Source organism: Bos taurus, chromosome 2 (assembly GCF_002263795.3).
Source record: "Bos taurus isolate L1 Dominette 01449 registration number 42190680 breed Hereford chromosome 2, ARS-UCD2.0, whole genome shotgun sequence".
Classification (NCBI taxonomy): domain Eukaryota; kingdom Metazoa; phylum Chordata; class Mammalia; order Artiodactyla; family Bovidae; genus Bos; species Bos taurus.
Window position 1 is genome coordinate 127,203,787 of NC_037329.1, and position 278,726 is coordinate 127,482,512.

The 278,726-nt window shown below is 50.2% G+C and overlaps 5 protein-coding genes, 2 long non-coding RNA genes and 1 other non-coding gene across 23 annotated transcripts; 3 read left to right on the forward strand and 5 right to left on the reverse strand.

The window, feature by feature from the left end:
• Positions 1 to 4,348: 4,348 nt before the first annotated feature.
• On the reverse strand, positions 4,349 to 11,186 carry LOC132343451 (uncharacterized). The gene is made up of 2 exons (XR_009492274.1): positions 10,197 to 11,186; positions 4,349 to 9,870 (listed from the first exon to the last, which is right to left on the reverse strand). It is a non-coding gene; the product is annotated as an uncharacterized lncRNA (long non-coding RNA).
• Positions 9,030 to 20,064, forward strand: PAQR7 (progestin and adipoQ receptor family member 7). Of its 10 annotated transcripts, none has more exons than XM_059874649.1 (5): positions 9,030 to 9,215; positions 13,267 to 13,362; positions 15,052 to 15,240; positions 16,619 to 16,647; positions 17,951 to 20,064. In XM_059874649.1, exons 4-5 carry the CDS (start codon positions 16,627 to 16,629, stop codon positions 19,022 to 19,024), a joined length of 1,095 nt encoding a protein of 364 aa, XP_059730632.1. In that variant the 5' UTR covers positions 9,030 to 9,215; positions 13,267 to 13,362; positions 15,052 to 15,240; positions 16,619 to 16,626; the 3' UTR covers positions 19,025 to 20,064. The 10 variants fall into 10 exon arrangements, with proteins under 10 accessions (XP_059730632.1, XP_059730612.1, XP_005203231.1 ...); XM_059874629.1 differs by having other exon boundaries at positions 15,152 to 15,240; positions 16,557 to 16,647; XM_005203174.5 differs by lacking the exon at positions 16,619 to 16,647 and having other exon boundaries at positions 15,152 to 15,240.
• Positions 20,065 to 20,319: 255 nt separating this feature from the next.
• MTFR1L (mitochondrial fission regulator 1 like) lies at positions 20,320 to 50,001 on the reverse strand. Of its 6 annotated transcripts, none has more exons than XR_009496785.1 (8): positions 49,920 to 49,992; positions 46,490 to 46,633; positions 45,980 to 46,084; positions 43,113 to 43,222; positions 42,418 to 42,629; positions 40,841 to 41,162; positions 35,685 to 35,991; positions 20,320 to 21,931 (listed from the first exon to the last, which is right to left on the reverse strand). XR_009496785.1 is itself a non-coding variant. In XM_015460100.3 (8 exons), exons 3-8 carry the CDS (start codon positions 46,502 to 46,504, stop codon positions 35,886 to 35,888), a joined length of 870 nt encoding a protein of 289 aa, XP_015315586.1. In that variant the 5' UTR covers positions 46,505 to 46,633; positions 48,421 to 48,506; positions 49,064 to 49,945; the 3' UTR covers positions 34,449 to 35,885. The 6 variants fall into 6 exon arrangements, 5 of the variants coding, with proteins under 5 accessions (XP_059748621.1, XP_015315586.1, XP_005203149.1 ...); XM_015460100.3 differs by lacking the exon at positions 20,320 to 21,931 and adding an exon at positions 48,421 to 48,506 and having other exon boundaries at positions 34,449 to 35,991; positions 49,064 to 49,945; XM_005203092.5 differs by lacking the exon at positions 20,320 to 21,931 and having other exon boundaries at positions 34,449 to 35,991.
• Positions 21,673 to 34,109, forward strand: AUNIP (aurora kinase A and ninein interacting protein). Its single transcript, NM_001083742.1, has 3 exons — positions 21,673 to 21,850; positions 31,432 to 31,573; positions 33,039 to 34,109. The coding sequence occupies exons 1-3, from the start codon at positions 21,767 to 21,769 to the stop codon at positions 33,884 to 33,886; spliced, it is 1,074 nt and encodes a 357-aa protein (NP_001077211.1). The 5' UTR covers positions 21,673 to 21,766; the 3' UTR covers positions 33,887 to 34,109.
• Positions 50,002 to 52,276: 2,275 nt separating the features above from the next.
• SELENON (selenoprotein N) lies at positions 52,277 to 70,052 on the reverse strand. Its single transcript, NM_001114976.3, has 12 exons — positions 69,870 to 70,052; positions 69,082 to 69,199; positions 65,000 to 65,133; positions 62,015 to 62,227; positions 61,711 to 61,835; positions 60,999 to 61,136; positions 59,321 to 59,402; positions 58,529 to 58,717; positions 58,049 to 58,154; positions 56,876 to 56,988; positions 56,685 to 56,786; positions 52,277 to 55,271 (listed from the first exon to the last, which is right to left on the reverse strand). The coding sequence occupies exons 1-12, from the start codon at positions 70,050 to 70,052 to the stop codon at positions 55,101 to 55,103; spliced, it is 1,674 nt and encodes a 557-aa protein (NP_001108448.1). The 3' UTR covers positions 52,277 to 55,100.
• Positions 70,053 to 88,864: 18,812 nt separating this feature from the next.
• MAN1C1 (mannosidase alpha class 1C member 1) lies at positions 88,865 to 241,423 on the reverse strand. 2 transcript variants are annotated; one of them, XM_002685706.6, is made up of 12 exons: positions 239,764 to 241,423; positions 175,631 to 175,727; positions 122,846 to 122,961; positions 120,431 to 120,511; positions 116,033 to 116,127; positions 110,345 to 110,471; positions 107,092 to 107,185; positions 101,842 to 101,957; positions 94,244 to 94,463; positions 91,558 to 91,730; positions 90,364 to 90,479; positions 88,865 to 89,627 (listed from the first exon to the last, which is right to left on the reverse strand). In XM_002685706.6, the coding sequence occupies exons 1-12, from the start codon at positions 240,301 to 240,303 to the stop codon at positions 89,507 to 89,509; spliced, it is 1,896 nt and encodes a 631-aa protein (XP_002685752.1). In that variant the 5' UTR covers positions 240,304 to 241,423; the 3' UTR covers positions 88,865 to 89,506. The 2 variants fall into 2 exon arrangements, with proteins under 2 accessions (XP_002685752.1, XP_059735641.1); XM_059879658.1 differs by lacking the exons at positions 175,631 to 175,727; positions 239,764 to 241,423 and adding an exon at positions 137,184 to 137,288.
• Positions 196,265 to 196,337, forward strand: TRNAG-CCC (transfer RNA glycine (anticodon CCC)). The gene has a single exon. It is a non-coding gene; the product is annotated as a tRNA-Gly (tRNA).
• Positions 241,424 to 253,594: 12,171 nt separating the features above from the next.
• LOC101903529 (uncharacterized) lies at positions 253,595 to 262,907 on the reverse strand. The gene is made up of 5 exons (XR_233768.5): positions 261,343 to 262,907; positions 257,271 to 257,363; positions 254,541 to 256,189; positions 254,210 to 254,306; positions 253,595 to 254,033 (listed from the first exon to the last, which is right to left on the reverse strand). It is a non-coding gene; the product is annotated as an uncharacterized lncRNA (long non-coding RNA).
• Positions 262,908 to 278,726: the final 15,819 nt, after the last annotated feature.

Below are 278,726 nucleotides of genomic sequence, written 5' to 3' on the forward strand. Positions count from 1 at the left end.
AATTCATCTCCCTTTTCCCGAGACTGAGCGGATAGCCCGACACAGACTAGATGCTGCATGTGGTAGCAACTCATGCTGACCACCAAATATTTGTTTCTTCTCCTACTGCACTTCCTTACCCCTTGGAGTTAGTTGTGGCCATGTGACTTGCTTTAACCAATGAAACATGAAAGAATGTGCTATATGTCACTCCTGAGCAGAAACTTTAATAGCCAGTGTGCAACCTTCCATACTTTAACCTCTGCAGAGGTGGCTGGATGCACCTCAAAGCTGCTCCATCAGCCTGGCCCTGGAGTGAGGATGACAAGGAATAGAGACACTGACAATGGACATGTAGAATGAGCAAGAAATACAACCTGCTTTAAACTGCTAAGGTAGTGTTGTTGTTACTGCAGCAAACCTAACTCATCCTGACTAGTGTAAATATTTATAACTAGGATAGATATTTGTTGAAAAAGATAAATGAAACTAAAAAGTAGAACATTGAATTCTGTCTTGTCTAAAACTATGAAAAAGATGTCAGAAAATCGGCTGTAAACTTCAGGAAGTTAAAGTCAGAGTGTTAAAGGAGGGGATTTGGGGTGAATTGTTTCTCTTTCAAAAGTGTCTTTTGGGACTTCTCCGATGGTCCAGTGGTTAGGAATCCATTTGCTTATACAGGGGACACACGTTTGATCCCTGGTCCAGGAAGATCCTCCGTGCCTTGGGGCGACTGAGGCTGTGTGCCGAAACTATAGAGCCAGCGTGCTACTACTGAAGCCCACGTGCCTGGAGCCTGTGCCCTGAAACAAGAGAAGCCACCACGATGAGAAGTCCATGCACCGCAACTAGAGAGCAGCCCCCACTGGCTGCAACAAGAGAAAGCCCTCGCACAGCAATGAAGACCCAGCACAGCCAAAAATAAATAAATAAAAAAAATTAAAAGTGTCTTTTGGATTCCTGGACCCAACCCAATGTGTATGTGAGTTGGGGGAAGGGCGAACTCCCACACAACACTGGACGATTCTCAGGCACAGCAAGGCTTCTGAGAATTCAACTCAGTTCTGATACTCTCTACCCAGAAACAGCATCAGATCCCACAGGTTTAAGAACTCAGTCCCATGAGACAACCCCTCTCTCCCATTTCAGATGCCAGTCACAAGCTTAGGTTAGCACCTGTGCTTCTGACCAACCAGCTATGGGTCAGAGGTTCCAATAACCCCTTCCTTGGGTCTGATTAACTTGCTACAGGGTTTTAGAAACCCTGTGTCAGGAACAGGGTCAAAGACAAATATTAGAACAAGAGATGCTCTTGTGCCCGTATCACTTAGGACAGGACAAGGGTTTCAGAAGCTCTATGTCAGAAACGGGGCCAAAGATCAAATGCATTTCTTTTAATAAATCACAGTATCACAGTGTGTTTTAATGGATATTCAGCCTCACTCATAAAAGGAGAAATGTGAAGCAAAAGAAAACCGAGATTCCATTTGCACGTAGCACTTTGGCAAACATCAAAAGATTTGACTCACACTCAGTTGGTGGAAGTGTAAATTAGTCCAATGCGAAAAAGTGTACTTTAGTGATAACTATCACAATCCCCCTTGATCTGATAATTCTGCTTCTAGGAACTTCAACTTACAAAAATCCTTGCACACAGGCAAATGTTGTACTGAAGAAAACATCTTTGTCTTTTGCCCCCACTGCCTGTGAAGATACTTTCTGCAGCTGGGTCGTCTTGTCCCTTGGTTGAAGCCAAGAGCAGATTCCATGACTTCACTGGACGTGCTCAGATTTTAAAAGTTTCCGATCATGTAAGTCATGAAATAGTTTCAGTAATTTGAAAGAGTTGAGTCACAACTTCAGGCCTCTCTCCCAGGCCAGGCTTGCTCCACAATGAAGACATCTTTCCTTTCCCCTTCCTCCCTCTTTTCCTCCCTCCCTCCACTCCATTAACCTCTGTTGAGCACCTACTATGTGTTAGGAACTCTTCCAGTTTGGAAATAGCAGGGACCAGGAAGGACGGGTGACTCTGGGGTCATCAGTATGGCAATGATAGGGACAGAGTAAAGGGACAAAGTAGGTAATGAAATAGTTAATCCCACTAGAGAATTGTAAGTGAAAAAAAAGAAGAAGAAGGTGTGGGAGACCCCTGTAAGTTAATGATTACTCAAGAAAGAAAGTTAATGATTCAGTTCAGTTCAGTCGCTCAGTCATGTCTGACTTTTTGTGACCCCACGGACTGCAGCACCCCAGGCTTTCCTGTCCATCACCAACTCCCAGAGCTTACTCAAATTCAAAGTCCCTGGAGCTTACAGTCTAATGGAAAAGACAACAATAAAATAGGAAATCAATTGCAGAAGTTAATGATTACTTAACCACAAAACCAAGCAGGTTACTTGGCATAAAGCTCGTGCAGCGGAAGCACGAGACATGCCCCCAGACAATAAAGATGGCGGCATGAGACCCACATCCTGCCCAGTGAGCTCAGCTGAGTTAATGACCCCTCGGACATGCTCTGTACACACACACACACACAATAACTATGGAAAGGTGACATTTCAAAGCAAAGACTCTCACTGTACTGAGACCTGGAACTACTTTTCCATTGTGCCATGATAGCCCTGGCTTGACCCTGTAGGGCCAAGAAAATTCCCCTGCCCAACCTGGAGAAGGTGCTGATGATGGAAGGGTGATCTCTATTCAAGAATGAGGAAGAAGGTGGTCTTTCCCCTCCCCACTTGTCCTTTGATTGTAAAACAGTAGCCCACCAAATGCTCCATGTGCAGCACTTGCCCACTTGTAAGCCTCATAAGCATCCTGTTCTAATAAACCACTGATCTACCGCTTTGCCTTTCGTGGAATTCTTTCTGTGCTGAGACATAAAGGACCAGAGTTTCTTGGAGCTCCCTGAAATGCCACATAGCATTTTCCTCAGGCATGCTGAGTGTCCAGAAGGAAAATGAGACTGGGATGGATTATCAGAGGTACTGGGTGGGATAGGGGTGCCGTTGAGGATTCGGTGCCAGTTGATATAAGTGGTCAGGGAAAGCCTCTGCTGCTAAGGTGACGTTTAAGTAGAGATGTGAAGGAAGGGGCAGCCAGACATTCAGCTTTTTGGAGCCAGGCCCAGATTCATGGCCATGGAACCCACGTAGTCACATGGGGCTCTGTGTTCTGAAGGGTCCCATGCTTGATTTAATACTCTGCTATTGCTGTCTTGAAATTTTTAAGTTTTGAACAAAGCCCTGCATTTTTGTTTGTACAGGGCCCCAGAAATTAAGTAATAGGTCCTGTCTGGGGCAAAGTGAGCTTCAGACAGAAGGAACATCCGGTGCAAAGGCAAAGAGATGGGGATGTGTTGGCAGCTTGAGTCTGGAGTAGGAAAGGAGCCAGGGTGGCACCATGACTGGCTCCTTTATGCCTGCCGTATGAGGCTGCACCCCTTCCCGCAGCAAGTTATAGGATCAGGAAGTGTCTGACTTAACCCTCTGATTTGAGCTAGTTTTCTTGCTTTCCAGTTTTGTTGGGCTTCCCTGGTGGCTCAGATGGTAAAGAATCTGCCTGCAAGGCAGGAGACGTAAGAGACTTGGATTCAATCCCTGGGTTGGGCAGATCCCCTGGAGAAGGGAAAGGCTACCCACTCTAATATTCTTGTCTGGAGAATTCCATGGACAGGGGAGCCTGGCGGGCTACAGTCCATGAGGTCGCGAAGAGCTGACAAGACTGAGCAACTAACACTTTCACTTTCAGGTTTGTTGTTGTTATTGTTGTTGTTATACAGTCGTTGGGTTGCATCTGACTTTTTAGGGACCACACAGACTGGGGTCCGCCAGGCTCCTCTGTTCATGGGATTTCCCAGGCAAGAATTCTGGAGTTGGGTGGACATTTTCTTCTCCGGGGGATCTTCCTGACTCAGGGATTGAACTGGAGTCTCCTGCGTTGGCAAGTGAATTCTTTTTTTTTTTTTTAGCCATGGACTTTATTGTTTGAATATTTGCAATTATTATTCTATACACAAACGTTAATTTCTTACAAAACTCTGTATTCCATATTGCCAGGTCACTTCACTCTTCATTTTCTGTCACATTTCCATCAAGAACTATTTCCCCAAATCACAATCTGCCTGATTGTGTGTTGTTACAACTCTGCGATGCCATAGACTAGCCCACCAGGCTCATCTGTCCATGAGATTTTCCAGGCAAGAATAGTGGAGTGGGTTGCCAGCAAGTGAATTCTTTAACAGCTGAGCCAGAGGGAAAACCCCAGGCTTGGCAGAGATTTAAAACTGACTCTTTCTTCCTGTGGGTGGGTCTGCTTTCCTGGAAGTCCTGCTCTGGTTTTCCCCCAAATCAGAGCCTGAAACAGAGACTTAAGTGCAGATAGTTTATTTGGGAGGTGATCGCTGGAAGTGAAGGGAGGGAGTGGGCAGAGAGACCAGAAAGGACGCAGAGCACAAAGGAGGAGGTGTCTGCCGCTCTGCCCTGCAGACAGTGCCCTTTGGAGCTGTCTTCTCTTGGACAGGAGGCTGGGGCTTTCTCCAACAGCTCTGACACACCGTGGGTGAGGGCTGCTCCCAGGGTGTTGGCCGTCTGCATTTCTAGTCTGCAGCTCAGCTGGCAGGCTGAGCTAGAGCTTCCAAGAGCACCCTGAGGCCAGAAAGGAGAGGCAGGCTTGGCGGGTGCTTGGAGCGGGGCTGGGGTCCTCACGTTCTGAACAGTCCGCCACTGCTGAGGCTGAAATCTTGGTGGGCCAAGAAAATATGGCCTGGGCCACTCCTGTGTTTGCCACACGGAATGGTCACTGCGGGGCCTCCCACCTGGCGATCCCTTGCTTCCCTTGCTGAGAACAAAGTGCATCCACCAGCCAGCTGCTTACAGTGAACCTGCCCTGTTCCCAACATCTCAGGACACCTGCAGCCTCCTTCTGCTGAGGCACTGGGCCATTTCTGGAGACCTCTGTGGGCGGGATCTAAGGCTGCCCCAGGCTGACTCTCTCCTATGACCCAGTTCTGGTCGGGGGCAGCACAGACCCATGACCTGCTCACGTATGAGTGCAGTTCCCTCCTCCCACTGCCTCCTCCTCTGCTGCTACTCACACCTTGGGATCCTTAGGTAAGAGTTAGAGACCAGCCACAGAGTCCAGCCCACTACCTCTCTGACTGGTTTCCCTGAAGCCACCTCACTAGGCTTGAAATGAGAAGAAAGCCACCCCATCCCACCTAACTCTTGCCAGAAAAAAACCCTCTCTCTAACTCGTCTCCCCACTGCCCTCAGGGTTGAAGCCGTCCCGCCTTGACTCCCTACATTCTAGCATCACCAACGCCCCTACCTTTCCAATGTCCTCTGCTGCCACCAGGTCCCCTATGTTTAAAGTTTTTCATCCCCTAAACTTACCCTGCCACTCACACCTCTGCGCCTTTGCACATATTGTTCCCGCTGCCTTGAAAGTTCTTCCTCCTCCCCAGGGCTTGAGGAGAAACTCCTCATACTGTAAGAGTCGCCCCAAGTGGCCTTGACACAGAGAATCTCTGTAGGAAGCCAGTCCCTCCTGCATTGCACTCCCCATGCACCAAGCATGGTTGAGGTTATGGTCTTGAGTCAGATTCCCCGGGTTCCAACTCTGGCTTTGCTATGTGTACGAGTCAGGAATAGCTTCAACCATGCTGTGTAACAAACCATTTCAAAATTTGGGGGCTTACCACAAATTTTTCTTTACTTTCTTTTATTTTTATCACCTATTTGCAAGGGGATGGAGTAAAGAATTGAAACAGACTGATAGTTGGCCTTTATCGAGCAGTCCCTCTGTGCCAGGCTCTGTGAACATGTCACATGTATTATTTCATTTAATCCTCATGCCAACCCTATATGGTGGGTATCATTAGCCTGTTTTAGAGTGAAGGAGATACATAACTTGCTGGTAAGTGGTAGAACTAAGATGTGAACCCAGGTAGAACACACTCATGTGCCTCATGGCTTTGCTGCCTCCAGAGGACGGAAGCACTTGCTTGGGGGAAAAGACAAGAATGTGTTCCAGGGACTTCCCTCGTGGTCCATTGGCTAAGACTCTGTGCTCCCAATGCAGGGGGCCTAGGTTCGACCCCTGGTCAAGGAACTAGATCCTGCATGCCGCGACTAAAACCCAGTACAGCCAAGTAAATAAATAAATACCAAAAAAAAAAGAGATTGTGTTTCAGACAGCTCAGGCGCCCCCTTCATCCTTTCTCTTACTTCGAGTCCACTGAAGCCCTTCCAGATGGCCTCCCCACTCAGAGCCCGACCTCTGAGGCCTTTGGTTCCTTAGGCCTGCCCCAAAATTCAGTCTCCCTGTTCCTTCAAGGGCCGAGCCCGGCACCTGGGAGGGCAGGTGGATGTTGCACAGGTTATAGAATAACCTGTTCCCCTTTCCAGGGACAGGACTCAAAGGCTTATAGGGGCTCTGGGATCCTGGAGCAGTGGAGTCACTGGGCCTCAACCAGGTGGCCTGAGTCAGGGGAGGACAGGGAAGGGAGGTGCCCTTGGCTGCCCTGGGGCTGCTCTCACCGTCCCTGGGCTGGAAGGAGTCGGAGCAGAGGGCAGGGAAGGACGCGTGCTGGCCCCACAGCTCCACCGTTTGATACCAGTACTGTGTAGCAGCTAAGAGCTGGATTTGGATCCAAGTCTGCCACTAGGCAACTGGGTGACCTAGGGCAAGTAGGATCCTCTCAAGTCTGCTTCCTCATCTGCAAACAGAGATAACGACAGCACCCCGTCACGGGCTTACAGCGTGTCTAGCGGGCTTTGCACATGGCAAGTGCGTCATGACTGATCACTTTCTACTTGTATTACTTTTATCATTCAACTGTCAAGTATCCAAGCCAAGTTTCCTGGTTAAGTGCTTTTTCTCCCCCAAGCACAAATACAGGTTCACTGACGCACGTGTGCGTGTGTGCGTGCTCAGTCACTCAGTCGTGTCTGACTCTTTGCGATCCCATGGACTGTAGCCCGCCAGGCTCCTCAGTCCATGGGATTTTCCTGGCAAGAATACTGGAGTGGGTTGCCATGCCGTCCTCCAGGGGATCTTCTTGACCCAGGGATCGAACCCACGTCTCCTGCATCTCCTGCCCAGACCCTAAATACACCGTGAGTTATGAGACCTGGGATATGTCATTTCTCTTCACTGGGCTTCATGTTTTCTAGCCATAAAATGGGGAACAACACATTCAATGTGCAGGAATGCATGAGGCCAAATGAGAGAATTTAACAGTCTCATGTCTCCTTTCTGAGCCTCAATTTCCCAATTTGTGAAATGAGTAAATAGGATTATCTGGATCAAAGGAGGTAGTTTTGCCCATGGCAAGAGCTTAATAAACTATAGCTTTAAAAACAAGTCCAGGGACTTCCCTACTGGTCCAGTGGTGAAGACTCATTGCTCCCAATGCAGGGGGCCAGGGTTCGATCCCTGGTCAGGAAACTAGACCTGACATGCTGCACCTAAAGATCCTACAGGACGCAACAAAAAGAATCCACATGCCACAACTTAAAGAACCTGCATGCTGCAAAGAAGATCGAAGAGCCAGCACGCCACAGTTAAGACCTGGTGCAGCCAAATAGATAAATAAAGAGATACTAAAAACAGCACAAAACAAACAAGTCCAGGACAGAGCAGGTGTTCCACAAACGGAAACTGAATCCAAATCACCTTTCAAGTTGTTATTCACTATGGTAGAATATGTTTCATCATGTAGAATGTAATCTCCATAATGTCCTTACTTATTTTCATTTGCTATACCCTACCTGTTCTAAATGATCAGATTTTCTATGCCACTCTTCCTAGCTATAAGAGCAATGGAGATTCACGTAATTCTTGTGTGCTTGTCTGAACCTGTAGAAGTAAAGACTTATTTCATCCTATTACATTATGATTATACAGGTTTTGTTATAAAAGAGAAGTGTATATTCCTCTAGTACATTGCAGTTGACAAACAACCTTCCTATCTACTTTAGTTTTACTTACTTCTCCTAACACCCCTGTCAGGTTGGTATTATTAGCTCTGTTTTACAGGTAATAAACTAAGGCCCACTGAGAACAAGGAAACTTGCCCAAGATCACATGGTTAGTTGGGGTAGCGCTAGAACTTGGATCCTGTATCATGCCTTTGCCCCACAACTGTCCCTCTGAATAGGCTCAGAGCTCCTGAGGGCAGGGGGTGTCCCCCTGAGGCAGTCTCCCCTCAGTTCCATCCATCAGGCTGATGCTTCCAAGACAGGTCCGGGTTTCTCCCCACTCTGCCTGGTCCAGATCTTTACATACCCGAGGAGCAGACAAGCCCTACCAATGTTGGTCCAGTATCTTCTAAGGGCCTACCCTTCAGGTACTCCCTCTCCTGCGGGGAGATGTTACACCAGGCAGTAGAAAGAGGGCTTTTGTTTGGCCACATGGAAAGGCCTGTGGAAACTTGGATCCGTGACCAGGAATTGAACTCGTGGCCTCAGCAGTGAAAGCGCTGAGACCTAACCACTGGACCACCACGGAATTCCAAAGCAGGTGTATTAATGGAAGTCTAAATACTGTGTCTTGGGCTGGGCAGGGTAGGTTAGGAAAAGCTGCTGGAAGACAGCGTTTTAGGTGGGGACTTGAATAAGACTGAGGTGCAGGGTTGGGGTGGAGCTCCCCAGGCAGCGAGGTGAAGATGGGGGAAGGTCAGGCGTATCTGACCAGAAGCAGCCTAGTGAGGTGGGCTGTGTGGGTTTACGTGGCTTCAGGGCTGGGCTGCGGGCTCTCACTGGAAAATTCGGGTGCTCCAGCTCCAACTCGCCGGCCTCCCTCTCGGGTTAGCCAGGTCCAGACTCCGGAGCTTGCGGCTCAAGTCGCCGGAAGTGGGAGCGACTCCTCAGCTGAGCAGCAACTTCTGCTTTCTCGGCCTCCTAGTCTCCCTCGGCCCCAAAGACGCAGGACCTCGCCAGGCTGTCGTCGCCGGTGTGGATGACCCCTCTTGCCCCCGTGTGCAACACGTGGGCGCGGGGGTGGGGGGCGGTGGAGGTGCTGCTGGCGCCCTGCCAGGCCGGCTCGGTGGGCGGGCGGGATCACCCAGGCCTGGGCAGGCGGCGGCGGTGGCAGGGTCCTGAGCCCCGAACCCAGAGTCTGCGACCAGTTCTCCCCCGACTCGGGGCGGGGCCTCCGCCCGGCCGCCCCCTTTTATCTGCGCTCCGGATGCCTGGATGCCGAGGGCAGCCTCTCGCAGATCGGCTCGGCCTCAGGTACCCGGCTGCCGGAGAGCTGGCGGTGTTGGGCAGCGGGGCCGGGCGGGGCGCAGGGTGCATCCGAGACTCGGGGTTGGGTGTCTTGGTTTGGGGGGGTGGCGGGCGGGGAGAGGCATGTGGGGAGGGAGGGAAGACCCACAGGACCGCGCCGGCAGAGAGGGAGCATCTCCCGCTGGAGCGGGAGGCTGACTGTGAATCAGCTGGAGGGGGCGCCGCTGCGGAGAGACTGGATTAGGAGGAGCGGAGCTGGAGGGGGAGCCTCTCGGGGAGCAGCGGGAGGAGGCTGGAGGCCCGGGGCGATCAGAGCCGCAAGGAGGAGAGGAGGCTGGCGGTGGGGCGAGCTGGCCCCGGGGAGGACCGCAGTGTCGGAGGACGATGGGCACGGACCATGCTCCTCCCACGGAAGGGGGAATCTAGGGAGATTCTGGGGGTGAAAGGGGGTGTGAGTACCTGGAACTGGGTGGTGTGACGGACTTCCAGTTGGAAAATCGGAAACAGTGGAAGAGCACGGCATGGGGCTCAGAGGGGCTCTCACTCCAAAGGAGCGCAGGTCCGTTGAGATCGGGGCTCCTTTGGTGTCAGGAGACTATAAGGGATTCCCCCAACTCGTTGAGGGACGCACTTGTCTCGAGACTATATAGGCTTTGAGGACCTATAGGGAAACCAGAGGTTTCCCTGGAGCATCCGCCCACCATTACCCAACTAAGCCTGGCAGGAGTGAGAGGTCCCGTCAGACCAAGACTGGGGAGTTGAGTGTGATATATTTTCAGGGCCTGGCTGCTCCTAGGGGGATGTCCGTGACATTGTAGAGGGACCCAGCCTCCCATCTTGGGGCTTATACCACCGCGGGGCCCCTTAGTGACAGGCTGCTTTTCCCCAGCTTAGTTCCCCTGCCAAGAGGTCAGTAGGGAAACTGGTCAGTGATAAACCCAGGTCCCTTTTCTGTCCCCATGTCCTGGGCAATTGTAGCTAGCTCACCTGGGCCTGCTTTCCTCCAGCAGGTGTTTCCCTGTCCTCAGAGCAGTTGTGAGTCTGAGACCCGCAGAGGAATTCCTTTAAGAGTGATTTATTTCATTCTGATCACACGGTTCAGTACAAATGGAGGCCCAAAGTGCAGTTACAAAAAACAAAAGAGGTTTCTGTTCAGTTTTGGAACACGTGGAGGAGCTTTTTCTTTAAACTCAGTGGGAGGAACTGGAGAATTGGTTTGCATTGAGGGAGGTGACCTAGTTGCTGAGATATCAAGAAGCCAGCCAGGGATGAAAACTTTGCTTGTATAATCTGTGGCCACTCACTGGGTGCCTGGGAGTTGACTGCAGTGGATGAAGGGCAAGAGCACTGGTTTTGGAGTAAGATAGGCATGCTCTGTCATCCTGCCTCCCTCCGGGGCTGTGACACCAGCATAGCCACAGGTTCAAAGAGTTGCTGAGAGGGAGAGGTGAAATGTGTGTAAAGCCATTGTAAACGATGACTGTTAGTGCCTAGTCTTAGTAATAATATTTCAGGTTCTGCCATATTGTGTTATCCTTGTCAGGACCTCTCAAGAGGGTTTACTTCTGACAGCCGCATTGTTAACACTGGCCTAGCCTTAATTGTTTTTGTCTGATGAGGTTAAACAGCCTTCCATGGCAAGATGAAGTTGTCTTTAAGAGAGTGTGCTGAACTGTCAGGGCCCAGAGAAGCAAAGATGAATATTTTGCTTGACAGGAAGGAGGCAAAAGAAGTAGAATTATAATCAAATATACTTATAATAGATGCTATTTAGTAAGACTGTTATGGAGAAGGAAATGGCAACCCACTCCAGTATTCTTGCCTGGAGAATCCCACGGACAAAGGAGCCTGGTGGGCTACAGTCCATGGGGTCCCAAAGAGTCGGAGACAACTGAGCGATTAACACACACACAAGGCTGTTAAGCTCCAAGAGGGCACGGTATGAATACCCTTAGGTGTTACCCTTTAGCTGTTAATTAACTGGGCTATTAGTTCCCTGAGGGTGGTGTTTTAACTGTGTTGTTCACAGCTGAAGCTCCAGCTTCTGACACTGAGTAAGAACTGAACTGAACTGAAGCCTAAAACAAATACTGTTGGAATGTCTCAGGGCCTAAAGGGCCCTTTGAAGTCACCGGAGAATGCATTCTGTCCTTTGACATTTGGAGAAACAGGGCCAAGAACAGAAGGGACTTGTCAGGGCCACACAAGGATTGAGTAGCTGAGTCAGGACTAGAATCAACAAAGCTGGTGGAGCCAAAGCCGTGCCAGAGCCAACATCCAGCATCTGTGACTTTGTTTTTCTTGAGGTAGCTATTATTATTCTCAGATTTTAAATGGATAGGTAGAGAGAGGTGAAGCAAAGTCACACAACTGGTAAGTTCCAAACCTGAAATCCCATCCTCAAATGAAAACAAGGACCTGGCTTGTCTTAAAATAACTGCCCGAGGAAACAGGTGAGCAGATGCCTTCCCTGGGAGCAGCAGCTCTCTGCAGTTCTCCGTGATTACCAGCCAGGGGGCTTCTCTCTGGGCTTTATTTATTTATTTTCCTGGGCTCAGGGGTATTTCATTTGTGTGGTTGAGCCCCATCAGGCAGCCTGTCTGCTTCGTTCACCATATGCCCCCAGCCCCGCACCCCTATGCCCCGCGTACAGTACTCATTGAGTAAAATCTGTGAGATTGGTACAACCCAGGGCTCTCCCACTCCGAAGCCCACTCACCACCTAATCCCCACAAACTGGCCTGCTGTTTTGCACCCAGAAATATTAAGGAGCCTCTCTCTGACAGTGTGTATTAGGGGGAAACCAGGGGAACTTGGGGGGTGGCAAGCTTTGGTTGAGGAAGCAGGTGAGGAGGTTGACCTTAAGTTTAGAAAAGGGAAATGTGAATTGGAAGAGCTGAGGAGGTGGGAGGGGAGAAGAAGAAGATGATGCTCAGGCTGACAGAAGACTTCCTACTGGTGGTCCAGTGGTTAAGAATCCACCTGCCAGTGCAGGGGACACAGGTTCAATCCCTGGTCGGGGAAATTACCACATGCTGCAGGGTAATTAAGCCCACGCGCCACAACCACTGAGCCCAGGTGCCCCAGAGCCTGTGTTCCGCAGCAAGAGAAGCCACTGAAATGAGAAGCCTGCACCCCGCATTGGAGAGTAGCCACCATTCACAGCAACTAAAGTCTGCAAGCAGCAAGGAAGATCCAGCAGAGTCAAAAATAAGTAAACTAAAGAAAAAAAGACATCCCACTTGGGCCATGGAGATCCCAGTTCTGAAGTTCAGTCAAACCAGAAGGCTCCCGAACCTGCAAGACAGGCCACATATTACCGGCTAGCACAGTCTTCCACCTTTACCCTCCTGCTCAGGGATGGGGCTTCTGGGGCAGCTGGGGCTGAAGCCCCTTTTCTCTGGGGATTTCACTTCTCTTGGGTCAATGGGCAAGTGCAAATCTTCAGGGCTCTGTGAATCCAGAGAGGTTACTCTGAATGGCCTTTGCTAAGAACACTTTAATTATTAAATAAGGTCAGTGTCCCCAGAAGTCCAAACTCCAGCCATATTGTCCTGGTCCCTAAATGTACCCTCAGAGGAAGGTAAATGTTTAAAGAGATACAGATAATTTTGTAAGGCCTCCAAACCCAGTGGAACCAGATATTGAGGCCTAAAAGAGTACTGAGATTTTTTTTAGAGAACCCAAAGCAAACTTTTCAACTTGGGAATGTTTTAAATACTAATATTCAGGCTAAGAATATTTCAAATACTACTACTATTAATAATTGATACTAATAATAGGAATAATTTACTGAATCCCTAAACTGTGCTAAAACTGTTCTCATAGATTTCATATTTGTAGCAGTCTATGAGGTAGATAATGTTAAAATTCCCATGAGGGGGCTGAGGATTAGAGACGGTAAGTCACTTGTCTTAGGTCACACAGCTAGTGTGTTATGGAAGCAGAAGTCAACTTGGTTTGTCTGAATCTGAAGTCCATCTGCTTCATGAGCCTTTATAGTGTCTGTTTTCTCCTTGATTCCTAACTTCCTTCCATTCTGATTCCTACTGAGTAGGGGACAGAAGCCAGTCAAGTTTGCCTGATATCCATCAACCAGGCCCTGGACATTTGGTCTCAGCCCAGCTTTGCCTGCCTTGCCGTGTGATCTTGGGTAAGTCACAACATTTCAGCTAGCTCTCAGTCTCCCCAAATATTTCATGCAGAGGTTAACCACGAGCTTCCTTCTATAGCTGAGGCCTGGCTAGTGGGGGCAGAGTTTAGCCTGGAGTTGACCAAGGTAGTAGTGGTAATAGAGGGGAGGGTGGAGGGTGGAGGTGGTCTTTAGCCCCACCCTCTGGTGACATCACACAAGACACCTACAGTCCCTGGAAGCCCCACCCCTAGTGACCCTCACGTATGGAAGTGCCATCCAGTGCCTGGCATCTGGCGAATTTTTTCTGTTCTATAGCAGAAGTCATCAGCCCTAGTGTTCAAGAGAAACCCTTAGGTAACTAGTGCAATTAGGGAGACTTGGAGGGGGGCCCTGGGGCTTCCCAGGTGGTGTTAGTGGTAAAGAACCTGCTTTCCAATGTTTGATCTCTGGGTTGGGAAGGTCCCCTGGAGAAGGGCATGGCAACCCACTCCAGCATTCTTGCCTGGAGAATCCCATGGACAGAGGACCCTGGCGGGCTACAATCCATGGGGTTGAAAAGAGCTGGACATGCTGAAGCGACTGAGCATGGAGGAGGGCCATGAAGGTGTACTGGACGGGGTGGGATGCCTGGAACAAGACTGGGGTGGGCAAACTGCTCAGAGGATGCCTTGAGCCTGCCCTCTGGGTGTCCGCCCTCATCCTTCTGGTCATTCTAAACTCCTGCCCCTGCTTCTTTCCCCTGGATCCAGGGCCACGTTCATGGAGTCAGGAGATGGGAACCAATTCTGAAAATAGAGCTGTTCACATGGAACTGGGCTGCTGGCTGAGGTCTAAAGGAAACAGGGCGACTAGACCTCTGTCATCCCAGGATCTGGTGTCTGGGTTCTGCGCTCAAAGTCCACTGTGTGGGGGGGAGGAGGAGGACAGGGAGTGAGCTATCACCCTGCTGAGGAGGTGGCTGTGAGCCAGGCTTCACTGGTACAGAGAGTAGGGAGCTGGTAACTGGGTGAGACTGAGGTCCTTGGATGCAAGTCAGTTGCTAGAAGCCTAAGGAAGCAATTTGCAGGAAAGAACCTAGTCACCTGCTTTAGAACAGAGTTTTCCAAAGTGGTTCTTTGGGATGCGGTTGGCTGTGACAGGAAGCAAGGCAACAGGAGTGGCTGAGAGTATCTGGGCTCTGCAGTCACAGAGCTGGGTCCGGATCCTGGCTTCACCTCTCTCTATCTACCTCACAGGCTAGTTATGAGAGTTGCAACAAGGCTATGAGTGAGAAAGTGAAAGTGAAAGTCGCTCAGTCGTGTCTGACTCTTTGTGACCCCATGGACTATACAGTCCATGGAATTCTCCAAGCCAGAATACTGGAGTGGGTAGCTGTTCCCTTCTCCAGGGGATCTTTCCAACCCAGGGATCGAACCCAGGTCTCCTGCAATACAGGCAGATTCTTTACCAGCTGAGCCACCAGGCTATGAGTGAGCATATCATAAACTCTTACTACATTTCAGCTAGCTTTATAATCATTACTGGGAAAGGAAATCCTTGGTCATGTAAGCTTGGCAAATGTATTGAGCTGTTCAAAAAGTATTTGGGTTTTCCCATTAACATCGTACGGAAAAACCTGAACGAAGTTTTTGGCCAATCCAATAGGTTCAACAAAGTGAAGCAGGCTCTTTGGTGCAGGCCTTCTCTGATCTTTTAATATGCTCTTAGGTCTTGGGAAGTTCCAAGAGTGGGGATGGAGCGCTGAACTGGATGGGACAGATTTTAGGGAGCCAGGAACTAAGGCACTGCTGCATGTCATCATTCCCAGGCCTTTGTCCTCATGGTGGAATGGAAAGCTAGCCGAATTGGGCAACTCTCGGGAAAGCCTTCCTGTCTCTGGGCTCCTGTTTTCTCAAGGTAAAACAAAGGAACTGCATGAGATGCTTTCAGAGGTCTTTTCTTGGTTCCCTGAGGTTCTGAGTTGGGAAGACAAAGCTGTAGACAAGGGTGGAGGCCAGACTGTTGAGGTTAAAGACCTGTCTCTCGGGGAGGAGAAGGAATCCAATTCTGGCAAGTGGATTCAACCAGCAAGTGGGCTGGGGGGTTCTTGTGCTCTGCACAGAAGTGGCCCCACTACGGTCATTAGCAAGGTCTTGCTGATGAATTGGTTCATCAGCAGGGTCTGATTCCTAAACCTGCCAGGCCATCTTGGAATATGAAGTAGAAGACTCTTGTACTCCCCTGTTGTAGCACCTCCCATGCAGTGGTGTAATGACTTATTTAACTCCTACTTCGCTACCAGGCTGGGAAAGGTCAGAGGCCAGAGCTGACTCCATAATGTAATGCAGGAGGAACTAAGGGATGCAGATCAGGCTGGGGGTGAGGTGGAGTGTGGGCTGGGGGTGGCTTGATGTTGCCTTTGCACAACAAGCACCCTGTGTTTGCTTGGACTATGTGCGAATTACTGGGGCTTTGGGGGTGATCATGGTGCTGCTGATGGCGGAGAACTTGAGTGCTTTATCTTGCCCAGATTTCTTGCATTTTAGAATGACTGGTGCAAAGGAAGTTGCAGTAAATATCTGATGAATGAAAAACAGTAAGTTTGGTTGCTGCATCCATTAAGCTTCTTGGGGAGAATTTGAGGGAGGGGAGTTGTCTGTCTAGCTAGTTGTCTGGATAGTTTATCAATACATATTTGATTTAATGAACGGCACGGTGAGTAATGATAAGCCTGAATTAAGCAACTAGTATCAGGCAAAAACAGTATATAATTATTAAATTATTAATAGTACTTGCCACCTTGACTGCAGAGGGCAGTTTTGGGACGTGGTTAAAATTACAAACTGAGAGACTTCTCTGGTGGCCCAGTGGTTAAGACTCCATGTTTCCAATGCAGGGGCTGCAGGTTCGATCCCTCGTTAGGGAACTAAAATCCTACATGCTGTGCAGTGCTGTCAAAAAATAAAATAATAGTAATAATAATAAAAAGACTGCAAACTGAATTTATATCATGCCTTTACTGCTTCTTAGGCAGGGTACTCAACTTCTCTGTGCTTCAGTTTCCTTGTCTGAAAAATGGGCATATGATAGTACCTATCTCATAGGGTGTTGTGTTGATTAAATGAATCAAATATGCATAAATTGCTTAAGACACTGTCTGGCACATAGCACATGCTGTGTAAGCATTTGCTATGCTTTGGTTTCCTCTCTATAACCTCTACCATATTATGAAGTTCCTGAAGGCAAGGATCAAATTCTTTTCCACTCTCCTCCCACCCTACACTCTGGGACCCAGCACAGGACATGAGGCAGAGAAGGAGCTCAGTAAGTGTTTGCTAAATGAATAAATGAATGAATATGTTTTAAATGATAACTTGTATAATCCATTATAGATCTTCCACAGGGGAAAGTGAGGGGGCATTAAGGAGGTGGCAGCTTGTACTGGTCTTAAAGGACTTCAGTAGAGGGAAAGGAAGTTGGCACAGGGTCTCACATTTGGGTTAGGTGGAAATGAGGGTGGGAGCAGGTCATGGGGTCTTGAATGCAGGGTGAGGGGTTAGATTGGATTTATTTGCAGTTAGCAGTGTGGAAGGTCTAGAGGCAGGAACTTTTCAGCAGGGGTGGGGCAAGGGCTGTTTTTATAGGATCAGTTGTTACTAGGGACTTGCAGGGAGAAAAGTGGCTTTTTGAGTTGGGCCTTCAAGGCTACGAAGTATTATCAGGATGCTATTATGCTGATTTTTCATTCCACAAGCATGAAATGAATGAAAATGAGCACCAGCTACCTGCGAAGCACCAGGGGTTCACAAAATAATAAGACAAATAAGCCTACCCTGGAGGAGCTTGCATTAACAACTTAATGCCTATGAGAAATGTTATAATGGTCAAAGGACTGTGGGCATTCGAGTAGAAGGGTCAGCATCAGAGGACTGGGGGGCCAGGGAAGCCTGGGAAAATATCACAGAAGAAATGGGTTTTGAGGAATGACTAGGAGCTTGCCAGACAGGCAAGATGAGGTAAATGTCTCAGATGGAGGGAACAGCTTACCCAGAGCTACAGACATGTGAAACAGCAGGTCCAGGGGCTTGATGAGGCTGTGGCTGGGTGTGATGTGTGCTGTGGTTGAGTACTAAAGCTGGGAAAGGCAGTAGGGACCAGATCATGTAGGGTAATGAGGGTTAGTGGGAGACCCAGGCCATTTGGAAGAAGCTAAACGTAGAGGTAGCAAATCTGTTCTTAGCAAGGACATTGTCACCACCATGTGAGCACTGACGGCAGCATGAACCCTGGAAGAAAACAACGGGGGCTGCTGCATGGAGCCTGGACTGGAAAGGAGTTGGCTGACGTAGTGGCCTCTAAGTAACGCCTGCCTCAAACATTTATGGAGCACCTTCTATATGCCAGGCACTATCCTAGGCCCTTGGGATAGATCAAGGAGCAAAAGAATCGTGAGTCAGAGCTGAGCTCTCTCTGAGGACAACTCTGCTCCTTTTTAACTCAGTGTAGGGATAAGGGGGTAGGGAAGATGGAGAAAGAACTGGGCAGCAAAGCCCCCCCAGTTGCTGCTCATGGGGCAGGAGGGTGAGGACACCAGCTCCCTAACTTTGCTCGGGCCTCTCTCTTCCAGCCCCCTGCCCAGCCCACAGCCATGGCCACAATCGTGGCCCAGAAGCTCAGCCACCTCCTGCCCAGTCTGCGGCAGGTCCACCAGGAGCCTCAGCCGTCTGTGCCATCAGAGCCTGTGTTCACCGTGGATCGAGCCGAGGTGCCGCCCCTCTTCTGGAAGCCGTATATCTACGTGGGCTACCGGCCGCTGCATCGGACCTGGCGCTTCTACTTCCGCACGCTGTTCCAGCAGCACAACGAGGCGGTGAACGTCTGGACCCACCTGCTGGCCGCCCTGGTGCTGCTGCTGCGGCTTGCCATCTTTGTGGGCACCGTGGACTTCTGGGGAGACCCACATGCCCTGCCCCTCTTCATCATCGTCCTCGCCTCCTTCACCTACCTCTCCCTCAGTGCCTTGGCTCACCTCCTGCAGGCCAAGTCCGAGTTCTGGCATTACAGCTTCTTCTTCCTGGACTATGTGGGTGTGGCCGTGTACCAGTTTGGCAGCGCCCTGGCACACTTCTACTATGCCATTGAGCCTGCCTGGCATGCCCAAGTGCAGACCATCTTCCTGCCCACGGCTGCCTTTCTTGCTTGGCTTTCCTGCACTGGCTCCTGCTACAACAAGTACATCCAGAAGCCTGGCCTGCTGGGCCGCACTTGCCAGGAGGTACCCTCCGCGCTGGCCTACGCACTGGACATCAGCCCCGTGGCTCACCGCATCCTTGTGTCCCCCGACCCTGCCACAGATGACCCGGCTCTTCTCTACCACAAATGCCAGGTGGTCTTCTTTCTGTTGGCTGCGGCTTTCTTCTCTGCCTTCATGCCTGAGCGCTGGTTCCCTGGCTGCTGCCATGTCTTCGGGCAGGGCCACCAGCTCTTCCATGTCTTTTTGGTACTGTGCACGCTGGCCCAGCTGGAGGCCGTGGCGCTGGACTATGAGGCCCGGCGGTCCATCTATGAGCCTCTACACACCCGCTGGCCCCACAACTTCTCTGGCCTCTTCTTGCTCACAGTAGGCAGCAGCATCCTCACTGCATTCCTCCTGAGCCAGCTGGTACGGCGCAAACTTGATCTTCATCGGAAGACTCAGTGAAGGGGGTGGCAGCTGGTAGGGAGGGAAGTATAGTGGGGGCCCAAAGGTCCGGATGGGAACAGATGGGAATAGATGGGAACTTTGGCTCAAGGTGGGAACAAGTCCTGGTAAAGGTGTTTTTGTCTGGCCCGCGGTGATTCTCTGTGCATTCCTCGGCTGCCAAGGGCAGCACTGGCCAGTCCTTGGATTGAGGATTGGCTGGAGCTGCTGGGGTCTACTCTTGGGCCTGCCCCAGCTGCCTGCCCTGGGAGAGGGAAAGAGAAAGAGAAAGATGTGGGCCACCCTGGTTTTGCCTCCCCTCACTGCCTCTCTCACTTAGGGGTGAGGATGGGGGATCAGCTGGGGCCAAGACCCTGACTTGGGGCTTCCAGATTATCTGGGAGGGGGTGAAGTTGGGATTTAGGTTAGAGTCAGATCTGAGCTGAGGGACAGGGAAAGCATCAGCAGTGCCCTCTACCCAGATCCCCTTGGGAAAGGACAGCCCTCTGTTGTGTGCAGGACTTTAAGGTTCCTTGAACTCCAGCTTGGAGTTTGGGTGTTCCAGAGAACCCCCAAAGGTCAAAGATTGTGCCGGGTGGAAATGGATCCCATCCAGTGCCCCACAGCTCTCAGTCACTGTCCCAGTGAGCTCCACCCTCCTATCACTGGACTCTGTGTCCCACTCATCCTGTTCCCATCTTTCCTGGGTCCCTCATTCACAGCTCAGTGTTTATCCATTCAGTGTTTCTTGGGCCTCTACTCAGAGACAGGCTATTGATGGGGCCCTGTGGATTAATGCAGGATTAAAGGCTTTACTATCGAATGAACTGTCAGGGGAAACACTGAGGAGGGAATAATTAGTGCTGCCTGGGGCCCTCAGGATCTTGGGTTGAGAAGGGTGAATAGGAGTTTGCAGATGGAGAAGAGGAAATGTATTCCAGGCAGAGGGAAAAACCTGTTCAAAGGCCAAGAGGGATGGAAGGAGGAGTCACTGGAGCTGAAATCAGGGGTGGTCTGGACTCTGATGTCCTGGATGCAATAAAATGACTGTGCCAACAGTTGCTTCCTTCTTGTCTCCTATCCTGGAGAGAGGGCCCCGGTGCACCCCTTGGGCCTGCTCATTGTGTTGGAGGAGGTTTTCAGGGGGAGCTTGGGGGTGGGCAAAGGGAGGAGATCCTGTTTTATCTTTGCCTGGGGGTGGGCCTTATTTACTGTATATGGGAACTTTGTTTTGATAGGAAAGGTGAGGTAGTTTTATTACTAAATAAATATTAGACGTTAAAAGAATATGTTTAAAATATATAATTTGACAAATATTTCATTTCTTGGTCTTTTAATCAAGGAAGATCTTTATGTATTGCCTTTTCCCCAGTACATAAGCAATAAATGGCAATATATGTACAGTGAAGGAAAATTAGGAAGTACAGGTAAGAAAAGCAAAAAATCTTGAATGAATAAGGAATATCACTCCACTGCTAAAATATCCTGTCGTGCATATATTTTATCTGTGGAGATTGTGGTTATGTGTGCGAGCATTTTTATATTTCTGAGGACTTAGAACAATGCTAGGCACGTGTGTGTGTGTGTGTGTGTGCACGTGCTGCTCAGTCGTGTCCTACTCTTTGTGACCCCATGGACTGTACCCCACCAGGCTCCTCTGTCCATTGGATTTCCAGGCAAGAATACTGGACTGGGTTGCCATTTCTTTCTCCAGGGGATCTTCCTGACCCAGGGATTGAACCCCCATCTCTTGTGTCTCCTGCATTGGCAGGCAGGTTCTTTACCAACTGCACCAACTGGGAAGTCCAGGTGCATTTCTGAGGGGCTTTCAGAATTTGCAAAGTACTTTCACAAACCTTGCTTGATCCTCTTTAAAATTCAAGGCCACACAGTGAGTACTGAAAGCTAGTTCTGGACTCCAGAGTTTTAGTTTTCATTCTACTTAACGTTTTCTAAATCCTTTCCCATGAGGTTTCCTAGTTACACTTAGTTTTTTGTTTTGAATTACAAACGTAATCCGTTTAAGGTAGTGCTGAGGACCCCAGCTATGGAGTTGGCAGACCAGAACCTCCTCTCCTCTTTTTGAGGTGTTCCTAGGTTTTCCTAGGCTTCCTAGATGTTCCTTGGCTTCCCAGGTGGCGCTAGTGGTAAACTCACCTGCCAATGCAGGTAGGCCATAAGAGACACAGGTTCGATCCCTGGGTCAGGAAGATCCCCTAGAAGAGGAAATGGCAACCCACTCCAGTATTCTTGTCTGGAGAATTCCATGGACAGAGGAGCCTGGTTGGGTACGGTCCATAGGGTCGCAAAGAGTCAGATACGACTGAAGTGACTAAGTATGCATAAGAACTCAGCGATAAGACAAGGAAAAGCTCTGACGGTTATGAGTAAGAGAGTGCAACTAACTCAAGAAAAAGAAAATGCATATTCCTTGTGCAGCGTCGCGAACGCGTTCACACAACACAGTTCCGGAATACAACTTTTGGATCAGAAAGCCAGAATGAACTTGGCCTTGGTAATCCGCTCCTCGCCTCACAATTGTCCTGGTTAAGGCGTAAGACTGCAGAGCTGGGGAAAGGGGGCGGGGCTTGGTCCGGGGCGGAGCTGACGCTGAGGGCGGTGCCTGCGCCGGGGAGGTCGCGGCGTAGCTCCGCCCCCATCGTTGGCGGGAGATCCGAACGTCTGCAGAGTCTCTGATGGCGGTTGCGTGAGGTAGCTCGAGCTTCCAGCGGGTGTCCCGTTGGCTTGGTCTTCTCAGCGGCTATGAGGCGCAGAGGCCCGGAGAAGGAGGAGGAGGCCTGCGGCGTGTGGCTGGACGCTGCGGCGCTGAAGAGGCGGAAAACGCAGGTGGGTCGTTGCAGGGGAGAGAGGGTGGTTCAGGAGGGCCTAGGGGCCCAAAGGCGTGTGAAGAGAAGCGTTTGGGTGAACCTGGAGATGGTGGAGATAGAGTCGGGGGGCGAGAACGAACATATTTAGCAGTTGAGGGGAGAGAGGGGCCGGAGTCTGAAAAAGGCTGAAGAATGGGATTTGGGAAGGGTGGAGAGAAGAAAATGGGGTAGGAAGGCTGACAGGCAGGCTGTGTGGGGCGGCATGTGAAGAGGCTGGGACAGCGAGGTTTCGAGGTGAGAGAGAGTTTGGAGAGAAAATCTGCTTGAGGAGCGAAATGGAGCAGACAGACTCCTTAATGTAGAATCCCTGCGAGAAGGTAGCAGAGGCTCAAGTACGCGGAGGGGTGGGTGCGTATGCAAAGGGAAGTTCTCGCCGGGAGGGTCCGCTGCCCAGAACTGGTAACTTCAGGGGGGAAAAAAAATAGAAGAAAGGAAAAACAGAAAAATAGTGAGCATCCACTGATGTCACATACTGTATTAAGTATTTAATATGTATTATTTGTATCATCATCTTTATGAGAGTAAGGAGACTGCCGCCGCCGCTAAGTCGCTTCAGTCGTGTCCGACTCTGTGCGACCCCGGAGACGGCAGCCCACCAGGCTCCCCCGTCCCTGGGATTCTCCAGGCAAGAACACTGGAGGGGAGGGGAGGTTAATTAAGCCAGGTTCAACCAACTAGGAGAATTGGAAATCAAACACAGGTTTGGCACATATGCAAGATTCTGTTAGTCATTACAAAGAAACAAAAGTATGAGAGAATAATATTTACTGTTTATTGAGCATTTGAAGCCGGACATTGTGCTGAATATTTCCAACGAGTTATTTTGTTTGGTACAGTTCTATGTAGTAGTAATATATGTAATGTATGTAGTAATATGTTTAACGTATGCAGTGAAATATCTAACATTTATAACCTTTCCCTGTCTCAGAGGCCACAGCTTTCTTGGGTATCCTTCCAGAGATAGTCTGTGCATCTACAAGCAAATGCATAACTATTCTTTTAAATAGTAGCATCATATATGTTGTTCTGCAGCTTGCTTATTTCACTCACTGTATCTTAAGGATTATTTCATATGGCTCACAGAAAGCTGCTTCATTCATTTTAAGGACTACATAGCATTCTGTTATGAAATAGTATCCATTATAAGCAATAATAATGTCTTAGTCAGCTGGGCTACCATAACAGAATACCATAGACTGGGTGGCTTAAACCAACAGAATTAATTTTTTCATTGTTCTGGAGGCTGGAAGTCTGAGATCAGGGTGCCAGTATGGTTGGATTCTGGTGAGGACTTCCTGGCTTGAAAACAGTTGCCTTATTCTTGTATCCTCAAGTGGTCTTTTCTTGGTGTGTATGTGTGTGTGTAGAGTGAGACAGAGATATATGTGTGTACTTGACCTGAGGCCACAAGAAGGCTAGTGTTGCTGAAGCAGAGTGAGGCAAACAGGAGTAGATGAGATCTAAAGAGTGTGGAGAGCATAGGTGGCCAAATAATGTCATGTCGGTATTAGAGCCTCAACATACGAATTTTGGAGTACACGATTCAGCCATTGCAAGTATATATGTGCTGTGTTTAGTTGGTCAGTCACGTCCGACTCTTTGTGACCCCATGGAATGTAGCCCGCCAGGCTTCTCTGTCCATAAGGATTCTCCAGGCAAGAATACTGGAGTGGATTGCCATGCTCTCCTTCAGGGAATCTTCCCAACCCAGGGATCAAACCCAGGTCTCCCGCTTGCAGGCAGATTCTTTACCCTCTGGGTCATAGGGAAGCCCGCAAGTATATATAGTATTTATGTTTACCAGTCTTTTCTTGATAAGAAGCTGTCTCTGCTACTGCTGCTAAGTCACTTCAGTCATGTCCGACTCTGTGACCCCAGAGACATCAGCCCACAAGGCTCCCCCGTCCCTGGGATTCTCCAGGCAAGAACACTGGGGTGGGTTGCCATTTCCTTCTCCAATGCAGGAAAGTGAAAAGTGAGAGTGAAGTCGCTCAGTCGTGTCCGACTCTTAGCGACCCCATGGACTGCAGCCCACCAGGCTCCTTCGTCCATGGGATTTTCCAGGCAAGAGTACTGGAGTGGGGTGCCATTGCCTTCTCCAGAAGCTGTCTCTAATCTTTTGCTATTAAAAACACTTATGAAATGAAGAGTTTTATACACACATCCTTTTGTACATATGCAAATAAATCATCTGCAGGATCAATTTCTAGAAATGAGATAACTCGTTAAAGAATGTATATTTTTAAAATTAAGAACATGAAACATGTAACCTTGTTTAGTAAATACAAAAGTCTCTTTCTTCTATCCAGTGGTTAAAATATATATCACTTCAGAAATCTGAAACGTATTTCCTGTAGCACAGGAGTTCTCCAGAGAGAGTCTGTGTCAGCCTTATATTTTTTGTTGACTATGTTTGTTGAGCCTGGTAGGCTGCAGTCCATGGGGTTGCTAAGAGTCGGACACGACTGAGAGACTTCACTTTGACTTTTCACTTTCATGCATTGGAGAAGGCAATGGCAACCCACTCCAGTGTTCTTGCTTGGAGAATCCCAGGGACATGGGAGCCTGGTGGGCTGCCGTCTCCGGGGTCGCACAGAGTCGGACACAACTGAAGCGACTTAGCAGCAGCAGCAGCAGCAACATTTTTGTTGAATTAGTAAAGTCATCTTGCTTCCTTGTCAACTTTTTTGTTCTTCTCTAGTATGTGAATGAGTATGCTCCAAAAATAGGAGTTTTATCATATTATAGATAGAATGGTGACCTTTTCCCCCACATATAGGGGAAACGGCTAATTAATGGGTGGTAGGGAAATAAACGTATTTATCAAAAATGACCAAAATACGCAATGGGTGTTTTTTACTTCTGGAGTTAGGAATGAGCCTCTCATACTTTTAGAATAAATACATTCTTGATTGATGTGAGATGGATGGGAAATCTGTGTACCAGTTTAATTTAGAAAGAGAAGCAGAAGAGAGCTAAGAGAGAAAAAGGGATTACCCCTCAGGGAAGAGGAGAATCAATATTTATTTCTATGTCTGTAACTCTGACACTCCAAGTCACACCTTTTCCTTTGATGATGTTATGATGAAAACATTTGTCTGTTGATCTGGTGCATGGCAGGAGTCCTCTCTCCAGGATCTCTAGGCCCTTTCCTCTGATTTCTGGAGGCCTGGACCTTATGACTGTAGTCACTGACGCCATTATTCCTAAAGATACTTTTATAAACATTTGTTCTTCCACTAGTTCCTGTTCCTCTGATGTTAAGATTTCCAGCCCAAAGCAAAGTCCTAAAGATTCCCTTTTACAGGATGTAGAATCCTGCTTCTTCCTAGATTAGCTATACAATAGGCCTGAATGAGTTTTAATGTCAAGTGTCAATGAAAAATTAATAGTCAATTTAAGAAAGAAAGGGAAAATTTTATTTGGGCCAGCTTGAGGATTATAATCTGGGAGACAGTTTTTCAGAAAGCTCTGAGGACTATTCCTCCTATAGAGGTCAAGGCAAGGTTATATTAGTTTTTGAGATAAATGATTATATATGCAAAGTAATAAATTGAATTTACATAGGCAGGAGGAGAAGGGGACGACAGAGGATGAGATGGTTGGATAGCATCACTGACTCAATGGACATGAGTTTGAGCAAGCTCCAGGAGTTGGTGATGGACAGGGAAGCCTAGTGTGCTGCACCTCATGGGGTTGTAGAGTCGGATACGACTGAGCAACTGAACTGATTATGAAAAGAACATCTTTTTTTGGTGTTAGTTCTAGAAGGTCTTGTAGATCTTCATAGAACCGTTCAGCTTCTTCGGCATTAGTGGTTGGGCCATAGACTTGGATTACTGTGATATTGAATGGTTTGCCTTGGAAATGAACAGAGATCACACTGTCGTTTTTGAGATTGTACCCAAGTACTGCATTTCGGACTCTTTCGTTGACTATGGGGGCTACTCCATTTCTTCTAAGGGATTCTTTTCCACAGTAGTAGATATAATGGTCATCTGAACTGAATTTGCCCATTCCTGTCATAGCTTTTCTTCCAAGGAGCAAGTGTCTTTTAATTTCATGGCTGCAGCCACCATCTGCAGTGATTTTGGAGTCCAAGGAAATAAAATCTGTCACTGTTTCTGTTGTTTCCCTATCTATTTGCCATAAAGTGATGGGACCGGATGCCTTGATCTTCATTTTTTTAATGTTGAGTTTTATGCCAACTTTTTCACTTTTCTCTTTCACCTTCATCAAGAGGCTCTTTAGTTCTTCACTTTCTGCCATAAGGATGGTGTCATCTGAATATCTGAGGTTATGGATATTTCTCCCTGCAATCTTGATTCCAGCTTGTGCTTCATCCAGCCTGGCATTTCGCATGATGTACTCTGCATAGAAGTTAAATAAGCAGGGGGACAGTATACAGCCTTGACGTACTCCTTTCCCAATTTGGAACAAGTCCGTTGTTCCATGTCTGGTTCTAACTGTTGCTTCCTGACCAGCATATGGGTTTCTCAGGACGGAGGAAAGGTAGTCTGGTACTTCCATCTCTTGAAGAATTCTCCACAGTTTGTTGTGATCCGCACAGTAAAAGGCTTTAGCGTAGTCAATGAAGCAGATGTTTTTCTGGAACTCTCTTGCTTTTTCGATAATCCAACAGTTGTTGGCAATTTGGTCTTTGATTCCTCTCCCTTTTCTAAATCCAGCTTGAACATCTGGAAGTTAACAATTCACTTACTCTTGAAGCCTAGCTTGGAGAATTTTGAGCATTACTTTACTAGCATGTGAAATGAATACAAGTGTGTGGTAGTTTGAACAATCTTTGGCATTGCCTTTCTTAGGGAATGGAATGAAAACTGACCTTTTCCAGTCCTGTGGCCACTGCTGAGTTTTCCAAATTTGCTGACATATTGAGTGCAGCACTTTCACAGCATCATCTTTTAGGATTTGAAATAGCTCAGCTGGAATTCCTTCACCTCCACAGCTTTGTTCATAGTGAGGCTTCCTAAGGCCCGCTTGACTTCACATTCCAGGATGTCTGGCTCTAGGTGAGTGATCACACCATCGTGGTTATCTGGGTCCAAAATGCAGTACTTGGGTACTTTTTATTGGCCATCTTTGAAAAAAGACAATTACAGTTTTTTGTAGTTTTCAGCAAATTCGAAAAAATTGGGGCTATTATTTCTAAGTATATTTTCTGCTGTCTTTCACCTTGTTTTTTGGAATTCTTGTTATATGTGTGCTCCATATTCCACAGACCATTAAGAATTTATTCTTCTCAGTTTCTCACTCTGCTTCGTTTTGGATTGTTTATATTGTTATAACTTCAGGTCCCACTGTTTTTTTTTCCTGTAGTCTCTATAATCTATTAAGCCCATCTACTGAATGTTTCATAACTTCTATTTCTTTCATTATTTTCACATTTTCCTGTAAATGCTTGAGCATATTTAAAGTTTGCTAATTCTGTCATCCTTTATATGTATACACACACACACACACACACACACACATACATACATACGGGCCTAACAGGTCAGCTTGCAGTTCCCTGGATCTTAGTTCCCTGACCAGGGAGTGAACCCAGGTCCTCAGCAGTGAAAGGGTGAAGTCCTAACCACTAAATTGCCAGGGAGTTCCCAGTCATCCCTGGTTTTTCTGAGTCTGTTTCCATTAACTGATCCCCCACTCCACCCCCACCTCCCCATTATGGGTTATTTTCCTGCATTTCACATATCTAGCAATGTTTTGTTGGGACTTGACCATGGTTCTACATTGCTGGGGGTCTGGATTTTGTTGTCTTTAAAGAATATTGAAATTTGTTTTGGCAGGTAGTTACTTGCTAATCACACTGCTCTTTTTTTTTTTCTAAAAAGTATTCATTTATATTTATTTTTGGCTATGTGAGTCTTCATTGATGCATTGACTTTTCCTCTAGTTGCAGAGTGGAGGCTACTCTAGTTGCGGTGTGAGGGCTTCTCCTTGCTGTGGTTTCTCTTGTGGAGCAAGGGTTCTGGGGTGCACAGGCTACAGTAGTTGCGGCTCCTGGGCTCTAGAGCACAGGCTCAATCAGTACTTGTGGCGCATGGGCTTAGTTCCTTGGCATGTGGTATCTTCCTGAATCAGGAATCGAATCCATGTCTCCTGCATTGGCAGGTGGATTCTTTACCACTGAGCCACCAGGGAAATCCCAGTCAGCTTGTTTTTAAGCTTTGTTAGGACTGGTTGGTTCAACAAACATGAACTTGGGGAGACTCTGGGTGATGGTGAGGGACAAGGCAACCTGCTGTGCTGCAGTCCATGGGGTTGCTAAGAGTCAGACATGACTTGGTGACTGAAAAAATAGCAGGACAGGTTTGGAATAGTTTTTGTTCTGGGGCCAGTTTAGAATTGCTAAGGGGTGATCCTTCTAATTCTGCTAAATGTCCCTGATGTTAAAAAGGTCTTTCTAGGAAGAAATGTGTCTTTAGGTCTTCCATCCATTTTTTGATTGGGGTTTTTTTTTTTATATTGAGCTCCATAAGCTGTTTGTGTATTTTGGAGATTGGTCTTTTGTCTGTTGCTTTGTTTGCAAATGTTTTCTCCCATTCTGAGAATTGTCTTTTCATCTTATTTATGGTTTCCTTTGCTGTGCAAAAGCTTTTAAATTTAATTAGGTTCCATTTGTTTATTTTTGTTTTCATTACTCTAGGAGATGGGTTGAAAAAGATCTTGCTGTGGTTTATGTCAGAGTATATTTCCTATGTTTTCCTCTAAGAGTTTTATAGTGTCCGGTCTTACATTTAGGTCTTTAATCCAAGTATCATATATTAACACATATATGTAGAATCTAGAAAAATGGTACAGATGAACTTATTTCCAGGGCAGGAATAGTGATGCAGATGTACAGAATGGATGTGTGGACACAGGGATAAGGTGAGGTGGGATGAACTGGGAGATTAGGATTGACATACATACACTACCATGTGTAAACCAGGTAGCTGATGGGAACCTTCTGTATACTACAGGGAAATCAGCGTGGTGCTGTGATGACCTAGATGGGGGCATAGGGGTGTGGGTGGGAAGGAGGTCCAAGAGGGAGGAGTTCTATGGCTCAAACAGTAAAGAATCTGCCTGCAGTGCAGGAGACCTGGGTTTGGTTCCTGGGTTAGGCAGATTCCCTGGAGAAGGAAATGGCCACCCACTCCAGTATTCTTGTCTGGAGAATTCCATGGACAAAGGAGCCTGGTGGGCTACGGTAAATGGGGTCACGAAGAGTCAGACCCAACTGAGCAACTACCACCTTCACTTCTCACTTAGTTGTGCGGCAGAAACTAACAACACTGGAAAGCAGTTATACTCCAATTTAAAAAAAGTGTTTCTACGTTGGCTAGTGAGAACCCTCCCAGCTCTGTGTGAGCTCTAGAATTGTTCATCTTGTGCTTCCTGGCATTTTTTGTCTGACCTCATGGGGTTTTGCCTACCACACAGGTGGGTTTGTTTTCAGTAATGAACTGAAGGGCTCTCTATGTAGATTTCTGGATGTGCTTCTCTGTGCTGCAAATCCCAGCCACCTCATCTTTCCCCAAATTCCAGTCTCAGCCTGCTCAATTCATCAAGATGGCAGTGCTCTGCCTGGGTATCTCTCTACATACAATGCAGTCTGACAAGTGCTACCTAGGGCGACCCAGGGTTCACCTTATTTTTCCTGCTTTCGGGGATCAGTCCTGCACTGCCTGTTATCCATCATCCAAAATCAGTTGTTTCTATATCTGATTCAGTTTTCTAGTTTTGTATGGTGGAAGGAAATACTCCATACTAATACTACAAGTCTATGAATTTTATGCCCAGGATTTTCCAAATGTTAAAATGAAGTCAACTTTGGGCTAGAATTAATAATTTGGTTCAAATTTCAGGCCTACTTCCAAATTGGTACATTGTTGTTGTTCATTTGCTAAGTTGTGTCTGGCTTTGCGACCCCATGGACTGCAGCAGGCCAGGCTTTCCTGTCCTTCACTGTCTCCTGGAGTTTGCTGAAACTCATGTCTATTGAGTTGGTGTTGCCATCCAACTTATGTCCAACCATCTCATCCTCTGCCATCCCCTTCTCCTCCTGCCTTAATCTTTCCCAGCCAGGGTCTTTTCCAATGAGTCGGCTCTTTGCATCAGGTGGCCAAAGTATTGGAGCTTCAGCATCTATCCTTCCAATGAATATTCAGGGTTGATTTCCTTTAGGATTGACTGGTTTGATCTCCTTGCAGTCCAAGGGACTCTCAAGAGTATTCTCCAGCACCACAGTTTGAAAGCATCATTTCTTTGGCACTCAGCCTTCTTTGTGGTCCAACTCTTACATCCATACATGACTACTGGAAAAACCATAGCTTTGACTATATGGACCTTTGTTGGCAAAGTGGTGTCTCTGCTTTTTAATATGCTGTCTAGGTTAGTCATAGCTTTTCATCCAAGGAACAAGTGTCTCCTTGTCAAGTGGGCCTTAGGAAGAATTACTACAAACAAAACTAGTGGAGGTGATGAAATTCCAGCTGAACTATTTCAAATCCTAAAAGATGATGCTGTTAAGCTGCTGCACTCAATTATGCCAGCAAACTTGGAAAACTCAGCAGTGGCCACAGGACTGGAAAAGGTTAGTTTTCATTCCAGTCCCAAAGGCAATGACAAAGAATGTTCAAACTACTGTTCAAATGTGCTTGTTTTGCATGCTAGCAAGATAATGCTCAAAATCCTTCAAGCTACACTTCAAAAGTACATGAAACTGGTACATGGATATTGGCAAATCTCATTCTTTGACTTTCACAGCCAAATTGAATATAATCCTACTTTCCCTACTGTTTGGGCATTCCACAACAAGCAAATGGAAACAAAACCAAGTCACAAATAAAGGAGCATGGGATGAGTGTAAGTGTAGTGAGATTTGTGCTGCTGCTTTGCTCCTCCTCTTATTAACAGCCAACTATTATTGTTGTCTGAGAATTGTGTAAGCCTTTTTTATATCAATCAACTCACCAAATCCTCCTAACTGCCCTGTGGGCTTGGTACTGTTCTTGTCTCCATTTCACAGATGAGAATGATACAGAGATCGAACAACTTCTAGAGGGTCATGCAGTTAATAGGCTGTGGCAAAACTGGTGTTGATTTGAGCAGAAGCTGTGTGACTTGGGAGCCATGCTGTTAAACCACTATGTGACTATTTGAAAACTATTGAAAATGAATCAATTGCTGCTGCTGTAGAATCATAAATTATCTTTAAGTATAAAGGAGAGAATATCTTCTGTGGAATCCCTTCAACAGATCCTGTTTGTTTAGTCAGCCTGCTGATTTCCACGGGGAAGCACAAAGAATGGGCTAGAATTGGAATATATGATTCTTGAGGAAAAACAGATACCATCAGTATGGCAGAAAACGGTGGAAGGAGAGGTACAGCCAAAACTAGAGAAGCGTATATGTGGAGTCCAAAAGATCTAGTGTGGTTCCAAGAGGGCAACTGCTGTTTATTGAGTCTTTCCTGTCTGAGCTGTCTTGATATTAATCGTTTCTATTATTCTTTTTCTCCCCTTCCTTAAGACACAGTTAATCAAGTCAAGCACCAAAATGTTAACACTCCTTCCTGGAGAGAGAAAGGCTAAAATTTCTTTTACTCAAAGAAGCTGTCCATCTGCAGGCACTCGGCAGACCAGCATTGCTTCCTTCCTCACCTCGCAGCAAGGTATGGTGAGCACACTGAAAGCAATCAGGGTGCGAAAGGGAGTGCACGCATTCTTCCAAGCTGGAACATTTACGAGAAGTGGTGTCACCAGTGCTTTGTGTTAAACTTAGCTGACTTATTAGACAAGTTATAAAGCACAAGAAAACATCGTCTTTTGGAAAGCAATATATACGTGCTTTTACAAACATGCTTTTCTGGTTCTGTTTATCACAGTCTAAAATTAAAATATTGGTCTTCTTTGACAGAGCAGTGAGGAAAGGTATACTTGAGGGTTGGGGGTGGGGAGCCATTAGTAAGGTATATGTATTAGTAAGGTATATGTCTTGGATTGGCCACAGTTAATAGTCTGTATAAGATTAATTGATAATTTATATGTCTATATGAAGCTTCTCAAATTAATCAAAGTTCAAAGGTGTTTTTTTCTTAGCTTGGCATAAAGTTGGCTTGTGTCTCATCATTCCTTGGCAATTCTTTGTTCACATGTTCCTCTTTGGGGACCAGCTGCCTCAGAGCAGGCTGGGGCTTACAGAGCAGGATTCTTGTCAGTTGAAGGGTGCTGGGAAGAGTTCTAATTCTTGGTGCCATTCCCAGGACTGCTTTGCCTAAGCCTTCAAAATGCTTTCTCCCTACCAGAAACAAAAACTTAAAACGATCTTTTGCTTTAAGCAACGAGTGCAGATTTTTTCAAAACCACTTTCCAATTCGAAATTCTTGTATATTCTATATAGTCTGTATTGAAATCTTAGAAAAAGTTGAGAACGCTTTTAAAAAATAATTTCTGTAGTATATTTCTTGGAGAAAGAAGAGTTATCAGCTTTGTTTATAATTAGATCTTGGCCTCATTTGTGGGGGAGTAGGAATTTCATGTTACATTTATCCTTAAGGCAGACAGGATCCATTCCACACCTGATAAAACATACAGGCTGGACACTAATAGTTTTTTTAATTGTCCTTTCTACTGATTGACTTAGCAAATAATTGTATCTTTATTCCATTTTCCATGAATATTTGGGGAGCGGGAGACTTACATTCTGTCAGAAGATTTCTGAGTTGGCTGGTTAATGTGATCTCTGAGACTTTACAAAAATGGTATATACTGAACATGTTTCTCAAAGGATAATATCCAGGAGTAATATTTGGCCAGCATCACTATTCAGAAGAAACTACATGTTAAATAAAAAACAAAAGCAAAACTGATCTTCCCTATTGTGTTAAACCAACCCATAACACGAAAATGTGAAGAGTAGGTTGTGGTCTGATTATATGCCATGTTTATTAGGTAGGTCAAAGCAAGCACCCATATATTTTGAGAAGGGGAATATAAGAGCTGTGTTTTAGACTAGAGATTGAAAGCAGGAAGGTCAAAGGTAGTATGGTAGCTGATACTGATTACAGAAAAAGCCACCTGAATCCTACTCAGGTGGAGTTTTCCTGCAGAATAATATTTGTTCATCTGTTTTACTAGGAAAGACAAATGGTGCTGACCAGAGGAGTGTTTCATCTCATACAGAAAGTCAGACCAACAAAGAGTCTAAGGAAGACGCAACCCAGTTGGAACATCTGACCCAGGGCTTGCGGGCTGACTTCATGGCACCCCCTTTAGCCACTTCAACCCCTGCAGACATCCAGGAAGCTAGACTTTCTCCTCAGTCTCTCAAGGCTTCTTGCCAGCATGGAATAGGAACCCCATACTTGACTGTGCCATGTTTGTTCCGGCCTGATACCTCAGTCTGTGCTGGAGCGAGTAAGGCCTCACTGGCCTGCTCCTTCGCCCACGACCTGGAGAGTTCTTGCTTGCTGGACCAAAAAGAGGGAGAGGATTCTTCCTGTGAAAGGGAATGGCTTCAAGGATCTAAGAAAAATAATTATCAGAGTGTGGAGAGACACAGTAAAACAACTGGGCACAAGGGCCATCAGCTCTTGGATAAGACTAACTTGGAAAATGTGTCTGCCAAAAGAAGCAGGCAGGCCCCTGTCCTTCAAACATACAAGGATTCCCGGCGCGGAGCAAACATGAAAGCAGTAAAACAAAGCTCTTGCCCTATTCCTGGGTTTTCCTGGGACAGTGAAAGGAATGACAAGGACTCCTGGAGTCAGCTTTTCACTGAGGATTCTCAGGGCCAGCGGGTCATTGCCCACAACTCTAGAGCTCCTTTCCGAGATGTAACCAACGACCAAAATCAGGGCTATGGGCGGGTCCCTAATAGCCTTTGGGCTCAGTGCCAGGACAGGACCACCCAGTTCAATCTGCAGCCTGATTCGCTCTTTACCCAGGACTCTGAAGGTAATCAAGTTATCAGGCACCAAGCCTAAATGTCTTTGTGAGGGTTTGGGTGTTTGGTTCTAAAAGTACCTAGAAATGACATATAAGAAAACATCTTCAGGGGGTGAGTATGTTTGAGGAGGGGAATGTAAGATTTTCGTTTTAGAAAGGTCTTTCAGGAGAATGATCTTTGGTGGGAGGGAAGCATGGGATGAGGCTGTCGTTATTGAGCATTTTGTGTCAATAAAGCAGGTGGTACCACTTGTTGAGACAGTGTGACTGGCTTCATGTCTTGCTCTGAGGATGAGGTGGCTGGTGAATTCCCTGCGTGAGTTGGGAAGCACGGAAGGTGAGCACGGAAGGGGCAGGGCAGGTACTCATCCCTCCACTAGAGCCCACTACGCAGCCTGCACAGAGGGACCTCTTTGCCCTTTTAGATGCTTCTGACTTGGAAGCTGCTTCTTATGGATATGTGTTTTTCTAATCTTTGGCTGTAATTTTACCCATTCAACCTAAGCTTGTCACCATTATTCTTGACTTTTTTGAGTGATGAGGCAATTCTCCCAGACCGGGCATACAAGGACAGGGAGGATAGACAGAGAAGTAGAATGATTAGGTAGTTTTGTTATTTTATTTTTGTGGTAACTTTACAGTACTTTAGGATTATATATGTTTAAACATCTCCCTGAAAAGGGCTGACTTATAATGATCTAAACGGGAGAGAACCCCCTTTGAAAACTATGAATCCAAATAAATGACTGTTTACAAAGCTGGCTCTGATGGTAACTAAAACATTACCAATTTCGTTTTTTTGAAAAAGCAATGTTCCGTCACTGCCATGGGTCTGATCTGAACACAAATCCAATCTGATTTGTGTTCTATTCAAGACATCATCCACCGGGCAGCAGTTTCCCATGTTGCAGGTATGGTACGTAGGAGGCTTAAAAATAAGCCTCTAGGGGGCAAGCGTGCAAGTTATAGGATGGACTGGCTTTAAGAAGTTAAGTGTTTCTAAAGGGAACAAGAAGCTCCCTAGGTAAGAAGCTTCCTCCTATAAAGGCAGGAACCTGTTTACAAAAGCTCATATACCTTGAAATTAATAGGAATTCTATACCTGTAGGGGATACTGGGTGGTCACAACTCAAGAGATGGACACAACCAATGCAGTATCTCTCCACATCCTTCCTTTAATGTCAGGTAATACTTCAACCCAAACACACAGCATACATACTGTAGTGAAAAGGACCTGAGGGCATCTGAGTCATGCATGGTATAGTAAGTACAAACCTCGGCACCAAGCAAAGGAGCTGTCAAGGGCCTGGAAGATTCACTCTTCATTTCTCTTTCCTGCTCGGCTTAAAGTCCATGGAAGAGAAAGAGCTTTCAATCAGTGGAACCAATGAGGCATCAGGGCCTTGGAGGGTAGATTTGGTTGTACAGTATTACAAAATATATTTAAGAAAAAAAACAGCCCAGGCCTCCCAGCAGTATCCCAAGCCTCAGCTGGTCCAGTGGCCCAACCTCTACATGTAAGTGTTAAGACAGGGAAGGGGGAGAGAATGATTGCTGGGCATTGGTGTCAGTTCATGATGGAGCAGCATAAGATTTTCCCTGCCCTGTGAATGTGCACATACATTTATAGCCCCCTCCCCTCAGCCCTGCTCTGCTGCAAGGAAGCGGCTGAGAGTGATTGACAGCTGGGCACAAAGTGTTCAGTGAGACCAGTTATGGGGTCTAGTGCAGTGAAGTCAGTCTTTCATTTAGGACCTACTTTCACACAGGAGAAAGGAAAAACCAGAAAGTTCTATCTCACCCTTTAAATTGAGAGATTCCAACGCATATAATTACCTGTGTCTCAGCTCAAAGCAGTCCTTTAGCTTCTAAGGTTTGAGTATGGAAAACATATAATGCAGCTCTTCTTAGTCCAAGCTCTAGCTTTCGGCAAGACTGTTGCAGATTTCTAACTGATAGGCAGAAACATCTGCGGTGAGGGAGGCAGCACTGAAGGAATTCCAGGAGCGTGAGACTGAGTTGTAGAGCTGAGTGATATCAGTTCCCTTTTCTACTGATATCTTCTTCCTTCAGAGCAAACTTCCTCCTTAGGACCTCAGAGATAAGAACAGCAGGATCTTCCTCCTTCAGTGAACTCCGGCTCCTAGAAATAGAATAATAGCTTATGTTTATTGAGTACTTTGGTTTTTCCAGTAGTCATGTATGGATGTGAGAGTTGGACTATAAAGAAATCTGAGTGCTGAATTGAAGCTTTTGAACTGTGGTGTTGGAGAAGACTCTTGAGAGTCCCTTGGACTGCAAGGAGATCCAACCAGTCCATCCTAAAGGAGATCAGTCCTGAGTGTTCACTGGAAGGACTGATGCTGAAGCTGAAACTCCAATACTCTGGCCACCTGATGTGAAGAGCTGACTCATTTGAAAAGACCCTGATGCTGGGAAAGACTGAGGGCAGGAGGAGAAGATTGAGGGCAGAGGATGAGATGGTTGGATGGCATCAGCGACTCAATGGACATGAGTTTGGGTAAACTCTGGGAGTTGGTGATGGACAGGGAGGCCTGGCATGCTGCAGTCCACGCGGTTGCAAAGAGTCAGACATGACTGAGCGACTGAACTGATTTAGTACTTATTCTGTCCTGAGCAGTGTTTTGTGTGTTGGAATACAATCTTATTTAATCCTCACAACACTCTTACGAGGTAGAAGCTATTACAATCCTTTTTTACCAATGAGGAGATTGAAGCACAGCAATGTTATGACTACGCCCAAAGTCATTAGTCAGTAAGCGATTGAGTCCAGAGTTTAAAACCAAGCTTGCAGATCTCATCTTTTAATTAGACATGGTTTTACTATTTCCTGCAATGGCTATAAAATGTGGGCAAAGGACCATTAACCTGTTGGTATTGGCCTGTCATGGCTAAGCTTCTGATCCCACCTTCTAGCTCTATCTTATAAGCAATCCAGAATTTACAGTTAAATGTTCACATTTTAAGACCCATGGGAGCAAAACCAGTTCCAGATTAGGGTAGGTTCAATTACCTGATAACCTCAGGTATCTTCCCGGAAAGTAGTTGCTTGAAATCCTAGTGAACTTACATATAATCCTCATGAAGGCATTTTAGTGGTCATTATGCTAGATATAAGGGCTAAGATTATTATTAAACCTCGAAAACCAAACCAAGAGGAACTGCCTTCAGTCTGTCACATTTCTGAACCTTGAGGACAGGACTACTTTCCCATTCTTACTCATCAACCCAGCTCCTCCTATCAACAAAGGAGAAAAGATCCCAGGGCATGAGTGAGAGAAAAGGCTTAGCAGTAGGGGATCATAGATCTAACTGGTACAAGAGGCAAGTGTAAGCAAGTTGGAGAGTCAGTCTATAAAATACTGATCAGAAGAAGAAAGCAGCAGCAACTGAATTTGGGAATGCTGGAGATCAAAGAACTGGGGGGGTCTGTATGACCAGCCTGACTAGGGACAGGTAGTAGGATCCACTACCAGCACCCTTGTCTAGTTTTCAGAAGAAAATGGGACCAGAAAACAAAAAGGGATCTTGTGTGAGGTGAGTCACTGTCCCTTTAAAAGTAACTTTATCATTTCAGGAGGCAGCCCTCACCTCCCCAGCCCTGAAAACAGCTTTTTTTTTAAAGGCAAAATAATTTTTAATGGCATAAATGAATAAGCAAACAATGTACAACGTCTGAGCCCTAGTTAACTCATGTGTAGCTACAGATTGATTTATCTGTTTGTAGGTTCACAGATGGGTTCTGTAACTAGGACGCTTAACAAAGGATAATTCTGAAACGTAAGATTTACACGTCTGCAGATACTGGCTTCGGAGAAGGCAATGGCACCCCACTCCAGTACTCTTGCTTGGAAAATCCCATGGACGGAGGAGCCTGGTAGGCTGCAGTTCATGGGGTCGCTAAGAGTCGGACACGACTGAGCGACTTCACTTTCACTTTTCACTTTCATGCATTGGAGAAGGAAATGGCAACACACTCCACTGTTCTTGCCTGGAGAATCCCAGGGACGGGGGAGCCTGGTGGCTGCCATCTATGGGGTCACACAGAGTCGGACACGACTGAAGTGACTTAGCAGCAGCAGCAGCAGCAGATACTGGCTTATTTGCATCCACCGAACAATTTTTCTTTATTTTTTATTGAAGGATAATTGCTTTACACAATTTTGCTGTTTTCTGTCAAACCTCAACATGAATCAGCCATAGGTATACATATATCCCCTCTCTTCTGAAGCTCCCCCATCTATCTCCCCACCCCACCCCTCTAGGTTGATATACAGCCCCTGTCGAGTTTCCTGAGCCATACAGCATACAGCCATACAGCAAATTCCCATTGGCTATCTATTTTACATATGGCAATGTAAGTTTCCATGTTACTCTTTCCATACATCTCACCCTCTCCCCATGTCTGTAAGTCTATTCTGTTTCTCCACTGCTGCCCTATAGATAATTCTTCAGAACCATTTTTCTAGATTCCATATATATGTGTTAGAATACGGTATTTATCTTTCTCTTTCTGACTCACTTCACTCTGTATAATAGGTTCTAGGTTTATCCACCTCATTACAACTGACTCAAATGTGTTCTTTTATGGCTAATATTCCATTTGTGTATATGCACCACAACTACTTTATCCATTCATCTTCGATGGACATCTAGGTTGCTTCCATGTTTTATCTATTGTAAATAGTGCTGCAGTGATCACTAACTCCCGGAGTTCACTCAGACTCATGTCCATCGAGTCAGTGATGCCATCCAGCCATCTCCTCCTCTGTCATCCCCTTCTCCTCCTGCCCCCAATCCCTCCCAGCATCAGACTCTTTTCCAATGAGTCAACTCTTTGCATTAGGTGGCCAAAGTACTGGAGTTTCAGCTTTAGCATCATTCCCTCCAAAGAAATCCCAGGGCTGATCTCCTTGCAGTCCAAGGGACTCTCAAGAGTCTTCTCCAACACCACAATTCAAAAGCATCAATTCTTCGGCACTCAGCTTTCTTCACAGTCCAACTCTCACATCCATACATGACCACAGGAAAAACCATAGCCTTTGACTAGATGGACCTTTGTTGGCAAAGTAATGTCTCTGCTTTTGAATATGCTATCTAGGTTGGTTATAACTTTCCTTCCAAGAAGTAAGCGTCTTTGATGGACAGGGAGGCCTGGCGTGCTGTGATTCATGGGGTCAAGGAGTCGGACACGACTGAGTGACTGAACTGAACTGAACAATGGTGTATGATACATGTCTCTTTCAATTTTAGTTTCCTCGGGGTACATGCCTAGGAGTGGGATTGCTGGGTCATATGGTAGTTTTATTCCTAGTTTTTTAAGGAATCTCCATACTGTCTTCCATAGTGGCTGTATCAATTTACATTCCCACCAACAGTGCAAGAGTGTTCCCTTTTCCCCACGCCCTCTCCAGCATTGTTTGTTTGTAGACTTTCTGATGAAGGCCATTCTGACTGGTGTGAGGTGATATCTTGTATTTTTGATTTGCATTTCTCTCATAATGAGCAATTTTGAGCATCTTTTCATGTGTTTGTTAGCCATCTGTATGTCTTCTTTGGAGAAATGTCTGTTTAGGGCTTCCCCCCACTTTCTTATTGGGTTGTTTGTTTTTCTGGCATTGAGTTGTAAGAGCTGTTTGTATATTTTGGAAATTGATCCTTTGTCAGTTGTTTCATTTGCTATTATTTTCTCCCATTCTGAGGGTTGTCTTTTCACCTTGCTTATAGTCTCCTTTGCTGTGCAAAAGCTTTTAATCACGTCCCACTTGTTTACTTTTATTTCCATTACTCTAGGAGGTGGGTCCTAAGAGAATCTTGCTTTGATTTCTGTCATCGAGTGTTCTGCTTGTTTTCCTCTAATAAGAGTTTTATAGTTTCTAGTCTTACATTTAGGTCTTTAATCTATTTTGAGTTTATCTTTGTGTGTGGTGTTAGGAGGTGTTCTAATTTCATTCTTTTACATGTAGCTGTCCAGTTTTCCCAGCATCATTTATTGAAGAGGCTGAAAACAGCTTTTTAACTGCATTAAAAAATACAGCTGCACACCTGGCCTCTGGACTTTGAGGTTAAGATGTCAAATATTTCAATGCCCAGAATCTACATTTAAATAAACACTTCTGGTATGTCCCATGCAGTAGAGAAACACTGCAGGCAGATGACTCTCAGGCTGGAGCTCCAGGGCTTCTCTGCTAGATGAGTTTCTCATGGTAGGTATTTCCCAAATCCCCTCACACTCCCATCAGAAACACCTAGAGTTCTACTCCTTGGGTGTTCTGCTTTGGTAAGTTTAAGGTGTATTTTGAACAAACCCAAGCAATTCTGATCGGCAGCCAGAGTTAGGCAATAGGCATCTCAAAAGCTTTGTTCGTAAATCTGTGTTTCCAGGGTTGGTTTGAATAATGGACCACTATTTAAAGGGAATTCTCCTTCCACCAAGTCTACTTTTTGAGATACTAAAATAACTATTATGCAACTGTACTTTGAAGGATGGGGCACAGGGACAGTTATTACTAGCAGTATGAGAACTGGAGTGGTGAAGCCTTGCTGGAGGACAGAAGCTGGATTAGATGAGCCTTCTTATTAAACCTCTGTTTAGTAACATTTGGTTGGGTTAGATCATCCCAACCAAATGTAAAGTGCTGCTCTTTTTTCAAACTGGGGTCTCCAGGCACTAGCAAGCGGGCAGCAAGCTTTGTGAATGAAATTACACATTGCTACTAATGAGGATTTACTATGTAAGTATTTACTTTCTATTAGATAATTGGCCACAGGCAACTTAAACAGTAGGGGATTCAGTGGCTAAGACTCTGAGGTCCCAATGCAGGGGGCCTGGGTTCAATCCCTGGTCAGGGAACTAGATCCCACATACCACAGTGAAGATCCCATATCCCGAGTGGCATAATGAAGACCCAGCACAGCCCCCTTTCCCGCCCCCCAAAATGATCATCATAAGCTCCTTAAGGTATACTTACAGGTCTTGGCTCTGCTTCATCCGGTGGAAGTCCTTTAGGATACCCATCATATCTGCAAAGCTGCTGGCCTTGGACAGAGAGACGCAGTCATCCTCTTCAGATGAGCTGCAGGTAGCTTTGTGTTCTGGTTTGCAACATTCAGGGCTGGCAGAACAAAGCAGGGGGACTGATGGAAGCTCAGGGACCTCTATCTCGGTCTCCTCGGTGATGTCACTAATGACAAAGGAAGTTGTAGAGTGGAATGAGGATCCAAAACAAGGTAAGGGAGAAGAGACATTTGAACTTCCTGGAGATAAGAAATCTGGCGTTAATGAAGCCGAAGCTGAAAGAGAAAACAATAGGCATGGATGGACATTGGGGCTAAAATACAGCAGTTACATCTCCCCACAAGCACTGCCTACCAAATATTCATTTCCTGGGCTGACACCATGACATTCTGGGTTCCTCCACTACCTTCCCCTCTCAGGATCTCAAGAAGATGTAGCAGTATTATGCTTTTCCAGTGTTCAGAAGGGCAGAAAAACCCACCCCATAAAGGCCTTGCTTCCTAAAAGCTCCCATTTTGCAGCGGGCAATGGAATGACAGCATTCTTTAGACTGAAGCAATAGTGTAGAACCATGGCCTGATTTTGTCCTTTTCTCTAACTAGGCCAGTGCTTCTGACTGTGCTCCTTTAAATGCAGCTATCTGTGACTGGAAGAACTGTTCTACAGACAAAAACCAGAATGGTGATAGTTCTCCCAGTTCCCAAATTTTAATGGAGAGAATTTCCTCAATTTCTAAGTTTCTAGGGAATATTTTTGGATTTTTCCTAAACTACTTCAGCATGTCTCTTGGATGATTAAAAAAAAATGTAGCGAACAAATATAAATGGAAAATTCAAGTCCATTTTCTCTATAAAACTGCCACATGAGAGAATTAAATACATAAAAATTTTCAAAGAGAGAACCATGATTTTCACATGTTCTACCAACTGACAAGGTTTGGGAGCTATAACTTTTGAGTCAATGAGTAGCAAAAAAGTGAGAATGGGAGGAATATGAGGGTTAAACACTGAGCATCCTGGGAAAGATCCACCCGTTGGTATTTCCTACATCTGGTCAGCCCATCCATTCCCAGTGATTCTCCCTTAACTGCAGACAGAAAGGCTGAGGGATGGAGAGGTGGTCTCTGGTAGAAAGTCAGAGTGCAAGGAAAAGGAAAATATGCTTATAAAGGGAGATATCTCTCAGTGGTGGGGAAAACTTATTTCTCATATTGAAAAGGAAAGCCACTGAGCACTCATGGAAGACATGATCTTAAAAGACATTTGGAAGAGAGGTGGTTTTTGTGGCTGAGGGAGGGAATCTGCCTGGGGCCCCAGATTAAGTGAAGATTTTGTTCCTAACCCAACCAGTCTGCCCCAAATGGCTGACAGAAACCATCCAAAGATTATATAGGCTAGCCAGGCTTTAGGGCAGTCCCAGAGCCCTAGACTCCAGTACCCCCAAATCAAGGACCATTCTTATCCTTATCCTGTCCAAAAGCTAAACAAAAACAAACAGCCTGCTATTTGGTCCTGGCTCAGGGGCTCCTACCTGCATCAGCTGCCACTATTTTGGCAATCTGGCTGCGCAGGTGGCTCAGCTCATCCTGCAACTCGGTGGTACGGCTGAGGGCTGGCAGGGCTGGCTTCTTCAGGGCCAGGAGCCTCTCCTCTGACCCACGCAGGTTGGGCACTGAGGCATTGCGCTGCATGACAATCAGAGGGCTGGGCTTCCAGGTGTGCCTCAGGGGGCGTGTATCGCTCCTGGACCAGGGAGAGAAAAGTGTCAGAGACATGGGCCACTGCACTGCTTCCAAACTTCCTTCATACACTCCTGCAAGAGTTACATAGCTAGACTTCCCTGGTGGTCCAGGGATTAAGAATCTGCCTGCCAATGCAGGGAACAGGGTTTCACCCCGATCTGGGAAGATTTCTCATGCTGCAGGACAACTGGACTGTGTGCCACAGCTACTGAAGTCCATGCCCCTAGAGCCAATGCTCCACAATGAGAGAAGCCACTGCAATGAGAAGCCTGTGCATAGCAACTAAGACCAAGTGCAGCCAAAAATTAAACAAATAAAGGAGATTAACTTCCTTGCTCTTAAAAAATAAAAGTAACACAGCCAGGTTCTACTCCCACTCCTAGCTCTCACTCCTGTTGCCCTCCATCTCACTCTTCTTCTGCCTACCACCTCATCTGTGAAGAAGCTTTTCATTCCCCAGTTGGCAGGCTACTGCCTCAGCTACCTGACCCGGGCATAAGTCTCCTCTTCATCTGCAGCAATCCAGGCGATGTCAGCCAGGGTAGGAACTGGGGGCACATCCCTCAGACACAGGTCAGAGATGTTGGGCAGGGTCTGTGGGGAAGGAAAATTCATTAACATTTACTGCCATCGTGATGAGACAACTGGAAACTGGGCAAAATACATAGGGGAACACCTAATCCAGCACTGGGTGTAGGAAGACTTCCTAAAGGATGTCCAGTTGGAAGCAGTTTGAATAAGAGGCCAGAAGTAAGAGTCTATGAGATTACAAATAATTCAGCATGGCTGGAACAGGAAGGATAGAGTGGTGGGGAGTTGGGAGAGATTGGGAAGTGAATTAGGAGCTTTGAAATAATGAGCCATTGAAAGGTCAAGTAAGTAAGGATTAGATGTGAGCTTTTAAAAGATTACTCTGGCTACGGTTTGGAGCATGGATGGGAAGGTGGAGAGCAATCATAAGATTTTACCGGAAAAAAAGAGTCACACTCATTTGTTTAAGTCTTACCTGTCATGGCTTTTAAGCTATAACTGCAGAAGTAAGTAGCTGTAATGGAGACCGGTATGGCCCAGAGCCTAAAATATTTACTATCTGGTCCTCTGCTGACCCCTGGCTAGAGCAAAGAAGTCTTCAGTGGGACTGGCAAGAGTTACTTTTTTAACAGAGATGCCCACTGTCTAGCTTTCTGGTTGTGAGAATACAGGTGCAAGGACATGGACAATCTGTTGTACCAACAGGAGATTTCTCCTGGCAAGCTCTTTACAACACCTTTGTAGCATATTGGGATCTACATGTTATAGCAACACAGTCAGAAACAAAGTTGATAATTTGACTATTTAGATTTAAATTTTAAAAAATGGCTAATTAGACAAAAGGAATCGTAATGTAGTTCCTTAAAATAGCTCCTCCACCCAAATGAACAACTAGGGAACAGGGAGATTGCGTGACACCATGTTAAATGAAAAATTAGGAAGGTTCAATTATATTCTGACTGTTTACAACAAAGAAAAATACATGCTTAGAAAAAGACAAAAAAGAACTAAAATGTGTGTCATGACTATGTGATTACAGGCAACTTGTTTCCCTTTTTTCATAATTTAATATTTTCATATGGATAAATTAAAAAATAAATCAATAAGATTCCCTTAAAAATATTTAAGGTAATCAATTTACAACACAGTTTCTCAAAAATCCACCTGTATATGAGTTAAATTCAGATGTTTCTGCTATAGACTGTTCAGTAGGTAGATCCGGAACTGATAGCTCTGACGTTTTGATAGGGAATCTGGGTCTCACAGACGTGAAGTGATGCTCCAAGGTTACAAACGAGCTAATGACGCAGGCGTTAATGCTAGGATGGGCCATTTAGGGAACGCCTCCATTGGCTTTCCTTGATTAGCCAGAAGGCTCCTCTGCTATTGGCAATTAAATGAATTAACAAATAAAAGTACTTAGCACAGTGCCTGGCACATAGTGTGGGCTCAATAAATGTAGCTGTTTATTACTGGTATTACTAATACTACTTCTGCTCTGTGGGAGCCTGTGCCCTTGATTATCTGCCCAGGAGCATCCAGCCAAAGGACTAGAGAGGCTATAGTCAAATGTGGGGGCAACCATAACTGATTCATGCTTCCAAGCTGTCCTTCCCTGTGTTCCTGAGGCTTGAGGCAGCCAGGGCCACATTCAGCCCTAGGCAATAACTGGGTCAAGAGACAACACCCTGCACCAAACCCCAAACCCATTCCAATTCAGACTCCAGATAAGCTCCTACACAGTTTGCAGCTCAGCATCTGATATACAAACTCAGCTCCTTCATTTTCAGGCACATATTTCTGTCTCCTTTGTGTAGGCAGAAAGCTGAAGTAGTTCTTTTGTGTTCCAGCTCCCCAAAGGCACAGACCTTAAGCATCTAACTTGGAGCTGATGCTTAATCATTAGTTCTTACAGGGAGGCAACTAGGACTAACAAATGCTACTTAGCTTTCCACTGCACAAGGGAGTCTTACTCACCTGGGTCAGACAAGTCTGTGCTATACTGAATGCTAAAGGCCCTTTGGGCACAGAGGTGAGACTGAAATAGCCCAGTAAAGGAATGGCTAAACTTGGCTAGAAAAGAGAGGATGAGGAATAAAGACATAAGGGAAATACTGTAAATAGGTAGCTAAGCAGGGCAAGCCTTAGGCTAGTGAAGAAAAGCAATTTAATTGTTAGTCGCTCAGCTGTGTCCGACTTTTTGCGACCCCATGGACTGTAGCCCACCAGGCTCCTCTGTCCATGGGATTTCCCATGCAAGAATACTGGGTGCCATTTCCTTCTCCAGGGATCTTCCTGACCCAGGGATCAAACTTGGGTCCCTCACGGTGCAGGTAGATTAGATTCTTTACTGTCTGAGCCACCAGGGAAGCCCTGAGTGACAACACCATATTAAAAGAAAAGCAGAGTTCATCTCAAAATCACACACAGCACTCAGTGTTCTGTGAGGGGACCTGCCAGGGTTGCAGGCACACACCTTAGAGCACAGACATGGCTAGTCTAGAGATCCAGTTCAGCAGGGGCCTTTGGCCTACTCTGATACACTGGATTGCTGGAGCCTGATGAAATTTGAGTTGCTTAGCAGAGGCATCAAGGATGCAATATGATTAATTTATGAGCAGATTGGGAGCTTGACTTGTGGTCACAGGTTTGTGTGCAATCAGGAAGCCACAGTGACCAGCACACATTAAAAGCAGTTAAATATTTTTTGAAAAATGAAGACGATCAGGAAAGCAACCTGTCTTGCAACGCCGAGTCTGGGCCACAGAAGCAGCACCACTCTCCCATACGCTCTGGGCCACTATTTTCCAGCTCACTTACCTCAAAGGATGCCCGGGGACATGGCTTCAGGGGCAAGTTGGTCCCAATTCGTCTCACTACACTTCGAGCAGCGCCATGCGGCTTATTTTGCCAGATTGGGATGGTCTAAAGCACAGAGAGACAGCCACAACCTCAGAAAAAAATCCAACTGCTGTCCCCATCCTCTCCCCTACCTTCCCTTTAGCAGCAACCTTCACCTTGGCCAGATACATAAGAGGACACCTGCTGTTGCTGAGGCACAGTAAATGCTGGGAGGATCCAGAGAAAAGGGTGAGGAATTAGCGGCCCTCCCTTCCCACTACACAGAGTGACAGAGACACACTGACCCCCTAACTGCCCCAGCATCAGTTGGTTCTGCCTGGAAGGAGGGGATGGAAGGCAGGACCCTTCAATTCCAAGCCTGGGTGGGGGAAGAGTTAACTTGAGGATCTCAGAACTTCCTATAGAACTTTTAGCAGGTCTAGTGCTTAATCTTCCCCATTACACCCTTGCCTTGGGAATGCCCCTTACCACATTGGCTTCCATTCCTGACGTTTCAACTGGCTCCTGCACTTGAAGGACAAGGCAGCCACCGGGCAGCGCTAGAGGCTTGAGGAGGCAGGGAGTGTGATGCCTTCATATCAGGCCATCTTAAGGAACACCAGACTTCTCTTCCTGTGAAACAATCCCCACAGGAGACTCAGTGGCTACCACACAAGCCCCACAAAACCAGGCCCTACAGTGTTAATCGCTCAGTCGTGTTCAACTCTTTTCGACTCCATGGACTGTAGCCCACCAGGCTCCTCTGTCCATGGGATTCTCCAGGCAAGAATACCGGAGTGGGTAGCCATTCCCTTCTCCAAGGATCTTCCCAATCCAGGGTTCAAACCTAGGTCTCCCACATTGCAAGCAGATTCTTTACCATCTGAGCCACCAGAGAAGCCCATGACTAACAATGAGGCTTCTCTGACGTTTCACAGGGGAAGAAAACCAGCCAAAGAGGCTGTGCTCACCCAACCATGGCTTCTACAAATCCAGACCCTTAGAGGTTCTATTTCAGATGCACCATGCTGGGAGCCTTCCTGAGTCCTTAGGTTTCCTGAGGCAAAACTTCTAAAGAATATATATGTATAATTGAATCACTGTGCTGTATACCCAAAATAAACATGATGTTATAAATGAACTATACTTCAATTAAAAAAATTTTTTAAGTCGGTAAGACTAAAAACAAACTTCAATGTAAATAGAATCCTTTGGTAGATAAAAAAGCTCATGGGAAAAGTAGAGTGTAGGTGCCATCCAAGTCCAACATTCATTCCTGAGGATAAGATATAAAAAAAAAGTCCAGCATGTGCCACCCAGCCTAGCACTGCTGGACCACTACACCGGGCAGATGTAAAACAGACAACAGGAGAAAGAAGCCAGTTTGGCCAAAGTCACTCTACCGGGCTACTGGGGAAGAGCCAAAACTTTTTATCCTGGCTCAGCCTTCAACTGGCTTAATAGCCTTAGGCAAGTTACTTAATCTTTCAGAATGCAGTTTCTCTGTCTGTAAGAAGACCTGTAAGAGCTGTAAGAGCTGCCACTCAGGGATATCGAGAGGGTCAATCAGTGAAATAAGATTTTAAAGTACTTAATGAACTGTTGAAACAAGACACAGATGGGCGGATTCCTCATAGCTGCCCTTGCATGGTGAGCAGCTGCAGTCAATGAACTCATTCAGTCCCTTGTTCATCAAACACTTAATACTCGCTCTGTGCCAGGACCTATGCTGGGCACTGTAGGGGCTATGGAAAGAGTAAGACACAGCCATGCTCTCAAGGAACTCATCATCTAGAAGAGAGACAGGACTCGAATACCTAATTCTACCAGAGGCTGAATATCACTGTCTAAGAAAGGCACATCATGCAGCTGGCCAGGTGAGTTCAGCTCCCTGGCCCCAAGGCCCCATAGTGAGTTCAGAGGGGCTAAGAAGGGAAAGAAAACAGCAACAATAACACAGGTTTAGGAAAAGAAGCAGAGAAGGCAATGGCACCCCACTCCAGTACTCTTGCCTGGACAATCCCATGGACGGAGGAGCCTGGTAGGCTGGAGTCCATGGGGTCGCTGAGGGTCGGACACGACTGAGCGACTTCACTTTCACTTTTCACTTTCATGCACTGGAGAAGGAAATGGCAACCCACTCCAGTGTTCTTGCCTGGAGAATCCCAGGGATGGGGGAGCCTGGTGAGCTGCCGTCTATGGGGTCGCACAGAGTTGGACACGACTGAAGTGACTTAGCAGCAGCAGCAGCAGGAAAAGGTGAAGAGATGTATAAAGAGCAGAGTATGGTAAGGCCATAAAGGTAGGGGAGGTGGGGTGCATGTCAGGTAATGGTCAGGTCTCGAGGGCTGGGAATGTTCTAGGTAAGGAGTCAGTGCAGAGCCAAGGGCAGCCTCTGAAGAGGGGTGGGCTGGACTAACCAGCTCTTTCCAGAAACCTCCCTTGGACGGTCTCTCTTCACCTCTAGGAGAGGAGGTATTACTCCGCGACACATGAGGAAAGGAAGCTAGAAAAGAGGAAGGGACGGCTTTAAGGTCACTTAGTGGCCACGGCAGTAGAAAGCACCGGAGTCTGGTCCAGATCCTCCTGCCTCCAACCTGGGTTCCATCTTCTCAGCAAAGTTCAAGACTTTTTATAAAAGTCCTTCGGTGTGCCAGGCTCTGTGCTGTCAGTGCCTGCCACAAGCTCCACACAACAGTGCTTCCCTGTGTTTCTCACTTTAGTCACTGCAGCCACTACCTCTCCAAACTTATCTCCAAACTCGGCTGGGCCTAATCCTCACGTGGCAGCCAGAGGCCTCTTTTTAGAACACATTGGGAATAGATCTCTGCCAAGCTTCAACCCCTCATGCTTGCTAGAGCCAAGAAGATAACACCAAGACTCTTCAGCATGGCCAGCAGGCCCTCCTGTCTTTCTCTCCCAGCCGACAAGGCCTCTCCACTCTGGTCCCTGCACGCTTCACCGCCACACCCGCCTTCCCCTGCCCTCCACCCACACTGGCCTTGCAGCCCCTCAATGGCCTTGTTTACTCTATTCCCTCTGCTTGAAACCCTACCAGCCTACCAGCCTCTTCCCCAAGCTCATCCTCAATTACTCCTGGAGCTCAGCTGAAGCATTGCCTGCCCTTCCCGGACGGGCGTCCCGCGTTTCCTCCGGAGCAGCAGTAACTAGATAACGGTGTAGGTTGTGCAGTTTGTCCGAAGGGCGGGACTTCCAGGTACAGCCCTAAGCCCGCTCCGTACCCGGCAGGCACTCGAGCATTTGTCAAGAAACGAACCAACAAGAACGCCGACTTAGCCTTGAACCCTGAACAAGTGTCTGCCTAGAAGACTCCCCACGGCTCGCTGGCCGCGCGCCTGGTTCCCACCGCCTCCGAGCCCGCACTGCCCTTTCCGGGTCTGCTGTCCTGGTGTTTTTACACACGGTCCCCCAGCGCCTCCCGAGCGGGGCCTGGCCGCATCATCCCGGTCCCCGCCGAGGCCGCCGCGCTCAGCGCCGTTCTGTGCCGGGGGAGGGGGAGCAGCCGCGGGGAGCTTCGTCCAGGACACGCCTCCCTTCCCCCCTCAACAGCCCGACCCGACGGGGTCAAGGTCGGCCAAGTTCTCGCCTCGGCTCGGGGGTGGTGGAGCACCCATGAACTCAAAGGCCCGGCGCCGGGTCCCGGAAGAAGCGAGGAGGCGGCAGAAACGAGAAACCTCTGGTGCGGCTGGGTGACTCGGGCGCGCAACTGCCCCCCGGGGACTCAGTTTCCCCTCAGCCGAGTGTGGCGGACAACACGAGTTCCCGCGAGAACCGGCGCGGGCCCAGCAGCCGCGGGCAGCGCACGGCGCCCGGCACTCGGCCGCGCGACACGCCGGGCCGGAGGGCCGCGCTCCCGCTCGCATTCCCGCTCCGGGGCGGCACTCGGACCTAGTCTCACCTCAGACTGCAGCTCCGGATTCACTCACCTCACGGCCCCTCCTACCACAGCGGGCCGCCCAGCCTCACTCGCCCTCACTTCCGCTGACCCACCCCCCGGAAGCGATCCCTTGCAGCTGCGCGCCGAGCCGCGGCCGCGCGCGTCTTCCGGAAGCGGGCTCTGCTGGGGGTGGGGCGAGAGAGGATCCTGCGGCCGAGGCGGGGCGGTAGAGGGTAAACGCCTGCCATAGGCCACGCCCCCCTGGGGGAAAAGTTGGTGGCACCCGGAAACCCCTGAGGTCAGTCGGCCCTTTCCTGCTCTCCACGCTTAGTCCCTATCCAACCTTTGGAAGGGATCTGTGTTGCTATTCGGCCTCCAAATTGATCGGTGTCTGCTGTCCCCACCTCGACTATAAACTTCCGAAGCTTCGCGCCGGCGTTCGAGGCTCCAGGCTTAGTGCTTGCCCCACCTCATCTCACTCTGGTTCCTTCAGTTTATTTTTTGCAAATTAATTTATTTAATTGGAGGCTAGTTACAATATTGTATTGGTTTTTGCCATACATTCACATGAATCAGCCATGGGTGTACATGTGTCCCCCATCGTGAACCCCTCTCCCACCTCCCTCTGGTTCCTTCAGTTTATGCTTCCCAGCCAAGACCCTCTACAGTCTTCTCTGCACCAAGAAATGAGCCTCTTTCTCCTCTTGACTCTTGCCCTCCAGTGCTTTGTAGCTTTCTTCTATTTTAGCTGTTGTGTATCACACACTCATACCCACCACCGTATATTGTGAGTTGGTTGATCAGATGGGTAGACTGAGAAGCAAGACACCAGAGGCATTGCAAGAGAGACCCACATTCCTTCCAGGCTCACTCACCCACTCCCTTATTGTGCTCAACGCCCCCCGCCCCAGTCTTGGTCACATGACTTGGTCACCATGGCATCCAGGCCTGGGTCACATGCCCTCCTCTGACTTCAGGGTGACTGTGCCTGGCTCCCAGGCTGCTGTTCTTTGGTCTCAAAGCTTGAAAGTCCTAGCTGCCAGGGACAGATGGGCTTCATGGTGGGGAGAATCTGTGCTGTCATACAGGCCTTCTGGTCAAACAAACTCCTTACTTTAATGCCCTATTGTTGCTCTCTTGAAATTAAAATTTTTTTTCAACAAAGGCCCTGCATTTTCATTTTGCACTGGACCCTGCAAACTATGTAGCTGGTCCTAGTCAGAGACGGTGTCCACCCTGATTCCCACCATACTGCAAATGATGAAATTTGACTTCCAGGTCCAGCCCTCTTTCCAGGATGAGAAATTGTTGCTTTAATCATCACGTTCCCATCCTGGGCAATGGCAGATCTTGCCAATCCATTCTAGCTGCCTTTCCTTGGATGTGGTAGTGCAGTCTCTCTTTTTCCTGAAGATCACTTTTACCCAGCACATGACTCTATCCCCCAGCAGCTGTGCTGGCTGCTCACAGCTGCCCCATTCTCAGAATGGAAGCCCTAACCTAATAAGTTACTCTACCTCTAAGCCTAGGAGCGACTGATACAAGGTACAAGAGGCCAGTTCAATTTGGTGGTATGGTTTAGGCTCTAGAGCCTTTCTCCTGTGATCTGGCCAAGGTTTGGCTTTCAGATTCTATTCCTGCTCAAGGTTCTTTCTTTCCCCCTTTCTTCTTCAATAGCCATGAAATTAAAAGATGCTTACTCCTTGGAAGGAAAGTTATAACCAACCTAAACAGCATATTAAAAAGGAGAGACATTACTTTGTCAACAAAGGTCTGTCTAGTCAAGGCTATGGTTTTTCCAGTAGTCATGTATGGATGTGAGAGTTGGACTGTGAAGAATGCTGAGCGCCGAAGAATTGATGCTTTTGAACCATGGTGTTGGAGAAGACTCTTGAGAGTCCCTTGGACTGCAAGGAGATCCAACCAATTCATCCTAAAGGAGATCAGTCCTGGGTGTTCTTTGGTAGGACTGATGCTGAAGCTGAAACTCCAATACTTTGGCCACCTGATGTGAAGGGCTGACTCATTTGAAAAGACCCTGATGCTGGGAAAGATTGAGGGCAGGAGGAGAAGGGGACAGCAGAGGATGAGATGGTTGGATGGCATCACCGACTCAATGGACATGGGTTTGGGTGGACCCCAGGAGTTTGTGATGGACAGGGAGGCCTGGGGTGCTGTAGTTCATGGGGTCTCAAAGAGACGGACACGACTGAGCGGCTGAACTAACTTGTTCAATCCTTCTTTTACAGGTTTTTCCTTAAGTTCACACCCTCAAAAAAAAAAAAAAAATTACCTAATGTTTATCTCAGGTTCTAAGATGACGGATTTAACTTCAGAATCTTTCTCAACACAGAACACCAGATTCTAAAAATAGTAAGTTCTCTAGGTCTATCACAAATTTATTTTAAGCAAGTTACTCAAGCCTTCTGGTGACAAATAAACTAGTCCCCAAAGGGATCCCAGCCACGCTCCCTCGTCCATCTGCCAGCTCCCGCACAGGTGGTTCAGTCACTAATTTGGCTCCTCGCAACCCCACAGACTATAGCACACCAGCCTCCTCTGTCTTTCTAGTGATTCATGTCCATTGAGTCAGTGATGCTATCTCACCCTCTGCTGCCCCCTTCTCTTTTTGCCTTCAATCTTTCCCAGCATCAGGGTCTCGTCCCATGAGTCCATTCTTTGCATCAGGTGGCCAAAGTATTGAAGCTTCACCTTCAGTATCAGTCCTTCCAATGTATATTCAGGGTTGGTTTCCTTTAGGATTGAATGGTTTGATCTCCTTGTGGTCCAAGGGCCTCTCAATTCAAAAGTTATCAATTCTCCAGCAGAGGAGTGAGATGGAGAACAGAAGAGAACAACATCGGGTCAAAGGAAAGGCACTTAGAACCACCCTAATCTCTTTAATTTTATTGTAGGACACACTGGGGACAGAGGAGGGAAGTGGAGGAGCGATGACAAGAGGGTAGCTGGGGGCCTCCCCCACCACGAGCCTTTGAACCTAGTAGGGGATCAGGCAGAGGCAGCAGGGGAGGATGCAGGAAGTGCAAGCATCACCTTCCATGGGACAAGGATCCCTCATCATGGCGTTGGCCTTCTTAGCCCAGCATGAGGGGAGGAGCCTGCTGGGTGGGAGGGCTGAATGTCTGCAGACACCAGGTGGCTAGTGGGACTGGTTACTGCCACCCATGCCTGGAAGCACTGAGACAGGCTTAGCGCCGCCCCCTCCCTGTAAGCGGCATGAAAGCGCTGCCTCCCAGGAGGGACACAAAGAACCTGGCCGAGCTTGCTGGCTCGCACCTCATTTGCTCTAGAGAAGACAGGGGAACCTGACATATTGGTTTGAAAGGCTTTCTTTTTCGCCTTGGTGAAAACAGGCAGGGGAGAGAGGTGGGAGGGACGAGACAAAACACTGCCAACATCAAGACACAGGCTGAATGTCAAGCCCACCACTGAGTCACCTTGCGCAAGTCACTTCGCTTTCCTGAGACTCAGTTCCTTCATCTACAAGACGAGAATGACGGCTATCCGCCTTGCGTCCTTTGTTGTGAGGAATAAATGAGAAAACACATGTCATCTTGACACAGTGCCTTAGACGGAGAAAGCGCTCAGTAACTAGCTATTATCGTGATACGCAATGCAACATTGAGAACAAGACTGTGAAGACTCAGTAACTAGCTATTATCGTGATACGCAATGCAACATTGAGAACAAGACTGTGAAGAAGGCTCAGTGTGGAAACTCTAGTGGCGGGCAGGGGGACTCAGGTGGGAGGCCGGGGAGTGCATCTGAGGAGATGTTTGCCTTCCTTCCCCTTTCAGGCTGAAGAGGGAGCCCCCCCCACCCCAACCCCAGTGGGGCTGGGGAGGGGCATACATAGGGGTGGGGAGGGGTCTTCGTGAAAGCCCCAGGGCTCCTCATGGGCCCAAGTGGAAGATAAGGATACAGTTGGGGGTATACGGATCCTCTGGGGACTATTTTTAAAAAGTTGGTCAAGAAGAAGGAAGAGAAGGGGGATGTTTCTTCCCACAGGAGCAACTGCAAAGACATCAAGCTGGATCCACCTAAGCTTTCAGATCCAGCCATCATGGGGCGGCTGCTAGGGGGACACCATCGTCCCCTTCTTTCTCCTCAGTGCCGGAGCTATCAAAAATACATATAAACTGTGAGAAAGTTCACATAAAAATGCTTTCTGCATGTATAAAAAAAAAGACTGGCCATGGTCAGTGGCTTGGGATATGGACTCAGCGGCCAAGGAGAGCTGGTGGCCACCCAGCGGTAGATAACCTGGTCTGGGTGGCCTGACAGCTGGGACAGCGCCTGCTCTGGGGGAGGCTGCGTTCTCTGGAAGACGTTTCTGTGGAGCTGAGGTCTGGGGTGGGAGGCGGGTGGGGGCTGTTACGGAGACAGTGGCTCCATGAGTCTCGCTGTGACCTGTGCTGGGGTAGGCCGTAGGGGAAGCTGAGGCCCTTGGCCTCAGTGGACTCCTTGTCAAGGGCAGAAGCTTCCTTCACAGTAAACCTCCCAGAGAGCAGGCCTCCAGGAAGTCCTGAAACAGGTTCTGGGGTCCTGTCGTAAGATTGGATTGAGTGGTCTGGAGAGCAGCAGGGTACAGTATGACTTCCCCTTCTGAAGGAGGGTTCTGCCCAGAGCTTCCGGAAGGCTGACGTCACCTGGGCAGGGGACCCCAGGCACAGGAGGGCAGCCAGGCAGGCCTCTGGCCTGGAAGAAGGCTCCAGACAAACAGGAGTGCTTCCTTGGCACCCCCCACCGCAGGCCAAGGCTTCTGGATGTCTCTTTTGGAAGGGGTGAAGGTAAGGAGGGGGGGAGCCTGTCTTTTTAGCACCCATTCTTCCCTATTGTTTGCCCTGCAAGGGCCGGGACTATTTGCCTGAGTGGGGTAGGTCCAAGGAGATGACCCCAGGCCATCTCTTTTGGGGTCTCAAGCAGCTACCAGAGCCAGGAATGTAGTTAAAGACTGTGGTGGCAGCCAGCGCTCAAGGTCAGCCAAGGACGCCCTGTCCACCCACCTCCGAGGCAAACCTTGGATGGCCGCCATTAGCTGACCCCGGTCCCCACGGGCAGCCTGAGAGGTGGAGCGAAAGGCTTGGTGTGTGACACATGGGAAGGCTGCTCTGGAGCTCCCGGGAGGAGAGGCCAATCCAGCTCCCTGTCCAGTTGGGGTCTCACCGGCCGGCAGGCTCACTAGGGCTGGAGGAGGGGCAGGCCGCGCCGGAGGCCCTCCTTCAGGAACTGCATGTAGGTGGCTGTGGACGGGTCTTCAAAGGTGGACGAGAAGCTGAAGACGTGGTTCTCAATGTCCTCGGGCTTCATGGACGTGATGTCCAAGAAGTAGTTGGCGTTGATGTGGTGGACCTGGGGGAAGAGCTGGGTGAGGAGAGCGGGGTGGGGGGCCCAGTGCCCCCTGCAGCCTCGACTTTCCTCGTCTGGGCTGATGACGGGCAGGCTGGGCAGCCGTGAGCACTGCTGCAACCGTTCCCCTCCTCCTCCGCTCACAGGGCTCTCAGCCTCCAGGGCTCCGCACCTCGCCCACCAGGCAAAACCTAAGGCCTTTCAATATCACCCCGCCCCCCAACCCCGCCTCTGTGCCCTTTGACCCTCTCGTCTCTGATCCTACAACCCCTGAAATCCACATTCACTTCTGTCAAAATACTTGCATGCCCAGGCCTGTGTCCCCATCAGCTTCCCACTCCAGCTAGTGAGCGCCTTAAGGGCAGGTACCCAGTAAACGAACGGGAGAGTGCAGGCGACCCACCACCCAGGCGAAGTCCTGTCTGCCCAGCTCCACCACCCGGGGCTCTGCTAGGCTGGGTCCACTGAGGGGGTCGTCCATGGACCGGTGTGAGCTGGCTGATTCCCCGAGGCCTTCCCTTCCCTGAGCCTGAGACAGAAGCTTCCCTGGTGGCTCAGCTGGTAAAGAATCTGCCTACAATGCAGAAGATCCTGGTCTGATCCCTGGGTCAGGAAGATCCCCTGGAGAATGGAGTGGAAACCCACTCCTTGCCTGGAGGATCCCATGGACAGAGGAGACTGGTGGGCTACGGTCCGTGGGGTCACAGAGTCGGTCACGACTGAGGGACTGATGCTCAGGGCCAACCCAGCTCCTGCTCCTCTGCTGCTCCCCACCTGCTGACCTCCCACCCTGCCCACCCCCCAGGACTGAAAGGAGAAGGAGCCGCTTTGCTCAGAAGAGCAAGCGATGCTGAGGCTCACAGGTGGGCGCCTGTTTTCAGAGCCAGCTATGCTTCTTTCTTGTGCGGCTTTTGCCATGTCTCTGAACCTTTCTGAGCCTCAGTTTGTAAAAATCACCATTTGTGATCATCGGTCTCGCAAAGCTTCTGTGAGACTCCTGCTTGAGGACGTGAGTGAGTGCTGTGTCAGGGGCCCTTAGGAAGAGCGGGGGTCTTGCCTCTGCCTGGGTGGTGTCAGATCCTTTCTGCTGCCACCAGGCCTGCCACCTGCCACCCCTCATCCCTGCCACGCCAGGGCTGGCTGCAATGGTCTGAGGTGAGACTTCCCTTCTGGGTCACATTCCTGTCTACTCTGCTGCCCACTGTGCCCCAGAGTGCTGCTGAGGTCCCCATTCTGAGGGAAGGTCCGACACCTGCAGGCAGGCCGAGGGGACATCAGGGGATAACTGAGGCTCGGACTGGCTAAGAGACCAGCCAGGAGGTGGCAGAGCCAGACCGGGATGATGAGGTCTGTAAGCCACAGCCCTGGCTCGCTGCTGCTTCTGCCTGCGGCCGAGGCCGGGTGGCGGGGACCTACCACAGTGCCATTGGGCAAGCAGATCATCATCTCCACGGGGAAGCTGTACTTCTCCAGGTGCAGGCCAGCCAGCTTCTGGTGGGATGGGTTCTCCTGGTTGTTCTGCAGGGACAGTTGGGTATGTTCCTGCTGCCTGGGCTCCACTGTCCCAGGGGCTCCCATGGGGCTCTTCCCACCCACCTGCTGCTCACCTGCAGGTCCTCCAGCTCCTTCACCAGGGACCAGGTGCTGATGAAGCTCTCATTGAGGAGGGCGAGGATGGGCGAACTTTCCAGGACGGTCTCCCGGAGAGTCCGCCCCGAACCTGTTCAGGTATAAGCCAGGTCAGGACCCCACATGTCTCACTGGGATCTCAATCAGCAGGAAACCTCAGGGACTACAGAACACTCTGTGCACCCAGGTGAGATGACAGTGATTCAAACAGCGCCACAGAAGAGGTACTGAATTCCTGGTAGCTGTAATTAACATCAGTAACATACTGGAATCCTGGGCTGAGACTTGGTGTTGGGCCCCACCTGGCCCAGGGGCTTGCAGACAGCTTCTTAAATCCACTAAATACTGCCCCAGGGCCTTTGCACAGACTATCCTTCTATTTATCTAAAACACTTCCTCCTGTCACTCGACAAACCCTTACTCATCCTTCAGAGTCTCAGCTTGTGTCACTCTTTCAAGTAAGCCTTCCCTGACCCCCAGTTACACACTCTTGGGCCACTCTGGACCTTGCCTTGTGTAAACTTGCCACACTTGTGGTGTCTGCCTTCTGCACACACTGCGTGCTCCCTGAGCCCAGGGACCGCTTCTGACTTCCTCGATGCAGGATGCCCAGCACCTAGCCTAGGGCTAGGCACAGGAGGTATCCGGGATGTTTGTCGATTGGCTGGACAAGGGCTGGGGCACTGTTTGCTCCTCTTTGTAACCCCCGTCAGGCACTCAGAGAATTCTGCACCAGGGGGTCTTTGGAGTATTTTTCTGATTAAGTGAAAAGTGTCCAGGCTTTGGCACTATTTTTCTCTGACTTGTGTGCAACACTTTCCAGAGCACGGACACTTTCACATCTGTTTTCACAACGGTGGGAGGTAAAGTATGTTGTCCTCTTATTGCTGAGAAAACTGAGGTCTGGGAAGGAAAATCACTTGGCCAAAGCCTCCTGGCTGAAGATGGCAGAGCTGGACTCCTTCTCCAGAGTCCAGCAGCTTCCTCGGAGCTCAGCACAGCACCCCAGAGCCCTCAACGCACCTCCCTGCCCCATGCGGTCCTCAAGCAACCTCGGGCTCTGAGAGCAGAGTCCCGTGGTCTCAGAGCCCCCTGCGCCCACAAGGAGTGACGCCGCCCCCTCTACCCGCAGACTGGCGGGGTCTCCTCACCTCAGCAGGACTGGTCGTCCAGGGCCCCCCACAGCAGGATTGAGTGCACCAGCTTGTTCTTGGCCTTGGCTTGGTCAAAGGCCTCGGTGAACGGCAGGTAGGTGACCTGGGGCCAAGTGGGGACAGAGAGAAGCTCTTGTGTGCGGCAGGGCCCCACTGCAGGGGCTGAGTGTGATGTGCATGTAGGTGTGTGTGTGTTTGTAGTGGATATACGTGTATGTGCACGTATGCACATGTATGGATATGTGTACATATGCATGGACGTTTGTTGTGTGTGTGAGATGCTGAGCCAGAGCATGGCTCCGCCAAGTTCTGAAAGACAAAGGGGTGGCTCCCCGGCCCAGGCTGAGCCCCACAGGGAGGCAGCCTGAGCCACAAGCCCTGCCTGGCACTCGGTGCCCAGGGCCCACCTGCCGCTCCTCAGCTCTCCTCCCAGCCCCAGGAAGCCCGCCCCTGCCTGTGCCCACTGTCCCGCCTCACCTTCTTGAAGGGGTACATGGCCACCTCCAGGCGCCGGGCTGCCTCCTCCCAGCTCAGCTCCTGCTGCCACTGGATCTCCTCAAATACAAACTGGAGGGGCTCCCCTGAGGGCAGGCGGCTGTCGATCAGGTTGCCATCCTCGTCCAGGATCACGGAGGGCACCGAGGGGCCCAGCGCCTCCAGCTCCATCTGGGCCAGGGGTCAGTGAGGGATGTCTCAGTGAGGGGCAAGAGTCCTCCAGGGGCCCCGAGAGACCCTCAGAGACATGCCATTCATTGTAGAGGCGGGGAGACAGGCCCAGGGAAGGGCAGAGTCCAGTCAAGGCTGTGTACAGAGCCCACTGTCCAGCCAGGGCTCCACCGTGGGAAGCCGGCTGGGGCCCAAGGCAGCTGCTGGACTCCGCGTGCAGGAATACGTGTCCTCTCAGGATCCTGCTTTGCCTGCCAGGAGCTCTGTCACTCCCTGTCCTGAGGCTCCTAGCCAGCTGGGTATCCGTGCAGCCAGGCTGAGAGACCCTGTGGCAGGGTTCTGCCTCCAAGCCCCACCTTCCAACCTGAGGCTTCCTGGGTGGCTCAGTGGTAAAGAACCCCCCTGCCAACTCAGGAGATGCAGGAGACCCAGGTTCGATTCCTGGGTCTGGAAGATCTCCTGGAAGAGGAATGGCAACCCACTCCAGTATTCTTGCCTGGGAAATCCCATAGACAGAGGAGCCACCGGGCTACAGTCTATGGGGTCGCAAAGAGTCGGACGCGACTACGACTAACCACGTGAAGGGACCACCTGTGCGCTCACCTGGGGTATGTAGCCGATGTCCACCTCCATGTTGCTGCTCTCACTGGCCCCGTACAGCCACTCCATGTCCACGTTCAGAGACCTGGAGACGGGAGAGGGCGCCCAGGGCACAACGCCATCATCAAAGCCCATCAGATGTCAGACTTGATCTCACCGAAAGCCTGACGCTGGCCCCATTTTATAGATGAGGACGCTGAGACTCAGCAGGGTGAACCCAAGGTCTCAGAGCCACTGGGATGCTGACGGCAGAGCCTGGGACCTTTTCTTTCCAGGCTGCCTCTTCTAAAGGCACTAGGACCACACCACCCTCCACCAACCCAGGCCTGTAGTGTACAAAGGGCTTCTACATCCACGGCTCAGGCACTGCCCCCAACCCATGACTCTTAGAGGCAGCGGTCATCAGTGCCTCCCCCAGCACCTCAAGTTGGGCAGGAGTGAAAAACGGGTACTGTCCTCTCGCTGCAGGCCTCCTCCACTGTCTCCAGTGGGAAGTCTGGCCTGATCATGTGCAACCTGCAGATCCACCACATGAGGGCGCCCCAGGACAGGCTACCAACCACCTTGGGCCGGTGAAGCAGGCACTCCACCGCCCCCTTCTGCTCCTTGTTTCATCCAATCCAGGACCCCACCTCCACCCCTGGGCTGGGGGCAGACGTGCCCTGGGCTGAGCCCCCGCAGCACAGGGACTTGCTTGCTGAGCAAGGGAGAGGAGGGCCGGTCTTTCCTCATCATTTTCCCATGGGCCCCTCGTTGCCCTCGGTAACCCTGAATGAGGATGGCAAGTCGCTCCTGGTCCTGAGTTCTCTTCCCAGGCTGTCCCGGCGACCCTCGCACTCCTGTCTAGGACCCAGCCGCCCATCTAAAAGATGAGGAAACTGAGGCCTGGAGGGGCCCAGGGTCTTGCCCACAGCCACTGGTGTTACAGCTGAGACAGCTCTGGGCCATTCGGCTCCCAGCCCGGGTACCGTCCTGGTACAGAGTCACTCAGGTCCCCCTGAGCTTGCCATCTGGGATAAAGCTGGAAAGGCTCTCTGCATCCCCCCAACAAGAGGCTGACCCTGAGCAGGTGAAGCAGGTGGAGCAGGCAGGCAGGCAGGTGGAGCAGGCAGGCAGGCAGGTGGCTGGCATTGAGCCCTTCCAGAAGCCACCCCTAGTCCCCACCCAGGGTCTAGGGTAGCAACTGCAGGCAAGGAGGGCCTGCCCCTTAGGTCTCTGCGTGTGCTGTTCCCTCTGCCTGGCTAAACCCTCCTCAGCCCCCAGGTCGCTGCACAGATGTCCCTTCCTTTGGGAAGGCTTCCTGCACCCCCACCAGTCAGGTCCCTGCCCACCTGCCAGCCTTTCCCTAGGGTGCCAGGGCAAGGTGTGGTCACGGGTTTGTCAGCAGAATGAGCAGGGGTGGGGGGCTCCAGCTTCAGGGAGGGGCTGCGGGCTGCTGGCTTGGGTTCCAGCACAGAGCTGGCTGGTCACTCCATCATCCCAAAAGCATGTCCCAGGTGCTGCCTGGGATGATGGAATGACCACCTCCCTGCCCCCAACCACCTCATACTGCCTCCTCCGAGGTCAGCTCCAGGTGCCTCCCAAGAGGAAGGGCTCTGGGGAGAGACTGAGGGGGGCTGAACTCTGGGAGCTGGCGGGGGCACACGTGAGCAGGATGCTAGGGTGGGATGGAGGCTCTCACCTGTGGTTGGGCACGAAGAGCCGGAAGTCACGGACATGGGTGGCATCTTTGGAGAGGACGACGTGGCCGGTGAACTGGCCGGGGGAGAACCAGAAGGGGAAGTCGGGGGGCTCGCTGAGCTGGAACTCGGCATGGATGCTGGAGGGAAAAGACCTGGCTGGGAGTGGGTCCCCTGGCGGAGCAGAGCTTGCCTGCCCACCCCCTTCTGCCCCAAAGCCTGGAACCCACGCAGGGATGGCCAGACTCTGGGTGGGGCAGAGGGCTGGGCAGGGGGCGGAGGAGTGTGTGGGGCAGGGAGAGGGGAGGCCCTCAAGGCGCTGCCCTACCTTCAGGGCCCAGTTTCCCCGCGCCTTCCCTGGAAGCCTAGCTGACCCTCCTCTGAGCTCTCACAGCCTCTCCAGGGGCTGTGTGACCTGGTGTCACAGCTCTTACGCACCCCCTTCCATGTGGATGACAGTGACGGCCATCAGCCCCATGCTAAAGCACACTCAGCACTTCTCCCTTCCTCCTGGAGGAAGTCACCCCTTCCCTGGTGCATGAGGAGGAATGTGAGGCTCAGAGAGCAAAGCTGTTTGGCCAGGCCCGCAGGGCAGTAAGTGGTGGTGATGGGGTGGCGGGGTCTGGCCCTGGCTCCCGGGGCTGTACCCTTCCGTGCTGCCCTGGAGTCCCAGGCCCAGGTGAAAACAGGGATGGGGCTGCCAGGACCCCTCACCGGAACATCACGGTGTAATAGAAGTCGCTGATGGCGGTCAGGCAGGCCACGGCCCCCTGAGGGGCAAAACGGGTCTTCACGAAGGGCCGTGGGTGGAACATGCTCAGGAGCCGGTGGATGATGACCTGCGGGGAAGGCAGTGGGTCCCGGGGTTGGCTTGCGGGGACCCGGCTCCCCTGGGTGAGTGTCGGCCCTGGACCAGGGGTGGGGCCAGACGGAGGCAGGAGTGCAGGATGCGGGGCAGGCCGGCGGCCTTGGGGTCCAGGTGCGGGGCTGGGGCATGGGGCCATGGGGCTGCCCTCACCTCCTTGCCCTTGGGTGGCGGTGGGTAGAAGCGGTTGTTGGACAGGTAGCCAGTGAAGACACTCAGCTCACTGGGGATGATCCACCAGGGCTCGCCTAGCTCCACGTGGCCCTGGGGCGGGAGGAAGGGCCGGAAGTGGCGGGCGGCAAACACGGCACTCGGCGAGGCTGCCGTGGTCCAGTTGCGGAGGCCAGACAGGGCCAGGCGGGAGACCTGGGGCAGGGAGACCGTCAGTGCGCTGGGGCACTGAGAACCTCCCAGGCCGCCTGGAGGTCTCCTCGAGCCCTGAGCCAACCCCCAAACCCAGAAACAGAGGCTCTGGGAGGTTCCTGCTCTGGTCAGGACGGGGTGAGTCTGGCGGGTACCGTCCTGCCAGAGCTGAGGCTCACTTCGCCTCCCCCAGCCCCTAGCCTGGGAAGCGGTGCCCCTGCGGCCCCTCGGGTCCAGCCCAGGCCAGACACCTCTTGCGAGGACAGGGGAGTCGAGGCAGCAGCAGGGTCACCTAGGACTGGAATGGGGGGTTCTGGGGGGGCTCTGTGTGTAGGCCCTGACTGCCTCTTCCCGCCTTCCAAGCCCAGGTCCCACTTCCCTTGTGCATAAGCCAGCAGACCAACCCCAGGTGCCCCCACCCCACCCCGGGCTTCATCACCCCTCCACCTGCCCTGCTTTCTGCTCTCTAAGCTCCCTCTCCAAGTCTCCTCCCTGCAGCTAACGTCCTGGGTGACAAGAATTCAGGAGTCTGTCGGGGGAGCAGCAGCCACCTTTGGGTGAAATCTCTAGGGTCAGGGGCAGGATGAGACCACAGAGGAGGGGGAGGAAGGGCACCGCTACTTCAAGTGTAGTCTGGGCCATGCTGGCTGGGCACCCCGGGCACAAGGCCTCCCTGAACCGTTTCCTCATCAGTAATCCACCCCAGTGCTGTCGGATAAGTGACGGGCAGGAGAGGAGGCAGGTCAGACTACGCAGGCCTAGAACAGGAGGCGGCCATGGACCATGCAGGTCCCCTGGTCAGAGCCCCACCTTCAGTGGCTCTTCCCTGCCCTTATGGGTCACCAAAAGCAGCTGCCATGGCAGTGAGTGCCTGGCCCCGCTCAGGGATCCCAGCCGCCAGAGAGCTGTCCCACCTTTGACAGTAACAAGTCCCCTCCTCCACCTCCCTGGTGAGGGACCCTGGGCTCAAGGAGACTTGAGAGGTGGGGCTTAGGGAGCAGAAAACAGGGCAGGCAGAGAGGGTAAGGAAGCCCAGGGTGCGGCAGGGGCACCGGGCTTATGGTCTGCTGGCTTAGGCACAAGCTGAGATGATGGAGGAGAGTTCTCAAAGCAGCTCACAGGCAGGTTCTCAAAGCAGGGCTGGCTGAGTGGGGCCAGGCGGAGCCTGTCTGCCTGCTGGTCCTGCTCACAGGCTGCGGAGCTCTTGGGGAGCAGCCTGCAAGGTGGGGCCTGAGCTAGGGAGGCAGGGCTGGGGTCTTCCAGACCCCACCTCCCCTGTCAGTGCAGGTGGGCCCCTGCACCTATTCTCCCCACTCGGTGGGAGGGACTCATCCGCTTAGACAGCACTCCAGCCCGTCAATGGCGGACCTTCTCCACCCAGACCGTGCTGGACTCTCCCCTGGACGTCCTCAAGGACCTCAACTCCAGCAGTCCAGACTGACCCCACACCCTCCCTACCAGACCCGCGCCCCTCCTCCAGCCCCCATCAGGAGATGGGTCTCCCACGCACCTGGCCACCAGCCAGAAGCCTGAGATACCCCAACCACCCCTCCCACCCCCTTCCTTTAGGAGCCCTGCGCTGCCTTTCTGTCCTCCCAGCATCCCTCGGGCGGTCCTTCTTTTCCATCACCAAGGCCTCCCCTTCCCCCTTCCTGTCTTCCCGTCCCTCCTGGGAACTGGTCTTCTTCTCTTCCATTTCTCCCCAGCTGCCAGCCTGGAAAGCCTAGATCTGATGAGGGATGTCTCCTATTTCAAAACACACTATGGTATTTGGCTGCTGCAGAATGAAGGCCAAAGTCAGGCAACTGAGCCCTGGGCCATCAGGCAACTTCTCTTCCAGTCCCACTGATGGGGATGCCCCTACCTGGGGTCCAGTCACCCCCTCTCTCTGCCCTTGGGGTCCTGCCAGGCATCTCCTGCCTTCAGGCCTTTGTCTGTGCTGAAGTGATGGTTCAGCTGAGACACAAAGGCTGAGCAGGTGTGGGCCAGACAAAGAGAAAAGGTGTTCTTGGTCGAGGGACCAGCATGTGAGCTGGCTCACAGGTGGAGGGAAGGCTGGACACCTGGAGCCGTGGACAGCTGAGAGGAGAGGGCAGGGGCGTGAGCAGGAAAGGCGGCAGGGCCTGGGGATGCCAGATCCTGGGAAGGCTTGAGACCTTGTCCACAGGGCCTTGGGTTCAGGTGGGGCTGGTTAGGATGGCACTTGTCAGGGTCATTCCCCACCCCAGAGCCCCTACCAGGGCCTAAACTTCAGATCCAGTTCATCGGAGCTCAAGAGAGCACCTGTCAGGGGCCAAGTACTGTGCTAGGGGCCTGGGGATGCACAGATGTGTGTCACAGGCCTTGCCCTGAGGAAATCGCAGCCTTGGAGTGGAAGACTGACCTGTAGAAAGTAATGATCATAAGCAAGGTGGCTGCATCAGCATGGTCTCTAGTATACCAGCTATTTCCTCCAGCCAGATCCTCCCTACCCTGTGGACACCGGCCTGAGCCCTCCTCCCCTGCAGTTGCTGTCAGAAGTCATTCCCTCTAGGGAGCCATCTGGGTCACAGGTTCATGCTCATCCCTCCTAGCTCCCCTACCAGACCGGGGGCCTGGACGGTGGGCACAGGGCCTGGCATGCTGGGTGCACAGAGGGCACTGGATAAAGGAAGGCAGGAAGGGAGGAAAGACGAGCAGAGCACAGACCACTCTCAGGAGGCGAGTACACACAGATGGTCCCCCATCTCTGGTCCTGTCTCTGGGAGGTCCCCTGCCCCTCCTGCCCCAACTTACCCCTAGGAACCCATCTTTGCTCTTGGTCATGGACTCTGGGAGCAGAGGCTGGAATCGGGCTTCTATGGTGAGAGTCTCCTCGCTGGGGTCAGGGGGCAGCTCCTCCTCCTCGTAGTTGGCCGTAGGAGTAGACCCTATGAGACACAGGCCACCAGAGAGGGGTCCTCCCTTAGACGGCAGGGCCTTACTTCCTAGGATGTCCGCATGGGCCAGTGATTAAGGAAGCCATGCTTGGGAGGGATGGGGTGGGAGGTTGTAACAGGTAACAATCACCAAAGTAACAATATAGATTACATCGTTTATCAAACATATACAAATAAATTGTATATGTATTGGGCTAGCCCAAAAGTTATTTGATTCTCCCATAACATCTTACAAGGCTTCCCTTTTAGCTCAGTTGGTAAAGAATCTGCCTGCAGTGCAGGAGACCCGGGTTCAATCCCTGGGTTGGGAAGATCCCCTGGAGAAGGAAATGGCAACCCACTCCAGTATCCTTGCCTGGAACATCTCATGGACAGAGGAGCCTGGAGAGCTGCAGTCCATGGGGTCGCAAAGAGTCGGGCATCATTGAGCGACTAACACTTATTACATCTTACAGGAAAACTTGAACGAACTTTTGGGCCAACCCAATATGATATACCGGAGAAGGCAATGGCACCCCACTCCAGTACTCTTGCTTGGAAAATCCCATGGATGGAGGAGCCTGGTGGGCTGCAGTCCATGGGGTCGCTAAGAGTTGGACACGACTGAGCGGCTTCACTTTCACTTTTCACTTTCATGCATTGGAGAAGGAAGTGGCAACCCACTCCAGTGTTCTTGCCTGGAGAATCCCAGGGACGGGGGAGCCTGGTGGGCTGCCATCTATGGGGTCGCACAGAGTCGGACACGACCGAAGTGACTCAGCAGCAGCAGCAGCAATCTGATATACAAAGTGTACGTATAATGTATACAACATAGTATATCCCGCATATACAATCTCTCCTGTATATATCACATTTTGGCTTCACAGTAGTCCTGTGAGCAATATTATTAAGTCCATGTTACAAATGAGAAACTGGAGGCTCAGAGGGTTGAAGTCACTTCCCAAGGACACACAGCCAGGCCAGGCTGGCTGGTCCCCTTCCCTCAGCCCATCTCTGGGGTGAGGTCAGCTCTATTTCCTGGACCATTTGGGGCAAATCCCTCAGCCCTTCTGGGTTTCCTACATGAGAGATGGAGCCCATGCTACTATGCATGTCCGGTCTTGGGGGCCTCATGGAGAAGCAAGGGCTGCTCGGGGAGGTCAGGCAACGTGGAATCAGGCAATCTTTGGTGTCACAGAAAGAGCGCTGGTCCTGAAGTCAGGAGACCCGCTTCTCCCTGATTTCCTGGGTGGCCCGTTTCCCCATGGGTATAAGGAGGGGCTGGACTGACAGGAGCTGAACTTGATTCATTGGATCTCTTCCTGCTCAGAGACCTGCCAAGTCTGTAGTCCTTCAAGGGTGGAGGGAGTCAGGATGAAGGCTTAGGGGGGTGGCTAGTAGCAGGGAGGGGCCCCATGACGCAGATAACGGAATGAAGCATGGGTGGGTCTCGCCACGACTGCTCTCTTGGGGGCAGAGACCATTGCTTGGCATTTGTTGATGGACGGGCAGACTGGATGGGTACATTCAAAGGAGTGCTTACCCAGGAATCACTGGAATCACCAGGATGCCTTTTTAAACTACAGATGCCCAGAACCCCCTGAGTCAGACCTACTGGGTCAGTCTTCAGGGGCTAGAACCTGGAGAAAATGTGCTTTTGATTAGCCCCCCACCCCCTACCCCCAGTGGCTTCTGATGGAAACCCCTGTTCTAAAGCATCCCAGTTACTTCTGCATTTCTAAGTCAAGGCAACAAAATTTCCAAACAGCAATCTGGAAACCTCAGAGGAACAGAGCAACAGGAATATGTAGGGTTATTGGTCAGCTTGCTTATCCAATCATATTACTGTCATCACAGGTAATTCTGAATAATAATGCCATGCATTTTGTGGCTCTTTGGTTTTTAAATAAAAATTGTATTTCCTGACTTATATGTAAACTTTGCTCACTATAGACAACTTGTAAAAATGTTAAGCTACGAAGCAGAAAATTCGGCATACATGACTGTACCACCTAGAGAGGACTGTTTGCCTCTATTTCCTACTTAGATTTGGTGTTTCTTTTTGGTTTTATTTTTTGTTCATCTGACAACTTGGTCCAGTTTTGTACTCGCAGTGGCTCAGGTGGTAACGGAGGGAGAGATTATTTTCCCCGATGGAGAAAAAGATTTGTGTAAAAAAACTAAAGCATCCCCAAGCTCAGCAAGCTTGGCCAACATGTCATTATGAGGGAACTCTGGCTCTCTAGGTGCAGAAAAGGACAAGGATGTGGCTGTGTGGCTGCTTGGAGAAGTGCGTGCAAAATACGAAGTCAAAGCAAACCCGCCCGGGACTGACCTGTGTACTTGCCCATCTGCTTTCATGACAGAACCTGACTGCCCCGGGAGGCACTGACATGTCTGCTCCACCAATTAGCATTTTTCATCTGACTCTTCTCCTCTGACAGGGACTGCAGGCCACCGGGCCGGGACTAAGCTGACCTACCCAACCCCATCCTGAGACACAGAAAGCCCATCTCAGACCTCGGGCGCTTACTTGCCTGAGAGCAGCTGGCGTCTCTGTCTTTTCCATCTATTGACCTACTTATACCAGGCGATCTGGGTAACAAGTAGATGCCCAAGATCAGAAGTTCAAGAAACGTCACAAGATATGGACACAGAGGTTAGGGTGGTGATGGAGCGGTGGGAGAGACATTTTATAATTCATTAGAATGCTTTAGCTCATCTTTACAACCTAAATAAAATTACATCCAGGCAAAAACAGGTGACAAAGTAGGATAGGAATCTGACAGTTCCCCAGGAAGGTTTAATATTTAGTAGTAATAGCAATAGCTCCTGTCTATTGATTATCCAGGCTTCCCGGGTGGTGCAGTGGTAAAGAATCTGCCTGCCAATGCAGGAGATGAAGGAGACTCGAGTTCAATCCCCAGGCTGGGAAGATCCCTTGGAGTAGGAAACGGCAACCCACTCTAGTATGCTTGCCTGGAAAATTCCATGGACAGAGGAACCTGGCAGGTTACAGTCTGCTGCTGCTGCTGCTAAGTCACTTCAGTCGTGTCCGACTCTGTGTGACCCCATAGACGGCAGCCCACCAGGCTCCCCCATCCCTGGGATTCTCCAGGCAAGAACACTGGAGTGGGTTGCCATTTCCGTCTCCAATGCATGAAAGTGAAAAGTGAAAGTGAAGTCGCTCAGTCGTGTCTGACTCTTCGTGACCCCATGGACTGCAGCCTACCGGGCTCCTCCATCCATGGGATTTTCCAGGCAAGAGTACTGGAGTGGGGTGCTATCGCCTTCCCCAGGCTACAGTCCACAGGGTCGCAAAGAGTCAGACACGACAGAGCACACATACCATGCCATTGACTATCCACTGCATACTGGGCACTTTGCAGACGTTTTCTCTAATCCTCAAATCAGCTAGTGCAGGACCTGAAGACAGAAGCTCCCTAAACCTCGCCCTACACCCTCCTCGCACCCTCCTTTCCCTCCTGGGCAGGCTGGAGAGGCTTCCTGCTCCCCAGTCTCTCAAACTATACACATTAGGATCAGGTCAGCATCCATCTCACAGGCACTGCTAAGAGATAACTCAGAAGGTGCTTAAAGTGAGTCTGGTCCTGGGAAAGCGGTCCGAGAATGTTAGCTTGTAATATTCACCTGTGAGGAGAACAGGCTTGGGCGTGTGTGTGTGTGTCTATGTGTGTGTGTGCGTGTGTGTCTGTGTGTCTCTGTGTGTGTGTCTGTGTATGTATCTGTATCTGTGTGTGTGTCTGTGTGTGTGTGTGTTTGTCTGTATGTACTCATGGTGAGGCAGCTTGCCCAAACCACCCACTAGAAAGTATCTCTGAAGCCCAGGGCAGCTTCCTCCTACTCCAGGCAGTCCTCCTGCTCAGAGCAGACACAGGGCAAGAACCAGAGGGCGGTGCCCCAGGTCCCTCCTCCTGGGTCCCCAGCCCCTCCTGGTACCTGTCAGCTTCTCAGCGATGGGCTTGAACTCCTCGGGGCTGATGTACATGTCCCGGTCAGTGTCCAGGGAGGAGAAGAGGAAGAGGCCTTCTGTCCCCAGGGTTTTCAGTGCTGAATCCTGCTTGGGAGGAGGCGCTGGGTTGAGCAACCGGATACCCACTGGTATCCCAAACCGCTTTCGCCACCACCTTCCTGAGTTCTTTCAGCCCATCCATCTCCCAAACATCTGTCCAAATGCCACTTCTGCACGCCCCAGAGCCCAGGTCCCCGCGTTCCCATCCCTCTGGGTCCCTGTTACACTCCCAGCCTTCGTCCACTGTCCACTCTCCGAGTGCCCGATTCGTATCCGGATCCATCTAGAGTCACCCTCTTGGTCCACCCATCGTCCTCCCTGGACTCCCCTCCCCGCTGTCCCAGCGCCCCCGGCCCCGCCCGCCCGGATGCTCGGGTCCCAGCCTCTCTCAGTGCTTTGTCTGCGGTGAACTGTTCTAGCGCCCATCCGCCCGCTCCCTTAGGAGCCGTCCCAGCCCCGGCCTCGCTCGGGGCCAGTCTGCTCACCCCCGCATCAGTCCTTCATAGCCCGCCCGCTTTCTGGAGCCCCCCTTTTCCTTCCTGGCCGCCCTCCCGGCCCTCCGGCCCCGTCCCCCTCCGGTCAGGCTGCCCTCCCATCCCCGCCCCGTCCCCCACCGCCCCCGGCCCCTCGGAGCCCTGCCCGTCGGTGAGCCCCGCCGCCCGGGCCCACTCGAGTGTCCCCGGCCGGCCGCCGCGCCCTCCCCGCCGACTCGGACCTGCCTCGCGGCCGCCTGGGCCTCGCTGTAGCGGGCGAAGGCCCGGGCGGCGGCGGCGGCCGCGGCGGCGGCGAGCAGGGCCCCCAGCAGCGCCAGGGCGCGGGCGCGGCGCGGCGGGGGCGCGGGCGGCGCGGCGGGGCCGGAGCCCGGAGGCCCGCGCTCGCCCGGCCGGGTCCGGCCCATGGCGGCGGCTCCGGGCGGGGTGGCCGCGGACGCGGAGCCGCGGCGGCGCGGGCGCGGGCGGGGCCGGGGCCGGGGCCGGGCCTGGGCGCCGGGGCGGGACGGGCTGGGGCCCTCGGTCCGGCGCACGGCGGCGCTGCTGACTCGCGAGTGCAGGGAGGGAGGCGCGCCGGGGCCCCTGCTCCACACACACCTCCCTGCCGTCCGGCGGTGTCTCCTTCCTTCTCTTTTCTCTCCCCGAACGAAACCAGGCCTCCGCGTCCCGCCTAGCCTGGAGGAGCCCGGGAGCACTTCCAGGCTGAGCACCGGGAGGAGATGCGAGGGAAGCCAGAGGCGGGTCGGGTACCCACTCTCCCCGCATCCCACCCTGCCTCTTATCCGACCTGCTTTTTGAAATGTCTCTATAGTCATCGCGAAACAGAAAACTACCCAAGTTCAGCCCTCCCTGTTTCTTTCATGGTCTTGCTGGAAGGCCACCTCTGCAAATTCATTAGGGACAGGAGCTACCTGTAAGGACACAGGCAGGTGCAGCGCTGAACCCTCACCTGCGGGGCCCAAGTTTCTTCACCTGTAAGGAGGATTCAGAGAGGCTCTTCTGTGGGTTGGTTGGTGTCGTTCAGTCGCTCAGTTGTGTCCGACTCTTGGCGATCCCATGAACTGCAGCACGCCAGGCTTCCGTGTCCTTCACCATCTCCCAGAACTTGCTCAAACTCATGTCCATTGAGTCGGTGATGTCATACAATCATCTCATCCTCTGTCCTCCCCTTCTCCCACCTTCAATCTTTCCCAGCATCAGGGTCTTTTCAAATGAGTCAGTTCTTCGCATCAGGTGGCCAAAGTGTTGGAGCTTCAGCTTCAGCATCAGTCCTTCCAATGAATATTCAGGACTGATTTCCTTTAGGATGGACTGGTTGGATCTCCTTGCTGTCCAAGGGACCCTCTAGAGTCTTCTCCAACACCATAGTTCAAAAGCATTGATCATTCGGTGCCCAGCCTTTTTTATGGTCCAACTCTCACATCCATAAATGACTACTGGAAAAACCATAACTTTGACTATAGGGAAATGCCCAGGCGGGTGGGGGTGGCAGCCCCCAGGCACAGGGCAAGGCCGGCTGTGAGTTACCCTCTCCCCTGCTAGACCTGGCCTGGACACTAGAATGGTTTTTCTGGAGAACAACACTTAGGGGAGGGCCTTGGGCGTGGAGATGGGTGGAGTTTGAGGAAGTACTTTCAAGTCCTCAGAAATCTTGGTTCCACTGGGTCTCTTTTCCGTTATATCAAGGGCCCTGGGATCCCAGGGGTGGCTGTGCCTGCACTTTCCCACGAGAGGGCAGCAGCTGCCAAAGCCTCTGGACAGGAACCCAGAGTCTGGGGAGCAGCCGCGCAGTCCTTGGAGATGACTGCCAGCCCCAGGGCAGGGCACCGCCCAGGTCTGGGATGTCAGGGGGAATTTAGCGGGTACTTAGCACCCAATGTGTGCTGGACTTGGTGCCATGAAATTCATGCCATCCTATTTCATCCTCAAGCCACCCAATGAGGCTTGTTTGACTCATTTTAAAATTGAGGAACCTGGGAATTCCTTAGAGGTCCAGTGGTTAGGGGGCTTCCCAGGTGGCTCAGTGTAAAGAATCCTCCTGCCAATGCAGGAGATGCAAGAGATGTGAGTCAAGAAGATCCCCTGGAGTGGGAAATGACAACCCACTCCAGTATTCTTGCCTGGAAAATTTCATGGATAGAGGAGCCTGGTGGGCTACAGTCCATGGGGTCGCAAAGAGTCGGGTGCAACTGAGCGCACAGGCACGCACACCAGTGCTTAGGACTCTGTGTGTTCCCTGCTGGGGCCCAGGTTTGCTTCCTGGGCCAATAACTAAGATTCTGCAAGCCACAAGGCAGTGCCCTCATAGAAATAATAATAAATTAAAATTGAGGAGCCTGAGCCCTGACACCCAGGTCTATCTGAGTCCAAATCTCTTGCCATGCTGCCTCTCGGGATGATCCAGCTGACTGAGTGGTGGGGGTGGCACTGGTCTCTACCACCACTTCTGTCCTTCATGGGTAACCAGCCATGACAGTGCCATGTGAGCAGGGTCCTGCCTTCCTAGTGCCCATAAATGACCTGGCACATAGTGGGCACTCTCATGTCTTTTGAATGACTGACACCCAGGGACCAAGAGTTGTGGACCCTGGACCCAGCCCTTGCCCAGCTTTCTGGCCCCCCATTCTCCGAGGGACCCACAGAGGCCTGACATCTGGTGTTGGCTTCTGAAGGCGTCCCACTGTGCCACTTCCAACTCATTATTGCTGATGTTTAGGGACACCCTGCATACGACAGATGCTATTAGAAAACCAAATTCCGTTCTTTCAGGAAGCAAAGCTAACAGAGCACAAAGCAGGTTGGGGGAAGATTGATGAGTCAAGTCCCCTGGAAAATAAATGAGGGGCGTTTTCTTCACCAGATCACTTTTACTTATTACACTTGCTTTTTGTTAAAGACACAGGACCCCACTGGTCTCGGTGGCCCAGGGCTGGAGAGATGTGACTGAGATTGGGAGGGGGCATGTCTCTCAAAGCTGTGGGGTTTCTGGGCAGAGGGGGAGCGGAGAGGGGTGGACTTACAAGATTTGACTCAAGTCAGTGAAACTCTGGAAAAAGGGTCAATCTTGGGATCCAGCTCTGGGGAGACATCAGCTCTGGCCTTGGCAGTGTCCTGCTGGTGGGCACCCTTCCCAGGAGGGCTTGCCTCCAAGCCAAGGACTGGGGCACAGCAGGACAGAGCCTTGAGAGATTGGGCCAGCAGGGCGCCTGTAGCCAGGGGCAGCCCTGCAGGAGGTCTTTGGCACCTCCCATGTGGGCACGGTGATATTTGGTAGCACCGAGGTAAGTGGCATGTTGGCCATATCCTTCTCACCCATTAGCAGGGAGATCACTCATTCACCTACTCAACGAACAGTTACTGAGGGTCTTCTATCGTCTGTTCTGGGCACTGGAGAGCCATCAGAGGATAAAGCGAATCTCTGATCTTTTTTTATTGAATTAAAATTTTAATTAATTTTAAAAAAGGAAGATCTTGAGAAGGATCCTGGTATTGGCAGTGAGACACTGAGGGTCTATGATCTCAGGTCTAAAGAAAAAGAGTAGACTAGCCAGTGGTTACCCTCCCAGCTGCCACTTGACATTCTTTTCAGTTCATTCCAGGAGGACAGAGAAGGGCAGGGAGGTAGGGAGCGTCTCAGCAAAGCTGGCTTCAGCTCTGGTCATCTCACCTACCCACTGCATTTAAGGAGCTCCAGGTTAAGAGTTTCAGAACATAAGGCACCTAGTCCGTCACTCAGGAGAAGGGAAGTCATTCCAGGTTTCCAGAAATCTCCTATCTCAGATCTGAGAGTGTCCAGGGTTTCAGCTGAGCTTTTCAGGCCAACCAGCAGTTACTTGGTTAGTCCTGTGGCCTTGACCCCATCTCTGGGAAGGGCTACAATCAGAGGGAGTAGGGCGAGTCTAGCCTCCAAGCCTTTGGAGGCACAGTTAGATAGCGAAAAGAAGGACCCTGGGCTCACTGATTCTAGGAGCGAAACTGGTGTGGGCAGCATCTCTCCTGGGCTGGACAGAGTGGAGGCTGGACACACAGCAGATCTGTTCCTATTGCAGCTACCAGCCCCAAGAATTGCTCCCCGGCCTGTCTTGGCTTCCCTTGGTCTCAGCTGCCCCTGAGATGCGCCTGTCGTGGCAAGTCCATCTCCAGCCCGCATATCTCCAGGGCCGATGTGAATCAGGTGGACAAAGTTCATTGGTTCCCCAACTACAGCCCAGTCAATCCGGCTCCTCTTGTTCAGCTCAGGTTTCTCTACCATGCAGCAGCCTGGTTTGTCCCAAATTCCCTCACATTCCCTGATGGTTCCGGGTTGACCGATCTGCCTGGGGCCCCAGAGGATTCTTGCTCTGATGCCCAGACTGCCCCCTCCTCACTCCCCTCAGGTGTAAAAACACCCTGAGTATACTCAGCTGGACAGGTCTAGAGCAAGTAGAGTCCTCGGAGCCCTTAGCTGAGCAGGGAAGGTCAGTGTCTTGGACCCCGAGAGACTAGCAGGGTCAGGGAGTGGGGTGGGCAGGCCGGCACAAGGTTCTGTCTCCCACTGACTTGGAACCCTGTTCTGCTCTGGCTTGAGCTGTCTGGCCGCAGCTGGTGTGTGGGGGGGGGTGGTTCCCACTCCATGCCCGCCAGGGTGGAGTTTCCGGGCTCGCTCCTCAATGCAATGGGGGATCCAAGGGCCAGAGTCTCTGGTCTTCTGGGCAAATCAGCGAAAACTCTGACTCCCGGGAAGTGAGTGCCTGGCGAGAGGGATGCATGCAGAGGAGGGTCCCCTTGGCTGTCAGGAGGGGTTAAGAGAAGCTTCACAGAGCCGATGTCCAGCCGGGTCCGAATGCGGGAGCTCACTGGTGGAGCACTGGGAAGAACATTCCAGGGGCAGGCAGAACAGAGGCAGAGGCCCCGGGGCACGTCTATGGTTTTGTGAGGATGTAGTCCCGTGGGTCTGGGCAGAGGGGATTCAGGGCAGAGGTGGGGTGCTGTGAAGGGAGAGGTGGCAGGAAAGACAGGCTGAGCTCCACCCAGCTTGTGAAAAGCTTGGACTTTACGCTGGGGCAGTGCAGTCACAGTAGGCCAGGACCTTCCGCCACTGAGGCACCTTCAGATGCTGGGGACCCGTCCCTGATCCCATGTCCTGGCTTCTGCCTGGAGGCACAGGAATTCCATGTCCACACCCCGGGTGTCCATGCAGACACTCCCACTGCTCCCCTGGAAGAGGAGGCAAATGGCCTTGGTGCCGGGTCACGGCCTCATACCCCAGCTGTGGCTCTCTCTCTCACACACACCCACGTCCACACCTGCCTGCCTTCTGGAAGCTTCCTCTTTTCTTCTGCTCCCTGTGTCTCTGGGGTACAGGTGCCAGGAAAAAGTCTCTCTCCTGCAGGGGGCTCTGGCGCTCTCCAAGGAGTAAAACCAAATGATTTTTCTACAGTAGCTCTAGATGGCTACTGTAAAGTTGGCTCAGTGGGAAAGAATCCACCTGTAACACAAGAGACGCAGGTCCAGTCTCTAGATCAGGAAGATCCCTTGTAGAAGTGAAGTGAAGTGAAGTGAATGTTGTTCAGTTGTGTCCGACTCTTTGTGACACTGTGGACTATACAGTCTATGGAATTCTCCAGGCCAGACTACTGGACTGGGTAGCTGTTCTTTTCTCCAGGGGATCTTCCCAACCCAGGGATCGAACCCAGGTCTCCCACATTGCAGGCGGATTCTTTACCAGCTGAGTCACCAGGGAAGCCCACCTGGAGAAGGAAATGGCAACCAGCTCCTGTATTCTTGACTGAGAAATCCCATGGACAGAGGAGCCTGGCGGGGCATAGTCCTTGGGGGTCGCAAAGAGCTGGACACTACTTAGCAGTTGAACATGCACGCACACTGGCTACTGGGATAACAGACCTGGTGGGGGTGGGGGTGGGGTGAGCGGGTAGTGAGAGCCATTTGGCTCTGTTTTCTTGTGTTTCTCCTCTATCGTCTCAGTTCAGTTCAGTTCATTTCAGTCGCTCAGTCATGTCTGACTCTTAGCGACCCCATGGACTGCAGCGTGCCAGGCTTCCCTGTCCATCACCAACTCCTGGAGCTTACTCAAACTCATGTCCATCAAGTCGGTGATGCCATCCAACCATCTCATCCTCTGTCATCCCCTTCTCCTCCCACCTTCAATCTTTCCCAACATCAGGGTCTTTTCAAATGAGTCAGTTCTTCGCATCAGGTGGCCAAAGTATTGCAGTTTCAGCTTCAGCATCAATCCATCCAATGAATATTCAGGGCTGATCTCCTTTAGGATGGACTTTTTGGATCTCCTTACAAGTTCAAGGGACTCTCAAGAGTCTTCTCCAACACCACAGTTCAAAAGCATCAATTCTTCGGCTCTCAGCTTTCTTCACAGTCCAACTCTCACATCCACACATGACCACTGGAAAAACCATAGCCTTGACTAGACAGACCTTTGTTGGCAAAGTAATGTCTCTGCTTTTCAATATGCTGTCTAGGTTGGTCATAACTTTTCTTCCAAGGAGCAAGTGTCTTTTAATTTCATGGCTGCAGTCACCATCTGCAGTGATTTTGGAGCCCAAGAAAATAAACTCTCTCTGTTTCCATTGTTTCCCCATCTATTTGCCTTCAAGTGATGGGACCGGATGCCACAATCTTAGTTTTCTCAATGTTGAGTTTTAAACCAACTTTTTCACTCTCCTCTTTCACTTTCATCAAGAGGCTTTTTAGTTCTTCTTTACTTTCTGCCATAAGGGTAGTGTCATCTGCATATCTGAGGTTATTGATATTTCCCCCAGAAATCTTGATTCCAGCTTGTGCTTCATCTAGCCCAGCATTTCACATGATGTACTCTGCATATAAGTTAAATAAGCAGGGTAACAATATACAGCCTTGATGTACTCCTTTTCCTATTTGGAACCAGTCTGTTGTTCCATGTCCAGTTCTAACTGCTGCTTCTTGACCTGCTTACAGGTTTCTCAGGAGGCAGGTCAGGTGCTCTGGTGTTCCCATCTCTTTAAGAATTTTCCACGGTTTGTTGTGATCCACACAGTCAAAGGCTTTGGCGTAGTTAATAAAGTAGAAGTAGATGTTTTTCTGGAATTCTCTTGCTTTTTCGATACTCCAACAAACTTTGGCCATTTGATCTCTCTGGTTCCTCTGCCTTTTCTAAATCCAGCTTGAACATCTGGAAGTTCACAGTTTATACACTGTTGAAGCCTGGCTTAGAGAATTTTGAGCATTACTTTTCTAGTGTGTGAGATGAGTGCAATTGTGTGGTAGTTTGAACTTTCTTTGGCATTGCCTTTCTTTGGGATTAGAATGAAAACACCTTTTCCAGTCCTGTGGCCACTGCTGAGTTTTCCAAATTTGCTGGCATATTGAGGGCAGCACTTTCACAGCATCATCTTTTAGGATTTGGAATAGCTCAACTGGAATTCCATCACCTCCACTAGTTTTGTTTGTAGTGATGCTTCCTAAGGCCCACTTGACTTCACATTCCAGGATGTCTGGCTTTAGGTGAGTGAATCACACCATCGTGGTTATCTGGGTCATGAAGATCTTTTTTGTGTAGTTCTTCTGTGTATTCTTGCCTCCTCTTCTTAATATATTCTGCTTCTGTTAGGTCCATACCATTTGTGTCCTTTATTGAGCCCATCTTTGCATGAAATGTTCCCTTGGTATCTCTAATTTTCTTGAAGAGATCTCTAGTCTTTTCCATTCTATTGTTTTCCTCTATTTCTCTGCATAGATCACTGAGGAAGGCTTTCTTATCTCTCCTTGCTATTCTTTGGAACTCTGCATTCAGATGGGTATATCTTTCCTCTTCTCCTTTGCCTTTAGCTTCTCTTCTTTTCTCAGCTATTTATAAGGTCTTCTATCATCTAGGACCTTGGAAAGTCAGAGGGGTGATTTGCCTCACACCCAACACTAGCATCTTGGCAGCCAGTAATCAGTCCAGTGTTCCACATGGGAGCAAAGTGTCGCTTGGGAAAACCGAGGCTTCTGTTGGCATTGCAGGAGTGGCTTTACCTGCCTGGACCCCATGGGCCTCTCAACAAATAAGTACCTACTCTGTGACGGTCCAGGAGCACAGCAGGGAAGAAGACAGACTGGGTACTTCCTCCCTGGACCTAAATATTCTAGCAAGGGGAGAGAGATGATGAACACCCAGAGAAGATGGTTTCAGATAATAGTGGACACGAAGAGGTAAGACAATGTGGCGTGGGGTGATGCAGGCAGCGGTGCGTGGCTTCAGCTAGCAGCTCATGTTTACACTGCAGCCTGAGGGAGAAGAAGAGGCCATTCTTTGGAGAATGGAGGCAAGGACATCCCAGGCCGAGAGAAGAAGAACCGGCAAGTGCAAAGGCCCGGAGGTAGAAATAAGCTTGGTGTGTTCAAGAAACGTGAAGAAGGCAGAGCGCGTCATCGAGAGAGTGACAGGGGAAACGGTTGGTGACAGAGGCTAGGGCCATGTCATTGAGAATCTTGCAGGCTGTGGCAACACGTTTCAGTTAGATATGATGGGAAGCCCTTTCAGGTGTTAAGCAGGGGGAGTGACATGTGATTTTATTTTATTCATTTATGCATCTGTGCTGGGTCTTAGTTCCAGCTCGTGGGAATCTTCCATCTCCCTTGCAGCACGTGGAATCTTTAGTTGGAGCATTTCAAATTCTTAGTTGTGGCATGTGGGATCTAGTTCCCTGGTCAGGGATCGACTCCACACCCCACTGCATTGGGAGAGCAGAGTCTTAGCCACTGGACCCCCTAGAGAAGTCTCTGTGATTTGTTTTTGAAAAGACCTTTTTTTAATAGCCAAAAAAGAGAAATAACCCAGATTTCTATTGATGAGTGGATAAACAAAACGTGGTATAGCCAAACACTGGGTGTTATTCAGCAATTAAAAGGAGTGAAGCGCTGATGTGTGTTACAGCGTGAACAAACCTCAGAAACATTACATTGAATGAAAGAAGCCAGACACAGAGACCACATATTGTGTGAGTCCATTTATATGAAATGTCCAGAATGGGCAGATCTACGGAGACGTTAAGTACATAAGTGGTTGCCTGGGGCGGGAGTGGGGAACGGGGAGGAGAAAGGATGTGCTAATGGATACAGCGTTCTTTTGGGGGGTATTGAATGTTCTAAAATTAGATTGTGGTGATGCTTGTACAACTCTGTGAATATACTAAGAAACATGAATCGTATGCTCTAAGTGGGTGAATTTTATGGCGTATGAATTAGAATTCAATAAAGTGTTTTCTGGGTAGAGAAGAGACTGAGGAGAGCAGGAGTGGAAGGAGGGAGCCAAGAGGCTCATTTAGTCCCCTTGCTGGGCTGGTGAGGAGCTGGAAAGAGGTGGGAAGATGCAGTCAGCCATGTGGTGGTGGAGACAGGGCTTGCTGATGGCTTAGGGGAGGGCGGTGAGACCAAAGACAAGCATCGATTAGGGCTTGAGCTCAGGTGAAGGAGGAAACAGAACAGGCTCTATCTTGAAAGCAGGACTCCATCTTGGGCCGGACTGTGCACTTTGAGTTATATGCCCAGTATCTATGGAAACAGACCAACTGGAAAACCAGGGCCCTGGAAGGAAGAGCCCCAGGGCTCATACCTAGACTCTCCTCGCCTAAAAGAATACCCTAATTATCTGTGTAACCGGATAGAATCATACATTCTATTATGCTTGTTGGGATATGACCACAGGTCTGTTGACAATTGTCCACTGTTAACTACCTAGGCTTAAGGCATATGAATCACGGGTTAACTTTGTATCTTTCTTTTTCCTTTGTTCAGACTAGTTTCTGGGAACCTTGTACACTTAGGGTTATAGGTTTTCACAAAACCTGGTCGGGGTCCTTGCCTAAGAGGGGACTCTGCCTTGCACCCACCGGTGTAGTGAACTGCACTCCACTGTCTGCATTGTCCTGAGTGAGTTTGTTTCCCGGGACTCATGGCTACAACAAGGGTAGATGGTAAGGCCATTTCTGGAAGTCTGAGAGGCCCAGGCTGGGGGCAGCTGGGTCAGGTCCGCTGTGTGGAGATGCCCTGAGCTGCCAGAGAGGCCGCGGGTGTGGGAGTCTGGAGCTGTGAGCTGCTGGACTGCAGACTTGGAAGTTGCCAGTCTCCAGATGACATCTAAAGCCCCCAGATTCAGTGAGATCTCAAAGGAGGGTGAAGAGGCCTTCAGCCTGTGTGGCCTCAGCAGCTGAACGTGGTCCCAGACGTGGCCAAGCCTTGGAGTCTGAGTGGCTTTGGCTGGATTCACAGGCATGGGGCTGGGACTATGATTAGCCAGAAAATAGATTAATTGGAGGAGTCATGACAGCTTTTGGCTAGACTCTCAGACTGTCCAGGCAGAGAGATTGGTTTCCTGGGGTCAGGAGGGCCCACACAGACTGCTTTATTCTCAGCAGCATTAGCCTGGCTGCCACCAGCGTGGCCTGGGGCCTCTGAACAGAGACCAGGCCCCACCCCTACCCTCGTTGGTCCAAGGAAGTGGGGAGCTTTTCCCCAAGGGCACCTGCGACTCTGAGACACAGTCAGGGTTGGGAATCACTGGGCCGGCGCGAGCACCACCGAGTTTTCCTGTGTGGGGTTTCTGGAGTGCTAAGCATTGAATGCCAAATCCGGAAGAATTTTTCCTTTTTATAAAACCATCCTCCCCGCACTCCTGTTGCTCATTCAGGACTGGAGGCTGAGAGTTTCAAATGCAGAAACAGCGGTCTTCCAAACAAGCCACAAAAAACAGCGAATCTGACATTTGGGGGCCTTTAAACAGGGTCAGGCTCAGGAAGAGGTGTGGAGTTAAGAGCCCCACCCTCTGCCCCTCGCGTCTGTTTTGAACTGTGGCCAAGGAGAGGGCAGAGACTGGGGTCAATCTCTTGGTTTGCCCAGGACTGAGGGCCACCCAGTATGAAAAGCTGCAAAGGCCAGGGCGGGCTGCGCTGAGCCAGCCACCCTACAAGGGAGGGAGGAGCATGTCTCAGGTGCCTCCAGGGTGTTTTATTTCATAAGCTCTGATCTTAGTTGTGTGCTTCAGAGGTTTGAGCCACAAAGGATAGAAAAGGGCTTTGTGACAGCCAGACAAAAAAGCATAAAGGTCCTTCTTATATAAGAGATAAGTCGTTATAGGTTGTCTCTTATCAATTGAGACAGAGGAAAACTCAGTGGAGTTTTTATAATTCAAAGACTAAGAAAGGAATTAAATTTTGTGCTGAAATTAGTGATGGACGAGGTCAGCAGAGGATTCACTCTGGAGAGGGCAGGTATTGATAGGAAGCAGCAGGAAGATTTTCTGGGGACTGGAAATGTTGTGTCTTGATGAGGGAGGTGGTTTTAAGGTCTGTGTACATACGGGTCAACATTTCTTCAGCTGTATGTTTAAGATTACTATCCTTTACATTTGTTGCTGAATCTGCATTAAACCTAAAAGGTTTTGTTTTTTTTTTTAAAGTAAATATTCCTATGACATTAGGCACCTTCAGTTTTCAACTGTTTTTCACTCTATTTTTAGTTCGGGGCAGGGCTGAATATAAAATAAGAAAACCCCCTTCCAATCTTTTAAAGAAAAGTTTCATTTAAAACCTCATGGAGAAACAGGACTAATTAAAAACATGGGAAATGAAAGTAGATTGAAGGGAGGACATGGGATTGGAGGGGGAGAAAGGGAGAGATTTCCTTAAGGGCAGGTTGAGCTCGGAGACAAAGATGAAAGGGAGGAGGAGGCGGACAGTCTCGAAGGAGGTTGGAGGTAATGAATTGTTCCTCAACATGAGGGAACCCAGAGAGACTTAACAGAGATGGAGGCAGGATCTCAGAGAGCAGGTCTGATGTTTTCCCGGGGGGCTAGGGCAGGGCACCCTTACGGGGAGCCCTTAAAGCCATGATGGGCAGCGGCTGTCAGGGCAGGCCCCTTGGCCAGTGGGTGAGCAGGGAAAAGTGTGGAGGTCATATGGAGATTGTAGGTGAGGAGCCACATACCGGAGGGAAAGCCCTGGAGAGGTGCAGAGTCAAGACCCTCCAGGAGGTGCCAGGCAGACCACAGGGCAGAAAGGGAGGGGGTGCTCCGGGCATGTATGTGGAATCCAGGCCTGTGGGGGACACTTCTGGAAGGCCATCGTCTCCTGGTTAGCATTCCCCATGAGGGGAGGGCGTGAAGGTGGACAGTACTGTGTCTGAGACCTGGAACTCACTGACTTCCTGCCTGCCTGGGCCCCACAAACAGCCTTGATTCTGCACATACAAGGGAAGGAGAAGGGCCATCATTGGAAGCAACTTCTATTTTTAAAACACCCAGCTGGGCTTGTTGAAAGGCGGAGGGGGGGCGGGGGGCGCGGGCAGAGAGGGGAGTGGAAGCTGCAGGAACAAAGGTCAAAGGAAAGCTGGGGTGGCTTGAAGTCTCCCGGCCTGGGACCAGAGGAACCCAGAGACCGAGGACAGGCCGTGGAACATCCGGCAGAGGGCGCTGGGCTCTCTCTGCACTCCTGGGGGCACTGGTTCCAGAAGCTTCTGCTTAGGAACCCAAGAATGGTTTTCCACTGAGACTGATATAAGGGGAGAAAAAAAAGAATTCTTAGGCATCTCCACTCAGAAGGGAGAGGAGGCTTTCAAAAATGTAAAGGAGATTATCTCAGGCCCCAGCTTAAAACCCCACCTAGCTTCTTGCTGCTCTCAGATGAAGAGCAAACCCCGCCCAGTTCTGGAGGCCCTGCAGGTTGGAGCCCGGTCAGTCTCTTCCAGCCGGTAGGACCACGCCTCCCCCTGGCTTGCTGACTTCCCGCCCCTCAAACAGATGAGAACTTCCTCTGCTGAGCTTTGCGCCAGGGGCTGGCTGTCCCCTCTGCCTGCGATGCTCCGTCACACGTGTCAGCTCCCCGGGGAGTCCCTGACCTCCCCGGTTCCTCTCACATGTCCCTTGTCTGTGGTTTCTCCGCCTGCACTCAGCTTGCGGATGTATCTGAGGTTTGGTCACTAGCCCGGAAGTCCTGTGGAAGCAGCCACCGTATCTGTCGTGTTCTCAGCTGCAGTTTTAGCATCTCGCTCTTCACTCTTCATGGGGCAGGGATGGTAAAGGCTACTTGTTGAATTACAAAAGCCTGGAGGATTCTGGAACCGAGGCTGGGGCAGCAGCCCTGAGCCCCATAACCCAACCTCAAGAACTAACTGGATGGGAGAAAGCACAGTCAGCCTGGTAGGGGATGGACCTGGAGCATCACTTTCAGGGATAATGGCCAGAGGGAGTGGAGTTTGCTCGTCGATGCTAACCTCCAGCTGGTGCTGGGATTCTTCACGTCCTGTTGAGTCTGACCCCAGAAAAGCAAGATGTTCCAGAAACTTGGGGTCAGATTAGGTCAACATTGGGGGTGGTGACAGGGATGTAGGAGATGGCTCAAGAGGCAGGTGGGGCTGTAGGAACCCTAACATCCAAGAGACCCTGACATCTAAGGAAAACAATTGAGAGCAGAATTTTTATTCTGGTCAAGACTGAGCAGAACAAAAAAATGGAAAAGGAGGAGTTTTGACTTCAATTTGTTTGGATTTCAGTTTTCATCATAAAGGAGGTTTCATTGTGAATTTTATTTATTTTTTGAGGAGAGAATTCATTGTTTGGAGGGTGTTTGTATTGTTCAAAACGGGGGCGGGGGGGCACTTCTTATTTGGTTTATGGCAGGACCTCTGATGAGCACACACAGAGTTGAGGCAGAGGGATATGGAATGGAGACAGGCTAGGCATGGGTTTTATTCTGGGGTGTGGGGTGGCTTTGGGGATCAGTCAGCATCGGTTCTCCCATATCTACCTGTGCCAGGGTCACCTGAGGGCTTGTTACAAAAAGACTGCTGGTGCCCCCAGAGCTGCTGATTCAGTCGATCGGGGCAGGCGGGGGGTGGGGGGTGCCTGAGAACTTGCATTTCTAACAAGCTCCCGTGTGCTGCTGGTGCCTGGGGCTCGGTTCAACACTCTGGGAGCGTGACCTAAGGATGCTTCAGCTCTGAATCATTCTGTGGCCCTTTTCAGGTCTCAACACAAAACCCCCTTTTCAGGTCTCAGGGGAGCTCCAGAAGGAACAGTGACTGGGGGCAAGGGGCTCCCAGTGGGGTCAGGACCGTCTGGGTGTGCTCCCCCGCCACCGCCAGGGAGACAGCCGACCCCTGATGACTGCAAGGCTGGCCAATAAATCCTAGGGCTTAGGAGAGGGAAGTCAACGGGTGTGTTTGTGTGTGCACATGAGTGTGTATTTGTGTGCTTGTACCTGTGTGTATGTTTGTGCACACATAACTGTGCATGTATGTGTGTGTGTGCATGTGAGTGCATGTGCATGTATGTGAGTGTGTGTGTGAAACCTTTTCCTCAGCATGCTCTCATCTCAGCCCCCAGACTGGAGAGTGACAAACAGGTCGGGCCTGTGTCCTCACTCTCTCGGTGGGACAAGGGCTGGGCTGATCTAGTCGGTCTTCTCCTGTGTAAATAACTGCCAGCCTCGCCTCCCTTCCAAGGAGGGATTCAAGGTCTCCAGGAAGAGGAAAGACAAATAGGATCTCAAACACCTTCCAAAGCAGAGACGCCTCTCTGCCAGCATCCTGGACAAGCTCTCAGCCTCTTCCTCCAGCCGGCCACTCCTGCCCGAGCATCCTTCACAAATTCACTGGGCCTTGGAAGCCTGTGGACAACCTACAAATCTTCATCCCCATTTCCCAGTTTTCGCAGATTCAGGGCTAACGGCAATATGCTCGTTCCATGCGAAAAGCAGAAAATGTTCAGATTTATTGCTTGGAGAGTTCGGTCTGTCTCTTGGGCCTGGTTGATGCAGTTTCTCCAAGTTTCATAGCATTTTGTTAAAAGAAAAATTTTTGACAGTAGTGTTTTCCTCACATTTACTCAAGGTTTATAGTTTACGAAGAGTGTTCACGTAATAACGATAATCACTATAGGTACTGAGTTCCAACACCGGGGAGCTCAGTTAACCCTGGAAACCACTCTCCCTTTCCACAGACAGAAAAGCAGAGGCCCAGAGAGCTTAAGGGACTTGCCTGAGGTCACACAGCCCAGGGAAAGGACAGGGTGGAGCTGAACCCAGGTTCATTTGGTTTCAGCCTGCGTTCCTCCTCTCCTTTGTCCTTCTTTCCTTCAGCCTGACGGAATGCATTCCAATCCGCAGAAAAACTGAGTGAGAAAAAACACAAAACAAATCAAAAGCCAGAGGCTTTTGCAGAAAACAGAGGCTGGAATGCATACAAAAATAAACACGTACGTTCAAGGGAACCCTCAGGTCCCCAAACAATATGTTTTGTGTAAGATTCTTTCTGTAACGATGCAGGTGGTCGAGGGTCCAGTGGGGCAGGTGGTCAGCGAGCAGAGGACTGACTTTCTAAGTGTGAGGACTGCACTGTCCAAACAGTGGCCAGGAACCACACACAGCTATTGAAATTTAATTAAAATGAAGCGAAAAATTTCGTTCTTCAGTCGCACTTGCCACATTTTAAGAGCTCAATATCCATATGTGGCTGCCCTTTTGGACAGCAGGGATCTAGACCATTTGCATCATCACAGAAAGTTCTACCGTATAGCACTGTTCTAAGCCCCCACCAAGCCTGCTCCTGTCTTACCCTGGCTGTCCTGGAGGAGGGGAGCCGCAGCGCAGGGACAGACGCCTATTCTAAGGCAGGTTCCTCTGTAGTCGAGGTACCTATAGCTGCCATCCCAACACCCCAAGTCCCTCTACTTTACTCTGGAGAGGCGACAGCACAAGGGAAGCAGACAAAGGCCAAAAACCGAAGGACTGGCCGTTAACTGAGGCCATGCTACTCAAAGTGCGGCCCAAGGACTGGCAGCTTCAGCATCTCCTGGGAGCTCGTTAGGACGCTCCATGCCAGACTCTCTGAATAAGAACCTGTGTTTTAACAAGACCCCCAGGTGATTCAGGAGCACATTTAAATTTGAGAAGCTGTGACTTAAGAGATAGGCTGAGCGGGATCAAAATACTGTCCCAAATATAGGAAACCAATCAGATATTTTTAGACACACAAAAAAATAGCATCAGCACCCTTTTCCCCCAGTAGTGTGTGATTAAACATGAGTCACAGAGGGCTGAGCATCTCTGCACCACGTGATTAATCAGCATATTTCCTAGGTTAGGCCCCTCGGGAGGAGCTAGGGCAAGCTGGCCCATTTCCCATCCCTAGCACCTTCTTAGACCAAGATGAGGTCACCTCTCCAAAGCAAAGAGAAGAGAGCTAAGACTCACATCCTGGGTCTCAGGGATGCTGCCTTTATATCAGATTTTCTATTTTTGCCTTTTCTTTCCAATGCGTCTGGCTTTGAACTTTGTAAATTGCCAAAGACACAATGCACTGTATAAAGTCAGCCTGAACAAACACACAGTCCTTTAAAGGGAAGCACCTGGCAAAAGACTGTGTCCCCTCTTCCCGGGGACATGATGCCCCGCAGGCCCCAGTGCCTGGAGCCAGGTGCTAATGAAGCTTTCTGGGAAGGAACCAGCAACAAACCAATCCATGAAGAAAACAGGTGGTTCCATCCGCTATGAGGGCAAAGACGAGGCTTAAAATGAGCCTGGCAGCACGCTGCCTGCCTCCCCGCCACCCCTCGAGCTGGGGACGGAGAGGTCTGCTTCCGGAATGGTTCCAGAGCTCAGATTCTTCCTTCATTGCAGATGACTCACCCTTTTATTCCCCTCTCCTCTCAGCCTACCTTGGGTCTTACTTATTTTTATCCCCAGAATGGAGTTAAGTTGCCAAAGGGATGATATTTCTCCACCTGCAAGGGCCCTCCTGGAGGATGAATTTTAAAATATTCATTTTTACAACTTGCTCCCAGCGATAATGCAGAAGATAAGAATGCTGTGGGGAGGAGAGGGGGGCAGCGACATGGGCCCAGCAGGGAAGCCTGGGGCCTTGGGGCACTGCTAAGTGGCTCTGCCATGAGAGACACCCCAGGAACTGACTCCAAGGGGTTGGACCTGGGAAAAGGGGAAGGGGTCAGTGTGCTTTCATAACTCTATAATGCTGAGAAGAATCAAAGCCCGACCTAAGAATAGTCCTGCTGTTTTTGCCTTGTCAGCAGACAGATGTGTCGTTTTGGTAGCAAACCTCATTTTTTCTCCAGGGAACAGCCCGTTGCCCATTGCATGGGGTGGTCAAGATGCCTCGCCTTCCCCTTGGCTAGGGGCACGTGACCCAGGTCAGGCTGTTTGGAGGCTCGCGTCCTTGAAGGGAGACACAGTAGAATCTGGAGCTAACATTTGGACTCACCCGTACTGGCGGTGGTGCCTGGGGAGGCTGCCCCCTGATTCTTGCAACCTGGACCCCTGGCAACATCTTCTTTCCTGTCCTTCTTGAGGTCTGGCTGTTCTCTCCTGAGCCACTCCGAGGCATTCTAATAGTGTATTGTTATTATTAATTTTTCTTGCTTAAGTTAGAAAGTGTTGGTTTCTATTATTTGTAGCTAAAGAATCGGAACTGACACAAACCCAAATGCCCAGCAATCGGGGCTTAAAAGCATGATACAGCTCACGATGGAGTACTATACACCAGGTACAGCAACGAGACACAGGCACAGAAAAGATGCTTACAACATATAGTTTAGTGCAGAGCAGATTCTAATAAAACAGGATGCCATGGTATGATACAATGCTTGCAAAATACACTCTGTACCATCATAGAAAAAGGTCTGGAAAAAAATATAACAGTATTTATTCTGGTGCTGACATATTCAGTATTTCCCTGAAGCTGGGAAATACTGACAGCAAAAAGAAGGGGGCAGCAGAGGATGAGATGGTTAGATAGCATCACTGACTCAATGGACATGAATTTGAGCAAACTCCAGGAGATAGTGGAGGACAGGGGAGCCTGGCATGCTGCAGTCCGTGGGCTCTCAAAGTTACATGACTTAGTAACTGAATGACAACATTTATTCTGGAGGGTAGGAAGGGGAATGGTTTTTCTTTCAGCTTACCATAAAGATATTCCTAACTGTTCTATGATATTTGTGTAATGACTCTTCCTTTTTGCTTTAAAAAAAAATGGGCCCAAGCAGGTTACACTTTCTTGGTGCCTGTCAAGAGTGATTTGCTGGGTTTAGGCAGCAACTTATTTACCAAGTGCCAGGGCTCCTGCTACAGCCACAGCTTCCTTGTAGCTCTGACTACTGTTAAGAAGATGCTGGAAATGTCTGAGTTTCCACAACAGGAAGCAGCATCTCCCACAGCCTCAGGGCACCAGCCACATTCTGCTAAGGAGAACCTTATGAGGTGGAGGGTCCACCCTCCACTTGGTGGAAAAGAGAGGTTCAGAGAGACAGGAGACCTGCCCAGGTCCCCCCAATGGGGGTTTAAAGCCAAGTCACCTGGCCCAGGGCCTCAGCATCCCAGGGTGCTACTCAAGTTCACTAACATCCAGAATGAAGTGGCTGAGCCTGGAGACGGACTCAGAATCATCCTGTGAAGTCAGCTGGGTAGACACGCTGCCAAGGGGTGAGGGTGAGTGAGGAGACGCTCTCCCCAAGCTGCTGGGGCCTAAACTCTTTGCCCTGCAGAATGGTGGCCTCCCAAGGGTGGAGGTCAGGGGGAGAGCAGATTTGTGGGCTGCCGTCTATGGGGTCACACAGAGTCGGACACGACTGAAGCAACTGAGCAGCAGCAGCATCTTCCCTTCCAGGTCTCAGCTTGAAGGTCATCTGCTCACAGAGGCTCTCCTTGACTGCTCCTCTAAGGTAGGTCTCGGCCTGCTTGTCTCCTCTGGAGCATTTCATGGAACTTTTGCAGTCATTCTGCTCCATGGTCTGTGTCTCCCTGCTTGACTACATGCTCCCTGAGGGAGAGGCTTCTGACTGTTCCACTCACAGTTGTGTGCCCATGTCTGGCCCCCTGCAGACACTCACCAAGTAGCTGCAGAATGATGGAATAGATGAAGGCTGGACGGGGTTGGTGAGCAAACCATAGGGGCTGGTCTCCCCTCTGCCTTCATTGGCTGTGTGACCGCAGGCATGTTACTGCCCCGCTCTGGGTCTCTTCCAAGCCACTATGTTTAACTTCATGTATAAATATCCAATCCCATTGAAAAGGTTGGCCTCACCCTTGCTGAGTATCTTAGGACCAATGTAAGGGAAGGTAACAGAAGTTGGCATCTTTACTAAATTATACCTTAAATCAACTGCTGGTTGATTTTTCTTTCTGATGATAACATTGCCGTGGTTTCCCCAGGAGTCACTGATGTGCAATGAACCCAATTGTATTTCTTATTCAATAAACTCTTTTATTGTAACTTTACAGATTTTTCCATTACAGTAATGAAAACAGGACTAGTGATTCATAACTGGCCCAAATCAAAGGGGAACTCTACCTCAAATTATAAGGTGAATGACACATAATGAACATATAGTAAATGTTGGGCAAAAGGAATTCAAAATACAGAAAATGGGGTCAAGATTTTGTGTGTGTGAGTGCAAACACTTTAAGGTTGGGTTTATCAGGATGATAGCATTTTTGAAAGCACATGAGTTTGGAAACTATATTTATAATCTGTGATAAAACACAACTGTAGAGAAAAGGCAAAATCAAGCAAAACCCAATAAACCGCCTAAACGAAAGGAAGTAAATCGAATCCACGGGGCTGCAACGCAAACCTCTGGTGCTTTGGCCCTGGAACGGCGAGAGAGCAGGTGTCACAGAATTTCTCCGTGGAAAGGAATGTCTGGGCCTGGTGTGACATCTCTGCGTCTCCAAGTCCTGTCTCCTCACAGAGGAAAAGAAGTTGCTCGTCCGACACATTGGCTGGGTCTGCCGGGCAGGGGCCCATGTTCCCAATCCGTTTGAGAAAACCCCCAAATCCAGAAGAGGTGACCGGGGAGCAGCAGGGGTCCGGGTGGGCGTCAGCCCCCGCCCCGGCCAGAGCTGTCTGAGTGGTTCACGGGGAGCGGGTGGGCCTCTGTGTTGAACACCCAGTCTTCCAGGGAGAGCATGTCATCTTCAGAGAACAGAAGATAGAGATACCTGTGCACAGCGGGGAGGGAGCAAGACAGCCTGTCAGTGCCCCAGGGAAGGGGGATCTACTGGGAACAGAGCTCAGAGCCTGGGGTGGGGGCGGCCTCTGGGACAGGCCTGTGCCCAAGGGGGCAGAGAGGTCGCAGACCCTGAGTTCGTCCAGAGGGCCCAGCCCTGGGAAGGAGCTGTGGACGCCGGGGGGCACATCGAGCTTCAGGCCAGATGGAGCTGCTTCATCCTGCCTCTGCCCCCAGCCCCCACTCTGCACCTCCCCCAAAACCAGCTTCCCCTAACGGAAGGAGCAGACCGTTCCCATCCATCCTGAAGGGCTAAAGCACAAGGGACCTACTTGAGGAAACCGTGAGGAGATAGAGGCCAACTTCCACCCTGGAGAGGAGAGGACGGCGCAGCAGCTGAACTGCTGTGGGGACGGTACCAACGCCATCATGGTGATTACTCTGCCCGTTTTACACAGAACTTAAGTAACAGGCTGAAGAAGTTCACTTCTCACACAGCTAATGCTCAGGTGCGTGGAGTCTGGCCCACCTCACTCTGCGTGGAGAAACTGGCCTGGCCCAGGGCCCCCACCCCGAGTGGGATAACCTCCTGGTTCCCAAGCTCCCATCCCTTTTGGGCGCCCTCTTGGGATGGCAGAACCTGACTGATGGTGATGGTGGAGCCTGCCCCTCCTGCCTGCTTCCCTGCCTGCCTTCTGGAAAGAACACGGGCCAAGCCCCCAACTCACTTTAGAGTCTCTGCCAGGAAGAATGTCTGCTGCCTGTTGTCGTGGTTGGGAACCTTACTGTATACATCCTGGATCCCGGAGAACCCAGCTTCCGTCCGACAGTATTTCTCCAAGGCCTGAAGGAATGGAAGGCAGACATGATGTGGGGAGAGGAGAGGTCTCCCCAAGACCCACGCCTGCCCAGCTCTTTAACAGGTATGCGCCCCCTGCTTCGGCTGGCGACTCCAGCGTTGGTGGGGGCAGCAGGCCAAACTCCTCTCCAGGGTTCAGCCACCCTACATGAGCAGGCTCCCTGAGCCCTGCCTGAGCTCTTCACCTGGTGGGAACTCACAGGAAGCTTTTCTGCCTCTTGGGGAACTAGACTGGCCTGGCAGACTCCCTCACGGTGGCAGACAGAGGGCAGGGAAGGGGCGGGTGATGTTCCTGGCCTGCAATGTGGGGATTGGACATGGCTCGCCCCAGGGATTCCCTGTAGATATGTGGTCCTTGGGCCAGACTGTGTCCGCCTTCTGCACAGAAATGCAATTTTTACCCACTTAGCATCTATGGGTGGGGCCCAGGGGGACAAAACAAGTGACCTTCAATGGTCAAGAACTAGGGTTCTCAGAAAAGGAGGGGGACTCTGGCCAGTGCAGTGTGTCCGTGAGTCTGAGCAGGCCCTGACCCCTGGCAGAACATGTGCTCTGGGTGGTCTGGGCCCCCCAGGGCAGTGGGCCAGGGCAGAACAACAGAGGGAGCTCTGCATCCATCCAGGAATCTTCTGGAGTCCCCACCCCTGCCTCTGACACCTGCCCCAAAGAAGGGAAGGATTGGAGGAGCAGAAACCAGAGAGGGGGAGTCCAGGGCTGGGCTGGTTTAGGGAGAGGAGGCAGGTGAGCTGGCAGCCTGCTCCCATTTGAGAGGAGCGATCGACAGCCACCCGCCCAGGCTTCAGGGTCAGAAGGCGGTGACCCTGTGCACGCTGGGCCGCCTCTGGCTGCCGCCCTGCGTTCGCCCCTCCAAGTTGCTGACACTAGTGGGCACTCAACCCTCTTCACAAGCTTGGGGCCTGCTTCTGCCCAGCTGGGGACTCTTGGCCCTGCAACTCAACCTTGACCCTTTGCACTCTCAGCCTTAGCCAGGTGCCAGCCTGGCTGGCCCTTCCTCTGGGCTTTGGACCCTGTCTGGGAGTGGCCAGCGGCCCCCGCCACTCACCATCACCGCTTCCCAGCCCCACTCCCTGTAGATGGGGTCGTGGGTCTGCCGCCATAGGTACATGTAGCTCTCCACCACCTCCGGCCGCAGGATGTAGTAGCTCTCGCTCGTCTGCGTGGCCACAGCCTCTCTGCCCGAGTTAAACCAGAAGGCCTCGGGCCCCAGTTTGGTATCTGTGGGGAAATGACCAACCAGGGAGCCTGGGTCAGACCTCCCATCTCCTTGCTCTTCAGGACCCTGCTGCCCTAGGACAGATGGAAACCTCTGGAAGCCCTGGCCGGGACTGGTTGGTGATGGATTGGCATGGGCTGGCCTGTCTGATTTGCCCGATAAGCTGCCTGGCAGAGGTATAGCTCCCCTCCTGGCCCAAGCTGGCCAAAGCAAGACCCTAAGGCCTCGAAACGCTGGCAGTTTTAGACCCTGAGAATCCAGACGAACGTCCCAGCAGTTCAGGGAGACAAAGGTTTGGGTGGTGTGCCCCTCACTGTGTATTTGAGACCTTAGTCCTGCTAAGATGTTAACCGGAGCTCAGCCAAGAAAGGGCTTTAAGCGCATTTGGGGAACAGTGGGTTAAACCCAAGGAAAAGTCTCTTGTCTGTGACCCTTCTTTAACTTGCTGATGCAATGACGCTTCTCCATTGCCTGCCCCCCACTCCCCAGCCCACCCCACCTTCCCTGGGAACCTCTTCTGACGCTTTCCTGAACCGCCTTTCCAGAGCTGACAGTTTGGGAGACTGCTGAGGTGGAGACAGGGAAGATTTGCCCAGAAGGCACACACAGGCAGAGGGAGCCAAATAAAGAAGGCCTGCTGAGCTCTGGGTTTTGCTGTCCTTGTCCGTTTTTGGTCAGTTTGCTGGGGTTCCCACTTTCTTATAACCACCACTGCAGCTATCACGGATGAGTTTAAAGGCTGGGCTGGGTGCTTTACATCCATTTATTTCAATTCTTAAAATAAATGTTGCTTTGGTTAAGGCAGATATTATCTGCCTCTCAGGCATGTGGAAACTGAGGATCAGAGAGGCTATGTGATTTGTCCCAGGTAACACAGCAAGCTGTGGCTGCGCTGGGGTGTGACCCTGGGTCCGTCTGATGCCCTTTCCCCAGGCCATCCTTTCTCTTTCTCTTCTGGGTCCAACATCTAGGGGATGTAGGTCAGATCGTCTTTCCTTTAATGCCTGCCCATCTGGTCCAGTCAGCGGAGGGCCCAGCTCTGGTCCTAACGTGGCCCTCCCCACCTCCCCTGAGGGCTCAGGACCCCTAGACGCTCTGGGCTGCTTTTTCTCAGGGACAGATTGGAGCTTTGTAGGACATCCTACTCATTCATATGGAGGGCTTCACGGAAGGCGAGTTAGGCAGACCCTGGCCCCTTCAATCCTCTCAAGTGGCGGAGCCGCTCGTGGCCATCAGAACCCAGCCGTTTCGCCAGGCTGCTAACGGGGCGAGGGTGAGAGTGGCCGTGGCAGCCATCCGTGGCGGAGCCAGGCTGGCTGCAACAACATGCTCTGTTAAGCGGACTTTTACGGTCTGGGCTGATTGTCCCCAACAAATAGCAAGCTTTTTATCATTGCTGAGATTTCCTGTTTGTTTATGGTGCTGGCAGAGACAGCTCTTTGAAGAGAGCTGAAGACCAGTTTTAAGGACCCACTGCGAATCGCTGGCCTCCTGAATACAGCTCCAGGAGCTATGGATTCCACTGTTGCGCTCACAGACTCATCTTCAGTGGACCGTTAACAAACGCCTCCCACAATGCTGGCTGAAGGTGCAGGCTGAGTACTTCCCATGGGGCCTAGGAGACCTGTGTTATGTTCCCATTGAACAGATGAGAAAACAGAGGCCACCAGCTGGGTGAGTGGCAGAGTGGTACTCAAGCCAGCAATTTTTTTTTTTCACTGCAAATCTTGCGTGGGTCCTCTCCTCCAACCAAGGCTGGGATTACAACTCAGAGCAGTGGGCCCCTTTTGGGGTCCCGGGGTGGGGTGGCCTGGGGCTTTTTCTGAGGGGCACTGTTTAGAGAGGCAGCAGACAAGGTGGGGCTGGGCATCAGAAGACCTGGGCTCCAGCCCCACTGAGCTACTCAGGTGCAGTGTGGCTTTGGCTTAGCCACCGTTTCCCCACCTGTAAAATGAGGAGGTGGGTTCATGATCATTAACGGCGGCTTCTGAGTCTAACGTTTGGCAGTTCTGCCGTGAGGGCTGGCGGGGATGGTGCAGAAGCTCTTGAGCTTCCCGGGGGGTCTTGGATCAGAAAGTGATTATGGGGGTGGTGCCAGGAGGTGGTAAGACCCTCTAAATAGGAGGATTCCAGGGAGGAAAGACAGGGTACGTTGCAAGGTAGGGGCTCAGGGAGAAGGAATTTGCTAGGCTCAGGAAGCAAACGTTTCCAGCTCTGTGCCCCTCATGTGGGAGCCTGGCTGGGTCACCTCTGAGCCTCAGTTTCCTCATCTGTGCTGTGAGGGTCAGCAATGGGTGTCGAGTGTTGAATGATACCCAGCACAGGCAAAGTGCTTAACACAACACCGTGTTCCCTGTAACTGAGGACAGTTTGGGTGCGTGGCTAGCACACCCCTCATTCAAATTCTGCGTAACCCCCAAGGCAAGGCATCGCTAAGTCCACGTGTTCCTTCACTCACTGCCGCTCTGCTGGTCTTTCCAGTCTCTCCTGCTGCCCCTTCCCCTTGCAGGGTTACCTGAGCGGGCGTACGACTCGTGGCACGTCTTGGTGATCTGGGCTGCGAGCTCTCGGTAGTGGGCCCTCTTTTCTTCCTTGGCATCCTCAGCGCCGAGGGCGATCATGCCCCCAGAGAAACAGGCCAGGTGCCCCATCTTGTGGTCCAGGATCCCCCCTCGCCACTCGGCGATGTAGGTCAGCCCCCCGGGAGAGACATTCACCAAGTGGGTCTCTATCGCCTGGGAGCAAGGTGGGAATTGGGGCAGGGAGGGAGGGCAAGAGGGGCACAGAGAAGGGAAGGGGGGGATGGAAAGTGAACATTCTGGAGATGCAGCACACGCAAGTCCTCCATCCCAGACAAAGGGGGCCTGCTGACCTTGGCTTGGGGTGGTCCCAGGCGGGGCTGGCAAGAGTTTCTGCCACTCACCCAGCTGAGGCCTGCTGCTTGCTGGGGCGGGGTGGGGGGCTTTGACCACAAGGCAGCTTCCCCAGGGTGAATCTCTTAATCAGATTTTTAAAAATCCTTTACGTTCAAACATTTTTAGAAAAAAATCTTTAAAAATTATTATCGTTCTCCATTATATCCTGTCTCCCACATTGCAGGCGGATTCTTTACCAGCTGAGCCACAAGGGAAGCCCATATCTCTGTTAAGGAATCTTAACCTGAAGCCTGGATGGCCTGCGGGTGGGTTCGAGTGGGTCCAGAGTTCCCCTAATGTTGTATGTGACACTTTAGAGCATTTTCAAGGGAAGAGGATCAGTTATATTTGATCAGATTCTCAAAAGGGACCACAGACCATAAGAGCTACCCACTACAAGCCCTTATCAGAGGCTTCCTCACTTAATGCCCATAATAAGCCAGGCACAGCGGTCGAGTGGCTTGTCCCAGGTCTCCCACCACACCAGGATCAGGACAAGGACGCCCACATGCCCACATCTGATTCCTTCCATGACCTGACAGCTGCTCCTCTTGGTGACAAGAGGCGTTCAGAGTCCCTCCCTCCTCCCCCAAGAGGTGATGCTGTTGGGGAAAGACTCCCAGGATATTGGGTGGGGGGTGTAGGTGTCAGGCCATCACACCCCTGACTTCCTGCAATTAGTCCCTGGGAATCCAGGAGCCCTGGAGACAGAGGTGATGGTGGCAGCCACCCAAACAGCACAGGGCTGCACTCAATGGGTCCCCTCTGCTCTATTCTCTGGGGTGGGATGTGGGGGTCTCTGTACTCTGTAAGTAGCACACGTGCCTGCATCTTGGGCCTCTGTAATGCCCTCCCATGGTTTCCAGGCGCCCTCAGACAAAAGTCCAGTAGGGCCTCAGACTCCGTGATCTGCACCCTGAGGTTTAACCCAACGCCAGGGACATGGCTCCCAGGTGTAGACTCTGGGTCAAACCGCACGTCCACCAGCCCCAAGCTGTGTGACATTGGGCAGGTTCTCTGTTCTCTCTGTGCCTCAACTTCCTCATGTATAAAACCAGGGTGAGAGCACGAGTCACTTCACAGGGTTATGAGGGTCCAATGTGATGTGTCTGTGGAGCTTAGCATGTTTCTTTGTGCAGAGAGGCCTTAATAAAGAGGCCTCTGGCAACTTGCTACCTCCAGCTCTGCTGCTTCCTTGGTGAGAATACCCCCGTCGAAACCACGGCGGCCCCATCACTCTATGACCCTGTTATCTCTCTATGCAGTTCTGGCCCCACGTGCCTGCTCCTGTTTGTATATGATTTATGGGATATCTGCTTCCATCCCAGGACCCTGAGTGCCAGGTGATGGCAGAAGCCACCATCGTCAACCACCAGCCAGTGGCTGGCACTGGGGAGGTGCTCAGACAACATTTGTTCCTTGATCTGTTTTTCCTTGCCAGAAAAAGCAGAGAGGCTGGCAATTATGACTCCTCTCCAGTCTGCCCTCCAGCCTCCCCCACTCCCTCCCATCCTCCCCCTCCCTGGCCCTGGCCACACCTGTGCCCCTTCCCAGCCCCCAGGACAATTTGTGAGCGCCCTCAGTGCCAGCGCTGTGCTCCATGCAGGGGATACAGCCCAGAAGATGGGCCTGGGCCCCAGGGAGCTCACCGGTGGGCACAGAGGCTTCCCAACAAAAGCAAATACGCCTGAGAATCATGACTTGTGATCAACATTTGAATAAAACAAGTTAAGGGGATGAGACAGAAAAAAGCTTGGGGAGGGGGGTGGTCCTACGCTGCAGAGCGAGGTCAGAGATGGTTTCAACGCTGGTGACCCCCACTGAGACCTTTTTTTCCTGCCTCGGGCTTTGTTGCAACTGCTGTTTCCCCCCTAAGCTCCAGCCCCAACTTGCTACCTCCACCTCTGCCGCTTCCTTGGTGAGACCACAGCGGCCCCGTTACTCTACGACCCTGTTATCTCTCTATGCGGTGCTGGCCCCACGTGCCTGCTCCTATTTGTATATGTTTCTTTGGGACATCTGCCTCCATCCCAGGACTCTGAGTGCCGGGTGATGGCAGAAGCCACCACCATCAACCACCAGCCAGTGGCTGGCACAGGGGAGGTGCTCAGACAACATTTGTTCCTTGATCTGTTTTTCTTTTGCCCTCGGCTGTCAGGCCCAGGCTGGTGGGCTGGCACCAGGACCCTCGATGAGCAGCAGATGGGGACGCTTTGATGATGTGACTGATGTGCCAGGGCACTGCTCTCCTTGGGAGGAGCATTGGAGTGACCTGCAGGGCTGCGGGGCCCTGACCCGGCAGAGCTGGGTCCAGCGCAGCTGCTCTGCGGCACTAAGCATGTTGGAGCGGGGAGGGGTGGCAGGGCTAGTCCTGAGTGCAGATCCCTGGTTCAGTTACCCACTGTCAACAATTGGGAGAGAACCCAGACATCGAGGGAGATCCTAGGAAGCTTCGCACTGCAGCTGGAAATCGGTACCTTTAAGACTGTCTCCCATCAGTTAACTTCTCTTTGGGGTTAATGGGGCTTCCCTGGTGGCTCAGAGGGTGAAGAATCTGCCTGCAATGTGGGAGACCTGGGATCGATCCCTGGATTGTGAAAATCCCCTGGAGAAGGGAATAGTTATCCACTCCAGTATTCTGGCCTGGAGAACTTCATGGACAGAGGAGCCTGGCAGGCTACAGTCTGTGGGATCATAAAGAGTCGGACATGATGGAGAGACTAACACTTTCACTTTCAGCACGCTATGTAAGTGTGGTAAAGAGTGAAAAGATAGGCTGGTCTCTCTCTGAGGATACAACTGAGACAAGCAAGTGTAAAGGTGAAAAAGCAAACCCCAAAGCTTTCTAAAACCCTAAGCAAGACAAGAGACAGCACAGTCTGGCAAATGACCAGTAGAAAGGCTAAAATCACAGCAAGAGACAGAGCGGAGAGCTGAGTTTGAACCCCAGCTCTGCAGTTTGAGAGTTGCATGACTTTGGGCAAATTGCTTTACTTTTCTGAAGACTCTCTTTCATCTTCTGTAAAATGGGAACAATACTTCCTGGATGGTTACGAAGCCGTTCAAAGACTCTGGCTAAGCACTGGCACTGACGGTTCCTTCCTTTGCCTCCTAGAGGGCACCCTATCTGCACCCTCCTGAGGGGGCTGTCAGACCAGCCAGGATCCTCTGTGATTTGGCAGCTGCTAAGTGGAGGATCTGGAGTCAGTGAGACCTGCGTTTGAGCTCTGGCTGTGACACTTGCTGCTGGGGGCCTTGGGCCTTTCTCTTTAATTAATTTATTTTTTAATTGAAGGATAACTGCTTTACAGAATTTTGTTGTTTTCTGCCAAATATCAACATGAATCAGCCATAGGTATACATATGTGCCATCCCTCTTGAACCTCCCATCTCCCTCCCCTCTAGGTCGTTACAGAGCCCCTGTTTGAGTACCCTGAGTCATACAGCAAATTCCCATTGGCTATCTATTTTACATATGGTAATATAAAGTAATGCTCAAATTTTGAGCCAGCAAAATTGAGCTAGCAAAGTAAAATTTTGCTAAGTAAAATAAAATTTAATTTGGTAAAAAAGTAAAATTTAGAAAAAAATTGAGCTAGCAAAGTAATGCTCAAAATTCTCCAAGCCAGGCTTCAACAGTATGTGAACTGTGAAATTCCAGATGTTCAAGCTGGATTTAGAAAAGGCAGAGGAACCAGAGATCAAATTGCCAACATTCACTGGATCTTTGAAGATGCAAGAGAGTTGCAGAAAAACATCTATTTCTGCTTTATTGACTATGCCAAAGCCTTTGACTGTGTGGATCACAACAAACTGGAAAATTCTGTAAGAGATGGGCATTACCAGACCACCTGACCTGCCTCTTGGGAAATCCATATGCAGGTCAGGAAGCAACAGTTAGAACTGCACATGGAACAACAGACTGGTTCCAAATAGGAAAAGGAGGACGTCAAGGCTGTATATTGTCACCCTGCTTATTTAACTTACATGCAGAGTACATCATGAGAAACGCTGGGCTGGAAGAAGCACAAGCTGGAATCAAGATTTCTGGGAGAAATATCAATAACCTCAGATGTGCAGATGACACCACACTTATGGCAGAAGGCGAAGAACTAAAGAGCCTCTTGATGAAAGTGAAAGAGAAGAGTGAAAAAGTTGGCCTAAACATTCAGAAAACTAAGATCATGGCATCTGGTCCCATCACTTCATGGCAAATAGATGGGGAAACAGTGGAAACAGTGGCAGACTATTTTTTTGGGCTCCAAAATCACTGCAGATGGTGACTGCCACCATGAAATTAAAAGACGCTTGCTCTTTGGAAGGAAAGTTATGACCATCCTAGACAGCATATTAAAAATCAGAGACATTACTTTGTCAACAAAGGTCCATCTAGTCAAAACTATGGTTTTTCTAGTAGTTATGTATGGACGTGAGAGTTGGATTATAAAGAAGTCTGAGCGTTGAAGAATTGATGCTTTTGAACTGTGGTGTTGGAGAAGACTCTTGAGAGTCCCTTGGACTGCAAGGAGATCCAACCAGCCCATCCTAAAGGAGATCAGTCCTGAATATTCACTGGAACGACTGATGCTGAAGCTGAAACTCCAATACTTTGGCCACCGGATGCGAAGAACTGACTCATTTGAAAAGACCCTGATGTTGGGAAAGATTGAAGGCAGGAGAAGGGGACAATAGAGGATGAGATGGTTGGATGGCATCACCGACTCGATGGACATGAGTTTGAGTAGGCTCTGGGAGTTGGTGATAGACAGGGAAGCCTGGTATGCTGCAGTCCATGGGGTCGCAAAGAGTCAGACACGACTGACCGAACTGAACGTTACTCTTCCCATACATTTCACCCTCTCCTTCCTCCTCCAGACCTTGTGCCTTTCTAAGCCTGTTTCATCACCTGTAAGAAGGGCACTAAATAAGGTCAGGCACCCAGCACAGCTGCCTGGAGGAGACCACAAGGACAGAAACTCCCTGCTCTTCCTGTTGTGCCTCCTCTTGACCCCCAGGGGTGTTCCTGCCCGCCTGTCTGAACCCCCGCCCCCCATGCCCACCCTAGCAGGAAATTGGTCTGACCTACACGTTGGAGGCCCTGAGGCAGCTTTCACAGTGGTCGCCTGGGCCCCAACCCAGAGGCTGTAAAGTAACCTTGTTGGGGTGCAGCCTGGGCACCGGGATTTTGCAGCTCCCCAGGTGATTTTTAACATGCCAACAAGGTTGACAACCACCAGAATATTCTTCAAAGCCCCAAACTCGCCAGAGGCCCAGCCTTTACCTGGGGTCAGAGACATTGCAGGCTCTTCATTGGGGAGATCAAATGCCAGAGCAAAGCTGAGTTCTCTCCTGTTCAATCAAGTGTTTCTATAAAGCGCCCCGTTTGCTTAAATAATTCATGGCCATTTCTTCCCTTGAAGCCTCAGCTACAGTGTGCCCTGAGGGCTGGGAACCAGGCTGCTCGTTAACTTTTCTGTTTATTCTGCAAGGAAGGCAGAAAGGGCCTCCCCCGGCAGCACCGCTGGGCCCGACCGCTAGTCCTTGACAGACGCTGCAGGCTGCAGCTGCAGCTCAGCCCAGAAACTTGGAGTGGATGGGGCTGAGCCAGACAGAGCTGGGACTGGAGTCCCAGGACCTGCTTCATGACTGAGGTCTTGGCGCTGCGGAGCTGGGCAGGGGAAATTCATCACTGAGCCCACAGTTTTAAGGAGTCCACGGCTCTGGAGGGCTGTTCCAGTGTGTTTCCTTGAAGGACTACCATTCCTGGCCAGATTCAAGTGATCAGAGCGTAGTTAGATGTCATTCATCCATCCAGTTGCTGCTCACACCCATTCATCCACCTATATCCACCCACCCACCCATCCTTACATTCACCCATCCACCCATCCATCCACCCACTCACACACTTCTCCTCCCTGCCTTCCTCCCCACTTCCTTTTCTTCCATCCTTCCACCCACCTATCCACCCATTCAGTCATCCATCTGTATTTCCTTCCCACCCTCCCTCTGAGAGAGAAGCTGGGGAAGGCTAATTCTGTGGCCTTTGAGTTGACCAACAGGCAGGACCCAGCCACGTGAATGATATTCCAGGTAGGAAGGCAGCAGATACCAAAGCTCTGAGGTGGGAATGAGCCGGTGTGCCTGAGGGAGGCTGGGGACCAGAGCTCAGAGAGCAAGGGGGAGAGAGAGAGAGGTCAGGGTGACTGGCAGGCCCAGGTCAGGGACTGTGGGCAAAGGCGAGAAGTCTGGTTTGTTCCAAGTGCTGAGCAGCTGTGTGGGGAGGGACAAGCACTTACAACTATTCGGGCTGCGGTGGAAGAACTGACTTAGAGTGGGGAGGGGTGAGCAAGGAATCCAGTTAGCTTCGACCAAGGAGGGAGCAGAATAGATCCAACCTGCTCAATGTACTTCATGAGGAAACTGAGGCCCGGAGCCTGCCTTTTGTTTCGCTGGGCTCAAAGGTATCTTACCAGTGGGCTGCTGGGTTCCAACCCCCCTTGAGAATAGCCCAGGCTAACTGGCTGCCCATCAGTCCCACAGTCTCTGCCCCTTTGGCCCATCTGAGCCTAGCATCCTTGTTCACTCCATGCCACGTGAACAGACCAGCTGAGGGACAGTGGGGAGAGCCTGGCGGCTGGCTTTGGAGACCTGGTTTTAGCTGGAGTTCTGCCCGTTCTGTGCTGTGTGTCTTTGAGCCAGTGCCTTCTCCTCTCTGGGCCCACAGGATGGGGTGCCCCGCTGAGGGAGGCCCCTCTCAGCTTGGATGTGCTAATTACGTCCCCTCTGGTTCAGCTGGAAGATGTGAGGGTCTTGCTTTGGCAGCCTCCCTTGGGGGCCCCTGTGTTCTGGGTTCTGACACAGCAGGAGCACAGACCCTGCGTTTCTGAATCAGGCTGCCTGCTGCTTCCCCTGAGGCCCTGGACAAATGACTTCACCATCTTCAGCCTGGGTTCTGCATTTGTAAAACGAGGGGGCTGACATGACCCTGATTTCAAGGTGTTTGAGAAGAGTCACAGACAGGGTGTGCAGAGCGACAGGCTGGGGAGGGGACAGTCTCGGGGTTCCTTTGGGCCCGCTCGCTGTGGGGGGCACGGGTGGGCAGAGGTAGGTGGGGGCCAGGCTCCCAGCTCTCAGGGATCCTTGGGGAACTGGCGGCGAGTGACCAAACCGCCCATGCAGCGTCAGGCGCCTGTCTTACCTCCAAGGCTTCGTAGTACATATCTTTAGCTTCCATATCTGTCTTGGCTGACATCAGCCAGGACTTGATCAAATATTCATAAAAACTGTCCCCGAGTCCTCCAACCGAGACGTGGTCTGTGAGGGGAGAGAGGACAGGAATATTATCTCTACCGGCTGCCGGCAAGACTCACCCGGTAAGCTCGGTGGGGAGCGCGCATTAAATCCCCGGCCTCAGACACCCCAGCAGAACGGTTCAGGGGTGCTGGGAGAAAGGTGTGGCTTGCGACTGGGGGCCACCAGGGCCGCTTGAGCTCGATGGTCCCACACAAAAGTGCAGGGGCTCCTCTGGCTGCCATAAATCATGTCGTTTAGCAGGCAGAGGACGGCAGGGCTGCTGGTTATTAACTGTAAATGAGTTGCATTTCTTTAAAAAGATAATCTGGTGGCAGGGAGTTCAGGGATTTTTTATTACCCTGTGCCAAACATGGTAATTAATGTTGGGCAGGTTCATAAAAGGCCATGGGAAGGAGGAATGAGAGGCTTAATTTAGTTGGTCAGAGTGCAGAGCTATTCTGAAAAAGCCAGGTTTAAATGTAGCCAATTGGGATGAACGGAGTTCAAAGGAGCAGGGGGAGGGAAAACTGGGTTGGAGGACCCCTCCGTCCGCCCTGGGGGAGCAGGACCTCCAGGCGTGGCTGGACAAGCAGGTGCCCCATGCAGGGCAGCTCCGAGAGAGTGACAGCTTACAGAGGAGCACTTCAATAAAGAAGCAAGAGCTCACTTCACTCCCATTAACAGGCAACATCAAGGCATTCAGTAGATACAGCAAGGAGTGAACTGAGGTTCCTGGTTAAACAGGGAGACAGAGAGGAAGGAAAGGGGCTGGATGAAGCCAGGGCATGGGAAACGGGAAGAGGATTTTCATCTCCTCTGGAGAAAGAGGGGGCTGAAAGAGAGAAGGGAAGGAAGGGGATAGAGGCAAGAGAAAGAAACAGAGACTATGGCAACGGCTACCCTCTTTCGAGGGTCTACTGTGGGCTGGAAGCTTTGCTGTATTATGTGTAACAGTCTTCCTAAGAACCCTGTAGAGTAAGCACGACAAACCCCATTTCCCAGATGGGAAAACTGAGAGTGAGCCTAAATAGCTCAGCCACCAAGCCAGTAGAGCGCTCACTTTCTGCAGCTTCACACAGTCAACCAAGAGAAGGAGGCAAAGACTGAGAAACAAAGGACAGGTGTGAAGAGGGAGAGCCCAGAAATGGGAGGAAAAGACAGAACCAGGAGAGGGGGCTTATAGGAGGCCCCACGGTAAACCAGCCCTGCCAGCCCCCTCCAGCCCCTCCTTAAACAAATCCTGGTTCAGCAAGAGTTCAGGAAGGGGACAAGCACTTGGGAAAATGGGAACAGACCAGATAAAGCCTGGGGCTTAGGGAGGCATGGGAAGGGGCCAGCGTGGGCTGGACTTTGTTACCCGAAAAGACGGGACCAGCCTAGTGTCCCCCTCGGTCCCTCTCCCTGGGGAAGGACACAGCTGGACAAGCACAGAGGTGGGCAGGACTGTGCCAGGCCTGATAGATGGACGGTGTGTCCACAGCCCTGGCAGGAGACCCATGCAGAGCAGAGGTGGAGGGAGGCTAGAGGTTGGATTGGGTCAGCCTCCGCAGAAGGGGCTGTGGCTGGTGGCACACAGGAGGGGCATGGTCTGTGGCTGGTGGCTCACAGGAGGGGCGCGGTGACCTCCACGGCCATCTGCTGGGCCTGCCTCCTCTCTGCTGCCCCAAACGCTGCAGCCCGCCCCCACACACTCTGTCTCACCTGTGATGACCCCTCTGCCGGGAAGACCTTTCCCCCCTGGCATGGCTCAGGCCCTCTCCCTGCTTCGCTCCACCTAGAAAGGCTCTCCTCCGTGTCCCCACAGGGGGACCATGAGGAAGGAGGGAGATAAGGCAGCTGTGCCCTCTGGCCCGGTGCCCTCCTGAAGTAGGCGCTAGGTTGACAGCGGCCCCCCACCGTTGCTGGGTGCTGTATCGTCAGGACCTGTCTGTGGGTCTGCCTCCCCAGCTCGGCTGTGGGCTGTATGGGGAGGGACCATGGGAGATTCGCAGCTGTGCCCAATACCTCTACGGCACACAGCGGACGCCCCAGTGGGCCCTGAATGAGAGAAAGGTGAGCAGATTTGGGCCGTGCTGGGAAGGACCTTGAAAGCCACGCCAGCGAGGCTGGACTTCATCATGTGACTGCAGAGCGTGGTGAGTGACGAGGTCCAGGGCTTCACCTGGCAGGTGTGTGTGGGAGAGGGGAGCCAGGTCAGCAGGTGTCCCACAGTTGTTTGAGACCGGACCCCCCACCTTGGGGTGCGCGTAGAGTTTCACAGGGCCTCGGCTGCAGTGCACAGTTCTCATCTGGAGGTCCTGCCACTTTCTAGCCTGTGTGTGTGATGTGTGTGACGTGTGTGTGGGGGGGGCGATGTGTGTGTGTGATGTGTGATGTGTGTGTAATGTGTGTGGGTGATGTGTGTGTGTGTGGTGTCTTCCCACACCAAGGGGCACAGGGGAAAAGTACAGGAGTGGGAATTAGAAACATTAGCTCAGGACAAGTCAGACCCCTGCCCTGGGGGGCCTCCGTCTCCTGATTTGTCAAATGCAGATGGGAGCAAGAGTTTGTGTGCTTGAGTGGAGCTGGATTCTTCTGCTTCCTGACCGTGTCAACAACACTCCCATCACACTCGGCAGCAGGAGGCGGCCACCCTACATGCCTGGGAATCGCCGGCAGGAAAGTAGCGTGAAGCTGGGGAGGCGGCCAGGCTGCAGCTGGCGGGCCGCTTACGCTCCTACGCTGCCTACGGGGGAGAATCTGGGCTCGCCACGTCCCTCTCACCAAGGACGGTGTGGGATTCAGGCAGTGGACAAGGCAGCCAAGCTACTCCAGGGGCCAAGCCGGAGGGCTGGCAGCTCTTCAAGCTCTGCTGGGGCCGGTCTCATCTTGGTGCTTGGTGCCAGCAGCAGCCTGGTGGACTTATCCTGGCTACGACGTCCTAGGGGCTGGAGGGTCTCGGCCTCTCACTACCCTGACATCCAGCTTCAGGCAGGAGTGGGGACTGGGCAAGAGCATGGGTCTGGGCTGGGAGGTAGCCTCAGTTAGTTCTTCGCCTCCTGAAGCTGCAATGTCTGTGGCTGCAAGTGGGCTACACAGAGGATTCAAGGAGAGATAAGAACGTGAACTTGGCTTATGCAAGATGGGAATGGTATCACCTGCTGGAAAATCACACAGTCATCCAGAAAACAAAACCAAACGAACCCAGTGAAAACCACAGAAAACCCGAGATGACCCCCGGCACCAAAGCCAGGGGAGGAGGAAGGCAGGCGCCCAGAGGAGCAGGGCTTTCTTTATAACCTTCCCTCTGCAATCCAGTGGGCCTTGGCTTCATATTTTATTAATAGGAAACATTTTTCCATATGTGACTGAGTCTGCCCAGCCCTGTGACCCTGGGTGCAGCCTGCAAAGAAAATTATGCTTCTCAGCAGGGCGGGGGAAGGCACGGAGGCTCCCCTGTAATTTGCCAAGGTGGCCCTTCAGGTTGGGAAGCCATGCCCCTCGCCCCCTGGTAATGGGTTTTGCCGCATTGTCCTGGAGCAGCTAGGGCCGGCAGCTGCACAGTTTATCTCTTCACCCAGTCAGGCCTTGCAATTAAAGGCAGTAACAGTTATTGAACTGTCTCTTCCCGTGGCCATAATCTGTAATTCAAACCTTCATTTTCCCCTGGAACTTCTGAATTTGGTACTGTGTTTTGGTTATAAATACTTTGCGTTTCTCCAAGCAGTTTTTGCAGGAGGCTCCTTGGGAATGAGGTCATCACCAAGGAAAATTCCCGGGTCGAATTTTCTGGGCCTCCTGGACCAGCAGATCTTAGAGGCTCTGGCTTGGAAGGGCAGGCCTCTGCAGTTTCCTCACAGTATCCCTGCTGGCTGGCCAGCTGGCCCTCCAGGCCCTGCTTGTATACTTTTGGTGATGGGTGCTTATTACCCGTTAGGACAACCCATGCCATCTTTTTTTTTTTTTAAGTCTTTTTTTGAATTTATTACAATATCGCTTCTGTTTTATGTTTTGGTTTTTTGGCCTTGAGGCATGTGAGAGCTTAGCTCCCCACCAGGGATCCAACCCACACCCTCTGCATTGGAAGGCAATGTCTTAACAACTGGACGGCCAAGGAAATCACAACCCGTGTCATCCTTGGAGAATGAACTGAAATCTGTTTACTGCAGCTTTTGACCAGTGCTCCCACACCCTTCTGTAGTACACAAAGATCATATCTCTAGCTCTTCCATTTTGCGAGAGAGGAAACCAGGGCTGGAAAAGAAGTGACGTTCCCCCAGGGTGGGCAGGAATTAGACTCAGGTTTACCTTGTCCCTGAGCCTTTGCTGATGACATTACAACTGGGGTTGGAGGCAGGGAAAGGGGTAAGGGGGCAAAAAAAAAAGGTAAGGGTAAAGGGAAAGGGTCCTTGTCTGGGTAGAGGCAGTGGAGGTGGGGCTTCTGGGCGAGTCTTGGGAAGCCCTGAGAGGCAGGGCGCATGGAACCAATTTGCGCTGACTGTGACCACACGACTAGGGCCTTGGTCAAAAAAGGCAAGGCAGAGCCGGGCTTCCCGACAGCGGGGCAATGCTGGAGGCTGGGAGACTTCAACACTCCCCTGCCTGAGAGTTTCACAAACCCCATTCTGTTTCAGTAGGTGGAGCTGGGGGCTGTGAATGAGGCTCCAGAGGTGACCCACAACGGTTTGGTTGAAAAAAAAGCCTCTGAACATAAACAGCTGGAAATCCTAGCACCGATTCTTATAGGTGTAAGATATGAGTGAGGAACTCATGATTTTTATATTGCTGAATAGGCAGGATCTGCTTAAATGTTTTTTGAAGAAATTACAGTTGGAGGAAGGGAACCAGACGAAGCGGGGTGGGAGGGGATTGCATGGCTTTTCTTGGAGCCACATTTGGCGTAAACCTCTAACTGGAGCACTCTTGCAAGTTTGGGGGAGGATGAAGGAGGTTTCGGTGGGCATCAGGAGAGATGGAAGGCTGGGGATGGCTAGCACGTGGGTGATGCACAGGGCGGGCCTTGGTAATGAGCACTCCCCACGGCTCCTGGCAGGAGGGTGGTACCCAGGAGCCCTGTACAAATGCATCACCCCTCACTGGGCCCAGGTGCCTCACACAGCCTGGCGGGCGGGGAAGCCGGGCAGAAATCCAGTGGACCAGGGGCACCTATACTCACGTTGCATCCAATTCCCGCTCACCGGGCTGAGGAAGTTGGGGTAGAGGCCGAAGGGCTTGTCAATTTCCCGAAGGACCTTTCGGATGTTCCTGACCTGCCAAGAGATGGACACCACGCACATTTTTACTTTCTCCAAGGAGCCAGCTAATTCCCAGCCCACTGAGGACCAGGGTGGCTGATTCCAGTCCAGAGAGGAAAACATTCCAACAAGGAAAGGAGAGCTGGGTAACCAGCAGTTGGCTCCAATCTGGAGGTCAAGAGAGGGGCCCTTATGCTCAAGAGTGGGGTGCAGCAGGATGTGGCCACAGTGGGGCCTGACCTCCCACCTCTGACTGATCTGCCAGGGACCCTGCCAGTCTCCCCTTCCCCACCTTACCCCTTCCTCACTGTGTGTGGATTGTGGGGACGAGTCTTTTTACTAGGGGCTTCGTATAAGTGATAGTCGCTCATTTGTAAGTGCTAGACAAAACTGTCTTTTTAACAGTCAGAAATGGTTAAATACTGGCAATTTCACATCGCTCAGCCTGGTAATATGTTGTTTTATCTGACACAGTAGGAACCATTCCAGAAGGGAGGATCCTTAGCATTCTTGTGCCCTAATAGGCATCTCGGGGTTTTAATAACAACTGCAACAGCCGTTAATGTTTCTCAGTTGCTCTGAGACAGACCCAGCAGATACACGATCGCCAACCCTCCTAACAATCCATACGGGATTATCATCTCAGGAACCAGGATATCGGAGAGGTGCAGTCACTTGCCCATGGTCATGGGGCTTGTAGTGGCAGAAACCAGGGCGTGAGTCTGGTCTGTCCGCCCACACAGAGTGGCCCTGGGTCCAACAGGGATCAGGGCAGGGACCGTGCAACAGAGGCTGCCCCCGCTGGAGCAGGAGGCCAGGTCTGCAACCTTTGGGGCTGCGAAGGGCATGACATGGGATTCAGCAAGGCTTTATCCATCAGGGGCTGCTGTCTGGCAGAACATGAAATCTTATGGTGCAGACTCCGCAGGACAGAAAGGCCCTTGGGGACCGAGCTGTAGCATGCTCACAGATTTATCTACAAGCCGAGGAGCAGTGTTTTAGCTGTCAGACCTTTCTTTCCGGGCACAGAAGCTCGCTCGCACTTGGCTCTGCCACATCAGATCTCATATCCATTTATACTAATAGTCCATTATGGGGGACAGGACTGTGCTTGCACCTGAGTTAGTCTTGATTGTCCTGGTGGTGAGCAGTGAAGCGAGCTAAATAAGCTCCCCTGGAGGGTGTGGGTGCTTCCAGAATCGGGGCCAATTTGTTGACTGCCAATAATCGCCTGTGTGAGAGGTATGACTGCGGGAATCAAAGGAGCTAGAGAATGTAAATGTAGTGACAGAGAGGTGGAGGGACTCTTGTGAAAAAGCTGGAAGCCTGCTGTAGTGATCTGGTCTTGAAAGAGCATGGGTTTCAGGGCCAGAAAGTCCCTGAGTTTGAGTCTTAGCTTAATCACTTACCAGATGGATGACTCAGGACAGGTGATTGAACCTCTCCGAGTATCAGTTTCCTCCTCTGTCAAATGGGGATAAAAGAAGACACACCTCACAGGCTTGGTGGGAAAATCAGAGCCACTACACAGGGCCCAGCACATCCTAGGTGCTCAGGCAGCGGCAGCTCCAGCCTAGCAGAACTAGAGCAACTCCTTGCCTCACTCCTCTCTGAGCCAGCCGTGGTATTCCTAGAGGGGTCTGGCTCAAGAGCAGTGGAGAAGGGAGGCTGGGGGCAAAGTCAGCCTGGAGTCGGGCAAAAGGACCAGAGACCAGAATATAAGATTCATCAGAAGTGGGATTGACTTTACTCCATGAGCTCTGGAGGTGGGGTGTCCTGGGGAGGCAGAGTCCTCTCAATATAAGGAGGGGCTTCTGAAGGGAGATCTGACAACATGAGGAGCTGTTTAAGGGTGATGGTGAGCCCCAGTGCTGAGGAAGTGATCAAGGGGTTGAAAAACCCTTCTTGAGATTCTTGAGAAAGCTTGGGTGGATTCCCACATTATGTAAGCGGTGGTCCTCAACCTGACATCAAAAAACACATGGGTGTCTTTTTTTTAAAGACTTTTTTTTTTTTTGATGTGGACCATTTAAAAAATCTTTATTGAATTTGCTACAATATTGCTTTTATGTTTTGGTTTTTTGGGCATGTGGAATCTTAGGTCCCCGACCAGGGATCAAACCCACACCCCGCCACCCTGCACCAGAAGACAAAACCTCAGCCACTGGGCCTCCAGGGAGTCCTGTACGGGCCTTGTTTAAAATGCACATTCCTGGGCTTGAGATGGCTTCTTTACCAGCCAGCGTGCTAGGTGATGGTTTGAGGCTGGCTGGCTGACGTAAGCCTGGGAGCCACTGTAGTGGTGTGACCCTGTGACCCCCGGGCTCCCTTGGCATTCTAAGAGACTAACCCAGGACCAGGGAAGAGAAGACCTTGGCGGCAGGGGGGTGGTGGGGGTGGGGGGCGGTGGTCTCCTGCTTCCTGGAGGGCAGGGCTTTATCTCCCTGCAGGGCCAGGACTTGGGAAGGCTCAAGCACCATCAGCGGGTGGTGTGTGTCCACTTTCCTTCTTTGGGTTTAGAGTTGGATCTACGGGGACCCTTCCAGATGGGACTGCCCCGGGCTGTGACCCTGAGAAACCGCTCTTTCTGGAGGGCTTCACAGGGCAGGGGCGGCTGTCAGGAGGGACAAAGGCCTGGACACTAGCTCTCTGCACCCCTGCAGTCCTAGCCAGCCGGGTAACTGAGAAGGAACAGACGTGAGCCTCTGCCACGGAGGGAAATCACTTTGCCAGCCTGCTGACAGCGTGAGCTAGATGGGCGTCTGGAAGCGCTAAGGCGGGCAGATCTCACCCGAAGAAGTTAAATGTCTCTGGAAAGGGGACTTCAGTGCCGGGTGGCCAGTTCCTGCCAATGCAAGCTGGTGCCTAGATTTCCCTGGTTGCACTTACTCCGGATTTCACACGTGTGTGGTTGCCACCAAGCTCACACGTATACCAGGGAAAACCTTCTCGCTGGCAGCCATGTCTCTTCCCTGCTTACTCCTTGTCCTCACCTTCCCTGCCGCCTGCCATCAGGTACAATTAGGCAACTATTTGCTACACTGGCCCTGGCTGTGGGCTTTCAGCTCCCCCGCCCCCCACTCTCAGCTGGCCCGTGCTCCATCTCCCCGTCACAAGCTGAGTGCTCACCCTCTGCTCTCCACAAGGGAAAGAGGGAGCAGAGAGAAGACTTGCCTTTTCTGCGAAGACCTGGTTGCCAGAGAGCTGGGTGAGGTGTAAGAACTCCAAGTGCAGGGATCCAAACTCTGCCAGGATGCTGCTGCTCCCTGCCATGGCCCAGCCCCAGCTCCTGTTGGAGCCGCTGAAAAGACAGAAGCAGTCGGGTCACCCCCTGCCGGCGGGGCTGGCTTCTCTGCTTCATGGGGGAGCACCTACTGTGTGCTGGGCACTGGACTAGGAGCTTCACCATACAATCGCAGTGAATCCTCCCTGGGGGTTGATACTCTTCGTACCCCCTGTTTATCTGATGAGGATGTTCAGGTTGGTGAGAAACTCGCCTACAGGTCATTTAAACCCAGGGCTGTCTGACAGGCAGTAGTCTTCGTTTCTATGGTCAAGCAGCTCCTGTAAGATGTGTGGGCTCTCGAAGGATGTGGGCAGAGCTGCCTTGGTGGCCAAGACCTGGCACAGACATGATGCTAAATTTACAGGCGATAGGGATAATGCAGTCAGGGACCACAAAGACCCCCTAGAACATTCTATCTCCATCCACTTGTTCAAGGGCAACTGATTGCTCACAATCATTGCTGCTGTGTGTGGAGAGTGCATGGCCGGGGTCCAAAGTGGGGGACGACGAGAGGGACCCCGCTTGGCCCTTTCCTTCCCTCCGCAGTCACTGCTGCCCATGGACTCACACAGCCCCCACCTGGAACTCCATGGAACCCACACCTGAAGGGTGGCTGGCTCTTCTAAGACCACCCACCAGGGACCACCCAGATCCTGGGAAGTCCGAGGTTAGGGATGAAAGCAGCCGGGGCTCTCTGAGCAAAGGTCTCCTCGCCGCAGAGATGCAGGCGTCTCCTGAACACCTTAGATGGGTCACCAGCATGACTCGGCGGCCCTGCCGGAGAAGGCTGTCAGCTAACTGCCTCCTCCCTTTCCTGGAAAGTACTGGGTGCTTTCAAGGAGGAAGAGAGCAGAGGCAGGGCCTCAGGTAAGCCTCCCATCTGCCCCTTTCACAGATGGGGAAAACAAGGCACAGAATGGTGATGTCACCGCCCGAGATCGCACAGTTAAGTGGAGCAGCTGGGACCCTGGCTCCCCGGCGGCTGGCCTCTGTCCGCCCTCTGTCTCCCAAGGACAGGACCTAGGAGGGCAAGTGTGGGCCCACAGTTTGCCAGCTGAGGGGCCCTGCTTTATCCGGGTGGGCTGGGGCTCCCCCGAGGTTGCCTTTCTCCTCTCTGATGTGGTTTCAAGAAACTCTTGTAGAAACAGATGGAATCGAGTTCAAGGATATTTGGAGCAATGACCTCAATAAACACACCCGTTTCCTTGGTATTACTCTGACTCCGGGCAGGTGGGGAGGGAGGGGTTGCACAGAGGGGAAATTTGAGTTTTAGGTAGTAAATAAAACAGCTTCCAGATGCAGGCACTGGGGTGGGCCGTCCACATCATGACTGCATTTAAAGCCCACAAAGTTAAGCACCGTTAATCCCTGAGGAAAATAGAGAGGGAAGTGAGCTGTCTTTAGAAGCTCAGAACCAGTAGGTGGTGGAGGCAGGATTTGAAGTGAGATCTGTTGGCCTCGGCCTCAGAGAGTACGACCCTCAGGGGTCCCCCAGATGGCCCCATATCCACCCTGAGAGAAGGGGAAGCTGATCCCTCTGTGTCCCTCTTCCCTCCAGGCCAGGAGACCTCTCTCTCCAGCCTGTGACCTCAGTGGGAGCCTCAGGCACCCAGAGAGGTCTTCCTGAATAATTGATGCTTCCTGCCCTGGCAGAGAAATTCAAAGTAAACAAACAAAAAAAAGCCCCAGCCATGATCAGCAGTCTTTTGTTCTCCTTTTCCTTACAGGAGCCTCTCCTTCCTTCCCCTCCCTCCCAGTGCTCACCCTCCCAAGTGGACCTTCAGTGGTGGAGTCGCCCCGGGCAGGGGCAGGCGGTGGGCCGGGCACTTTCCCCTCTCCGACTTGGCCTCACAAACTGGCTCCCCCAGTTCTCAGCTAGGGGACCTCAGGCGGGTCAGGGAATTCCTGCAGACCCCGGTCTCCTCATCTCCACACCTCATAGAGTCATTGTAAGTTATAAATTACGCATGCGATGACTGTCATTGTAACCATTATGTAATAATGCACATTAGATTATGTTGTCTGTTAGAGTTAAGTTCTTGACATGTGCCAGGCAGCAGCGGTATCTTATTCTACCTTCACATCCAACTGCAGGGGTAGACAGCAAGATTCTTATTTCACAGGTTAGGGCAGTCCGACTCAGAGAGGGTAAGACACTTCTGCAAGGTCACACAGTAACCTGACAGTGTTAGCTGAGCTGCAACCAAACCCACACCCTCGGTCCTCTGTGCCCCGAATGCATCCGTTCTGGGCAGCGTCCATTCGGAGACCAGGAGGGCTTCTGATCAGCCTTGTGACTGCTGGGCTGACAGAAGCGGGTTTGCTCCCCTCCCTGCCTTTTCAGCCGCAAGTGGGCCTGCAGCCTGCGTTCTCTCCCCTCGTGTGAGAGAACCATAATCCCCCTCCCCAGCCTGGCAGAAGCTTCTGTGTGTGTACACACGTGTATGGTATCAACACAATCGTTAATTCTGGAACCAGGCAGAGACTGGATTCTAATTTCTAACTTTGCTGCTGTGTGACCTTGGGTAAGTTACCTCATCTCTCTGAGTCTGTTTCTTCCCTTTAAAGTGGGGTCCATGTGGTTGCTGTGTGATGAAGAGAGAGAATCCATAACGTCGTGCCTGGGACACGGTGACCATTCGACAAACCTGCATAATTATTACCACCTGGATGCATGTGTGTGGCAGAAGGGTGCACTTGTAAACATGTATTTGGGTGTGAATCTGTGCACACAGGGATGGGACAGTGTGTGTGGCAAAGGTGAGGTTGGATGTCTGAGCCTTCATGATTAGGGTGAGTGGCAGTGGGGTGCATGCGTGTGTGTGGCCTGAGTGTGTGAAAGCTACCTGGAGAGGCTGATTCACCTGCAGAGGCCCTGTGACTGGACACCTCCCCTCTCCCAGAGTCCAGTGGTCCTGCAGGTCACAGGTCATGGCTGCCCCCTGCCTCTGCCTCCCAGGCCTGCCGCCAGGGAGGAGGAATGGTCACGATCACTCAGGGACCACCACTCCTCAGGGTCCTCCTCCTAGTTACTGCCCCTCCTCCTGGGGCCCCGAGCTGGGCAGGGGCAGCAGCGTGGACCCCACTCCACCAGCAGGCCCTCTCCAAAGGCAACACTCAGCACCACGCCCCCAGGGCTGTATACATCCCTGATGCTTTCCCTGGTGGAACCAGGAGGCATTTTTAGCAACAGACTCTCTTACCCAGAAAATGAGAGGGAGGTGTTGCCAGGAAATATGCATTTACATACATATGTATACAGCACTGGCAGCATGCAAACAGCCTAGAAATAAATGCGCTTTCTTAAACAGAAATGTCAGGATCTGTGTGAGATCAGGTCTGGTCTCTGAGGGACCCAGGAAAGGCAGGCGGCCAGGGCTGCAGCATGTGGGGCTTGCTGGGGGTCAGGGGAGGGGGATGCCATGTAGGGAGGAGGGAGGGGTGCCTGAGCTAAGGTCTTATTCTGACCCGGGGCAGGGAGGCCCGAGAAGCTAGACCTAGGACACAGAGTCAGAATCACAGGGTGCTTATGTCTTGGCTCCGAGACATCTGGCCAAGTTTCTCCAGGATCAGTGTTTGTGGGAAAGGAGCCTGAAAAGAGATCCAACTGTCCAACTCTGAGGAGTCAAGCCTGGCACTAAGATGGTGTTTCAGTGGGTCCCTAGGGTTCCTCGCTGGTCTGTTACAGAGACTGAAGTGACATCACTCCCCAGGAATCCTTTCAGACCAGAGATGGTAAGTCAAGATACCGAGCAGGCCGAGTCCCCTCTTCTTTGCAAGGCCCTAGAGGGTGGGAACTCCTCCGGATGGACAGGGGCAGTGGGAACTCTACCTGAGCCCAGAGACTCTGCCTACCCTCCCCTGTGGGGCTGAGATTCCTGAGATAAGAAACTGCTTCAGGTGATGGGACAAGAAGTTCAGTGTGATGGAAATATTGCAGCTCTTTCCCCAGGGTCAGGCTGTAGCAGGGCCTAAAGCACAGCCCCAGAGTGCTCCCTGGGTGCTGGGGAACGGCTCGTGCCTTCTACTAAGACTCTTGGATCTGTTCCACGCAGTGATGGGCTGCAGGGTTCCTGCCTGAGGGAGGGCCAGGTGGGCATCAGGAGCACAGCTGTTGATCCATAACAAAATGATTTAATAGTTGGCCCCCTTACCTGTGAGCAAGAAGACCTTGGGCAGCAGCCATAACATAAATACTGACCCTAAAGGACTTCTGTGTGGAGTGTGATAGGTGAGGTGATGAGCGAAACCCTCGGCATGATGCCAGGCACAGAGTGACCACTCAATAAACGTAGGAATCAGCAATCATCAGAGTTGGCCTCCCGTCCCATACACGGCGCCTTGAGTGAACACGTGTGGAAGGAGAGAAAAAAGAAGGGGACGTGTGTCCTGCCCTCGAGAAGCTCCAGGGCTGGTGGGGGAACGTGGGGAACGAGGGCCAAACAAAGCAGAGAGAGTGCCTGGTGGCCGGCGAGGCGAGGATGCTTTTGGCTTCTGGAGAAGGTGGCATCTGAGCTGGGCTCTAATGGCCAGAGAAGCGGCGAGAAGCCCAGGGGACAAAAAGATGGAGAGCAGGCAAAGCAGTGGGGTGCACAGGGGTCCCCAGGAGCAAGCTGCATGGTCCTCAGTGGATCTTAAGGCCTGCTGGCTGCTGTCCCCTTGACTTTCACCCTGCCCTTCCCCTCTGGGAAGCAGCAGGACGCAGGTAAGTCCCCGAAGGCTTTGGAGCGGGCTGGAGCTGCAGCCTGGCTCCACCTGCTCCAGCCACGTCCCCCAAGGTCCCATCCACTCTGGCTCTGGGACTTGGTGAACGTCCAGGAAGACGCTAGCTCCCATGCTGAATTATGCAACCCATCGGGAGGGAAAATGATGGAAGCAGCCAGTGAAAATCAATGGCCAGTAAAGAAGCATACCAGTGGTTTCGTGCTTAGTGGAGTCACGTGTGATATTTTGGGTCTTATCCAACACTTCCGGTATAATCCACATTTTTTTTTGCGAGAAGAATTTGTTTTATAGGGGGGACTCACAATAAATATTATTGAAAATTGAGTTGGAAGTCCTGGGCTCATATCCTAGGTGGCCTTTTACTGGCTTATGTGACCTCAGCCAAGGTCTTTCCTCCTTGGAGTCTGAGCCTCCATGGGGTCGATGTTTCAAGAAGCCCCTCAGGGCTCCTGAGACTTAACTCTGAAAGGGGTTGAGGGTGAGGGTCAGCAAACCAAGGTCCCTCTGTCCATGGTCCTGACTCCCCAGCGGCTGCGGGTTCCTGCCTGTGGTGGGAGGTGTGATGACCCTCCTGGCCAGGCATCTCAGCTGAGGAGGCGGGTGGTTGGGGCACAGCTGTGGGGCTGTGAGTCATGGCAGCATTACAGGAGGGTCCCAGAGGCTCGGCGACCCTGCTCTCCACACCACGAAGATCAGGTGAGTCCTTGGCTAAGGCTGGCTTTCACTATGCCACCCACTCCCTGATTCCCGCACCAGAATCACCCCACCCCGCCCCCCACCTGCCACCCTGTGCCTCAGTTTCCATGCAGATGCAGCCAAAGCCACAAAGGGGAAACGAGAAGGCATCCTACCTTTTGAAGTTCACCACGCCTTTTGGGATTCCTGTGGGGGTGTCGAAGGCTGGCAGGAGTTTCTCTCCCAACTTGATGGCCTTTATCCGGAACACCTGTAAACACCCAGAGTGGGAAGTTTATGAGGCTCTGGGGTCAGACAGGCCCGGACGTGAACCTGACTCCATGACTTCTGGCTCAATTCCCCTCCTCGTTTATAAATTAAGGACCCTACTACCTTCCTCAGAGGGTTGCTGGAGCAGGAAAATCAGATAACGTTTGTAAAGTACCTACTGTGGTGTCAGGACCAGGAGGAAGGCTCAGTGACTATGCTGTGATTAGGGTGACTGTCGGGAAGACGGAGCGATCAGGGCAGCGGGTCACCAATGTCAGCGCTGCCCAGGCTGGGCACACGGGAAGCACCTTCAGACAGAACGTAAGGAGCACTGGACTGGGGGCTCCAGGCCTTGCTCCCCAACTTGGCTTCCGGGCGCTTCTCAGCAAACCTCTGCCTTCGCCCACGCCATAAACCCAGCGGAAGGGCCTTTCCCCCTGACATTCTGAGCACCCTTTCTGTTTTGCAGCAGCAAAGGTGAGTGGCTAACCCAGGGATATGATGGCTAGGGAGCCCAGGTGTCAGGGGCCCTGCCCAAGGCTCTGGGCTGCTCAAACTGTTCTGATTAATTCAAAATCACCTGTGACCCTCTGAGGAAATAAATCATCAAGGAATTTCCAACAACTTAACTTTATGGCTACTTATTCCAGTGTTGTTTACAATAGTAGAAAAAGGGCAAATACACTAAATATCACGTAACAGGGAAATGGTGAAATTATGGCTTTTAAGTGCAACCACTGAAGTGATGTTGCAGATGGTTATTTTATAGTAAAAAAAAGGGTGGGTTATGATCTATTAAGAGACAATATTTCACAATGGTGTATTCAGCTTTCGCATGAGGAGAGGTTGGGAAAACACTGACATATTAACAGTGGTCTTCCCAAAGGACTAGGCTCATGGAGGATTTTTATTTTCTTCTTTTGGTTTATCTCTATTTTCTGTGCTATTTACAATAAAAGCAAACCCACAAAAAGGTTATTTATTTTTTAAAAAGATGAGATGCAAGTCCCCAGGCAACCACTCCTGGTGAGACAACAAGCATCTCCTTTCCCTTCGGGGCTCCAAGGGGGTCTCAGTGCGCTGGAGCCCACTGTGTGTTGCTGCAAGACGAAGCGTTCCTGAGGCCTCTCCGTCTAACAGATGCAATTTATAGCCTCTCAGACAGCCGTCTGGGGACCACAGTGGAGAAGGAGTTTGTGAACACCACCTGGGATTGGATTAGAGGGCTCTGTGGAGCAGGTGTGGTTCTTGTTTAGGAAGGAGGGTGGGAGGGAGGGAGGGAGACGGACGAATTGCACCTGGGGACTGGCTGTGATGGGTGCGAGATGATAATGTCCAGTGCCAGACGGTGGGTCCTAGAAGTGCGGACAGGGGCAGCACAGCAGAATCCCAAGGGAGTTTGCCTAGACACCAGATTCCAAAGCCTCGAGTCATCCCGGAAGCCACCGGTTCAGTAACAAGGGGCTCTTGTTTGAAGGTCCTGATATCTTCATTTGACCCCCAGGGGGGCTGAGCACAGAGGCACAAAGGAACCCATGGGGACCTCACACAAGGCTGGGGCCCCAGGCTGCCCTCTGCTCAAGGACTCCAAGCTAACTGCTCTGAAATGCTCCTCTCTCCCAGCAAACCACATCTCCTCCTTTGGAAGGCCCTCCTGCCGACTGGTTCAGCAGGGTCTCAACCATCCCAGGCAGGATGCTGGGGGACTGTGTAGATAGGAGTAGTACCATGGGGAATAGAAAGCCCATCCTCCTTATTGTTTGGAAATGATGCGTCTTATCTACGTGAACTTCAATCCTTGCAACAGCCTTGGGGAAGACAAAACTGAGTCTCAGAGAAGCAATTTGCCCAAGGTTGTGGAGCTATGTTATGTGGCTCTTTTCCAGGCCACACGCTGACCAACACAGAAAGAGTCGGCCTCAGACAGTCACGGTAAACAACGGGCAGTGGCCTCCTAGTTCCAGAACAGGGGTGAGAGAGACCGGCAGAAATTACGTGCCGCAGAGCGGAAAGGGCTCTGGACTGGGAGTCAGAGCCCAGGTTCAGATCTCCCGTCTGGGCAGCTGCGTGACCTTGGGTGAGCCATGTGCTGTCTCTGAGCCTCCTCTGCACAAAGCAACAGTGATGCGTGCCCTGGCTGCTTCAGAGAGAGTCCTTTGGAAATCAGATGAGAGGATGTACGTAAGTGAATGTGCTATACAAGCTGTAAAGTGAGCTCCGCATGTCACTCGGTGCGGCTGTGGCTGTACTTGTCTTTCTCCTGGGAGCGGAGTCTCAGGGGCTCCACCTCCTGCAGGTTCCCTCTGTGGCAAGAAAGACCTCAGCACCGGAAGGGATGTGGGGGCTCCTTCACCGTCCATTCCACAAACACTCATAGGAACAGCCCACCCCATGGATACCCACTGTGGGCAAGACGGAGGAGGAGAGAGGAGGGCGTCCTCACCCTCGTGTGGCCAAGTCCCGGTTGGTTACAAGCAGTGATCCCGGGCCAGGCTGAGCAAGAGCTAGGACCCAGGCCGCGGGAGGAAGGCCACAGGAGCCTGTGTGACCTGCACCAGATGGCTCTCTAGCTCTTGGTCTGCATACCTGCTAGGGCAGCCTGGTCTCTGCCACGTGGAGGGAGGGGTCAGTGAGGCGTGTCTGGGGGGACGGGGCAGTGCTGACCACCCGGGAGCCTGCCTGCTCAGGGGCTCTGCGCTGATCAGACTCTCCTGGGGCCTCCTGGACCACGGCGCTCACACCACACCCCACTGCCTGCTCAGCCCCCCAGAAATCATTGGTCCTACACCCACGGTGGGCCCTGAGCTGTATTGCTCCTCCCCAATCCTGGACAGGAGGCTGGGGAGTGCCTGGGCAGAGCCTGGTGCCTTCTTCGACTCCATGTCATTTTCCTGTCTTGGGGTTTTTCAAATGACATTCAGGCCTCAGGTGGCTCGCAGGGTTCCCATGGGCCATCGGTTCAGTTCAGTTCAGTTGCTCAGTCATGTCCGACTCTTGGCGACCCCATGGACTGCAGCACGCCAGGCCTCCCTGTCCATCACCAACTCCCGGAGTTTACTCAAACTCAAGTCCATTGAATCGGTGATGCCATCCAACCATCTCATTCTCTGTCGTCCCCTTCTCCTCCTGCCTTCAATCTTTCCCAGCATCAGGGTCTTTTCCAATGAGTCAGTTCTTTGCATCAGGTGGCCAAAGTATTGGAGTTTCAGCTTCTGCATCAGTCCTTCCAGTGGATATTCAGGACTGATTTTCTTTAGGATGGATTGGTTGGATCTCCTTGCAGTCCAAGGGACTCTGAAGAGTCTTCTCCAACACCACAGTTCAGAAGCATCAGTTCTTTGGCACTCAGCTTTCTCTATAGTCCAACTCTCACATCCATCATTTGGGGACAAATTGGTACAAGCAGGAACCTCTGCTGAGGAGATCAGGCTTGAGGGAGAGGGGCCCTGAGCGACCAGAGATCGAGGGCTCACTGCTGCCTCCACACCCTTGGCATCCGGGGCAAGCCAGTGACTTCCTCTGACAGCGGCGGCAGAGGCTCCCCGCCGGCAGGGAGCAGGACCATTGTTTGTCTCTAAGTGGACACAGCAGTGATGTGCAGAGCAGTGCAGCCCTCTGGGTAATGGAGACATGACTGATGAGTGACCCATGTGCTGGAGACTCAGCCAGCTTGCCCCTCAATCCTCGGACACTCCCAAGGGATGAAGTCCCCGCTCTGTGATCTCAGGGTTCCTTACAGTGCGGAGAACATGGGCTCTGGATTCTTTCAGCCCTGGGTTTGAACCCTTTCCCTCTCGTCCCATTTCACAAGAGCTCTCTGACTCCATGGGCTTGGGATCACTCCACGGAGGGGAAGGCAGGAGGCCCAGGAGCAGGAGAAGGAACTTGCTCAAAGCCACAGGCAGGTGCCCCGTGCGGGTGACAGGCAGGTTTTTCTACTCCGTGCCCAGGGCTCCACCTTCTCGCCTCATTTCAAGGCTCTCCTTCTGGAAGCCAACGCAGCTGGCCTGGGCTGAGTGGCCAGCAGTGGCTGCCCACCTCCCTGGTCACACCCTTGAGACCTGGAGCTGGTGTCTGGCCCAGGAGCAGCTGCCCTTAAAGATTTACCACCACTTGGGAGCCACTTCTGAGCAGCAGAGTGGATGCGCCGGACAGAAGAGGAGGAAGAATCTGTAGGTGGCCCTATGGAGATGGGATGTGGATCCCCTGAAACCCGTTTTTTCATAAAATGAGGGGGTGGGGTTGGTGTTCTCCCAAGCCCTCTTCAGCCAGGATGACCCAGGGGCCTCAAGAGGCCAACTCACCTCGTCTCCCGTCAGGTAGAAGGCTGAGAGGAGTCCTCCGATGTACCGGATGTTCACTTCAAACAAGGATGCTTCTCCACTCTGTAGGGCAGCAAGATGGGGAGGGCAGAGGGGATATTCATGAGATCCCTGCAGGGTTCCCTGGGGCCTGCTGGGCCCTAGAGACAGGTCACACCTGCCACCCACTGCCTCTGCCCCACGGGCCTAGCCACACTTGGGCCAGGCTCCAAGCCCTTGCCCAGCGGGTCAGGCTCCCCACGGTGAGGGTTTTCAGAGCAAAAGGCGAGAGGGATCAGCACCTGCCCCGCGGCAGCTACCGCACATTTACAGAGTTCCAAATAAACACTGGGCTTGGCTTCCTTCCCTGGCCCTTGCCAGAGGCCATCGGAGCAAAGTTATGCCTGGCTGCTCTCCAAGGAGCTTGAGAACGCGCCGGGGGAGCTGCCGGCTGAAGCTTAGCCCGAGGACCGGCAAATCCTCTCCCAGTCTGGCCCCCTCCCCTCTCTGAGGGAGCCCCCTTGGCTTTGCAGGAGGCTGGTGTGGCCCTTCTTCGGGGTGACAGGGCAAGCAGAAGGTTCTCAGAGGAGGTTCTGGGGCAAAAGGAGGGCTGCCAGGCAGATCCTGACAGGCAATCAGCACTTTCTTAGCCTCCGCTCCGCAGCCCTCAGGGTACACCCACACTCGCCTTCAACATTGTCGTCTTCTTTCTGAAGCCTGGACAGCGAAGGACCAGATCTGGCTTAATATCCCACCTGAGCCACTCACTTGGCTTTGGGACTTTGGGCAAGATACTCAGCCTTTCCCGCTCCGAGTTTCCTCTTCCTGAGCGGGTGGACAGCAGATGCTGACTGGGGCAGGGGAGAGGCCTGCCTAGTGCCTGCCCAGGGCTGGGTGTGGCTCCAAAAAGGTACCTGTTATCATCCCCCCCTTGCTCCCGAGGGTTCCCTTTGCACGCTTCCCACACTGCAGTCTTTGGTTATTGATGACAATGACGGCCATCCTTTTATCTGGGAGAGCTTGTCCACTAACAGAGCACTTGCAAAGCTGGTCCTCTCTTTTGCCTTCCAGTCCTTGGTGAAGTCATCACACCTACCTTTCAGATGAGAAAGCCCAGACTCAGAGAGGTGAAGAGCCCCCACCTGGCTTTCTTCCAGGGACACTCCCTAACTGTCCCCGGGCTGCCTGAATGTCCCTAGGCTCCCCAGCCCTGCCACCACCCGGCCCCTTGGGCAGCTGCCTGAGGCCCACTCTCTTCCCACCATCTGCTAAGGGGCCAGATGGGCTATGGAGCCACTCCTGCCTTCTCCCGCCTCTGCTCCCATAGGAAATGGCAGGATTCTGCACGTCTTCACCTCATGCAGACTGGGCAGAAGTCACAACAAGATTCAAAATCACCACAGGGATGATGGCATCACTTTATCAGCAGTGGACTTTACAGTGTGTTATCAAATGCTTTTTACAACCCTCCATGGTCATCCATCCTTACGAGCCTGTGAATTAGGCACAAGCATCGCCCCGTCTTTCGGGTGGGAAACTCAGGTCCAGGAAGGTCGCATGACTTTTCCCAGCCTTTTGGCCGAGCCGTCCCCTGTAGCGTCGCTCTGCCAGACCTCTTCCACCCTGTCTCTCTGCCCTGCTCCGCGGTGACGTGGGCCCCTCTAAGAGCAGAGGGGTCCACTCTGCCAGGAGCTACAGGAGCTGTCTCGGTTCACAGCAGGACCTGTCACTCATGGAGCCCCGGCTGGAGCCTGACGGTGGGCTTTGACGTGACCCCACCATCTGTCTCCATGTCCTGCTCCCCAGACCACCTAAACGGCCTCTCCCTGAGGGGAGCTGAGACTGCCAGGATGGATCTGTCACTTTAGCCCAGGCTGGGAGATCACTGGGAGAGGCAGGCGTCTGGCACTTAAGGCTTCTGTACCATCCATACGCATGAGCGTTCCCTCCCCAAGGGTCTGGTCCTTGAGGTCCTGAGCAGGGTTGCCTGCAAAGGCTGGAGACCAAGAGGGCCCCAGACCTGATGGCCTCCGTGCCCCCTCACCTGTCTCAAGAGGGCAGCGTGCGGACACATAGATGGGCACTCCGGCTCAGGGCAGGTCCAAGCGGATGGCCACTTCTCCCTTCCTAGAGTCGCTTCCCCTGTTGCAGCTGTTCTGTCTGACAGACTTACTCCCAGAAGGAGCTTCCTGGGTGGGAGCAACGTGCCTGCAGTTCAGGCTGGTAGGTACTCATGGGCTGTGGGACATCCCCACCTTAAGGCTGGTCACAGGGGAGGGCACTTGGCACAGAGTGTTGGGAGCCCTGGCTCTGAGAATGCCCTGCTGGGCAGCCTGGGTCTCAGAGATGGGAGGCAAGCGGGTGGCTGACCTCTCAGGCCCCTTCCAGCCCTAGGAGCCCAGGAGGTCTCGGACTCACCACGTTCAGGTGGAAGCTCTCTTCGACCCAGGCCTTGGCCTCCTGGAACTCCTCCTTCAGCTCCATGAGGTAGAGGGTGTCGAGGGAGTCGATGACTGTGGCCCCGCTGAGGCCTCCTGCAGGCACAGAGGATGCGGGGCGTGAGCCAGGGTCGTTCTCATCCTTTCCACCCCAACCATAAGCCACCATTTGCCAGGCCTCCTCTAAATACCTGGGCAGGCTCCCAGGCACAACTCAGGGAGACTCCAGGGTCACCAGCCTTTAAAGGCACATCTGGGATCCAGAGTCCTCCCTTTGCTTCCTCCTCAGGGCAGCAAAGAGGGGGTGGTGGGTCAGGGAGACAAGTCCAAGGGCTGAGCCGCTTCCCAGACCTTGGTTCACTTTTATGTCCGCCAGCAAGCCAGCTATCAGCACCAGGCGGTACCTACCACTTTTCTGTGATGCTGGAGGGTGAGGGGAGGGGAGGGTGAACTGGCATTTGGTCGACAAAATCTTAAAAAATGTGCTAGTCTTCTGACTCAATTCCACTCTTTATTTTATGCTAAGAAAATAGATGTTCCTAAATATTTACCCAGGGAGGTATTTATTGCAGTAACATATAATGGGTGAAAAAGTGAAAGTGAAAGTGTTAGTTGCTCAATCGTGTCTGACTGTTTGTGACCCCGTTGTAGCCCACCAAGTTCCTGTCCGTGGAATTCTCCAGGCAGGAATACTGCAGTGGGTAGCCATTCCCTTCCCCAGTGGATCTTCCCAACCCGGGGATAGAACCCAGGCCTCGTAGGCAGACCTTGAAGGAAGATTCTTTACCATCTGAGCCACCAGGAAAGCCCCAAATATAATGGGTAAAAGTTGGGGAAAAAAAAGCTCCAACTCCAATAATAGGGGATCAGTTATACAAATTGTGGTTTATGTACAAACTAGGACATTATGCATACATTCACACAAGTGAGAAAGACTTAGTTGGGGAGATAGCCATAGGATCTGATAAGCTAAAAAAATTAAATTGCAAAAAAACCCCACAAAAAAGCAGAGTATAATTTCTTTACTGTTTGCCAGCATGGACAAGCTGGTACAGAATTAAGTCTGGCAGGAAGTGATTCAGTGGTTATCTCTGAGGGTGAAGATTACAGGTGCTTTTTGATTGCTTCTAGCTCATGGATTAGTTTTATAACCAGAAATTTATTTCTGCCTAAAAAAAAAAGGAAAGACAGTTTGGGCAAAGAAACCAAACACATACACAGACTAAAGAGTCCATGGCCACCCCTGGGCTTCAGACTCCTGTCTTGGGAGTAAAGGCAGAGAACACTGTACTGTTTCCCCCTCACAAGCCGGACAGAAAAGCAACGAGGAAGACCTCCCCATGTGGGACAACAGAGCATGGCTTGTAGAGGATGGTGAAGGAGGAAAGGAGGGAGAAAGAGATGTGCTTGGTGCCACCTGGAGGGCTTCCTGGAAGAGATGGCAGGCTCCCATCAACTCTGTACTACAGCCATCACAGGCAGCAGCAATTTCCTTCAGGGACTAGTGGGTAACTTAAGAGGAGTATTGTTCCTTCAGAGTACTCCTTCCCCCAGATGCTGCCAGAGCTGGCCAACGGGTGCGGAGCCCCACTTGAGTTTGAAGCACGGCTCTGCAGGCCCTCCTGCATTCAGAGCTAATGTCTGATCTCCTTAATTAGTGCTTCCCTGACTGCTCACTTGTGTTGACTTTGCAGAGTAATGCCTATGAAACTCAAACACTTAACCACCTCTCTAAGCTGGGCAAGGTCAGATAAAAGGCATGCCCTGGAAAAGGATGGGAGGTAGACCCAGGAGAAGTTGGCAGAAAGTTAAGTCTGGAGGTTTAAAGAGCCATTTCCAGGAGGAAGGGTTTTGCAAGGAAAAGTAGAGGGTGGGGAGGGCTGGCAGGGGGTGGGGGAAAACGACTCACTTCCCAGTCCAGAGACGTGTGTCCTGGGATGGCTTTGCTATTTGGGTTGAACTGAATTTCCAGAATATCAACCCCTCCCACACTTAAGCATTAATAGGAAAACACACTCGAAGCCAAACAAAGTTGATCTTTTCCTGGTTTATCCCGGCTGCTTCCAGGCAGGTGTCCAAGGCCGAACACAGTTCGCGGGAGCTCTGGACCCTCCTGAGGTGTTCAGGCCTTGGGACACAGATGGGCCACACACGGACGAGACATGCCCAGACCCAAGGGTGCTGGCCTGGCATCCACGCTCCGGGCTCTGATGCCTTCCCTTCACCACAGGGCCTCAAACCTGAGTTCTTAAGGGCCTGGAGGAATTTCTGAGATCCCCGCCTTGCCTCACCCCAGGATTTCATAGACGAGGACCCCAGAGAGATCCCCTTCAAGTTTAGGCCAAGGGAGGAGAGGAGCCCAAGGCTGGGCCACATGTAATGTGTTTTCTGTATGAGGGTGTCTTGATTCACTGGGAAACAATTTCAGATCTGCTAGCTGAGCCTTCTTCCTGGTGGGGCCAGGAAGCTGCTCTGATCAGTGAGGAGAAGAGAAGCCCAAGCTGCGTGTCCTTCAGGGCCAAGGGCGAGGCGGCCCAGAGTATCTGATTTCTGGATCCTGTCCCCCAGCTGCTGGGTGTTTTCACCCCGTGGGCCCTCCATCTCCTGGTCTGACCCTGAGCCCAGAGGCCTCGGGACCTCAGCTGGTCCGGGAGGGCAGCCAGGGAGCCTCGTGATCAGCTGTCCTCCCAAACACTCCCGAGGCCGCTCACTAAGAGATCTGTTGGCAGGGTTCTGCCCTGGCTCTCAGCTTCCTCTCACCCTGCCCCCAGCCACCACCCTGCTGGGCCGCAGGCCAGCAAGTCACTTATTGGAAAGCTTTTCGTTTCAGGCCAGAGGTTACCTGGTGGCCCGGTTGCCAGGCAGGAGAGAAGGCGTGATACCTTCTCTGTATCTGCACCTGTGGCCCATCTGGGGTAGCTCCCCCATGGAAAAAGAGTCTGTCTGTTCAGTCAACAGGCCCACAGACTGTCGGGAAAGAGCCAGAGGGGCGCAGAGAGTCAGGCAGCTGGCTCGGCAGCTTCCCTGGGCTGCAGCAGCCCACGCCCCCAGCTCTAGCTCTGAACTCTTGTTCACAAAGGACACCGCTGGCTCCTGTTTCTGCCGGGGCAGGAGGCAGTGGTGGTGGTGGTTCAGTCGCTAAGTGGTGTCTGACTCTTGTGACCCCATGGGCTGTAGCCTGCCAGGCTCGCCCTATCCTTGGGATTCTCCAGGCAAGAATACTGCAGTGGGTTGCCATTTCCTCCTCCAGGAATAGAGGCAGTGGGGTCTGTTAAAAAACAAAGAAACAAACCACAGCTCTGGGTTCAAATTCCAGGCTGGGGCAGCAACATATCCCCTCTAAGTGCCAAAGTTCTCATCTGTAAAATGAGGTAAAGGCCCCTGGGCCGGGGTACTGGGGAGCCACTGAAGGTTCCTGAGCTGGGACGAGGGTATCATATAATGCCCAGCCTAAATGCACGTGTACATGTCTGGCCTGGAGTAAGCGCTTAACAAATCAGTTTACTGCTCTTATTTCTGGGGTCCCTTAGCTCACCTTGAAATTCTGGCCTGGCCCAGGGAGGCATGGGTTCACATTCTGGCTCCATTAGGTACTAGCTGTGTGACAGGGCAAGTCACTGTACCTCGCTGAGCCTCATTTTTCTTATCTGCAAGATGAATACAGTAGGACCTACCTGATAAGGCTGCTGGGAGGGTTAAGTGGGGCGGTGGATGAAAAGGAGCTGGCACGATGATGGGTACACGTGAGCTTGCCCCTACAAGCAAAAATGTGACCCTCTCTGTCCCCAGCTGGCCCTGGGCAGCCCCTCCACCAAGTCTTCTAGGGTCACTGAGGCCTTGTGATACTCTTGCATTTACTGGTCTCTCACTACCCTGTGGGGCACTAGACACAGCTTGTAAAAGTCTTGACCTCAACTTAAAGGAAAAGCGTCACATGGGTCCCACCTGTGTCCGCTGCCTCCCACCCCTGACTTGGCTATGCTGCTGCTAAGTTGCTTCAGTTGTGTCCGACTCTGTTCGACCCCATAGATGGCAGCTCACCAGGTTCCCCCATCCCTGGGATTCTCCAGGCAAGAACACTGGAGTGGGTTGCCATTTCCTTCCCCGATGCGTGAAAGTAAAAAGTGAAAGTGAAGTCGCTCAGTCGTGTCCGACTCTTAGCGACCCCATGAACTGCAGCCTACCAGGCTCCTCCGTCCATGGGATTTTCCAGGCAAGAGTACTGGAGTGGGGTGCCACCGCCTTCTCCAATGCATGAAAGTGAAAGTGAAAGTGAAGTCACTCAGTCGTGTCCGACTCTTAGCGACCGCATGGACTGCAGCCTACCAGGCTCCTCCGTCCATGGGATTTTCCAGGCAAGAGTCCTGGCGTGGGGTGCCACTGCCTTCTCCGGACTTGGCTGCACACCTGCCTCCGAAAAGGTCTACCTGCCTCCCGGGCCTCTCTGATTCACCCTGTACATTGTCACCTTACCTGTCTTCCTAAAACCAGATCTACTGTGCCCCTCCCCAGCTCAGGAACCTGCAAAGGCTTTGCAGTACCCATGCAACAATCAGGGACAGGGGGTGAGGCCTTTTGGGTCTGAGTCCAGAGGATCTGGCTAATATCATCTCCCATCCAGCTCCGCTTCCTGGACACAGGCTGCGTGCTCTGCCCTCCCTACATCTGCATGTGTGGTCTCCTCTGACAAGAGAGCTTCTCTGTGCATCTGGGCATACGCAAAGCCTTCACCTTCTTCAAGGTCACCTCCCACTGGCAGCCTTCTTTGATTGCACCCAGCCAACCTCTTCCTGCCCAGAGAGCCTCCATAGAACTTTCCCAGACCTCCCATTCGGGTGACCTTCTGTGAGTTCCTTGAGGCCAAATGCTCCCAGGGCTTCTCTCACACCCCTTCCCTGCTACCCCAAAGGCCAGAGTCCCCAACCCCAATGCCACCCACCATTCCCTGCAGCCTCAGCACCTGCCCTGACTTCTGTGATACTTCTGCAAACTCTGCTAAGAATTGCCTTGCCCATCCCCCCTTCTCCTGCAGGATCTAGAGCCCACCCAGGGCCTCCTCGGCCAGGAAGCCACAGTGATCCTACCCCCCACAATCTGCATGAGGTCTCACCCTCCCTGAGACGTCCTCACCAGCCCCTCGGGGCCCACCCTCGAGGCTTGTGCACTCTCATCTCCACAAGTGCTCCACTCTCACCACCATAATGGAGCTGTCAATTTACTGCCCTGTCCTCTGTAACAGCAAGGGCTCAGCCTGCAGCAGGGTTGCCTCCAGGCTCAAGAGACAGCTGCCAGTGGAGTGGACAGACAGGAGGGAGGAGACCCGGCTGGCCCATCTCCTGCATGGACTCCCTGGCCTTGCTCTGGCTCTGGGCTGGGTCTTGGCCTTCAGGACGCTCCTCTTCCTCTTGCTTCTCCTTCTCACCCTGTGGTTGCTTCTTTCTAGCTTCTTTGCTGGTTCTTCCTCATCGCCAGGCCTTGAAAGCGTGGGGCTCTGTCCTTGGGCCTCTCGTCTGTTCTACTTCCTTTTCTTAGTGACTCAATCTGGCCTCACAGCTTAAATACCATCCACGTGGTGCTGATGACTCCCAGATTTAAATATCCACCCAGGACCTCAAGCTCCGGCCCAGACTCACTATTCAACAACGCCTTACTCACACTTCCACTTGGAGATCTAGAGACATCTCGCCTATAACTTATCTGAAGGCAAATCCTGCCCCTCCCTCCCAACCTGTCCCTCCCACAGTCTTCTCCCCTCGGTGAATGCCAACCCCCTCCTCCCAAGAGCTGTGGCCCCAAGCCCTTGACTCTTCATCTCTCACCCCTACATCTTGTCCCGCAGCAGATTTTGGTGGCTCTGTCTTCATAAGAGGTCCAGCCTCTACCCCCTCCTCACCTCCTCCGGCCTTCCACCTACAGAAATGCAAGTCGTGTCATGCCTTTCCTCTGCTCAAAACCCTCCCAGGGCTCCCCACCTGCCTGGAGGGCTGTGATCCTGCCCTGGCTTCCTCTCTCCGCTTGGCCTCCCTATCTTCATGCCAGCTGTTTGTTGCTCCTGGAGCCCTCCAAGCCCTAGAGCCTTGGCCTTGGCACTTGTGATAGCTCTTCCCTCTCTCTATCTTCAGCACCTTAATCCCTGGCAACATCACACACGGGTCTGCTTCCCTGTTTACCATCTTCCCCAACAGAGCGTAAACTGCTGGAGGGGAGGCTCTGTTTTGTGCACTGCAGTCCTCCACTGCCTAGAACAATTCCTGCCCATCACAGGTGCCTGATGAGTATTTAGGAATAATGGGGCCCCTTCCCGGGGCAGGGAAGGCTTCGAAGGGGCTGTGGCTCATTCATATCTTCCCATGTTCGGCTACAGTCTGGCACCCAGAGGCATTAAAGGTAAATGTGTGGGTTGAACAGACTGAACCTATCACGTGGGCATCTTCGGTGGCCACGTCCAGGGAAGCTTAACTCTGTGCTCTAGGTTCTGGTGCCAATCGACAGAGGAGACCCTCCCAGCAGGCTGTGGCCAGATTGGCCAGAATGGTTGAGCGGGTCACACCACTGCCCTGCACAGAGCTATCTATCTCACTCTATGTCAGGCTCTACAAGGGAAGGACCCTGGGACCCCACGGCCTCCTCCCCTGAGGGCTGCCTGGCCATGAACCACCCTGCCCTGCTGGACTGTGGTTTGTATCACTTCTCCAACTCTGCCATATTAATGATGATGAGGTTTTTATGTGACATTGTATTAGCAAAGAGAAATGGGTCAGGCTGGGCAACATAAGCTCCAGAAAGAACATTTAGATAGAAAAAAAAAATCACCCAAGGCGTAGCCTATTACCACAATATCCCCAGAGCCAAATACTAATGGTTGCATTTAATTTGATGATACAATCCAGAGACTTTTCTTAATCTGTAAAGCAACAACACAAATGTCTTTCTCAGCTTCCAAAGAAACCAACGTGGCTGTGGGGCAGGTTGAGTTCCCAAAGATGGATGCCATAGGACATCCTATCCCACAAGAGAACCTCTGCCCACAGCTCCTCTCCTTGAACCTGGCTGCAACTTTGTGACTACCTGGAATAACAGAACAAAGCAAAATGGATGATGTGCTAGTTTTCAGGGCCAGACTTTAAGGAACAGGCAGTTTCGACTTCCTGTCTCTTGGAATGCTGGCTCTTGGGACCAGCCACCATATTGTAAGGAAGCCCAAGAGAGCCCACAAGGAGAGAACATGTGGAGAAGCCATACATACGCTATCTGATGGACAGCCCATCTGAGCTTCCAGTCAACAGTCTGCATCCATTCCAGACATGGGAATGAAAAAGCTTCCAGAAGGTTCCAGCTATCAAGTTACCTTCAGCCTTCAAGCTTTCCCAGGTTAGGGGCTGTATATCCTGGCAGGGAGATAAGCTGTCCCCATTGTGCCCTTTCTGAATTCTTAGCCCACTGGATCTGTGAGCATAATAAAACCACTGTTTTAAGCTGTAAATTTTGGAGTAATTTGCTATGCAGCAGTAGCAGCTGGAATGTTCTGCCACATGGGTTTCTATGCGGATGAATTAAAGCGATATCCCCACTACCCCAAAGCACATTGTTTAAAACTACCTGAGGTCTTCTGTGAAAGAGTGAAAAAGGAGAGTGAAAAAGCTGGCTTAAAACTCAACATTCAAAAAACTAAGATGATGGTATCTGGTCCCATTGTTCCATGGCAAATAGATGGAGAAACAATGGAAACAGTGACAGACTTTATTTTCTTGGGCTCCAAAATCACTGCAGATGGTGACTTCAGACATGAAATTAAAAGACCCTTGCTCCTTGGAAGAAAAGCTATGACCAACCTAGACAGCATATTAAAAAGCAGAGATATTACTTTGCTGACAAAGGTCTGTCTAGTCAAAGCTATTGCTTTTCCAGTAGTCATGTATGGATGTCAGAGTTGGACTATCAAGAAAGCTGAGCACCAAAGAACTGATGCTTTTGAACTGTGGTGTTGGAGAAGACTCCAAGGAGATCCAGCCAGTTCACCCTAAAGGAAATCAGTCCTGAATATTCATTGGAAGGACTGATGCTGAAGCTGAAACTCCAATACTTTGGCCACCTGATGTGAAGAACTAACTCATTAGACAAGACCCTGATTTTGGAAAAGATTGAAGGCAGGAGGAGAAGGAGACAACAGAAGATGAGGTGGTTGGATGGACATGAGTTTGAGTAAACTCCAAGAGTTGGTGATGGACAGGGAAGCCTGGGGTGCTGCAGTCCATGGGGTCACAAAGAGTTGGACATGGCTGAGCGACTGAACGGAACTGAGGTCTTCTGGCTGCATAAAATATTTTAGGGATGAGGACTTCCCCATTTTTATCAGGTCTGGGTTATTTGTTTTCCTCCGGGAGGAATTTTTTCCTTTAAGCTTTCCATAATGATTAGTTCCTGGATTACATAAAGTTGTGTTCAGGGGCTGAGTATTTCCAGGAAAAGGTTTCTTGGTGCCTCCAGAAGGACTAAAGATATTTTTAAGGAAATATTCTTGGAATCCAACAGAATGTTCTTACGAGAAGCTGATTAATAAAAGGTGATCAGATCTGACTGTATCACTGCCCTTTTAAAAAGCTCTCAAAGCCTCCTGTTCTCCAAGTTCAAAGTCCTGGGCACAGTGTGCAGGTTGCCTGGGGTCCAGGCTTGGCACCCTCCCTAGTCTCACCTCCCTTTTGCTCTCTTTGCACGTGATGCTCTGCCCAGAGCAGACCACTAGCAGCTCCCCAAACACCCTGCAGTGTCTGCTGATGCGAGCACTGTCTTTTCTCAGGATGTTCCAGAACCACGAAGCAGAGCTGACCGCCCCCTCCTTTGCAAGCCCAACTCGCTCTGCAGCAGGCGCCTCCGTCACAGCACGGTCCACCCTGCATCTGACATCTTGCCCGTGAATCATCTCTGCCCATGAATCATCTTTGCCCGTGAATCCTGGAGGGCAGTGGCTGGGTCTGACTCTTCCCAGGAGCCCCAGCATCCATCCTTAGGCCAGGCACCAAGAAGGCAAGAACAAATGGCTGCTGCATGAATAAATGGCTGGTGGCAATACCCACAGCACTTTCTTAGGGATTTCCAAACATTTCACAAGCTCTTTCGGCCTCAGAGAAAACACAGTGCTCATAGCAGCAGCCAGTTATCCGAGGAAAGCACTGTCAGAGGGACATGATGGGCAGCTGCTGACATTAGGGCCCTGGTGGAACTAATGGCTTCCTGCATCCTTCCCAAACACATGCCACGCTTTGCAGCCACAGCCGGCTGGAGAATGCTTGCTGTGGCTGACCGCCGGATGACGTTTACTGCGACGAATGGCCAGACACGGTTCACTGAAGCAGCCTGCTGGACAGGGTTCCTCATTGGAAAACAGGGTGTGTTTAAAAATGTTAATGTTTCGTTTGTTTTTAAATAAGAGCTGGGGGTGCAGGCTGACCTGGAAACTGGCATTCAGACAATTCCCTGCAACAGTGCTGTGTAACAAGCTCTGAACTGCCTTCATCTCAGAACACCTCATAGAGAAGAAAGGCAGATGGAGAAGCTGGAACTCAGGGCGCTCACAGCTGTAACCAGACTTTTCAGACCACGTGACTTTACAGACTTGGTTTTAACCCAGCTTCATCCTTTCCCAGCTGTGTGATCATGGGCAACTGACTTAACCTCCCTGGGGCTCAGAAAAAATGGGACAATGGGGCCTCCTTTTGAGGACAGAGTGGCCAGTTGAGATGGATGTATACCAGAGCACTCAGCAGGCGCTCAGTACCAGAGAATCTGATACCCCCAGCACACAGTAGGTGCTCTGTGCACAGGGCTGTTATCATAAGGCTCAGTTCTGGCAGAGGAAGGCATACCCTTGGCCCAGCAGGAAAGGATGGCACAGCCTACGTGCCAAGCAGGCAGGAGCTGCGGGCTCTCAGGAAGGCAGGACCAAGCTGGCCAGGCACTCTGGCATTTTTAACACACTTCTTGCCTCAACAGGAAGAAGAGCAAAAGCCGGAGTCCTGGCTGCTCACCCCAAGACACCTTAAACCCAACCGCTGCTCTGTGTAGCTCCTGAGGGCAGACCCAGAGTCCCTCCATGGTCTAGCTTCCCCCTGCAAATTAGACGATTGCTCAGTACTGTCCCTTCACCTCCATGGGAAGGGTAAACATCCTTATTCCATCAGCCTTGGTCTTATCCATGTAACCTTTTTTGGCATCATGGTGGGAAGGGAATTAAAATCGGCTCTGACTTTAGGCTCGGCCCTGAGACTTGCCAGTGGGATTAGTGGACATGACTTGAACAGAGGTTTGAAATAAGCTAGCATGGGTGGATTTGCCCTCCTGCGTGCCCACCTTTCACCAGGAGAAGAACAAGTCTCAAACAGTCACTGGTCCATGAAGGATGACGGATGGATGGAGCAGACCTGAGCCAGCTGAGCGCAGCCTAGATAAACCAAACCCCAGCCTATTTGCAGCCACGTGAACAAAAAATAAATGCTGACTGTTGTCTGCCACTCACTGTGGAGTAATTTTTTACATGGCATTATTTTGGAAATAGATGACTGATATAACGCCCTTTCAGTCCTATTTCTTAATAGTCTTGGCATGTTTTCTGTACTCTAGCTAGACTACAGACTCTATGAGGTCCACCTTTTCTTACCTTCCAGACCTTTATTCTGTCTGCTTGGACGTGCCTCCTCTAACCCAAATTGTCTCCACAGATGGCCAAATCCAATGTCTACTTTAAGTCCTAGAGAAAATGCTGCTTCCTACATGAAGACATCCCTGATTGCCCCCACCTGGACCTGAGGTCATCCTCCTCTGAATTTTTATTAAAAGAACTGCTTTTCAGCTTTCATTACAGAAATCTGTGTCCTTTTCTCAAGTCCCTCCCAGGCAGTGAGTGTCTTCAGGGCAGAATCTAAGCCTGTTTAACTGAAGCTGGCACAGGCCCTGGAGAGTAAAGGTGTCACTGAGATCTCCTGAATGATGCCCTCCACCCACTGCCTCCCATCTGGATGATGAAGACTCTGGAGAGCCAGGGCCCCTACCAGAGGCTGTTCCTAACATGGTGGCAGGTGTGGAGGGGGTTGGAGGGGGAGGGCAGACCCCAAGTCCATGAATCTCTGAAATCCTGGCCCAGGGAGGACACCCAACTGAAGTTCACTTGTGGGATGTGGGATTCTCCTAAATGCCAACCACAGAGGTTAACAAGAACAGCTGTAGACAGCACTCCGTGCTGGGCACAGCCTTATATGTTTACACACATCTTTTTTAAGCCTTGTGAAAACTCTATCATTGTCCCTCTTTTACAGGTAAAGATGGAAACTTCAAGAATTAAGTCACTTGCCCCAGGTTCATTCATTTACCCGAAAACACACTGTGGAGTCAGGCTGGGCCTGGTGCTGAGCACAGTGGGGAGCGGACAGTCCCGGTCCCCACCCTCAAGGCGCTGAAGGTCTGGCTGGGGAGAAAGACACCAGCCAGGTATCACACGATGGCACTGAGTTACAAAGGACCGCGTGCGGTAGAGGGAAAGCGAACAGGGGCATGGCCAAGCCTTTGAGTTGAGGCCTGAAGGAGGCACGGGAGGGAAGAGGGGGTCGGGGCAGGCCAGGCAGATACACAGCAAGTAGAACGGAGCGGGGAAGTCTTGGCCTGCTTGTGCAGCAGAGAGCAGGTGTGGATTGGGTTGGTGAGAAAGAGGGAACATAGTGGGTGGTGAGGGGTGGTGGGCCGGACCACACAGGGCCTTGGGGGCTCAGGAAGCTTCGTGTGGATGGCTTAGGGACCCCAGCTGCCTGGTGTTTTAAAGCGACACATAAGCGGTTGTGTGAAGAGTGTCCTTGAGGGGGACCCAGTGGAGCCTCCAGGTAGAATAATCCCGGGAGCGGCCCATCTTGGCTGGGGAGTGCCCTCTAGTCACTTAGGGTGAGTAGGAGGGAGGCAGGGAGCACCTGGGCCTGTGCTTTGAGATCCCCTGAAGGCAGCTGGAGACACCCTCCAGCTGGTGGGAGGCTATTTATCAGTCCAGGGTAAGGAGAATTAACCAAGAGCACACGGCAACATCAGCCCGTCACCTCACTTCAGCCCCGTTGAGGGGAGCCCTTAGCTGCCCTCTGAAAGTGCCAGGGCCTCCCAGGCCCATGGACGCAAGGTCATAATGTCATCTTGTATATACGTGGTGGGCACACAGAGCTACGCACTGACCACGGCAAACACAGCCTGCAGGCCAGAACCAAGAGGCACACAGATGCAAGGCTGTGATAACAAGATGAACGATGCCTCCCAGAAAGGGGAGAAGCAAGGAAATCAGAGAGGCCCCATTCACCCCAAGAAGCATAAAGAGGCGGCAGAGGCAGTGCCGGGAGAGCCTGGCACAGAGCTGTGCCCCGGCTGAAGGCCCCTCCCGTCGCTTGGACGGCTGAGCTGCAGGGGACGGGCCAAGCCCTGGAGCCCCACTCACTAGCTGACTCAGTTTCCTCATCTGTACAATGGAGCAACCACACCTCCACCCTGCAGAACCACCCTGAGGGTCAGAGATCATACCACTTCCTGTCCATGGCCAGCCTCAACTGAACCTGTGTGGAGGCAGATGCGGGCACTCTTTAAACAGCCTCCCAACAACCCTCTGAGGAGGGTGCGATTGTGTCGCTCTTTATCAAGTGGGGAAACTGAGGCTGAGACAGGTCATGGAAGGTTCCCAAGGTTGATGAATGGGGAGCCAGGATTCAACTCAGTCTGTCTGCCTCAGAGACTCTGCATTTCATTGGTGGGTCATCTTGCTTCTGTGCAATTTCTGGAAACTTGGCCAGGTTCAGAGGGCCTGAGAGGGTCCCAGAGAGGTGCCCACAGCCACAAGACCCCCAGGCCAACTCCTCAGGGCGTGGCGGCACCTGCCACCTGTGGGAGGGAGCAGTGCCTATGTGAAAGCAGCTGGTACCTCCCGGTAGAAGTCCTGCCTTGATGCGCAGACAAGCCTCCACAAAGCCTTCCCAGATGTCCTCAAGGTAGTGATGCTTTCTCCCTGCACCATTCTGGGTCCCACTGCTGATCACCTGGCCAGGCCAACTCTGGGAGTGTCCCTGCTGGTCTGTCTCTCTAACAAGCAGGAGCCTGGAAGGCAGAGATCCTGCCATATTCATCTTGAGACCATCTACGATGGCTTCCCTGGTGGCTCAGATGGTAAAGAATCTGCCTGCACTGCAGGAGACCTGGTATCAATCCCTGGGTTGGGAAGATTCCCTGGAGAAGGAAATGGCAACCCACTCCAGTATTCTTGCCTGCAGAATCCCATGGACAGAGGCTACAGTCCATGAGGTCACAAAGAGTCAGACATGACTGAGCGACTAACACACACACACACACATACACACACACACACTCACACTCTCACACCAGGTGTGCGCAGTAGGGTCTGAGTCAACATAAACAGAATTAACCTGGAGAGAGAACTGAGGAGCCCAGCAGGCAGGGGCAGAGGCCAGACCAGCTGGCCCTCTTCCCATCAGGTCCATGATGGCCCCCCTGATTCACCCTCAGCATCCAGGGAAGAGGAGGGGGCCGGCTCCCCCTCCTCCACAGATACCTGAGACCTTCCCTTTCCTTAATCCATAGACCCCTTTCAGAATCTGCTAGAAGCCACCCCAACCCCTCCCCTTTACTAAATGGACATTTGTATGCATTTTACACAGAAAGTAGCACAGGCTTCCCACTGGCAGACCTATCCGGGTTGACCACCTAAGTGAGATGGGGGACCCTCTGGGCAGATTTTTATTTCCTACAAAGGATGAGGTGAGGAATTTATTTTGGAGTCAGGGAGATGTAGAAACAAATCCTACCTTACTATTTCTAGCTGTGTGATCTCTGGTTAGCTGGTTTACCCACATAAACCTCAACATCCTCATCTGTGAAATGGGGATAATGTCAGGTAATGCACATTATTAGAGAGAGTGCATTAATAGGTGGACAGGGAAGTTTGTTTTTCCTTTAAATAAGAAATAAGAAAATCAGCTGCAGTAATTGCCTCTGAATCACCTTTCACTTGATTTTATTTGATTTCTTTTAATAGGCAACAGTAATAATGGAAAAAGCATAGGCTTCTAGTCAAAATGTTTGAGCCTTGGCTCTGTGTATTACCAGCTATGTGACCACAACCAGATTCCTTAACCTCTCTGAGCCACGAGTCTGCATTTATCAAAAGGGACTAATAACATCCCCCTTGAAGATGTGGGTGGCTTGATGTGGCACAGAGTCTGGTAGAAAGAGGGAGCAGGAGGGGAAGGGTCCGTGCATGAATGAAACAGGGAGAGCTCCTCACCCACCTGCCCATGTGTACCCACTTCTCATTCCTGGTGCGACAGCCCTGAGCACGCTTCCTGGGTGAGAACTGCTTCTGTTTTAGATCTGGAGCCCAACGCAATTCACAAATGCAGCAGACGTGCCGTGGCCCAGAAGACAACTCCCTCTGCTTCAGAGAAAACACACAGTTCAATTTCCCAAAGATCGAACCTGGGAGCCTTTCAAGGCTTTCCCAGTGAGAGCAGTTCTCGGAATTCTCAGGCGCCACCCTCATGCGACTAAACAATTAAAGCCCAAGTATTTGTCATTCTCAGCAAAGGTTTGCGAGGATGAGTGAGAAAATGAAAAAAAAAAAAAAAAATCTGATTTCAGCGGCACAGTTTTCAGAAATGTATGGTAATCCATTTTTGTCAATCCACGGAAGGCGCAGCTCAAATCATTAAAAAGCCATCGTACTTAATCATGCATGGAGAAGGCTGGGCTGTGACTCTCAGATCATTTTCAAATGGTTTCAGGTTAACTTTCAAAAACTGACAGGCAAGCAGGCAGGGGATTATGACAGATGATAATCTGAAGAATTTCTGGTCCTGTTTCTCAGAGGATGAGGGATTTGAGAAAAAATTGCCACCCAGACCTCAGCATGATGGCAACGGTGAGGAAGAGTCCAGGATGGATCACCCGTGACCTCTGCCTTCAGGGAGTCTGCAGCTGCCTTCTCAGAAAGACAGCAAGTTCAGAGCAAACTATTAAGTAAGCAAATCATTGTGATGCATTGTGACAGGGGCTAATAAAAGGCGGAAGTTGACCCAGTGGTTAAGTCTCAGCTGTGAGCGTACAGACCTGGGTTTGGGATTCGTCTTTGCCACCCATTCTGTGACCTCACGCAGGTTCCTGAACCTCTCAGTCTTGGGTTCCTCATCTATAAAAAGGGATAGCCAGCTCATAGGCTCAGGAGGTTACGACTGAGCTCATTCCTATAAATCCTTTCACGTGGTGCCTGGTACTGAGCTCTCTGGTCAATGCTGGCAAAGCAGCTAACTCCTAACTAGGAAGCCTCCCAGGTGACCTCTGATTGGGATCAGGAAGGATAAGTGGGAGTCTGCAGGGATGAGGGGTGGAGGAAGGATGTTCCAGGCAGAAGGCACAGCACATGCAAAGGCCCTGAGGTGAGAGGTTGGCCAGGGAGGAGCACAGGGCATGTGGGGAGCAGGACGAGGGAGGGAGTGCTGCAAGGGAGTCCTCCTGTGAAGGTCAGTGACTGCCAGGCTGAGGCGTTCAGGCTTTATTGAAGGCGGGGGCAGCCTTTACGACCTCAGAGGGTCAGGGACATCCTGTGTCTTCTTCCAGGTCTTAGTGTGTGTTGGTTACTTGTTGAATTCTCAGGGATTGCCTCTCATCAAACTCGATCCAGGCCTTTGTGTAAGAAAAACACCCTCTATTAGGCCCAGTAGTGGTCATGCTTCCCCTCCTCAGGGCAGAGCCGTTGGGGGGGAACCACCATCCAGTCAGACACTGCGCTTCCCACTTTTCCCACCTCCCTTATCTTTAGGTGGGGCCCTCTGACCCAGTTCTGGCCAGTGGAATATGGGTGTAAGTTACATACAGACTGAGCCCTGGTCCGTGAAACCTGCTGTGGGATCCTCCAAGGCTGAGGTGACCTTGGGAGTCACAATCTGAAGATGACGGAGCCTCTGTTACCCTGTCCCTGAGGGACCGTGATGGGTGGGGCTCCCTCCTCCTGCCATTTGACTTTACACAAGCAAGAAATAAATGTCTGTTCCCAATCCATACAATAATCTCTGGGTTTATCTGTTACAGCAGCTCGCATTACCTTAAATAAATACACCCATTACAGCATGACTGTGGGCATGTTATTTTGCCTCTCTGAGCCTCAGTTTCTCTAATGCGGAGTGTCGTGAAGGGCTAATAAGATGAGATGTGAGGGAACACATTGCTGGTGTTGTGGCTTCAAATCTCTCCGAGAGCTTGCAGGGGAGGGCACTTTGTAGGACTCCTGCTGCGGCAGGGGGAGTGCACGCAGCTAAGGGCTTGGAGATGCTCCGGGCAAGGGGTCCAGATCCAGCAGCAGATCCTGACCTGGACTGGAGACCCTCACTCCGGGCTTTAGTTCTGCCCCTTGGCAGAACTCCCCAACATGGCTGAGGGAGGGGGCTGGGGCCTGGCTCTGTCTCTTGGCTTCTGCTCCCCTGGGAAGCAGTCAGCCCAGCCTCCCTGATGATAACTTGTTCCAGCCTCTCACAACTCATTAGCAGGAAATTGCACGCCCTGCCAGGAAGATGCACGTCTGATTTTTCAGACATGTCAGGTAGACACTGTTATCAAAACCTTGTCATGTCTCTGCACAGCCCCGCATCCTTCTCTGAGGTCCTCCTGGCAGGCTCTGTGCTCAGGGCACATGCTTGCTATCTTGGGAGATTGAAGAGCCTTATTCAGTTGAGGATTCCGCCAGCCAGCTTGCAAGGAGCAGGGGCTCGGGACGGAAGCCCGTGTCGGTGGCCGAGGCTCACGCTCCACCCTGCCTCTAAGCCATCCTGCACCCCCAGCCCAGGACTGATGCTGAGACCCGCAGAGGAGACAGAAGAAAGGCCTGAGTGGTCTGTGATGTGCTGAGCTGGATCCGGCCAGAGACAACTTTAACAGGATCCCGGTCATTACGTGTCCTTTTGCGGACAGGGTTTCCTCTCCCATGGACTGGAAGTAGGGATGGAGAATGCCCCACCCCCAGCCTCTGGAGCCCGAAGTTGGGGCAGGGCCACCTCATCCTGTACACATGGCCCCATGGCCCCATGCTTAGGTGGGTGGGTGCAGACATTGACCTTCTCCACCTTCTGTGCCCTCACCTTTGCCCGCTGCCCACTGGCCAGCGCTAGTGGAAGGCATGTGAAGAGCTCTCAGATCACCTGATGGAGTAAAGACCATCAACACCCTGGACTTGGCTCTAAGGAGAGACAGAGAAGAAGCAATGACAAGGACAAAGTGCATCCATCTCCACAGTCTTTTCACAATAATGAACCTGTCTGAGCCTTATATCCTCTCTGAGGAATACCATTACCCTTATTCCACTGAGGAAGAAACTGAAGCTCACAGAGATTCAATGACTGGTGCTCGAGGTAACCCAGCTAACGCACCAGGCAGTAATCTGAGCCGCACCCTGTAAACATCTCATAATAACCACAGTCACTTGCTTAGAAGGTCCTACATACCAAGTCCTAGACCAAGCATTTGGTCAATTCTCCAGCTGACATCATATGATCTCCATTTCCAGGTGATCTATGGAGGCTCAGAGAGGTTAAGCAACTTGTCCAAGGTCACACAGCAAGCAAGCAGTAACCACAGCCTTAATGGCTATGGTGGTGCTCTCTCCCTATACCAGCTGGCTCACCAGCGAGAAGGGTTCCACCTGGGGAGGGCAGCAAAAGAGGGAGGCTACCAGATCCTACCAGGCTAAAAAGCAGCAGACAAAATTGCACACATGCTGATCACCACCCCATTAAAACCCCGAGGGGGCGTGGATTGGATAGGGTGGGATGTGGTAGACAGTTGGGTGGCTGTCTCAGAGTGAAGCAGGGCCTGGCAACTTCTGTTAGCTCACGGTCTCCCTTAGCTGAGTTTTCCTTGTAAGGATGGCTGAGGGTCAAAGTGAAGAGGGGCCAGGTGGGCACAGGTGTGGTGGCTCCTCGGCTCCTTGGCCCCGGCAGCAGGGGGTCCTCCCTCCCTCTCCCAGGTGCAGGAACCACCTGGCCAGGTAACCTCTCCACCTCACCGCATGCCAGACAGCCTTCAGTCTCAGGCCGAGATCCCAGCAAACCAGCGCCCACTGCGCTGAGCATGTGGAGCTTTTGAAACAGCCAGACTTGCAGAAGAGGGGCCGAGCAGCTGCGACAGCCCAGGCAGTGCGTGTCTGTGGTCCCCCATCCCGGAAGCCAAGGCCAATGAGCTGGTCTCCAATTACCTTCTAAGAGGCCCTCCGTGATGTAGCCTCTGCCCTCTGGGCAGCTCATTACCCACCTCTCCTTTCATGCTCCAGTCACTCTCAGGGCAGCACACAGGACTGCCAAACCTCCTCCCAGGCTATCCTTTCCACCCAGAATGCCCCCCACCTCCGCCTGCCTATTCTGCAGCTCTGGAACACAGCTCTGTTGTTCTCAGTTGCCCTGAATCCACCCTCCAGCTTTCAGACTGCTACACATCTTAAACTTCTGTTCAAGCAAACACTTCAGGAGAATCCTTCCAGAACTCCTGCTGGAAGGCAAGGTGGGATGGAGAAGGAGGGTGGGGAAGGGGAGAGGCCTCCCGAAAGGGGAGGGGAGGTGGCCCGAGGGTACCTGGCACACCCGTGCTGCAGCCTAGCTGTAAGCTGCCTCTGCAACAGCTCCCGGGCTCTCATGCTGCTGTGCCTTTGCACGTGCTGTACCCTCCACCCAGAAGGGAATTCTACTCTTCTCTATCCGAGCAGCCCCAGCTCCTGTCTCAGGGCCCAGCTGGATACTACACACTCTGCCATGCTACAGAAGTAGGCTCCTTCCTCTATATTTTCTGCACTGCGTATGTCACAATGACGTGTGGGTCCTTTCCTCGAGGAGAACTCTTTAGGGATAAGGGACTTGGCCAATTCATCTTTGCATCTCTTTTATCAGCCCAGAATTGGCCTGGAAATGTCTCATGAGTGAACGAATGAACCTCCTTCTCTAAGACCTCAAGAGGCCTAATTCCCCTCTTCCTGCTGGGCCTTCTTCTCCAGTCATGAGAGGAACAAACTGCCCTTTGTCTTCATACCACGTTGGTATTGACCAGAGTTGGGTTTTAATGGCGCTTTGACAAAAGGCAGCACCCACGTTCATTTTCCTTGGCTAATTACATTTCCCAATTGAAATGCTTATCTCTGGGCTGATGTTAAAGACATAATCAGTTTCCAGAATGGATTCAAAGGAGGTGAGAAGCAAGAAAATAATTAAGCTAACTTCTGATTTAATCAAATAATTAACTAGATTAAATCGGCTGTTTGTGATCTACAGCCCAGCCCAAGCCTGGGGAGTGCATTTCTCTATCGGAGAGATTATTTCTGATTGTTTTAGAGATGGAGAGCCTTTCTTCTGAGTAGTATGTAAAGGACTGACTCCTTCAACTGAATGCAAAATCAGAGTGGCAGGACCCCAGCTTCCTGGTTTAGGTAAAGTATTCTGGGTTTAGGGAAAGAAAGCTTCAAGCAGGGAGGGGTGCTCTGTTTCAGAACCATACCTGGACACTCGTGGCACAAGGGTTGCACTGCTGGCCTTAGTTTATCCATGCCCTCTGCCCTCTGAGCAGGCTTTCCTGCCCTGTCCTCTTATTCGGCACTCAGGCATGTGGCTAACTTTAGCCAGTGATAGCCAATGTGATGTAGGCAGAGGCTTGAAGAAACACTTGCATGGCCATCACTGTGTGAACATTCTGGGACTAGACCCTGAAAAGGAAAGACATGTGGAGCAGAGCTGAGTCGACCAGTTGTCCCAGCCAAGGGTTTCCTAGGATAGTTCACAGTCAGCTGTCCTACTTGAGATCAGCAGAGTCACTTAGCTGACCCAATCTGGAGCTGCTAAACCCTGAAGGCTCCCAGGCTAAATGAAAGCTTAGTGTTACATACCAGTGAGGTCTGCGAGTGTGTGTTATGCAGTGTCATTGGAGGGCTAGATTATCCCTCAGCCTGGGATGATCTCTTCTCCAGCCCCAACCTTTAGAAGGTCCTCTCTACCCTCAGTTCAGCATCATTTAGAACCCTGGTAGGTGACCAGTAAATATTGGGTTGGGCAAAAAGTTCATTCAGTTAGTGAATACACTGTTCAATTAAGTTCTTGGTGAAAATGAAAAATGTCTTTTATTTTTACTTTAAACTGAATGAACTTTTTGGCAGACCCAATATTTACACAAAAACTCATCTGATCTTTACAAAGGCTCCTGGGTGGTTGTCAGGACAGGGATCATTTGCCCCATTTTATAGATGACGGTGTGAAGGCTCCAAGCAATTAGAAGAGCAAGGGATTATGGTTACGGAGAGTGGGTTGGATGAATACATTAGCCTCTATTTCTATCCCTACCCTGAAACTCCACTAAAACAACAGTATAAATTTTTTTTTTTTAAAGATATCAATTTAGAAGGACAAAACAGAGGAGAGGCAACAGCAACAATCTTGGCCTCTGCTAAAGAGAGAGATGTGTAACACTGAATTAGCAAAGCCGGGAAAGCAGAATCTATGCCAAGATGCTGAAAGCACATGCATCAGGTCTATACCAGAGACCCTCACAGGGTCTGGAATTGGTGGCAAGACCAGGCATCTCTGGAAGGATTTATCGACAGTCATCTTAAAAGGCACTAAGACCCCTTTTCTCCTACATCTACCCAGCCAAGAAAACGTCTCCTTCTCATCCCAGCAGAAAACTAGGGGTTGAGTCTTGAGAGGCGGTAAGCTAGAGGGTCTCTGGACTGTGGGAGACCTGGCAGAGGTGGGGACACCATCCTGAGAGCATGGGGGCTTGGGACTGCCCCACTTTGTCCCCTAGCCCTTCTACCTGCCTGGTTCTCAGCAAACAGAAGCCCAGAGTCCACTCTCATAGAGGAGAATGGAAACATCTCAGCGGACGCTGAGCAGCCACAGAAGGCAAAGACCTCTATCTAGAGTTCCCTGTTGCCTCACTCTGCAGTGAGGTATCAGCCAACAAAACCCACTCACCACATCGGAGCCCCAACCACCTTCTTTCCTGGCCCCCATTTAACACGCACACAGCCAAGGGTACCTAAACATTTTAGGGAAAACTCACATGTGCAATAGACATACATATACTCAAATGAACAGGAAAAGTATATTTAGAGGACACAGACTCTGCAGGAAGGAGGAAACTACAAAAAAAAAAAATCATATCCTCAGAGAGACAAAAGGAAATGTTGCACCCATGAGATAAGAACAGGATGCTCGAAAAAGAACATTCACAAAGCAAAACAACTCTTGGAAATTAACACATAGTCTGACCGAAGAAATAAAGGCCCTACAGAAGAGTTGGATGATAAACTTGAGGAAATTTCCCAGAGTAGAACCAAAGAGAGAGACAAGGATGGGGAACAACTGGAAGTCTCAAACACTGCTGGTGGGGATGAAAAAAGGTACATTCACTTTGAGAAAAACAGCTTGGCAGCTCCTTACAAAGTTAACCATGCACTTAATACATGACCCAACAGTTCCACTCCTGGGTATACACACAGCTACACAAAAACTTGTACATGATATGCAAAACAGCATTATTTGTAATATCCCCAAATTGGAAACAACCCAAATATTCATCAATTGGTGAATGGAAAAAACCAACTATGGAATAGTCATACAATGGAACACTGCTGCTGCTGCTGCTAAGTCGCTTCAGTCGTGTCCGACTCTGTGCGACCCCATAGACGGCAGCCCACCAGGCTCCCCCGTCCCTGGGATTCTCCAGGCAAGAACACTGGAGTGGGGTGCCATTTCCTTCTCCAATGCATGAAGTGAAAAGGGAAAGTGAAGTCACTCAGTCATGTCCGACTCTTAGCGACCCCATGGACTGCAGGCTACCAGGCTCCTCCGTCCATGGGATTTTCCAGGCAAGAGTAGTGGAGTGGGTTGCCAGTGCCTTCTCCACAATGGAATACTACTCAGCAATAAAGAAGTCCAAACCGCTATACATACAACAATGTGGAAGAACCTTAAAAACATAACGTGAAGTCAAAGAACATGACACAAGACTACACACTCTATGGTTCTATTTATAAGAGACTCTAGAAGGTTCACACTAAACCAGAGTGACAGGAAGCAGATCAGTGATTGTCTGGGCCAGAAGTTGAAGGAGGGGCATGAGAGAACTTTCAGAGGACAAAATATTCTGTACCGTGATTTTCAGTTCGGTTCAGTTTAGTTGCTCAGTCGTGCCCAACTCTTTGTGACCCCATGGACTGCAACATGCCAGGCCTCCCTGTCCATCACCAACTCCTGGAGCTTGCTTAAACTCATGTCCATTGAGTCGGTGATGCCATCCAACCATCTCGTCCTCTGTTGTCCCCTTCTCCTGCCTTCAGTCTTTCCCAGCACCAGGGTCTTTTCCAATGCATCAGTTCTTTGCATCAGGTGGCCAAAGTATAGGAGCTACAGCTTCAGCATCAGTCCTTCCAATAAATATTCAGGACTGATTTCCTTTAGGATGGAATGGTTGAGGATCGTCATTTTGGTGATGGTTAAAAGCACTTCTCAAGATGCATTGAATTTTGAGAATTTTTCTTATTCTCTTATAAATAGAATCATAGAGTGCGTACTCTTGTGTCATGTTCTTTCACTTAACAGTTGAATTTTTAAGTACACTTAAAACTGGGTGTATTTTATTGTAAAAAATTATACATCAATATAGTTGATTTGAAAGTAAAAAAAGAGAGTTACTGATTCAATTGGGGTTTAAATCAAGGAGATTTCATGAAGAAGGCAGAGTATAAGCTTGGTTTTTTTAAAAGTGAACTTGAGAGACATATGGAAGAAAAGAGGAGTGACCTGTCAAGGAGAGCAAATCGTGTGGGTATGGCTGAAACAGCTGCTGCTGCTAAGTCGCTTCGGTTGTGTCCGACTCTGTGCGACCCCATAGATGGCAGCCCACCAGGCTCCCCCGTCCCTGGGACTCTCCAGGCAAGAACACTGGAGTGGGCTGCCATTTCCCTCTCCAATGCATGAAAGTGAAAAGTGAAAGTGAAGTCGCTCAGTCGTGTCCGACTCCTCGAGACCCCATGGACTGCAGCCTACTGAAACTGCTAGTGCTCCCCTGAAGTGCATTCTCCCCTAATGTCTATAGAAACAGAAACCGCATCTTTACCTGAGCACATGGCCATAAGAATAAAGACCACGTTCCCCAGCCTCCCTTGCACCCAGGTGTAGGCATGCACACAAGTTCCAACTTGTATTGTAACTTGGGGATATAAGTGGAAGTAACTTGGGGATGTAAGTAGAAGCGGGGTGTGCAACTTCTGGAGAGTATGTTTCAAGTGAAGGGATGTTCCGTCTCTCCCCCCTTTTCTCTTACTGCTGGCTGAGATGTGGACATGATGACCAGAGCCAGAGCAGCTACCCTGGACAACACTGGACTGAACGCTCGTGTGTCTCCAAAATTCATGTCAAAACCCTAACCCTCAAGGTGATGGCATTTGGAGATGAGGCTTTCAGGAAGTAATTAGGGTTAGATGAGGTCATGAGGGTGCAACTGTCTGGCGGGATTAGAGCTCCTATAGAGAGCTTGTGCATTCTCTCTCTCCCCTACCAACCCTCTCTTGCTCCTGTTCCTGCTCCGTAAGTCCACAGAGAAGTCATTTGAGATGTAAGCACACAGCAAGATGGTGGCTGCCTACAAACCAAGAGAAGATGCCTCAGAATGAAATCCACCTTGGCAGCACTGTGATCCTGGACTTCCCAGCCTCCAGAGCATTGAGAAATAAGTTTCTGTTGCTTAAGCCATCCGGCCCGTGGTATTTTGTTTCAGCACCTCGAGTAGACTAATACACACAAGACAGACTATGTGTTTGCTTCCTGAGGACAGGCCCGAGCCCCCCTCAACACCCCCATAACCCTTGCACCTAGCTGCAGAAGACTCGTTGTGGGATCTCAGGTATTTGCTGAAGCAAAGAATGAAAGGTTGATGTTGCAGAAACCTGAGGTTTCACAGCCAGAATCTGCCCATCTTTTTGGTTAACAGGTCCCCAAGTTGCTTTCAAGGGTGCCTCCTCTTCTCTCTCACTCCTAGTTCATGTCCTTCTTCATGGAGTGGGACTGTCTAGACCCTCAGCAATGGGAATGAGTGATCTAGACCCCAGCCAAGCCATACCTTTCATCTCTTTGGACCTAAGGATATGTTAGGGACAGACAGAGCCATGGGCCCCATTAAAGCTTGTTAGAGCTAATCTTGGGACTTCAAGTGAACAATCAAAAAAGTGGGTCTTTTATACCACACACAAATTCAGTGGATGGAAGATAAAGTAGCTGTAGCCAAATTGCTATCATTAAGGAACAGCCAATCGGAGGCTAAAGCCAACTGAGAGAAAGTAGCACACAGAGACAGAGGGGGAATGGAGCCTTGGTGACTTCATTTGATGCCTGGATCAAGCCGTGCCTGAAGTCCATTCAATCCTAGTGATTTAAACTAAGTGATCTAGTAAATGTCCTTGGGGGTTAAACCAAACGGGCTTCGGTCTTTATCTCTTACAACCCAGAGAGTGCATACTGAAAACTGACCTCAAGGGTCAATGTCACCTTTAAAATATGTCATCTTGGGAGCAGTGCTGCCATCTAAAAAGGGGGCCAGGGCACTACCAGGCTGTTGCATGAACTCTACTTCCTCTCAAGCATAGCTGACTCCGAGAACCCCAACAAGGCCTTGTTGATTCTACCTGGTATGTGACATTGTAAACCAATCTCACGTTATCAGCATTGCAAAAATCCCCCTATAAAAACACAGGGGTCTAAAATGTTTATCTGGGAATTAGTGGACATTCATCTTCTTTTGGATCGGTATAATTTCCTCCCATTTTTTTTTTACCTGCTTTCTGAGCCATCTCATTTATCTAAGCTTTCAAAAGCTCATGCAAAACACATAATGTACTTCAGCTACAAAAATCAATGCTTGAGGATGTGTTTTTTACCAGGATTGCTACAGAAATTTTTCCTGTTGCTTTTCAGAGCCCTACCAAAATTTTTATTCATGAATAAGAGCCAGAATAGTCTCACTTATAAACAAAGCTTTTCCCTAATTATCAAGTAAAGGGGAAAATGTAATTTTAAAAAATAATTCTTTTTTTTTAAATATGTTTTTGAAGAGGAGGAGATTTATATTAGTTTGGGCTTCAAACAACCCTCCCCTACCCCTCACCCTCACCGAGACTGACTTTAATTAAAGACCATTTACCTTGGGAATGGATTGCTTGCTGCAATTTGTACCAAAGAGACACATTTGCAGACAAATGGATTGCAGTTCTTAGATTTTGCTCAAACGACAAAAGGAGCGATTACGTTCCCCCGTCACTTCCTCACTCTGAAGAACTCTATTAAGAGAATAATTTGAACGGTCTCTCTGCTACTCTGCATTTTAAAGTGTGATCTATTTCAATGCCACCAACATTTTCCCCCTTTAAAAATAATGAGTGATATTTAAGGAAAAATGCCAGCTGGGTGTCTATTTGAGGAGGGGCTTGTAGGAAACGTGAAGGTTTACATAACTCCCTCTGAAGCCCCAGCTGCTCGCACGTGCATGGGTAACCTGTAGCTTTGTTCTGTGGCTGCAAATAGCAGACAGAGACAGTCCTAGAGCACAGGAGGAGACTAATCGAATTCCCATGCTCGCTCTGAACACCTTGTTCTATTTTCCGTTTCCTGGCTGCCCAATGCCAGAGGGGTTTCAGTGGGGCTGTCTAACTCTGGAGCCATGGAGTTTAAATGGAACTGTCAGCCCTAAGGCTTCCTGACTCATATGTGGTCTGAAAACAAGCCCCTGGATCTGCTGAAGGAAGCCCAGACTGTACGGAGGTCGCTGGTATTGTATTAAAAGAAGCCCGGGGGTACCTTCTCCCTGACCCTATAAACACCTGCGTGCTATGTTATAATGTTCCATGCATCTGTTACCCTAAGGGACTGAGGGTGGGTGCCTTGAAAACAGGGGCTAGTCTACCTCCTCAGGGCTTAGCTCAGTACCTGGCACACAGTGGGGCTCACTAACTGCAGTGAGTGACTAAGAACATGTCCTTTAGGTGTGTCCAGTTGGAGCTGAGCTCAGCACCAACACTGACTGGGTACCTGGGCAATTCATCCCAAATCCAGGAAAGGCCTGTCCAGTCCTTGGCCTGCGATGATGGGAACTAACCTTCCTCCTCTCACCCTGATTAGTGCACTATTTGGTTTTAGAGATTTTAGAACAGGGAGGAATCTGAGTGTGGTCAACTGCAAAAACATTCCCAGTTCTTAACCCTTCCCTGCAACCTTGTCTTTGGTGATGTGATTTAGCAGATGATTTCAGTCCATCTCCTCACCCCTTTGTCCAGGCTAGCCTTTTAACCTGCTTAGCCAACAGAATATGAAGAAAGTAACGGTGTACCTTCTAAGCCTGGGTCTTAAGACGATATGCATGCTTCCACCTTTCTTTTGGACATCTGTCACTGTCAAGAGAAGAAGTCCAGGCCCATATGCAGCCAAGTTAGGTAATCCAACCAAGTCCTTCCGAGACCAAAGGGCTCCCAAGTGACTTAGCAACTGACTACAGATTCATGAGTTAGCCTAGCCAAGACCCATAGACTGGTGAGAAATAATAAATAGTTTTGTTATAGATCACTAAGTTTCAGGATGGTTTGTTATGCAGCAATAGCTGACTGGTACATGGAGCTCAGCATTCCAAACAAGAGGGCACCCTGAAGCCCAGAAAGGGGAGAGAACTTTCCAAAAACCACGAATGCCAGTGACAAGAATCCATGAATGGGAACCACTCACTCGGCCCTTCCAACTACACCGAACACTGGTCTTTCTTTAAGCACCCATTTCTTTTCACCTTTCTAAGTCATCAGCCCTCGGGTTCTGAACAAAGGGCAGGGGCAGGCACATGAAGATCACCCAGCAGCCATGAAGAGGCCAAGTACATGTTATCAGTTTCCATCTCACTACCTCTGAGGTTCTAGAATCATACTCCCAGGAAGCCATTAGGTTCCCACACATTGTAACCATGTGTACTGAGTGAAAATCAACCACAGTGGCCTTTCCCCAATTTGTAAAAAATTACGGAAATCAATAGGACTTTTAATGTCAATAGTCATTTATAAAAGGAACTTAGAACAGCATTTGGCACACAGTAAGTGTTCAATAAATGTAAGTTGTTATTATTGTTAAATTCTCTCTCATATTTCTTTTTAAACCTCTGGCACCTGCTACCATGTGTCAACCAACAGGCAAAATGCATGGATGACAATACCCACAGCTAACATTCTTTGAGCACCCTGCAGCCCTTCCGCATGTCATGATGTTACTCTTCACCCTTCTTTGAGATACCAACCCCCTTTTACAGATGAGGAAACTGAGGTTCAGGGAGATGAATTCATCCAAGGTTAATAAAGCTAGAAAGTAGCTAGACTCACACCTCAGTTTTCTGACGCAAGCTTGGGGCAGCATAGATCATGACATGATTATTCTTTATTTTCTCTTGTGCTCAGCCTAGAGGAGAGACTGAACAAAAGTACAGAATGAATAAATATATTTCAAGAATTCAAAGACAAAAATGTCTCTCTGCCCCATCCCAAGAAGGGCTGAAAATAAAAAGATTGACAAGGGACTTCCCTTGTGGCCCAGTGGTTAAGACTCCACCTGCCAATGCAGGGGACACAGGTTTGACTCTGGGGTCCAGGAAGATTCCACATGCCATGGGGCAACTAAGCCTGTGTGCCGTAACTACTGAGCCCAAGCTCTAGAGCCCTCTGCCACAACTGCTGAGCACATGGGCTGCGACTACTGAAGCCTGTGGCTCTAGGGCCCATTCTCTGCAACAAGAGAAACCATCAAGATGAGAAGCTCGCACCCCGCAACTAGAGAGTAGCCTTCACTCGCAGCAACTAGAGAAAACTTGCACTCAGCAATGAAGCCCAGTGCAGCAAAAAAACAAAAACAGAGAAAGAGAGAGATAGACAATGTTAAAGTACTGGTGAGGGTGTGAAGCAACTGGAACTCTCACACACTGTTTCTTCACCACCTCCCCACATTCCCTCCTCCCCCACCAAATCCCAGGCTATCATACTTGAAACCGAGAGGGCAGGGCAGCAACCATGTCTGATTGACCAACACAGTTAAACGGCCCTCCAGAGCTGTGGTGAAGAGCATGGGCTTCAGATCTGGATGGGTAGGGTGGACAAGAGCCCCTAGAGTGTTAAGCTTGATCCAACACTGTTCCTTTCCATGGGACTCACTCATCGCGTCTTCATACTTTATTGAGCACCTACTATGTGCCAACACAGAGACCTTGAGGCTGCTACTGTTATGATCACAATATAGAAAGGTGGCCCTATTATAGGACTTTGCTAAATTCAACCAGCCTGCTTGATCTTTGGTTACCTCCTCTACATGCTGCATCAGGTCCCTAAGAGTCCTTCCTCTTTGAGAGGAGAAAAAACACCTCTAATCCAAGCCTCTCCATCTTAGAAATAACCAAAGCAGCAGGGATACCATCTATACTGGCCTTTCATTTCTCAACTCAGGAAAACTGTACCCTCCCTGGAACATGGAAGCCTAGGATTTTCTCTGTTCAAGGGTGCTGCAATGGACTGAATGTTTGTGCCTCCCCGAATATCATATGTTGAAATTCTAATGCCCAGCATGATGGTATTAGGAGGTTAGGCCTTTGGGAGGAGGTTTTTAGGTAAAGAGGGTGGAGCCCTCATAAATGGGATTGGAGACTTATAAAAGGGACTCCAGAGAGCTCTCTTGCCCCTTTCACCCTGTGAAGACACGGTGAGAAGACAGTCGTTTATGAACAGGCAGCCAACCCTCAAGGAGACAATTAATCTGCCAGCACCTTGATCGTGGACTTTCCAGCCCCCAGAATTGTGCAAAAGTAAGGTTCGTTCTTTAAGCCACCCACTCTGTAGTAATTTTGTTATAGTTGACCAAGACAGGTGCTATTTTGTGGGGGCAGCATGACCTTGCACCCCACCAGCCCGCCCCTGCTAAGTGCTGCATGACAACTCAGTTCAGCAGGTCCTGGATTCCTGCGTGGCAATGCACACTGGCTATGTCACATCTGGGAAGATCTGTGGATTTCCAAGTTCCTAAGCTCGGGAAAATGCAAGTGTCCAAATTCCAGGTGATGCTGACTGAGTAAGAAATCCATTAGGGACTTTCTCAGATACTTTCCAAGACAGTGGCTCTTTGGTACTGTCTTGGGATTGAACTCCCCACCCCCTAGGTCCTAAGATCACATATACAGTTGTGAACACAACCTAGATGCCCACTGACAGATGAACAGATAAAGAAGTTGTGTACATATATACAATGGAATACTGATGCTACTGCTGCTAAGTCACTTCAGTCCTGTCCAACTCTGTGTGACCCCATTGACAGCAGCCCACCAGGCTCCCCCATCCCTTGGATTCTCCAGGCAAGAACACTGGAGTGGGTTGCCATTTCCTTCTCCAGTGCATGAAAGTGAAAAGTGAAAGTGAAGTTGCTCAGTCGTGTCTGACTTTTAGCGACCCCATGGACTGCAGCCCACCAGGCTCCTCCGTCCATGGGATTTTCCAGGCAAGAGTACTGGACTGGGGGCGTCATTGCCTTCTCCAACAATGGAATGCTACTCAGCCATAAAAAACAACAAATCTGAGTCAGTTCTAGTGAGGTGGATGAACCTAGAGCCTGTTATACAGAGTGAAGTAAGTCAGAAAGAAAAAAATAAATAATGTCTATAGGATCTCTATTGGAATAGAGACTCAGACATGGAGAACAGCTTGTGGACACAGTAGGGGAAAGAGAGGGTAGGATGAATTGAGAGTTTAGCATTGAAACCTACACATTACCATATGTAACATAGGTAGCTAGTAGGAAGTTGCTATATAATACTGGGAGCTCAACCTGGTGCTCTGTGACAACCTAGAGGGGTGGCATGGGGTGGGGGTGGGAAGGGGGTTCAAGGGGGAGGGGGCACATGTATACTTATGGTTGGTTCATGCTGTTGGGTGGCAGAAACCAGCACAACATTGTTAAACAATTATCCTCTCCCCCAAGAAAAAACTGTCATATGATTCTTCTTGTTTAATCCTTCTAACTCTAATCCTTTTTTTCTAATTAAGAAAGTATTATCGATCTGCTAAGCATAATGTAATTACATAAGATTTGAGAAGAATTGTCTTTGTTTTAATACTGTTTTACCATTATTTTGTTAACTATACTGTCTAACAAAATTACTTGTTGTTCAGTCGCTAAGTCGTGTCTGACTCTTTGTGATCCCATGGACTGCAGCATGCCAGGCTCCCCTGTCCTCCACTATCTCCCGGAGTTTGCTCAAATTCATGTCCATTGAGTCAGTGATGCTATATAACCATCTTATCCTCTGCCACCCCTTTTCCTTTTCCCTTCAATCTTTCCCAGCATCAGGGTCTTTTCCAATGAGTAAACTCTTCGCATCAGGTGGCCAAAGTATTGGAGCTTCAGCTTCAGTATCAGGCCTTCCAATGAATATTTAGGACTGATTTCCTTTAGAATTGACTGGCTTGATCTCCTTGTACTCCAAGGGACTCTCAAGAGTCTTCTCCAGCACCACAATTTGAAAGCATCAGTTCTTTGACACTCAGCCTTCTTTACAGTCCAACTCTCACATCCATACACGACTACTGGGAAAACCATAGCTTTGACTATACGGACCTTTATTGGCAAAGTGATGTCTCTGCTTTTTAACATGCTGTCTAGGTTTGCCACAGCTTTCCTTCCAAGGAGCAAGCATCTTTTAATTTCATGGCTGCATTCACTGCAGTCTGCAGCGATTTTGGAGCCAAAGAAAATAAAATCTGTCACTGCTTTCACTTTCTGCCCATCTATTTGCCATGCAGTGATGAGACCAGATGCCATGGTCTTAGTTTTCTGAATGTTGAGTTTTAGTCCAGCTTTTTCACTCTCCTCTTTCACCCTCACCAAGAGGCTCTTTAGTTCCTCTTAGCTTTCTGCCATTAGAGTGGTGTCATCTGCAAATCTGAGGTTGTTGATATTTCTGCCAGCAATCTTGATTCCAGCTTGTGATTCAACCAGCCTGGCATTTCGCATGATGTACTCTGCAGTACTTGGTTGCTAAACTTTATGGCGGGAGTATGTCACTCCTAACAGCAGTCTCCAACCCTTGTGGCAGCAGCAGGGATAGGTTATGTGGAAGACAATTTTTCCATGGACTGTGGGCAGGGGGGATGGTTTCTGGATGATTCTCATAAGAAGCGCGCAACCTAGACCCCTCACACGTGCAGCTGACAAGGGTTCATGCTCCTATGAGAGTCTAATGCTGTCGATGATCTGACAGAAGACGGAGCTTAGGCAGTAATGTGAGTGATGGGGAGTGGCTGTAAATACAGATGAAGTTTCTCACTCGCCTGCTGCTCACCTCCTGCGGTATGGCCTGCTTCCTAACAGGCCACAGACCAGTATCAGTCCACAGCCCCCGGGGGGTTGGGCTTCCTTGACTTAAAACATAAGTGGAATTGAACTCAACGGGGGAGAAGGCACTAACTGTATAACCCTAACCCTTTAAAGATGGTCAGGGTTAGGAAATAGTCTCCCCATTTGATGGGCTTCCCTGGTAGCTCAGCTGGTAAAGAATCTGCCTGCAATGCAGGAGAGCCCGATGTGATTCCTGGGTCAGGAAGATGCCTTGGAGAAGGGATAGGCTACCCACTCCAGGATTCTTGGGCTTCCCTGGTGGCTCAGGTGGTACAGAATCCACCTGCAATGCGAGAGACCTGGTTTGATCCCTGGGTTGGGAAGAGCCCCTGGAGGAGGGCATGTCAACCCACTCCAGTATCCTTGCCTGTGGGCTACATGGGGTTGCAGAGGGTCAGACACGACTGAGCAACTAAGCATGGCACAGCACTCCCCTTTTCACAGATGAGGACACTGGGATCTAAGAAGTAAATTCCTGGCCAAGGATCACACAGGCTTCCTGCCTGACTCAATCTAGTGTTCCTTCTACTATATATCTCATAAGTAAGGTAGGGTGGGGAGCAGAGAGGTGGGGAGAGGGGGGCAAAGTATTACAGCTCTGCTGGTTTTTACTACGTTAGGTGTTTTTGTGTGTTATCACCACAACCCGGTGAGGTGATATTGTGCCCATTTTACAGATGAGGAAACAAATTCAGGAAAGCTGACTGATTTGCCCAAAGTAATGACAGCAACAAACGCCAAAGCAAAATCCAAACCTGGGTTTTGAATCTGTGCAGCGGCAGGCAGAGGCCTACTTTCTAGAAACAGAGTTTATTGGGTTCCCAGTCTGGTGAGTGACAAATTAGCAGGACGTGATAATTCATGGTTCAGGCACTGACTTCTAAAAGCAGCTCTCAGGTGGTAGGTTAGAACTGCTTGAGGCTGGGCAGTATTGGGAATATGAGCTGGCCTCTCAAAGGAACCACCTGGAAAGAAATGAGTCACTTATGTTATTCTAGTAGATTTGTTTTTTAAAAACATGTAAGTTTTGAGGTCAAATAAAATAAGACCATCAGCCTGGAAGGATGAAAGGCTGTCTAGAGTTTCAGCTCCAGTATGTCTTGTTATCTCAGGCCGTGCTCTTAGGATTCTGCCCCAAAATACTTATTCTGGCTGTACACCCTCATCTCTTCTGTGCTCTGGGGCAAATCTGTTCCTGGCCCTGGGAAACAGGAAGAATCTGAGGTCTGCAGCGTAGCTGTCAGCGTAGCCTGGACACCTTTTCCATCAGTCAAGCTCTGGCCCACCCATCTGCAACATCTGAGGCTTCTCAGTGGTAAAGAATCTGCCTGCTGAGCAGGAGATGTGGGTTCGATCCCTGGGTCAGGATGATCCTGTGGAGGAGGAAACAGCAACCCGCTCCAGTATGCTTGCCTGAAAAATCCCATGGACAGAGGAGCCTGGTGGGCTACCACGGGGTCATAAAGAGTCGGACACAGCTTAGTGACTGAGCACACACACAACGCTTCACAAAGAAATGAACAGAAGCAGCTTCTCTTTACTAGTTGATCTGAGATTTCCGATGTGGTCCATTGCAATCACCCGCAGACAGGAAAGGAAAGCTGAGGGGCTGCCCTGGGGGCAGGGGCTGGAGGCCTTTTCCTTTCCACTCCCCGCACTTGCTTCCTAACACCTGCATCTTAACAGCGAGCAGCCGTCTTCCCCGTGAGACGCGAGCTGTGTCAGGCCAGGACCCAGGGCTAGTTTCTCTCTGAAATCTCCAGCATCTAATCCAATATTTGGAACTCTGTAGGAGTCCCACCACTATTGTTCGTGGAATAAACGAATGAATGAATGAATGAATGAGTTCTGTCCGACGATGACTGCTTCCCAGTACCAGGGGCCTGGCGGCTGGTGACGACTCTGAGGCTAATGATAAGGAAGAAGAGGTGAAGTTTGTTGTTCAAGGTTTTAGCAAAGTTCCGGGCAGGGAGAACAGATGCTGACCTTCCCAACCTCAAAGCTTGCAGTAGCTTTTCCCGTTGGCCCACGCCTTTTTGAAGCCCTCAGATGCATTTTCTCCCCCAGATCAAGTCACTGCAGAGGCAAACCAATTCTCTGGTTAAGTGAAAAGAATGTGAGCAGATTATCTATTGATTGCCATCCTTCCAGGTTTTATGGATAAAGACCCCCTACCTGGACTCTGCATGCAGCATTGACAGGCCAAGTGGCCGCGTGATGGGAGGTCGAGAGGCCAGAGCTTTGAATGGCCTGATTTTAGCTCTCTGGTAATCTCTGCTGCGTGGGATGGCTTTCGACATTGGCATTTCCGCTCCCTGGGTTTTAAAGAATGAGAAATCTGTGGCTGATCACATATTCAGCAGCCAAAGGCACTTATTTGAAGACCTAAATTGCAGAAATAACTCGCCTGATTAGTTGAATGAATATGAGTCAGATCATCAAGCTCAATCTATGGATAAATCAGGATAAGCTAGCTGGGCCCAGTGGAGGGCAAGTCTCTTCTGCAAGTCTCATCAAGCTCTTCTGCCGGGCCAAGACACACTTTCCCTGCAGGGTGGCCCAGGCGGGAATCCTTGAGCCTCCGCTTGACCAGCCACACCCCGAGCCCCAGCTCCAAGGCCGTTTCAAGTTTGGAGGCAACTGGACCTCTGCTTAGTCCCCAAGGGCAGATCCCCTGAGGATGAGCCCGGCCTCGTGAGGGACACGTGAAGAGGGCCCCGGCCTCACCCTGGGGCCACAAGCCTGTCCTCCTAGTGCTCCTGGTGAGCTCCTGCAAAACAAGCCTGAGCTTCTGGGCATCAGCCTTAGATTAGCCCAGTCCAGCAGCATTATCCAAGCAAATCTCTAACAGCCCTGCCACATGCCCAACTCCCCCAGAGTGGCCTGCAAGGGTTCCCCCAGCCAGAGCCGGGCTCCCACAAGGAAGAGTTCTAGAAGGAGTCACAGAGCCTCTGAGCACAGTGCACACTCTGCTTGGCCATACCGCAGCCCAGCCTGTAGCCCAACCCCGCTGAGCTGTCAGAGACCTCACGGCTCCCCAAAAGTGGGCCTCCGGTCAACTCTTCCTCTCTCTGGAACGTTCCCAAGAAGGCACGTCCCAGGGACTGAGGACCACACCTACGTCATAGCAGAATGGCATCCCAACACCCACCGATTCTTCCTTTCCTGTTCCTATTATGCGATGGTGGCAGTGACGGGACTCTGAGAAGACCAGGCCTCGGTGAGGTGGTCACAGAGTAAAGAGCTGGAGGAGACAAAGCAGGGGACAGGTACCATTAAACCATGCAGTGGAAGGCTATACAGGGCTAACCCTTTCCATCAAAGCTTAGAGGATCAGAGAGTTTGGGTTCCAACTGTGGCTCTGCAATTTGCTGGCTGTCTGACCCTGGCCAAAGTACATACCCTCTCTGGACTTCAGTGTCCTTATCTGTAAAATGTAGATATTTCTATATAGAATTATTTGTAATACTCAGACTCAACAAATAATATATTTAAAGCAGTCAGGAGAGTGCCATGTGGTAAATGCTTGCACAAGTTAGCTAGCCCTGTTCTAAAAATCTATCTTAAGAAAATATTAGGACATGTATGCCAAGATTAGTGAACTGAATTAGAAAGAATGGCAAAAAAAAAAAAAAAAAATCAGAAATAACCTAAATGTCCAAGTAGAAAGATAAGAAAAAAATATATAAAATGTATATACATATACATACATACTGTGCTGCAGTCCGTGGGGTCACAAACAGTTGGACACGACTGAGTGAACTGAACTGATGTATATATATAAACATATGTGAATATACACATTGTATATATGTGTGTGTGTGTGTATATGTTACTTCCCAGATGGCTCAGCAGGTAAAGAATTCACTTGCAATGCACGAGACAGAAGAGACATGCGTTTGATCCCTAAGTCGGGAAGACCCCTGGAGGAGGCTATGGCAGCCCACTCCAGTATCCTTGCTTGAATAAAAACCCCATGGACAGAGGAGTCTGAAGGGCTAAGTCCATGGGATTGCAAAGAGGAGGACACGACTGAGTGTCCAACCACACACATATATGTACATGTCATACAACAGATGATACAGTGCCATAAACATGACACTATAGTTGCTAGTGTTTAACAGCTTGAAAAGGTGATCAGAAAAACACTTTAAGTGTTACGTGTATAAGGCAGATTACGAGACAGAACTTTTTATATTATTCCATTTATGTAGAAATACATATTCATATGTATGCATTTTCCATGAAAGAAGACATATCTGGAGAGACACATGAAACCATGGGTCACCTCTGAGTGATGGAACTTCAGAAGCCTTTCTTTCTGGCTCTTATTTGGAATTTCTAATTTCTCTACAAAGGGCATATACTACATTTACCTTTTTTTTTTTTTTTTAAAGGAAAAAAGAGATGGAGTAACTTTAAGGGTAGAAAAGGATTTTCACACCCAGATAATTCCAACACAGATAAAAGGATCTGTTCAAACTTCATCACTCTCCAACTGAGAAGAGGCATGAAGAATGGCAACCTTAAAAGAGAAAATCTCACATTTCAAGGTTTAGTGTCTGAGAAGAGTAGCTTAAAAATTGAGTGTCTCAGGCCATCCCGATGCATCCTTTCCTGTCGCTCCATCCCCCGGGACACCAACCTTGAAAGTCAGCAATAAACCAGACACAGAAGGTGTCTTTCTTACAGGGAACACAAAATCAGAGTATCACAGTGACAACAAATTTCTACTTTACCTCACAAAGAGACCCTTCCTGCTGAGATGGGGGAATTTGGGGCACAAATCAGCCCTCTGGAAAGAGGAGACATTTTCACAGGATCAGCTGGAGGTCGGGGAAAACTGCAAAGTCTAAACATTCTTCGTGTCATAACTTTGTCAGCTGTGTTGAAGTTGACAAGATGCTTACCCAGCATCTCAAGTCATATGCCCAATTGAAGTGGTTAAATGTGTAAGCTATAATAACCACTGCAAAGATTTCGTAAGCCTGTGCCCTTTAGCAAGCCTGCCTGCCTCTTCTCTCCATACCAGGAGCGGCACAGTCAGACTGCCCAAGAATGGGTCACAGGACAGCAGCCACTGGCTCAGCCACCGGCCCGTTTCCAGCATCTGAGCTGTGGCCTGGGGCTGGCACTGGAGGTAGGGTCAGTCAGAAGCTGTGCCTGCCTTCAGGAAGCAGATTATACTACAGAGCACGTTCTTCCAAGAGAAAAACACAAATTCAGTTTGTGTTCCCTCACAAAGGGAACATCGGAGCTTGGAGGCAGCAAGGAAGAGAAAGGGGGTAGATGGAGAGAGAGGCTGTCCCACAACTCAACCCGGGGAGAGAGACGGGGGCCAAGGCTTCCTAGGTTCCTGACTGGTTCCTACGATCAGAGACAGGAGTGGAGATGTGCTGAAGGTGTAAGGAGCCAGGTCAGTGGGCCAGGCGGGGGTCTGCAGGAGGCGGGCAGTGGGATGGGCACTAACAGGGGGAAGGTGGGGCCCCACCAGTGCCCAAGGAGATGGACCATTTGTGATAATACAGCTCCTTTGAGGTTTCTCTTATCAAAAGCATCCAAAATCCTCTCCTTGACCCCACAGGAAGTGGGGCTAACATACATCCACACCCCCAGCCCCTTCTCAACCACACTTTAGAAAGAGCTCACAGTTACACTGTGAACACCCTGTTACCCGGGGGTAGGGTTAGTTCCCAAGCACCATGTGGCTGGAAGGCACTGCCTTTTCATGATTGCTCTGCCTGCCATTTGCACAGGCCGTGCTCACTGAACATCTGCTGAATGAGCCCTTAGATGGGCTGGACCACTCACCCCACAAGGCTGCTCTCCAGACCACCGCAGCCTGCCTGCTGAACTGGAGACTGGCCTTCCACATCCAGTAAAGTGTGACCCCCCTCATCTCACCCAGGTGGCAGACACAGCATCCACAGTGGGGCAGGGGGCTCACCCTGGCCAAAGGCACCACCTGGGCTGACGGGTCTGCGGGAAAGGGACTGATCACTTCAGAAACCACATCCTTTAGGCCCAGAAGGGTCCAATGGTTCCTAACCCAGCCTGTGTATCAGAACCACCGGTGGGGAGATTCTACCTTTAACACAGGTTCCTAGGCCAGATCCAGACCTGCTGAATCAGAATTTCTGGGGATAGACCACAAAAGTCTGCATTTGCAAAAGCCTATGGGTAATTCTGATGCTTTTCCCTGGTAAGAGCTACAAATTGGTCCATACTGCTCATTTCATAGACAGCAAGACTATGCCAGAGAGAGGGGAGAAAGTGTGTTGTCCAAGGTCACACAGGCAGAACAGGGAGGGGACCTAGTCCTCCTGCTTCCCCTGGCAGCTCTGACAATATTAATGGTAAAAACTGACGATGATAATAGCAGCTACTGTTTATCAGCTACTACTATTTGGGGCTCTAAGCCCTTCACGTGTATTAACCAACTGAATGCTCACAACTGCCACTCTATGAGGCACACATTATTATTCTTGTTTTTTCCAGGAGAGAAAACTGGCAGAGAGGTTCATTTAATCACCCAAGGTCACACAGCCAGAAAATGGTGCCAATGGTGACTAGGCAACCTGATGACAAACCTATTGGTATAACTGCCTTCAATCACCAGGAGCCTCCCTTGGATTTTGCTTCCTCCCCAGTGTGCAAAATTGCAGACTCTGGGATGCTCTGGGGTCTAGTCTCTGCGGAGCTGCCCAGCTTTGCACGCTGGAGGGGGAAGACAGAGCCCCAACTCTGATCCAGGGAGCCGGCGGAGCCCAGAGAGAGGGTCTTGCTTGCCGAGGGACCTGCTTTTGCATTTCCATCTGGGTCTGAGTATGTATTCAAGTCCCTTCAGACGAAGAGTTGACTCATTAGAAAAGATCCTGATGCTGGGAAAGACTGAAGGCAGGAGGAGAAGGGAACAACAGAGGAAGAGATGGTTGGATGGCATCACCGACTCAATGGACATGAGTTTGGCAAGCTCTGAGAGATGGCGGAGGACAGGGAAGCCTGGCGTGCTACAGTCCATGGGGTCACAAAGAGTCGGACATGACTGAGCAACTGAACAACACCAACAGATGAAGCACAACCCCAGTGGAAAGAAGGCCCCTCGCTGTGGATTAGGGCAAGAACAGAAGAGGCGGTTCCCCCGGACAGCCCCTGTGACATCATCTCAGACAGTGGTGAGCGTCATGCAGTAATAGCCTCGTCTTGAAGTGTTTGAGATTTTGTCCTCCTTGGTTTGGGGAAAACAAGTAACTACTCTGGCTTCACTTTTTCAGCCCAAGGCAGGGCAGAGGGACACCATGGACCAAGGCCAAGCTGTGTCAACAGAATCTCCGCGGCAATCTCCTTTTAATCAATAAACACACACGGGCCCGTCTTTGCCCTTCACTAGTCCCCTGACACCCTAAAGCACCATCTGGACCTGATGACACGCTGGTGTCACACAGGGCAGGTGACGCAGGGACTCCTGGCCCACGGGGGGCTCAGTCCCTGAGGCAGAAGAAAGAGGACGGGGGAGCTTCGGAGGCAGAGAAGCCTGGCTTGGAACCGCGGCTCTGTCTCTTTGCAGGCCTGGGTGGGTTAGTTCTTTTCAGAGCCTTGGCTTCCTCGCTACACCCACACCTCAAAGAGACACCATCAGGAAAAAACGAAACTCACGAGAAGGTTCCTGTGCTGGCAGGTGGGCACCTGCAGCGACTCCTGCCAGCCCAGTTCTAACAGAGACAAAAAACCCTGGGCTCTTGGCAGGTGTACTGCCAGCATTCCTGACAACAGTTCTTGTCAGGAAGACCTTCCCGTGGACAGTGAGCAGCTGCAGGCTTTCCCAACCCGACTTTCACAGGTCCAACCTTGGTAAAATAAATAAACAAACAACTCAAAATAATCTTTTACGGTTGCATTGGTACAAAGAAGCTGGATTCATTATTTTATATTTGCATTTTATTCTGATTTGAAAAGAAATTAAAATGAAAATACTTTTGTAAGCCCCAGGCACTGCATGTCAGGGAGAGGTTAGGCCCTGTGCAGGGAATGCCTGGCTGGATATGGGATGCTCAGACAAGATCTCTTCCCTTCAAGCCTGCACCCCTCCATCTCCACTCCCACCAACCACCCTTGTGTCTGAGCACCAACATTCTACCCAGCAGGACCCCTTGACCTTGGTCTGAGCTGCTCCCCAGCCTGTAACAGAGATTTCACGGGTGTCTCTCAAAACCCTGAGCAACTCTGGGGTAGGTGCTGCCTCCTTCCGTATGACTCCTCCTAAGTGCCACTGTCTCTGTGACTCCCCAGCAATGAAACGTGGGGAATGTGATGAAAACTTTTCACATAGTCTCAAGAACTTGCTCAGCAGCCCTCGGTCAAAACTGAAGTCCTCTCTTGCAGCTGCGTCATTCAGGCGCCCACGTTCTGTTCGGCTGTACAAGCAGACATCATTTGTCTTTTCTCCAATGAGCTCATCATACTGTTCTTTGCACCCTCTTCCCTGCTCCAGACCTGGCTCAGAGCCCAGCACATAGTAGGTACTCAATGCAAATCTGCAGAGCTGAATGAAAACTCTCCACGTCCCCCTGTGTTCTCAGTTGCTTGTTGCAAAATAACATCCAGACACATTTCTGGGCAGCTGCTATTTTGGGAATGGGTTGTTTAGGGAGTGGAGCCCTGGCTGCTAGATGTAGGAAGCAGGCAGACGGCCTGGGGCATGATGGCTCCCTTCCTCCCTGTCCCAATCATTTGCTTGGTCATCGGTGGGATTAGACAACAGCAATTATCCCACATGGTCTATTCCCAGAATTCAAAGTTACTGGGGGAGAAAATACAATTGTGCTTTATCCAGTCATTAAAAAAAAACAAAAACAAAATAAGAGCAGTGGATTTCAAACCGCCTTTCAGACTTGATGAAAAGAAAAACAAACTTGAGTATTAGCTTCAAATTGTGCTGACAACACACTTCCGGATCCTTTTGTCCTCCTCCAGGCTCTTTTCAGAATTTTTCAACAATTCCTATTGATCCCTGCATGGTTCTCATGCTGACCATTTATGCCCCCTCTGCAGAGCAGGGAACCATTCCGCCGGCCTCAGAGGCCCCTGCGGGGAGGTGGGGGGATGTGAAGTCCGGTCCCCACCCTCCAGAGGAGTGGCCACCACGGCCCGTGCAGCCCCTCTCCCCCTGTAGCTGATCAGCCAGGCTGAAACACACTTCAAAGTGGTCCAATCACCCTACTCTTTTAGGACCTAGAAGTAACACGAGAGCCTGTATGCCAGAGGTCCAAGGTGTATGGTGGGGAGATGAGCCCAGAGAGGGAAGGAGCTTGGCCTGGGTCACACAGCAGATTGGTGGCTGAGAAGCCCTAAGAAGCCAGGTCTCCTGGTTTTTGGGGTCTGGGGTGGGGAAAAAACACTGGGAAGCATTCATAGGACTCCCTTAATATGCCAGCTGCCCACAGAGGGTCTCTCACCATGCCCTCACCCTCTCAATCCACAAAGAACACCTTTTAGACCCCAAGGGGCCATAGTCTCGGAGAAGGCAATGGCACCCCACTCCAGCACTCTTGCCTGGAAAATCCCATGGACAGAGGAGCCTGGTAGGCTGCAGTCCATGGGGTCGCTAAGAGTTGGACAGGAATGAGCGACTTCGCTTTCACTTTTCACTTCATGCATTGGAGAAGGAAATGGCAACCCACTCCAGTGTTCTCGTCTGGAGAATCCCAGCGACAGGGGAGCCTGGTGGGCTGCCGTCTATGGGGTCGCACAGAGTCGGACACGCCTGAAGCGACTTAGCAGCAGCAGCAGGGCCGTAGTCTTGCTCAACCTCCCCTTTGAAGTCTTTGCACGTGTGTTTCTGTACCCATGACCCTGCTCTTACGCTCCATTCATGTTTCAGGCCTCAGTAGAGGCCACATCCCCTCCCCACTCAGGAAATCCTTCTGAAGCCCATGCCTCCAAGGGTAAGTTAAGGAGCCCTTGGTATGAGCTTATACCTCACAGCACTCATATTGCCTTAACTGAAACTACAAGTTCATGCATGCATCTCCCTGCTAACCTGGGACATCCATGTGGGCATCCATCTTGCTCCCTGGCACCTGCCCTGTGTCTACAGCGGGGTCTAGTGGCACACAGTAGGCACAGAATGATCACTGGCAGATAAAGAAATGGTCTCCTGTGATCCAGGAAGGTGTTGTCACCCCCAGTCCACAGAAGAGAAAACTGAGTTCAGAAAGGAAACTTCCACTTACCCAGTGAGTTAGCAGAAGAGCTGGGATTTGGACAACTCAAGTCTCCTGACTCCAACGTCAGTATTTTCTCTGTTAAGACCCCTTTCCTAGCCAGTAACTGAACTAGAGAAATTTCAGTTCATACCGTCTTGGCTCGTGTGTCATAGCCAAGTGGGCTGGGAAGTGGAGAGGCCACCCATGGTGCTGGGGAGACACTGTGGGGAGTGGAGAGTGAAGGAAGCCACTGCTGGCCGCTCCTTGCACTGCAAGGAGGCACTTGAGGCCGGCTGGCCTGAGAGCCTCCATCTACCAGTAAGTCCAGGCAGGAGAGGCAGGGGCCAGCTCCACACCAGGCCTGGGCCAGCTCCACACCAGGGCTGGGCCAGCAGCACAGGGCGGCTCTGCCTTGAGGAGCATAGGCCCAGGAAGCTGACGCTTTGAACGTGGGGTGTGGTGGGATTTTGATTCGGAGGGAGGCAGCATTCAGCAGGAGGCTAATACTGAGCACACAGAGGACAGCAAGCACCAGTGAGGATCGTAGAGCCAGAACCTCACACACAGCTGGCGGACTGCTGGCCTATCCTCTCTGGCAAGCTGGCAGCATTCAACTAAAGCTCAACATATGAACACAGAAGTACCCAGCAATTCAAACCCTGGGTAGATCTCAACATAGATGACTGCTTGTTTCCAGCAAAAAGCACATATCAAAGTGTTCATTAACTTCAAATACTCTTCATAGGAATGTAAATGGTGCAGCCACTGTGGAAAACAGTAGCAGTTCCTCAAAAATTTGCACATACAGTTACCATATGACTCAGCAATTCCATTCCTGGGCATATACCAAAAGAAATAAAAAACAACATTTCATATACAAAAACTTACACATGAATGTTCATAGCAGTATCATTCGTAACATCCAAAGAAAAGTAGACACAATCCAAACATCGACTGGCAGCTAAATGGATAAATAAAATGTGGCATGCCCATACAAAGGAATATTACTTGCCAATAAAAAGGGATAAAGTAGTGATATCTGCTCCTGTCTGGATGAACCTTGAAACATTATGCTTAGTGAAAGAAGCTATTCACAAAAGGCCAGTTTTGTATGGTTCCTTTTACAGGAAGTGTTCAGAATAGACAAATCTGGGGACTTCCCTGGTGGTCCAGTGGCTAAGATTCCATGGTCTAAATTCAAGGGGCCCAGGTTCAATACCTGGTCAGGGAACTAGATCCCACATACCAGAGCTAACAGTTCGCACACTGCAACTAAAGATCCTGAAGCCTGCAACCAAGACCTGGTGTGGCCACAGGAATAAATAAATATTAAACAACAACAAAAACATCGACTAATCTATAAAGGGATAGAAAGCAGATTAGTGGTGGCTTAGGGCTGTTGGGGAGGGAGGGTTGGAGGGAAATGGGGAGTGACAGCTAAAGGGTGCAGAGTTTCCTTGTGGGACAGCGAAAATGTTTTAAAACTAATTGTGGTGATAATTGCAAATATAATCAATCACTAAATTTTCAACAAACAAATAAACAAAAAGTGTTTATAGCAGCTTTCTCATAATTACCAAATACTGGGAACAAAGATGTCCAGGAACAGTAGAATGGGTAAATTTGAAAAAGAATGAACCCTTCATGATACAATTATGAGTGAAAGAAAGTAAACCATAAAAGTACATACAGAGTGATATGAACTTATTTTTTTCTGGCTGCACCTTGAGGTATGTGGGATCTTAGTTCCCTGACAAGGGATGGAACCTGCCCCGCCTGCACTGGAAGCGTGGAGCCTGGACTCCACTTCCACTGGACAACCGGGGAAGTCCATGATAGGAACTTTTAAAGCAGACAAAACAAATGTAAGGTGACAGAAATCAGAACAGTTGTGGCCCTTGGGGACCGCTGACCAGGAAGTACTGGGGGAACATTCTAGGGATAACAGAAATGCTCTCTGTCTTGATCTGTGGGGGTGGTTATGGGAGTATATCTACATGTAAAGCTCACTGGACTGTGCACTTACGATTTGGGCGTTTTATTCTAAGTTACATCTCAGTTTTTTTAAAGTATTAAATTAAAAAGATGATGGCTCAAGTCACAGGACCAGAGTTCAAGTCCCGGCTGTCAGGCCTTCCCGAGAGCCCCTGTCCCGCTGTCCTCTTTCCCCATCTTTAGATACTGGACCAGATGGTTTCAAAGACTCCAGCTGGCACGGACAGTCTTGAGATTCTGTGAATTCACATACCTATTTGTCACTGAGTTTGCTGGGAAATTTGGCAAGTACTTGCCATCAATGTGGTGCGAAGAAAAGAAGGCTGGCTGTCTGCTGTGGGCTCTGCCTTGTTTCCAAGGAAGGGAAGGTCTTTGGAAATTGGGCAGGAACACGTCACTCTCAGGAGGCAATGTCAGTTTCAATATGAATCATCTTATGCATCGCCAGTAACTTCCTCTGGGAATAGATACCCTGACTCACTCCTGCCCAACAGGAGCAAGACTTGTCACTAAAATTTCAGATTTCAAGAGAATCAGTATATCCCAAATAGCTTCTCTGAGGCAAAAAAAAAAAAAGGAATCAGCCTAGTAACCAACCAAGAGTCACAGAGAGGACGCCGAGAGCCCAGGGCGCAAACCTCTTTGTCCTAAAGCAGAGACGGGGCCCAGAGGAGGTCGCCGGCTCTCTTGGCTGCTGGCGCCAGGGCTGGGATGGGGACCCAAAGCTCTGAGCCTGGAGTTTTCTTTTTACAACAACCTGCTGCTATATTTTCTGAAGAAATAAATTACGCTCTGTGCTGGTGGGAAGCCTTTTAAATGAAAAGAAAAAGAAAACAGCCAAGATGCATCCTAATTAGAAACTGCTTGGGGAGAAAAAACAAAATCTTCGCGGGGAGGAGGGTGCAGAGCAGCAGGCTCTGAACGGTCAGCTGCCCAAGAGCCTGAAAGTCCAGCAGGCTGATTTAGAGGTAAGCCTGTTGCTTTGCTAACCACCCAGATGGACATTCTGGTCTTTAGAAGGTGGCCAGGGAACTGTGGATCTGTCATTCGAGGCCACAGGGAGGCCACCACGGGGGGCAGAACCCGACCAGCAGTTGCCAGTCCTATCTGTCCTTCACACGCGTGGGGTACATACTTTCATCCTATTTCCCTCCTTGCACTAAAGGCCATTTGCCAGTGACCACTGCTTCTAATCCATTTCCTCTGAGCTTTGACAGCCTCTGGCCTCCGGATGGAGCAGCCTGGGCTCCTCAGACACGTGACTGCCGGGAAGGTCTGTTCGCTGCCCTGAAGCCTGACCCAGTCTACCCAAGGAATTGCGACATCATCACCTCCGCTGAGGCTGATGACAGCTCTTTCTCAAAACAAACTCCAAGCTTGGGCCAGGAATGTACACCACGGCCGGCCAAAATCAGGGAGCGGCATGGCCTGACATCAATTTTCCAAGAACACTTGGTGTTTTGTTTTGTTTTTCAGAAAAACAAAACAAAACCCAAACCTCTGAAAAACAAAACTTGTATGAGCGGATATGGCATTTTCAACCAGATAAGTCCAAGTGCCCTGTGATAAGACAGGAGACAGGAAAAGGACTGGGAAGGGTGTATATGTACTTGGGGAAGAAAAATCTACTGTTTCATGAGGAGTTACTAAGTGCAGGCCCTGTACTGGGAGGACCAAGGCCTGCTGGCCCCTTTACAGGTGAGTAAACTGAGGTTCAGAGAACTCTGTCTCTTGTCCAGTTTAAATCAGCAGGTAAATCTGAACCAGGGATTTGAGCCTGGGCACATCTCCAAAGTATAAACTGCTGCCACCCAGAAACAGACTCAGAGACCCATGGAAACAAGGTGGAGATCCGTGGAAAATGGAGAAATGACTGATTTCCCCGAATGGTCTGCAAAGCGTGCAGTTCCCCTGGCAGCCACACTGCAGTGTGTGTGTGTGTGTGTGTGTGTGTGTGTGAGAGAGAGAGAGAGAGAGAGAGAGACTGTGAACATTTTGTGGAAGGCACTGCTAAGTCAAACGCCACAGCACAATTGTAAAAATGACATCTTGGGGCCTAGATTGATTTCCTCTTCAACATCATAGTTGCTCCGTTTACAAGGCAAAGATGATTTTTTCCCCCCTCTCTGCCAAGGCCAAACATTCCCGGGCTGTGATCTGAAAATCGTGCTGTGTTCATTTTAGCTCTTGACTCACCCAAGGCCATAAATCATCCCTCGAAATGGGGCTCTGGTTGGGGAGTTCTATCAGGAATTCAGCAGGTGGAGGCAAAATCCAATCCGGGGCTCTCAGGGTCACCTGGGGCTGGCTCAGATATTCTGGCCACACAAGCACCTCTATCCTCCAAAGAGAAGATGCCCGAGATCAGAGCCGCTGACTAAGCAGGACTGCTGCTCTTTCAGGGTCAGCCTGCTGACTCCTAATGCACCTTGCGATGGGGGAGGTCAAGCCAGCTGCAGAAGATGCGAGCAGAGCAGGGCCAGGAAGAAGGGCCTCAGGGAAAACAGGGCAGGCAGAGACTGCAGGGGGCAATTCATTCATTCGACAATATTTATCAAGAGCCTACTGTGTGCCAGGCACTGCTGTTTTCCTTGGGATGTAATTATTCTCACAATTATTTTACAATAGACACAGTAATAACGGCAGTAGCTTACTGTTAATGAGTGCATATGGGCAAGTATATTTAAGCATATGGGCAGGTTTTCCACACATCAACTTTTACCTATTCCTCGCCACTGCTGAGTGAAGTAGGTATTATCCTCATGGTACAGATGGAGAAACTGAGGTGCAAAGAGTTTAAGAATCTGGCCCAAGGTCACATGACTAGTAAGAGGCAGATCTGGGATTCAAACTCAGGCTGGCCTGGTTCTCAAATCCATGGTTCATCAAATCCATCATGCTGACAGCCAACGGTGTTTTGCAAGTAGGTGTTTTTAGACTGTTGGGCAGAGATAAAATATTTGCCTATGGTGGCAGAAAAGAGGGATGTTTTTCCCAGGCCCTGTATAGTCAACTGATATCTAATAAGTCATGATGCCTTCGGATGGGTGGCTGCAGACCCTGACCTGAAATACAGTCTGGGCTTCCCTGAGGTTAGTGGAGCAGAAGCAGCAATACCACCCACCCGGAGACCATCCCCTGGCTCCACTCCCTTCTCTACAGATGCCCATGCAGTCACTGGGAGACAGGACAGTGTTGGTGGTTTGTGGAATCCGACGGAGCTGTGATCAAGTCTCTGTTTGATTACTGTATGACTAAGCAAGTCCTAAAACTTTTCAGGCCTCAGTTTCCTCATCTGTGAAATGGGGATAAGTGGATAATTCCTATCTTAGCAGAGCTGTGAGGAGGACATGAGAGAAAGCAGCTATAGTGCCAGGTGTGATATATGTACAGGAAGCAGGTGGGCTCTTGGCCCCTAAATCATACACCTCCTGAAAGACAATTTACTCTTGTTAGAGTTCTGAGAAAGTCCAGCTCCTGGTGGTGATCTGCCCAGGACCACAGGCTTTGCTTTGTCAATTGGGCTAATCTCAGAGTGGGTGGTGCAAAGAGCCCAGGGCTGGGACTTTGGCCTCCAGAGTTCAAATTCCAGACCTACAATTAGCATGCTGCGTCACCCTGGGCGAGTGCCTTCCCTGCTCTGGGCTTGGTTTCCCCACATCTAAGATGAAGGAGTTGGACTTGTCATCAAAGGGCCTCTCTGGTGGAGACCTCCCAAGACTCTGTATCCAGTACTGATTTCCCCCACTGCTGAGGGAGAATGAAGGTTTTACGATTGCTCTTCTTGGGAGTTTTAATGCTAAGTGGTTCAAGGCTGGCAGCTGGCACTGAGTGCGAGGTCTCATTACTCTCTTGGAAGCCCTTCTGCTGGCAGGAGGCCAATTTATTCCACAGCCTTGAACCCTAACCTTCCCTTGACTTTTCCCTGTTAAAAATTCTACTGTAACCTGCTTAACTGAAAGGGTGAGAGGTACACTGCCTACCAGTGGCCTGCCCACTCATGATCTGCCATGGGCACTTGAGGGCTGCGGGGAACAGGGCAGGAGGGATCAGGGCTGGGAAAGCCCTGGAGTCCTTGTGTGGGTCCCTGAGTCCTAGACACTTGGTCACAGCCCAGTCAAAGTGGGAGAAGCGCACGCTGTCCTACGGGTCTTACATCATCCTCATAGTGGCTGAACTGAAGGATGCTTCCTATGTGCCAGGCGTGGATACAAGCACTTCTCACGTATTAACTCATTCAGTTCTCAAAACAATCCTGTGAGTCGACATGACTGTCCCCACTTCATAGCTGGAAACTGAGGCCCAGAAAGGTTAAGAAACTTGCCTAAGGTCACAGAGCTGGGAAGTGGCAGGGTAGCATGCAAGCCCAAGCTGTCCGGTCTTAGAGTCCGTGCTCTTCAGCTTGCCCCAGGTTCTAGCAGCAGCCCCTTTTACAGGTAAGGAGGCTGGGCCTCTGAGTACTGAGCGAACTGCATCCCCAGCAGTGGCTTTAAGGCAGGTCCTCTACACTCTCCTCCTCGAATATGTTCTTCAAGTGACGGGCTCACCTCTGTGACTTCACAGTGATGAGAGCATCGCCACTGCGTGTCGGTTGTGCCCGTGAGGAGCAGGCCATGTTCTCCCTGCTGGCAGCCAGCACTAGGGTCTTGAGGGCATTTTCTGGCAGGATCTGCAGAGCAGGACTGCGGTGAATTGAAAGCCACTTTAACACTCAATTGCTCAGGACACAAAAGCTAGCTTGAGAGGTGCCTCACCCAGAGGTCTGACTCTCCAAGTGAGAACAGATTCAGGAAGGGTCACACGGGCGGCAGGGAGGAGAGATTCGGTTAGGTGAACAGCCCCATGTGGAGCCCAGGCTCCACGTCCCATGTCCTGGCTGCAGCCCCTGTAAATCCTGCAGAGCCAGGCACTGGCGTGAACCTGTCACTCCTCCCCGTATGCAATTCTCCTGGTCCTGCAGGCCCGGGGAGGAGGATGTCAGAGCCCACGCCAGACCAACACGCACCAGCATGCAGCTCAGGGACCCCAAACATCCACCCAGCTGGGCAGAGCAGGGTGGGGATGGCTGACAGCTGACCATGCCCTGCAGGGCTCAGCTTCCAGTGAGGTGACTGATGACAAGGCTGCCAGAGCCCAGGAATGATGCCACCCATAAGCCCGTATGAGTCCAGCAAAAGCAGCAGTGGTGTGACAAGCAGCTTAATTCAGGCCAGTTCATCTCCTACCTTCTAGAATAGTCTGGCTTCCAAGTCCCTCACGGGTCCAACCCAAACTAGAACCTCCTCCAGGCTCCTCAAATGCCCCGAAACCCTCCTCCTCCGGGGGTGTTCCCATAAGCCTCTGTATCATCAGATCCATTTGTGGCAATGATAAGCATAACTACCACCTATTAAGACAGTTCTGTCGGGAAGCCCTGGGCTGGGCTGGGGTAATGTGTTCCTTTTTTTTTTTTTTTAAAGATTGATTTATTTACTTTTTTTTGTTGGGGGTTGTGCTGGGTCTTCATTGCTGCATACAGGCTTTCCCCAGTTGCAGAGAACAGGGGCATCTCCTGTTTCAAAGCATGGGCTCTAGGTATGTGGGCTTCAGTAGCTGGGGCTCATGGGCTCTACAGTGTGGCCTCAGTAGGCACATGGGCTTAGTTGCTCCATGGCGTGTGGGATCTTCTCAGACCAGGGATCGAACCCATGTCCCCTGCATTGGCAGGCAGATTCTTAACCACTGGACCACTGGGGAAGGCCCTGGGATAATGTTTTCATTAGTTCCACTTTACAGAAAACTCAGGCTCAGGGAGAAACGCCTTGCCCAGGGTCACTCAGATAGGAAATAGTGAAGTCAATCTGAACTTGCTGGGCTCCAGGGGCCCAGAACCACAAGCCAGACAAGGTCTGTTGATCCCCTCTAGTTGTCCTTCATTCTGAGAGCACCTAGATGACCCCAGAGGGGCCCCAAGGAAGGGTTCCCAGTGTACATCTTGGCAGAACTGGTGGAGTTATCGCTGTACCATTTACCCCTGCGTCCCCAGCAGTCAGCGCCAGACGTGGCGCTAAACAAGCAGCTGCTGAGTGAAAGAGCAAGAAACCAAGGCTAGTTTCCCCTTGCCCAGTGCCTGGGGCCCTGCGTGTCCTCTTTTCCCAGGAGACAGCCGCCCACTGCGGCTCAACTGCTGGCTGCAGAAGGCAGGCCTCGCTTCACTGCCGGGACTGCTGCGGGCATGGGGTGACGGGGCACCCAGGGCCTTGCCAAGGCTGCTCATGGGAGACAGGGGCATCAGCACCCCCCGTGGGCTCACCTGGGCAACTGCCAACCACATGTACTACAGTGGAAGTCTTAAATCACTCCTACATACTTGGCCCTTTGTTCAGGGTGTTCTTGTACCCTCTCGTAGCAACCCGAGCGTGAAAGATGAATGAACAGGAGCCCAGAGAGGTCAAGTGACCTGGACTTGGACACACAGATAGTTCAGGGCAGTGAGGACTTGCACCCAGGTCTCCTGGTTCAAGATCCAGGTTTCTTTGCATCATTCCCAGCTGTCCTCTCTCCCTCAGGCTCCGTGATGGGAAAGGGGTTGGAGGGTTGAGATGTACATCACAGGCCCTGAGGAATTTCATAAAATGGGACTTGGTTCAGCCCAGTTCCTCCCAGTATGCTCCCCATGGGTGCTCCCTCTATCGCCATGAGTGGTCACAGCAGTAGTTAAGCCCACGCTCTGCAGTTTCAGAAATCAACAGCCCCCCATCCACCTCCACCAGTTTCCTGAATATTTGCACCCTATGCAGAGAGGAAAGGATTACCTTCCTTGATGACACTAGTAACCAAAGCTCTAACAACTCTGATGAGAGCCACACTGGCCATCTTTCCCCAGGGCTGATGCGGGTACTGGGGAAGCTCCATGATCTGGGCAGGGAGGGCAGTGAGCCTCCAAAACTGGAATCCACACGTTTCATACTTGAGGTTAAAGAAATATCTGCCTTCCTCCTTCCAACTCAGGAGTCCTCTCTCCAAACCTGTCCTAAGACAACATTTTGTACACAAAGATGGTAACAATGTGCTATCTCTATTGGTGAAAAATTGGAAAGAACATTTGTCCAACATCAGTGGAATGGTCAAATGAATTATGGCACATCAATGCAATAACTGTATCCAATAAAAATATTCTTTTTTTTTTGGCCATACCACATGGCATGTAGGATATCTTAGTTGCCCGACCAGAGATCGAACCTGTGCCCCCTGCCATGGCAGAGTCTTAACCACTGGACCACCAGAGAAGTCTCCCCATTAAAGATATTCTTTATGAAAAATTTTACATGAATTAATGAAACACATGATGTAACATTAAAAAAGAAGGAACATAATATTATATAGAGAAGAAGGAAGAGAATACTGAAGAAAAGATTGAAAGGAAATAAGCCACAGCATGTTAAAAAGCAGAAGCATTACTTTGCTGATAAAGGTCCGTCTAGTCAAAGCTATGGTTTTTCCAGTAGTCGTGAATGGATGTGAGGGTTGGACCATAAAGAAGGCTGAGGGCCAAAGAACTGATGCTTTTGAACTGTGGTGTTGGAGAAGACTCTTGAGAGTCCCTTGGACTGCAAGGAGATCAAACCAGTCCACCCTAAAGGAATTCAATCCTGAATATTCATTGGAAGGACTTATGCTGAAGCTGAAGCTCCAATACTTCGGCCACCTGATGTGAAGAGCTGACAAATTAGAAAAGACCCTGATGCTGGGAAAGACTGAAGGCAGGAGGAGAAGGGGACGACAAAGGATGCGGTGGTTGGATGGCATCACTGACTTGATGGACATGAGTTTGCGCAAGCTCTGGGAGGGAAGCCTGGCATGCTGCAGTCCATGGGGTCACAAAGAGTCACACAACTGAGCAACCGAACAACAACAAAGCCAAGATGTCCACAGAGGCTGCGTCTATGTGGTAGAATGAGTTATTTTTTGCCAGCGTTACACTTTTGATACTTTCTCTTATCCCCTACATGCCTATCATAATTAGGGGAAAAAAAGCAAGATTCACCCAAATCCCACCCTCCTACCCAAGGGAAGTGAACTGTCTGAACAGCCAGAAGGGTCAGGATGCTGCCTGGTGTAGATCCTGGGTCTCTTTTCACATAACACAAATACGCATGGGAGGCTTCTCTTTGTAAACCTGCTTTTGAAATTTTTCTGGAGAATTTCATCTGACTTAGGTCTTTGGGTCTCAGTGTCAGGAGTCTGTGCTTCTGAGGATTGGGAAATACAGGTGAGGAATTTCTGTCTCCAGCCCCGCTCTGCCCAAATAGCTCCTGTCTCTCAGGGAAGAAGAAAGCCCGGTGCGTCCAGCATCTTCTCACGTGAAAGGCCTGTAGACAAGGGAGCTGGCAGTTTGTCCAGGAATCACATTTGAAACCTGAAGCCGTGCTGACAATGAGGCACTCTGTAGACTCTCCAGCTGAGAGGGGCTTTCGAGGCTCTGGGTGAGGAGATCTCGTGGTGGCAAAGGGCAGAGAGGTCGCGCAGTGAGGCTGCAGGTCAAACTCAAGCTGCCAACATGCAGCGGCACCTGGGGGGCTCCCAAACGTGACTGTGTGTTCACCAAGCCGGCCGGCGACAGACACGCCCCCAAGACCCTCAAGGCAGTGTGCATGCCCAGTTTATCAGAGGCGTGTCTGGTTTCTCTAGGCAAACATCGAAGATCATTTTACAGCCGCCTGAAGGAGCGGATTTAAACCCCATCCTCTGTGTCCTTCAGATCTGCCTGCCTTCTCTGTGCACAAACACGTGTCCACCACTCACTGTCCCCACTCACATTTCCAAGTCTGTCTGCTCTGAAAATTAACAACAGGTGCATAGAAAGAAGAGTTTGAGGTGAGGGAGAAGCATGTGGGTTTCCCTCAAACCTAGAAGGCTCAGCAACCTAGACAACCCCGAAGGGAACGCACACTTAGGAGCCTCCAGGTCTGGAGAAAGAGGGACACCACTCAGGAGGCGAAAATGCCAACAATAAAACTGTCCCCGAGCAAGGATACTGCTCGGCCCCCAGGGGCAGGGCTTCTCCCGAGGTCAGCTCACCGAACATGTTCCCCTCGTAGCCATCTCTCGTGAGGGGCCGGAGCTCGTTTTTCCCCATCGCATAGCGCTTGTAGCTCTGCCAGGCGAACTGCATCATCTGTAAGGAAGAGCAGAGACAGAGGCTGAGCGTGGAGAGTCGCGGCAGCACGGGCTGGCCGCACGGCCTCGCCTCCTGCAGCGGGATTTGAAACCATATTACGAAAACAATCTTCCACACTGAGAAAGACAGCTTCCTCTCCCCATCATTTTCATAGTTACACCTGGAAGACCGTTCTCCTTAGACCACCCCACGCATGCTGCGTCTGCCCACAGATTCCGCAGAGATGACACAAACGATACTAAGTTCCTTCTGGCCATCCGGATGTGAGTGCCATCGTGGAAAGACAGCTCCTCCGTGAAGCCTTCTTGGACTTAAGGTGACCCTTTGAAGGGAAGGAAATGAAACTCCCTGAGGGATGTCTGTTAGAATCTAATAGAACCATCCCCTGCGGGAAGGATTAACTCCCGTTTTGTAGATAAGGAGACAGGTCAAGACAGGAGGTAACCTGCCTGGGGTTATCCAGTGAGTCAGTGAGAATGCCAGGACTTGAGAGCATGCCCTGTGGCCCGAAGTCTTAAGTCTGTTCCCTGACGTCACTGTAGGAGTCTCCTTGAACTCCTCCAACACTGGGCTTGGCTGTCTCAGGCCTCCAAGCACCCCAGGGGGTCACTGTTGGTTTTTGCTTCACTGGCTCTGGACCATGAACTCTTGAAAGCCATTAAACTATACTTTCTTTGCCTCAGTTTCCCCAAAGCACCCTGCACAGGTCTTGGCAACGAGTATCTGTCAGCTTTGTCTCCCAGTGCGTGCATGAGTTCCTACTGTGCTAAGTCACTCCAGTTATGACCGACTCTTTGTGACCCTATGAACTGTAGCCCGCCAGGCTCCTCTGTCCGTGGGATTTTCCAGGCAAGAACACTGGAGTGGGTTGCTGTTCCTTTCTCCGGGGGATCTTCTTGACCCAGGGATCGAATCCGCATCTCTCACATCTCCTGCATTGGCAGGCGGGTTCTTTACCACGAACACCACCATTGGGTCAATTATGTCAGCCCCCTGGGAGCATCACAGAAGAACCTTTGTCCCCTAACTGTGCTTAGCACTGGAGGCTGGAGGGACGCAAGGCGACATTTGTCCCCAGCCCTGCTACCCCGCCCCTCCCCAGGTCTGCCTTTTGCCTTTGATGGCAGGCTGAAGGAGGAGGACAGCTGAGCAGAGCTCTGGGGTGACCATGGGGTTGAGGAAGGGGCCAGGCCAGGCAGTGGAGGCACTCCTGAGGGACAGGGAGGTGGGAGGCAGCCTGGGCTAGTGGAAGGAAGTCAGGCTTCCGGGCCAGAGAGGCCTGGCTTCTAATTCTCTCTCCGCCACTCTCTCTTTGATTTTGGCAAGTGACTAAAAGTCTCTAAGCCTCAGCTGTCTCATCTCTGAGATGGGAATATCAAGGCCTGCTCTGCCACAATCCTCAAAGGTTTAAATGAAAGCAAGTAGCTGGAAATGCCCAGTTTTCGACCTGACACAGCAAGCGATCAATAAACACAAGTCCTCCTTCCTGCTCAGCCTTTAAAATGCCCACTGAGTTCTCCAAGCCTTATCCATCCTCCCCTCCTCTCATCCACCTTATTAGTTCTCAGACCTGGACTGCATCCGTGTCACCTGGGGAGCTTGTTAAAACAGGCTGTTGGGCCCCATCCTTGAGTTTCTGATCCAGCAGGTCTGGGGTGGGACCTGCGATTTTTGGCTAAGAGACTCCCCATGGTCCATGGGCCACACCTGAGAACCACGGGTCTACTGTGTGTGTTATTCCTACTTCTCAGCTCACTTCCAGACACTGTCCGGCACCCGTCTGCTTTTCTCCTTCGGCCTCCCGGCCCACCTTCCTGCTTCAGCTCTGTCTTTCTGGACAATGCCCTCTGCACTCTCCATGCTCTTCCACTCCTGGTGCCAAGCCACGTCTTCCAGGCACACCTAGACAGTAACTACTGCCACGCTCACCACTGGGGCCCAAACACACAGGCCCAGAGGGCAGACCTGCCAGGGCTATGACCCGCGCTCTCCATAAAATCATATACTAGCATAATCTAGTATTATCTCTCCACTTCAGGGATGATGAAACTGAGGCTCCGAGATGGAAGGTGGTCAGGGAGGCACAGTCAGCAGGACTGGTGGTGTACAGCCCTTTCAACTCCCAGGCCGGCAAATCCCACCTCCGTGCCTGGCCTGCTCTGTGGCTTCCCATGAGACACACATGTGAATGTCATGGTAATGCATGCCAAGCACTTGGCACAGGCTTTCGGTCCTGGTTCCATTCCTCTGTTATTTTCTACTTATCTTGAATTGGCAATAAGGGAAACTAATTGCCGGGTACGAGCACTTAAGGGAGACCAGCCTCCTCCCTCAGGCTCTCTTATTCTGGGGGGGAGGCCCTCAATTAAGTTGTGGGGGAGGTGGCTGGGTAGGGGAGCAGCAGGAGGCGGTTCCAACATAGATGGCAGTAGCAGGAGTGGAGGTCGGTGGTCGGGAGGGCGAGGACCGAGCCCCACCCCAAGCCCCACCTACTAGAGAGAGAGGGAAGTGGGTGTGCAGGAGTAATTAAGAGAACTATAGGTATCCACGTGTTCTCAAAGGAGCTGTCACTGCAGGGACGTGGGGATGTTTGGATCATGGCCCATTCTCACAGTCCTCTCAATCAATGGAGGGGAAGGAAGGCACACACAATCCCTGCGTCACTGGGACAGGACTCGGAGGGCAATCAAGCTGCTCGGTCACACGCACATGTGCCCAGGGGCACACAGACCCTTGAAAGCTCAGCCTAGCGCCTGCACCTTGGGTCGCCAGCCCAGGCGCTGGATGAGCAGGGGTGACGGGAAAGGTCACAGCCAGGCAGTCTTTACTTCTCTTCCCCACCCGCCCTAACCTACCAGGTGGCCTGTCCTGTGCTCACCGCAGTTTGGGGTGCAGTCATTATGGGAGTGCTCCCCAGTCCCCTCCCTCCGCTTCCCTGCCAACTGCTCATCTTTCAAGTCTCAGTGGAAATTTGAAAGGGGGTGTGTCTTCGGAGTAACAGAAGCGCTCGGGAGAAGGCATGTGTCTCAAGGGGAGCTTCTGGGTGCATGCTGCGCTTGGTCACTCAGTCGTGTCCGACTCTTTGCGATCGCATGGACTGCAGCCTGCCAGGCTCCTCTGTCCGTGGGGATTCTCCAGGCAAGAATACTGGAGTGGGTTGCCATGCCCTCCTCCAGGGGATCTTCCCAACCCAGGGATCGAACCCAGGTCTCCCACACTGCAGGTGGATTCTTTATCACGTGAGCCACCAGGGAAGCCCCAAGGGGAGCTTCACGGGCACCCAAACATCCTGATGGACAAGTAGGATCGTGAGGACGCAAGAGGATGACCCTGGAACTGGTGCTGTGTGCCTTGGGCAACCCCTGGGCTTGGCTTTAGAGATGGACTGTCCCTGGCTTCTGGTTTAGGCAGTTCTAATAGCTGTCTGGGGAGGCCTTACAAATAGCTGTGAAAAGAAGAGAAGCGAAAAGCAAAGGAGAAAAGGAAAAATATAAGCATCTGAATGCAGAGTTCCAAAGAATAGCAAGAAGAGATAAAAAAGCCTTCCTCAGTGATCAATGCAAAGAAATAGAGGAAAACAATAGATTGGGAAAGACTAGAGATCTCTTCAAGAAAATTAGAGATACCAAGGGAACATTTCATGCAAAGATGGGCTCGATAAAGGACAGAAATGGTATGGACCTAACAGAAGCAGAAGATATTAAGAAGAGGTGGCAAGAATACACAGAAAAACTGTACAAAAAAGATCTTCATGACCCAGATAAATCACAATGGTGTGATCACTGACCTAGAGCCAGACATCCTGGAATGTGAAGTCCGTTGGGCCTTAGAAAGCATCACTATGAACAAAGCTAGTGGAAGTGATGGAATTCCAGTTGAGCTATTTCAAATCCTGAAAGATGATGCTGTGAAAGTGTTGCACTCAATATGTCAGCAAATTTGGAAAATTCAGCAGTGGCCACAGAACTGGAAAAGGTCAGTTTTCATTCCAATCCCAAAGAAAGGCAATGCCGAAGAATGCTCAAACTACCGCACAATTGCACTCATCTCACACGCTAGTAAAGTAATGCTCAAAATTCTCCAAGCCCAGGCTTCAGCAATACATGAACCATGAACTTCCTGATGTTCAAGCTGGTTTTAGAAAAGGCAGAAGAGATCAAATTGCCAACATCCGCTGGATCATGGAAAAAGCAAGAGAGTTCCAGAAAAACACCTATTTCTGCTTTATTGACTATGCCAAAGCCTTTGACTGTGTGGATCACAATCAACTGTGGAAAATTCTGAAAGAGATGGGAATACCAGACCACCTGATTTGCCTCTTGAGAAATCTGTATGCAGTTCAGGAAGCAACAGTTAGAGCTGGACATGGAACAACGGACTGGTTCCAAATAGGAAAAGGAGTATGTCAAGGCTGTATATTGTCACCCTGCTTATTTAACTTATATGCAGAGTACATCATGAGAAACGCTGGACTGGAAGAAACACAAGCTGGAATCAAGATTGCCGGGAGAAATATCAATAACCTCAGATATGCAGATGACACCACCCTTATGGCAGAAAGTGAAGAGGAACTAAAAAGCCTCTTGATGAAAGTGAAAGTGGAGAGTGAAAAAGTTGGCTTAAAGCTCAACATTCAGAAAACTAAGATCATGTCATCTGGTCCCATCACTTCATGGGAAATAGATGGGGAAACAGTGGAAACAGTGTCAGACTTCATTTTTTTGGGCTTCAAAATTACTGCAGATGGTGACTGCAGCCATGAAATTAAAAGACGCTTACTCCTTGGAAGGAAAGTTATGACCAACCTAGACAGCATATTGAAAAGCAGAGACATTACTTTGCCAACAAAGGTCCGTCTAGTCAAGGCTATGGTTTTTCCTGTGGTCATGGATGGATGTGAGAGTTGGACTGTGAAGAAGGCTGAGTGCCGAAGAATTGATGCTTTTAAACTGTGGTGTTGGAGAAGACTCTTGAGGGTCCCTTGGACTGCAAGGAGATCCAACCAGTCCATTCTGAAGTAGGTCAGCCCTGGGATTTCTTTGGAGGGAATGATGCTGAAGCTGAAACTCCAGTACTTTGGCCACCTCATGCGAAGAGTTGACTCATTGGAAAAGACTCTGATGCTGGAAGGGATTGGGGGCAAGAGAAGAAGGGGATGCCAGAGGATGAGATGGCTGGATGGCATCACTGACTCGATGGACTTGAGTCTGAGTGAACTCCGGGAATTTATGATGGACAGGGAGGCCTGGTGTGCTGCGATTCATGGGGTTTCAAAGAGTCGGACACGACTGAGCGACTGAACTAAGGCCTGAAAGGTGACCTGGCCACCTCTTGCCCTGTGCAAACTCCTTAATAAAAGGCTAAGTAACCTCTCTTTGAACACTGTGAGTGATGGGGTGCTCACCATCTTACCAGACAGCTCGTTCAACTGCTGAGTTTTACAAAGTTCTTAATCAATCCAAATCTGCTTTTCCCTGCAGGCCTTGTGGAAGACAGCTCATACGCTCCGACCACAGATCTTCATGCAGGAGCAGCCAACTCTCAAGCCACTGTAGGCTGCTGACTGGCCGTGGAACAGACCAGCTCCTTCAACAGTTCCCCTGATGGCAGAGCTCTGAATCCCCCGAAACTGCAGGCATAGATCATAACATTTTTCTAGGGTGCCCAGACTTTATTACCCATTTGTAAAGGTTGGTTTTTGGTAACAAACAGAAACCAAAGTGCAAACTCTCCCTGGTCCAGATGTATCTGGACCAGACTTTGTGGGTGTGGATTTGCGATTTGTGCTTAATAACTGCATGTCGTTGGACTCTGCATACCATTCCGTTCTGTCAGGATCTTTCTGGAACCAGATCTTATCATTCAGTGTGCGTGTGTCTGCCTGTTTGGGGTATTTTGCCTGCTTTGATGGCTCTGCCATCTGCATCTCCCCCAAGTTTTGGACAGAAATATTCAATGGCTGGGCTGAAAACAGAATCAGGGAAACAGCAGCAGGGGCCCTTCACCTGACTCCAGCCTTGCTCTCTGAGTGTCATCTGTCAACACGGGAGGAATCTGCCAATCAGTCCAAGCTCCGTGTCTCCATTTTCTGTACAAAGATATTGTGAAGGAAAGAACCGAAACACAAAAAACACTCTGTCCCAGTACAGAGAAAATAGATGGGTTTTTTTCTTTTAAAGAGAAATCAGGGGTTAGACTGGTATGATCTGCTCTTAGAGAACCCATTTTGGCCCCTATGGGTCCTCCTTTTTCTGTCCTAAATGCTTGCAACTCACCAACTTAAAAACCCATCAGTTCCACTAGGATGGCTGTAATCAACAAGATGGACAATAACAAGTGTTGGCCAGGCTGTGAAAAAATTGGAACCCTCATCAATTGCTGGTAGAAATGAAGATGGCTGCAATTGCTTTGGAAAACAGTTTAGCATAAAAAGTTAAATACAGAGTGTCATGTGACCTAGAGATTGCACTCCTCGGGGCAGACCTGCACAGAACAGAGACAACACAGCAGGCCTGAGACTCTACCCCTAGAAAGGCCCCGCTTGCACACTGGGCCCTTGGCTGGTGTCTGGGAACTTGAGTTCAGTGAGTGTTCTGACCATTCTCTGATGGGTAAGGGTGGTTTACTGCACCCGGGCGGCACAACAACCTGGTGTATGCTGAACACCAGCTTCCCTTCCGGGAGTGTGGAATTTTGGTACATGTTAGGCAGGGGGTTCTTCCGTGATCAGCCCCCAGTAAAACTTTGGGCATTAAGTCTCTAATGAGCTTCCCTGGTGAACAGCGTCTCACACCTGTCGTTCCAATTCAGATAAATGAAGTGTGTTCTGTTTGGCTCCACCCAGAGAGCACTCTTGCACGCTGGGCCGGTTTCCTTCTGGGCTTTCCGCGCGCACATTTCCTCTTCGCTGATTTTGCTCTGTGTCCTTTCAGTGCAGAAAATCAGCCAGCGGTAGGACTATGTGCCAGGTCCTCGGAGCCATCCTGGTGAATCACTGCAACTAGCCATGGTATTGGGAACCCTGACACATACCCTGGAAATTAAAGACATGTGTCCACACAGAAAGTTGTACACGCAAGTGCATAGCACCACTGTTTGTAATAGCCCCGAAGTGCAAACAACCCAAATGTCCACTGACTGATGAATGAAGCAAGAAAATATGTTGTTGTTTAGTCACTCAGTTGTGTCTGACTCTTGGCGACCCCATGGACTGCCGCATGCCAGGCCTTCCTGTCCATCACCAATTCCCGGAGTTTGCTCAAACTCACGTCCATTGAGTCGGTGATGCCATCCAACCATCTCATCCTCTGTTGTCCCCTTCTCCTCCCGCCTTTAATCTTGCCCAGCATCAGGGTCTTTTCTAATGAGTCAGTTCTTCTCATCAGGTGGCCAATATTGGAATTTCAGCTTCAGTATCAGTCCTTCCAATGAATATTCAGGACTGATTTCCTTTAGGACTGACTGGTTTGATCTCCTTGCAGTCCAACAGACTCTCAAGAGTCTTCTCCAACACCAGGGTTCAAAAGCATCAATTCTTTGGTGCTAGCCTTCATTATGGTCCAACTCTCACATCCATACATGATTACTGGAAAAACCATAGCTTTGACTAGATAGACCTTTGTCAGCAAAGTAACGTCTCTGCTTTTTAATACGCTGTCTAGGTTGGTCATAGCTTTTCTTCCAAGGAGCAAGCATCCTTTAATTTCATGGCTGCAGTCACCATCTGCAGTGATTTTGGAGCCCAGAAAAATAAAGTCTGTTACTGTTTCCATTGTTTCTTCATCTATTTGCCATGAAGTGATGGGACCAGATGCCATGATCTTAGTTTTCTGAATGTTGAGTTTTAAGTCAGCTTTTTCACTCTCTTCTTTCACCTTCATCAAGAGGCTCTTTGACTGATGAATGAATCAACAGAATGTGTAAATAGACATCATGCAATGGAATATTATTTGGCCATAAAAAGGGATGCAGTGCTGATACCTGCTCCAGCATGGATGAACCTTGCAAACACTGTGTTGAGTGGAAGAAGCCAGATACAAAAAGCTGCACAGGTTTTATTTACATGAAATATCCAGGACAGGCAAATTCATGCCAACAGAAAGTAGATTACTGGTTAGATGGACTGGGGAAAAGGACACAGAGAATGATTAGTAATGGGGATGGGGTCTTTTGGGGGTGATGAAATGTTTTAAAATTGATTGTGATAATGACTGTACAACTCTGGGAATACACTAAAATCCACTGGATTTTACACTTTAAAACAGTGACTTTTATTATATGTGAATTATAACTCAATAATGCTGTTATTAATATATAATTTTAAAAACTATTAATGTGGACAAACAGATATCACATGCCGTTTACTATGCCGTTTCAGTGGTAATCTTGCCAAGAAAGCAAACCTGAACTGAATCATGAGGAAAGATCAGACAGACTCAAATTGAGGGACAACTCACAACATAAAGGGAAGCCTGGTGGTGTAGCGGTAAAGAGTCTGTCTGCCAAGCAAGAGATGCAGGTTCGATTCCTGGATTGAGAAGATACCCTGGAGGAGGAAATGACAATCCATTCCAGTATTCTTGCTTGGGAAATCCCACTGACAGAGGAGCCTGGCGGGCTACAGTCCATGGGGTTGTAGGAGTTGGACATGACTTAGTGACTAAACCACCACCACCATTACAACATAAATGGCCTTTACTCTTCAAAAAATCAAGGTCATGAAAGAAAAGACAAGACTGAGGAATTGTTCCAGCTAAAGGAGACTAAAGTGACATGAACTAAATGCAATACATGATCTTGGGTGTGATGCTGGAGCAGAAGTAACAACTACTACTATTATTATTATCATTGCTACTTTAAAGGACACTTGTCAAGATAATTGACAAAATGTGAATGATACAATCAGATAGTATTGTATCAATGTTAATTTTCTGGTTTTACTGTGGTTATGGAGAAAAGTAGAATTGACCTTTCGGAGACACACAGTTAAGTACTTAGGAGTAAGTGGCATTATGCTTGCAACTTATTCCCAAATAGTTCTGAAACCTGCATGCACGTGCGTGTGTGTGTGTGTGGAGAGAGTACACACCAAGTGAACAGGGTGAAACACTAACATTATGCTGAAGCTCCAATACTTTGCTCACCTGACACAAAGAACTGACTCATTGGAAAAGACCCTGATGCTGGGAAAGACTGAAGGCAAGAGGAGAAGTGGACGACAGAGGATGAGATGGTTGAGGACATCACTGACTCGATGGACACGAGTTTGAGCAAGCTCCAGGAGTTGGTGATGGACAGGGAAGCCTGGTGTGCTGCAGTCCATGGGGTCGCAAAGAGTTGGACATGACTGAGAGACTAAACTGAACTGAACTGAACTCAGAGGAATCTGGGTGAAGGATAAATATGAATCTTTGTAGTATTTTTTGCAACTTTTCTAAAAGTCTGCAACTTTTTCCCATAACTTTATTTTTTATCGTTTGGCCACACTGTGTGGCATGCAGGATCTTAGCTCCCTGACCAGGGATCAAACCCATGCTCCCTGCAATGGGAACATAGTCTTAACCACTGGACCACCAGGGAAGTTCCTGATGTTCTCTCTAAAAAATATTGGGGAACTTTGCAGGATGTTGATGTCATTTTCAAAGAATAGCAAGGAGAGGTAAGAAAGCCTTCCTCAGTGATCAATGCAAAGAAATAGAGGAAAACAATAGATTGGGAAAGACTAGAGATCTCTTCAAGAAAATGAGAGATACCAAGGGAACATTTCATGCAAAGATGGGCTCGATAAAGGACAGAAATGGTATGGACCTAACAGAAGCAGAAGATATTAAGAAGAGGTGGCAAGAATATACAGAAGAACTGTACAAAAAAGATCTTCACGACCCAGATAATCACGATAGTGTGATCACTCACCTAGAGCCAGACATCCTGGAATGTGAAGTCAAGTGGGCCTTAGGAAGCATCACTACAAACAAAGCTATTGGAGGTGATGGAATTCCAGTTGAGCTATTTCAAATCCTGAAAGATGATGCTGTGAAAGTGTTGCACTCAATATGTCAGCAAATTTGGAAAACTCAGCAGTGGCCACAGGACTGGAAAAGGTCAGTTTTCATTCCAATCCCAAAGAAAGGCAATGCCAAAGAATGCTCAAACTACCACATAATTGCACTCATCTCACACGCTAGTAAAGTAATGCTCAAAATTCTCCAAGCCAGGTTTCAGCAATACGTGAACCATGAACTTCCAGATGTTCAAGCTGGTTTTAGAAAAGGCAGAGGAACCAGAGATCAAAATGCCAATGTCTGTTGGATCATGGAAAAAGCAAGAGAGTTCCAGAAAAACACCTATTTCTGCTTTACTGACTATGCCAAAGCCTTTGACTATGTGGATCACAATCAACTGTGGAAAATTTTGAAAAAGTTGGGCATACCAGACCACCTGACCTGCCTCTTGAGAAACCTGTATGCAGGTCAGGAAGCAACAGTTAGAGCTGGACATGGAACAACGGACTGGTTCCAAATAGGAAAAGGAGTATGTCAAGGATGTATATTGTCACCCTGCTTATTTAACTTCTATGCAGAGTACATCATGAGAAACACTGGGCTGGAGGAAGCACAAGCTGGAATCAAGATTGCTGGGAGAAATATCAGTAACCCCAGATATGCAGATGACACCACCCTTATGGCAGAAAGTGAAGAGGAACTAAAAAGCCTCTTGATAAAGTGAAAGAGGAGAGTGAAAACGTTGGCTTAAAGCTCAACATTCAGAAAACTAAGATCATGGCATCTGGTCCCATCACTGCATGGCAGACAGATGGGCAAACAGTGGAAACAGTGGCTGACTTTATTTTTCTGGGCTCCAAAATCACTGCAGATGGTGATTGCAGCCATGAAATTAAAAGACGCTTACTCCTTGGAAGGAAAGTTATGACCAATCTAGACAACATACTGAAAAGCAGAGACATTACTTTGTCAACAAAGGTCCATCTAGTCAAGGCTATGGTTTTTCCAGTGGTCATGTATGGATGTGAGAGTTGGACTATAAAGAAACCTGAGCGCCGAAGACTTGATGCTTTTGAACTGTGGTGTTGGAGAAGACTCTTGAGAGTCCTTTGGACTGCAAAGAAATCCAACCAGTCCATCCTAAAGGAAATCAGTCCTGAATGTTCACTGGAAGGACTGATGTTGAAGCTGAGACTCCAATCCTTTGGCCACCTGATGCGAAGAGCTGACTCATTGAAAAAGACCCTGATGCTGGGAAAGACTGAGGGCAGGAGGAGAAGGGGATGTCAGAAGATGTGATGGTTGGATGGCATCACCGACTCAATGTACATGGGTTTGGGTGGGCGCCGGGAGTTGGTGATGGACAGGGAGGCCTGGCGTGCTGCGGTTCACAGGGTCGCAAAGAGTCGGTCACGACTGAGCGACTGAACTGAACTGACTGATGTCATTTTCGCCCAAATACATACATTACGGCATTCTGTTTTCCTCCACTTTTATAAATTATGATAAAATGTTGTTGCTAGTCTCCTGTGGCTCCTCTTACCCCTCGGTTCCTCAAAAGCCCTGCTGGGCTTTCACATCCCCTTCACCAAGCCTGGCCTGTCCACGCTGGTCAGAAGATGGAGCAAATGAGGAACCCATAATTTTGGTTTCTCTGTTTTATCATTATCTTACTATATTCAAATGAGGTGCCCATCCTCACTCTATTCTTCCTGCTCCAAAGCTAAACTAAAATGCACCTTTTGTGGTACAAAGCATTTTCCTAAAAGTTCCAGGTCAGTTTGGGCTCAGGAACCCCAGGCCCTTTTCTCGCACCTCTGGGTCACTCCTTTCACTTGAGCTCAGTTCTGTGCCCCGTACTTCCTTCTTCCACATACATCCTTTCCAACGGTTTAAAACACAAGGTTGATCTAGCTATCTGTCTACCTACCTACCTACCTATCTTTTCATGAAACTAAGCTATGCAAGCTCATTGCGGAAAAGCAGAGAGAAAGAAAACAATCACCCGTCACTTCAACATTATAACCACCATTCCCATTGGGTAGTCTTTCTTTTCACTCTTTTTCATTCATCTTCGCTTTTTCCCGTGATGGTGACATAAACATCTTCCATTTTATTACAAAACCTTTGTAAACCTCATTTTAGCTAGCTATGTAATAGTCTGGCAAGTAGGTTCAGCATCAGTTACTTAACCTTCCTCCATATAATTGGACATGGCAGTGTTTTCCACTTTGGGGCTATTGTAAATACTGCCTTCATAGACATCTTTGTACATACTCCCTTCTCTATTTCAGGTAAATTCCTTAAGACAGAGCCTCTAAGAAATTACCAGGAAAAAATAAAAACTTATTAATAAGCACATTCTCTTTTAAAGATTAAACCCAGACAGCTTGTTTTACCCACCACTGGGCAAAACTTCATGAACAGGAAAGTGAAAGTCGCTGAGTCGTGTCCGACTCTTTGCAACCCCATGGACTATTATACAGTCCATGGAACTCTCCAGGCCCGAATACTGGAGTGGGTAGCCTTTCCCTTCTCTAGGGGCTCTTCCCAACCCAGAGATCAAACTGAGGTCTCCTGCATTGCAGGCAGATTCTTTACCAGCTGAGCCACAAGGGACACCCAAGAATACTGGAGTGGGTGGCCTATCTCTTCTCCAGCAGATCTTCCTGACCCAGGAATTGAACCAGGGTCTCCTGCATTGCAGACGGATTCTTTACCAACTGGGCTATCACGGAAGCCCTCACGAATAGGCAAGTATACAACAATTTTGTGAATACATAAAGTATTTTGTGAATACATGAAGTACTTGATCGGGAAGATAAAGCTAACAGTACTCATGATCGTTGCTCATGTTTGTTCAGCTCTTTGCACACTTCCCTAATTTGACTGGACAGTTCAGTGGGCTTGACAGGTATTGTTCCCAGTTAAAAATAATCATGCAAGGGATAAAGTATGAGATGTAAAGTATGAGACAAGTGTTAAAAATCATGTTTCCAAGGAAGGAGAGGGTGAGATGAATGGAGAGAGTAGCATGGAAATATATACACTACCATATGTAAAACAGATAGCCAATGGGAGTTTGCTGTGTGACACGGGGAACCCAAACTGGGACTCTGTGACAACCTGAAGGGGTGCAAAAGGATGGGAGGGGGTAAACGAGGTTTCAAGAGGGAGGGGACACATATACACCTATGGCTAATTCATGTTGATGTATGGCAGCAAACAAACCAATATAGTCAAGCAAGCATCCTTCAATTAAAAATAAATTGAAAAAAACTGTGTTTCCTGGGTATTCCCTAGGGGTCCAGTGGTTAAGGCCTCTGTGCTTCCACTGCAGGGGGCCTGGGTTTGTTCCCTGATTGGGGAACTAAGATCCCACAAGCCAAACAGCCAAAAAAATTTATGCTTCTAAATATTTAGTGATATAAGCTAAATATCACTATATATAGAGAGAGACACACAAAGATGCTTGTTATATAATATTAGTTGGAAAAGCAGGACACCAGGTTATATGGCATGAAGATCACTGGATTATTATTAGTATTTCAAAGGAGAAAGACAGGAAGGATATGCACAAAAATGTTGACAGTGGTTATATCAGATAGTGAGTGGTTTAATGGTCATTTTTCCTTCCTATTGATCTATATTTTCTGGATTTTCTACAACGAATATCTATAAATGTTTGTAAGGTGAAAATGAAAGATTGTTAAATGAAAAGCAAGGAAAAATGATACAATGCTACTCCTAAGTCAAAGGGAGTGCATGGCTGATTAGCCATGGGGTGGGTGGGAAGGCGTGGGTTTTGACAGAGTAGAAGGCCTTTACAGCCAGGAGTCAGAAAGGGCCCAACCAGCAAGAGAAACAACATAAATAGAAGCAGAGAGCCAGAACCTCACCGTCAAATAGGATTTAATGCCAGAGACATTACCTATTTGCCAAGCCACATTTTACAAGAACCATGTGAGACCAGACAAGGAAAATGACTTTTCATTGCCTAGATGCGTAAGTTAATAGTGCAGGGATGGTCGTGTTTCCAAAAAGATGGGCCAGGACAGTGAAGCAGCTGATGTAGGCAGGGGCAGCCTGAGCTACAGCAAGAGAAATCTGGGACAGACTCAAAATGTGGCTGTAAGAATCAACAGACAGGAGAACTAAACACCTCTGCCCCCACTGGGATCTGGAAATACACACCAGGCGGTCATCATCTGTATGTGTATGTATCTACGTGTCTGTGTGTGCGCACATGTGTGTATGTGTGTGTGTGCATCCATGCACGTCCATGCTAGAGACAGAGGGAGCTCTGGATGGTCTCTGGAAGCCCCTCCCTTCCAGCAGCCTATGATTTATAGTTTCAAAGAACACCTAACAATAGACCACAAAGCATTCCCTTGCCAAGCTCTGCAGAGGCAGGCGACAAAGCTCCAGTGATGGAGAGACAGGCAGAGCAATTGGAGCCAAATCCTAAGACACCTCTTCAGTTCTCTCTCAAACAAAAGCTGTTCTTGTCCACCTGAACAAATTGCAATGACATGAAATCTTATAATGAAAAATATTTACAAGTTTGAGGCAGACATTATTATTTTGCTTAAGATGTTCTTTCTCCCTGTCTCAGAGTTCTAGAATTCTGTCCTGCAGGAAACTAGAATCCACGGCTATCGCCCTGCACAGACACCCACCCCAGCCTAAGAAGCCCCCAAACAACAGAGCCAAGACAGAAAGGATGTGTTTGAGGAGACAAAGAAATGGGAATACTGGAAGACTGTCTGGAAAGTGCAAAACTGGACAGAAAGTTTGCCTCAGAAAGTTCTTTGGTGGCAACTAGGGAGAAAGGAGCGATCACCGAAACAAGTGAGACATCCTCCCCTTTTTAATATAAAGCATACGCACAGACAGATCAGGGCTGGCGATGACCCAGAAGCACAGTTGCAACATCACAAAGCTGCCAAGAAGGGAAATGGATTTTCCCAGTCATTAAAGTGCTCACACAGTGACTTGCAGCCTTATTGGCATCTCCCAGCAGTGACACCTGGCCCATCTGCAGGGGCTGAATGGGAAAGGGCTTGGTCTCCAATCATCCCAGGAGCTAATGATCACACAGATTAAGAGATTAGAACGTTGGGTTGATTTTGTTCCCCTTCATTTTCAGTACAGCCCAGGGAAACAGCTGACAGCTTGGTACTAACAACCATTCATATTAGATTTCTCAATCCACCCCCATCAATGGGTCCCCCACAAAATGACCTGATTGACAACTGTGGAGACATCTGTGAATGTATGTGACCCCTGGTCCCTGGTTCAGAAGCAGACGCAGGATGGGGTCTGGTTGTGCTGAGGGGTGGAGGGGCGGGTGGGGAATAGACTGAGAGGTGCTACCTCCAACCCTCTCACTTCTGGGTTTGCTTGAGCTATTGGGCAAAGGGAGGAAGTGAAAATGTGAAACAACTTCCGACCTATCTGAGGTCCAGAAAGCTCTCCCACATCCTGCCCAGGGTGGGATTCAGATTTGAGTAGCTTCAGAAATCTCCCGCCATCTGCAGCTGTTCTAAGGCACCATGGCTGAGAATGTGAGTCCTGGAGGCAGACAGACCTCTGTTATTCAGTGTGGTCCAGGGACCAGCAGTGGGGCAAATCCGGGGAGCATGTTAGGAATGCAGCATCTTGGGGCCCATCCCAGACCGGCTGAACCAAAGCCAGCATTTAACAAGATCTCCAGGTGATCCACTTTCTTCAATTTCAGTCTGAATTTGCCAATAAGGAGTTCATGATCTAAGCCACAGTCAGCTCCTGGTCTTGTTTTTGCTGACTGTATAGAGCTTCTCCATCTTTGGCTGCAAAGAATATAATCAATCTGATTTTGATGTCGACCATCTGGTGATGTCCATGTGAAGAGACTTCTCTTGTGTTGTTGGAAGAGGGTGTTTGCTATGACCAGTGCATTCTCTTGGCAGAACTCTATTAGCCTTTGCCCTGCTTCATTCTGTACTCCAAGGCCAAATTTGCCTGTTACTCCAGGTGTTTACTGACTTCCTACTTTTGCATTCCAGCCCCCTCTAATGAAAAGGATCCAGTCCCCTATAATGAAAAGGACATCTTTTTTGGCTGTTAGTTCTGGAAGGTCTTGTAGGTCTTCATAGAACTGTTCAACTTCAGCTTCTTCAGTGTTATTGGTCAGGGCATAGACTTGAATTACCATGATATTGAATGGTTTGCCTTGGAAATGAAGAGAGATCATTCTGTCGTTTTTGAGACTGCATCCAAGTACTGCATTTTGGACTCTTTTGTTGACTATGATGGCTACTCCATTTCTTCTAAGGGATTCCTGCCCACAGTAGTAGATATAATGGTCATCTGAGTTAAATTCACCCATTCCAGTCCATCTTAGTTCGCTGATTCCTACAATGTCGATGTTCACTCTGTCATCTCCTGTTTGACCACTTCCAATTTGCTTTGATTCATGGACTTAACATCCCAGGCTCCTATGCAATATTGCTCTTTACAGCATCGAACCTTGCTTCCATCACCAGTCCCATCCACAACTGGGTGTTGTTTTTGCTTTGGCTCCATCCCTTCATTCTTTCTGGAGTTATTTCTCCACTGATCTCCAGTAGCATACTGGGGACCTACCAACCTGGGGAGTTCATCTTTCAGTGTCCTATCTTTTTGCCTTGTCATACTGTTCTTGGGGTTCTCAAGGCAAGAATACTGAGGTGGTTTGCCATTCCCTTCTCTAGTGGACCACATTCTGTCAGACCTCTCCACCGTGACCCATCCATCTTGGGTGACCACACATGGCATGGCTTAGTTTCATTGAGTTAGACAAGGTCCCATCACTTCATGGCAAACAGATGGGGAAAAAGTGGAAACAGTGGCTGACTTTATTTTTCTGGGCTCCAAAATCACTGCAGATGGTGATTGCAGCCATGAAATTAAAAGATGCTTACTCCTTGGAAGGAAAGTTATGACCAACCTAGACAGCATATTGAAAAGCAGAGACATTAATTTGTCAACAAAGGTCTGTCTAGTCAAGACTATGGTTTTTTCAGTGGTCATGTATGGATGTGAGAGTTGGACTATAAAGAAACCTGAGTGCTAAAGAATTGATGCTTTTGATCTGTGGTGTTGAAGAAGACTCTTGCGAGTCCCTTGGACTGCAAGGAGATCCAACCAGTCCATCCTAAAGGAGATCAGTCCTAGGTGTTCATTGGAAGGACTGATGTTGAAGCTGAGACTCCAATAATTAGGCCACCTGATGTGAAGAGCTGACTCATCTGGAAAGACCCAGATGCTGGGAAAGATTGAGGGCAGGAGGAGAAGGGGATGACAGAGGATGAGATGGTTGGATGGCATCACCGACTCAGTGGACATGGGTTTGGATGAACTCCGGGAGTTGGTGATGTACAGGGAGGCCTGGCATGCTGCGGTTCATGGGGTTGCAAAGACTTGGACACGACTGAGCAACTGAACTGAACTGAACCAGGTGATCCAAACGCACATTAAAATTTGAGAAGCTGTTCTAGGGCTCTGACACCTACTGGCTGTGTGGTCTTGAGTGAATGACTTGACCTCTCTGAGTCTCAGTTTCCTCATCTGTAAAAGGACAGGAACATTTAATCCTTATGATGACCCTGGGAGTAAACAAGATAACACACACAGAGTGCTTAGCACAGCAGCTGGTACATAATACGTGCTCAGTCAAAAGCAGCCATAGGATGACTGCTCCCTTTTAATCTATCTACCACGTCTCTCTCCATTCACTTCTCTCCGCACCACCTCTTGAATCTATGTCCCTCCCAGCCCTCTGGGGGACTCCTGCAGCAGCCTCCACACTGGCCTAGAGGATCCTCTTTGGCCTCTTACACAGTGATTATTCAACGTGCAAATGTATTCACATCTCTACTCCACCCCCCACACACACTTCAAGATTTCCAGCACTCCCTGTGAGGCCCACAGGTGGAGCAAGAGTGGGTGAGACACTTCCCTACGCACATGTACGCTCTTGGTGCAGGGTCTGCAGGCAGACAAAAGATGCTCATGGAGAAGGTCACAGAGACTCTGAGCTCTGCCACTGCACTGAGGTTGGCTCCCCAACTGTAGAGTGAAGGGTCCTCCCCACTCTAGTCTATCAAAGACGGGGCATCAGGGTGGAGGCAGGAGATGGGGACAAGGATGACTGACAACCGGAAAGACCGCAGCACATCTGTGAGGGAAATTCCAAGGGGAAATCATTCAACGAGGCCATTTGGAAGAAACTGAGTATAAAAACCACCCATGTGCAGCTAGCTCTACCATTTCCACTGTGCTTTGCCTTTCTGATTTGAGTCTTACGATTCTGTGGGTGAGGCAGGGTGGGTGTCACCATCACTCTCATTCTACAGAAAAAGAAACTACACTTACACACACACGCATGTGCCAAGCACCATGATAAGGGCGCTTGTACCTACTAGAACATATAGTTCTTGCCACAGTTCTGAGAGGCCTTCTCAAGGGGGAGCTAAGGCATGGAGGATAAGAGCCTGGCTTTGGGTCCCAGATTTCCCTAGCTGTGTGCCTTTAGACAAGACACTTAACCTCACTGTGCCTCAGTGATCTCATTTGTTTAAAGACAATGATACTGTTATATTATGCTTAATATATATATATGTTAAGTGGGTCATCAGTGTTTCACATATATGTCAACTCTTTTAATCTTCACACTAATTTTATAAGTTTCAGTTCAGTTCAGTTGCTCAGTCATGTCCGACTCTTTGCGACCCCATGAATTGCAGCACGCCAGGCCTCCCTGTCCACCACCATCTCCCAGAGTTCACTCAAAGTCACGTCCATCAAGTTGGTGATGCCATCCAGCCATCTCATCCTCTGTCGTCCCCTTCTCCTCCTGCCCTCAATCCCTCCCAGCATCAGAGTCTTTTCCAATGAGTCAACTCTTCACATGAGGTGGCCAAAGTACTGGAGTTTCAGCTTTAGCATCATTCCTTCCAAAGAAATCCCAGGGCTGATCTCCTTCAGAATGGACTGGCTGGATCTCCTTGTAGTCCAAGGGACTCTCAAGAGTCTTCTCCAACACCACAGTTCAATTCTTCGGTGCTCAGCTTTCTTCACAGTCCAACTCTCACATCCATACATGACCACAGGGAAAACCATAGCCTTGACTAGACGAACCTTTGTTGGCAAAGTAATGTCTCTGCTTTTGAATATGCTATCTAGGTTGGTCATAACTTTCCTTCCAAGGAGTAAGCGTATTTTAATTTCATGGCTGCAATCACCATCTGCAGTGATTTGGAAGCCCAAAAAAATAAAGTCTGACACTGTTTCCACTGTTTCCCCATCTATTTCCCATGAAGTGATGGGACTGGATGCCATGATCTTCGTTTTCTGAATGTTGAGCTTTAAGCCAACTTTTTCACTCTCCACTTTCACTTTCATCAAGAGGCTTTTTAGTTCCTCTTCACTTTCTGCCTTAAGGTTAGTATATCATTACTCCCATTCTCATACGAGGAAACTGAGGCACAGGCCCAAGTGTCACACCAAGTAAGTGGCAGAGCCGGGATTCAAACCCAGACAGTCTACACTCTTGGTCACAATACCCTCTGCCTCTCATGTGCTGTGCTTAGTCGCTAAGTCGTGTCCGACTCTGTGACTCCATGGACCACAGTCTGCCAGGTTCTTCTGCCCATGAAATTCTCCAGGCAAGAACACTGGAGTGGGTTGCCATGCCCTCCTCCAGGGGATCTTCCCAACCCAGGTCTCCCGCATTGTAAATGGATTCTTTACTGACTGAGCCATCACGGAAGCCCAAGAATACTGGAGTGGGTAGCCTATGCCTTCTCCAGGCAATCTTTCCAACCCAAGAATCGAACTGGGGTCTCCTGCATTACAGGTGGATTCTTTACCAGCTGAGCTACCAGGGCAGCCCATGCCTCTCACAGAATGGAATGATTACCATGCCTGCCTCCAACAGGGCTGTAAGGATTGCAGTCGTCCCTTGGTAGCCAGGACCTCCCGCAGATATCAATATCCACAGATGCTCCAACCCCTTAAGTAAAATGACTTGGTACAGTTGGTCCTCCTTATCTTCGGGTTCTGCATCCATGGATTCACCAACCTCAGACTGAATTTCAGTTGGTCAAATCCATATGGAAAACCCATGGATACGGAGGGCCGACTGTAATTACAAGGCTAGGCATTCAGCACAGCTCCCCGCAGAGAGAAAACCCTGCTGTGAGTGGCAGCACTGGTGGCTGCGACCGTGGGCTCCACATTCATTATCTTTCCAAGACTGGAAAAGGCAGCACTGTACATCTGAAACCTCCGAGTCCTCTGGAGTCTCCTTCAACTCCACACCTCATGTTCACTCTCCAGCAAGTCTGTCAACGATCTCTCTCATTCTCTCTTTCCCAGCTGCCTCCCAGCCTACCACTGCCCCTTAACCTCAGCACAGTCTCCCTGCATTCTTTCTCGGCCCTGCTCCTGCATCCTTGGTCTATATATCCACCAGAGTAAGCCCTTTAAAAATGCAAGCCATTAGGGACTTCCCTGGTGGTCCAGTGGCTAAGACTCTGTGCTCCCAATGCAGGGAGCCCAGGTTCAATCCCTGGTCAGGGAACTAGATCCCATGTGCTGCAACCAAGAGTTTTCAAGCTGTAACTAAAAAAAAAAAAAAAAGTAAAGATACTATGTACCACAACTAACACCTGGTGCTGCCAAATAAATAAAAGAAGAAAATCATTTTAAATTGAATAAAAATAAAAATTGTTGTTTTTGTTCAGTTGCTCAGTCATGTCCGACTTTCTGCGACCCCATGGACTATAGCACGCCAGGCTTCCAAGCCATTAAATGTCGTTTGTGTGTAAGAGTTTCCAAGAGCTTTCCAAGGCAACATGCTTGAACGGCTTGTCTCTGATCACTTCCCAGGCCCCTTCCATTCTCCAAGTTTCAGCCTTTGGATAATATCTCAAATACATACAGCACCTTCCCACCTAGGTCTGGCAGAATAATGGCCCCCCAAAGGTGACCATGTCCTAATCCCTTGAACTTTTGAGTATGTATGGTAAAATGGAACTAAGTTTTCAGATAGAATTAAGATTAGTAATCAGCTGATCTTGAGAGGGGGACATTACCTTGGGTTATCCAGGTAAGCCCAGTGGATTCATGCGGTCCTTAGAAGTGACAGAGGGAGGCAAGAGCGTCAACATGGTGAGATGTGAAAAGGACTCCACTGGCTATCGCTGGCTTTGAGGATGGAGGAAGGGGCCATAAGCCAACGAATCTAGGGAACCTCCAGGAGCTGGAAAAGGCCAGGGAATGGATTTTCCCCTGGAGCCTCCAGAGAGGAATGCAACCTGGCCAACACCTTGATTCTAGCCCAGAAAGCCACTCCTGTTAGACTTCTGATCTCCAGAAGCATAAAAAAGTAAATTTGTGGTTTTAAGTCATTAAACTTGTGTAATTTGTGACTACAACAATAGGAAACTAATATACTACTTCAGCGCCTTAGCATTTCCCAATGAAAACTGAATGAACAAGCCCCGCTCAGCCTCCAAACCACTTTCCACCCCATCACAGCCCTTTTTCTGCAAAAGGAATTCTAAGGTTCTGGAGCATAGTACCCGCATTCTGGAATTCACTGTCCTACAGCCTCCTGTCTTCCATCCGTGACAGTGCTGCAGACTTCTGCAGGATAATGATTTCTTTCATGTCTGCCTCCCCTGCCCTTGAACTGTGGCCTATTCACCAACGCAGCCTCAACCTCCTAGCACGAGGCTGTCCCAACAGAGGAAGTCAACAAAGCACATTTGTAATAATAATGGCTGCAAGTGTTACCTCTGTTATCCAGAGGTGGACACGCACTGAGCCCCGAGCCGGGGCGGAGCCCTGGGCTAAGCCTTTCAGAAGCACTTCATCCTACACCAACCCTGCAGGGTGGGTTACCATTGTTCTCCCTATTTTATAGGGTGAAGGAAGCAGCTGAGCCCTGAAGGGTTAACTGACTTGCCCAAGGATGCAGAACAAACAGAGGCAGGGCCAGGCAATGGATCCAAGAAGACCGCTTGGGAATCTGCACACTTAATCACAACAGCACACTGCTTCCCTCTCTACAGCCTTCCCAGGCAAGATGAGCGTCTCCTGTTCCCAACATTTGGGACCCTGTCGCTAGAGTTGGACAGACTGAGCGACTTCCTTTTCACTTTTCACTTTCATGCATTGGAGAAGGAAATGGCAACCCACTCCAGTGTTCTTGCCTCTAGAATCCCAGGGATGGGGGAACCTGATGGGCTGCTGACTATGGGGTCGCACAGAGTCAGACAAGACTGAAGCGACTTAGCAGCAGCAGCAGCTGGCAAGTGGCAGAGCCACTGTTTGAAGCTGGGGTCTGACTGATTCAAAAGGCTGTGTCCCTTTCCATCTCACCAGGCTGCTTCACTGTCCAATGAGCGAATGAACAAAACATCAACCCAGCACCTCTGGATGGCATGTGGCACACAGAATCAAAATGAGGACTGGCTGCTAACTAGTGCCACACGGCCCATCCTGAGGACTGTTTCTTTTTGAAAACAAGCACCGTCCAAATTTCTAGTTCCCGAAGGCTCAGTCTGCTAAAAGGGAGGGGATGACCTGCTTTAAAGCTGCCCCAACAGAGGCTGCGGCCTCTGGAAACGTGAGAGAGGCAGAACCAGTTCTTGGTCTAAATGTTAAGAATTTTTAAAAAGAAAGAGGAAAAAAACAGGTTTATGTGAAAACAAGGAACATACCAAAGGGAGCTGTAGAGAGATCGTGACGGAAATGCAGAGAGAAGTCATCTCTGTTGCCAGGTTGTTTAGGGAGGTAATGCCATTTGAAATCTGGAAGATAAGCCTTGAAAACCAGTTTCTAAAGGCTGTTAGTGGCACCTCTGTGACAGCAAGGGGCCTCGGTGACCTGTTTCAGGGTCTTTGGGGTGTGCATGGAGACCTTCAGCCTCGGATGAGAACAAAAGACTTCAGGAGAACAGCAGTCTTGTTTTCCAGGCAGTGCTGCCGTCTCTTGAGGAACCAGGTCTGAGTACAGAACCCTTAGGACCCCATCCTTGACTCCTGCATCTAGAACCATGTGAGACTGCCTACATTTACAGTGGTTCTCCTTGGAGCCAAAAAAGGATTAGTACTATTTCCCCTGGAGATACCATTCCTAGACACAAGAAGGAGGCTTGAGGACCACTGGACACTCTTAGATAGTAAAGGGCCCTGTTTGTTGTCTGGTAAAATTGTTTTAATCAAGGCTTGGAGAATGAGCCAGTATTTATTGAGCACCTCCCTGTACCAGCCCCTTTGCCAGAAGTTACCATATACTTTATCTCATGTAATCCTCCACTGCTATTCTGGGAAGCAGGTTAATACCTGCCCATTTTACAGAATAGAAAACTCAGGCTCACAGAGGTTTGGCAACTATTCCAAGGGCACACAGCCAATAAGTGGAGGGTTTGGATTCAAACCTAGGTCTGATTCCAATCTTTGCCTCTTCCTGTTCCTGTCTCAACCTCCCTTCACCTTTATTTAAAAAAATGTGTACTGAGCATTTTACTAATGTACCCCATGTTCTGGTACATGCAGCAGTGAAGAAGACAGGCAAGGTTCCCACCTTTATGGCCTGGATACCCTAGTGTAGGGAGATGGACAATAAGAAGGAGACAGATAAGCAAGGTAATTCTGAATAGTGATAAGCACTGTGGAGAAAAATCAAGCAAGGGATTGGGGGAGAGGATGATTGAATGAGTGGAGGTGGCCGAGGAAGGTCTCCAGACGATAATTGAGCTGAGATCTTAATTAGTATCCAAAAAAAAACCACCAAATTCCTCCTGTTTCCCGCGTGTAGCCTGAGACATGCATTTGACTTTTCTCTTTATCCCCTCTAGTCCCCCATCAGCAGAGATTCCAAAGTACATACTTTCATTTTTGGGCTAGAATGCCTTGTGAAACCCACTGATAAGGTTACCTGTTCACACCAGGAGAGAGAATTTCAAAGTGGTAAACAGACCTGCTCAGCCTTACAAACACCATATAAAGACAGGTCCTGGGGCTCATTTGTCCTACGAAGCCAAGGAGCTGCCACCCCATAAGCACTCCTTGAGTCTGCATTAATCAGACAGCTCGAAGAAGGTTTCCTTTTCATTTTTCTAGGTCTGTGATGATGGATGATGTGTGGCGGCACTTCTGGATCCATAATCAGGGGGTGGTGGTGTTTTCTCACTCCTACAAGACTAAACTTCGTGGGACATTTAGGATATCTTCCTTGACAGTGCTGAGCTAAAGTGCTGTGTTCTTGAAAGGATGATTGCAGCCCTATTATAAAAGATAACCTAATCACACGGGAGAGAGTAAAACATCAAGCAATTTGATTTCAAAACCCTGAAATAGAAGACCAAAGAATAATTAACTACGAAAACCAGAAGGCTCTAATCTTGATGAACTAGTGGGATGACCAGGAAAGACAGAAAACTTAGATCTTCGAGCTTCACAGATCCTTGAATGGTTTGAGTGATCAGAATCAGGGCTCCCGCAGGCTTTCAGTTGGCTTGTGTGTGAGCTTTCTCCTCCCACTCCCTCAAGTCCCCACCCCTCCACGCACACTTTCAAGTAACCAAGTGTGCCTGCCCCAGCTCTGCCGTTCTGGCTTCTAGTAAGAAAGAGAAGACTTGCTCTCAGCGGCCCCCAGATCTGGGCTTCCTGCTAGGGCCTGTACACCTGCTGAAGGGAGGTGGCAGTTCCCACAGAGCCGGCAAAACAGACCCTTTCACAGAAAGGAGACAAATGGGCTGACGGCCAGTGACAGGTGATTTGATAAAACCTTCACAAGATTCCTCTTCCCTGTATTTGCTGTTGAGGCACAGCTACGGGTGACGGTGGCTCATGGGGGCTCTTTCATAAATCTCAAAGACAGGCCCTTTTAGACGCTGCCTACAAAGGAAAGCCCTTGGTGAGACTTCTGTCACTGACAGCCATATATTCTGTATAAAGGAGAAAACCGTCATGTTTTCCCAATTTTGAGCACAGTGGCTGAGAAAAAAAAAAAAACATCACCTAAAACGATCTCAGTTCAGCTGGCAGGCTTGGGCCCAGGGTGAGGGTGGGGCCAGGGTCAGGGTCTTCTCCAGCTGCTGTTAATAAAATCACAACCCAGTCTTGGGTGCCTTTTCTAGGAAGGGTGGCTTCGACTCAACATGCTGGCCCAAGAAACTGCTCTTTCTGTTTTTCTTTTTCTGAGCAAGAGGAGAAGGAAATTCTCCTTAGTTTCACCATGGAGTTGGTATTACATTTGTGGACCCGAGAAAGATGTGACAACCATTCACTCTCAGATCTGGCTCTGGGCCTGGTTGGTACCACTTAAAATGAAGAGATGAGCCTCATTAGCTGGGATTCAACAGGCCCCTCGTGGATGAGAAGTCACTGAGTGAGAAAGCTTCATTCAAGGGTGAGGAAAGGGGGTCAAGGATGGAAATGACGCACAGGAGAAAATGAAAATGCATGAAGTTTCCTGAGTGATTTGCTGTGGCTATTTAAACCATTTAAAAGTCTAAACCCTCTTGAGGTCAGGGAAAGAACCAGTGGAAAATCAAAGGTACGTTTTAAAATGCAAAGCATCTCTAAACAGCTATTTGATTAGGTTTTTATCCAACTAGACTATGATAATTAGCAAATGCCTGGGAGATGAGATTTAAATATGCCAATCAGCCCATCTCAAGAGTTTAGCATGAACAATGTAGAATTTAATTATCCTTAAGCGATCACCACTTTGGCGGGGTTACAGCCTTAACTAGAGATCTGAAACCCAAAAGATGACCTCGCCTCATGCCTGGAGCAGCTGCTTTCCCACTTAAAAAAAAGAGCAATCCTAGGTGTTATCTGAAAATTCCACCAGTGTGACCTTTAAAGAGAATGATTTGGAATTCTTCTGGTGATAACTCTGCCACCATTTCTCCCGCTAATGGGGCAGTTTCAGAAGCAGCAGGGTGGTGGAGATAACTGACTTCACGGAGGTGCAATCAGACTCTACCTGCGATACCTAAATTGCCACTTTCCCCATCAGTGACCATTTCTTAGGTTGAAACTCATCAAAAGCTTAAAGATTCACAACTTCTGGCTTCTCATGCAGTCAGATGGGACATGCAAAATGGGACCTGAACTAGAGATTGACCTATAATGGGATTGAACATAACTTGAAAGAGAGGAAAGCGCAGTTAACTGTTGAGGAGCGCTTTTCTGTCTTGCTACCCGGGAATGTGGCATCATGAACTCTGGTTAAATGAAGTCTTTTCAATGACTCAGGCTCTCGTCACAATGGGTCCATTTTTCACCCCACAGACTGGGCTTGACTATCTCTCAAAATAGCTTTTTAGAATATTGTGATTGCAAAATGGCTAAGAGCAAGGAAGCTTTCACTTCTTCAGCCCGTAACTATAGAAACATGCATGTCTTGGGCACAAAGGGACATTACCAGGCAACATGACAAAAATGAATAGTATCAATAACCATCCCACAGTATCTCAGCTTTTGTAATTATAGATGACTGCAAGTACAACAGATCCCGACACAAACGGGTATAATGGAGACGTGATCATTTCTCTGCTTCTCTGTCACCAACTCTCCTCCTGTCTACACGTGGCCCTGCACTTGCATGGACTGGAGAGGTCTCTAATTAACCACCTGCCAGTGTCACTGGCCATAACTCTAACTGGGCCAGCACTTTCTTGCCCAAGTTCTCACAAGTGATAATTAAATCCCCCAGCCTCACTTATGAGGTCTGCTCACAACTGAGCAGATCATACATACACTAGCATGTCTACCAGTGACAGATTCTCCAAGTACCCCTGGCTGGCGTCTGGGCCGCCAGCACTCTAATCATGAGATAAGTATCTCCTTATGTGAGCACCTTGAGTCACAGCCTCTGCCCCGGGAGCCTTCACCTTTTCTTTTAATGGAACAATGTTTTTCAATTTCAGCTCCATCTATCAGGTGCCTCTTATTGTCTACTAATAGAGTTTACAGAATCCTATTCCCTGTCTAGGGCCAGGGCCAAGAAATCTTCTGTCGTTTCTGTAAGTCCAAGAACATTGCAGATGGACTATAAACTGAATTTGAACTTGGTCCACCATTGGCTGCCGACCTCAGAATGTGACAGCAAGGGTTTTAATTCATAATTAGATGTTGACTAGACAAATTACCTGCCAATGGTACCTTTGCCTACTGCATCGCACAGGAGAATAATGTTCAGTGTGGGGATACATGGAAAGAGAGAGCTCTCCTGGGAAGCAATGTTTTGCAAAAATCTATTTCCTTGACAACTGTTTTCCAAGCAAAAGCTAGTACTGCAGATTTTCCCCCCAATGATTTTAAACTATTCTGGTGTCTAAAAATCAACATTGTCAAATGACCTAATGTGAAAAATAGGGATTTAAATAAAAGAAAAAAAAATTTTTTTTAATTCTAAAGTTGAACATTTTAAAAGGTAGGGATTCACATGTACCATAAGATTTGGGGAAGAAAGGGTGGTAATGAGCAGAACACGGGCAGTATTTAGTGGTAACCACACTAGGAATCAGTGACATCGGTGATCATGGAGAAGAATGTGGAGGACAAACGGGCTGCCATGCTGGGCCCCTCTATCCAGAATTGGAGGACTAACCTAGTCTCTATGAGGAATACAGCCTAGACCCCTTCTAAGGTTTAAGGAAACTCCAGAAACAAACCCATCAGCCTCAGGTCTAAGTTAAGTTCCTTAAAATTACACAATCTCTGATTTTCTGGGGCTTCCCTGGTGGCTGAGACACTAAAGAATCTGCCTGCAATGCAAGACACTGGGGTTTGATCCTTGGGTCAGGAAGATTCCCCTAGAGAAAGAAGTAGCAACCCACTCCAATATTCTTGCCTGGAAAATGGACAGGGGGACAGAAGAGCCTAGAGGACCACAGTCCACGGGGTTGCAAAGAACTGGACACAACTAAGGGACTAACCTTAAAATTAAAACTATTATTTAGCTTATATGCAGAGTGCATCATGAGAAACTCTGGGCTGGAGGAAGCACGAGCTGGAATCAAGATTGCCAGGAGAAATCTCAATAACCTCAGATATGCAGATGACACCACCCTTATCGGAGAAAGTGAATAAGTACTAAAGAGCCTCTTGATGAAAGTGAAAGAAGAGAGTGAAAAAGTTGGCTTAAAGCTCAACATTCAGAAAACGAAGATCATGGCATCCGGTCCCATCACTTCATGGCAAATAGATGGGGAAACAGTGGAAACAGTGGCTGACTTTATTTTTCTGGGCTCCAAAATCACTGCAGATGGTGATTGCAGTCATGAAATTAAAAGATGCTTACTCCTTGGAAGGAAAGTTATGACCAACTGCTGCTGCTAAGTCACTTAAGTTGTGTCCAACTCTGTGTGACCCCATAGACGGCAGCCCACCAGGCTCCCCCATCCCTGGGATTCTCCAGGCAAGAACACTGGAGTGGGTTGCCATTTCCTCCTCCAATGCATGAAAGTGAAAAGTGAAAGTGAAGTCGCTCAGTCGTGTCTGACTCTTAGCAACCCCATGGACTGCAGCCAACCAGGCTCCTCCATCCATGGGGTTTTCCAGGCAAGAGTACTGGAGTGGGGTGCCATTGCCTTCTCCGTATGACCAACCTAGACAGCATATTAAAAAGCAGAGACATTACTTTGTCCACAAAGGTCCGTCTAGTCAAGGCTATGGTTTTTCCAGTGGTCATGTATGGATGTGAGAGTTGGACTGTAAAAAAAGCTGAGTGCTGAAGAATTAATGCTTTTGAACTGTGGTGTTGGAGAAGACTCTTGAGACTCTTGGACTGCAAGGAGATCCAACCAGTCCATCCTAAAGGAGATCACTCCTAGGTGTTCACTGGAAGGACTGATGTTGAAGCTGAGACTCCAGTACTTTGGCCACCTGATGTGAAGAGCTGACTCATTTGAAAAGACCCTGATGCTGGGAAAGATTGAGGGCAGGAGGAGAAGGGGATGGCAGAGGATGAGATGGTTGGATGGAATCACTGACTCAATGGACATGGGTTTGGGTGGACTCCGGGAGTTGGTGATGGACAGGGATGCCTGGCATGCAGCAGTTCACAGGGGTTGCAGAGTTGACTGAGCAACTGAACTGAACTGAAGAGACAAACACTTTCACCGATTTTCTGAGACAGGCCCAATTTCTACCCCATTATCAGACAACATGTCAGACACCATGTTATAAGTTTTTATTTGGAAAATGATCTTATGGAATGGTGGCCTTCCAGTTATGGGCAGAACCACACTCCTAGGGCCAGGACAGGTCAGTGATATGGAGAACACTACCATTCTCTGCTCAAGCTGACCCTCTACCCTGACGACATCAATGAAATTTTTAGCTTGACTCTACACAGGTTATGGCAAATCAGGACAGTTTTTAACATACCCACCTACTTATTCAATCCTATTATCTCCACACGAAGGCCTGAATGTCAAGAACTGTATGAGCTATTGGGGCCGCAGAGGGACAGGACTGGCCTACAGTGGGGAATCTTACTTTTTAAAGCAGGGTTCTTGATTTGAAATGGAAGCTTGTGAACTCCTTGAAACAACATAAAACTGTGTTCATGTGTGTGTGTGTGTGTGTGTGTGCGCGCACATGCCAGGGGCATTATGGGGAGGAAGGTTTACAGTATTTATCAGATTAGCATAGAGGTCTGTGACCTACGAAAGATTAAAGAAAGTGAAAGTGAAGTCGCTCAGTCGTGTCCAACTCTTTGTGACCCCACAGACTGTAGCCTACCAGGCTCCTCCATCCATGGGATTTTCCAGGCAAGAGTACTGGAGTGGGTTGCCATTGCCTTCTCCAGGGGATCTTCCTGACCCAGGAATCGAGCCCGGGTCTCCTGCATTATAGGCTTACGATTTACGGTCTGAGCCACCAGGGAAGTCAAGAAAGGTTAAGAATCACATAAAAGTTATAATGCAAATTGCTGTTTTCTGTCATAGATGTCTCTCCAGAGGCATAAGAAAACATAAGAAAAAGCTATGCCATGGAGGTAAAGTTTGGGCAGGACCTTGACAAATGCAAGCGTTTGGCTTCACGTGCAGCAAGTGGAAGAAGGAAGGCTTCCTTCTTTCAGCTCAAGCCACTCCCTCCAGATGCCCTCTGGGCCTCTCACCTGCATGAATCTCCCTCCTCCAAGCTTATTCCCCCCTCCATTCACTTATTCAACAAGTTCTTTCTGATTGCCTTCTGATGCCAGGCCCCATGAGCAAAACAGACATGGGTGCCTGCTTGCCTGCCCTCCTAGAGTTGACATTCCTATGAGAGAGACAAGACATCCATCAAAACGCACTCAGATACTTAATTACTGCAAAATGAGATCAATGCTAAGTAGGGGGAGAACAGAGAAAGAACCAACTGGATGCCCGTGGGTGGGGGGGCCTGATTCCAGAAAGAGGAAGAAGGCTTGGGGTGGGGGCTGGGTGGGGAGGCATTCTGACCGCTGTGCTCACTGGCCATCGATCTGGATTATAAACTGCCCCACAAGTTTGAAAATCCCTTAAGGGGAGAGGCCTCGGATCACAGGCTTGGCAGCTCACAGAGCTTGCGAGCACCTGGCTGGGTAGGCATTTGTATTTGCTGAACAAACAGAGGTGTGAATCAGCAGGCTATCCTGTGATATTTCTTATATTAAATATTTTAAGCCCTTTCAGGTGCAAAGGTCTCATTTTAGATCTCCTTCATTCCCGAAGCACAGAGAACAGCTAACCATTCTTGAGGCAGGGAGGATGTATCCCATTTTCACAAACTTCAAAGAAACTGATTTTGCTTCCCTCTTCCTGGCTCCGTCCCAAAAGCTGCTTCAATATTCAATCTCCGGCCTTCATTCAAGTTCCAAGCCTTTCCCGCATGACTCTGCTCAGATTCTGTCCTCCTCGAGCTGAGGCTCGTTCCCAGCAGCTCAAAGTTGAAAGACAGGACCGGCATGGAGGCAGAGCTCACCCTGGGTAAAGGAGATGAAGACTCAGAGAGGGCGCTTTCGTGCCTTGAAGGAGGTAAGGGTCTGAAAATGGAGTTATTCTGTCGATTGCCGGTTTTGTTCACCGCCGTGTCTCTGGCGTCTGGCACACAGCACACAATATGTATTTGTTAATGAGCCAGTGAATGAAAGGGGACTGAAGCATGCCAGTCAAAGGCGGGGAGCTGGTGGAACACTGGGACCAACAGCAAACCCCGCGATGTGCTGACACGAGGTGTAGTTCCCACACAAGCACTGGTCAATCTTTTTGTTTACCTTAAATAGTAAGACAAAAATGAAATAAAAGCACACCAGAATTTCATTTGCTTGTCAGTGATATGAGTGGGTTCTCTGCTGAATTTCTGGTAGCAGTAGTTTTTGAAAGCCACAAAAATGTTAATTTTCAACTCCTCCCGCTTTTTACAATACATGTTTAACGCCTACTCTGCACTATTAACATTTTCTCCACCACTTTCTTAAGTCTAGATAATCATCAAAACAATAAATAAAACCCTGCTTTATAGGGTTGGCCAATTTCTGTGGTGTAAATATTCTCATACCAAACCTATGATGGGTAGACATAAACAGTAGCACACCATTATATACAGACACAATAGACACAGGTAACCTCAAGAGGTTATCTATTTATTATAGATAAATAATAAAAAGTGGAGTAAGTTAGGGGGTAATGAGATTTCAGTATTTGCTACCTTTGCTTTTAGTATAATTTCTTTAATTGTAAACTGTCCATAGAACTGTAAACTGTAAACTGTCCATAGAACAGTCTTATGGACTCTGTGGGAGAGGGAGAGGGTGGGAAGATTTGGGAGAGTGACATTGAAACATGTAGAATATCATGTAAGAAATAAGTTGCCAGTCCAGGTTCGATGCGCGATACTGGATGCTTGGGGCTGGTGCACTGGGACGACCCAGAGGGATGGTGTGGGGAGGGAGGAGGGAGGAGGGTTCAGGATGGGGAACACATGTATGCCTGTGGCGGATTCATTTTGATATTTGGCAAAACTAATACAATTATGTAAATTTTAAAAATAAAATAAAATTAAAAAAAATAATAATTGTAAACTTATATATTTAAAAATAATGGCTATTTTAACAATCAGCTCACAAAACTTCTGAAAATTTAACAATGGCTCTCATGACTCAGCTCCAGCACATCACTGGGCACATCCCACTGGCAGACCTAGCCCTGCTTTGGGGTCACAGGAGATTGAGCGTCAATGGACTCACCCAGGACCATGCAATCAGAAAAGCTAGAAAGCCGCTGTATCAGTGTTCATACAACATGTGACTTTTATGATTAAAGAAAAGGATTTCTTCCGAACTACATTTCAGGATTTAGGGTTTCTGAAAGCCGAGCCCCAGCATCCCCTCCCCCTAAGGAAGAAGGGTATATGCCAGGCTATTCCCCAGCGGGGCTGGTGCTGCCTTTTGGAGGGCTGGAGAAGGACATAACCAGCTCTGCGCTTTTTAGGTTGTGGGCACAACCTGTAGAAAACTGTAGCCTGAGGGCCAAATCAGAAGTTCCCCAAGTCAGCCAGGTGAGAGGGATTCTAGATCTGGGGCGGGGTTGGGAGGATGGAGCCAGGGGAGCTACAGAGGTTGAACCACAAGCCGAGCTGGCTCCATGGGGCACAAGGAGGGGAAAATGGCCCAGGAGACAGCGATCTAGAACAAAGGGGCCCTGACTTGGCAGGCTGCCCAGGTGCCATCTCAGCAACAAGACAAACCCCCCAGCCCTGTCGACTCGGAGGCTCCGAGTCACTCTCGCGTCCCAGCTGGGTGCATGTGTGTGACACCAGGCGTAGTCAGGCAAGCAGGTGACTCCACACCTAAGTCCTCTGGCAGACGATGGGAATGAATAAGCACCCTCAGCTCTACAACGGCTCTTGCCCTTCCTAACGCATCTCCCCTGAGCCTTAGGCTCAGGAGCGAGGTGGGGTGTGCAGGGGAGATGGGGTCCCTCTCAAATAATAGTCGAGCTGAGATTTTGGGGACATGGGAAACCCTAACTATGGTGGGGTGGGGATGGGGGTTGGGATAAGGGTGGGAGAGAGAAAATGGCGAGAACACGACTCATGACCCCAAAATCCTGCTCACTCTACTGTTTGCTACACCCTCCTGGACAAGGCCCTACCCACGAGTCTCAGTTTCCTCATCTGGAAAGAAGAGACCACTTTTGAGGACTGTTTTATTTTAAAAAGTTGTAAAAGCTCACTTATTGGCTGCACCACATCTTAGTTGCAGCACGTGGCGTCTCTGGTCTTCGCTGCAGCGTGCGGGATCTTTTGTTGCAGCATGAGAACTCTTAGTTGTAGCGTGTGGGAGCCAGTCCCCTGACCAGGGATCGAACCCAGGCCCCCTGCACTGGGAGTGCGGTCTCAGTCACTGAACTACCAGGGAAGTCCCTTGAAGACTATTTTAAAGACTATAAAAGAGAAAGAAGAAACGCTATATGACAGCAAATGGACTAAGCAGATGGGACAGGACATCAGGAGGCAGGCTGGGTCGAGGGGGGCAGGGACAGTGAGTTGTCTCCGTACCAGGCTCATTCCAATCCCGGGACCACTGCTCTTCATTCCCAGGAAGCTGCCAGCCCCCTCTGCACTCATGCCAGACTCGTAGAGTCTATAGTTTGTGCATTTTACAATCATGGGCAAAATGGAATAACCAAGGCTCCCTCTCTGGTTCTGCCATTTTCTAGCTGTGTGAGTCTGGGCCTGTCACCTAACATCTCTGAGCCTCAGCTTCCTCAACTATAACACAAGGAGAGCCATCTCTGTCGGCTAGAACCATGGTGGAGATTAACAACCAATGGGAAAGGCCCACTTCCTGGCAGTAGTTACTGAGTTTTGGTTTTGATGGACTGACATCGGCTGGGCCACCGAGAGTGAGACCAGGTGTTCTTGCAGAGCAGGGCATGTGGTCTTGCTTAGACCGATCAAGGCCCGGGGGCAGGGAAGTGGCATGGGAACAGAGAAGAGCACAAAAGGGGCCTGGCTGTACATGCTCCTTAAGTGGGTGAGTCCTCAAAGTGGGCAGGTGTCCAGGTGGCAGGCCAGGCTCTGTGTGCGGCCATCCTTCCATCCAGAGGCAGGCCACAGCCTAGGGTTCAATTCCTTCAACCACACTACAGGACAGGTGACTTGGGGTGCAAGTTACATGGGGTTCTTACTCTATAGTAAGGATGACATATGATGGGAAGGCACTGGTAGCCACCAGTTACTTACTGAGGCCAAAGCCCCTGTGGGGAACAGGGCCTAACACGAGGTCACCAACTTCCCCGGTCCTGCCTTCTCATTTCTCTATGGCTCCTGCTGTATCAATCTCTTTTTTGTGTGTTTGTCAAAGGGCAGCCCCCAGAGCTCCCCAATGGGACATAAATAGAACTGATGTACAACAAGCTACTATATTCTCAGCACTGGGAGTGGAAGGCCCTTAGTCTTAAAGTGACAGATGAGCAGGAAATTATTTCTTGCTGAAGAATAATGAAGACCATAAATTGCTGTGTGTATGGATGATTCACTAGAAGGTAAGCATCTCCCACTGAAAAAGGAAGGTGCCACCACTTCAAGCCTCAGGGCCCAATTTCACCACTTCGTTCCTCCACTTCCAGCAACCCTACCCACCCCCTTCCTCTGCCCTCATAGCCCTTGTCCCTCCTCCTCAGCCTCTGGACAGACGCACGTGTGGAGGGCCACTTTCTCCGTCAAAAAGTTCCTTCACTCCTAGGAAAGGCTTTCTGGACACAGAACTGTTCCCTGGGTGATGGTGAGCATGGCCATGACGGGCTCTTGTTTTGAAGGTTGAAGGCCCTGGGATCCATCTTCTGACCAGATCCCACACGAGACCTTTCCTGTGCCTGGTTATGACCCAGGCTGCCCTATCACTCCCGCTCTCTCTCCTCTGGCACTCCCGCCTGATCAAGGGACCTAAACAGCAAGATGCCAGTGTGGCTGTGATCAAACACGTGTCTTCATTTTCCACTTCTAACAGCAGCTTCAGAGGAATCACTACAATTAAGCAGATACAAGCACAGCCTGACGTACAGCAGAGAAACACACACGAATTCCCTGCACTAAGTAGAGACCTGGAAGAAATTTAACACACAGGCTTATTTATTTCAAATACAAAGTTGACCCCACAGACCTGAGGAACGGGTTTCAGCTAATACTTTGCCAAAGCACAGCTACAACGAGATCGCTCATCCTGGAGGAGGTGCCAGATGGACCTGTAGCTGTATGATGAAATGATGTCTTTTAAAAGGACAGGATCATTCCAACCTATGACCACCCCGCCACCCACCCCCCGCCCACACTGGGTTTGTAGCCTAACCGGTTTCATCACCCCACCACCCCTAGAAGAGAAAGCAGCTCCTGGGGATCCCCAGTCCAGGCCCTGGACTGTTCTCCCACCCCACAGGGGAGCTATCTCACACTGCCAGGTTCAAGGATAAGATTTTTTTTTCTTGAAGTCAAACTGCAGCAGGAGAACTGAGATTTTGGTGAGACTGAATTTCTTTCTGTTGTCTTATTAACCACTGAAACGGTCCCTGAGGGAAAATTGGCATTTTCCAGAGGGTTTTAAACAAGGAAGAGATTTCAACCAATAGACTGGAAGTCAGCACTCCTGATCTGAAGCTGACAGCAGAACCGAGCAGAGAAACCAGGAGTTGAAAAGGGGTGTGGGAGGGAGAGCCTGCCTTCGAACCAGCCTCATGCTGCCCCACACATCAATCACCTCTGTCCCCAAGGGCTGGGGAAAGAGCCAGAGAAGAGTCTTCTGTTGGTATTTGTCAAACTCAGCTCACTCCCATGAAGCCAAGGAAAGAGATTTAAACTATGCGTGTCGGTCGATTCTGTGTAACGAAACCAGGCATCTGGTATTTTGAGAGCCTCTGAGAATCATGACGACGAGGCGAGGAGAGGGGGTCATTTCTTCAGCTCATTCTCACCTTTCAGAAGGGGTGATTTTAGCCCTGGAGGAGCAGGAATCAAGCACATGTTGCCTAAGTTCCATGAAATCCAGGATCTGAGCAAGAGGCTGCAAGCCGGAAGCAGACTCCAAGACCCAGTCTGGGCCCCCATTTCTGAGATGAAATTCGGACCTGGAGAAGTTAAAAGCCTTGCCCAAGATCCTATGGTAAATGAATCTCTTAATCCGTGACCTTTGGGGATGAAATAGGCTGGAACCCTCAATCAGAGACAGGCTCTGAGTTTTCTTTTCATTTTAAGACAGCCTAGTTCACAAGATGGTTTATTTCAAACCAATAAGGCCTAGCTTTGTTTTAAGCCACTTCAATGATCAGAGGACAGCATGTGTTCCAGTGAACTCCACAGCACTTTGGAACCATAGAAAATTTACAGCCTACACGTGAGAAGATTACATCCCCTGGCATTAGCTGTCAAGTCAGGCTTCCCAATGTGGCCACACACAGATTAAAGCAGAAAACTCACGGCGCATAAAGAAAGGACAATAATTTGCAGGAGAGAAGAACTGCTTTGGCACCAGCACAGTCCTGGGACCTGGGACCTGGGACCTGGGACCTGGGAAGCACCCCATGGGATGGTGCTTCCTTAACTCAGAGCCTAGATTCAGCCCAGCAGTGCCCCTCCAAATACAAGTCAGAACCACTTTCCTTTTACAAAGCCTATCCCTCTGGAAAGAGTCAGGTGCCTTGTGAATCTGTACAGCAGCCTGGGGTCCCTTAAGACAAGAAGCTCTATACCAGATGAGATGTCTCTGACAGATCATCATCTGGAAAGGCAACCTCCAGGATCCCCGAGTACAGGAAGGGAAACTAAGGCTCGGGGGGTTTAATTTATCCATGGGTGCACAACCCATCAATAAGAGAAAATTATTCCATCTGGGGCTGGGGGATGGAAAGGAATGGAGGACTCGGGCCAAGGCTGCTGAAGGCTGCTGCTCAACAATCCTCAGAGCTCCCAGGGTTCCCTCTCTGTCCAGCCAGAAATAGATCAGGGTTTCTCAACCTTGGCATGACTGACATTTTGGGCTGGATACTTCTCTGTTGCGGGAGACTGTTCTATACAGTGTTGACATTTATCAACATCCCTGGCCTCTACCCACTGGACGCCAACAGCATTCCCAGTTACAACATCTAAAAACGTCTCCAGACAGTGCCAAAGGTTCGGGGAGGTGGGGCAAAACTACCCCAGTTGAGAAGCACTGGAAGAGATGGACAACAGGTTTCAGAGAGAGAGAGAGAGCAGTTCCCCAGTACTGTCCTCCCAAACATGCACCCAGTCCCATCACTTCATGGAAAATAGATGGGGAAACAGTGGATAACTTTTTTTGGGGCTCCAAAATCACTGCAGATAGTGACTGTAGCCATGAAATAAAAACATGCTTACTCCTTGGAAGGAAAGTTATGACCAACCTAGATAGCATACTAAAAAGCCAGCAAAGGTCCGTCTAGTCAAAGCTATGGTTTTTGCAGTAGTCATGTATGGATGTGAGAGTTGGACTATAAAGAAAGCTGAGGGCTGAAGAATTGATGCTTTTGAACTGTGGTGTTGAGGAAGACTCTTGAGAGTCCCTTGGACTGCAAGGAGATCCAGCCAGTCCATCCTAAAGGAGATCAGTCCTGGGTGTTCATTGAAAGGACTGATGCTGAAGCTGAAACTCCAATACTTTGGCCACCTGATGCAAAGAGTTGTCTCACTGGAAAAGACCCTAATGCTGGGAAGGATTGGGAGCAAGAGGAGAAGGGGACAACAGAGGATGAGATGGCTGGATGGCATCACCAACTCAATGGACATGGGTTTGGGTAGACTCTGGGAGTTGGTGATGGACAGGGAGGCCTGGCGTGCTGCGATTCATGGGGTCACAAAGAGTCGGACACGACTGAGCGACTGAACTGAACTGATGCTGGGAAAGACTGAAGGTGGAAGGAGAAGAGGACGGCAGAGGATGAGATGGTTGGATGGCATCACCGACTCAATGGACATGAGTTTGGGTGAACTCCGGGAGTTGGTGATGGACCAGGAGGCCTGGTGTGCTGCAGTCCATGGGGTCACAAAGAGTTGGACGACTGAGCGACTGAACTGAATTGAAACATGCCTCACCTCCTGTGCCCTAGAAAAGAGCCTGGTCACTCAGCCAATTTCCTGTAGGAGCCAGACTAGAGGAACACTGAGGCCAGCCACGGCACTCTGGTCCTGGAGAAAGCAGCTTAAGACCAATACCCACTCTGACATGGCCCCTCGGCTCAGACATTGGCAACTACTGGAAACTCAGGGAGTCCATGGAGCTCCCCACCTGGACTGCAGCCGGGGCAGGGTGACAGACATCTAATTAGCAGGCAACTGGATGAGCTGTGCACAGCAGCCACACTGCAGCACAAAAAGATGGCATCCTGTAAGTCCCTCGCAGAGCTGGGGCCGTGACAAGCAGGGCTGGGGGAATATTCAGGGGTCTCAGCAGAGGAGATGCAGTAGGAAGCTAAGATTGATGTGCCAGGAACTCTGCTAAGCACTTGATATAGTCTCCAACCCTGAGGACGGTCCCATTGTACAGAAGAGGAAACAGAGGCAGTCGTTCAGCACCTTGCTTTGAGGCCCCTGTTGGTGGGAGGGCAGCCAAGCTCTGCTCAGGACCAAGCCACCCTCACGCAGTGCGCCTCGCAAGGCTCTGGTCCCAGCTCGCAAGACCCGTCGTCGAGCCAGAGGAAAAGACGGTCTGACTCGAGGGCCTGCAGCAGGCTTCAGTCTCTGCTAAACAGCCTTGAGCCAAGTGCTGCCAGCGGCTCGGCCCCATGCCTGAGCGGGTGCTGGGGGCCTTCCAGCCCGGGGAGCGGGAACGGCGGACGCCAGCTGGAACAGAACCTGAGAACACATTAGCAGAGTCTCACTTCCCAGGAGAACGCCACTCCGCCACGCTGAGCAGACTTCTTTGGCAGCAAGAAGGACTCACAGAGTCCCGGTGTCACTCAGAGGAGCCCTTTGTTTCCCAACAGCAACCCGGGAAGGCGGCAGCGGCCCTCCGGTGGGAGTCGGGGAGGTCTCTGCTGGGAACTGCTCAGTCCTTCCAGCCCCGTAATGAGGTGCAAGTTCCGCAGGGCAGAGCCGGGGGTACGGGGTCTCCCAGGGTCTTCAGGGTCAGCTAGGCAGACTCTTAGGAGCCAGGAGCTGCTATGAAGGGGCTGACATGCTGAAGGACAGGTAAGCCTGGCATGCTGCAGTTCACGGGGTTGCACAGAGTCGGACACGACTGAGTGACTAAACAACGGCAACATTGGAAAGATAGAGCATCTGGCTCCGGGTGGCCAGTGCTGGGGAGCGAGACCGGCTGTCTGGGTCTGCGGAGCACTCAGCGATCCCAGCTCAGGCTGGCCTCCACCACTGCAGGCGGATGGCAGGGTCTCGCCCCCTGCCCCTCCCCCTACTGCTAACACGCCTCAGATGGAACAAGACCATCGCTTTTCTAAATCCCACCACTCAGGAGGGGAGGACACTGGAGATAAGCCTCCTAAACCCCGAGGCAGAGATTCTCCCCACAGGGCACCTCCTCCTTTCTTTCCAACAGCTGAACTCGGGTCCTGGCTGGGGTGGGGATCAGAATGCCCTCTAGCAGGCCAGAGCTGGACGCAGCGGAGCGACTACTATTCACTCACTCACTTGCTAACAGGCCAGAGGACCGTCTGCGGTTAAAGGACAAGTGGGTTAATTCTGTGAGGCCTGCTCAGCGACAAGAGGCAGAAGGGCACGCGTTAGTCTCTCCCTGCAGAGAGCATCTGCCTTGAAGAAACGGAGCTTCTTTCGCCCTGGGTCACAGCCCCAGACACAGAAGAGACGGACACTGCCTGCCCTGAGGAGTCTTGGCTGCAGAGCTGAGTGTGGGTGTCCTTCCCACCTGCCAGGAGGTGGCTCACAAATGCCAAGGGCAGAATGGGGACAGAGGTCTGTCCACTTCTGCTACTTGCCGGGCAACGGGCAGCCAAGAGCAACCCTCCCGGCCTCCAAACAAGGCAGTGAGCTGGGACAGAGGATTAAAGCACAGCTGAACAGCCAAGCGACCTCAGGGTCCAGGCCTGGAAGAACCAAGAACCCTCTTGCCTCTCAAGCTGGCCCGTTTGTCTTTCCGACCAGCTGGGCCTGATTACAAAAGGAACCTCGGCAAGGGTAGGCCTGCAGGTCCCCCTCTGGGACAGGAGAAAGGATGGGATCGGGTTTCTAACCAACACTTCAGAACCCAGTGGTGGCTAGCCCCGGTTCTTGGCGTCCACTGATTTCTAGAATGTTTGCTCTTAGTCGGTGGACGCCTGTCAAGTGTTCAGCAGGTGGGATCTCTCCAGAACCAAGCTTCCCTCCCCGACTCCTGCTGTGATCATTTCCTCCCTTTCTCCCAAGCCAAGCTCCTCCAGTTCTCCTTTGAGGGGTTCTTATTTACTCAATGGACAAGTGAAGAAAATAACTTTAAAAATAAACCCAGCTAAGAGCAATACAGCCTGCCTTTAGCCTTTGCCATAATACTGATTTGAAACAGGAGAGCCAGGTTGTCTGGGTGAGAATTACAGGGTGTGTGGATTAGGGAGGCAACCAAGCCTTCTTTATTTCTCTTCTGTAAGGACTAAATTGATATTTACGTGCACAGGCCAAGAGGAAAACGGGGCAACCAGCTCTCCTAACAGCCATTTATACATCCAAGTGTGGTAGATTTATCAGAGTCTAAAATGGCAGAAAGAGAACTCAGGATGTGAAATGTCAGAGATGAGTTCTGTGTTGTGCTGAAGAGAGTATCCTGTGGGTAGAAGGCCCTGTCCTTTGCTCGAGGAGAGAGGTGGTTAGGCCACAGAGTCAAGAGAAAAATGTCTGACCTGGTCTCTCTCAGGAACTCTAGTACTGCCCCCAGACTAGCTCAGAACCAGCTCAGAAGCAGCTACACGGAAGCAGCCTGGAGCTGTGGTTGTCGCCGAGGCTGACGGGTTTCTTAGAGCCTCGGCATGGCGAGCACCAGGCACTGATTTGGGAACAAAAGGCTCCAGACTCCTACGGAGTTCCTCATTAGATCCTTCAGCTCTGGGTCAAACGTACTCACCAAGGTCACAGCTCAGCAATGAACCAGATGCCTCCTCATCCATCCATCCCTTGAGGGCAGGAGAAATAAATGTTGGGAAGAAACGATGCTGAGGACCTGATTTACAAAGGCATGCAGGACACTCTGTCTTGCGGCAGAGGAGAGCTGCCTCTGTTCAGGGTAAGGCAGAGACGCACAGGAGCCCAGCTGCACTGGGGGCGCACGCCCGTGTTCGTGGGGCTGCCAGCATTTATACCCTCTGCTTTTTGACTCAGAAGCAGAGGTTCTATCCCCTCACTTTGGCACCTCAGCCTGGCTGGTGACTGAAGGTCTTCTTGGGAGCCAGCACAGTTACGGGCGAGATGGAGCACCCTGGCATCTTCAACATCAGAAGTAACAAGGCTGAAATATACTCAACTTCTTGGTTCACCCTGTTATGCTGGACAGAAGCCAGCTCCTTCCATCAGAGGCAGGTCAGCTGGAGAAGTGCAGCAGGCAGGCTCTCAGAACCCCAGGAACCCCGAGGTCCCCGTGGGGCAGGGAGGCCAGCACTCTAGGACCTTCCAGCCCAGAAACCACGCTGGATGCCAGAAAGAGAAACACATGTGTGGGCAGATGGCCTCTGAAACCCTGAAAACATCTCTTACCTGGGAAATGGCAGCAGAGCCTCACAGGACAAGGGGGCCCACAGAGAAATAGGGAGCAGCTGAGAATCGAAAGGAGAGCTAGGTTCTTGGGCTGGCGTTCAGGACAAGAGGCGGAGGTTCCCATCTCAGAGCTCAGCATGGGGAAACTCTAACAGCAAGAAGACCCATCAGCTTGAACTTCAGAACCATTAAGAATGGCTCCCCAGCCCCAAGACTGGGAAAGCAAGTGCAGTCAAAGGGTCAGCCAGTATGGACCAAGGATCCCCTCAGCTGCCGGTAAAGTCCAGAAATACAAGGAATTCTTTGCCCATTGAGAGGCTCAGTCAAGAAAGTCTACAGGAAGAGAGGTGAAAACAGGGCCAGGGTGAGCCACAGACAGGAAGGCACCAGACAGACCTAGGTCCCTGGGTACTTCTCCACCTCTCCCCACGCTCTGTGGATTCACATCACTACTAGGAAATTACTGGGATTTCTGACATTGAAAAGGTGCCTAAGTATTAAACATTGGACTTCCCTGGTGGCTCAGATGGTAAAGAATCTGCCTGCAGTGCAGGAGACCCAGGTTCCATCCCTGGGTCAGGAAGATCTCCTGGAGAAGGGAATGACAACCCACTCCAGTATTCTTCCCTGGAGAAGCCCCACAGTCTGAGGAGCCTGGCGGGCTACAGTCCGTGGGGTCGCAGAGTCAGACTTGACGGAGCCACTAACACTTTCCTTTTCACTTTTAGTACTAAGTATTAGCACGCTCTGTGTGCCGTCACACGGTGCATTGGTCACAATGACAAAAGCTGAAGCTCAGAGTCTCTGGTGCAAAACACACAGTGTCTTCAGGAGACCTGCTCAGCCTGCACGTGCTGCACAGAAATTGGTGCCAAGGGTTCTTATGCGAATTAAGTGCTTACGAGCGGCGAGTGCTAGACAGTCCGGAAGGTACCCTTTCCGAGCTAGATGAAAACTCAAATCAAGAGTCCTGGGGTCCTTCCCGGTACGTGCCTGGCATGCAGGTTACGAACAGTGCTCGTGAAATTCCTCAGGAAACACAGCAGCTGATCTGGCTTCCACCATTATATCGTTGACAGGAAGCAGGAGACAGGTAGTCAGGGAAGAATGACAGTTTGGGGATTCGTGTGATGACAATTAGCCAAGTTCTGCTCTGCTTCTCTTTACAAAGAAAACTTCCCTTCTCTTTGCTCTTGGAATGCCATGTCAGAAGAGAGACATTTCCATGGCAACCATATACACATTTAGTGATGTGTCACTAAATTTGTGAGTGCACAAAGGCACATTAGGAGACTTTTTGAATGTGGCAAGAGAAATAGATTTTCATAATTGAATGTTGCCCTCAAGTAGAGTTTAGCATTTGCTGAAAGCCGAGGTTGCAGCCAGAGATGCAAAACTCTGCCTCGACAGAATTGAGGCTTGACCCAAAAATCTCAAAAAAGCAGACTTTAGGTGTGGGCTGGCTCTTTAGAACACTGCTGCCCAGAAAGGGGTTTAGATAGCTGTGGGGGGGCCGGGATGGTCTCAGCAGAGTCAGGGAAAGAAGATCCACCTACTTGACCAGAGCCCAGAGACAGAGCAAGCTCCCTGCATGCGAATCAGACATGATCCTGATCCTTCCCCAGCATCTCACGACCCCAAGACTATCATCTGTTCTAACAAAGAGAGTGCAGGAAAAGATCAGCACCAATATCAGATAGATTCCCCCAGAAGGAAAACAAACTAAAAAGAGCGCTGAATCCAGAGCCAGAAGTCCCAGGTGTGTGTCCTAGTTCTGGCTCTTCCTAATCACGGAAATTCGAAAGCCATTCTTTTTCTCAGCTTCAATCTGTAAACTGGGAATACGCTTTCTGATTACCAGGTGCTTCAAGGAGGCGGCAGACACAGAAGCATCACTATTAAACCGCAATGCTGCCAAACTAGGACACTGTTTATAAGGTGGCACTGGCTTGGCCCATGTACCCTGAAGGGGGCCTCTAGCCAGATGGGCTGGGCTCCCAGGGCATGCGTGTGGCGAAGGGGCCACCTCAACTCTGTCTGCACCCTTTGGGGCTGCTGTGGATTTATGGTGGCCTGACCCTGGGTCTCTTCGGGAGCTGGGACAGCCCTGAAGCACCTGCCCAGTCCCAGAGCCTCTGACGTCAGCCTTTCTGGCCCCCCTGCCCCCACCTAAGTGCTAAGTACCCTAAGTCCTGAGCCCATCAGCACAGCCGCCAGAGGGCCTCAAATATTCAATTCTACCCACCTGCCACCCCTCCCCTAATCTCTTTATTCTTCCCATTACCCTTCCCACTCAGACTAGACCTTGGCCTCCACTGCTTCCAGGAAAGAAAAGCCACCACTGGAAAGTAAACAAAAGAAGCTCAATTTTGGCTTTTGAGCTTCCAAGGGCCTAGGTCCTGGCAATGAGAGGTTTTCAAGAACAGTTTTGAAGACCTTGGATTCCCCTGACACACTTGATTCAGAACTTCACCTCTGTCTCAGAGAGCACTCTGCTTTGGGGTAAGAGCCAACACCTCCACTCTGAAGCCCAGTGAAGCACCCCCTTCCCATCACCGCTCCCCCTCCTCCTCCCATCAGCCTTATCTGGGAGCTGGGCTGGGCCTGCCTCAGGGCAACCTGTCTCCCTGGGGGCCACCACCTGCCAGCATCCCAGGCTCAGGGCCCAGACACCACCTGCATCAGCCCTCCTGACCACGTGGCCCTTCCACTGCCCCGCCACACACGCCCATCACATACACCTCCCACTACACCCCCACCACACACACTCCCACCACACACACTCCCATCACACACACTCCACATCACACACACTCCCATCACACACACTCCACATCACACACACTCCACATCGCACACACCCCACCACACACCCCTCCACCATACTCCCACCACACACTCCCCATGGCACACTCCCCACCACACACTCTCATCACACACTCTCATCGCACACTCCCCATCAAACACCCCTCCACCACACATACCCCCCACCACACACTCCCCATCGCACACTCCCCACCACACACTCTCATCACACACTCTCATCACACACACCCCCACCACACACTCCCCATTGCACACTCCCCATCGCACACTCCCCACCGCGCACACCCACCACACACTCCCCATGGCACACTCCCCGTCACACACTCCCATCACATACTCCCCATCATACATTCCCTACCGTGCACACTCCCACCACACACACTCCCTGTCACACGCTACCCACCACACACACGCTCCCATCACATGCTCCCCATCGCACACTCCCCACTGCACACACTCCCTACCACACACTCCCCATTACACGCTCCCTACCACACACGCTCCCCACCACACACGCTCCCATCACATACCCCCCAACACACACTCCCACCACACACTCCCCATCACACACTCCCACCAAACTGGAGCAGCTCAACCACCCCTGAGGGCTAGGCCCCGGCCTGCCCACTTGCACTTGTGAACTCCAAGTTCCCCAGGCCCTGCAGCCCGCCCTATCCACTCCCGACGCCACTGGTCCACCCTCCACTGAGGCACACCCCAGAGAACCACTCTGGTTTATGCCAGAGGGGCTGGCACACTTGGCTCCAAAAGTCACTGCCTCCCCTCACACTGCTGATCAGAACACAAACATTTCCAGTTTCCTGCTGTGGAAAGCTTGCATTCTGCAACAAGGTAAACACAGAATGACCATATACACATAAGAGCAACCTCTTACGTATGTCCCCAAAAGGACTGAAACACGTGTCCACCCAATAACAAGTACATGAATGTTCAAAGCAGCATTATTCATAATAATGGCCCAAAGTAAAGCACCCCAAATGTCCATCAACAAGTGAATGGATAAACAAAATGCAGTATATCCATACAAAGGAATATTATGCAGACGTAAAAAGAAATAAAGCTGACGTGTGCTGCAACATGGAAGAACCCTGCAAACATCATAAAGGTCACGTATTGCATGATTCCCTTTGTGTAAAAGGTCCAGAATAGAAAACCGTGTAGAGACAGAAAGCAGACTGGTGGTTGCCAGGGGCTGAGGTGGGAGTTGGGGTATGGGGTTCCCATCTGGAGGGATGAGGAAGTTCTGGAGCGGGACAGTGGTGATGACCACACAACACTGGGAGTGTACTTAATGCTACAGAATGGTCCACTTTAAAACTGTTAAAATGATAAACGTTATGTGTATTTTACCTGCAATTATTTTTTAAAAGTCACCATCTCACAGGGCAGTCTATGCACTTCCTTGGTGCCTCCCCCAGCAGCTTCTGCAGCCTTGCTAAGGTGAGACCTTGGGGTCTCTGGCACTCCAAGACTGGAGGAGGGGGTGCTGGCTCAGGAGGCAACACTGCAAGCGTCAGACACTTCCCAGCTAAGCTGGTGGGGCTGCTACAGGGCCGCTGGGGACATAAATACACCCTAGGAGGGCAGGCATGGACGAAGGAACGGGAATGCATTTCAGCTTTCAGCGCCCTCTGCGGAAGCTGAACAGCTCAACACAGGCTGCTGCTGAAAACACTGTGACCCCGGGGGAGAAAGACACCACACACGTTTCAGTCCTGCGACAACAAGGATGATAAACCAGCTCTGGGCACGCAGCACGTGTTACCCGGGGGGAAGAACAGACCTAAATATTCAGACTATAAGATGCGCAAACCACTACAGGAAGCATCGGGGCAAGACGGCAAGAGCCAGGACTACCAGGCTGCCACCACACAGGGACCGCTTTGAACCAGAGCTTCCAGGATGTCTTCCAGGTGTTCAGTCCAGCCCGTTTTCCATCCCAAGCTGAGGCCAGGACCCAGGGTGGCTTACGCAGCACTGGTGGAGCTCAGATATCAGGGAGGCAATCTGGAAGGGCGGCCAGGGTGCGAATGCCCCCTAAACACACCTTAGATGGCAGGATCGCAGGGACTTGGCCACATGATCCTCCCTTCAGTGGTCAGGGGCATGGTTTCAAGAGAACATGCCCCACCAGAGCAGAGATGATGGCCAGAAGCTGAGTGTGGCGGGATCTATCCGGTCACTGCTTGTGGTCACGGGGAAAAGACAAAACCCACCATTACCACTGCGCAAAGTCTCCCTTTCCTCAACAGCAGCGAAGACTGAACCCTGCCTTCTCCCCCAACACATGGCCTCCTCTTTTCACTGAAGAGGAATGGAGCTGGCCTGCCAATCTTTAGTGCGTGGTCAGGCCGGAGGACATACACACCCGACTTCCAGAAAGCAGGGGAAAGAAGGGCTCCCCCTGTTCTGCTACAAGGCTGAGCTCCTCCAGCCTCAGGCCAGGGAAGAGCCATACCCCAGGTTCAGGTTGGCTCTTCATTTCTTAGTTGAAAATCAAAGAGCAGACGGCTCAGAGCACCAGCTCTTCAGAGCAGAGGTCCAGATACACAATCAGAAAACAAAGGGAAGAAACGGATGCTCTGATTCTTGATGCCAGCAGGGAAGGAAAGTCGTGGGGTCTGTGGCTGGTAAAGACAGTGCTCTGAAGCTGAGAGGTGGTTGAGGAAGAGATGAGACAAAGGGCAGGCAGCTCAGGACAAGGTGCTGGACTGCAAGCCTGCGTGAGACTGAGAGCTGTGCATGGGGCTCAGGAGGCCCCCAAGTGTGGCAGAACCAGTCAGAGGAAGGAAAAAGGAGGCTGGACAGGGTTCCCCTGGTCTCTCGGCCACCTGCCTCTGTCTGCTTCCCAAATCTCTGTTCTTTCTCTGGAATGCTTAGGTTCCTGAAGGCTCTGACCCCTGCGCCTCTTGGTCCAGGTTTTCCTCAAGTGGCTTCACACTCCAGCCTTGAGCCCCCAGCAGGACATCCTTCTGAATGCGCATCTCCTGTGCCATTGCCCCCAACCAGTCCTAAACCCATATTTCCAACCACCTAGAATTCACAGGTGTCTGGAATTTTTGTTTAATCATGTCTAGAATTCAACTCATCTCCCCCTCCCAGGATTTCTCACTGTCCCCACTTCTTGATGTTCTTATCTACCCCCAGGTAGAAGGGGCTCCCCAGTGGCTCAGCAGTAAAGAATCGGCCTGAAATGCAGGAGATGTTGGAGACACAGGTTCGATCTCAAAGATTCCCCTGCAGAAGGAAATGGCAACAGACTTCAGTATTCTTGTCTGAAGAATCCCATGGACAGAGGATCCTGGTGGGCTACAGCCTATAAGGTTGCAAAGGGTTGGAAACGATTGAAGCGACTTAGCATACACACCCAGGGTAGGAACCTTGGTCACTCCAAACTTCACCTCCCACATCCACACCTGTGTCACACCCCTAGGTCCAGCACATGGAGCCTCTTGCTATCTGACAAGTCCACCCCACCTGGTGTTCATTCTCCATGTTTGCTTGAAACACCGACCTTTCCCCTAAGCTCACATCAAAGCTGCTGCGACCCCCAAGCCTTTTTCACCCCGTGACTGGGGCTCCATGGTGTCACAGTTGTGTGCACACATGTCTGCCTGGATGTGAAGCCTCACGTTTGCATCCTCAGCATCTAGGGCACTGCCTGGCAGGTGGTAAGAACAAGGTAAGTTTTCTGGAAAAGTTGAGCTGGAATAAAACAGATAAGCGGCAGGTAGTTAATATTCCTCTCACTGCGTATCAGCTCAACTACGTTATTTCATAAGGTCTGGTTTGGACCTGTTTGACAACTAGGTTTCCAACACGAATCAGCTCTGCAAATTCTAGCAGTCACATGAAGGCGGTTTCTAGAACAAGAACGACAGGGAGAGAAAAAAACAGCAGCTCAGAGAAGGAAGCAATGAGGGCTGCATCAAGAGAAAATGAAAGGAGAGGAGGTCAGGCCCAGAAAAGCCCAGATCCTCTCCAAACTGCGGAATGGCATCCACCTGGGGTGGGGGTGGGGGGTGGCAGAGGGGGACCCACGCAGAAATGCCTCGGCATCTAATTAAACATTTTAGATTCCACTGCACACGAGAAGGAAACCTGCGTCCCCCACAGAACCCTGACAAATGAGTCGTTTCCAACCAATCTATCACCGTAGCATCTGGGCACCTCAGGAAGATGAAAATAAGACCAATACATAAATGAAAACCAATATATAAACAATCGTCTCTCCGCACAGGCCTCCAGGAAGCCACAGCTACAGCCATCTGCCAAGTTCCACCCTCGTCACTGCTTCCCGCAGCCAGAGGCCTCTGAGTAAGCACGGTTTAATATAAGATTTAACAGCAGAAGGAAATTTCTTCTCTGAAGTCTGCCTCTCCATTAATGCTCCTACGCTAAATGTCCACCGCTTGAAGCTGGAATGAAATAAGTTTGGCATTAATAGGACTTTGTTCTATGTGCCACGTCAGCCAAAGAATTTGCTAGAAATAGTTGGGGCAGATTGACGAAAGATCGCAACTTGGCACAGGTTGAAAATTCAAAGGTTTCTTACATGGAAACAGAGCTCTCGGGGGGCCTGTCACTAAGCTGTGGGAAGGAGGCTCACACTCATCTCTGGCGTATTATCACCTCCTGCGGCTTCCACGCGGAGGGGGCCTGGGTAGATGTGATCTGATCAACCCAGGACAGCAATTCTCAGATTCAGTCACATCCAACACCTGGCAAGGCAGGGATGATATGAAATTGCAGCACTCCTGCCCTGAGCCTGAACACCTGGGACCGGGTTCAGCTCTTTTACTTCAGTATCTTTTTCCTGAGCATCTGTGATTTGATTTTAGGGCCCAAGCAGCAACAAAAGACTGCTCTCCTAACTGGAAAGGGGCAGAGGCAGTCACAGTGGTGGGGGTGAGAAACCAACTTCTGGACAAGCAAATATTTTCATTCCAGATATTTATGTTCTGCCTGCTTCCCCCCAAAAAGATTTATGTGGGACAGGCAAGTATTTATGCAGTTAACCTAGGTTTCCTTTCTTCCATGCATCTGTATACAGTGGGAAATGATTCCGACACACAACACCATTACACAATGAAATTCCTTAAAGCCAGAGATTCATCTCTAATTTTCTTTAGCTCATATAGCCTGTGGTGTGTATAACAATTTCTGTTTCCAAGATCTTTTTCTTTAAATAAATTTATGGCTTCTCTTGATGTTAATAGTTTATGCTCTTAACACTGGAAACCTCAGTTTTAATTGAGTCTTTTCTCCAGCACATCTGACCCGATCATGGTCTTAATAAATATAGAAAATTTCCAACCTCTTCCATAAGTGGGTAAAAGGGAAATATAGTCAGAAAGGAGATACAGCTTAGGCGAAATGAGTCCTGAAGCATAGCTATACATTAAAACCATCTGGGAATGTTTAAAAATCCCAGTGCTTGTGCTGTATTCTGGACCAATTAAACCAGAACCTCTAGGGTAGGCACTTGGGTATCAGTATTTACTAAGAGACCCCTGGGGAGTTCCAGACTGCAATCAAGGTTAGAATCCCTGTTCTAAGGATTTGTCAGAACCGTTCTGTTCAATGTCAACCAAGACTATGACAATTTCTACTTTATTTCACCCCAAAGTGAAAACTCTTCCTCTAAATGATCAACCTTGATCCTTCAGATAACGTAATAGAAAGAATGTTAACCAGAGACAGGAGAGGAGGTCTGAGTCAGTGCATCACCATTTAAACTGGCAGGGCCTGGAGTTGGTCACTTACAGCCTTTGCAGGGTGTTCATTCCCTGAGTTATAAAAAGGGATTATCGCCCTGCCATGTATGCCACAAGGCTGCTGTGGGGATAAGCTAAACTCTTAATGGGATGCAAGGGCTCTACTAAGAATATCACACACACAAGGAATCTTTGATCTCATCTGTCCATGAGGTTAGGTATCAGCTCGGTCCAGCCTCTACCCCCTGGAAACTCCTCCGGGGAGCAGTTAAAGCAGGCCCCCTGGAAACTCCTCCGGGGAGCAGTTAAAGACAATGGATGGTACAGGGAGCAGAGTCAGAAGCCTCTTCTCTGACATGCAAGAAAACTTCAAATTCCAGGGCTGACAAACTGCTCCCACGGTGCCAAATTTGAGAGCACTTTACTCAGATCACAGAGAATCTGATTACGCTTTAATCTAATCCAGCGCCTAATCACAGGAAAGGCTAAGGCTGTTTGTCTCCCTCAACCCCATCTGGACCGATGCCACTCTGGTACCATTCTTATTACTCAAGGATTGATAATCAGAGCTCCTACCATGATTACAGGGCCGCTATTACACCAGACCACCTCTGAGACTGCATCGGTGTGAAGTCTCTGCCTTCTGTGAAAGTATACACCCCAAAAGACCTGCCTCTGAAACTGCTAAAGAAGCCTCTAGACTGAGCTGCTATTTCTCTGTCAAAACATGAACCTTTCTCTATAAAAGGTTTCCTTATAGTCTAAAGCAGGAAAATTGATTATATTTATAGGTTGCTCTCTAAAAGGTCCAGTTCTGAAAGCAAGAAATTTAAGTCTTCTTTCCCCACTGATTCTTATCATTAAAAACCAAGACTACTCCAGAGCTCTGTAAAGTATGTGACAGACGGAGAATGGCTTCTGGGAGAGCTGGAAAAGAGGAAGTTTTGCTGATTTAGGTCAAGAACACAAGTACAGAAAAAAAAAAAAGGTGCCAATGTCTTTCCAGGAGATCGGCATTTACTTGGCAAAGTTTAGCTTTAACCTCTGAAAAGCTCATTCCAGGAATGAAAGTGGAGGAAAGAGATCTTAAATAAGAGACCTGTAACTTTAATTCAACACTCCCCCGCCCCGACCCCAAATGAGACGAATGAAATTAAAGATAGCCTTTGCAATAATACACTACATTTATTTTCTACTGAACTTTGCTGATTGAGGGGAGATAAGAGATCAGACCCACAGCCACGTAAAAATCCTTCAGCCATGTATATTTAGCTTCCTTCTGATCAATAATCAGCAATTTGGCCTATACGAATAGCTTTTTTTATGTGGGGATTTACAAACCAAGTTTCTAAAATGTCATCATTAGAGTTAAGGTCGAGAGGCTAGAGAAAATATTTGACAGATTAAAAAATTCTGAGAGGAAAGTCACACTAATAGAGACTGCTAGAATGTCACAGATAGCAACAAGTATTTCTTCTAACACTTCAAAGCAGATGAGCAAAAAATGCACAAATAATTTCAGATGACATCAACCAGAAATTAGACACCCCTTTGAGAACTACTCTATTTATTCAGGATATAATTTCAACACAAAATTATATTTCATGCATCTCATACCAACTACCAAAAGTAAATAAGAATCTTTAAATATCTAAGCTGTACCAAAATATGTCAAGTTTATATACTTCATTCAGGAGTCTTCTGAGACCTACTCAAGGTCTATTTATTTGTACTTTATATATAATGCTAACAAGATAGATTGAATGTTTCCTACCCATCTATAGATTAGAAAATAGCAAAATAGGAAGAGTAGAGAATAAACTGGCCAGAAGCAGGCATCTTGACAGCCCAGAGATGTAACAGCTGTCAGCCTAACAGGAAAAGGGGATAAAAACTACTTAAAAGCAGATTAAAAAAAAAAAAAAACTAACACAAAAAGATGAATCTAGAATCTCAAAAGAGTACATTCACAGTGTTTGGCAGAAAATGTTTACCAATCAGTAGTCACATGAAGATGTAGGAAAACGTGACCCATAACCAAGAGAGAAAACAGTCAACAAGGATAGACCCAATAATGACAAAGAAGACTTTTTGAAAAGCTATTATAGATGTGCCTTAGGATTTAAAGGACAAGATGAAAACAATGAGTGAACACGTGTGAAACACTGGAGAGCTCAAAACAATGAAAAAGGTCCAAATGGAAATTCTAGAGGTTAAAATCACAACAAACTGTGGAAAATTCTTCAAGAGGATGGAAACACCAGACCACCTGACCTGCCTCCTGAGAAATCTGTATGCAGGTCAGGAAGCAATAGTTAGAACTGGACATGGAACAACAGACTGGTTCCAAATAGGAAAAGGAGTAGGTCAAGGCTGTATATTGTCATCCTGCTTATATGCAGAGTACATCATGAGAAACGCTGGGCTGGAAGAAGCACAAGCTGGAATCAAAATTGCTGGGAGAAATACCAATAACCTCAGATATGCATATGACACCACCCTTATGGCAGAAAGTGAAGAGGAAGTAAAAAGCCTCTTGATGAAAGTGAAAGAAGAGAGTGAAAAAGTTGGCTTAAAGCTCAACATTCAGAAATTAAGATCATGGCATCCGGTCCCATCACTTCATGGCAAATAGATGGGGAAACAGTGGAAACAGTGGCAGATTTTGTTTTGGGGGGCTCCAAAGTCACTGCAGATGGTGACTGCAGCCATGAAATTAAAAGACGCTTGCTTCTTGGAAGAAAAGCTATGACCAACCTAGACAGCATATTAAAAAGCAGAGACATTACTTTGTCAACAAACGTCCGTCTAGTCAAGGCTATGGTTTTTCCAGTAGTCGTGTATGGATTTGAGAGTTGGACTATAAAGAAAGCTGAGTGCCAAAGAATTGATGCTTTTGAACTGTGGTGTTGGAGAGTCCCTTGGACTGCAAGGAGATCCAACCAGTCCATCCTAAAGGAGATCAGTCCTGAGTGTTCACTGAAAGGACTGATGTTGAAGCTGAAACTCTAATACTTTGGCCACCTGATGTGAAGAGCTGACTCACTGGAAAAGACTCTGATGCTGGGAAAGATTGAAGGCGGGAAGAGAAGGGGACAACAGAGGATGAGATGGTTGGATGGTATCACCAACTCACTGGAGTTGAATTAGAGTAAACTCCAGGAATTGGTGATGGACAGGGAGGCCTGGCATGCTGCAGTCTATGAAGTCGCAAAGAGTCGGACACGACTGAGCAACTGAACTGAACTGAGAGGTTAAAAAAAAATCTGAAAATTAAAAATTCACTGGGTGGGCTTAACAACAGATTGGACACTACAGAAGAAAATTTCAATGAAATTGAAGATGGGTTAACATAAAGTATCCATACCAAAGTGCAGAGGTAAAGATTGAAAAGAAAATGAGCATAGATTCAGTGACTTCTAGGAAAATATCAAACTATTTAACTTATATGTAAGTTAAGTTCTAAAACAAAAGGAGGTATATTGGGGTAGGAAAAATATTAAAGACCTAAGGGCCAAATTTTTTCCTAACTTGATAAAAATATCAACCCATAGACACAAGAAGCTCAACAAACCCCAAGAAGGATAAACAATTACATCCACATTTAGGTACATCGTCAGATGACTTAAAGAGAAAATCTTAACAGCATCCAAAGGAAGAGAAAGACATTATACACAGGGGAATATACTCTGATCTTTCATCAGAAGCAACACAAGTTACAAGACAATGGTTGGTTCATACAAAGAAAAAGGGTGGTCGGCGTGGAGGGGATCAACTTAAAATTTTATATCCAACAAATATATTCTTTTAAGAGGAGAGCAAATAGAGGCATTTTTAGAAAACAAAAGCTGTAAGAATCAGTCAACAGTAGACCTACACTTAAAAAAAATGTTCAGAGGAATTTGATGTATAGGTTCAAGGCAAATCCAATAAAAATCCCAGCATGATTTTTCATAGAAACGGGTGTACTTATTCTCAAATGTACTTCAGAAATGTAAAGGACTTATAGTAACTGAAGCCATTAAAAAAAAGAGTTCAAAGATGGAGAAATCACACTACCTGTTTTTAAGACTTACTATAGAGCTCCAGCATCAGTATAGTGTGAACTGACAACAAGGACCTGCTCTATAGTCCAGGGAACTATACTCAATATAACAATCTGTAATCGAAAAGAAACTGAAAACGAAGATATATAAAAAACTGAATCACTTTGCTGTACAACTGAAATTAATGCAGCACTGTAAATCAACTATACTTCAATTAAAAAAAAAAAAAAAAAACTTGAAAAAAAAAAGCCAAAAAAATTCCAGGAAACAAACAGCAAGATGGTTTGCTTAAAGCCAATCACACTCAAAAAGAGATAGTATAAACTGGCATAAAGACAAATCAATAGAACAGAAGAGTACAGAAACAGAACCATATACATATGATAAATTAATCTAACAAGGTATCAAAGCAATTTCAAGGGGAAAAGAAAGCTTTTTCAACAAATGGCACTAAACAACTAGACATTTAAATGGAAATAAAGAACCTCAACCATATATAAAAGTTAATTTGAAGTATAGGAAAAACCCAAATGTAAAAACTAAAATGACCAAGCTGCTAGAATTAAAAGGAGACTATCTTCATGACCTTTGGGGTAAAGAAAATAAAATTTTTAATCCACACAAGAGTACCACCATAAAAGAAAACATTGATACACCAGATTTCATCAAAATTTAAAACTTCTGCTCTCTGAATGACACATTAAGAAAATTAAAAAATAAATCATAGAGTATGAATATAGGAATATGTGTTATTGCTTAGCCACTTGGTCACGTCTGATTCTTTTGCAAACTCATGGACTGTAGCCCACCAGGCTCCTCTGTCCATGGGATTTCCCAGGCAAAAATACTGGAGTGGGTTGCTATTTCCTTTTCCAGGGTATCTTCCTGACCCAGGTATCAAACTTACATCTCCTGCATTGGCAGGTGGATTCTTTACTGCTGAGCCACCTGGGAAGCCCATGCATATATACGTCTGAGAAATGACATATATCCAGATTATGCAAAGGATTTCTAGAATTCAATAAGAAGATGATAAATGGTACAAATTTAAAAAAAAATTTTAAGGGGGGGTGGGGCAAAAGATCCGAACATACCCTTAAAAGGAAGATAAAGAAATGGCAGATAAACATATGAAAAGATATTCAATAACAATGGCTAACAGGAAAACGAAAATTAAAACTTCAACTTAATATTCAGTTCAGTTCAGTTGCTCAGTCATGTCTGACTCTTTCTGACCATGAATCGCAGCACGCCAGGCCTCCCTGTCCATCACCAACTCCCGGAGTCTACCCAAACTCATGTCCATCAAGTTGGTGATGCCATCCAGCCATCTCATCCTCCATCGTCCCCTTTTCCTCCTGCCCCCAATCCTTCCCAGCATCAGGGTCTTTTCCAATGAGTCAACTCTTCGCGTGAGGTGGCCAAAGTACTGGAGTTTCAGCTTCAGCATCAGTCCTTCCAATGAACACCCAGGACTGATCTCCTTTAGAATGGACTGGTTGGATCTCCTTGCAGTCCAAGGGACTCTCAAGAGTCTTCTCCAACACCACAGTTCAAAAGCATCAATTCTTCGGCGCTCAGTACTATACATCAAATAGAATGGCTAAACCAAAAAGGTGGACAGTAGCAAGTGCAGGCGACGATGCAGAACTCTCACACACTGCTGGTGGGAGTACATAACGGTCTAACTATTTGGGAAAAGTGTTTCCACTTCCCTACAAAGTTAAACAAACATTTACTCTGTGAGCCAGCAATTATATTCCTAGATGTTGACACAAAAGAAATGAAAATATACCTACATAAAGACTTGTGCGTAAAATGTTCGTAACAGCTTTATTCATAACAGCCAAACACTGGAAACAACCAAAGGTCCAACCACATGTGAAGGAATAAACAAATCGTGGGATATTCATACAGTGAAATACATCTCAGCAAAAAGAAACGAAATACTGCTACACACAACATGAATGAGTTTCAGAAGCATTAGCCTCGGTGAAATAAAGTTTTGCAAAGAACGGCATGTATTGTACTACTCCATTTAGTTGAAGTTCTAGAACAGGTGAGACTAATCTCTGGCGACAAATCAAAACAGTGTTTGGGTATGGATGATGGGGGACTGATTGAGAAGGAGCAGATGGGACTGTCTGGGTGATGGAAATGTTCTATATCTTCCTAGGGGTGTGGTTTACACGGTTTTCTGCAGTTGTTAAAATTTAGCAAACTGTATATTTAAGATCCGTGCATTTGCCTATATGTAAGTTACACTTAAATAAATAACTAGTTTCCTTGGCCAAAATCACTGCAGACAGTGACTGCAGCCATGAAAGTGAAAAATGCTTGCTCCTTGGAAGGAAAGCTATGACAAACCTAGACAGCATATTAAAAAGTAGAGACATCACTTTGCCAACAAAGGTCTGTAGAGGCAAAGCTATGGTTTTTTCAGTAGTCATGTATGGATGTGGGAGTTGGGCCATAAAGAAGGCTGAGCACTCAAGAGTTGATGCTTTTGAACTGTGGTGTTAGAGAAGACTCTTGAGAGTCCCTTGGACTGCAAGGAGATCCAACCAGTCCATCCTAGAGGAAATCAACCCTGATTCTTTGGAAGGACTGTTGCTGAAGTGCCAAAACTTTGGCCACCTGATGTGAAGAACTGACTCATTGGAAAAGACCCTGATTCTGGGAAAGATTGAAGGCAAAAAGAAAATGGGACGGCAGAGGATAAGACGGTTATATAGCATCACTGACTCAATGGACATGAATTTTAGCAAACTCCAGGAGATAGTAGAGGACAGAAGAGCCTGGTGTGCTTCAGTCCATGAGACTGCAAAGAGTCAGACATGACTTAGCAACTAAACAACCACCACCACCACCTCCTTCACAGGGTTGTTGTAAAAAAAAAATAAGGTAGTGAGAGACCAACAGTCTTACCTAAATGATTCATCAGGGCTTAATGGGATGTGATGTATTGCACAGTGGATTTTATGGTGACCCCCAAGTCACAGGAGAGGTGAAATGAGGGGAGAAAAATCTATCAGCCACTGAAAATGGTTGTTATTCAGTGAAAGCTATTTACCTAGAAGTTTCATCTACAGAGCAGCTGACTCCCAGAGCATGCCAGGGAAAAGCATAATTATTGCTTATCAGTTAAGGACACTAATCAGTATGCCCTTCTTCTGTACCACTGCAATACTGCACTAAAACAGATGGACAACCGCCCTAGCCTCAGCTTTTAATTAATGAAAATTCAGAGTTAAGAGACATATCCAGACTCTCTTGTGAATAAGGGCTCTTCTGACCACCTGCCTGTCAAGTGTGGGGAGACCTCAACCCAGATCTTAGAAAACAGCCTTCTCAAGGGAAGAAACATGTACAGCTGGGCCATCACACTGGGCCACAGCCTATAGCTGTGGTCTCCATGGTTTCGGTTTTCTTTGGGGATGGAGAAACCAAAAGGTAGGCCTGACTTCCAGCTATCTCAGCCACACCCTGCGTTTAAGAGAACCAAAACCATACTGCCTTGGCTATTAACCAGCCACCAGAGCTGAGTGGGGGTGAAGGAGGGAAGGGGGACTTGGATCCTTGGGTCCTCAGAACTTCTTAAGGAATCTCCAGTTTCTTTTCCTTACCATCATGTGCCTTGAGAATTCAGAGCTTAAAAAAAAAATCTGTTTTTTTCCCCAGAGTATGCAAGCACTGGTTCATAAGGCCTTGGTGCTGAGACAGTGGAAAATGAAGAACCAGAGCTTATTGTTTCAATGAGCCTGGTCTTTTTGGGGCTGCAGTTGTACAGAACTAGAATAATAATCATTCTTAGTTCAGGACACTCATTCCTGCTCCATGTATGTGAAAGTCACTCAGTCGTGTCTGACTCTTTGCGACCCCATGGACAATACAGTCCATGGAATTCTCCAGGCCAGAAAACTGGAGTGGGTAGCCTATCCCTTCTCCAGGGGATCTGCCCGATCCAGAAATCAAACCGGGGTCTCCTGCATTGTAGGCAGATTCTTTACCAGCTGAGCTATCACGGAAGCCTGCTCCATGTATGGCACATCTTTTAAAGTTAACATAACAAGTGCCCACCACTCTCTCTCGAATCCTGTCCATCATGCTCTTGTGAAAGCTTTCCTGACTTGGCCAATGAAAGCAAGGCAGGGAGAGAATTTCCTGAAGCCCTCGCCACCTCTCTTGGTGCAGATCCGACTTAGGGTGCAGAGGCAATCGCCTTCCGCACGCCAGAGGCAGTACCCATAGGCCGGTTGCCCACCTAGATTACCAAATAGCTTCCCTGCATGGGGCTTTCCAATCTGTGAGCCTGATTTATTTTTTTCAATAAGAGAAAAGATGTAAGTCCCTTTGAGCAAACTATGCGTGATATATATCACAATATTTATTTTTGGTAGAGTAATGGATCAGTCTTCGGGGAGAGCTAGAGAAAAGGCATTTCTTGAGCTCGGATGTAAATCAGTCACTCTGAAAACTGCAGGGAATCTATATTCTTGCCCCCCCTGCTAACAACAGTGTGAAATAAGCAGCTGACTTTTAAAAGTCATTGCACTACGTGTTTCTAAACCTAACACTAAGGACAGAGTTAAAGGTGAGAGGCCTGAGGAATGACTGCTTCCGGAACGCCTGCACCAAGTCCCCAGAATAATGGTGCAGCTCACGACGAAAGGAGAGACTCACCCAACCTGCGGTTGTTAAGTCGTAGACCCGGTGGGGACAAGGTCTAAGCTTTGCTCTACGTGCAGTCCTCTTAGTTCTAAGCAGCACTTAAAAAGGATGAAGTGTGTGACTGGGCATACAATGTGAGGGTCTCCCAAGGGACCTGTCCAGTTCTTATCGGCCAGTCTTCTTGTCTATATTAAATGTACCATAGAGCAGAAAATACATCAGGAGAGAAACTGAAGGACAAGGGGGTAAAAATCTTTGGTGGATTTTCAACTCAAATAGAGCTCTTCGAAGGAAAGCTATTTAAATCTGAAGATGTTCCTAATATTAATTATCCTGAACATCTCACAGGCTCAGATTCACATGCTACGAAGAACACAAAGCCCTTTAATTTTCCTACCTGTCCCTGAGACTAGCAGTGATAAATCAGATATACAGAGAAACCACATGTGACTAACAAACCAGCCCATTAGTGGGGAGCAAAGATCATCTGCCAAGATGACTTATCTGGACATAGTCACACATCATAACCAGCAATGTCCTGGAGGCTTAAGACAGCAGGCATGGAAGGCAAGAGCTGGGGCACTCTCTGCCAAGTCTCAGGACTCCAAGGTAACTCGGGCATCTTCCAGATGCCTGCTATCCAGGCATGAAAGATTTTACTCATGACTGCCCCCTCCCCAGTCCCCTCAAGTTGCGCTTGGAAAATTACTGCAACTTCTAAAAGGCTTCTTGGGTCACAGAGCTGCTGAGCCCCCAAACCTTGCTGTGGTCTCTGCTCTGCAACTCCTGGAATTCCAGGTACCCTCAGGAAGAAGACCTGGCTTCTGCCACCAGCAATCTTAACTGTTAGTTAAAGATCTTTACTGCAGCCACTCATTCAAGTATCTGGGCTCCAGTGAAGTGTCAGATCCTATCCTAGGTGCTTGGGCAGATCCATAAATAAAGCAAGTGGGAACAGATGGGAGAGAAGACTTCCCTAAACGCCAATCCCTTCATTTTACTGTGAAAACTGAGGCCCAATGACAAACAGAAATTTTCACCTGAGGTCAGGGTTGATGGCTTGGCTAGGGCCTGAACCCAGGCAGGACACCCAAGAAGACTGTCACATACAGTGGTGCAGAAGAGCACATTCTTTATATGGGTGCCCCACTCTCACTGACCAATTCCCTCTAACAAAAGCCCCCTTCACCGGAAGAGACAATTGAGGTTCTTTAGATTAGCAACCAGCCATCATTAGTAGGACCCAACACTGTCTGAAACCTTTCATCGGGATGTAAGCCTGGCAAGCTATTCACTCCCAACCCTTGTCATGTGTTCAGTTCAGTCCAGTCGCTCAGTCGTGTCTGACTCTTTGCGACCCCATGGACTGCAGCACGCCAGGCTTCCCTGTCCATCACCAACTCCTGGAGCCTACTCAAACTCATGTCCATTGAGTTGGTGATGCCATCCAACCATCTCATCCTCTGTCGTCCTCTTCTCCTCCTGCCTTCAATCTTTCCCAGCATGAGAGTCAGCTCTTTGCATCAGGAGGCTAAAGTATTAGAGCTTCAGCATCAGTCCTTCCAATGAATATTCAGGACTGATTTCCTTTAGGAGGGACTGGTTGGATTTCCTTGCAGTCCAAGGGACTCTCAAGAGTCTTCTTCAACACCAAAGTTCAAAAGCATCAATTCTTGTCATATGTGAGAAAGGTCTATTGAACTTCAATAGCAGCCTACCTATGACCCTAACATAATTATAACAATAATTTCCTACATTATCATCAGATCTGTAAGGGAAGGCAGTCAGTAAGCCGTTTCTCATTCTTACCGACCCCTTTACTCTCCAAGATGAGCCCAAGATGAGGCTCTGTCACTGTTCAGTCCCATCTCTGAAGTTCAACACGTGTAACAGAAATACTTAGCTATGTGGTGCTAGGGACACAACAGTGAACACATGACCATCATCAACAAGGCACAACACTGTCCCTAACTTCAAGGAACTGAGACATGCTGAAAACAGGGCTGGGAAAAGCCCAACTGCTAAGGAGCCCGTGGCCAGACTGGCAGTCTACTTAGGGGCCGGGTCTGGAAGCAAGCGTTTACGTAACCAGTCTCTTTCCCTCTCTCTCATTCCACTTTACAGGAGGAAAAACAAGGTCCAGGAAGGAGAGGAAGTGGCTTGTCCAAAGTCAGACAGCTGATGATTGAGCGGACACTTGAATCTATGTTCTCTGGGTTCCCCTTTTCACCACACTGCCTCCTCCAAGGTTCCAAAATTACAAGTGAGGAGAAATCGTTGGTTCCAGTGACAGATGGTTTCCTGATGTGTGAACAACTAGAACAGGCAGCCTCAACTCATCTTATCAGCAGAGACCTTGTGTCCACGTCCATCTCTCACACCAGAATGTTCATAAGTATACTTCGTTGATCTAGAGCCTGAGTGTCCAGTCGTCATTCACTCTCATTTATCACCCTCTCTGAATCGCTCCTGATGCTTACTTTTGCTTTAAAAACCTCATCTTATAAGAACAGAGCCCTTCTTATCTGATGCTAGCTCCCCCTCTGCTCCTGGGGTCTAATCAATCCATGTCTGGAAATAAGCAAGCCAGAGAGGAAAGCAGCAGTCCCTTTTCCGAAAACAGGCACCTTTCTAAAATGATCTACCCCTGGGCTTGGCACAGATAGAAATTTAAATGAGAAGGAAATAAAGACATCCTCCAGCAATAGTCAAACGCATTCCTCATCAGGTGGGACACCAGGGAAGTTAACTCTGTGTTAACAGCTAAACCAGACACTGCCCACATTTTTTGGGGGGGTGGTTATTTGGGGAGGTGGGAAAGGGAGGGGTCCAAACTCAAGACATGTGAAAAGACAACAGGCTTCAAAACATAATAGCATATATAGCAGTCCTGTCCCCTCCATTCTGAGGAGCTTACGGTCTTCAAAACTGTAAGAGCGGGTTCACTGAACAACCAAAGGTACAGACAAGCAGGCTTCTACCTACTACCAGGGGTGTACAGAGACGCCAGACGGAAAGATCCAGACACCTGGCAACTGACACAGACCTCCACCCATTGTGTTACTTTATACTCACTGCAAAGCAGAATCTCTACACCTCCCACCATCTCCAGCCACTGCAGCAAGTCACTGCCCACAGCCTCTGCCCTCAAGGGAGGTTCTCTTGGTATAGAGGGGCAGAACTTGGTTCCCCACTGACCAGCCCACTCTTCCTACCACGGCTCCCAACCACAGGCTTTCAGAAATGGGTCACAGTCTTAGATGCAAATGCAGAACGAACTGCTTCCAAAGAGGACAGTAGTTAATTCCTAATCCTTTGGGGGATCTTTTGGAAAATCTAATGGCAGCTCCACACCCCATGAAAAACTGCATGCATGCACTTTATATGTGATTTCACTGGGAGTCACTGCCTTCCGAGGAGGTGTGAAAGGGTTAATGTGCTCAGAGGCAGTTTCAGGAAAGGGAGCTGGAGTGGTTCAGGTGAGTATTCAACAACACAGCTTCTTAACCAATGGGGGAGAAATGATGCCCCTTTCTTAGCTACTGCAAGTTCTAAGCTTCAGTTAACCTTTGGGATTTCCGTAAGGATTTGGAAACTGACAGCGCACACTTGCACACAAGAAACAAGGACTCCTCTTTGTGATTTCCGATCCTGACATCACAAAATGTCCAGCGATTGCCAGTTATTCAGTAAGATAGAGTCTCCACAGGGCTTAGCATAGAAAGCTGAGTTACAACAGCAGAGAGAACTAGGGGAGAGGTGGGTGCTGGGAGAGAGGGTGGACTGGACAAGGGGAGGAGGGAAGCTCAGCTCTCAGCTGGCTCTGAGCAGATCTTGGCAGGACAGGTCCTGACCCTTGCTGCCTGCTCTCCCTGGAAATCACAGCAGACTTGCTGACTGCTCTGCAGCAAACCAAGAGGTCCAGAGAGAAGCAGTCCTTTCCTTCTGGGTCCACGGGGACTGAGGAAGATCTTCTCGATTCTAGGGAGGAGACCCTGGCCCACTGCTTGCCCACAGCCCCCTCGTGGTCCACGGGTGTCACTGCAGCCCCCTCCGCAGTGCTGGGCAAAATCCTCACAGGCGGCTCCAACAGCAGGCAGCTCTAACAGTGGTTGAGCAGAACATTTAGTTATCAGTGGCGGCTTGGCAACTGTCTCCAAGCCATGGTGAGGCTGCATTTGCTTTTGGTGTGTTAAACTAGGACTCAGATTCAGACTCAAAGTGATCCATCTAACCCCTCTCTGGTACAATCCCTACAGGAAACCAGTCCAAGACCTGCTTCATTAAGCCAATAACCTCAGAACTTCTGTATCATTACCACTACCTTATTGATCACTGCTCCTTGTATCACATGCAATTATGCACAATTGTTCCAAAGCTCAATAGAAACAGTAAGAATGTAGGACATCTTCTGGCTTGTGGGTTGCTGGCTAGATTACAAAATACTTGCAGAACATCAAGTATCCCCCAAATTCTGGATTTCTAGGTAGCAGATCCTAAAGGGATTTAGGAGATGTCATGACTTAAGGACTCACAGTGAGAAAGAACATGGCCCTTGGCCCCTTGGAACAGAAAGGGTGCCCATTAATGAACCCTACTCCCGTATTCTTGCCTCGAGGCGGCCCTGGACAGAGGGGCCTGGTGGGCTACAGTCCATGAGGTCTCAAAGTGTTGACGCCTGAAGCGACTGAGCATGCATGCATGCATGCAGCACTCCACAGAAATCCTATTAGCATCTCCAAAAGGGAGGGAGCAGGGCCCACCTGGGCTCAGGACTAGACTGAAAAGACCAGAAGCTGGGGGTGAGGGAAAGTTGGTCTAGGGCTTTAGCTACCATCTATCAGGAATGTGGATGGTTAACTGAACCCAGCACTGGAAAAGTGTGCAGGAAGGAGTGAAGGTGGGAAGTTTGGGAGGAGGGCCTCGAGCAGGTCAGGGAGCCGGGGAGTGACTGGGGGTGAGGGAGGATGGATGGAAGCACAAGAGCCGTCTTTTAAAATATTCTGTGGAAGGAGGAGGAGAGTCCTTACCTCCTTGATTTTCTCCCGCTGGGTATGAACTAGGCTCTGGGGCTCCTTACTCCTGTCGGTCCTAGTCCCCAGGACCGGGTGGCGGAGGCGGCTCCGGAATGCCTTGAAGTCAAAGCCAGAGGGAACGCTCCCCTCCTGGGGTCTGAGGGCCGTGGCGCCGCCGCCCCGGGCCGCCGTGGCCTCCTCCCGGGGTCCAGTGGGGTGCGTGCGGCGCAGCCACCCTTTTCTGCGCCGAGAACTGGCTTGGCTGCCGGGGTCATCCTTGCCCGGGGCTGGAGCCGCGGGGGCCGGGTTGGGAGGCGACTCCTGTCCGCGGGCCCGCGGGTGGCTGGCGACTTGGGCCACCGCCTCCAGGCCGGGCTGCTGGGTCCGAGGGGCCAGGAAGAGGCGCTTGAGGCGAGAGGAGTTGGGCAGCAGGAACAGGGCCCCGAAGCACAGGGTGACCAGGCCGGAGAGGAAGAGGAGGAAGACGAACTTCTGCGGCAGCCGCAGCCCCCACGGGGAAGCCGGGACGAAGCCGGGCACTTTCCTCACGAGCATCTTGACCGGGCACGGGCCTGGGGCACGCTCAGCTCCGGCCGAGCTCCTGAGGTCTTCGGAGTCCAGGCACTTGTCAGCAGCTGGGCTCGGCGAGCGGAGGTCGTCGAGGGCGCGCCGCCCGGGGTGGGGGTCCCTGAGAGTTTCGCCCTTTCGGGGGGCTTGTTCCCGGAGTTCAGGGAGTTTGGAGAGAGTCCTCCCGCGCCGGGACAGGGGGAGCTGCGGCGGCGGCGGCGGCGGCGGCCTCGGCGGGGCCCGGGCGAGCGAGGCAGGAAGGCTCGGGGCCCGGGCCCGCGAGGGTCGACCGCGCACCGCAGCCTTCCCTCCGGCCGCCGCGCCGCCCCTCCTCGCCGCGGCCGGAGTCCGCGGGGCCCGCGCCCCTTCCCGCGCTGCGGCCGCCGCCGGAGCCCGTCACATGCCGTCCGAGGCGCCCAGGCTTGTCCACGAGGAGGGGCGCCCGCAGGCCTCGTCCCCGAGCTGAGCCGCCCTCAGCAACCCCCAACCACCCCGGCCCAAAGTTTGAGCCTCAGAAGCAGTTTCCCGAAGGGGTCGACTCCCGGGGGCGGGGGGGCGACGCGGCCGGGCTGTCAGTGGCGCTCCGAGAGAGCGCTGGAGCGGCCGGGTCGCGACAGCGCTGGGGGCTTTGGCTATCGGGACACGTCCACAACTTTGCTCCGCCGCGGGGCGGGCGCCGGGGAGCTGGGGGTGGTGGTGGTCAGGCACTTCTGAGCCAGGCGAGGCAGGGGCCTGGGGGGGCTCCCGGGAGCGGAGGGATGCCTGAGCCGGGTCCGGGGCGTAGTGCCGTTCGCGACCAGCCGCGGCGGGGGCGGCTGCAGCTGCGCTGGGGATGGGGTGGGTGGGGGGGGAGTGCGGGCTCCCGCCCCTCCAACTCTCCGTAGGGCTCCGGGTTCCCGCTGGGATCACCTGTTCTCGGTGCCCGCCGGCTCCGCTGAGCGCGTAGTCCCGGCTGCGCCTCCCCCGCTGCAGCTGGCTTCCTCGCCGCGGCCGCTCCAGACGGGCCGCTGCCGCCGCCGCAGACTGAGCCGCCGCCGCTGCCGAGCCTGCGCCCCAACACGCGCGCACACACCGTCCGGACGCCCCCGCCGCCGCAGCTCGGGCTTTCACGGAGGCAGCGCCCGCGGCCCCGCCTCCCGCCGGGCCACGCCCTCGGGCCACGCCCACTGCGCGCGCCTCGCCGTCCACCGCCGCCACGGCGCCGCAGCCGGGCCAGTTGGCCTGGCGACCCGGGGTGGGGAGTGTGCAGGGGCCTAAGCCCGAGTCCAGGAGAGGGCCCGGGACTCCAAGCCACGCCCCCTTCCTCCAAGGGCCGGCGCCGCCGCGCACACGCCCCCCCCCCAGCCCACCAGCACCAATGGTCCAGCTGCGCGGGGTTGGCGAGGGCGGGGGGTGGAGAGCGGCGCGAGGTCATTGGCTGCCTCGCAGGGATCCCCGTTGGGCTGCGGTCCCCCATTGGTTAGTGCCCAGCATTCGCCGGACTGTGAGCGACCGAGACACCCCCCACCTCCGCCCCGCTTCTTGCCCCCACCCGCGCGGCTCAGGTTGCTGGTCCCCTGGAGCGGGCAGGGGACCCAGCCAGTCTGCTAGGACCCTGGCGGCCGTTCGGTAACCTCACTCACCCCCTCAGTGCCAGTCCAGAATTGGCAGGGAGCCGGGAGCTTGCCCGGGGGTCCCAGAGCTTCCGCGGGAGCCGTGGAGGTGCTGCTGTGGCCGGCTGTGAGGAAGGGCTGGCTGAAGCCCCCGGCCAGGGAGCTGTGGCCACGGTTGGGCTGAGTTCAGGCAGGGTTTCCACCGGACGCCCCCCTCCCCCGCGCCCCCGCACCGGCAGACCACAACTCTGCCTTCCTTTTCCTATGGCCCGAAACCAGGCCGGGGCCCCTGGGTGGGGCAGGGAGAGACGCTAACCGCAGCGGAGTGTAGGGCAAGGAAGGAGAAAGAACCTTGGTCGTGTGCGTAGAAGACCACACACATCATGTGACACGCGTACCCAGAGGCCTGCGTGTGTTTATGTGCACGTGTGTGCTTCTACGCCTAGATGCAGATGCACTCGGAGATTACACGTGGGTGTGTACATGCACACAAACTTACGCTTAATTTAGGTAGAACTGATTTACCAAAGCGCATGTAGATGTATATGCATATTATACATGTACTAATTTACGTATTAGTATAAATAGTGACACGTACACACATACCCACATGATACTTACACAACAGGTCCAAGAAACACACACGTGTACACACTACCAGACGTAGAGACACAGGGGTCTCCACCCCAAGGCCCTCTCCCTTTCCTCCCTTCTTCTCCTCCTATTAAACCTAACTCAAGGCAAAGAAACACTATGCTGTGTGGGTCTTTCATGCAAAACACTTTATAGAGACAAATAACAGCAGAGGGAGAGACAAATTAAGAGGTGTAATAGGCAAGAGGGAAAATATCCGCTTTCAGCTGCAATTTAAAATGAAATGCAGCGTTGATGAGACAGAAAATACTGCAGGGAGGCCTTTCCAACAGAGGCGGCCCAGGCGGGCTCTCACCTCGTAAATCTTGCTTCTTCCCTGAGGCCTGGTGGGACTCTGACATCCTTCTGCCTCTGGCCAGGCCACTGACAGCAGACCCTCCCCTGAAGTTTAAATGCCTTTGGCATGTCAGTTTCTTTCCGTTGAAAATAAAAGATTGCTCTGGGTAACAGGTGCAAATATTTTGGTCACTGGAGATACATAGTTTCTCCCCACCCTACAAGCACACCCAACTTAAAAATGTGAAAGGCCAGTTGAGGTGTTTCAGTCTCTCATGAGTTTGACTGTCAGGAGTCAGGTGCCTGGAACCAGCTGTGAACATCAGAGACAAGCATGTGGTCCACTTGGATGCAGGAGCCCAGAGATCTGGCCAGATTTTGCCAATCTCCAATGCCCAAGCGTCTCCCTACTGGGACCCACCTTGGGCAGAGGGAGGCTTGTCTTTGGAGAACCAGACAGGAAGGCAGCAGGCACTGGAAGCACCCCACAGCATATCACGTTGAGAGTACAGGGGAAGTCACTGTTCAGTCCCCTGAGAAGGGAGGACCCAGGAGAAGGGGAGGAGGGTCGGCAGAGTCTCAGAAGGCTATTTGAACTAGATCCTCACTGTGATTGTGACACAGTGACCAATCTCTGGTATGCTGGTGAGCTGGCGTAGAAAGTGAGGCTGCAGCAGGATTCCACAGACAGCCTACAAAAACAACAACAACAACAGAGCCTGGGGGGACAACTCCATTTCAAACCGATGTCATATTGGTGATTTCATGACGTTGGTGATCCCATAACCTTCTATAATCTCCCTAGCAAGCTTTGGAAGGACTGATGCTAAAGCTGAAACTCCAGTACTTTGGCCACCTCATGCGAAGAGTTGACTCATTGGAAAAGACTCTGATGCTGGGAGGGATTGGGGGCAGGAGGAGAAGGGGACGACAGAGTATGAGATGGCTGGATGGCATCACCAACTTGATGCACATGAGTTTGGGTGAACTCCGGGAGTTGGTGATGGACAGGGAGGCCTGGCGTGCTGCGATTCATGGGGTGGCAAAAAGTTGGACACGACTGAGCGACTGAACTGAACAAGCTGGCTGAGGGCCCGTCTGGAGGTCCCTTTCCACCTCCATATCCCTAACCTCTGTAGACCTCACACACATTATGGCTCTTCTCTCACTGAATTTTTACTATTGATAGGCTGTCCCACAGCAGACTTAGTTCCTCACAGCGGGAACCATGCATGGCTTGTTCACCTCTCTAACTGCCCTAAGTCTTAACTACAATATCTGGCACGTGAGTGCTGTGTTTGTTGAGTAATGAATGCAGAGGTGTGGGAGTGGATGCCCATTTCACAGATGAGGAAACTAACGCTGAGGGAAGAGAATAATAATGGACCAACATTTTCAATGTGCTGAAAACATGTTGCTTCATTTACTTTCAGAACATTCTAATGAGGTAGATATTATTAACAGGCTCATTTTACAAATAAGAATACTAAGGCTAGATAGAGATTTAGGATAAGTTAAAAAGTATCTTTCTCAGTTCAGTTCAGAAACTCAAGTGGGACTGGGAACAGAAATAAATAGCATTTTAAAATCTATTCTGTCAACAAATATTTATTGAAATTAGATACTAGGTATTGGCCTAGTCTCAGGTTGGTCAAAGATGAGCAAAGCATGGTCCCGGTTAGTATGGATTCATTCTCAGTAAAGAGCTATTTACTGAACACCTACTATGTGCCGGGGGTTGGGGAAAACAGCCCTAAATGAGGCAGGTGTATGAAGCCTGACTTCAGGGAGCTTCTCGTCTAAGAGGCAACAGGAACTAGTTCAGCACCAGGAAGAGAATCACCGTGCACTGCGTCCTGTGCTGCTCTGCTCTCATCCTGTCTGCTCTCACAGTGACTGTCTCTGAAAGATCCCAGGTACAGAGATGGGGAAACTCAGGCTCAGGGGTGTGAAACGACTTCATCACACGGGGAAAAAATGGCAAATATAAGAGAAAACCAGATTCATCCATGCTGGGATCTATGCTCTTTTCTGTTAATAATACCAATAGTAACTAAGCTTAATGGGGCACATACTATGTGCCAAACCCTTACAATCGCACAGAGATTTTAAGGATCTTACCCAGTGTCACACAGCTGGGAAGTGGCAGTAGAGAGATTTGAACCCAGCTGGTCAGCCTCCAGAGCCCTTGAGTCTTTGAGTCTATTGTTCCCCTTTTACAATGCCAAGACAGCAGATGCTGTAGGAAGTCAGAGCTGGGAAGGAACATTGGCCTCAGGCAGAATTTTCACAGGCTTGTTGGGAGGATTATATGAGTTCACTCAGCCATTCAGTAAGTATGTATTGGGTACCTGCTATGTTCCAGGCAATATACTAGGCTTTAGCCAAATAATGAGGAGCAAAGATGGATACATTGTTCCCATCATGGAGATTACAGTCTTAAGGGGAAGAGGAGTCTAAATAAATAATCTCCCCAATAAATCTGCAAGCTGAGATAAAAGTGAGCGATGTTGCTCTCAGAATGATGGATCTGGACCTAGACGGGGGTTGAGGAAGAAGAGGTCAGGGAAGACATCCTCTAAGTGGGATTGCCTAAGCCAAGAGTGGCGGTGAGAACACCGAAGTTGAGGAGACAACATACGCACAAGTCTTGGTGGGGAGAGAATATGCTAACTTTTGAGAACAGACTAGTCAGTACGTCTGGAGCAGAGCAAGTGGAAGGGAAAGACAGGAAGCATCACTGAATGATTTAGGGCAGGAGCAGGAATGTGTGTGTAGGGGTGGGTGGGTGGGTGGATTCTGATTAACATTTTTAAAAGGCCATTGTAGCTCATTGAAAACAGAATGGAAGGCAGGAGTGAATGAAGTGGGTGCCTTTCAGAGGATATTGCAATAGCCTATGGTGGCTTGGATTGGGGAAGTGGGAGATGGACCGGCCCACAGGATCCAAATCATGCTCAGAATCCAGAACTGAGAGGACTGGGTGAAGGCTTGAGATTGGGCTTGGATAGGTAGGGAGATGGCTGCAAGGATTCCCGGGTCTCTAACTTGCCAGGGGACAGAGGAACTTGCTGAGCTGGGAGCAGTGAATTTTGCTGTAAGAGGCTTTGCATCTGCTCATTGAGAAGCTCCTATGCAGTTGGTGCAGGATCTGAATCTCCTACGGTCATTGTATGCGTTAGTCACTCAGTCGTGTCCCACTCTTCAATTCCATGGATTAGAACCCACCAGGCTCCCCTGTCTGTGGAATTCTCCAGGCAAGAATACTGGAGAGGGTTGCCATTTCCTTCTCCGGGAGATGTTCCCGACCCAGGGATTGAGTCAGGAGACCCAACCTGGGTCTCCCGCATTGCAGGCAGATTCTTAGAGATAAAGCTAAGTTGAGCCAAGAAACAACCTTCGGGCAGCTTCTTTAATGGCCTCCAGACAAATTCAACACGAGCAAGACAGGGACTGGTGTCTGAGGGGCTGCTGGGTATCGGGTGAGAGCACATTAGGCTGGTCCAGAGATAAAAGTGCCTGCAGCTGTCTCAGGTTCTCTCCTGCAGGCTGCAGATACCTCTCTGAGCAGGGGGTGGCCAATTTCAGGGTCACAGAGCCAGAATATCTGTTCTCACGCTCATGAAGTTTCTCTTTCAACTCTTCTTTCTTGAGTCCCCAGTCCTGAGGTGGCCCAGTCAGCCAGTCAGAAGCAAGGGCTCTCAATGGGGAGGAGTTTTGCACCCAGGGAACACTGACCATGTTTGGAGATAATTGTGGTTGTCACAACTGGGGGAGGCGTGCTGCTGGAATCTGGTGGATCAAAGTCAAGGATGCCATCAGACATCTTCCAGTGCACAGGACAGCGCCCCCCTCCCCGCAGGTTGCCCAGTCCCAGTGTCAGCTGTGCCAAGGGTGAGAAACCTTGGCTTAAAACCAAGGCTTTGAAGTCAGAGATGCCTGGGCTTGAATCCTAGTTTTGCCGCACATTAGCTGGTTTTTCTTGGACAACAACTTATCTGGCCTCTCTGAGCCTCAAGTTCTCCATCTGTCAAGTGGGGTGAATAGTAACACAGACCTCAGAAAGATGATGTGAGGATTACTTGAGATAACTGGTCAAAAAGAGCCTGAAGCAAATGTTACGCTCATGAGCAGAGTCCAGGTTGAACTTATTTCTGATCTACCTCCCAAACTAAGTCCTTGGTACGCTAGACAAGGGAAAGCAGGGTTGGAGGAACGCGGACCCTGGGACTTCCCTGGTGGGCCAGTGGTTAAGAATCTGCCATCCAATACAGAGGACGTGGATTCAATCCCTGGTCGGGGAACTAAGACCCCACATGCTGTGGGGCAGCTAAGCCCACGTGCTTAGCTAGAGAAGCCCGCATGCCACAACTGCTGAACCTGTACTCTCGCGAGTTCGTGCACTGCAATGAGCAGCCCACACACCAAAACGAAGACCGGTGCAGCCAAAATAATTTAAAAAAGAAAAAGTAAAAAGAACAAGGACCCTGGAATCAGAGCACCAGTCTGGACTGCATCTCCCACCAGTAGCAAGACGCTGGGGAAATTGCTCATCTCTTGAAGCACCCGTTTCCTCATCTGTGAAATGGGGATGATCACACAGGGTGGTTATGGGGACTAACGGAGCTAATTGTTGTACATATCTTAGTACAGAGTCTGGTACATAGTGAGCACTGGATAAATGGGAACCAATGTTATGAAAAAATTAGTGCTGCTGCATTTCCCAGTAGCAAACAAGCGAGGGAGCAAACTGAAACTTTGTAAGTCCAAGTTTCCAGGGAAGTTCCAATTCCAAATACTCTGTCCATGGTCCCTATGAGGATCTCATTTGTCAGACTGTACACACCAATGTTCATTTCAAAAAATATGGCCTCTGCCCGGATTAAAATAATAGTGCTATTGATGCAGTCCTCTTGTACTAAGCACTGCTCAGGCCACCCCCTCCTCTCCAGGAGTTTCTAGATCACCCAGCTCAAAGGAAGAATGCTGCACGCGTGAAATCTAAGGATCAAGATGCCTGTAAGTAATTTGCTGTTAGAGGCAGAGCAGAGGTTGGCTCTTGTTGGTACTTGAGAATCCCAGTTGAGGCCACTTCCACACATATAATAAGGGTTCTTCTCACTTTCACAGCCCTGGGTTACATTTACCTCACTGATGTTGTGAGGGTTAAATGAAATAATCCACGTTAATGTCTTAGCAGAATGCCTGACATATCGCAGGATCTAAATGTTAGTTATCCTTATTTATGGTTCTGGCACTTTTAAAGGGAAGGTAAAATAAATATCTTTGAATCTCATTAAGCTTACACTCCTAAACCCCACAAAACTAGAAATGAAACACAATCTTTAAAATGCAACCCTGGCATAATTTGGTCATCTGGTTCTACTTACTAATATCAGGGAACCTTTATCTTGTTTAATGTGTGTGTGTGTCTGTTTCTCAATGTCCCCAGGTGACTGAATTTCCAGATTCTATGCAGGGTGTCAAACTATCTGTCCCTCTGGGATTAGGAATGTAAGCAGGGATTGTTGGGACCACAGAAACCAAACAAACAACCATGGGGAGTTCCCTCACAACCTTATCCATTATGTCATTCAAATGATTCCGAGCACCAGGCCAGTAAGCCAGAGAGGCACAACAACATCATAGTTATAGCCTTGACTCTCACAGACCTGCACACGAACCCAAGTCCTGCCAAGGTTACCAGGGGCTATGTAACTTTGAGTGGTCATCTCATCTGTTTGAGCCTCAGATTCCTTGGCTATAAAATAGCAATGAAAATAGTACAAATTCAGTATATGTTAAATGTTAGTATTAAAAGAAATAAAGAAAAGCAAGTTCAGTTCAGTCCAGTCACTCAGTCGTGTCCAACTCTTTGCAACCCCATGAACCCCAGCACGCCAGGCCTCCCTGTCCATCACCAACTCCCAGAGTCCACCCAAACCCATGTCCATTGAGTCGGTGATGTCATCGAACCATCTCATTCTCTGTCGTCCCCTTCTCCTCCTGCCCTCAATCTTTCCCAGCATCAGGGACTTTTCCAATGAGTCAGCTCTTCAGGTGGCCAAAGTATTGGAGTTTCAGCTTTAGCATCAGTCCTGCCAATGAACACCCAGGACTGAACTCCTTTAGGATGGACTGGTTGTATCTCCTTGCAGTCCAAGGGACTCTCAAGAGTCTTCTCCAACACCACAGTTCAAAAGCATCAATTCTTCGGCACTCAGCTTTCTTTATAGTCCAAATCTCAAATCCATACATGACTACTGGAAAAACCATAGCCTTGACTAGACGGACCTTTGTTGGCAAAGTAATGTCCCTGCTTTTTAATATGCTGTCTAGTTTGGTCATAACTTTCTTTCCAAGGAGTAAGCGTCTTTTAATTTCATGGCTACAATCATCATCTACAGTGATTTTGGAGCCCAGAAAAATAAAGTCAGCCACTGTTTCCACTGTTTCCCCATCTATTTACCATGAAGTGATGGGACTGCAAGTTAGCAGGGTTGATAAGTGAAAGAGAAGAAAGATTGGGGTTTGACGCAGAAGTTCCATTAATTATCTTACTTGTCCCAAGTCCCAGCTCTGCCATTTGACTGTGAGACCTGGGCAGACCACTCACCTCTCTGAGCCAGTTTCTTCATCCATTAAAGGGGGGCCCATGAAACCCCCATGGGGTTCCCAGGTGGCTCAGTGGTAGAGAATCTGCCTGCCAATGTGGGAGACACAGGAACCCTGGGTTTGATCCCTGGGTCAGGAAGATCCCCTGGAGGAGGAAATGGTGACCGATTCCAGTATTCTTGCCTGGAGAATCCCATGGACAGAGGAGCCTAGCTGGCTACAGTCCATGGGGTAGCAGAGTCAAGACATGACTGAAGTGACTTAGCACACACGCATAATACCCTACATGAGATAACCAGTGGGCAAGCACTTTGTTAGTGACAAAGCAGAAAAGACACGTTCGTTGTGGTTATGACCCATTTTGAGAAAGAATTTTCGCCATCTCATTAATATTTACTGAGCCTCAATCATAATTTTTAAAAATCTGTGAGGCTGTCTGAACTTTTCTATTCCATTCTACTTTTTTACTATCATTTAATTCTGTATGTTCTAAAGAAAGAAAAAAAGCTGGTAGAAACAAGCTTATCACGTCCACCAAGGATTGCTGGAGCTCTGCCTCTGGGCACAGGGTAGGCTCGCCCTGCCCCCTTGTGGTTAAGTAAAGCCATGTGACTGGTTCTGGCCAATGAGCTGTGAGCAGAAGCAACAGGTGTCATTTCTAGGCCAGGAGGCTTAATTGTCAGCGCCATGCCCTCCAGAGCGCTGGCTTTCCCTCTAGCAAGGTGACTGACAGGGATCAAGGCGGCAGCTGCTCCATCAGCCAGAGTCCCTGTGTGACTATAATGTGCAGAACCTTCTGCACATCTGCTTCGGCTGCCCTGGCATGCAGCTAAGATGAGGAATTGATAGGTGTTGTGTTGAGCTGCTGAGACCACAGGGCTTTGAAACATTTTTAACTTCAAGAAATGTTTCAGGTTAGCTTCCACAATATATTTTATGTAATCCCATATATCCAAAATAGTATCATTTCTGTTATTATTTTAAACATCAGTCATGAAATAGGCTACATTCCTTTTTACATGCCAAGTCTTCATGACCCAGAGTGTGTGTTACCTTTATGGCCCGTCTCCATTCAGACGAGCCACATTTCAGGCACGGCCACAAGCCCCACGTGGCTAGTAGCTACTGGAATGGACAGCACAGCCGTAATGGCTAATGACCCTCATTTTGAAGCACACTGTTCTAAGGTGCCTGAGCACATAAATCTTCATCCCAGTTCAGACGATCTTTGGAAAAGGAAATCCAGTGTCTCGTAAAATAGATTGTAAAAAAAAAAAAATACAATAGATTGTAAAAAAAAATTAGATCCCTTTTCCCTCATTTAGCCTGCGGTCGGGGGGACTTTTCCTTCCAGGATAACTAATGCCATTTGATTCCCATTAGCTAATTCATTCCCTCTTATTCTTCCTCAAATTAAAAAAAGGTGGGGAAGGGCTTTCCAGTGGCCCAGGTTAAAAGGAAAGAGAACAGTACAGCTTTTTGAAATGTTCTCAGCACCCACAGTATTCTAAGAGTAGACTCACTAAACCCCAGGTGGAGGTGAGGTAGAGGAGCAGCTGATGCACTTTTTTCTTTTCCACAGGAGGTGACATGGAGGCTTCAAGGTCAAGAGGAATTGCGGGAGTCAGGGTGAGTGGGAGGCTGGTGAGACTCAGGCATTAGAACTTGATCTCATACCCCGGGGTAGACAGGATCCCTTTTGACTCTGGATATTGACTTGGGACATATACTCAACAATCGAGGGTAAATGTTAATTCTTTTTTTTTTAATTAATTTATTATTATGTGTGTGTTGCTGTAATACTGCACCCATTGCTTAGAAAATTGGCTTCTTCAGTTTCCCAATATGTCAGGAGCATTTTCCCATGAAATTAAATGTTCTTCAACCTCATCATTCTGACAGCCAGATATGATTTTTTAAATTTTCAAGTGAAAGTCGCTCAGTTGTGTCCAACTCTTTGTGACCCCATGAACTGGGAATTCTCCAGGCCAGAATACTGGAGTGGGAAGCCTTTCCCTTCTCCAGGGGATCTTCCCAACCCAGGAATCGAACCCAGGTCTCCCACATTGCAGGCGGATTCTTTACCAGCTGAGCCACAAGGGAAGCCCATTTATTTTTTAAATGGGTAGACCATAATTTACCCAATCTGCTGGACAGTAAGGTCATTCCAGTTGTTAACTGTGTTTGTCATCCTTACCATCCCTCAGCTCCTCCAGAAGGTACGGTCAGAGGACATGTTTAGATGGAGGAAGGTGTGATCACTCCATGGCGTCCTTCTGGCAAACTGGGGTTTTGCCACATAAGATGCCAGCTTCTGGTGGCAGCGGGGAGGGCACAGCCTTCTCTGAGCACTTCCAGGAGAGCTTTGTGAGGTGTAAAGAATGTTGGAGACAGAGGCTGTGGGTGACACCAGGTCCTGCCATTTATGAGTTCTGGGGACCTCTTCTCCAAGCCTCTGAGAATGAGAACAATAATACTGGCCCTTTGGTGGTGGTGTGAAGATTAAATGACACTATGAGTTCTGGCTAAATAAGGCAGATTGAGCGCGCACACACAGCCCTGCTCCATCCTGACCCTCCACTAACACAAAGGCAAAGGGATTTTTTTTTCTTTGAAGGTGTGAAACCACAAGGATAATTAGCATAGAAGAAGAGATTACAGTAACAATATTTGGGAGGCAGAAAAACCAGATTAGTGCCTTATAACTTGGGGCAGCCAAAAACCTTGAACCTTAACCCCCACAAGGCTGTGATTACCTACAGGGGCTGAGGAGAGGAGGGGCTGAAACAGGAGAGTGGCTCCTTCTCTTCCTTGCCTTCCCCTGCACCCAGTTACTGCTTCTCAGAGCCTGAGGTGGATGAGAGAGAGCCTGTCCCCCTCATGGACACACACAGCCCACTTGATGCCAGGCTCCCAGTGCCCATAGTGAGGGGAGGGTGGCGGGCACAGACACCTAGCAGAAGCCATCTGTCCTGGGGACTCTGCAGGAGGCAGTAGAAAGGTCAGGTGGCCGTGGAGAGTTAGGAGGAGCAAGGAGCCTGGAGCAGGAAGGGCTGGTGGCCAGAACATATGCTCCGACCACCCAGCTTAAGACAGGGGCCCTGAGGGACCTCCCTTCCAGTGGTTAGGACTCTGTGCTTCGAGTGCAGAGGGTCCAGGTTTTGTCCCTGGCCCGGGAACTAAGATCCCATATGCTGCACAGCATGGCCAAAAAAATTTAAAGATGGGGGCCCTGAGGCCTGAGAAGACAGAGCCTGGCCCCAAACCCATATGCTTTAGCCTGTCCCTGTCACCTTCCTGGCCCCTGCTCTCTCCGTGCTTCCCTTTCTCCACCCAGGTGGACAGTGGCCTCCCCAGCTCCGCTCCAGGTTGGGGGTGCCCTGCTCAGCCCGGAGGTGGGCCCAGGATCCCGTTTGGGACCCTCCGGCTCCCCCATCAGGCCATCCCCCACCCCCTGGGAGCACTACGCCCCTTTCCAGGAAATCACCACTGAATTCTGTTCTCAGAAAGTCCTCCTCCCAACTGGATGTCAAAAAACGTGCTAGCTTATGCGGCTCCAACCCTTGCAGAGGCAAATGTACTTCCCGAAGTATCTGAAAAGAAACAAGGCTCCAAGGATCAAAGGACTGCAGCTGTAACAGGGGAGCCTCAGCAGTGGGCCAATCACCTGGACAAGGGAGTGCTGCTAGCTCTCACCTGCAGATGGTCAGTGTTCCCCCCACATAGAAAATGTCAAATGTGCTGAAGGCAGCGGGTGGGAAAAGGTCTTTCTGGACCTGTCTGCTCTCCTGGAGTCAACTGTCCTTGGCAGAAGCATGAAAAGTTCGTGCTCTCATGGGACAAGGGCCAGGGTATTTCAGTGTCATGATTTACCAAATAAAAATACAGGAGGTCCCATTACATTTGAATTTCAGATAAACGACAAATGATTTTTACTATAAATATGTCCCACAGAATCATTTTGGACTTGCATATACCAACAGATTGTTTGCTGAGTTATCTGGAATTCAAGTCCTGTGTTGTACCTGGGAGCTCGACGTGTCCCCAGCCCAGGGTCTGGTATATACTAGATACTCAGTGAAGGAGAGATTTGTTTGAGCTTTGAACTGGATGAGAAATCAAAATATTTTATTTCACTGGGTCAAAGTGGACTTTCTAATGACTGGAAGTGAGTTTTAATTACCAAAATGAAACTGTTATTTTGCCCCAAAGGGACCAAGAAGTCATGGATCTGCCTGATTATCATCAGGAGTCAAGAGAGGGAAACCACCTTTGACAGAAGAAATTTTCAGGAGGAGGAGAAAAATAAGATCATTTCTTCTTTGTACCTCCTCAATTCTAGCCCACTAAATTCATTCATTCAACAAATATTGATTGAGTGCCTGCTATGTGCCAGGCACTGTTCAGTAAACAAGGAGAATTAATTACTATGATCATTCTTTGTATTGCCTCTGTTTGATAGCAGAGGAAAACTGAAGTCCAGAGAAGTTAGGTGACTTTCCCGAGGTAACACAGCAGATAAGTAGAGAACTGGGATTAATGTATCTGGTACCTGAGTCCTTGCTCTCTCCACATGTGATGCTGTAGAGGTATGGGGGGAACAGAGAACAGAAGGAACTGGTTAGGTAAGGGCCACATAGATTACCAGCAGTCCCCGAGCCATCATAATTTAATCTCCTAAGTATCACTGACCATCCACTTTGCTCCCTTTCAATCACTAAACCCCACTCCCCACTCCACTCCCCAGTCCAACCCACCTTTCAGCTTCCTGCCTCAAAAGCATCCTTCATCTCCGGGCTGGCTCACCTCTCTGGCTCCCCCTCCAGGCTGTTTTCCACACAGCAGGCAGATGATCTGGGTGAAATATAAACGCGATATGCTGTGCCTAGTCGCTCAGTCCTGTCCAGCTCTTTGTGACCCCATGGACTGTAACCCGCCAGGCTCCTCTGTCCATGGACAGAGGATTCTTTACCAGCCGAACTGCCAGGGAAGCTCGTCAATGCAACAGTGTCCCCTTTCTACCCAAAATCTTTCTACAGTTTCCCACTGCTCTTAGGAATGATAAAAAAACTCCTGACCATGGCTTACCAGGCTCCACATAATCTACTCCTGATGACTTCTCCAGCTTCATCTCACTTCCTCTTACTCCATCTGCTTGTACAAGTCAGTAGTTGGGTTATCTATTGCTGCACGGAAAATCACCCCAAACCGTAGTTCTCTCGTGATTCTTGCATTTGGCTAGGCTCAGCTGTGTGGTTCTTCTGGGGCTGGAGCCATCTGGAGGCATGACTGGGGTGGGCTTCCAAGATGCACACTCACATGTCTAGAAGTTGATGCTGGCTGTTGCATGGGAGTTCAACTCTCAGTTCAGTTCAGTTGCTCAGTCATGTCTGACTCTGCAACCCCATGGACTGAAGCACACCAGGCTTCCCTGTCCATCAGCAACTCCTGGCACTTGCTCAAACTCATGTCCATCGAGTCAGTGGTACCATCCAACCATCTCATCCTCTGTCATCCGCTTCTCCTCCCACCTTCAATCTTTCCCAGCATCAGGGTCTTTTCCAATGAGTCAGTTCTTCACATCAGGTGGCCAAAGTATTGGAGCTTCAGCTTCAGCATCAGTCCTTCCAATGAATATTCAGGACTGATTTCCTTTAGGAGGGACTGGTTGGATCTCCTTGCAGTCCAAGGGACTCTCTAGAGTCTTCTCCAACACCACAGTTGAAAAGCATCAATTCTTTAGCTGTCAGTTTTACGGTCCAACTCTTACATCCATACATGACTACTGGAAAAACCATAGCTTTGACAAGATGGACTTTTGTCGGCAAAGTCATGTCTCTGCTTTATAATACGCTGGCTACATTCCGTGGGGTTGCAGAGTTGGACACAACTGAGTGACTGAGCACACTTAACCAGTAAGCAAGGCAGAAGGCATCTGGACTCGAGTGGCCTGACTCCAGAGCCTGTTCTTAACAGACGATGATGTTATGCAAACAGAGTTTACCTGCATTAAAAGGCTGGGGGCAGGGCATAAAGCTGACCTGCAAATAGGCAAGGATGATGCTTCAACAAATGTTGACGAGCCCAGAAAACTCTGAGATTGACGGAAGGTGCCGGTGAAAGGTCTCAGGACGAGGTTGGTTGGTGCTGTGGAGCTTGGCCCCCGGCTCCCGGAGAATGTCAACAGGCAGCCTTTCAAATACAGCTGAGCTAGAGGAGTCCACAGAGCCCTGGCACTGCCACCCTCCACCAGGAAGCAGAGAGCAGCGTGCACCGTGTGTCGGGGAAAGGCAGCACCTCGTGTCTGTCCCAAGAGGGATTATCACTTTCAGAGACAAGGCCCACAGTCACAGTGGACAAAGTGTGCTCAGCACCCATAACCTTAACAGGCAGGATTTTGTAGAACAAGGAGACGCTGCCAAGGAGAGGGGACCATCATCAAGGAGGGGCTAGGGGTATAATTGGTACCCCCACCTGCCTCCTCTTGGCAGCCAGATCCCGGAGAAGGGAGCCAAGGAATCCAGAGGACCACAGTTGATTTTTTTTTAATGAAATATGTCCTCAGTCCATTAACAATGATTGAGATCATTTGCCCTTCCTAAGCTGGGTCTGGGAATTCCTGGGATAGCATCATAGCTTTACCTCTTCCTTGGCCACCAAAACTCAGGTCCCTCTAAAGCCAGCAGATGCTCAGCAAAGGAAAAAGACACGCTTACCATGGATGGGTAGGTTTTACACTGTAAGAGGAGAGAGGGGATAAAATTTGATTGATTGGCTTGTTCAGTTTTCTTAGCCATCCACCCCATTTCCTCTTCTATACCCTACTTCCGTTCAAAGATATCTGAAAGGTTTATAGTGAGACTCTGTGGAAATTGTATCACTGGTCATGTATAGGGTTATTTTGTTGTTATGAAATAATCTTAGAAGAAACCCAGATACAGTTTGAAGTAACACTGCCTTTCATGGTAAGAAAGCTGTTTTCTTTGAATCCTCTTCAAATCTTTCTGGTGATCTAGTTAAGGAGAAAGTCATTTTTGGTGCTATCTCATCTTTAAAATCTTGCCAACAGGTTAATCCTCCTTTTTAATAAGAGAAGATAGACTTGGGATCAGCCCGTAGCAGGTGGTAAAATGGAACATTATTTCATTTTCATTAGGCTTAGTTTTACACTGAGTTTGTGTGTATGACACAAATTAGGATAGTTTACAAAGGGTTTCCCTTTTGAATGAGTGTTTAATTAAAGTGACTCAGTCACAGGTAAAGTATTAAGTGAATAGTATTTATCACAGGGACAAGAGATGCTGGGTATGGCAAAGATCCAGTGATTATGAATGTTTAGAAAACACCAGAATGCAGAAATACGATCCGGTCATGTCACTTCCTGGCTTAACGTCTGCACGGATCCTTCCTAAGCGGACCCCTGCCCACCACCCACTCTCGTCTGTGCCTGTCCCCCTCCCGACTCTGATCCAGACACACAAAACTTTTTTACATTCTATCAACTTTCCAGGCTCTCTCTTGCCTTCAGGACTTTAAGCCTCTACTTCCCTCTGCCCAGAACTCTGTCCTCCTCCCTCCTAGATGGAGAATTCCTGCTCAGGACTCAGGTCTTGGTTAGATGCGACCTCATCCAAGAAGCCTTCCGTCATCCTCCCGGCAGGGTTCTTTGCCTTTCCTCGCTGCCCTGCCCCCAGCACCCCCCATGTCTTCATCACCTCACTCAGGCCAGGACGTACAACTGCCTGGTTAGCTGCCAGTGCTGCCTGTTGGAAGGGGAGCCCCTCGAGAACAGAGTCTGTCCAATTCAGCCCCACTTACTCATTCAGCAGTGTGCTGAGTGCCTAGTTAAGGGGCCAGGTGCTGTTCTAGGAGACACAGCAGTAACCAGCACAGAAGAGCGCCGTCTTCATTCTGGAGGGGAGAGTTGGACAAAAATAAACAGATAATGCTTTAAAAGCCATATATATTCTATACACAATTTCAGGCTGTCACAAGTCCTTTCGATAAATTACAACTGGGTAAGGGAGCACTGCCCTGGTGGTCCAGGGGATAAGAATCTGCCTGTCAACTCAGGAGACAAGGGTCCGATCCCCGGTCCAGGAAGATTCCACATGCCGAGGGGCAACTGGGCCCACGTGCCACAACTGCCGAGCCCACACCATAGGGCCCGAGAGCCGCAGCTGCTGAAGCCCACGCGCCCTAGAGCCCGCATCACGAGATAGGCCACCCTAGTGAGATGCCTGCACATCTCAACAAAAAGGAAACCCCACCTGCGCGACCAGAGAAAGTCCTTGAGCAGCGACGAAGACCCAGCACAGCCAAAAGTAAATTAATTAGCTAATAGAGCTTTGTTTTTTTTTTAAAGATGGGCAGTGATGGGGACAGTGGCTGCTCTTTTAGATTGGGGTCAGACAAGGCCTCTCTGAGGAGGCGACGTTCACACGTAAACTTGAAGGAAGTGAGGGGAAGAGGGCCAGTGGGAACAGCGAGGGGGAAGACTCCGAGGTACAAACAGGCTTGGGCTGTTTACAGAACACAGAAGGGGCCGCAGGGGCTGGAGTGGGGCGAGCTTCCAGGAAGCAGCTGGGCTGCACCCCCACTCGGGGAGGCAGGGAGAAGGCTCCCAGGGAGGAGGATCCCCCCGGGCTGAGACGGTGCTCTGAGCAAACAGGAGGGAGGGTGCCCTCTGTGCCTGCGTGCCAGCCAACCCCGAGCCCGGCCTGAGAGACCTCCAACATTTGCAGAGGTGTTTCCTGTTAACATTTACCTTGGCTGATGTTTATTAATCGAGTCTATTAATAGACTTTTTTGGACCCTTCCTAAGGAATAACTTCTAGAAAAAGCATTTCTTGCCCATTATCCCCTGCCTTGTATGATGTTTCAGATATGTAAATTGCTTTTCCATCCCTTCTCTCTTGATCCATTAATTTATTCATCCATAACACATATCTGAGTTGTTGAGCGGGGAACACAGACTCAGCTCCCACCCTCGAGAAGCACACAGTTTTGATGAGAGACAAGTCTAGAGGGCCCTGGAGGCCCATTTTCTTCCTACCATAGTTAGCTTGGCAGAGAGGTGGCTGGGCTGGACCAGGCCAGTCTGTGGGCCACAGCCCACCCTGGCTTTGTTGGGTATCCACGTTCCTGTGGGCTGACAACCTCCAAGGCTCTTCCGTGTCCTGGGAGTGCAGCCCTGGGCCTTGGCAAGCACACTGCCTAGTCATCACTAATGCCCAGACAGCCCTTGATAGATTTCTTGTTACTTAGAGAATTTACACATTCCCTCTTACCTCTCTGGCCAGCAGTCTGGAGTGGGTCCTTTCTCTTGGTGATGGTTGCATGTCCAGCTGGCTGGCTGGGTCAGGCCTCTCTACAGGAGCCCTGGCCACACAGAGGACGTGCCAGCTGAGAACCCATGATGAAGAGGATGAGAGTTCAAGGCCCTGCGGATGCTGCTATTTCTCTGCCTCTTGAGTTCCCCCCGGCATCTCCATCTGTGCCCTGTGCTGCTAGTGCTGCGTTCATCCCCTCTCGCATGACAATTCAGGGCAAGGAGACAGGATAGAGGAAGCGCCCGACACCCTCATGAGTGTTCGAGAGGAGATGACCAAGTGCCGTCGGTATCATTTGGGACTTGGACTAGGGGTGTCGGAGGCTGGGTTCTCTGGAGGTCAGCACACAGGTGCTTAGTGGGGAGTGTTCTGAGAGCAACAGCTGGGAAAGGGAGGGGTAGCAAGGGCGCTGTCTGGAGTTGGTCGGAGATGGCCGCAAGGAGGTCTTTGATTCTCCTCCTGCCACCAGTCCCTGATCAGTCTCTGGATGCGGGCAGCCCTGAAGTGAATGACGACTGGAGGCAAAGGCCACCTGCAGACAGCCTTCCAGACCCGGAACACCAAGTCTTTCACTGAAGGGTGATCTGGACACATGTTATGTCCACCACAAGGCCCTTCAGGAAGACTTGCTGGAAGAAGCGGGATTTCACTTGGGGGATGTAGGAGCGGGTAAGGAAAGAAGAGTGTGGTCCAGGCAAAGGGTCAGAATGTAAGAAGACCCAAAGGCAAGGCAGAGACCACACTCTCAGGGAACTACGGGACCCGAGAGGAAAGCAGGTGGATCCCTTTTAAGATGAAGAAACAGCCATGGGGAGGCCAGTGGACTTCTCCAAAATAAGTTTACAGTAAACGAGCTTAGAGCCACAGCTGTGGGTTCTGAGTCCAGAGTCCTTCCAGCCCCTCCCCTGGGACAGCTGTCACCCCCTCCGGCCCCTCCCGTCTCCTCTTTGAGATGCTGTTTCCTTCTCCCCTCTCCCCTTTGAGACCCTGGGCACACAGTCCCCACAAATCTGCCCAGTGAAGCACTAACATTCCTTCTAGACTCAGCACAAATTCTGCCATTTGAAGAGCTCGCACTTGGGTTACATTTCAGGTCAAGTGTTGTTCTGTTGTTTGGAAATTAGAGTCAGTCCGCGGCCACAATCACAGTTCAGTCAAAGACTGAGGTCCGAACTGAAATTAGAGCTGGATCCTGCTTGAACTTCTGACCAGAGTCAAATCAGCTGGGGGCAAGGTTTTGAGCTTAATCCTTTGAAAGAGCTCAGCCTAGAACCAGGGGCAGGTCTCAGCCTGGGACTATGTTCAGGGCTTGGAACAGAGTTGGGGGCAAGACTCAGTCTAGGGACAGGTTTGGGGTCTTAGCCTGGAACCAGAGTCAAGGCTAAGCCTTGGACTGGGGCTCAGGGATGTGAATGTGTGTCTGAGCCTGTACTGAGGACCATCAGGGCTCTGCCTTCCTGCTCCTGAGGTCTGGCGTCAGAGCCAAACCCAGGAGTGGACAGGAGAAGCCTATGAGCACAGACTCAGCCAAACTCCATCCCCGCTGCCATGCTGGGTACCATATCCCACCACACTGTGTCTGGGACACAGGAATCTGGGTCCAAGCCCCTTAGGGATGCTGTGCACTGCTGGAGCCTGGTGTTTGTGAGGAAGGGTCTGCACAGATCAGATAAGGCCCCCAGGGAAGTCAAAGACAGCTCCCAGGCAGGCCCAGAGATGGGTGCGGGGAGGGGAGCTGGCTTGAACTGTGGTGCCCCAGCAAGACTATCATGAGAGCCCCAGTGCCACTGGTCTTCAGAAAACTGGGCCTCTGTATCGACTGCCCACCCTGAGTCTGCCGGGACTGGCTCTGCCCAGACCCCTGAGAGGACACTGGCCAGGGGTAGAGGAAAGAGCCTCAGCTTGGGTGTTGGGGGCCTGGGCGCCCCACCTTGCCTCTGTCTCTGTGTGAAAGAAAGTGAAAGTTTAGTCGCTCAGTTGTGTCCGACTCTTTGTGACCCCCTGGATTGTAGCCACAAGGCTCCTCCGTCCACGGGATTCTCCAGGCAAGAGTACTAGAGTGGGTTGCCATTTCCTTCTCCAGAGGATCTTCCCGACCTAGGGATCGAACCCAGGTCTCCCACATTGTAGGCAGACACTTTACTGTTTGAGCCACCAGGGAAGTCCTATAAAATGGGAATGATATAAGTTAAGAAAAACATTTGACAAGCGAGGAAACTGACAATCAGAGGGGGAGGGACTGACCCCGGGTCAGTGAGGAGGAGCGTGGGGATCTCAGGCCTGCTAGCACCAAAGCCCTCATCTCTCTTGCCAATCAGGCTTCTTTCATCCCTGACACGACCACATGCTGGCTATATCCGCTCCATGTGGGCTCCCAGGGAAAGGCCAGAGAAGAGAAGGGGTGGGCAGGAAACAGGACAGACACCCAGGGGATGGGACAGACACCCAGCTTGGGTCCACTGGGGTTGTGGGGCACAGAAGAGATCCAGAGGCCATGCCCACCCTGTGTTCTGTGTGTCCAGCTCTGGGCCCAGAGTCAATCCAGCTTCCCTGCATACCTGCTGTGTGATCTCAGGAAAGTTGCCTCACTTCTCTGAGCAAGATGCAAGTGGAAGTGTGAGTCGCTCAGTCGTGTCTGACTCTTTGCGACCCCGTGGACTGTAGCCCACCATGCTCCTCTGTCCATGGAATTCTCCAGGCAAGAATACTGGAGTGGGTTGCCATTTCCTTCCCTAAAAGAGAGATAATAATCATTTCCTCTTGTGATTGTTAGGCAAGAAGTGCTATAAAAGGCAAGCGAGCTATAAATATCGGTGCTGCTGCCACGGTTGCTGCCACCATCCCAGACTCGTCCCTGTAACCTTTCGCTCAGTCTCGCTGCCCCAAACACACAGGCCTTTCCATCTCCCCAACGTGCCACACTCCCTCCTGCTTCACAACCTTGGCTCAGGATGCTCTCTTGATGTGGCCTGTGAAAGTCACTTCCTCGGGGCACCCCAGGTGGGACCAGCGCATTCTCCACACTTCCTCTGCAGCACCTGTCAGCAAATGGGGGCGGGATTATACGTGTGACAGGACATTGGAAGGGACGTCTTCATTTGCCCCAGAATAGACACCCGGGGTGCAGACCTGGGGTGAATAATTGCTGAGCGCCCCGTGTTCTGAAGAGGGACCTCAGTAACCTCTTCAGGACTTGCTCGGGGGATGCGACTGGCCCTCCCACAGAGTCACCCCTCTGTTTCCAGGAGGTTGGACTGGGGAGAAGGATTCCACAGGGATGGGCAGCTGCAGTTTCCTACGGGCGTTGGGGATTTTCCTTTTTACCCAACCAAGCCCATGGGAGACGCACCAAGAAAATCACATGTTATGATGAAAGCAGGGAGGCTCCTGCCGGGAGGCGAGGTTGGGAACTTGCACTGCAGGGGCAGATTTGTTCCATCCTGGCCCTTCTGGGCAGGGTGGGGTCAAATAGAGAGAAGTGGCATGAGGGGAGGGACGGGGCTTGGGGCAGCCTGCAGGCTTGCCATTGGCTAAGGGTCAGCAGGCATCACAGGAAAGAGTTGAACTGTGCCATCTTTGGTACCCATCCAGGAAGGCACCCCACCACACCCAGGGGCCCCACAACAGGAACCACGGGGCAGGCGGGAACTGGAAAGGGGAGGTTGGAAGAGGTTGTGGAAGAGCGGGGACTGCAGAGGCCGGGGCTCCCTGGGGACCCATGAAGAGTGCACACACACGCGTGCCCAGTGGAGGGCCAGCATTCAGATGCCTGCCACGGCTGAGGGCATCGGCGGCCGTCAGCATCGATCCACAGAGAGGAGCCCAACCGTGGGTGGGTAACTTGGGTGCCTAACTGTTGCCTGCTGAGCCCCGATTCCCTCAGCCCGTACACCAGAGAGGCTACATCTTAAGAACAGAGGGGGGAGAACTGGAACACTGACACCTCTGGCACATGGACGGACGTTGAAACCATTATGCTCAGCGAAAAAAGCCAGACACAGAAAGCCACACAGCGTAAGATTCCATTTATACGGCACGTCGGGAGGAGGCAGATCCATGGAGAGAGAACACAGATTGGTAGATGGAGGGCTGGCTGCGGAGCATGGAGTAGGGGGTGTTTCACGGAAAGGAGCTTCCTTTCGGGGTGATGAAATGTTTTCACTTGGATTGTAATACTGGTGGTACAACCCTGTGAATGGACTCAAAACCACTGTGTGTACACTCTAAATGGATGAACGGTATGTTATGTAAGTCACATCTCAATACAGCTGTCATTTTAAAATGGAGAGGCGGAAGGCTGGGGGGAAGGGGTAGATAGTTTGGAGGACATGTACACACTGCTCTATTTAAAATGGATAGCCAACAAGAGCGCGGGGAGCTGTGCTAAGTGTTAGGTGGCGGCCTGGCTGGGAGGGGTGTTTGGGAGAGAATGGATGCATGTGTGTGTATGGCTGCGTCCCCTCCCTGTTCACCCGAAACTATCACCACACTATTAACCGACTATATCCCAATACAAAATAAAAAGTTAAAAAAAAATAAAAGCCATCGAGAAAGTGCAACAAAAAATAAAGTGATTACTGAACATGTTGGGTTAGTATCTAAATAATAACAATAATAAAATGAGGGGCATTTCATTTGGGATCAGAAAGACGTTTTGGAGATGGACAGTGGTGATGGCTGCCCAACAATGTGGAGGCACCTCATGCCACTGAGCTGTATACATAAAAATGGTTAAAACAGTAGATTTTATGTGATGTATATTTTACCACAATTTTTTTAAACTAAAAAAGTTTCATTTTAAAAAGATGGAGAGGGGAAGTATCCCAGAAGAAGACCATGGACCCCTAGATACTCCAAGATACTGGCGTCAGAACACCAGGAAAGAAGCAGCCTCCCCACCTCACCCCCCAATGTGGGGTCACACACATACACACACACACACACACACACACACACACCCGCATACGACACTCCAAGTCCCATAAGCCTGGTGCTGGGGACAAAGGACGGAAAAGCTTTGAATCGCCTCTAGGACTGGGATTTCAAACAGACGGCCTTGTAATGACACAGTGACCACAGCATGCCGGGATCTGCCGCCACACAGCTGTGGCCAGAGGTTGGGAAAAATTGCAACTGCTTCCTGTGAAGCCCCCTGTTCTCCCAGAGCCCCACAAACCACTGCAGAGGCTCAACATCAGCTCCCCAAGGAGCACAAACTCCTAGATGGCAGGGACCTCTGGGTCTGGCTCGTGCCCGGGGCTTGATACCGAGCTGGTCACATCATGGGTCTTTGGTCGATGTCTGATGAAAGAAAGGAGAGCCTCCATCATGAGACACAGAAGAAACCGAGGCCCCAGGGGCCCACGGCCCTACCCAGGGCCACACCATTAAACAGAGGTGGGGGCGGGGACCAGGACCCAAAGCCCCAGCTCCCCTGGCCCAGGCCAGCACCGGGCAGGGCCGGATCCCACCCGGAGCCCCTCCTCCAGCTGTGCACATCTGCTGGCCTCTGTGGGATGAGGCAATCGCCCAGGAACCTGGCCAAGGACGCAAACATCCAGGACAGAACGACCGGAGGCGTTTCCAAGGGGTGGGGTCGGCGGCCCAGCGCCAAGCCTGGGTCCCCGCAGGGCTGCCTCCTGCCTGCTCTGGGGGTTGCATTCCTAAAGCCACACCTCACCCTGTCACCCCAACTCCTCCTGATGGGGAGGCAAGGGTCCTGGAATACTGTTTTGGTCAGCTTCTCCCTGGGGGAAATACCCTGCAGGCCCCTGCCGGTCTTTGGGTCTCAGCCCCCCTTCAGGGTAATCTGGTTCCATCTGGCTCTGCTCCTTCAAACTGCGTGGCTCTTGCTGACAGAGTCTTCTTAGAACACCATGTTCTAAGGCAGCCCTGCCTTCAGGGCCCCTAGTCTGAGGGAAGACACCCCTCCTCTAAAAGCCCCCAGTCGGAGACTGGAGACGTAGCCCTGACACAGGACCCCTGATATGCTGGACGAGATGGCACTCTGCTCGTAGGAGCCTTGTCTAAGCAGGGAGAGCCTTAGGCTGATGGGGGAGGCCTGGGTCACCAGCAGGAGGCTCCCGGGGCCCTGCCTGGGCTTTGGCTGGCTTCTCTCTCTCTCTTTCGGATGCCCCTTCCTCTTCCCAGCTGGGAGACAAGAGGGCTCTGACACCTCTGTTTCTCAGAACCCAGCATCTCTCTGTTCACGTAGCACTGGGCACTACCTTTAGGCTGTTGGTCGCAGTCAGCTCCGCGACAGATGGCCCACGTGCGGAGGCCCGCCAGAAAACACACGCTCCTGACGCGTTTGCTCTCGGCGGCTCGGCTGTGTCTGCCACTGTCCCTGGGCTGCTGCCCCGTCGGCCCATGACCTATTCCCAGCAGGCCAACAGCTGCAGCATCTAGAATTAGGAAGTGCTCAGACTGGACAGGCTCCTCCCCCTTCTCTGAGGCCCGAAGGCCAAGGTTGGCCTAAATTCAGGGCAAGCCCTCCAGAAGCCTGGCTCTGAGCTGTCCAGTCTGGTCCTCACAGTGACCCCAGAGTCTGGGGCTTCCTGATGAAGAAACTCAGAGCTTGTTTCCCCAGTTGTAAAATGAGCTCGATAGAAGTAACAGCTCTCAAAACATAATTGTGAAGCTTAAACTGAGATGATGCTGGAAACCTGTTAGCACGGTACCTGGCCAAGGTGAAAGCGTGTTGTTTCATGATTTTGTTTTTTTCTCCTGCTTGGCATTCAAAACCTTTTCTTGTTTGGGGGACCACCCTCCTAGGCTGATCCTCATAGGAAGGCGCTCTGTCCTCCCAGTGCAGAGGCTGACATGCCTTCGGTCAGAAGGAGCAGACACATGACCTGACTCCATCACTCAGGAGCCCACCCTGAATTTGGGGACCGCTAAGGTGCTGCAGAGGACAATCGGGGGATCATTCCTAGGGGCCAGAGGCCATGCCCAGGCCCACGGCGCCCAGTGACAGTGGCTTGGGAAGCACCCCCAGACATAAGACAATTCCTCCAGGGCCCTGCCTGTGTCCTGAGCTGCCAGCCCCCTTCACATCTGTCCTTTCCCTGAGCCTGGTTCTCCAATCGATTCTGTGAGCTGCTTGGTGTCCTTCCAATAAATTCCTGTCCTACTTAAATTAATGAGAGTCAGTTTTCATTTTCAACCAAAAAACTTGACTGGCTTGGAAACTGGTCTGAAGGGGTGGGTTTCAGACAACAATACCGCTAGGGAAAGGGAGGAAATAAAAATCTATTCTAGCTGGGCTGAAGGTGGTAAAAATCCAGTTAGTGTCCAGGGACGAGAACCCAATAGCCTGTGGTATGTGGTGATGAAATAGCTAATGCAGTTAAATTCATTAATTACATTATGGCCGGTGGCCATCTGGAAAAAAGTGCCACTGAAGGAAAAGCTGTGCGGGCCTGAGTCGCCGCTGCCATGGAATAGGATGGGAATGGCACGATTTCAAAGATGGCCTGGCTGCTTCAATGACACTAGACAATTCAAAGAGAAAGAATCACAAACTACAATCTCTAAATTCTTGGCTCAAGGCATAAATTGGAGCCCAGAACCTTTCTATAACTGGACTAAAGAATCGCTTATCTTTTACTGCATCAGGATGAAGTTTGTGGAAAACCAACTGCAGAGTGTGATCCTTTGCTTTGCCAAACTCCAGTGGCTGTTGAGTTCACAGCCTTCTCTTCCTCGGCCTGCCGCATTCATGCTGGTGGTTCCTTGAGGCTGACCCTGGGTCTTCTCTTCTTGCTCTGTATCCCTGCAGCACGTGGGATGCCTTTGGCTACAAAGAACAGAAAACTCTGCAGTAGCGGCAGTCCAGGGCAGGCAAACTCCTGGAATGCACAGCTGCCAGCAGCACCCAGGGCTCTCAGAGGTGCCAGTGCTTTTCACTCAGCTCCGCCATCCCCTGGATTGGCTTCATTCAGTGCAGCCGGCTCATGCTGGCTTGCAAGAGGTGATTGCGTGTATCTTGACTCTGTGTTCACTGGCCTCATGTTGGCAGTCTGAAATTGACCATGGAGGGAATATTTACACCTTGGAAATCAGCCAGCAGCACATATCAGGGTTTTTTTTTGTTTCTTTTCAATTTGGAGAGGTGGTACACCAGCACATCACTGGCTTCATCCTAGCTCTGGTTCCCTAAGGGGTGGCAATGGAGCCACCTGCTTCTGTGTGTACGTGCCCAGGAGGTAAAGGAAGAGGGAAACCAGAGAAGAGGAGCGGGCAAGGTGAGGGGAAGGGGAGAGATGGGAGAGGCAGAGGGAGAGGGAAGAGGGGAGAGGAAGAATCTCCCCTGACTGTGGAACCAGGCCGGCTCTCCAGCCTCACTGGGACCTAGCACCAGGGGAATGTCATGACCAGACCGGGCTGAGTCTCTCCAGATCCCCCTCTGGAGCTGCAGTGTGGGGTCAGCAGCCCTGAAGAGCCAGGGCCCTGTGGTGGGCATACCTCTGAACAAACCAAGTCCTTCAGGGAATGAGGAAAGAAGAAGTGGTGGTAATGAGTGGCAGTGGCGACTTCTCTGATGAGCAGCAGAGCTAGATCCCCACCCAGGCACGTGTAACTGACCACTCCTGGACATCTCCCCTTGGAGGAGAAGAGGAAGACTCCGAAGAGCCAATGCACACAGTACCGACCGTGTGCCAGCTGCCGTTCCAATGCTGTCCGTGTATCAGTTCATCTCACTACACAACAGCCCTAGGAGCCGGATCTGTTGTTGCTCTCATTCACAGATGAGGAAACTGAGGCTCCGAGGGGTGGTGTAACTTGCTAGAGCCCACAGAGGTGGTGCTGGGGTGGGGAGCCAGCCACCTGGCTCCAGGCCCTTGCTCTGAACCTCCTCTCCTCCCTGCCTTCCCCCAGACCTGCTTGAAGCTCTCCTCTTCCTCATCTTAACTGCAACTCAAGATTCAGGTGTCCCCACAGGATGGCATCAATACTCTAGAAAGCTTTCCAACCCCAGCCCAGGTCAGACACCCATCTGTAGCTGCCGCAGTGACCACTGTCTCTCCAGGGCACTGGGCCTTGTAACTGGCTTCTTGTCTATTTCCCTTGAGGGCAGGAAATAGGTCCTGCTCATCTCCACAGGTCCAGTGTCCTCAGCCCAGGACGTGGCACGCGGAACGGGTGGTGAGAGCCCAGCGCCAGGCCCTCAGCTCCCTTCTCCCCAGTACCAGATCCCTGGGCCCCGTTGGTCTCAGCACGTGCAGACGTGCTATCCCCCACCTTCCGGGCAAATGTTCTGCTAGCCCTTCCGCCTCTCCACTGCCTGGCTGGATCTACTTCATACGCTCAGCACGGATCTCCTTACTTCCGCTTCTTAGCCTCCTTCCTGTTTTACTCTTTTATTAAGATTCTAATTAAATATTTCTAATTAAATGTAATGAGCTGAATCGACAAACTTATTGCAATAAAGCAGCATTCAAGACATCCTCTCTCCTGATCTTTCCCAGCCAGTGGAATTGAGATAGCACTGGGCCTTTTCTGCCTGGGGGTGACTCAGCAGGGCTGGGACTGAAGGCTACACTCACAGGGCATCACCAGGGGCACCCAAGGCCCAGCTGAGGCCTCCCCTGACCCAGCTACCCTGCAGCCAGATTTTAGGCAGAAGTCAGTCTGTTCTGAGAGCAAAAACACTGGCCCAGGCCACACTGGCTTGCTTCTGGTCTGTGCTTCCAGCCGGCCCTGACAACACATGGCCTCCTCCACACCAGGAGGGGCAGGCAAAGCCTCCAGACCTGTAACTGGGGTTCGTTAACCACTGGGTGCCTGCCTCTTCCCTTCGGCCCGGCTTTCTGGAGAGCAAGAAAGGCCTGGACCTGAGGTCTGACCCTGCCCTTCTGCGTGTCCTTAGTCAAGGTCCATCCTCTCTTTGGGCCCCACCCGAGTTTCCACCAGATGGCAGGCCGATATGATGTGTTGAGGGAGGCCAGGCCTCAAATCCTGACCTGCCCCTTTGGGGCTGTGGGTCCTGAGGCAAGTTACATCATCTCTCTGAGCCTCAGTTTCCTCATCTGTAAAATGGGACTGTTATAAAATGAGCTGTTATAAAATTACTATAAAACAACATTCAGGCACAGACTAAGTGCTTCATAAATTACAACCGTAAATCATCCTAATCCAACACCCCTTGCCCACAGCAACCCTAGGGGGCTGAGAGAGGACCCTGGTCAAGGGGAGTTGAGGAGGGGACACAGAGCTTTTAGAATCTTTCCAAACCTGGCCCACCTTCCTTCCCACCAGCCAGCACGGAGGGAGGACACAGCGCCCTGGGGACCCCAGGCGGGACTTATATCCTCCACTCACCCGCCCTACCTGGGCAACAGGCCCGTTACAGCAGCCTCTGAGCTTCTGCCCACACCTGACCTCGCTGAACCCGCATATCAGCTCTTGGGGAAGGTAGCGTCTGGTTCATGGTCCCACTTCACAGACAAAGAAACTGGGGCTCAGACCGCAGGGTGTTAACACACTCAAGTCAACCAGGCAGTGATGGAGTCAGGACTTGAAACTGGTTCTCTGGCTCTGACACCAAGGAGCCACTAACTGCCACCTCCCTCTGCAAGTATATATGGCCAGGGATATTCTATGGGTTTTGGTGATTCAGGCCATGAGACCCAGCTCTGGAGGCAGGCAGGCAGGGCAACTGCCCCAGAGTACAGAAGCGGACGGGGAAGGGCTGCAGAGCAAAGTTGAAGATCTGGGTCCTGGTTCCTGGGCTGCTCCAGGGTCACAGGGTCACCTGGCCTCCAGCCACAGTCCCCGCTCCTGAGCAAAGCAGCACAGACTCTGGGGTCGGAAGGACCCTGGTTTAGTCCTGGCACTGTGCTCACCTGTGTGTGATGGGTTGATGACTTCACCTCTCTAAGCCTCAGCCTCTTCACAGCATCAATGGGATGCATGCTTGTATCCCCAGAAAAAAAAAACAGTGGGCATCATGGATCTTATGTCACAGGCCCATTTTACATTCCTGGGGCTGCAGAACAAGAAACAGGTATCCCCGCTTTTGGAAAGTTTGTTTTGGGATTTCCCCAGCGGTCCAGTGGTTGGAACTTCACCCTCCAACGCAGGGATGTGGGTTCAATCCCTGGCCAGGGATCTAAGATCCCACATGCCTCAGGGCCGATAAAACCAAAACGTGAAACAGAAGCAATATTATAACAAATTTAATAAAGAGTTTGAAAATGTTCCACATGAAAGAAAAAAAAAAGTCTTAAAAAAAAAAAAAAAAAAAAAAAAACCCAGTCCGCTTTATGCCACTTTGTGCTACGGAAGAGCAACATTAGTCTCTGCTTTCACTAACCGAAAGACATCCAGGAGGACTGTCTCTTTCATGAAAAAGGCAAAGAGCGAAACTAGCGCTCAGCGTCTGGTTTGCAGCAGCCGTCATAGAGGCAACGCGCACCGAGCAGAGAGCGGCACCGCCGGGCTCCCTTCCTGAAAATACCTTCTGCATCTCGGCAGCTCAAGCCACCTCAGCTCTGAACCGCGTCTGTGAGCATCTGCACTTTCACAGGATTTCCTTCGCGCATCTGTTAGCGAGGTGTGTCCTGTGGAATTGCTTCTTCGCTTTATACCAGCTCAGCTTATGAAAGGTTTCACAGGAACTTTGGAATAACGGGGAAACCTATACCACAAAGTGGGTAGCTTAGAATACCAGAAATGGACTATCTCACAGTTCTGGAGGCCAGAAGGCCAAAGTCCAAGTGTCAGCAGGGTTGTGCTCCCCCTCCACCCCTCACCCGCAGGAGACCCTGCCTCACCTCCTCCAGCTTCTGATTGCGCCGAGTGTTCCTTGGCTCATGGCAGCATCACTCCAGCCTTCACACTGCCTTCTCCCTGTGTCTCTTCACACAGCCTTCCCTCTGCGTGTGTCTGTCCCTCTGTCCAAATCTCTCCCTTTTTATAAGGGCACCACCCAAATGACTTTGTTTTAACTTGATTACCTCTGTAAAGACTCCCTTTCCAAACATGGTCACTTCTGATGTACTGGGGTTTGTGGACACGTTTTGGGGAGGACACAAGTCAACAGGCTGCAAGCTCTTCTGCACACACTGGATCCTTACAGGCAGGCCGGAAAGGAGTGAGCCCATTGTACAGATGGGGAAAAATGGAGCTGGGGGTTGGGACGTTGAGTACAAAGGCACATAGTGAATGAGACGCAGAGCCAGGATCGGAACTTCAAGTCTCCCAAGTCTGATGTTTTTCCACTGCCTTCTTTAAAATTTAAAAGGGGAAAGGAGAGTCCAGAGCTATCCTTTGGGGTCAGGAGTTTGACCCTGAATGGCCATCTCGCATCAGTAATTACAATTGACCAATCACCTACCAGAAGTCAGGCACTTGGCTTTATATTCACTGTGTCACGCTGCTGCTTTTGAAGTCAGACTGCCTAGTTCAAACCCAGGTTTTCCCACTCCTAGCTGAGTGACTCCAGGCAGCTAACTTTACCTCTCTGGACCTGTTTCTTCTTCAGTAAAATGGGGACAGCATCCACCGTAGAGGATTTAACGGGGTGACTCACGCAAAGCCCCTTAGCACAGGGCCTGGCACGTAGGACGTTCTCATTTAATCTTTATAACGACACCATGAGGTGGGTCCCCACTTTACAGAGAGGAAACCAAGCCATCATTCAACCACAGTTACAAACTACGTCTAGTAAATGACAGGAGTGGGACGTGTACCCAGCTTCCTCTGACTCCTAACCCTACTTTTTTTTGTTTGTTTGTTTTTCCCACAGTGCTGAAGTCCAAGGCCTCCAGGCTTGGGAATATGACTCTTACTGTGGGCTGGCAGGACTCAAACTTCAGACAGCCTTCCGAACTGGGTGCTGAAAGCCCTGGTCCAACTGGGTCCCTGGAGAAGGAGGAGGTCTCTGGGTTTAAACACTGTGATGTGGGAACCAGGGGGTGGGTGTCTTCCCTACTTCAGTTGTCCGATGCCCCCAAAAGGCAGACCCTCAACCCAAGTCCCCAGGGAGCATATGCCAATCCCCCTGGGCCCCAGGGACCTCTGTTCGGATTTGCTGTGAAAATTAGAGCCGAGTGCTGCAGAAGGTCAAGCCAGCAGGGGGACCAGACAGTGAAGGGACCAAAATCAAAGCCATTCCCCAATGCTGCCCCCTACAGACCAGCGAGGCGCCCACACAGGCACAGAGAAATACACCTGCGGGCTCCCGCCCAGATCACCTGTCCACACACTCACGTTCAGACACCCACACCTGCAGCACAACACAGACCCTGGAGGCGACACGTGCTGGCTGCACATGCCCATCGGGATGTCACATGTGCCTGGCGACTCTCACACCACAGCCTGACGCGGGCAGGGACTTAAAGAGACGCAGAACCAGAGACTCCAGGACACCACAGACCACCCTCTGCGGGAAACAGTCGGAAGTGCGTCCCGATGACAAGCTCCCACCTGCCCTGTTTCTAGCCCTGAGCCCGCTCTTTTGAGTCTAACCCTGGATGACTGCCACAGCCCTGAGGCATCTGAGGCCTCTGTGATCTTGTCTCTCTCTGCACAGAACCTCCTGCTCTATCTCAAGCAAGCCAAAGGTACGTGGCGCTGACCTGCTCTCTGACCTTGTCTCCAGGCTCTCTGCTTCCGGCCACACTGACCTCCTCCTGCTTCTATTCGCTCACATCCCACTCTTCCTAGGGTGGCAGGGAGCCGGGGTGCACTTGCTGTCTCCTCTCTCTTAAGTGCTCCTTCCCTCCACCTTCAGGTCCGTGCTCAAGTGTCCCTGAACCCCCTGCCCCGCCACCCCTGTATAAAGCAGCCCTGCCCCTCATCTCCACTGCTGGGTTTCCATCCTTACCACACAGATTAATTCTACATCTCCGCAGAAGAGGGAGGGTCAGACCCCCCTCCTCCAGTGGAACGCAACTCCATGGGATGGGGTCTTTGTCATGTGTTGCTTGCTGCCGTGTTCCAAGCACCCGGAACCCAATTTGGTGGTAGATGGTGGGTGCTCAATCAGTGGGTGCCGAGTGGATGACTCCTGACACCCAGCCTGGCTCAGAGAGCACCCAGAGGCAGGGCCCGAGCTGATGTGCAGACAGACCTGAGGTCCAGCCTGGGCCGGTCACGCCACCTCTTAGTCTCGGCTCTCGCGAGGATTGAAGACATGTTGTCGGCTCTCGACACAGCACTGACAGGGCCGCACGGTGGTGAGGTTTCCTCTGGCCCACCACCCCCCTCCCAGTTCCCTTCTCCCTGCCTCCCTCAGGAGTGTCAGGGAAGGAAGGGTGGCCAGGTGGTCTCAGCACCATTTCCCTTCCTTCCAACGTGCCCCGCTGCATCTCAAGGGCTGGACGCAGGGAACCACTCTCCCCACCTCCCTTGGCCAGCCGGCTTTGTATAGGTTTCTGGCTGCGCAATAAGATCCCACAGGACAAGGGCTGGAGCAGAGGGCAGCCAGGCCACAGTAGGAGTTCAACTCCAGCCTCTCCGGATTCCCTGAAACTTGCGGGCCTTCCTTCACACCCCCAAGCGCTCCCAGTGGTTCTGAGGGCTGAATCTCTTTATCAAGAGATTTATTTCCTACATGAAACAGCTAGAATGCACGGTTTTCTTGCCTGCCTCCTGACTGGCTCCCGGAGTTTCTGGAGTTTTCCCTGGGGGCACGCTTTGATGGGGAGGGGCCAGAGCCTACACTGGGTGCATGCTGGTGGCATGTGACTTGTCTCCTCCACCTTTGCCATCGCAGGTGGGGCTGGACCAGCCTGCACTCCCTCCCCTCCCCCAGAAGCCCTCACAGCGACAATAAAAACAAGTGACGGCCACGGTGGACAGTTCTCAGCACCCTGCCAGTACTAACTCGTTTACTCCGCACAATGTCTCTGCGTGGACGGGGCTGTTACCTCCCTATCTCTGCTGTTTGTTGTTCAGTTCCTGTCGTGCCTGACTCTCTGTAACCCCACGGACTGCAGCACACCAGGCTTCCCTGTCCTTCCAACTCACGTCCACTGTGTTGACAATGTCACCCAACCATCTCATCTTCTGTTGCCCCCTTCCCCTCCTGCCCTCAATCTCTCCCAGCATCAGGATCTTTATTTTTTTACAACGAGTGGGTTCTTCACATCAGGTAGCCAAAGTATCAGAGCTTTAGCATCAGTCCTTCCAGTGAATATTCAGGGTTGCTTTCCTTTAGGATTGACTGGTTTGATCTCCTTGCCGTACAAGGGACTCTCACTGTTTTATATACGAGTAAACTGAGAGCCAGACTATTAAGTCATCTGCTCTTCAGTCATTTACATGGCTAATAAGTGGCAAATCTGAGAGTCAAATCCAGCCTGGCTCCAGGGGCTTGCTCATAATTACAGCCCTCTGCTCTCTCTTCCAGGCATCCGTGCCAGCATCTCGAGCAGCAGATGAGACCTCAGAGCCCTTGAGGAGGGGGGATGAAGAGACGGGTGATGAACCGATGCTCATTACGTGCTTGAGAACTCACCAAGGCCCTTCCTCCAGCCTCTCCTTGTCATCATCATTCCCACTTCCCCACAAGCACGTGGCCCCTTCCAGCACACGTGGGGAAGGGACCTCTCTCCTCCTTATGGGGTGGGGGACAGGTCGTGGGGACCCAGGAAAAGAATAAAGCTCCAATCTCAGCTCTGCTTCTCCACCGCCCCATTGGCCTGGGGAGGTCCTGTCCCTCCCTGGGGACAGGACCCAAGTGAAAGCCAAGAAGGCGGACCGTAGGACTGCTGTGGCTCCCCCAGCTCTCACTTTCTCTGCTTTAAAGACGTTTTGAAAATCAAAAGCTTTGGGTCAGCGCAGAGGAGTGGACCACACGCTTTACCAAACCTGGCTGGACTGGATGTGTGAGGCCACTGGCTCCACGATGGAGACCCAGAAAGTCAAAGCCCAGGGGGAATGGGAAGCCGACCACCGGGCGGTTTTGCCTCCAGAACAGATAACCTACAAAGTTGACCTCTGGGCTGCTAACTCCCAGCCTTGCCTGCCAATCCGAGGCTGCCCCTGCTCACGAAGGTTCTCACAGGAAGTCCAGCTGGTTGTGTTCCCTTTTCATCATCTGACTCTAGTCACTGACAGCCACTCTGTGCTGGGAGCTACGCTGGGTGGATCAGACCCAGGCCCTGGCTTCCCGGAGCTCCCAGGCTAGTGAAGGCTGTCTGAACACTGCTCCCCTCCTTCGAGGCCCAGCTTCTGGAATCCTCTTCCAGAATCCCCGCTGGCTTCCAGCTCTGACATCTCATGTCCCCCTGGTGTGGTACAGACCTAGCCCACGCCCAGGAGCTTTCTAGGGCACCACGACCCACAATCCCTGGACAGATGCCAGCAGCCTGACCCCATGCTGGGGCTCAGCAGATGCGGTCAGCTGGTCAGCAAGGACTTGTGACACAGCTCACATCTGTCCTGGCTGGAAGTGAAGGCCCCAGTCTAAGCCAGCATCCACGTACTGGGCACTTGGCTAAGATTACTCTGTGCTGGGCTCCGAAGCTTCTAAAGAAGAGAGGATATGGTATTGTCCCAATGTTCCAAGAGACTGGTAGGGAGGCGAGGCCACCTCAGGACAGTGGGAACACAGGCTCTGAACCCCAGGCCCGCCTCTTCCCAGCTGTGTGAGGCTGGCAGGTGGCAGTTCTGTGGGTCTCAGTGCAATGATCTTTAAAATGGGCTAATAATGCCTGCGTGAACCGTGAACTGCCAGATGTTGAAGCTGGTTTTAGAAAAGTCAGAGGAACCAGAGATCAAATTGCCAACATCCATTGGATCATCGAAAAAGCAAGAGAGTTCCAGAAAAACATCTATTTCTGCTTTATTGACTATGCCAAAGCCTTTGACTGTGTGGATCACAATCAACTGTGGAAAATTCTGAAAGAGATGGGAATACCAGACCACCTGACTTGCCTCTTGAGAAACCTGTATGCAGGTCAGGAAGCAACAGTTAGAACTGGACATGGAACAACAGACTGGTTCCAAATAGGGAAAGGAGTACGTCAAGGCTGTATATTGTCACCCTGCTTATTTAACTTATATGCAGAGTACATCATGAGAAACGCTGGGCTGGAAGAAGCACAAGCTGGAATCAAGATTGCTGAAAGAAATATCAATAACCTCAGATATTCAGATGACACCACCCTTATGGCAGAAAGTGAAGAGGAACTAAAAAGCCTCTTGATGAAAGTGAAAGTGGAGAGTGAAAAAGTTGGCTTAAAGCTCAACATTCAGAAAACGAAGATCATGGCATCTGGTCCCATCACTGCATGGCAAATAGATGGGGAAACAGTGCCAGACTTTATTTATTTGGGCTCCAAAATCACTGCAGATGGTGACTGCAGCCATGAAATTAAGACACTCCTTGGAAGAAAAGTTATGACCAACCTAGATAGCATATTCAAAAGCAGAGACATTACTTTGTCAACAAAGGTCAGTCTACTCAAGGCTATGGTTTTTCCTGTGGTCATGTATGGATGTGAGAGTTGGACTGTGAAGAAAACTGAGCGCCGAAGAATTGATGCTTTTGAACTGTGGTGTTGGAGAAGACTCTTGAGAGTCCCTTGGACTGCAAGGAGATCCAACCAGTCCATTCTGAAGGAGATCAGCCCTGGGATTTCTTTGGAAGGACTGATGCTAAAGCTGAAACTCCAGTACTTTGGCCACCTCATGCGAAGACTCATTGGAAAAGACTCTGATGCTGGGAGGGATTGGGGGCAGGAGGAGAAGGGGACGACAGAGGATGAGATGGCTGGATGGCATCACTGACTCGATGGACGTGGGTTTGAGTGAACTCCGGGAGTTGGTGATGGACAGGGAGGCCTGGCGTGCTGTGATTCATGGGGTCGCAAAGAGTCGGACACGACTGAGCGACTGAACTGAAGTGAACTGAATAATGCCTACTAGCACAGTCACTGCAGAGCAGCTTAAACTAGCTACTGGGTTCAGATGCTGCCAGGGTTCCAGAGATGTGTTCCCCTCCTTCTCGGCTCCTCTGAGGCTGGTATTCACCACCTGACACCCTGAGTCTGCTCCCAGAGGATGCTGCCCCCACTCTGAGGGACACCAAAACTCACTCTGGACCTCTCCCCACCTCCCCGCTCCACCAAGGCAGGGTGACGCTGACCAGGGGCCAGACAGGGCCCGAATGTGGTGAGACACGTTCTTCCGAGTCCTCAACTGGACACGTGCAGGGAAGCAGGCCCAAGGGCACCCCTGCACAGTGGGAAAGAGGTTCCCCCCCGGCCTGGGAAGTCAGCCCCTACTGCCCTAGGTACTGAGCCCAGCTGGGGCCCTATCACTCCGTTCCGTGCAGAGAGAGAGGCTCCCCAGAACAGAGAACAGGCAGCTTGGCTTGGACTAGGTAGGTAGGTAGGTACTCCATGGGGTAGGTAGTACCATGGAAACACACAAGCTTTAGCATCAGTCAGACTAGGTTTCAAATCCGAGGTCCATTCCTTACTGGCTGGGAGTCTCTGGTCAATTGTCCCATCTTCGAAGTGGTACTAGGACCACCCAGCTCCTGGCACGGCTGGGGGGGGGGGCGGGGGGGGGGGGCACTAATAACTCTGATGTTAGGTGTCAAGGACTGACAGGGCCTGACATGTGAGCCTTGGAGAAAAGCTCACTCCCTGACAACGGCGAGGCTGCCTGGGTGTTCCAAGAACAAGGAGGAGGAGAGGGAGGAAGGCCAGGTGAACAGACCCCAGACGGGAACCGAGGACACAGAAATTTACCCAGATTCCTTCTCTGGATTTGTTAGCAAGTCTTTGGAGAGATTTTAATTGGGATGGTCTCTTCTCTGGGGAGAGGAGACCCCAACATCCACCCAGTGAAGCTGAAGGTCACATCAAATCTGAAAGGCGACTTTGTTCTCCGTGGCTTCATCCGTTATGCATGAAAGAGCAGATGGCGGGTGCTCAGGATTCATGATTTGAGACATCCGGAGACTAAAGGCACTGGCCAAATTTAAACCGAAAGATGAACTTGTTGGGTGTCTTTTCAGATTATGGGAGAGGAAAAAAGGAGAGAATTTCTCCGTCATCTCCCATCCGCTCAGAATTCACAGCCGCTCTGCCTGAGAGCTGACATCAGAGGGCTCCGCCCTGCATTCTAGAGACTTTTATTATCACCGTTTAAAAGGGACAAAGAGATAAATGTCCAAGGAGACCCCCCCCCGCCCCCCCGGAGCCTGAAGACGGTGGCCTTTCTGTGCGGCTTGAAGGGAGGCCACGGGGGATACGACCACAGACGTGCCTGCTGGGGGGACCAGGGTACGACAGAGGGGAGGGTCACACAGACCTGAGGCTGTGTTTCTCTCCGAGTTCTGGCGGCATGGCCCACAGCCTCAGTGCCTGTAGCAGGAAAGGGAGCGAGAACCACCTGGGCTCAAGAGAAGCAGTGTGATGAGGTAGAGCTGAGAGCCTGGCACAGCCACGGGCACTGAGAAAGAGAGCTCAGTTAATGGTGGCCACCGTTATCACTTCTACTTTGACTTCCTTAAATATATTTGGTCCAAACTGGCTTGTGCTCTGAGATGACCTCTGAGCCATCTATGCCCATCACCAACAATATGGTAACTGTCACTCAAGTCCCACAAAACCCAGAGAGGCAGAAAAGGGTGGTGATGGTTGTACCCTTTTCCCAGATGGGGAAACTGAGGCTCAAGGAAAGAAGTCACAGATCCAGAGTCATAGCCCCAGGCAGCAAAGCCAGAGCTAGACCTTGGGTCTCCTAAGTCACCAAAACACACTTTCCACCAACCCCAATCACCCAAGCCACAGTGTCCTGAGTCCACATGGACAAGGTGTCTGGACCGCTTAGTCCCCAGCACTAAGGCCCAGGCCTGGTTTGAGTTTAGCACAAAGTCTGCCAAACGAATAAATATCATGGCCTCATTTGAGAGGGCAAGAAAAATGACTGACATCCTTCCCAAGAAAAATATATGTGTGGCCATGTATATTTCAAG

Bases quoted from the DNA above. Each gene is read 5' to 3' on its own strand.
- AUNIP (NM_001083742.1), top strand. From the start codon at position 21,767: ATGAGGCGCAGAGGCCCGGAGAAGGAGGAGGAGGCCTGCGGCGTGTGG. The intron at 21,851-31,431 runs GTGGGTCGTTGC...CCCTTCCTTAAG, and splicing joins TGAAGAGGCGGAAAACGCAG to ACACAGTTAATCAAGTCAAG. The intron at 31,574-33,038 runs GTATGGTGAGCA...CTGTTTTACTAG, and splicing joins CTTCCTCACCTCGCAGCAAG to GAAAGACAAATGGTGCTGAC.
- MAN1C1 (XM_002685706.6), bottom strand. From the start codon at position 240,303: ATGCTCGTGAGGAAAGTGCCCGGCTTCGTCCCGGCTTCCCCGTGGGGG. The intron at 107,186-110,344 runs GCAAGTCTTCTC...ATCTCTTGGCAG, and splicing joins ACCAGGTCTTCGCAGAAAAG to GTCAGGAACATCCGAAAGGT. The intron at 91,731-94,243 runs GTAACCCTGCAA...ATTTCCCCACAG, and splicing joins CGAGTCGTACGCCCGCTCAG to ATACCAAACTGGGGCCCGAG.
- PAQR7 (XM_059874627.1), top strand. From the start codon at position 13,608: ATGGAAGTGCCATCCAGTGCCTGGCATCTGGCGAATTTTTTCTGTTCT. The intron at 15,241-16,618 runs GTAAAACAAAGG...TCTGGGACCCAG, and splicing joins TGGGCTCCTGTTTTCTCAAG to CACAGGACATGAGGCAGAGA. The intron at 16,648-17,950 runs GTAAGTGTTTGC...TCTCTCTTCCAG, and splicing joins TGAGGCAGAGAAGGAGCTCA to CCCCCTGCCCAGCCCACAGC.
- MTFR1L (XM_059892638.1), bottom strand. From the start codon at position 26,421: ATGGAAGTACCAGACTACCTTTCCTCCGTCCTGAGAAACCCATATGCT.